Source organism: Dermochelys coriacea, chromosome 4, assembly GCF_009764565.3.
Source record: "Dermochelys coriacea isolate rDerCor1 chromosome 4, rDerCor1.pri.v4, whole genome shotgun sequence".
Classification (NCBI taxonomy): domain Eukaryota; kingdom Metazoa; phylum Chordata; order Testudines; family Dermochelyidae; genus Dermochelys; species Dermochelys coriacea.
Genome location: NC_050071.1, coordinates 81111300 through 81399657, shown reverse-complemented (window position 1 = coordinate 81399657; position 288358 = coordinate 81111300). Strand labels below are relative to the sequence as shown.

The 288358-nt window shown below is 43.6% G+C and overlaps 3 protein-coding genes, 1 long non-coding RNA gene and 2 pseudogenes across 4 annotated transcripts; 4 read left to right on the top strand and 2 right to left on the bottom strand.

Annotated features, from left to right (window-relative positions):
• The first annotated feature begins 28878 nt into the window (after window positions 1–28878).
• On the top strand, window positions 28879–29547 carry LOC119854993 (claudin-22-like). Its single transcript, XM_038400327.1, has one exon. It carries the CDS (start codon window positions 28879–28881, stop codon window positions 29545–29547), a length of 669 nt encoding a protein of 222 aa, XP_038256255.1.
• A 1512-nt stretch (window positions 29548–31059) lies between these two features.
• LOC119855076 lies at window positions 31060–31596 on the top strand (annotated as a pseudogene).
• Window positions 31597–64051: 32455 nt separating this feature from the next.
• On the top strand, window positions 64052–64720 carry LOC119854992 (claudin-22-like). Its single transcript, XM_038400326.1, has one exon. The coding sequence runs from the start codon at window positions 64052–64054 to the stop codon at window positions 64718–64720; it is 669 nt and encodes a 222-aa protein (XP_038256254.1).
• Window positions 64721–66234: 1514 nt separating this feature from the next.
• LOC119855075 lies at window positions 66235–66771 on the top strand (annotated as a pseudogene).
• Window positions 66772–68135: 1364 nt separating this feature from the next.
• Window positions 68136–242306, bottom strand: WWC2 (WW and C2 domain containing 2). The gene is given in 25 exon segments (XM_038400627.2): window positions 68136–71002; window positions 77578–77705; window positions 84087–84329; window positions 86019–86111; window positions 91766–91930; window positions 93510–93708; window positions 94522–94634; window positions 95483–95566; window positions 95568–95617; window positions 95620–95650; window positions 98291–98483; window positions 101151–101237; window positions 101325–101405; window positions 106920–107043; window positions 115740–116350; window positions 117179–117268; window positions 125354–125596; window positions 131079–131152; window positions 132406–132552; window positions 133993–134122; window positions 142498–142577; window positions 150946–151022; window positions 152802–153005; window positions 178042–178151; window positions 241661–242306. Coding segments are annotated over 25 exon segments (3555 nt in total). The 5' UTR covers window positions 241792–242306; the 3' UTR covers window positions 68136–70935.
• LOC122459978 lies at window positions 180446–211539 on the bottom strand. The gene is made up of 3 exons (XR_006280975.1): window positions 211025–211539; window positions 193690–193696; window positions 180446–180483 (listed from the first exon to the last, which is right to left on the bottom strand). It is a non-coding gene; the product is annotated as an uncharacterized LOC122459978 (long non-coding RNA).
• Window positions 242307–288358: the final 46052 nt, after the last annotated feature.

Below are 288358 nucleotides of genomic sequence, written 5' to 3'. Positions count from 1 at the left end.
GAGCTCATTGGGTTTTTAGGCAACTTAGCCCAGAAGCAGCTGAATTCATGACAGTGCCCCAAACTGGACACAATACTCCAGCTGAGGCCTGACCTGTGTCAAGTATCACAGACCAATTACCTCCTGTGCCTTACATACAACATTCCTATTGGTACATCCCAAAATGATATTAGCCTTTTTTGCAACTGCATCACATTGTTGGTTCACGTTCAGTTTGTGATCCACTATAATCCCCAGATCCTTTTCAGCAGTACTACCACATAACCAGTTATTCACCGTTTTGTAGTTGTACATTTGATTTCTCCTTCCTAAGTGGAAGTATTTTGCATTTCTCTTTATTGAACTTCATCTAGTTGAATTCAGACCAGCTGTCCAATTTGTCAAGGTCATTTTGAATTATAATCCTGTCCTCCAAAGTGCTTGCAACCCCTCCCAGCTTGGTGTCATCTGCAAATTTTATAAGAATATTCTCTTCTCCATTATCCAAGTCATTAATGGAAATATTGAATAGTACCAGTTCCAGGACTGTCTTCTGCGGGACTCCAGTAGATATATCCTCCCAATTAGACAGTGAACCACTTTTAAGTATTCTTTGAGTACAGTCTTTCAATCAGTTGTGCACCCCACTTTAGAGTGATTTCATTTAGATCACATTTCCCAAGTATTTTAAGGTTTGCCATCACCTGTTGTTAAATCAGAAAGAACCAACTGCTCTCACTATGCAAATTAACTGGAATCAGTGGGATCAGAGCAGAATTTGGCCTAATAACTGCTTTATCCAAGTAAGAGTTTACAGAGACCATCTATGTTGGCTTTAGACATCACAGGCAGTCTGAGAGTTAGAGAGAGCTAGGGAGAACTATATGATCTTAGTCTGTGTCTCTTATCATGGAGTTAAAATGGAGCTCTGTGTCTTTTATATAAGGAAAATAGATTTTGTCAAACAAATTTGATATTTGTGTTAGCAAGATTACAAGTCTAATTGATAGAGATAATTGTGTTGATATAAAAAGAAAAGGAGTACTTGTGGCACCTTAGAGACTAACAAATTTATTAGAGCATAAGCTTTCGTGAGCTACAGCTCACTTCATCGGATGCATCGGATGCTGTAGCTCACGAAAGCTTATGCTCTAATAAATTTGTTAGTCTCTAAGGTGCCACAAGTACTCCTTTTCTTTTTGCGAATACAGACTAACACGGCTGCTACTCTGAAACTTGTGTAGATATAATACACTTGCATTTTTGGAAGGCATTTGACTTAGTCACATGACAATCTGCTTAAAAAATTAGAACAAAATCAATGTGTCCAGTATTAAATGGATTAAAAATTGGCTAACTGATAGATCTCAATGTGTAACTGTTAATGGGGAATCAACTAGTGTGGGGTATTTCTGCTGGGGTTCTATGAAGTTTGGTGCCGATATATTTTTATCAGTGACCTGGGAGGAGAGTAATTTCCTCCTCTGCAGGAATTACTAGATGAAAATTCAAAGATTCCTGTAATTATTCAGAAAGTCAGAGGAGATAATCATAGTAGTCTTCTGGATTTAAAATCCGAGTCTACAGATAACAATAGTAATTTGTTATAGTGATGTCTAAAAATCTGAGACAGTGACCTTTGCCAGGTTTTTAAAAAGTACTTTCTTTGTTAATTTAGAAGAAATCAGTTCATAAAAGGCAGCTGAAAAAGTGTAGTAAAATATTTTAAATTTTGTGTCTGTCATAGCGCATGCTGTGGCTGCTTAATATATGGTTGTAAACCAGAGAGTTTAGATTTAATAAAATTAGAAGAAAGAATGAGTCTGTCTCCATCCTATTAATTTTTCAGGAAACTCAAAATAGACTTTCAAGAAAATAAAATGTTTTGGATGATTACAATAGAACTGATTTTATACTAAGTCATTTCCATACCATGTGATCTTCTAACATACATATCAGACAATTAGTCAGGGGCCTACCTCTCAGCACACTTACCTTTTTATAAATTGTAGGCACTGGTCTTTTCAAAGAAGGGCACTGGGATGGGGAACTATCCTTGTTACTTACAGTCAGATAGCATTTATTTTTTCTTGGTTTATTCATACCGTGTGTCTTGGTTATCTGAATGATTTCAGTCAAAGCCCATTTTGCAGGATGCATTTTAGATTAAATAATGTATAATCCAATTGAAAATGGCATTTGCAGACTATTAACCAGAACTGACTATATTCTGAAGGATCAAATATCTGGCAAAGTTTATTGAGAGCATAATCTCTTCTTAATAGCATGAACCCGCAGAACTCTAGGGCCGTTCCTTCCTAATTATTTGGAAATGCTAAACAATTAAGGAGAAGCTTTATTTTCTTTACTTTCCATTTTTTACATTGCAACAGCAAGCAGGATTTTGTTGCAACACCATCTAGGTACAGCTCAAGCACCACAAAAGTAGTATGATCAGCTGAAGGGGGAACTGCATGGAGAATTGGCCAGCCCCCCCTCATTTTCCCTGTGCTATGGAGTTGAACTCCAGGAACATGGGTTCATTTTCACTTGCTACTGCTTTGCTTTTCAGAAGGAAAGAGAGGCCAATTGTTGCTCTGCAGCACCAAAAACATGCCACTTCTTCAAGGAGCTGCATGCCATCCTCAGCAGCGACCCCCTCCTCCACTGCCAAGAGCCCCATGGATACTTCAGGGGGACTGGAGGCAGCGGAGTTAACCCCAGGGATGAAGTGGTGGATGAGGAGGTCGAGTTGAAGGAGGATGTGGGATAGGCGACAGGCTTGTCCAGTAGCGTGGTGATTCAGGACCTCTTTTTGACTCTGGAGAGGGGGGGTCTAGTCAGTCCGAGTGATCTGGCTCTGGCATGCCTGAAGCAGGAGAGGGGAGCTCTGGTAAGTTTCATTTTGCTTTGATACTGCACAGTGACATGAGGTAGAGGTGTCCTTTATTTTGTAACATGGTGCATGTGGGAGAAGGGATAGAAATTAACAACACTAGGTATGTTGCATTTGCTTCTCATTCCCATGTGCAGCTACTCAGTAGGGGCCCCATGGAAAATTTTGTTAATGCACAGTGGGATCTCCCAGGAATCCTCCATAGAGAGCTCTAGGAAACTTTCCTGCAGATACTCTGCAATCCTGTGCCAAAGGTTCCTTGGCAGAACTGCTTTGTTTCTTCCCCTGTTTTAGGAAACTTTGCTCTGCCAATTGGAAATTACTTCTGTAGGAACCAAAGCAATACACAGGCGAGCAGCATATGGACCCAGTCTGAAGCCGCATGCATCTAGGAGATGCACCCTTGCATCCTGGGTTACTCTCAGCAGTGAGATATCAGCTTTGATCACACCTGCCTGTGGAAAACGGTGCCAGTATTCAGAGTAGTCCCTATGTGCTTGTAGTAATCCCCCTTCTTAAACCACCCAGACCCTTTGTCTCATCTTGCAACTTTCCCCTCATTGCCGAACTCACCATGTTTAGTGCTCTGGCTAGGTTGCATTCTTTCCAAGGGAAAGTGAGAAAGAAGTGTATGTAACTTTTATGATTTAAGACTGAGTGCACTCACAATACTGACTCTCTATTTTTTATTTATTTATTTTTGCTTCTGCAGATGTGCCTGAGGCTCCTACACATCGGCAGAGTGCCTCCTTCAGGTAAGGAGATGAATGAGGAGGAGTAAGGACATATTTTGAGAAGTGTTGCAATCATCTGATCTTGCAGGCTTAAAGGGGGAGCCCGTGTGTACTGTGACATACTGGCAACATCCAATAAAGGGAGAAAAATGGCTTTATCCAGCTTGATTTAGTTGGGGTTGGTCCTGCTTTGAGCAGGGTGTTGGACTAGATGACCTCCTGAAGTCTCTTCCAACCCTAATCTTCTATGATTCTATGATCCAAATATTGCCTAGTGTAATAAAGTTTAAGATTTAGACTATATGCTTACCTTTTTTTTTGGTGACTATCTCTGACTTTTTGTGCCTACCACTTATAATCACTTAAAATCTATCTTTCTGTACTTAATAGATCTGTTTTATATTTTACCTAAAACAGTGTGGTTTGGTTGAAGTGCTTGGGAAATCTCAGCTGAGTTTACAAAGGTTAGTGCATATCCTCTCCACAGTGGGGGAGGGGCAGACTGGGTAATGAACTTACAGTGATCAAGCTTCTGACCAGGGCAAGATAGTATAGTTCTAGGGTGCAAGGCTGGGGGCTTGGGAAATTTGCTGGTGCTTTTCTATGTGTGATTTGTGAGTGGCTCAGGGAGCATTAATGCAATCTAGCTGGATGTGGGTCTCCACATGCTGTTGTACTGAGTGGTTTGCTGCTTGTCACTAGCAAAGCTTTGTGAGAGACAGTCTAGGCTGGAGAGTTAAAAGGGCACAGCAGTACCCCAGTTCCAGGTTGTCCCCCAGGGATCCCATCACAAAGTCAGCTGTCCAGAGGATGAAGAATTCATCAGAATTCATTCAGTGAAGAATTCACTGCATCCAGCCTCACATGTTCAAGTCTAGGGGCCATTAAATAGCTGAAAGTTCACACATTGGTCTCAACTGCTACAAAAGAACATGAGGAAAGGCACGAATATTACTGAAAATGCAGATTTTTTTACTTTCTTTTTCATACACATTTAAACACATTAATTGGGAAAGCTTTAATCAGGAAATCCAGTTAATTGAGTCATCTCTGGGGTAACCAGTTTAAGCCCAAAGGCAATGCAATGCCCAATTAAGCTTTTTTATAAATACATCTGCTTAATGGAAACACTTACCTTATTTAATGGGGACTCATTCAGGTGATTTTGACCTGGCATGTCTCAACCTTCTCTTTGTTTTGTGTTTGTACAGTACTTAGCGCAATGGGATCTTGTCCCAGGATCTTAGGTACTACACTAATACAAATAATTATTGTCTTGGGGGTATTAGAGACTGGGGGTATTAGAGTCTGGCAGTACTTGAATATGTGGGCGGCGCATGAACCACTGGCTGTGGGAGGCTAGCCCCGAACCCCACACCTTCTGCTTGAGGCTCCGCCCCTTCTGCACCCCCCACCAGAGCCCAGAGCTCCTCCACAGTGGCCACTGGGCCCCCACTCCAGGTTAGCGCTCCCAGCCCCGGAATGCTGGAAAGGCGGGGCGGCGTGGCCCCAGCCCCTACCCCCAAGTGCTGGGAGGCCGGGCAGTACAGCCCCAGCCCCAGAGTGCCAGGAGGGTGCAGCAATAGATCCCCCCAACCCCGGAGCGCCCGGCAAGCAGCGTGGCCCCAGCCCGACCCAGGGCCACCACACAGGGGGAGCTGCAGAGTGGGATTCAGAAGGAGGCCTGAGGGCAGAGCATGGGCAAGGCCACACCTGGCTGTTAGGGGAGGGACAGCCTCCCCCAGCCTATGATACCCACTGCACATGCTTGAATAGCTGAAAAAGATGCAAAGAAAACCAAATATTTACTGGCAAGCCTGTTTTTCTTTTTAACTTTGATCTTCAGCTTTTATTGAGGAAACATATCTGGTATCATTAGATGATCATGTCAGCAAGAGAATTCCATTTCTGCTAATAAAAACATATACACTTATCTTTAGTTTTTATTCTTTCACTCTACCAGGGATGAGAAAATTGCAATGGGGTCATTTACTTAGGCCAAAAAAAATCTGTGCTGACTTACACCCCAGTACTTGTGACATCAATAGTGCATCAGTTGTAACTCAGTGAACAACACATGCCTTGAACTGTAAATGTTTGCTAAAGTTGCACTAGTTCTACTTATTATTTTAGTGTATTCATGACACATTCTTACTCTTTGATGTTTACAATGGATCTCTTTATTGAATTACTGAGCAAAACTTTTAAAGAAAACATCAAAGAATCCATTTCTGCTATCAACCCTTCATAGAATCATAGAATCATAGAATATCAGGGTTGGAAGGGACCCCAGAAGGTCATCTAGTCCAACCCCCTGCTCAAAGCAGGACCAAGTCCCAGTTAAATCATCCCAGCCAGGGCTTTGTCAAGCCTGACCTTAAAAACCTCTAAGGAAGGAGATTCTACCACCTCCCTAGGTAACGCATTCCAGTGTTTCACCACCCTCTTAGTGAAAAAGTTTTTCCTAATATCCAATCTAAACCTCCCCCATTGCAACTTGAGACCATTACTCCTCGTTCTGTCATCTGCTACCATTGAGAACAGTCTAGAGCCATCCTCTTTGAAACCCCCTTTCAGGTAGTTGAAAGCAGCTATCAAATCCCCCCTCATTCTTCTCTTCTGCAGACTAAACAATCCCAGCTCCCTCAGCCTCTCCTCATAAGTCATGTGCTCTAGACCCCTAATCATTTTTGTTGCCCTTCGCTGTACTCTTTCCAATTTATCCACATCCTTCCTGTAGTGTGGGGCCCAAAACTGGACACAGTACTCCAGATGAGGCCTCACCAGTGTCGAATAGAGGGGAACGATCACGTCCCTCGATCTGCTCGCTATGCCCCTACTTATACATCCCAAAATGCCATTGGCCTTCTTGGCAACAAGGGCACACTGCTGACTCATATCCAGCTTCTCGTCCACTGTCACCCCTAGGTCCTTTTCCGCAGAACTGCTGCCGAGCCATTCGGTCCCTAGTCTGTAGCGGTGCATTGGATTCTTCCATCCTAAGTGCAGGACCCTGCATTTATCCTTATTGAACCTCATTAGATTTCTTTTGGCCCAATCCTCCAATTTGTCTAGGTCCTTCTGTATCCTATCCCTCCCCTCCAGCGTATCTACCACTCCTCCCAGTTTAGTATCATCCGCAAATTTGCTGAGAGTGCAATCCACACCATCCTCCAGGTCATTTATGAAGATATTGAACAAAACGGGCCCCAGGACCGACCCCTGGGGCACTCCACTTGACACCGGCTGCCAACTAGACATGGAGCCATTGATCACTACCCGTTGAGCCCGACAATCTAGCCAGCTTTCTACCCACCTTATAGTGCATTCATCCAGCCCATACTTCCTTAACTTGCTGACAAGAATGCTGTGGGAGACCGTGTCAAAAGCTTTGCTAAAGTCAAGAAACAATACATCCACTGCTTTCCCTTCATCCACAGAACCAGTAATCTCATCATAAAAGGCGATTAGATTAGTCAGGCATGACCTTCCCTTGGTGAATCCATGCTGACTGTTCCTGATCACTTTCCTCTCCTCTAAGTGCTTCAGGATTGATTCTTTGAGGACCTGCTCCATGATTTTTCCAGGGACTGAGGTGAGGCTGACCGGCCTGTAGTTCCCAGGATCCTCCTTCTTCCCTTTTTTAAAGATGGGCACTACATTAGCCTTTTTCCAGTCATCCGGGACTTCCCCCGTTCGCCATGAGTTTTCAAAGATAATGGCCAAGGGCTCTGCAATCACAGCCGCCAATTCCTTCAGCACTCTCGGATGCAATTCGTCCGGCCCCATGGACTTGTGCACGTCCAGCTTTTCTAAATAGTCCCTAACCACCTCTATCTCTACAGAGGGCTGGCCATCTCTTCCCCGTTTTGTGTTGCCCAGCACAGCAGTCTGGGAGCTGACCTTGTTAGTGAAAACAGAGGCAAAAAAAGCATTGAGTACATTAGCTTTTTCCACATCCTCTGTCACTAGCTTGCCTCCCTCATTCAGTAAGGGGCCCACACTTTCCTTGGCTTTCTTCTTGTTGCCAACATACCTGAAGAAACCCTTCTTGTTACTCTTGACATCTCTTGCTAGCTGCAGCTCCAGGTGCGATTTGGCCCTCCTGATATCTTTCCTACATGCCCGAGCAATATTTTTATACTCTTCCCTTCTACAGTCATGGGATGTATCAATCCTCAGGACCACTCTCCTCATCAGAATATTAACTCCACTAGATTTATTCTTAAATGTACTGTACAGAAAAATGTTAACCTAGCCTTTTAGTTTTGTTCTTTTTTCTTTCAAGACCGTGAAATGAGCATCTCATAAATATGCAAAACCAGTGGACTGTAAGAATTAACTTGACAAATGGGAGAGACAGGGCTATCAAAATGAAGAAAGATTAGTTGTAAGAAATAAAATAAAAAAAATAGAAAATAAGCTTCAATTCATGAAAAATAAAACCAGGAACAGGTACAGAATCACTTTTGCACAGTGACATACAAAAATGTGTAGCTCACCTATTAACGTGATTGATGAACTTGTAAAAATTATATGTATAAAACTTGTTCCCTTCTTTGCCATTGGCTAAATAATTTGCTCCAGGAATTGGTGTAAATTTTCTAAAGCCTAAGTCTACCCTAGAAAATGTTTTCTGTTATAATGATATAGGTTCAACTCTACTGGCAGACCCTCCTAGTTTAGGTGCAGATTATATCAGCAAAAAAGCATTTTGTGCTAAAGAAGTTTATACCAGTTCCCTGAACAAAATAAGCTATATGGGAAAAACACTTTTTTTTGCCAGAATAACTGCATCTAGACTTGGGCTTTTACGGTATAAAAATGTTGTAAAACACCCCTAACTGTCATTGCTATATCACCAGAAGTTTTACATGTAGACCTAAGCCTTCAGAGGTCAGAAGCAGCTTTTTTTCCCAGCAGAATAGATAAATTTGCTTGGCTTTTACATGATATTATATAAAGGAGACTTGGCAAGGGAGCCCTCTTGTTACTGTTATGGGTAATAGTTTAAATGCCTCACTTGCAGCTCTCCATTTGGCAGTGTTGAGGAGTCGCAGAGAGAAACTAATCTCCAATAAAATGCAGAGCTCAAACTTTAAGATGTTTCAAGACACATTTAGATATTCTGAGAAGTCAAACTTTCTTTTGACTCCTGCTTTGCCCCACCTTTCCATGATATTGCTTATGTAAAATATTGAAACAGCTCATCTTTCCTTTGTGATCAGAAATTCTTTTCCCCCTCCTTTGTCCTTATAGATCTTACTGCTGTCCTTATAAAATAACTAATTTATATTATCAGATGCCATGGTCATGCAGTGTTTCAAGTATGCAATATTAATTATATAATACAAACTGTATCTAGAATTTCAAAAATCTTTTTGTGTTTCAATTTGCAACATTTCTGCAAGGCATTTTTTCAAAGAAATGTCCATGAGTTCATTTGCCCAGCAGACCATAAATAATCTTTTTTCTTCTGCCACTGAAATACTGGCTTTATCTTTTAACCTTCATATTTCTTGGCTGAGCTTTTGGAATCTTTCATATCAGAAATTTAAAACCATTGTTTCCCTCTCACATGATACATTATGCATTTTTGCTGCTGGCTTTATTGGTTGTTCGTTATTTCAACTAGCCTCAGTCTTCTCAGATCTTGACAAATAATCCCAGTTACACTGATGTATTTGACAATCTCAGTCCTGCAGCTGAACCATTCAAATTTTCATTCCGTCAGTTGTCAACAAGACCATGGTGTCCCATTGTTCATTGGTCTCTCATAGCTTCCCATTTTTGCTGTTTTGTGGTACAAAAAGATTCCATAGAGATAAGCAAGGTTACATATAAGACAAAGAAGCTATAACTTTGTAGACTCTTTAGGCTTTTGGCCACACCAGCTCCTGAAATGTGGCTAACTAGTTAATGGCTCTCTGTGTGTCATACACAAACAAGACCATTTGCATGGTTCAATGGACTCAGACAGTGTGCCAGATGGTCAGTTTACTGCAGTGCTGTAGCAGGAAGGTGCTGCACTATTAAAGGTGCATCACTTTGATGAGAGGCTAAAACCTGTGTCCCATTTCTATCAATTTCTAATGGCTGTCTGGTTCTGAATGGCAGGTTAGTCCCAGGAAACAATGCCAGCTTTGAGATTCTTGAGCCTCCAGGTCAGCAGCACACAGAACTAAGTTTTCTAAAAACCATTCAGATAGAGATTGATTTACATCTTGTTTTATGGAAGACAGTCTGAAGACAGGAAAGGTGGATGTACAGATAGCAGGCTGTACAAGGATTCTCTGAGTGGTAGTCAGAGTTAGTTACTGAAGAATGATGCAAGGCAACATGAGCAAGCTAAGAAAATGTTTTCTGTGCCATTGGAGAAAATTCAAAGAATGCTCACTTTAATCTGAACATAAGAACAGCCATACTGGGTCAGACCAGAGCAAAGGTCCATCTAGCCCAGTGTCTTGTTTTCTGACAGTGGCCAATGCCAGATGCCCCAGAGAGAATGAACAGAACAGGTAATCAACAAGTGATCCATCCTTGGTCGCCCATTCCCAGCTTCTGGCAAACAGAGGCTAGGGACACCATCCCTGCCCATCCTGGCTAATAGCCATTGATGGACCTACCCTCCATGAATTTATCTAGTTCTTTTTTGAAACCTGTTATGGTCTTGGCCTTCATAACATCCTCTGACAAAGAGTTCCACAGGTTGACTGTGTGTTGAGTGAAGAAACACTTCCTTTTGTTTTGTTTTAAACCTGCTGCCTATTAATTTCATTTGGTGATCCCTAGTTCTTGTGTTATGAGGAGTAATAACACTTCCTTATTTACTTTCTCCACACCAGTCATGATTTTCTAGATCTCTATCATAGCTCCACCCGCCCTTTGTTGTCTCTTTTCCAGACTGAAAAGTCCAGTCTTATTAATCTCTCCTCGTACGGAAGCTGTTCCATACCCTAATAATTTTTGTTGCTCTTTTCTGAACCTTTTCCAATTCCAATATATCTTTTTTGAGATGGGGCAACCACTTCTGCATGCAGTATTCAAGATGTGGGCGTACCATGGATTTATATAGAGGCAATATGATATTTTCTGTCTTATTATCTATCCCTTTCTTAATGATTCTCAACATTCTGTTCACTTTTTTGACTACCGCTGGACATTGAATGGATGTTTTCAGAGAACTATCCACAATGATTCCAAGATCTCTTTCTTGAGTGGTAACAGCTAATTTAGATTCCATCATTTTATATGTATAGTTGAGATTATGTTTTCCAATGTGCATTACTTTGCACTTATCAACATTGAATTTCATCTGCCATTTTGTTGCCCAGTTATCCAGTTTTGTGCGATTCTTTTGTAGCTCTTCACAATCTGCTTGGTTCTTAACTATCTTGAGTAGTTTTGCGTCATCTGCAAATTTTGCCACCTCACTGTTTACCCCTTTTTCCAGATCATTTATGAATATGTTTAACAGTACTGATCCCAGTACAGACTGCTGGGGGACACCACTATTTACCTCTCTCCATTCTGAAAACTGACCATTTATTCCTACCTTTTGTTTCCTATCTTTTAACCAGTTACCGATCCACATGAAGACCTTTCTTCTTATCTCATAACAGCTTACTTTGGTTAAGAGCCTTTAAGAATCTGGAGTCCTGTTATAACACACTAGGTAAACAGAATGACTTGCTCCTAAGCCCAGGGTTTCACAGCTAAAGAAGGGACAGTTAGACAGTTGGATTAATGTTACTATTTATAAGTTACAAAATTGACAGTTTGATGCTATATATTATATACACACATGCATATAAGTCACTCTACAGTGGTGCAGGAACAATTTTTATAGTGGGGATGCTGAAGGTGAAATCAGCTATTTGGGTTGTGACTACTTCAAGCCAGGAGGTGCTGTAGCACCCCCAGCACTCATGTCACTATATATTATAGACAAGACCTCACGCTGTGGCTGTGCTGAATTCTGTGGCCAAATAGAAATTCTGCAGCAGCTTCAAATAGTTTAAATTTTTTTTTACTCAATTACATATGAAAATGAATCGTACAGCCCACAGAGTAATGTATTTATTGATTTATGTTGTAATAAATTCAATTTATTTTAGGTTGATTCCAAATTTTCACTGGGCCTCAGCTTTCTGTAACTACATCATAGACTTTATCAAGAAAGAGACAGGATCTAGATGTTTCGCCAGCTGTATAGGTGAAATTTGTGGCATTTAGTGCTGGGAAAGATATAGCTTAGGTTTTGGCACTAAGGGGGTGGTTGATCATTTTTGTGCTGGATATTGGATGCACCTCCTTCCATTACCCTTCGGGTTGGGTAAAGGTTAGTCTGACATTTTTAGGGATTTGACTTAGTTCCTTACTCCAGTCATCAGGCTGCTTCCTGCCCCACTTTCTGCCACTGTATCCAACAGCAGTAGATAAGCGCCTTAAATGAATGTTGCTGTAGCAATATAACTAACAATATTGACATCTAAATTGTAGGGCTGTCAAGCAATGAAAAAATTTAATTGTGATTAATCGTGCGATTAAGAATAAGACTTCTGAAAGCATGCTCCACACTTCATCCCTCTCTCAGCTTTTGGAAGGCACTTCAGATTCTTATATCTTGGGTCGAGTGCTGTAGCTATCTTTAGAAATTTCACATTGGTATCTTCTTTGCATGTTGTCAAATCTGCAGTGAAAGTGTTCTTAAAATGAACAACATATGCTGGGTCATCATCCAAGATTGCTATAACATGAAATATATGGCAGAATGCAGATAAAACAGAGGAGCAGACATACAATTCTCCTCCAAGTTGTTGTCATAAATGTAATTAATGCATTATTTTTTTTAACAAGTGTCATCAGCATGGAAGAATGTCCTCTGGAATGATGGCCAAAATATGAAGAGGCATATGAATCTTTAACGCATCTAGCGCATAAATATCTTGCGATGCCAGCTACAACAGTGTCAGGTGAATGTCTGTTCTCACTTTCAGCTGATATTGTAAACAAGAGGTAGGCAGCATTATCTCCCGTAATGGACTGAGTGGACTTTCTTGTAGGCTGTAAAGTTTTACATTATTTTGTTTTTGAGTGCAGTTATGTAACAAAAAGCTACATTTGTAAGTTGCACTTTCATGAGAAAGAGATTGCACTACAATACTTTTATGAGGTGTATTGAAAAATACTATTTCTTTTGTTTATCATTTTTACAGTGAAAATATTTGTAATAAAAAATAATATAAAGTGAGCACCAAACACTTTGTATTCTGTGTTGTAATTGAAATCGATATTTTTGAATATGTAAAAAAACTAAATATTTAATCAATTTAAATTGTTATTCTATTGTTTAACAGTGCAATTAATCATGATTAATCTTTTTAATTACAATTAATTTTTTTGAGTTAATTGCATGAGTTAATGTCAATTAATTGACAGCCCTACTAAATTGTCATCATGGAACTTCAAAGTTAGCCCCATTTAGAAGACGGTGGGCAGTTCTTTCAGAACTATTGTTTCAGGCTATCTACAGAGTCAGGCAGACATCACTGTATGTGGTTACACTGAGCTCACTATGTCAATATTTTCTTCACAGCCATAAAGCCCTACAAGCCTAATTTTTGTGGGGGGAAAAACATGGATTAGGGGGCACAATCGTGGGGCAGCAGTAGATTCCATGCATGTGTAATCTGGAAAATGAGTCTCTGAATAGATTGAAAGAAAACATGATGATGATAAAGGCTTTAACAACATGAATTTGGACTGGCTGCATTATTCCCAACTTGTAAAGCTACAAGTTATGAAGATCATCCCAAGCTGGAGCCAATAAAACTCTTAAAAAAAATTTACTCTACCATCTGTGAACAGTACATACATTTTACAGAAAAATATTTTAGGAATGTTTCAGTTTATTAAAACAACAACATTTTATTCCTCCACCAAATCAGCCCGGGTCACTTAGCACTGAATAGTCCTAATGTACAGGCCTTGGAAGGGGGATCGGCACTCTGTATATACCTAAGATAGACTGACAGCTAGGTAGAACAAGTAGAAAATTAATAGACTTAGAACCCACTAAAAGTTACTTAAAATAGTTTTTCTGTACATATTGTCATAAACAATATTACATTTCGATATGCTGGCACATTCCAAGGCTAGATATAAGTGCTGTGTGTCCACTTGCGGGTTTCTCCTTTCTGTTAAATACACCAGCTTCCATATGTTACAAGATCCTGGTCCTAAAATAAGTCACTGTCCCAGGAAGGAATATTGTCCCCATTTTGGGTCTCAGACTAAGTCATTTTAGGGAATCACTTCTCTGCAGGTTGTTTTGTTTTTAAGGTATCAGTTGGAAGGTTCTCAGCAGAGCTGGTCAAAACATTTCAAAAAATTTTAACAAGAAAAGGGACAATGTTTCATGAAACTTTTAATGAAATATCTCCCCATTTTTGAACCAACCCAAGTTCTCAGTCTGGTCACGAGAGCAGTCTCAAGGTAAACGGATTACTGGGCAGAGAGGGGCCTAGGTGATCAAATATGCATACTAAATGCAATTTAATCACATCCCTACCCATAAGTGTGTGGGGGATGTATGTATACCATAAGAATATAAAAATGACCCTACTGGGTCAGACCAAGGGTCCATCTAGCTCACTATCCTGTCTTCTGACAGTGGGCTGTGCCAGGTGCCCCAGAGGGAATGAACAGAACAGGTAATCATCAAGTGATCCATCCCCTGTATCTCATTCCAAGCTTCTGGCAAACAGAGGCTAGGGACATCATTCCTGCCCATCCTGTCTAATAGCTATTGATGGACCTATCCTCCATGAATTTATCTAGTTCTTTTTTGAACCCTGTTATGGTCTTGGCCTTCAAAACATCCTCGGGTAAGAACTTCCACAGGTTGACTGTGCATTGTGTGAAAAAGTACTTCCTTTTATTTGTTTTAAACCTGCTGCCTATTAATTTCATTACCATACTCTGTTAGACACAGTGTGCATGCTATTATGTTACTTAAACATCTGATTGACTTTCTGTATCTTTATGTATGAAGTTGCCATATTTTCAGCTTTCTTTACACTTATTTTACTCAATCTAGTTGCTAACATATGACTTTCACATTATTAGTTTGTTAGTCGCAGCCCGGAAAGTCCACTTCACTTTTTTATCTTAGGTTTTTATTTATTTTTGTACTCTGTACAAAATCCCCAGCTCTAAGCAGATCCTGGAATGCTCATTTTTCAGCAGCTTCTGCTGAGCAGTATGTGAAGTAGAAAGTAGACTCTTCTGCTAGACTGACCTGACCCAGAAATAAAGCAGATTTTGTCTGTCTGAAGTGAGCAAACATGGTGTGTAAGTCAAGAACATATCAAAACATCAACTGCACTCAATCAGTACCTTGACAATTATTTTTCCGTAGACCAGAAGGATGCTGGCCCAAATGCTTCCATATGCATTAAAGGTTTCTCTGTTTAAGGGCCTGATCTGACAATGTGCTGAGCGTTCACAGCTCTCACTAAAGCTAGTGACTACAGAATGCGTTCTGTACTTTGCAAAAGTGATACATTCTTTCAAGAGATGTAGGGAACACAACACACCAAGTCTGGTCTCAACCCCAGGGACTAGGCACAACTCCCCACACTGGAATACATGTTTGGGCAGTATACTAAAATAACTATCCTTAACCCCCAGAACACAACATCCTCCCTGTCAAAGTTCAACAAAAATTCCTTGATAGGAAAATCCACAGCTCAGTATAGTAACTAGAACTCTAACTAGAAGTGCAGGGTAGACTACCCAACCTTGTGTGGTAAAAAAGAAAAAAAGGGGATTATTCTGCCCCAACTCACTCCCCCACACTCTATCTACTTACAGATTCAAGTAGACAGAGGGGTTTGTGATGTCTCGTGGAATGGCTGCAGACTGGAATAGATGTTCCCAGCGTAGCCAGGAGAAGTGGAAATTCCACAGGCCCACCAGTACTAAGAGACAGAGTCCCTTGAGAGGTGCCCTCCAGTACCTTCCCTAATAGGAGCAGACCCTACCTCCCCCAACTCTGAACATGGGTGAATAACAGGAACAGAAGCATCTACTGATCCAGAGATGAGGAGTCCTTTGAACCTGACTCAGGTTCCTCGCCTCCTCCTTGGGCTTGATATATGCCATCTCACGAGGGAATCTCCTAAGCAAAGTGATAGGAAAGTGGGCCAGTAGCTTTTAAGATCATGCCAGGAAACTACCTGGGCATTCCCACAAAATTGCGGATCCAAACATGTATTCCAGGAGACAAAACGCAAGTACCCTGTTGACAGTCATGATTGTGTTTCATGTTTTCTTGATGTTGACACACTTGTTTCTCCAGGCAAGGTTTCAAGAAACTCCAGTATTGGCCACCTCATCAGCAGTTCCACAGGCGGTACACCTGTTGTGGCATGAGGGATTGTTCTAAAATTACTCAAAAACCAAGAAACCCTTGTCTGCAGCGACCCCTCAGTAACGTTCGTGAGTCCATTCTTAGAGAGTGCTGTTCAGTCCTTTACCAGCCATTCGTGGATAGGTGGTAGGAAGCAGATGTTATATATTTGAACAAAAAGGCCTGGAATTCCTCACTGGTAAAGGCACTAGCATTGACTGAGACCATGGTCTCAGGCAGTCCATGTGTGCTAAACATGAACCGAAGCTCCTCAATAGATATAGATAAGGTAGTGACTCTGAGTGGCATGACTTCCATCTACTTGTTGTGGGGGATGCACGTTCCAAGGAACAATGACCCAAGGTAGGGTCCAGCATAGTTCATGTGTAGTCTGATCCAAGGCCTTCCTGGCCATTCTCATGGTAATAAGTCTGCTAATGGGGGCGATTTTCTTAACTGTTGGCATGTGGCACAGTCCAGTATCACTTGCTAGCTGTCTCTCTATGCTTGGCTGCCAGGTGTAACTTCTATCCAGAGATTTCATTTGGGTTGCCCCACAGTGAGTTCCGTGCAGTCCCTCCAATATTAATTTTCTTTTCTTGGGAGGTATTAGGATTCATGATCTCCAGAGTAGAACCCCCACTTTGGAAACTTAGTTCCCAATGCCTGTGAGACTAAGGATGAATGTCTGAAGATACCATCAACTTGGGCCATCCATGTTGTACAAAATGAGACAGATGGGACAGAACAGGATCTCAGTTACTCCACTGAGAAATCTGCTTAGCTGTTAGTGGAGCTTCTCCTTCTCTGCCTAAAGCTAGAACTACTTCTTGATATACAGGGTTGTCCTCTGGTGCTTTATCCCCCAGCAGCCAATTGCGGCTGTCCGCATCACCAATTGCCTGTCCAGGCTTAGCGATAAGCTGATACTAGTAGGCTGTTAGCAATAATGCCCAACATTGCAGGCATGCAGAAGCCAAAGGGGTAATAGCTTTGGCCTCCCCCAGAAGTCCTAAAAGTGTCTTATGGTCACTTACTATAATGAATAAGAGATAGTGGTGGAATTTCCTGACTGAAAAGACAATAGCCAAGCTTTCCTTATCTAATAGGGAACACTCTTGTTCTGCAGATGGTAAGGAGCGTGAGGCATAACAGACTGGCCTGCCAGTCCCTTCTTCCATTCAGTGTCAAGTAAGTACCAGGGCACACTTGGGGTCAAAATGCACCAGGAGTTTGGCTGACTTCAGAAGCTCTTTGATTTCTTTGAAGCCAGTCTCTTAATCCTTACTCCAGTGCCACTCTGCCCCTTTTTTGAGCAATGCATGAAGGGGAGAAAGCTATGTTAACAGTTTTGCAATGAATCATCCATCGGAGTTTTAAAGGCCAAGGTACACCTGGAGCTCATTCACATTTTCTGGAATGAGGGCTACTTTGATGGCTTTAAATCTTCTCTTTTAATGGTTGCAGTCCTTTCACTAAAACATAATGCCCTAAATAAACCCACCTTCTTGGCCATAAAAACATACTTTCAGCACTTGAGTTGCAACCTGACTTCCCTTAACCCTCGTAGGACTTCATCTAGGTTCTGGAGATGTTCTACTGACTGTCATGTTGCAAGAACATGGTCTAGATATACCACGATATGGAGCAATGCAGCCAATAAACCTTCCATGACCCTTTGGAAGATAGGACAAGCAATTCTGTAAATTCTGAATGGTAAGCAGGTATACCAATAGAGTCCCTTATGTTTATCGATAGTGACCACAGTTTTTGAGTCTTCATTCAGGACTAACTGTTGGTAAGCAAGCATATCTAGATTGGTAGAACAAGACTCCACCTGCCAGCTTGTTGTAAAGATCTTCTATATAATATGAGGAATGGGATAGCGCTCCAAGTGGGTAGCCTGGTTTGCAGTTTGTTTGTAATTGCCACAGATACGTATGGAGCTGTCAGGTTTTACTACAGGTACTCCCGGAGCAGCCCATTCAGAGAATTTCACTGGCCAGATAATCCCCACAGTGTCTAAATGCCACAGTTTCTCTTCTACCCTGGCTTGTAGAGTATAAGGAATGGGGTGGCCTTGCAAAATCGAGAGTATGCAGTGGTATCTACCTGTATTTTCACCGGGAGATTCTAGAGCTACTCAGCTCCTCTATAAATACTTGCTCATGTTTTTCCAAAAGGTCAATGATTGATTTTGTGCTTATGTGATATGAAGGTCCCAGAAGTCTTTTCCAGTCCAGGATCAAGATGGAGATTCAATTCCATCCAAAAAGGTTTGGCCCTGTCCCAGCAACTACAAAGAGAGGTAGACAAGCCCTCTGTGGTCCATACCTTACCTTGACTTGAGTATTGCTTAGGTAGGAGATAAAAGTCAAGCTGGGGCATGCATCAGAGGTAATTTTTGTAGGTCACTTGCCTTCAAAACTGTAGCCCTGTGTCAAGCTCCATTTTCACATTCTGCCCATTCAACTGAAGCTTGATTAGGATTGGTTTCTCACAGGAGTCAGTCTGATTCAAGAGAGCCTATACCTCAGCTTACTCCTCCTCCTCTGATTCAAAGTCCCCAGCTGATGCTCCTTTCACATGGCGCGTCCTATTTCCCCCATTTTGTTCCGGGGATCTCCATATTCTGTGCCTCTAGTTCTGCAGCACCTAGCCAAATGTCCCTTCTTTTTACACCACCACCACTGTGGCTTTTTGCCTGTACACTGTATGACAATGATCTCCCACCCCACACATCAGTAGCATTCTCTATTCCCTCTAGCAATAGCAGGTCACCTTCATGGTGTGGCTTGACTCTCCCTTTCCTATCCCCCAGTCTGTTGATCCACTTAGCCGGGATTTGTGAAAGGTCGTGGCTGCCTCTGGTGGCCATCTCTAGTGTCACAGCAATATCCATGGCCTTTGGGAGTTTTAGGGTGGGCTTTGCCAGAATCCTTCACTGCATACCTTCATTGTTGATGCCAGAAACAATGCAGTTGCACAACATATCCTCCAAACCATTTCCAAATTCCAAACTTTGGGTTGCCAGCTGGCGTAGATGAGCCATAAACTGCGAGACAGATTAATAAGGCACCCTGAGGCAGGAGTTAAATTTAAACCACAAAACACTAACAGATGGTTTTGGTTCATAATGATCTGTCACTGCGTCAGATGTCACCATTCCAGGACTTCTTGGCTTCAGGAAATCAATAATCAGTCCATAAGTCTCTCAACCCACAACACTGAGGAGGATTTGTTTTGTCCATTACACCATTAGCCAATAGGTAACAGCAGATACATTCTACATAACATGTCCATGTTTCCTTCTCACTGAGGTTCAAATTCCCCACCCTGCTGTGGTATGCCATTCCCTTGTGTGGCAGAAGAACCCAGAATCTGCACCTCCACGCTTCCTTGGATTCTCACTCTGGCTTTGCAGGTCAGCTAGGCCCTTTCTCTCCTCTCAGAAAAACAGCCGTCCCAGCTTTTCAGGAGCACCACAGTCCAGGTACAGTGTTTTGCACCTGCGGGTCAATATACCCTCATTGCCAGTGCTACAGCTGCTCAGAGGGTGTGCATGGAGCACAACACTCCAGGCCTGGTCTCAACAACTGCTTCTTTATTAACACACAAAATGACCCGTAAGGACCAGGCTAAACTCCCCACCACAGAGTACATGTCTACAGGCTATTCTAAACTAGTTATCCTGAATGCCCAGGATACAAGAAAAAGGTACTTAGCACTTGACAGTACTTGGCAATGGGTTAAAATGCCAGAGATGATGTCAGGTAAGTATTCCTTGGGATGAAATAATATAGATCTTAAACAAGCAACCATTTTCATTAACTTATCTCTCTCCTGGTTTCAAGGTTGGAGCCTCCATCTGACTCCAACTCCCTCTGCCAGTGAAAGGCAAGCTGGGCAGCTGCTGAGAGAAAGAGAGGAACCACTGGCCTGCCATACCCTGAATTGGTTGGGCAGAGCTGCTTCCTATTTGGTTTTGTCTGCTTGTGACAGGGGATGGAGGAAAAGGAGTGGAGAGAAAAGAGGCAGGGGAGGTCATGATGGGAACAAAGGGAGGGAAGAACAGGAATGGGTTTTAGTGAGTAACTGATGCATTCTAATGCATTTTTAATTTTTAAAATTGATTTGTAATTATGGTTTTTAATTGAAAGTTTTCTCAGTTTTAATATTTAAGGGGAAAACACCAAACATTGGACCAGTTTACCAGGGGAGGTGGCAGACTCACCATCACTTGGAGCTTTTAAAGTGAGATTAGATAACTGTCTAAACGAAATGCTTTCATCCAGTTTCTGGAGAACATTCTATGGCCTGTGTGTATGGTGGGGGCAGGCTGGATGTTTGTTCCTTCATGCCTTGGGGGTCTATGAATCTGTGAATCTATGACATGCACCTGTTCATTCCCTCCTTTCATGGGCCATGAGGAGAACAGGAAGCTCTGCATTGGCCTCAGCATGCTCAAAACACTGGTATCTCTACCTTAAGAAAATCACTGTAATCAAATCTCGTGTTTCAGGGCTTCAGCTGCTAGCCTGCAGGGGTCAAGAAGAGTGTGTGTCAGTGTATTACACCCATATTACATCGATGTATATATGTGAAGAGCACAGTAGAAATATAGACAACATAACACCATATTAAACCAAAGTGTCATAATGAGAGATGGGTAATGCTAGAGAAGATTACACTTCTCACAACTCAGACAAATTATTTTCTTGGAAAGAGGTACATCATTCAAGGAAATCACATCTCCATCAATAGTCAAGTAACAAGATTTCATACTTGCAGTAGATCAGAACTACTGTGTTCTAGATTAGAAAATCCTTATTGTTCAGGTAATCTAGTGAACCCTAATTTTTAATTTTGGATTGGGATGGTGATAAAAAGTGTTTTGTGGAGCTTGTGCAGTTAATGTTGGAATATTCTTTATTCTTCTATTAAAAAGGATGGCAAATCCATGTTTCATTTTGATCTTTTGACCAAGTCTGTAAAGTACAAACAGACAAAGTTTTACCTTGTACTTAGCTCTTCCTATTCCCTTTCCGCCTAGATCTTCTTGTTCAATTCCCATTAGTCAAAAATCTGAAATAAGGTGTTTCATAGGAGTGAAAGGTCTTGCTTTCAGAGAATTAGTTTCATTTCTTCTAACTAGACTTGTATATTCTAATCTTAGAGTCTTAAGGGATCTCACAGTTTCTTTTACATACTCTCAAGGGCTTTTTAAAACATATCTATCACATTATATAACACTGCTGTAAATGCCTGGTTGCTTCCTTTTCTATAACTGGTGAAACATATTATCTCTCATCATTTCACTACAGCCACTAAGAGACATGGATAATTCTGCTGTGGTGGTTTCAGTAGGAAGCAAGCTACACCTTTTCTTCCAAAACTCTGAATAAACCAACAGATCCCTTCATTATTATAAGATACAAGAGGTTTAATTAGATAATTTAGATATAAAGGATCTACTTCAGATTAGATTTAAGAATGTTCCAAGTGGCTGCTAATATTTCTCCTTTCTTAACGAAATTGTGCATACACTTTAACACAGAACACACAATATAATGGGCCAAATCCTCTCCTGTGTTAAGGTGTGCTGGATGCTGGAGATGGGGGCAAACCATTGTACAGTTGGTTACAGCTCCCTGATTCTTTCCTCGTGCAGCTCCAGACCATTCCTTAGCATATGCCAAAGGACTGTCCACCAGCTAAGAACTACAGGAGTACATTGGTGCTTTGGCCATACCCTACCCTACTCCAGCCTCACACCATACACACACGCCACAGAAGATGGAGGTGGCACAGGAACCAATTTCATTCATTTTATTCTGCCTGAGAATTCCTCCAAGGGAGGGGAATTTTCAGATGGCCAGAGGCAGCCACTATCCATCCCTCTTTGTGCTGCCCAAGCAACGCAAAGGGGCCTGATTGGACAAGAGAATGTGGTCCAATGTTATTTGTCTTGCTTCTATTCAATTCCATGGCATTAAATGTAATTGCGTCTATCCTTTTCTCTTGTAACCTCCGTACACAACATGCTCGCATTTATTCCATTGTCTGCTAACTGTAACAGCATCGAAAACAATCCTACTTCTCAACACAGGGGACTTTAAAAAACTGAAACAAATTATTTAGAAATTATACCAAAATGAAGTCACTTACTTTTTGGCCCTTTTTATAAATGATCTCATCTAAATATTGAATGGATGTTTTATGAAAAAGTAATGATCCTTGAACTGATTTATGTGTTTGATTAAAAAGTAAACCACTGATACGTTTTTGTTTTGAAAGGGGAAGAAAATAATCTGTATAGCTTGCCCCTATCCCGCCACCCCCAGTATGGTCCCTAAATTCCCTTTTCCAATTCACTATCTTGACAAGGTCTAATAGAATATGTGGGAAGAATCAGGGATTCCCCCCCCCCCCAATTTGTCAGGTCAGTGTTCAGATTGCATCAGTTATTATGGACTACTGGCAACTTTTGTGCACCCTGCCCCCCAGCTGCTAGTCCAGCTCTACTTAACTTCCAAACTAAGTTGATAATGTTTAAATAAAGAACATTTGGGAGGGGGTGAGAACATGGAGGGTATTTTGAAAAATAGTATTTCTCTACGCACATGATTTCCTGCTCTGTGCTTGAAGCGTTCACAGGAGGAAACAATTCAATGCAGTGTACTGCACTCTACTGAAACCCCCAAACACTTACTGGAAAGCACAGAAAAAGGCAAGTGATTAATGAAAAAATGAAGTGATGAAAACTTAAACCTTCAATATCTTCAAAAACCAAGGAATGGTGGTTCTGTTTAGCACTGATTATAATGTACTTTCATCAAATATCCCCTTGCAGCACTTGCCTTAGGTTACTTCCTCACAAAGATTCCTTTATATGGCACAAAATAAGATATTCACATAGGATAGAGCTGCACTGATCACTATTCAAAGAATAAATAGCCTAGTCATTTCATGGAAATACCAGGCACACAGCTTACTCCTGCTATCAGAGTAGTAAAATTCACTACTTGGACTTAAGCTGAATATTTCTGTTGGATACAGATCTGTTTTAGTTTTCATGTTTTTCAGCAACCAACAGCTTCCTAATGTTCTTTGGAAGAAAATATATGTATATTGGGTTTCAATACTAATGAGACCAGCTCTGGGCATCAAGATTTCCAGGAGAAATGATGCAATTCTAAAACCTCCAAAGAAAAATAAAATCGCATTAGAGTAAGATTCAGAATCCAGATAGAAATGGTTTTATGAGTAATGAGGGGAAAGTTAATGTATTTGTTTGAACAGGATGCTATGTAGACAGACTAGAGTTTAAACCATCCCCCCTCTGCTTAAGACTTGTCACGCTGGAAAGAACTGGAAACATCAGTTTGCAGACTGATACTTGGAGCTATTTAAAATGAATGATACGCTCTCAAAATATTCTTTGATGTTCTTTTTAAATCATAGGTTCCAGTTCTGCGTCAGGTGTTGTGCCCTTTCCAAGCATTGATGCCAATGGGAGTTGAAAGTGCAAAACACTCATTGGGCCATGCATGAATAAAATGGCAGGAGCAGCACCTCCTATAGCAAGAGCAGAATTTGGTCAATCTGTACACAGACACCAGATGTTAGCCTCAGGCACAGAGGATGCTCCCTCGAAGGCATCTGATGTTGGGCACTGTCAGAGATGGGACACTGGACTCGATAGACCATGGGTCTGACCCAGTATGGCAATTCCTACTGTCCCGCTGTTGCAGGGAAGAATTCAGTAACAGTGTCATAGTGGACCAGTAACAAAAGCATAGTGGGAAAGTCCCCTTGGGCTTTGCATTGAACAGGCCTTCCTTACATTCAAAAATTCTCTTTCCAGAAATCTCTCATATAACCTGAGTTCTCTTAGAAATCCCCAAGAACTCTGACGTGTTTATGTGAGGCCACCACTCATTTTTAAGTAAAACAAAAGCTGAAACCACACTTCTGTAATGAGTTGGTATAATGAGACAGACAGCTCTCATCCCAGAGATCTGACAGTGTCAGTTGGGCTCCTGGGGTGGGAGTGGGGTGGGCAATGATGACACTCTTCCAAGCTCTGCCCACAGAATAAACTCCCGCCACAGGAGACAGGATCCACAATAGATTGTGCTGTTGCAGAAAATATGATCACACATGCTCTGTGGGCTCCTTGAGCTCATCTCCCCCTTACTGGGGTCCAGATACACCCATGGGCTCAGCTGGACTCCTTGAGCTTGGCTGCCTTCTCAGCAAGGCTTGGATGCACAGGCAGATGGTGAAAATGTTCTTTGTGGGGTTTGTGGAAAACTGTCAGGCCGTGCTCTCCAGTGCACGGGGGGCAGGAGATCACTGCGTATGTCATGGCCTTATGTGAAGAGGAGGAAGTTGGAGAGCGAGCCCACCATGCACTCACCCCAGAGCAGAGGCTCCTGACCTGCTGGGCTGGGGTCCCACTCTGGCTGGTAGTTCTTGCCATTTTCACCTTTGCTGTGGTGGGCGCCGCCAGATGGGGGGGCACCCGCTAGCCATCTGACTACCCCAAGAGGACAAGGAGGTGACAGGGACAAGCGAGGGGAAAGATCATCAACCCCACATAACACTCTAAAGTAAAGATGGGATGCTGATGCCAAGGAGTGAGAGGCCCTATGTGGGACTTCCTGAGTGAGCCATAGGGGACTGGAGCAATTGAAGAAGTCGGGGGTTGGTGCTGTCAGGAGTTGAGGGGAGGTTTTAAAAGGTGGGTGTATTGGGGAATGGGGTTTGGGGGAATGGTGAGCAGAGGGCTTGGAGAAGGGTTTTGGCAGGGTGATTTATGGAGCATTTATTTGGGAGGTTGTGACTGGAGGGGTTTATTTGTGATGTGTATTTGTGTGATGGGGGTTGGTGTGGTGGGATAGGTGGAGGGCTGTGGCCAGAGGAAGTTTGGTGGCATTGAGGTTTATTTGGGGAGGGAGGAGAAGCTTGGGTGTTTTTATCTGGGGATGAAGTAGCAGGGGGCTAGATGGGTTTAAGCAGGGGCTGGGTGGGGCTGCGAGGGGACGTAGAGGAGAGCTGTGGGAAGAGCAGGTTGCGTGGCAATGGCTGGGATGTTGGATGGGAGCCAGTGGAAGGGCAGGGTCAGGGGTTGGGCTGGGAGCAGAGGGAGCTGTGTCCTGGTGGCCCCAGCTGGATCCCCTCCTCTTGAGCCTCTTCTGTCCTCCATCTCGCTCATCTCCCTCTCTGATACCAGCTCCATTCCTGGGCACCAGACAGAACTGGCTTGCTCAGGACAGATTTTGCCCCCAGCACGACGCTGGGCTCTCAGGACTCTCCCTCCTCATCCTGCTGCTGGGCAGCCAGGTGGTGCAGCACTGAGCTGGCCCTGGCACTGCTGGAGGCAGGGCTGCATCTGCAGAGCTGGACTGCACATGAGGGTGGCAGGATCTGAGCCCCCGTCTAGCCCTAGCCAGCCACTGCCTATGCTTGTACATGCCACTGGGCTTCTTCACTTGTTTGTGGGGGCCCTCTTGCCCCTCTGGGCTCTGCTAGGCTCTTTCTTGATTGGAAAGCTTGGAGAAAAGTGGCAGCTTTCTCAAGTCTGTCGAGAAGTGCCAAAATGAGCTGCCACTTACAGTTGCTTGTTCAGATTTTCATCCTATAGCTCTCCTTTCTTATGTGCAATGAAAGAGTTAATACTTGAAGTGACAATGTAATTTTCACTGGGTATTTGAGAGGAGGCAGAGGTTGCCCGAGTCTGAGCTCTGGTGGAATGGATCCTAATCTGTACAGGGGGGTCAAAATGGGTCACCCTGTTACATGTCTGAATATATCCTGGGACCTATTGTGACAGCGTGAGTGGAGACTGGTTGGCCCTTCATTCTGTCAGTGTGCATCAAGGAACAGTTTTTGAGAATTCCTAAATGACTTTGTTCAGTCTGGATAGTAAGAAAAAAAGCCTGATAATATCCAAGGCATGAAGTTTAGCTCCTCCAAAGTGGAGTGAGGCTTGGGGAAGCATACAGCTAAAGAGATCCTCTGATTAGGATAACAATTAGAAAGTAGAAAGTAGTAACCTCAGACAAGGGAATCAAATCACTTGATCTTTTTGGAATACTATATAAAGTAGCCCCACCGTAATGGTTTACATCTCTCTTATCCTTCTGTCTAAGGTTCTGGCCACTAAGAAGGCAGTCTTTGTAGGTAAGTGGTACAAAGAGCAGACTTCCAAAGGCTCAAAAGGAGGCTGCATCAAACTTGTTAAAACAGTACTGAGGTCCCAAAAGGGCAGGCTCTCTGCTTTGTGGGAAAACATGAATGACACCCTTGAGAAATCAAGCCGCTGTTGGATGAGACAATAGTCTGGCCTTCCCACTGGAGGATAGCGATCAGAGATAGGTGCCAGACGTACTGTAAGGGAGCTGATGGAGAAGGCCAAATACTTTAACATGAGCAGGTAGTCCAAGGATGGCAGCCATCAGTGCTTCCAAGAGAGACAGATGATTCCCCAATACCCAGATAGAGAGCCTCTTCCATTTAGCAGCACAGGTAAGACTGGTGTAATCCTTTCTGTTGCAAGCTAGGATGTGTTGTGGTGTAACTTGTTTTCCACAACAGATGTACTGAACTATTAAAAATCAGGATCTATCAGTGGATGTTAGCTAGCCAGCATCCAGGCTGTGAGGTGAGGGGGGCTGCGGCTGGTGCAGGATTTGTCCCCTTCAATTGCGAGATAACATCTGGGAGCGTTGAGAGTGTAAGTGGGGGTCGTGTTAATAGGTTAATGAGATCAGCAAACCAAAACTGTCTGGGCCACGCCATCATTTGAGCTGCATTGTTTGATCTTGAGGGAATTAGAGAGAAAGCATACACGAGTCCGGATAGCCAGAGGATCAGAAAGACATTTGACCAGAAGCTGGAATTGGATTCTCCTCTGGAACAGAACCTATGGCGATTGGACACAAACAGATCTAAACTCAGGCACCCCCAACCTGTGCAAGATGTCTTGCAGAATGGAGTCCTTGAGTGGTCCTTTGGGGTTGTCTGAGTATTAATGACTGGGATGGTGCCCTAAGGTGTTTTGTAGGCTACGAAGGCGCAGGGACCCTGTCATAAACATACAGCTAAGAGTATCATAAAATCTCTCCTTTACCTGTAAGGGGTTAAGAAGCTCAAATGACTTGGCTGGCACCTGACCAAAAGGACCAATAAGGGAAGAAAATCCTTTCAAATCTGTTGGGGGAGGTTTTGTTTGTGCTCTCTTTGTTTGTGTTCTCTCGGGACAGAGAGAGGGACCAGGCAGGAAAAAACCCTCTCCTAAAACCCTACCTGAAATAAGCAGCTAAGATTACAAAAATTATAAGTAAAGCAAGGAAATGTGTTAGATTATCTTTGGTTTTAGCTTGTGAATTTTCCCTATGCTAAGAGGGAGGTTTATTCCTGGTTTTTGTAACCGTAAAGTTTTGCCTAGAGGGGAATCCTCTGTGTTTTAAATCTTATTACCCTGTAAAATTACCTTCCATCCTGATTTTACAGAGGTGCTTCTTTTACTTTTGTCTTTATAATAAAGTTCTGCTTTTAAGAATCTGATTTGTTTTTAGTGTCCTAAAAACCCAAGGGTCTGGTCTGTGCTCACCTTGTTTACCTATTTGGTTTGAGGATTGGGGGCATATTTTGCGGAAACAGGAACACTAAGTGGTCCTTTTCCTGAATCTTTGTCTAACTCGCTTGGTAGTGGCAGCAATACCGTCAAAGGACAAGGAAGAATTTGTGCCTTGGGGAAGTTTTTAACCTAAGCTGGTAGAAATGAGCATAAGGGGTCTTTCATGTGGGTCCCCACCTCTGCACCCCAGAGTTCAGAGTGGGGAGGGAACCCTGACAGGCCCATTGGTGTGACACTGACTAATGCACTTTTCCTCAAGGGGGATCGCTTCCTGACACAGCAGCAATGAGCAAGTTCCTCCCTCTGTGATGAGCATTTCCTACCACCAGGAATAGGAAACAACCTCAGCACCCACTAATTTAAATTGGAGTTGAGCAAATACTCAGCACCTTGCAGGACTAGGCCCAGAGAGTACAGGGGACAACTTCAACTGATTTCAACACAGCTGCATTGACTTCAATTTACAACAACTGAATTTTTGCTCGGAATTCATTATGATGGGTGGGAGTCTAGAATTTTAATGGATTGCTTTCTTTATGGCACTTTGATTATTTACTCACTTCTCCTTTGCCCCTTAAATGGGTCAGACATTAAAAAAAGCCCATTTTAAGAGAAACAAACATAGAAAAAATGAAACATACAAGGACCTTTTACAGAGAGTCTTCCCAGTGCTTGTGACATAGAAGAGGAGAGTGGAGAATAAGCCACTGTGTATGTTGAGGAAGTCTAAGAATAAAGATTATACAGAAACAGTCTACCTTTCTTTACAAGGCCTTGATTTACATCCCTGAAATGTCAAGTTTTGCTATTACAATGAAGTCCTGTTGCAGACAGAGCTGGCTTTTTATCACCACTTAAAATTTAATTAATCCGTATTGAAGCACAAAGATTTCTGTTGTATTTTAGGGTGAGGGGTCATAGAGCCTTCTTTGTTCATCCTCAGACTTGTAATCATCGGGCACTGGAAGGTAACAGATCAAATCTTGATCAGAAAGCCTAACCCATGGTTTAGCAGAGTCCTTCGTCCTTTACATGAAACACGATATTCATGAAGAACAAAAAAGTGTTTCAGAGTTTTCAAAGGGTTAATATCTAAGCTTATATTCAGGGCACAAAGAACTAAGATCATCATAGCTCCAACCACCACAAAAGGTATCAGCCCTTAGAGAGACATTCCTCCTAAAGCTTTTTGGACTGAGCTCTTCTAATGGCTTTAGTCTACAGAACTGTGATGCAATTAAATGGCTTTTTTTTTTCTCTGTTTGGATGGTTTCTATCCTGTCTCACTACCTATTTACCTGACTGGAAAAATCTCAGTTTAGACTTAAATGAATTTGAGACCTGGACCACGGGACTCTGGCAAGTTTGTATTACCCAAGAGGAAGGGGGAATTCAATGTAAGGATTTTGATTCTTTCTTGGCTTTGCCTCCAGAGTTTAGGATTTCTAGGATTTTGATGTTTGTTTCAAATGGATTAGGATTTTTGGGCGTCTTCCTTTCAGGTTTTGGGTTGGACTGTTTGAAGATTGGTGAAAGACAACAGGAACTAAAGAAACGGCTATTACTGCTTGGAGGAATACTCTTCTGGATATCAGGAATTACAGTCATAGCCCCAGTTTCTTGGGTTGCTCACACTATAGTCAAGGAATATTGGGATGAGAATATCCCAGAGATTATTCCCAGGTGGGACTTGGGGGAAGCACTGTTTGTTGGCTGGTTTGCTGGAATATGTCTTATACTAGGAGGGTCACTACTTAATTGCACTGTCTGTTCAACTGACGTCCATCCTTCCTCAGTCCATTACACAGTAACAGAAATGCAAGATCACTGTCAACACTTGGAAACTGAAAATAGTCCTGAAAATCTAGGAGTTTAAGTAGTACAGACAGTCTTCTCTTTCTTTTCAAAGCTCTAGCACAAGGCAGAAGCTTATTCCAATAATGATTCAAAGGACTCTTTGTTACTTAGCTGATGCACTAAAGTTGCGTGTCTAATTCTTTCTTCCTGTAATTGTTATTTCAAAGTAGTGTCGTCGCTCTGGGGGGCAAAACTGTTAAACCTTTTGTTTCGCAGCAGGACATTAAAGCTATCATGACTGCATGGAAGAACCACTACTTTGTTTTGCTATTAAAGCTGAACTGTAGACCCCCAAAATGTATAAGGTTGCTCTCTTAACATTTTTGGCTCTTAACCAACATATAAGTTTCCTTTTCATATGAAACCAATTAAGTGGAATTCAAAGGCTTTGACTTCTTATGACACAGCCATCCACCTATCTGATCCAGTAACGTTTTCATGATCTAGAGTATTTTCCATCTCTAAAAATAGCCTCAAAATACTTGTATTCTGGGTATAGACTTTTGCTACAGACAGAAGAAGATCTCTGTGTAGGAAGTGTGTTTCTTTATCCAGGAAAATTCCCAAAACCCTAAAAAGACTTGTAGAAAGCTAGATTTTTTTAAAGCACTTTTCGTTTCTTAAAAATGCTACATGCAATTCATCAGCATCACAGATCACTGTCCCAGAATAGCTAGTCATGTGTTATCCCAACCTCGTATGGGGAAAAAGACACAAAAGTTAACCTAGATGTTCTGGCACCTTCATATTTCAGACACAAAGAAAAAAAATTAAAGAGCCAGGGGTGGCTGAATAAAACCTAGTTAAAAAAGAGTCAATCTGCTCATAAGCATTTGCTATTTTACAGGGTACAGGAACTGAGTTTTTAAATCATGAATACTTGAACGGCATTCACTGAAAGATTTCTGTTAAACTTTTCTTGTATATAGCAGTTCTTGTACATATAGTTAGCTTAATTTTAAACAAATATACTTCTTAAAACTTAGTAAAATAAATACAGTATTTCTCACAGGCAGACAACCTTATTTGTTAAACTATATAAAGTTTGCATGGGCTTATCCAAACATACGGAATGTGAATTATTCAGTTTATGAATTATTATCCTAAATAATGAGTTAATTAAAAACATCCAGAACTATTAAAACTACCTAATGAAAAGGGTTGGAGTATTGTTACCCAAATAGTGATAGAAAGGGCACTGTTATTCAGTGTATGCCTTTCTGTTCAAAGACCAGCTATTTTCTGCAAAGCAAAACCAATTGAGCCCAGTTGCAGTCACATCTTTGAATTACTGATTTATCACGTCATTTCTCTATACTCAAAGCAAATCCACATGAAACCAGATAAAACGAAATCTGTCAAAGTCCTTTTACGAAATAGCATATAAAAGGGGGGAATTATTTCACAGCTTACAAAGTTTATGTTTAGCGCAACAAGCACTAAACAGAAAATGTATCTGTAGTAGTTGGTAGAGATATTCCTAAAGCATTTGGACTCTGCTATTAAAATGGATTTAGCCCACATAAGAAGGATGCAATTAGCTGGAATTTTATTATTTTTGTTAGGATAGGTTTTTACTGGTGCTAATAATAATTTGTCAGACTGGAAAAATCTCCATTTGGATTTAAATGAACTGGAGACCTGGGCCATGGGACTCTGGCAAAGCCGTACTGTTCAAGACGAATCAAGAGGAACACAGTGTAAGGATTTTGATTCTTTATTAGCTTTGCCTGCAGAGTTCAGGATTTTAGTGTCTACATCGAATGGGCTTGGGCTTTTGAGTCTCCTAATCTCTAGTTTTTGGACTGCCTGAAAATGGGAGCTTCACAACATGAACTAAAAGAAATGACTGTTTACTGCATAAAGGAATACTTTTATGGCTATCTGGAATTTGAACCTTACCCCCAGTTTCTTGCGTTACCCATGTTATGGCACAGACATTTTGGAATGAGGCTGTCTTGGAGATTGTCCCAGATGGGAATTTGGGGGTGCACTGTTTTCTGGCTGGTTTGGTAGATTCTTTGTGATACAAGGAATCATTACTTATATGCACAGCTTGTTCAGCTAAAGATCACAAATCGTCAGTTTGTTAGGCAGTGGCAGAAATTCAAGATACCTATCAACATTTGTAAATTGGAAATATAGATCTGAACATTTAAGAGACTTTAAGAAGAGCAGATATCCGTTTCCTTTAAAACTCAACTAGAAGAATCAAACTTTTCAGTTCAGGATTTGTAGGTTTATCTGACACAGACGAACCACCTCACCGACAAGGTGTTAGATTTTTAAAAAGCTTTGTTATTCCCTTTAATCACCAAGTTAGAACACTGCACCCTTCCTGCCAGTCTGGTAAACCATTTTCATGTTCATTGTGGAGAGAAGAAACAATTGAAACTTAACAGTGATTAGACTAATTACTTTGGTTGTATCTGCCGATATGATAATACAGTTTATGACTGTGCAGATCTGGTAAATAAGATACAAAATCATAATATATGGATGTTTAGTTTAAAAAGTTACCACACATTTTCACACGTTGATCAATGTATCTGTCATATAAAAATAACTTACTATGGATCTAAAGTACGAGTTCTGGATTTCCTATTATGGAATATAGGCCTGATTCTATTGTATTAAATGGAAAAATAAAACTCCCAGTGACTTAATTTACCTAATTGAGAAAGAATTTTTTCTTTGACTTGTGAATTTCCAACACTTAAGAAGCCTAAATATTTTGCATTGGTAGATTTGCTGTGACAAGAAGGTAATGGACAAGAAAGTTCTAGGTGTCCATTAAAAATGTTTATGCAAGACCTATTGGGGTAGATCCTCAGGTGGTGCAAGGAGTCATAGCTCCACTGACTTCAGCAGCGCTATGGTCATTTACACCGTCTGAGGCTCTACCTCAGTCTCTCCGTTCTCTCATGTGCTAGGGTGACAGAGAGCAGAGGAGGGAGGTTAATGTGGTAAAGTGGAGTCCAGAGTTCCAAGCCTATCTTAGGTCACATGTAAATATATTTTTTGTACTATCAATTTATACAGACCTCAATTTTCTCTATCACAAAAGCACCACACGCATTGGCACAAACTGTAGCTCAGAAGAGCCTTAGGCCTAGAATATATTCCAGGACAACACTCAGCTGTGTTGCCTGCATGTGGAAGTTTGCACTTTGGATGGTTGTGGTCACAGCTATTATACATCGCTTTAATGAGCAGTGAATCTCCTTGGACATTAACACTGGAGTTTAAGTGAAAACCAATGAGAGCACTTTCATTAGCATGATATGCCACAATCCTAAAGACTAGCAGTGATTGACGTTAACTTTCTGAAGTCAACAAAAATAGTAAGTGAACATCTACTTTTGCAAAGAGCTCAGGAAGAGCCCAGGAATCAAAGAATTCACTAAAATTAAACACTAGTCTACAAAACAGCTTTGTTAACATTTTTTATTTTTTTCAAATCACTGAAACACATTGAAAGTGCAGAGACAAAAGTTAATCTAGGTGATGTATTTGCATACTTTTACAGACAAAATTAGAACAGAAACACGTTCGGAATATAACCTGATTAAATATTTAGTTCAGTCCTGAGCATTCGATACTTAATACAGTATAAACATAGCAACAGTAAAAAAGATTTTAAAATTATTTGATTTGTATCCTATAACAATTTCTGCTGAACTTCGTTCATTTGGCTAAACAATAATATTGTTTTGTACCTGTAATACTTAATTTTGATTACACAATTGCAATTACATACTGATAACTGAAACACAAGAACTAATTACTACATTTGTTATTCCCGGTGCAGGGTAAACTCTACTTCTTTAAGAGTGAGATTTATAAATCTGAACTTCATGGTGTGTTCATATCCACTTTTAGTTCAGTCTATTGAATGTTTCAGCAGTGTGAATAATTTGAATTAGTAAAAAACAAAACCCCCACAATTGTTAAAAGCTGCCTATAAATAAGTTTGTAATGCTACTAATGAGTTGGAAAGTGAGGAGAAAGAGCTGATACCTTTAAGTCTGTCTCATTTTAAAAATGAGCAAATTTTGCAAACTAAAGCCATCAGAACTTGACCGTCTTGGCCACACCCAATCAGAATTTTTTTTTTTTTTAATACTCCTCTGAAGCTTATTTAACATATACACAAACAGCCGCTAGTCTGGCAAGAATTTAGAAAGCTGTAAATATTTCCCACAATAGTTTAACATCAAACATTTTAAATGGCCAGAACTGAACTATATTTAACAGAACATAAATAAGACTGTAAATAAATAAAAAAATAAATCATACGATACAATTCTACACATCCTACCAACACTTTATATAATCAAACTGAGAAGCTGAAACAGTCAACCTTCATTTCACCTCTACATTAAATGTCAAACTTCTGTTTTTAAAGTTTGACCTCACAAGCATGAATCGTATCTTCTTGTTTCTAGTAGTCTTTTTTTTTCTTTTCTTTTTCTTTTTTGTTAAAAGAACAGCAATAAATGGATATCCATGAAGAATGATGCTCAGTCAGTTGGCCTGACTGGCACTTGTTCAAAACTGTGTGGCATCCAGTTATACATTTATTATTTCAAATCCTTTAAACGTGTTCGTGTATCACAAGAAAATCCTTGGTGTGTTGAACAAAAGATTCTAGGCACAGAATTTTCTTACCTTGACATTCGCAAGCATATTGTAGCTATGTTCTCTTCATCTTTCAACAAGACTAATTACTTTCTGGAAAAGTGAAGTGCTATCTATAGGTGGCTTGTCCATATAATCTGTAGGTTAAGGACAAAGATTCCATCCATAGAATTAAAAAAAAAATCTTTGAATTTAACATTTTTTTCAAAAAACTTCAGAGATTAGGTACTGTAGATACAAGTTGAGTTACATTGTTTTGGCTATAAGATCAACCACAAAGTTTTGTTTTACCCAACAGCGTGTTGTAGATGCTTTATTCCAGATCTGATGCAGTCGCATGCTTCCCCAGGGAGGATGACAAGCACATCCACATTGTGAAAGAAAAGAAGGTCTGGTCAGATAAGCGAAAATTCTATTTTGATAGACATCTTGTTCACATTTACTCCTTATGTTTGTTCAACTTGAACCATCATTATTCTGAAAAAGAGCTTGTGTTTCATTTACTTAAAAAAAAAGTAATGAGAACTGGAGTACATACCCTACTGAAATAGTTTATGGTTTCTAGGTCACAGATTTTTCCAGCATGGATTTCTACACCAACAATACTTCCGGTACTTGTGTCAGTGGATTCCTTTTGAATTTGATGGGTAGTTTTTCCTCTTCTGACAACAGCTCGGGTTTAATTTTCTCTGAACCTGATCTTTTTTACACACTACTTGTTGACAAAAGTAGACAACATTTAGGTCAAAAGGGTCCATTTAAATGTAAGATTTTACAGCGCAGTGGTATGACTACTCATTTATAAACACTTTGATGTGAATTTGATTCAGCTTCAGTTTCAGAAAGCAGCTGCCCTTTTGGTAGTTTCACTTTAAGAGGTTTTAGGGTTACTGGTCTGCCCTTCCCCCTCCCCACCTTGCAGATGCAAAGTACCGTAGAGTGCAGCCCAAAGTACTGTACATTCACAAAATTATACTCCTGCACTCAGTACTCCACCTTCCTTCTTCACAGAAATAAAAAGGACAGTCAGGACATTGTTTTCAGAAACAAAATCCCAACGTAGGTGATAGAAATCTAAACAGCACCTGTTACGAGGCAGCCTTGCTGTTTTGGAAAGGAGCTTGCATTCATGGTTAATTTCAAACTATAAAAGTCACACTTGTACAAAAATATTGCATGGCGTAACAGCCATCTTCACAGTCTGCTCACGTGAAAATAGTGAAAAGATAAACAATCTTCTGTTGAACGTAATATTTCTCAACACAGTGCGGTTCAACAGGATACACACTTTCCTTTGTTCCATCTTTACAAAATAAGAGCACACATACGATACATACAAACTGTACAAAATGAGCATCCGTGTACCAGAAGTGTTCCACTTTGGTTTTCTGCTTGTTGTGGTTTGTTTGTTTGTTTGTTTGTTTTGCGCCTTTTAACATACAAGAACTCAGTTTGCTGTATTTTACAAATGAACTTCTTTACAGTCGGATGTAAAATAGAAGATCTTTAAAAGCAGGAGGTTCTAACTACAAAACGTTCATCTAAAAAGATGAGCGAGTAGAAAAATACTTCAATGAAAAATGTATTTATACATCATCTGCTGGTAGGGATGGTATGTTGATCTTCGCTCTTGTGAAGTAAGCTATCTTCTCCCTAGAATTAGAAAATAAGTTTAAGGAAACCTTTAAAGTGATCAGCAGCTAAAATATCACAAGAACTCCAACAACTTCAGTATGTGATGAATAACGTAAGAGAACAGTTCTTTAAACTATCGGTTTTATGCAAAAATTTCAAGTACAAATAATTTATTCTATTGACTAAAATCTTAGGGACAGTGCTTTCAAGGTATCCAATGAATATGCTTGCAGAGAAGGCTGTTGTCAGAGAAGTCTGAAATGAAGGGCCTATATTATGCAGACTTATCAAAAGAGAGAGAAGCTCCAGTGGGAACAAAAAAAAAAGTTTCTCAATACAGCAGTGGCAGCAACAAAAACTCGTAATCATAACATTGAGATCATGGTAATCATATATCCTAATATGACATTAAAAGGGGAATAGTCACTGCTAAAAGAGCAGCAGCCCCTCTGTATTTTCCACCAAATGCATCCGATGAAGTGAGCTGTAGCTCACGAAAGCTTATGCTCAAATAAATTTGTTAGTCTCTAAGATGCCACAAGTACTCCTTTTCTTTTTGCTAAAAGGGCATTTGACATCTGATCCAGACTTTGAGAAAGAAAATTAGTGGAAGGGAAAACAGAGCAGGAGTAACAAGCTGCATGAATTCCCTCAAAAAGAGGTAGGTAGAATTGTCACTATATGTTCCAGTTACTTCCCCAGACCTATTATCATCACCTCACCTTATCTGGATTACACTTCAGTTAGCTAGCTAGCTCTCATGCCTGTACCAATCTCACCCAGATACTGAACCGGCTTTCAACAGCACTGCATGCCTTATATGGGAAAGATACAGAGCTCGATGTCATCAGCATGCAGAAAGTACCTCCCCTCTCAATAGCCCAATGGACACAATGAATGAGAGAGGGACATAAGAGAACCCTGAACTCCACAAGCCATTGCCCCTAGGGGATAAAGAGCCACACTACTCTTGGGGAGTACTCGGCAAAGGAAGGAACAGCGGCACCAAAGAACAGCTGTGCCTCCTCTTGCTACAGTCTACAGCAAATCTGTAACATTTCATAATGAACAGCATTGAAAACAGCAGATTTATCAGCACAGGCACCAGGATCTTCACACTTCAGTAGGAGATCATCCACCATTACTACCAGTGCCAGCCCTGTACCCAAGTTTGTACCAGATTGAAAAGTTTCAAACAGATCTGGGGCATCTAGATACTCTTAATTGTCTCTATCACCTTAACCAAAAATGGGAGACTAGACAGCAGGTGGCATTTAACCACATTGCCAACGTTACATATTGGTTTCCTGAGCAAAGGTTGCGCAACAGCTCCCTGAACAGATACCACCTACATGTCCTGTCTGAAGGAGGGGGTCGATAAGCTCCACTAACAATGAACCTACTACTCTCCTGCTGACCCTTACCAGCCAAGAAGGAAGAGAATTCAAAAAGACAGCAAAACACCTCTAATCTCTCTCATTGAATTGGACTGAACTTGCCTCCAGTTCCTATCTCTCATTCACAGTAGCAGGCAGCCACGCCCAAATCTGCTCAGTTTTATTCACAACATATCGCTCATAACTAGAGGAACTTTATCAACTACCCCAGGAAGGCAGCTCTGATCAACAAGCTATCTGTCACCAAAACCGAATCTATTGATTGAGACATTTTGGATGATATGGCAGAGGCAAAGAATCTTTACTTGGCCTCCCACATAACCATGGCATAAGAATTTAAAGACTTTATGACTCAATCTCTGAACATCAGCCCCAGATTTCCATCACTGGAGACTTTGCTGTCTTCATTTTCACATCACCCGTGATAGGTTATCTATAGACTAAGGAAATCCATGAGTGCAAAGCCAGATAAGACAGTGCATAGGACACAACGTATAGATTCTGGATGATAAAAGTTCACAATATTCTACCAACCCCTCAATAGTGATCTTTCACAGGAATATCTTCCCACAGAGCCTCCTAGAGGTGCTCTACTTTCATTAGTTTTTGAGTGGGGACTATTAAAACAGGTCCATCGCCTGACAGGATAGGTGTGCCCTAAACCTATAACAAACAAACAAACTATAGGGGGCTATTTCCCCAGTACATTGAGCCTGGTTTCCAGCTGCCTAAGCTTGAGCTCCAGTTCAAAACACTAGGTCAAGAGTGCAACTATCTGAACTGAGCCAGTAGCTACCAGTTCACATAGTTACATGGCCATCAGGAATTTTGGAGATGATACTAAAGTTTTATCATCCCGATGGATGTTGAAGTCATCGTGTAACTATCTGCCTCAATTCCTCCAACACTACGGTTAGGAGCTTCCATAGCTCATGCCAAGATCTGGGAGAGCAATGGGTTGATTAGCATTGTGACAAAGTTCCTCCTCTCCCTTGATGGGTCCTGCGCTTATTGGCGGATTTGCTCGCCTCAGAGGTTCATGGTAGCTCTCAGTTTGGCCACTTTCCTGGCTCAAATCTGCAGTTCACTCAGTTAGCCTCATCACTGACCAGCATGAGGAAAAGGAAGAACAACAATCCCTGCTGATCCACCTCGTGAATTGGGGAACAGGCCAGAGACCTTCCCGTCTGGTGGAACCCACAGTCCAGGTCAACTCCTCCGGTATCAAGTTGGGAGTTGGGGGAATGGAGGGATGGGGGGAACCCGGGCCCGCCCTCTACTTTGGGTTCCAGCCCAGGGCCCTGTGGATTGCAGCTGTCTACATTGCAGCTGTAACAGCTGCGTGACAGCTACAACTCTCTGGGCTACTTCCCCATGGCCTCCTCCCAACACCTTCTTTATTCTCTCCACAGGACCTTCCTCCTGATGTCTGATAATGCCTGTACTTCTCAGTCTTCCAATAGTACGCCTTCTCATTCTCAGCTTCTTGCACCTCTTGCTTTCAGCTCCTTGCACGCACACCACAAACTGAAGTGAGTGCCTTTTTTAAAAACCCAGGTGTCCTGATTAGCCTGCCTGTCTTAATTGATTCTGGCAGCTTCTTGATTGACTGCAAGTGTTCTAATCAGCCTGTCTGCCTTAATTGTTTCCAGAAAGTTCCTGATTGTTCTGGAACCTTCCCTGTTACCTTACCCAGGGAAAAGGGACCGCCTTAACCTGGGGCTAATATATCTGCCTTCTAGCACTCTCTTGTAGCTATCTGGCCTGACCCTGTCACAGTACCAAAAATTAGTCACAAATTAACTCCACTCCAAGACACACACACACACACACACACACACACACACAGAAGATAAAGACAATATATGTTATCCAATTTTGCAGTGACTGACTGCTGTATTCCGAGTTGGAGGCAAACAGCATGGCCATACTACCTCCCTGCTCATTCTCCTTCAGTTGATTCTGTACTGAATAGCTGGCTGCTGCATCAAAATGGATCCATCAGTATTATCCTACCAGCTTTTGGTGATGCAAGCAAGATTGGGTACTTCATCCTTAAGTCACCACAAGTGACACTATTCACCACCAATCTTGCATTTAGCAGCATGAGCCTGAGTCTAGAACCACAGCCTCTTTAGACTTAATGACAGGCAAAACCAACAGAAATGAAATTTATAAGATTTCATTTATGCTTTATGCTGAACAAAACCCATAAACAATCTCTACCTGCCTTGTTTCTCCCTTGTGGCTGTCAAAAGGGACTGGAGCGGGCCAAAGCCTCCCAGCCAGCCAGTCAGTTACGTGGCAGTTATGAGGATTTCCTGATTGAATAGATATTGCCTTAACACTAGCTTAACTCATTAGTATGCGTCTTAGATTGATTGGCATCAGGGAGATTTACTAGAATTATGCCAAAGAATCTCTGTTAGCCCTGGTCTACACTCCAGGGTTAGGTCAATTTTATAATGAATGCGTCTACACAAGAAACCCAGTTCTATCGACCTAAAGGGCTCTTAAAATCGACTTCTGTACTCCTCCCTGGTGAGGGAAGTAGCACTAAAATTGACCTTGCTGGGTCGAATTTGGGGTAGTATGGACGCAAATCTACATTATTGGCTCCGGGAGCTATCCCAGAGTGCTCCAATGTGACCGCTTTGGTCAGCACTTTCAACTCCGATGCACTAGCCAGGTACACAGGAAAAGCCCCGGGAACTTTTGAATTTGATTTCCCATTTGGTCAGCGTGGCGAGCTCAGCAGCACAGGTGACCATGCAGTCTTCTCTGAATTGCAAACAAAATCCATCATGGAGCCAACAGGAGACACTGGATCTGATTGCCGTATGGGGAGAAGAATCTGTGCAGGCAGAACTCGGATCAAAAAGAAGAAATGCTAATATATATGCCAAAATCGCACAGGGCATGATGGATACAACAGGGACACACAGCAGTGCCGTGTGAAAGTCAAGGAGCTCAGGCAAACTTAGCAAAAGACAAAGGAGGCAAATGCTCTGGGTCAGAGCCCCATACATGCTGCTTCTGTGATCAGCTGCATGGCATTCTAGGAGGGGACCCTACCATTACCCCACCACTGTCCGTGGACACCTGCAAGGGGGGAGTGTCACGCAACATGGAGGAGGAGGAGGAGAATGCACAGCAGGCAAGTGGTGAATCCATTCTCCCCGGAAGTCAGGACCTTTTCATCACCCTGGAGCCAATACCCTCCCAAGGCGGGATCCCCAACCCTGAAGGCAGTGAGTGCACATTTGTAACTACAGTACAGGGTTTAAAAGCAAAAGTGTTTGATTTGCCCTAAAGACTTGGGATGCATTCGCGGCCAGTACAGCTACTGGAAAAGTCTGTTAACGTGTCTGGGGATGGAGCGGGAATCCTCCAGGGACATCTCCATGAAGCTCTCCTGGAGGTACTCTGAAAGCCTTTGCAGACGGTTTCTGGGGAGGGCTGCCTTATTTCGTCCTCCATGGTAGGACACTTTACCATGCCAAGCCGCTAGCAAGTAGTCTGGAATCATTACAGCACAAAGCATTTTTTAGCTATTAGGGATAGCTCAGTGGTTTGAGCATTGGCCTGCTAAACCAGGGTTGTGAGTTCAATTCTTGAGGGGGCCATTTCGGGACCAGGGGAAAAATTGGAGATTGGTCCTTCTTTGAGCAGGGGGTTGGACTAGATGACCTGCTGAGGTCCATTCCAACCCTTATATTCTATGAAAGCATGGCAGTGAATGGTCCTGGGTTTTGATCACATTCAAGCAACATTCGGTCTTTATCTTTCTGTGTTAGCCTCAGGAGAGTGATATTATTAATGGTCACCTTGTTAAAATAGGGGAAATTTTGTAAGGGAACAGTAAAAGGACCCCATTTATGCTGGGCTGTTTGTGCTCGGCTAAAAGGGATCATCCCATAAGCACATGGCGGGGGATGGTTGAAGGGATCATCCCAAATAGCCATGTGGAGGGAGGTGTGTGCTGCACATCCACCTGAAAACTGCAGCCCCTCCTTTTAAATGAAAACCCAACCGGCATTGCTTGCTATGGGAAAGGAGGGCGCTGCAGTTTGAAATCATTCCCACATGTTATGAAGGCGTTAGAAGCCAAACCCGCTCACCCTTTGGCTTACCATGGCTGCCTGGAAACCAAATTCTCTTGACCAGCCATGTGTGATGTGTCACCATAGAATCATAGAATCATAGAATATCAGGGTTGGAAGGGACCCCAGAAGGTCATCTAGTCCAACCCCCTGCTCAAAGCAGGACCAAGTCCCAGTTAAATCATCCTAGCCAGGGCTTTGTCAAGCCTGACCTTAAAAACCTCTAAGGAAGGAGATTCTACCACCTCCCTAGGTAACGCATTCCAGTGTTTCACCACCCTCTTAGTGAAGAAGTTTTTCCTAATATCCAATCTAAACCTCCCCCATTGCAACTTGAGACCATTACTCCTCGTTCTGTCATCTGCTACCATTGAGAACAGTCTAGAGCCATCCTCTTTGAAACCCCATACCAGCAGGCGCTCAATATAAAAGGCAAAATGCAACCTTGTACCTAAAGCACATGTGCTGTCTGCTGTGAATTGCCTGATTCACTGTGAAAGAGTCTCCCTTTTGTTCTCAGAAAGGTATCATCTTAAATTTTATTCTCCCTTTTTGTCCCCCACAGGTGAAAGTGTTTCTATGCTCCCCCTATCATCTCCATCCCTGAGATTATCATAGATTAGAAGGCAGAAAAAAACGCACTTGCGATGACATGTTTTCCGAGCTCATGCAGTCTTCCCGAACTGATAGGGCACAGCTGAATGCATGGAGGCATTCAGTGGCAGAGTCCAGGAAAGCATTAAGTGAGTGCAATGAGAAGAGGCAGGATGCAATGCTCAGCCTAATGGGGCAGCAAACGGACATGCTTAGGTGTCTGGTGGAGCTGCAGGAAAGCCAACAAGAGCACCAACTTGCCCTCCTCCCCAAGTTCCATATTCTCCTCACCTAGACGCCCAAGAACGCACGTTGCATTGGTTGCTCTGAGGTCTAACTAAGTCAGCAAACAGCGCCAGCAAGCTTTTAAATGTCCAAAGGCACACTCTACCACCATTCTGCACTTGCTCAGCCTATAGTTGAACTGCTCCTTACTACTGTCCAGGCTGCCTGTGTATGGCTTCATGAGCCGTGGGAGCAAGGGGTATGCTGGGTCTCCAAGGATAACTATTGGTATTTCAACATCCCCAACAGTAATTTTATGGTCTGGGAAGTAAGTCCCTTCTTCAGCTCTCAAATGGCCCGGAGTACCTAAAGATGCGAGCATCATGTACCTTTCCTAGCCATCCCATACTGATGTTGGTGAAACGTCCCTTGTGATCCACCAGTGCTTGCAGCACCATTGAGAAGTACCCCTTATGGTTTGTGTACTGGTTGGCAAGGTGGTCCGGTGCCAAGATAGGGATATGCATTCCATCTATCGCCCCACCACAGTTAGGGAAACCCATTGCAAGCCATCTACTATGACCTGCACATTTCCCAGAGTGACTACCCTTGATAGCAGAATGTCAGTGATTGCATTGGCTACTTGAATCTCAGCAGTCCCCACAGTAGATTTGCCCACTCCAAATTGATTCCCGACTGACTGGTAGCAGTCAGGTGTTGCAAGCTTCCACAGGGCTATAGCCACTCATTTCTCAACTGTCAGGGCAGCTCTCCTCTTGGTTTTCTTGTGGTTCAGGGCGGGGGAAAGCAACTCACAAAGTTCCAGGAAAGTGGCCTTACACGTGAAAGTTTTGCAGCCAGTGGGAATCATCCCATATCTGCAAGACTATGCTGTCCCACCAGTCTGTACTTGTTGGCTGGGCCCAATATTGAAGTTCCACTGTATCAACCAGCCCCACTGCTGCCATGATGTCCCAATTGCCACATCCCGTGCTTTCAGGAACGTCTGTGTCCATGTCCTCCTCACAATCGTCCTCGTGCTGCTGTCTCTTAGCCAGGTTCTGCACATACTGCAGTATAATGCGCAAGGTGTTTACAATGCTCGCAACAGCAGTGGTGAGCTCAGTGGACTCCATGCTTGCCATGCTATGGCGTCTGCAGAGGTAACCCAGGAAAAAAGGCGCGAAATGATTGTCTACAGTTGCTTTCACGGAGGAGGGAGGGGAGACTGACGACATGTACCCAAAACCACCCGCGACAATGTTTTTGCCCTTTCAGGCTTTGGGAGCTTAACCCAGAATACCAATGGGCAGCGGAGACTGCGGGAACTGTGGGATAGCTTTCCACCATGCACCGCTCCGTGAGTCGATGCTAGCCGTGGTAATGAGGATGCACTCCGCCATTTTAATGCGCTTAGTGGGGTCATACACAATCGACTGTATAAAATCGATTTATAAAAATCCACTTCTATAAAATTTCCTATATAGACATACCCTTACTTGAAATTCTGCTCTTTCTCCCTCAACTCTGTTATTTAGCCTCTGAAATCACTAAACTGTTACACATCAGAGCCCTAGATTAAAAGAAGATGTATGTTTTGAATAATACTGCACTGGCATATTAGCTTACACTCAGATAATTCATGTTCCAACACTACAGCAAATTGACCAATTCTAAATAAAAGGATGTTCTTAAAATGACAGCTTAGACTGACTAACTTTACAGATTTAGAAGAGCCAGAAGACCAACCAGAACATGTTGTACCTGAACAACTGCACATGCAGTGGCACTTTCTGGCTCTGTTCCCGTAACCTACACACATCCTTGGAAGCTTTTCTCATCAATTTTTCAGCACTTAAACCCTGTTTCTGTTCCTCCTTTGATTGTTCAGCCTGTAGAGGGGGAAAATTACAACATCCAACAATTGACAATTTCAAAGAGGCTGTAGGAGGAAGAATATGGAGTTAAACCTATAGCCCAGTACCACTTGCGAGCTGTCTCTCTAGGCTTGGCTGCCAGGTGTAACTTCTATCCAGAGATTTCATTTGGGTTGCCCCACAGTGAGTTCCGTGCAGTCCCTCCAATATTAACTTTCTTTTCTTGGGAGGTATTAGGATTCATGATCTCCAGAGTAGAACCCCCACTTTGGAAACTTAGTTCCCAATGCCTGTGAGACTAAGGATGAATGTCTGAAGATACCATCAACTTGGACCATCCATGTTGTACAAAATGAGACAGATGGGACAGAACAGGATCTCAGTTACTCCACTGAGAAATCTGCTTAGCTGTTAGTGGAGCTTCTCCTTCTCTGCCTAAAGCTAGAACTACTTCTTGAGATACAGGGTTGTCCTCTGGTGCTTTATCCCCCAGCAGCCAATTGCGGCTGTCCGCATCACCAATTGCCTGTCCAGGCTTAGCGATAAGCTGATACTAGTAGGCTGTTAGCAATAATGCCCAACATTGCAGGCATGCAGAAGCCAAAGGGGTAATAGCTTTGGCCTCCCCCAGAAGTCCTAAAAGTGTCTTATGGTCACTTACTATAATGAATAAGAGATAGTGGTGGAATTTCCTGACTGAAAAGACAATAGCCAAGCTTTCCTTATCTAATAGGGAACACTCTTGTTCTGCAGATGGTAAGGAGCGTGAGGCATAACAGACTGGCCTGCCAGTCCCTTCTTCCATTCAGTGTCAAGTAAGTACCAGGGCACACTTGGGGTCAAAATGCACCAGGAGTTTGGCTGACTTCAGAAGCTCTTTGATTTCTTTGAAGCCAGTCTCTTAATCCTTACTCCAGTGCCACTCTGCCCCTTTTTTGAGCAATGCATGAAGGGGAGAAAGCTATGTTAACAGTTTTGCAATGAATCATCCATCGGAGTTTTAAAGGCCAAGGTACACCTGGAGCTCATTCACATTTTCTGGAATGAGGGCTACTTTGATGGCTTTAAATCTTCTCTTTTAATGGTTGCAGTCCTTTCACTAAAACATAATGCCCTAAATAAACCCACCTTCTTGGCCATAAAAACATACTTTCAGCACTTGAGTTGCAACCTGACTTCCCTTAACCCTCGTAGGACTTCATCTAGGTTCTGGAGATGTTCTACTGACTGTCATGTTGCAAGAACATGGTCTAGATATACCACGATATGGAGCAATGCAGCCAATAAACCTTCCATGACCCTTTGGAAGATAGGACAAGCAATTCTGTAAATTCTGAATGGTAAGCAGGTATACCAATAGAGTCCCTTATGTTTATCGATAGTGACCACAGTTTTTGAGTCTTCATTCAGGACTAACTGTTGGTAAGCAAGCATATCTAGATTGGTAGAACAAGACTCCACCTGCCAGCTTGTTGTAAAGATCTTCTATATAATATGAGGAATGGGATAGCGCTCCAAGTGGGTAGCCTGGTTTGCAGTTTGTTTGTAATTGCCACAGATACGTATGGAGCTGTCAGGTTTTACTACAGGTACTCCCGGAGCAGCCCATTCAGAGAATTTCACTGGCCAGATAATCCCCACAGTGTCTAAATGCCACAGTTTCTCTTCTACCCTGGCTTGTAGAGTATAAGGAATGGGGTGGCCTTGCAAAATCGAGAGTATGCAGTGGTATCTACCTGTATTTTCACCGGGAGATTCTAGAGCTACTCAGCTCCTCTATAAATACTTGCTCATGTTTTTCCAAAAGGTCAATGATTGATTTTGTGCTTATGTGATATGAAGGTCCCAGAAGTCTTTTCCAGTCCAGGATCAAGATGGAGATTCAATTCCATCCAAAAAGGTTTGGCCCTGTCCCAGCAACTACAAAGAGAGGTAGACAAGCCCTCTGTGGTCCATACCTTACCTTGACTTGAGTATTGCTTAGGTAGGAGATAAAAGTCAAGCTGGGGCATGCATCAGAGGTAATTTTTGTAGGTCACTTGCCTTCAAAACTGTAGCCCTGTGTCAAGCTCCATTTTCACATTCTGCCCATTCAACTGAAGCTCGATTAGGATTGGTTTCTCACAGGAGTCAGTCTGATTCAAGAGAGCCTATACCTCAGCTTACTCCTCCTCCTCTGATTCAAAGTCCCCAGCTGATGCTCCTTTCACATGGCGCATCCTATTTCCCCCATTTTGTTCCGGGGATCTCCATATTCTGTGCCTCTAGTTCTGCAGCACCTAGCCAAATGTCCCTTCTTTTTACACCACCACCACTGTGGCTTTTTGCCTGTACACTGTATGACAATGATCTCCCACCCCACACATCAGTAGCATTCTCTATTCCCTCTAGCAATAGCAGGTCACCTTCATGGTGTGGCTTGACTCTCCCTTTCCTATCCCCCAGTCTGTTGATCCACTTAGCCGGGATTTGTGAAAGGTCGTGGCTGCCTCTGGTGGCCATCTCTAGTGTCACAGCAATATCCATGGCCTTTGGGAGTTTTAGGGTGGGCTTTGCCAGAATTCTTCACTGCATACCTTCATTGTTGATGCCAGAAACAATGCAGTTGCACAACATATCCTCCAAACCATTTCCAAATTCCAAACTTTGGGTTGCCAGCTGGCGTAGATGAGCCATAAACTGCGAGACAGATTAATAAGGCACCCTGAGGCAGGAGTTAAATTTAAACCACAAAACACTAACAGATGGTTTTGGTTCATAATGATCTGTCACTGCGTCAGATGTCACCATTCCAGGACTTCTTGGCTTCAGGAAATCAATAATCAGTCCATAAGTCTCTCAACCCACAACACTGAGGAGGATTTGTTTTGTCCATTACACCATTAGCCAATAGGTAACAGCAGATACATTCTACATAACATGTCCATGTTTCCTTCTCACTGAGGTTCAAATTCCCCACCCTGCTGTGGTATGCCATTCCCTTGTGTGGCAGAAGAACCCAGAATCTGCACCTCCACGCTTCCTTGGATTCTCACTCTGGCTTTGCAGGTCAGCTAGGCCCTTTCTCTCCTCTCAGAAAAACAGCCGTCCCAGCTTTTCAGGAGCACCACAGTCCAGGTACAGTGTTTTGCACCTGCGGGTCAATATACCCTCATTGCCAGTGCTACAGCTGCTCAGAGGGTGTGCATGGAGCACAACACTCCAGGCCTGGTCTCAACAACTGCTTCTTTATTAACACACAAAATGACCCGTAAGGACCAGGCTAAACTCCCCACCACAGAGTACATGTCTACAGGCTATTCTAAACTAGTTATCCTGAATGCCCAGGATACAAGAAAAAGGTACTTAGCACTTGACAGTACTTGGCAATGGGTTAAAATGCCAGAGATGATGTCAGGTAAGTATTCCTTGGGATGAAATAATATAGATCTTAAACAAGCAACCATTTTCATTAACTTATCTCTCTCCTGGTTTCAAGGTTGGAGCCTCCATCTGACTCCAACTCCCTCTGCCAGTGAAAGGCAAGCTGGGCAGCTGCTGAGAGAAAGAGAGGAACCACTGGCCTGCCATACCCTGAATTGGTTGGGCAGAGCTGCTTCCTATTTGGTTTTGTCTGCTTGTGACAGGGGATGGAGGAAAAGGAGTGGAGAGAAAAGAGGCAGGGGAGGTCATGATGGGAACAAAGGGAGGGAAGAACAGGAATGGGTTTTAGTGAGTAACTGATGCATTCTAATGCATTTTTAATTTTTAAAATTGATTTGTAATTATGGTTTTTAATTGAAAGTTTTCTCAGTTTTAATATTTAAGGGGAAAACACCAAACATTGGACCAGTTTACCAGGGGAGGTGGCAGACTCACCATCACTTGGAGCTTTTAAAGTGAGATTAGATAACTGTCTAAACGAAATGCTTTCATCCAGTTTCTGGAGAACATTCTATGGCCTGTGTGTATGGTGGGGGCAGGCTGGATGTTTGTTCCTTCATGCCTTGGGGGTCTATGAATCTGTGAATCTATGACATGCACCTGTTCATTCCCTCCTTTCATGGGCCATGAGGAGAACAGGAAGCTCTGCATTGGCCTCAGCATGCTCAAAACACTGGTATCTCTACCTTAAGAAAATCACTGTAATCAAATCTCGTGTTTCAGGGCTTCAGCTGCTAGCCTGCAGGGGTCAAGAAGAGTGTGTGTCAGTGTATTACACCCATATTACATCGATGTATATATGTGAAGAGCACAGTAGAAATATAGACAACATAACACCATATTAAACCAAAGTGTCATAATGAGAGATGGGTAATGCTAGAGAAGATTACACTTCTCACAACTCAGACAAATTATTTTCTTGGAAAGAGGTACATCATTCAAGGAAATCACATCTCCATCAATAGTCAAGTAACAAGATTTCATACTTGCAGTAGATCAGAACTACTGTGTTCTAGATTAGAAAATCCTTATTGTTCAGGTAATCTAGTGAACCCTAATTTTTAATTTTGGATTGGGATGGTGATAAAAAGTGTTTTGTGGAGCTTGTGCAGTTAATGTTGGAATATTCTTTATTCTTCTATTAAAAAGGATGGCAAATCCATGTTTCATTTTGATCTTTTGACCAAGTCTGTAAAGTACAAACAGACAAAGTTTTACCTTGTACTTAGCTCTTCCTATTCCCTTTCCGCCTAGATCTTCTTGTTCAATTCCCATTAGTCAAAAATCTGAAATAAGGTGTTTCATAGGAGTGAAAGGTCTTGCTTTCAGAGAATTAGTTTCATTTCTTCTAACTAGACTTGTATATTCTAATCTTAGAGTCTTAAGGGATCTCACAGTTTCTTTTACATACTCTCAAGGGCTTTTTAAAACATATCTATCACATTATATAACACTGCTGTAAATGCCTGGTTGCTTCCTTTTCTATAGCTGGTGAAACATATTATCTCTCATCATTTCACTACAGCCACTAAGAGACATGGATAATTCTGCTGTGGTGGTTTCAGTAGGAAGCAAGCTACACCTTTTCTTCCAAAACTCTGAATAAACCAACAGATCCCTTCATTATTATAAGATACAAGAGGTTTAATTAGATAATTTAGATATAAAGGATCTACTTCAGATTAGATTTAAGAATGTTCCAAGTGGCTGCTAATATTTCTCCTTTCTTAACGAAATTGTGCATACACTTTAACACAGAACACACAATATAATGGGCCAAATCCTCTCCTGTGTTAAGGTGTGCTGGATGCTGGAGATGGGGGCAAACCATTGTACAGTTGGTTACAGCTCCCTGATTCTTTCCTCGTGCAGCTCCAGACCATTCCTTAGCATATGCCAAAGGACTGTCCACCAGCTAAGAACTACAGGAGTACATTGGTGCTTTGGCCATACCCTACCCTACTCCAGCCTCACACCATACACACACACCACAGAAGATGGAGGTGGCACAGGAACCAATTTCATTCATTTTATTCTGCCTGAGAATTCCTCCAAGGGAGGGGAATTTTCAGATGGCCAGAGGCAGCCACTATCCATCCCTCTTTGTGCTGCCCAAGCAACGCAAAGGGGCCTGATTGGACAAGAGAATGTGGTCCAATGTTATTTGTCTTGCTTCTATTCAATTCCATGGCATTAAATGTAATTGCGTCTATCCTTTTCTCTTGTAACCTCCGTACACAACATGCTCGCATTTATTCCATTGTCTGCTAACTGTAACAGCATCGAAAACAATCCTACTTCTCAACACAGGGGACTTTAAAAAACTGAAACAAATTATTTAGAAATTATACCAAAATGAAGTCACTTACTTTTTGGCCCTTTTTATAAATGATCTCATCTAAATATTGAATGGATGTTTTATGAAAAAGTAATGATCCTTGAACTGATTTATGTGTTTGATTAAAAAGTAAACCACTGATATGTTTTTGTTTTGAAAGTGGAAGAAAATAATCTGTAGAGCTTGCCCCTAGCCCCCGCTTACCCCGCCACCGGTATGGTCCCTTTAAATTCCCTTTTCCAATTCACTATCTTGACAAGGTCTAATAGAATATGTGGGAAGAATCAGGGATTCTCCCCCCCCCCTCCAATTTGTCAGGTCAGTGTTCAGATTGCATCAGTTATTATGGACTACTGGCAACTTTTGTGCACCCCCCCAGCTGCTAGTCCAGCTCTACCTAACGTCCAAACTAAGTTGATAATGTTTAAATAAAGAACATTTGGGAGGGGGTGAGAACATGGAGGGTATTTTGAAAAATAGTATTTCTCTATGCACATGATTTCCTGCTCTGTGCATGAAGCGTTCATAGGAGGAAACAATTCAATGCAGTGTACTGCACTCGACTGAAACCCCCAAACACTTACTGGAAAGCACAGAAAAAGGCAAGTGATTAATGAAAAAGTGAAGTGATGAAAACTTAAACCTTTAATATCTCCAGAAAACCAAGGAATGGTGGTTCAGTTTAGCACTGATTATAATGTACTTTCATCAAATATCCCCTTGCAGCGCTTGCCTTAGGTTACTTCCTCACAAAGATTCCTTTATATTGCACAAAATAAGATATTCACATAGGATAGAGCTGCACTGATCACTATTCAAAGAATAAATAGCCTAGTCATTTCATGGAAATACCAGGCACACAGCTTACTCCTGCTATCAGAGTAGTAAAATTCACTACTTGGACTTAAGCTGAATATTTCTGTTGGATACAGATCTGTTTTAGTTTTCATGTTTTTCAGCAACCAACAGCTTCCTAATGTTCTTTGGAAGAAAATATATGTATATTGGGTTTCAATACTAATGAGACCAGCTCTGGGCATCAAGATTTCCAGGAGAAATGATGCAATTTTAAAACCTCCAAAGAAAAATAAAATCGCATTAGAGTAAGATTCAGAATCCAGATAGAAATGGTTTTATGAGTAATGAGGGGAAAGTTAATGTATTTGTTTGAACAGGATGCTATGTAGACAGACTAGAGTTTAAACCATCCCCCCTCTGCTTAAGACTTGTCACGCTGGAAAGAACTGGAAACATCAGTTTGCAGACTGATACTTGGAGCTATTTAAAATGAATGATACGCTCTCAAAATATTCTTTGATGTTCTTTTTAAATCATAGGTTCCAGTTCTGCGTCAGGTGTTGTGCCCTTTCCAAGCATTGATGCCAATGGGAGTTGAAAGTGCAAAACACTCATTGGGCCATGAATAAAATGGCAGGAGCAGCACCTCCTATAGCAAGAGCAGAATTTGGTCAATCTGTAAACAGACACCAGATGTTAGCCTCAGGCACAGAGGATGCTCCCTCGAAGGCATCTGATGTTGGGCACTGTCAGAGATGGGACACTGGACTCGAGAGACCGTGGGTCTGACCCAGTATGGCAATTCCTACTGTCCCGCTGTTGCAGGGAAGAATTCAGTAACAGTGTCATAGTGGACTGGTAACAAAATCATAGTGGGAAAGTCCCCCTGGGCTTTGCATTGAACAGGCCTTCCTTACATTCAAAAATTCTCTTTCCAAAAATCTCTCATATAACCTGAGTTCTCTTAGAAACCCCCAAGAACTCTGACGTGTTTATGTGAGGCCACCACTCATTTTTAAGTAAAACAAAAGCTGAAACCACACTTCTGTAATGAGTTGGTATAATGAGACAGACAGCTCTCATCCCAGAGATCTGACAGTGTCAGTTGGGTTCCTGGGGTGGGAGTGGGGTGGGCAGTGATGACACTCTTCCAAGCTCTGCCCACAGAATAAACTCCCGCCACAGGAGACAGGATCCACAATAGATTGTGCTGTTGCAGAAAATATGATCACACATGCTCTGTGGGCTCCTTGAGCTCATCTCCCCCTTACTGGGGTCCAGATACACCCATGGGCTCAGCTGGACTCCTTGAGCTTGGCTGCCTTCTCAGCAAGGCTTGGATGCACAGGCAGATGGTGAAAATGTTCTTTGTGGGGTTTGTGAAAAACTGTCAGGCCGTGCTCTCCAGTGCACGGGGGGCAGGAGATCACTGCGTATGTCATGGCCTTGTGTGGAGAGGAGGAAGTTGGAGAGCGAGCCCACCGTGCACTCACCTCAGAGCAGAGGCTCCTGACCTGCTGGGCTGGGGTCCCACTCCGGCTGGTAGCTCTTGCCATTTTCACCTTTGCTGTGGTGGGCGCCGCCAGATGGGGGGGGCACCCGCTAGCCATCTGACTACCCCAAGAGGACAAGGAGGTGACAGGGACAGGCGAGGGGAAAGATCATCAACCCCACATAACACTCTAAAGTGAAGATGGGATGCTGATGCCAAGGAGTGAGAGGCCCTATGTGGGACTTCCTGGGTGAGCCATAGGGGACTGGAGCAATTGAAGAAGTCGGGGGTTGGTGCTGTCAGGAGTTGAGGGGAGGTTTTAAAAGGTGGGTGTATTGGGGAATGGGGTTTGGGGGAATGGTGAGCAGAGGGCTTGGAGAAGGGGTTTGGCAGGGTGATTTATGGAGCATTTATTTGGAAGGTTGTGACTGGAGGGGTTTATTTGTGATGTGTATTTGTGTGATGGGGGTTGGTGTGGTGGGATAGGTAAAGGGCTGTGGCCAGAGGAAGTTTGGTGGCGTTGAGGTTTATTTGGGGAGGGGGGAGAAGCTTGGGTGTTTTTATCTGGGGATGAAGTAGCAGGGGGCTAGATGGGTTTAAGCAGGGGCTGGGTGGGGCTGCGACGGGACGTAGGGGAGAGCTGTGGGAAGAGCAGGTTGCGTGGCAATGGCTGGGATGTTGGATGGGAGCCAGTGGAAGGGCAGGGTCAGGGGTTGGGCTGGGAGCAGAGGGAGCTGTGTCCTGGTGGCCCCAGCTGGATCCTCTCCTCTTGAGCCTCTTCTATCCTTCATCTCGCTCATCTCCCTCTCTGATACCAGCTCCATTCCCGGGCACCAGACAGAACTGGCTTGCTCAGGACAGATTTTGCCCCCAGCACGACGCTGGGCTCTCAGGACTCTCCCTCCTCATCCTGCTGCTGGGCAGCCAGGTGGTGCAGCACTGAGCTGGCCCTGGCACTGCTGGAGGCAGGGCTGCATCTGCAGAGCTGGACTGCACATGAGGGTGGCAGGATCTGAGCCCCCGTCTAGCCCTAGCCAGCCACTGCCTATGCTTGTACATGCCACTGAGCTTCTTCACTTGTTTGTGGGGGCCCTCTTGTCCCTCTGGGCTCTGCTAGGCTCTTTCTTGATTGGAAAGCTTGGAGAAAAGTGGCAGCTTTCTCAAGTCTGTCGAGAAGTGCCAAAATGAGCTGCCATTTACAGTTGCTTGTTCAGATGTTCATCCTATAGCTCTCCTTTCTTATGTGCAATGAAAGAGTTAATACTTGAAGTGACAATGTAATTTTCACTGGGTATTTGAGAGGAGGCAGAGGTTGCCCGAATCTGAGCTCTGGTGGAATGGATCCTAATCTGTACAGGGGGGTCAAAATGGGTCACCCTGTAACATGTCTGAATATATCCTGGGACCTATTGTGACAGCGTGAGTGGAAACTGATTGGCCCTTCATTCTGTCAGTGTGCATCAGGGAACAGTTTTTGAGAATTCCTAAATGACTTTGTTCAGTCTGGATAGTAAGAAAAAAAGCCTGATAATATCCAAGGCATGAAGTTTAGCTCCTCCAAAGTGGAGTGAAGCTTGGGGAAGTATACAGCTAAAGGGATCCTCTGATTAGGATATGTGACAAAGCTCTTTCCTTGACTCCATGGGTCCCGCGTTTCCTGGTGGATTTTGTTAGCCTCAGAGACTCACTGTGACCCTCCACGTAACCCTTCTCTCTCTAGAGACAAGGGTCACAGTCTACTGAGCCATTTTCATCATAAGCCAGGGAGGGAGATGAGGAGAAGTTATCCTTCCTTGCACAGTCTCCGTTGTCTCCCAGTCTCAGTGATTAAACAGGGGGCAAAGGTGTGGGCGGGGTGGGGGGGGGAGCCTGGGCCCATCTTCTACTCCCGGCTCCAGCCCAGGGACCCTAATAGTATCAGCTATGGTAGCTGACCTTTTAGAAACATGACATGTACAATTCCCTGGGCTACTTCCTCAACAGGAGCCCTCGCTTCCTCAAGCTTCACTTCACCCTTACCTCAGGGCCTCCTTCCTTGTGCCCGATATGGTGTGTACTACTCAGCCTCTCCAACCGCGCAACTTCTTCCCACAGCTCCCGACATGCACACCCACCTGACTGACTGGGAGGCTTTTAACTAGTTTCAGCCAGCCCCTGATTGGCTTCAGGTGTCCCAATCAACCTAGCCTTCTCCCTGCCTTCTGGAAAGTTCTTAATTGGCCCCAGGTGTGTTAATTGACCCGGAGCAGCTTCCATTTCACTTATCCTGGTACCAGGGATTTGTTTAGCCTGGACCGAGACTCTCTCTCTCTCCCACTGCTCTTCCATAGCCTTCTAGCTTGGATGGAGGTGGGAAGCTGCTGCTCCTGCTGCTGCTAGGCCCTAAGCTCTCCCTGCTGCTCCAGCTGCTCCCCTGGCTGGGCCAGACACTCCCCGTTCTCTGCTACTTGGCTGCTGGACCCCCCACTCTTGGGTGCTGCTACTGCAGCCCCTGGGGGGGGCTGCTAGCCCACTCCCCAGAGAGGAGGAGTGGGGACCCCAGCCACTGCTGTTGTGGATACCACCACCAGCACCACCACCTGAGAGGGGTCCATTCTGCCTGCCTGGACTACCACCTAGAGTTCCTGCAGCTGCTGCTGCTGCAGAGGCCGCTGCCTGGAGCTGCTGAAGCCCGAGAAGGAGGAGAAGAGGATCATCTGCCAGTGGGGCAGCACCTAGAGACTTTGCCGACCACCGTGGAGGGGGCCCGAAGACTGAGTAATTTTCAAACTGTGCTCTTGTGGTGGGGGTTTTGACTGTGTTTACAGGGACATGGGGTGTGGCATGGAGCTGCCCCCCCATCCATCTGTGTGTCCCCCCAACCCCCACCACTACTACCACCCCCACTGGCTGTATACCATCTGCCTCAGCTCCTGCCTCTGGACTCAGCTGCTTGCTTGGCTTGCCCCGCCCTATTTCCACCCTTTGGGCCAGAAGCAGCAGCAAGCTAAAAAAAGACTTGTGCAAGTGCACATGGGCACATGTGCCCCCCCCGGACTGCCTACCCCCCAGCTTTGCCCTTTACTACCTGCCCCATTTGCCACTTGCTTTGCCTCCTCTTTTGCTCCAGCCCCCCTTACTAGCTTCAGTTTGTTTGCCTGCCCCGCCCATTTCCTTCTGCAGCCTTTGTTTGTTTGCCCCGCCCCAGCCTCTGAAGCTAGCCCCTTGGTTTCCCTGTTCTACCCCCAGACGACTTAGCCCCTCGCTCCGTGTGCCCATGCCCCCTCCCATGCACTTGTGCAATTCCCCATTTTAGTTGCAACCCTCTTCACTGCACCCTCAATGTTGTTGAATCACCCCCCCCCCCCGTAGTGCACCAAGAGGAGCCGGAATTTCCACCTTGTGTCGGTGACTGACCCCTAACCCCTGATTGCCCCCCGTCCAGCCCACCCCTTTTGGCGCCCTCCTCCCCTGCCTGCAGCCTAGCGGGGAGGAGTGGTCGACCTGCTTCCCCTCTCCCCTCCTGCTTTTGGTGTCCCCCTTTCCTCCTTGCTCATGATGGCGGGGGATGAGACGGGTGAGACCTCTCCAGTAGCCCGAGCTCTCCCTCCCCCGCCTGCCCCTCTGTCACCCCCCGCAAGCTTCTACCTCCGCTGCCAAACCATCTGCCATCACCCCCGCTGGGGCACCAGCAGCGACGGGCACCGGGATGACCTCCACTGCTGCCACGTCTATCACCCCCTCAGATTTGCGGGGAGTCCCCCCAGCCGGCGGGAAGGGCCAGGGGAAGAAGAAGGGGAAGGGCCCTGCTAAAAAGACCAGGCCCTCCATGGCAGGAGCTGCCCCCAATGCCCCGGCCCCAACTCCAGCTGGGGCGCCCCTCCCCGCTGTTCCGTCCACCAGCTCTGCAAGTGTCCCTCCCCCGGCCCCCACAGCATACGCCCAGGTGGCGGCAGCCCCCCCGCCTGCCGCTACATCATTTCTCCAGCCCACCGCCTCCGCTACCATCTATAGCGGCCAGGGCCCCTTTCCCACCATGACCAGGAAGCACGGCGTCCATTGCCTCCTGGTGCCCTCCTCGCCCCACGTGGAAACCTATGTGCGGGCGTTGGCGAGGGTGGTGGGGCGCACGGCCATTGTGGCGGCCTCCAAAATGTATGGTAAGGTCGTCTTCTTCTAACCATCGGAGGCCGCCGCCCAGGAGGCAGTGGAGAAGGGCCTGGCGGTGGGGGGCGTCTTCGTCCCTTTAGAGCCGCTAGAGGACCTGGGCGTCCGCCTGGTCCTGACCTCCGTCCCTCCCTTTCTCCCCAATGCCGCCCTGTTACCCGCCCTTTCTACCTTGGGGAAGCCCATCTCTGTCATCAGCCCTCTCCCGTTGGGCTGCAAAGACCCCGCCCTCCGTCACGTCCTCTCCTTCCGCCGGCAAGTGCAGCTTCAACTGCTGCCGGCGGCGCGCGACGGAGAGGCACTGGAGGGGTCCTTCCTAGTCCCCTACCAGGGGGCCCGTTACAGGGTGCATTATTCCACCGGGGAGGCCCGGTGCTACCTCTGCCGGGCGATGGGGCACGTCCGGAGGGACTGCCCCCTGGCCCGGGAAAGAGGGAAATCCAGGACCCCCGAGCCCCGGCAGGGCACCGGCCCCGTCATCGCCGACGCCCCTGGCTGCCCGGTGCCTGAACCCGCCCCTCCTCCTTCCCAGTCCACCATTGCTTCCGCTCAGGCCCAAGGGGCACCTCCCCCACTATGCCCAGACGAGCGGGAGAACCCCGCCCCCACTGTTTGCAATCTGGCGAGGCCTGTGGAGGAGGGTGCGGCAGGTACACCGCCAAGCATGGGAGAGGGCCCACCCCAAGGGGAATCTTCCCTCCCTTGTGCTGCCCCACCGTTACCTCCTCGAGTCCCTGAGCCATCGCCTCTGCCCCCTGACACAACCCCTGCTAGCCAGCCCAGATGATGCCATGGAGGGCTGGGCCCTAGTCCAAGGGAAGCGGGGCAAGCGGAAGGCTCGAGCTCCGCTCCTCCCATCTGATGCGGAGGCCCCCCGGAAGACCAGGAAGGGGGGCACCGATGCCGAGCCTTCCGCTCTACCCACGGGTGTGTTCCACCCACCAGAGCCGGCTGGGGAAGACGTGGCAGCATTGGGAGGCAGTATCTCCCCTCCACGGGAGTCCCTCCCCTCCAAGACCCCCGAGGCACCATCTGAAACCCCAGTGTGCCCCGAAGTAACCGTCGCATCAGGTGCCGGTGGGGAGAATCCCGGGGTAGCGGAAAACAATTTCCCATCTATATATGAGGAGATAGAGGCCCTGGGTCTGACCCCGGTCACCCAGGGGGAGGACGATCCTATGCCAGCGGGCCACGATCTAGGGGACTTCACTCCAGCCCCCCTTTCCCCATATTCCCTCCCCCTAACCGTTGCTGCTGCTCCCACTGCCGAGGAGGCCCTGGACTCCTCCATCAACTCGGCTGCAGAGGGCACCCCGTTGAGAGCCGCCGAGCCAGTTGAGGCGACGGCCAGTGCCACGCAGCTGGAACCTGAGCCACCAGGGGCATCCCTCGTTGGTGAAGAGCATTCGACCTCCTGTCCGGGAGAGGACCCTACAGAAGAAAGTCCACCTCCTGATGCCATGGCTGCCAAATCCACCAGAGAGCTTGCGCCCGGCCTCAGTGAGAGCCCTCTCCCGACCCAGACTCTCACCTCTACCCCTGCCCCTGCCCTTATCCCGCCCACCTCCCGAGATATTATTGCCACCCCTGGGACTGTCTCCTTCCCCTTTCCAACAGATGACTCCCAGGGAGTGGCCTTTGTGTTTACCCGTCCCGACCCACCAGGGGCTTCTATCCTCCCTCCGCCGCCCCCTATCACCCCAGCATTCAGGTCAACCCCCGGCGGGGGTCTGCATGCTGTCTGCCCATCTCGCTGGGCCAGGGGGCTGTACCAAGGGCCCCGTCGGGGAGCAACCAGACCATAACCCCAGCCCCCCATGAGCTGCGAGAGGAGTTGCGGGAGTTCCTAGACGTCCGTGGCTCCCACAACAAAGTCCAGCTTGCCCTCCAGCGATAGGGGAACTTTAATCAAATCCTCCGGGCCGCAAGGGCCCTCATGGGGGAGGGGAAAAGGACCGGGAGGCAGGGCGCCGCGGCCTACCAGCGGGTCCGCCACTTCCGTGACTCCTTACTCACCTACGGGGTGGGTCACGGACTGCTGCGCGGCCCGCCGGGAGCCACGAGCATCCCTGCCGGCGAGGATCCCCCCCAGCCCTCCTCATGGCACCCTTTACCATCGCAACATTGAACACCCGTGGCTGTAGGATGGGTCCCCGCAGGTCCCAGGTGCTCTCCTTCCTTCGAGAGGGGAGGTACTCTGTGGTTTTCCTGCAGGAGACCCATACGGATCCGACCGCCGAAACCAGCTGGCGGCTGTATTGGGGGGACAGGGTCTACTTTAGCCACCTCACAGTTCATACGGCTGGAGTGGCGACCCTGTTCTCCCCCGACCTACGGCCCGAGGTGCTGGGGGTTGCCGAGGTTGTGCCGGGTCGCCTGCTGCACCTCCGGGTCCGCATGGAGGGGCTCGTAGTCAACCTCGTCAACATCTATGCCCCAGCAGCGAGCCTGGAGCGGCTGCAATTCTATCAGCAGGCATCCGCCTTTCTCGGGCCCTTGGATCCTCAGGAGTGCCTGGTCCTGGGAGGGGACTTTAACATCACTCTTGAGGAACGGGACCGCTCGGGGACCGAGCAGAGCCCGGCTGCCGTCGCCGTCCTCCAGGAGATAGTCGAACACCACTCCCTGGTGGACGTCTGGCGTGACCACCACCCGGATGACACTTCCACATTCACCTTTGTCCGGGTGGAGGCCCATCGGTCGTGCCACTCCCAGTTGGACCGCATTTATTTATCACGCTTTCATGTTTCACGAGCCCACTCCTCCAGCATCCGGCCAGCCCCATTTTCTGACCATCACATAGCCACCGTGACAGCCTCCCTCTGCGCGGAGAGGCCGGGGCCGGCCTATTGGCATTTTAACAACAGCTTGCTGGAGGATGCGGGCTTCGTGGCGTCCTTCCGGGAGTTCTGGCTGGCCTGGCGAGGGCAGCGGCGTGCCTTTCCCTCGGCACGGCGGTGGTGGGACGTAGGGAAGGTGCGCGCCGGCTCTTCTGCTGTGACTACACCCGGGGCGCCAGCCGACGGAGGGATGCAGCGATAGAGTAGTTGGAACGGGAGGTCTTAGAGCTGGAGAGGCGTCTGGCCGCCAGCCCTGAGGATCCACCCCTTTGCGGAGTGTGCCGGGAGAAGCGGGAGGAGCTCCGGACCCTCGAGGACCATCGGGCCCGGGGTGCCTTTGTTCGATCCCGCATCCGTCTCCTTCGGGAGATGAATCGCGGCTCCCGCTTCTTCTACGCCCTGGAAAAAAGAGGGGGGCTAAGAAACATATCATCTGCCTTCTGGCAGAAGATGGCACCCCCCTCACGGATCCAGTGGAGATGTGTGAGAGGGCGAGAGCCTTCTACGCAAGCCTATTCTCCCCGGAGCCGACCGATCCTAACGCTTGCAGAGTGCTGTGGGAGGAGCTCCCGACGGTCAGTGTGGGCGACCGAGACCGGCTAGAGCTGCCTCTCACTCTGGCCGAGTTCTCGGAAGCCCTCCGTCGCATGCCCACCAATAAATCTCCGGGCATGGACGGGCTGACCGTGGAGTTCTACCGTGTGTTCTGGGACGTCCTGGGCCCAGACCTAGTCACCGTCTGGGCTGAGTCTTTGCAGAGCGGGGTCCTCCCTCTTTCGTGCAGGTGAGCCGTGCTGGCCTTATTGCCGAAGAAGGGGGACCGCTGCGATTTACAAAATTGGAGTCCTGTCTCGCTCCTCAGCACGGACTACGAAGTCGTGGCAAAAGCCATCTCGCTGCGGCTAGGGTTCGTGCTGGCGGACGTGGTCCACCCAGACCAGACCTACACCGTCCCGGGCCGCAGCATCTTCGACAACCTATATCTGGTCCTGGACCTATTGGAACTTGGGTGTAGGGATGGTCTGTCATTCGCCCTCCTGTCCTTAGATCAGGAGAAAGCGTTCGACAGGGTGGATCACGGGTATCTCCTGAGCACTCTGCAGGCGTTTGGCTTCGGACCCAGGTTTGTGAATTTTCTCTGGGTGCTGTACGCCTCCACAGAGTGTTTGGTCAGGCTCAACTGGACCCTGACCGAACCGGTCAACTTTGGGCAAGGAGTACGGCAGGGGTGCCCCCTCTCAGGCCAGCTGTACGCTCTGGCGATCGAGCCCTTTCTCTGTCTCCTCTGAAGGAGGTTGACAGGGTTGGTGCTGCAGGAGCCGGAGCTGCGGCTGGTCCTGTTGGCATACGCTGATGACGTGCTCCTCGTGGTCCAGGACCCGGGCGACTTGGTGCAGGTGGAGGCTTGCCAGGCCATCTATTCGGCAGCCTCCTCCGCGAGGGTCAACTGGGTCAAGAGCTCTGGCTTGGTGGTAGGGGACTGGCGGCAGGCGAGCTCCCTCCCACCCGCACTTCAGGCCATCCGGTGGAGCACGGGTCCGCTGCTCTATCTCGGCGTTTACCTTTCTGCCACGCATCCCTCTCCGCCAGAGAACTGGCAGAATTTAGAGGGCGGGGTGATAGAGCGGCTCCGGAAATGGACAGGACTACTCCGGTGCCTCTCCCTTCGAGGGAGAGCGCTAGTGCTTAATCAACTAGTCCTGTCCATGCTCTGGTACTGGCTCAACACCCTGGTCCCGGCCCCGGGTTTCCTGGCCAACCTCCACACATCAATTCTGGAGTTCTTTTGGTCAGGACTGCACTCGATCCCTGCAGGGGTTCTTCATCTACCTCTGGAGGAGGGAGGACAGGGCCTAAAATGTCTGCTCACTCAGGTCCATGTCTTCCACCTCCAGACCCTGCAGAGGTTCCTTTATGGTGCAGGTAGTCCAGCGTGGAGCATACTTGCGCATGCCTTCCTGCGCCGCTTCCGAGGGCTCTGATACGACCGGCAGCTCCTTTATCTCCATCCGAGAGGTCTTCCGCGAGACCTCTCCGGGCTGCCGGTCTTCTACCAGGACCTCCTCCGGACCTGGAAACTCTTTACAACGACCAGGGCCGTGGCGGCCACCGAGGGGCAGATCTCCTCGCGGAGCCCCTGCTACACAACCCCCAGCTCCGCTTGCAGGTGGTGGAGTCCCGCTCGGTGCGCCAGAATTTGGTCCTGGCAGAGGTCACAAGAGTCGGAGACCTCCTGGACTATGACCGGGGAGACTGGCTGGATCCCCTGACGCTTGCTCAGCGCATGGGGCTTTCCAGACCTTGTACTCCCCGGCGCTTACTCCAGGAGGTGAAGGCCGCTTTGCCACCCGCTGCTCGGGTTCATCTCGACCGGGTCCTGCACGAGGGCATGCCCCGCCCACCCATTACCCCAGGCCCGCCGGACCTTTTAATTGGACCCCTGCCCCGTGGGCCCAACCGACCCCTTCCCCCCTTCACTAGGAGTCGGCTGCACGAGATGCAGCCGGTCTGCTTTCAAACCGCGCCAAGGAAACATCTCTACACGCTCGTGCTCCACACCCTTCACGCCCGCACCCTCGTGTCCCGCCCCGATACAAAATGGCGGGACCTCCTGCCACCTTTGGAGGGTGAGGAGCCCCGGTGGGCCAGCCTATATTCCAGCTTAGTGCCAAGGCCCACTGGGGATGTCAGTTGGCGGCTCCTTCACGGAGCCGTGAGCACGGGCGTGTACTTGGTGCGGTTCACCACAATCCCAGACACCTGCCCCTTTTGTGGCGTGAGGGATATCCTGGCACATATATACTTGGAGTGTGCCAGGCTGCAGCCCCTATTCCGGCTCCTCACCAATATTTTATTACGTTTTTGGTTGCACTTCTCTCTTCACCTTCTTATTTATGCACTCCCTATCTGTGGCCCCACAAAGTCATGGGATCTCCTGGTCAACCTCCTCCTGGCCTTAGCTACAATGGCCATCTATAAAACCAGAGTGAGGAGGTTGGCCGATGGAGTCTCCTGTGACTGTGGGGCCTATTTCCGATCCTCGGTCCGTTCACGTATCCGGGCAGAGTTCCTCTGGGCGGCGTCCTCTGACTTCCTGGACGCCTTTGAGGAGCAGTGGGCGCTGTCCGGGATTCTCTGCTCGGTGTCCCCCTCTGGTTCCCTTCTTTTGACCCTTTGACCGCACTCCTGTCCCTGTTATTTCATTAGTTGTCCCCCGGAATTTTTTGGGTATCTAGGTTCTGTGGATCCCCCTTTTAGGCCGGGGGGGATCCTTTAGCAGTGGACGGGCTTTGCCCACCCACTTCCCAGATCCCAATAAGACTACTTTTCTATAGCCATCTGGCCTTGCCCCGTCACAGATAATCAGAAATTAGAAAGTAGTAACCTCAGATAAGGGCATCAAATCACTTGGTCCTTTTAGAATACTATATAAAGTAGCCCCACCATAAGGGTTTACATCTCTCTTATCCTTTTGTCTAAGGTTCTGGCCACTAAGAAGGCAATCTTTATAGATAAGTGGTACAAAGAGCAGATTTCCAAAGGCTCAAAAGGAGGCTCCATCAAACTTGTTAAAACAGTACTGAGGTCCCAGAAGGGCGGCTCTCTGCTTTGCGGGAAAACATGAATGAGACCCTTGAGAAATCTAGCCACTGTTGGATGAGACAACAGTCTGGCCTTCCATCCTGATTTTAGAAAGGTGCTTCTTTTACTTTTGTCTTTATAATAAAGTTCTGCTTTTAAGAATCTGATTTGTTTTTAGTGTCCTAAAAACCCAAGGGTCTGGTCTGTGCTCACCTTGTTTACCTATTTGGTTTGAGGATTGGGGGCATATTTTGCGGAAACAGGAACACTAAGTGGTCCTTTTCCTGAATCTTTGTCTAACTCGCTTGGTAGTGGCAACAATACCGTCAAAGGACAAGGAAGAATTTGTGCCTTGGGGAAGTTTTTAACCTAAGCTGGTAGAAATGAGCATAAGGGGTCTTTCATGTGGGTCCCCACCTCTGCACCCCAGAGTTCAGAGTGGGGAGGGAACCCTGACAGGCCCATTGGTGTGACACTGACTAATGCACTTTTCCTCAAGGGGGATCGCTTCCTGACACAGCAGCAATGAGCAAGTTCCTCCCTCTGTGATGAGGGAATAGGAAACAACCTCAGCACCCACTAATTTAAATTGGAGTTGAGCAAATACTCAGCACCTTGCAGGACTAGGCCCAGAGAGTACAGGGGACAACTTCAACTGATTTCAACACAGCTGCATTGACTTCAATTTACAACAACTGAATTTTTGCTCGGAATTCATTATGATGGGTGGGAGTCTAGAATTTTAATGGATTGCTTTCTTTATGGCACTTTGATTATTTACTCACTTCTCCTTTGCCCCTTAAATGGGTCAGACATTAAAAAAAGCCCATTTTAAGAGAAACAAACATAGAAAAAATGAAACATACAAGGACCTTTTACAGAGAGTCTTCCCAGTGCTTGTGACATAGAAGAGGAGAGTGGAGAATAAGCCACTGTGTATGTTGAGGAAGTCTAAGAATAAAGATTATACAGAAACAGTCTACCTTTCTTTACAAGGCCTTGATTTACATCCCTGAAATGTCAAGTTTTGCTATTACAATGAAGTCCTGTTGCAGACAGAGCTGGCTTTTTATCACCACTTAAAATTTAATTAATCCGTATTGAAGCACAAAGATTTCTGTTGTATTTTAGGGTGAGGGGTCATAGAGCCTTCTTTGTTCATCCTCAGACTTGTAATCATCGGGCACTGGAAGGTAACAGATCAAATCTTGATCAGAAAGCCTAACCCATGGTTTAGCAGAGTCCTTCGTCCTTTACATGAAACACGATATTCATGAAGAACAAAAAAGTGTTTCAGAGTTTTCAAAGGGTTAATATCTAAGCTTATATTCAGGGCACAAAGAACTAAGATCATCATAGCTCCAACCACCACAAAAGGTATCAGCCCTTAGAGAGACATTCCTCCTAAAGCTTTTTGGACTGAGCTCTTCTAATGGCTTTAGTCTACAGAACTGTGATGCAATTAAATGGCTTTTTTTTTTCTCTGTTTGGATGGTTTCTATCCTGTCTCACTACCTATTTACCTGACTGGAAAAATCTCAGTTTAGACTTAAATGAATTTGAGACCTGGACCACGGGACTCTGGCAAGTTTGTATTACCCAAGAGGAAGGGGGAATTCAATGTAAGGATTTTGATTCTTTCTTGGCTTTGCCTCCAGAGTTTAGGATTTCTAGGATTTTGATGTTTGTTTCAAATGGATTAGGACTTTTGGGCGTCTTCCTTTCAGGTTTTGGGTTGGACTGTTTGAAGATTGGTGAAAGACAACAGGAACTAAAGAAACGGCTATTACTGCTTGGAGGAATACTCTTCTGGATATCAGGAATTACAGTCATAGCCCCAGTTTCTTGGGTTGCTCACACTATAGTCAAGGAATATTGGGATGAGAATATCCCAGAGATTATTCCCAGGTGGGACTTGGGGGAAGCACTGTTTGTTGGCTGGTTTGCTGGAATATGTCTTATACTAGGAGGGTCACTACTTAATTGCACTGTCTGTTCAACTGACGTCCATCCTTCCTCAGTCCATTACACAGTAACAGAAATGCAAGATCACTGTCAACACTTGGAAACTGAAAATAGTCCTGAAAATCTAGGAGTTTAAGTAGTACAGACAGTCTTCTCTTTCTTTTCAAAGCTCTAGCACAAGGCAGAAGCTTATTCCAATAATGATTCAAAGGACTCTTTGTTACTTAGCTGATGCACTAAAGTTGCGTGTCTAATTCTTTCTTCCTGTAATTGTTATTTCAAAGTAGTGTCGTCGCTCTGGGGGGCAAAACTGTTAAACCTTTTGTTTCGCAGCAGGACATTAAAGCTATCATGACTGCATGGAAGAACCACTACTTTGTTTTGCTATTAAAGCTGAACTGTAGACCCCCAAAATGTATAAGGTTGCTCTCTTAACATTTTTGGCTCTTAACCAACATATAAGTTTCCTTTTCATATGAAACCAATTAAGTGGAATTCAAAGGCTTTGACTTCTTATGACACAGCCATCCACCTATCTGATCCAGTAACGTTTTCATGATCTAGAGTATTTTCCATCTCTAAAAATAGCCTCAAAATACTTGTATTCTGGGTATAGACTTTTGCTACAGACAGAAGAAGATCTCTGTGTAGGAAGTGTGTTTCTTTATCCAGGAAAATTCCCAAAACCCTAAAAAGACTTGTAGAAAGCTAGATTTTTTTAAAGCACTTTTCGTTTCTTAAAAATGCTACATGCAATTCATCAGCATCACAGATCACTGTCCCAGAATAGCTAGTCATGTGTTATCCCAACCTCGTATGGGGGAAAAAAGACACAAAAGTTAACCTAGATGTTCTGGCACCTTCATATTTCAGACACAAAGAAAAAAAATTAAAGAGCCAGGGGTGGCTGAATAAAACCTAGTTAAAAAAGAGTCAATCTGCTCATAAGCATTTGCTATTTTACAGGGTACAGGAACTGAGTTTTTAAATCATGAATACTTGAACGGCATTCACTGAAAGATTTCTGTTAAACTTTTCTTGTATATAGCAGTTCTTGTACATATAGTTAGCTTAATTTTAAACAAATATACTTCTTAAAACTTAGTAAAATAAATACAGTATTTCTCACAGGCAGACAACCTTATTTGTTAAACTATATAAAGTTTGCATGGGCTTATCCAAACATACGGAATGTGAATTATTCAGTTTATGAATTATTATCCTAAATAATGAGTTAATTAAAAACATCCAGAACTATTAAAACTACCTAATGAAAAGGGTTGGAGTATTGTTACCCAAATAGTGATAGAAAGGGCACTGTTATTCAGTGTATGCCTTTCTGTTCAAAGACCAGCTATTTTCTGCAAAGCAAAACCAATTGAGCCCAGTTGCAGTCACATCTTTGAATTACTGATTTATCACGTCATTTCTCTATACTCAAAGCAAATCCACATGAAACCAGATAAAACGAAATCTGTCAAAGTCCTTTTACGAAATAGCATATAAAAGGGGGGAATTATTTCACAGCTTACAAAGTTTATGTTTAGCGCAACAAGCACTAAACAGAAAATGTATCTGTAGTAGTTGGTAGAGATATTCCTAAAGCATTTGGACTCTGCTATTAAAATGGATTTAGCCCACATAAGAAGGATGCAATTAGCTGGAATTTTATTATTTTTGTTAGGATAGGTTTTTACTGGTGCTAATAATAATTTGTCAGACTGGAAAAATCTCCATTTGGATTTAAATGAACTGGAGACCTGGGCCATGGGACTCTGGCAAAGCCGTACTGTTCAAGACGAATCAAGAGGAACACAGTGTAAGGATTTTGATTCTTTATTAGCTTTGCCTGCAGAGTTCAGGATTTTAGTGTCTACATCGAATGGGCTTGGGCTTTTGAGTCTCCTAATCTCTAGTTTTTGGACTGCCTGAAAATGGGAGCTTCACAACATGAACTAAAAGAAATGACTGTTTACTGCATAAAGGAATACTTTTATGGCTATCTGGAATTTGAACCTTACCCCCAGTTTCTTGCGTTACCCATGTTATGGCACAGACATTTTGGAATGAGGCTGTCTTGGAGATTGTCCCAGATGGGAATTTGGGGGTGCACTGTTTTCTGGCTGGTTTGGTAGATTCTTTGTGATACAAGGAATCATTACTTATATGCACAGCTTGTTCAGCTAAAGATCACAAATCGTCAGTTTGTTAGGCAGTGGCAGAAATTCAAGATACCTATCAACATTTGTAAATTGGAAATATAGATCTGAACATTTAAGAGACTTTAAGAAGAGCAGATATCCGTTTCCTTTAAAACTCAACTAGAAGAATCAAACTTTTCAGTTCAGGATTTGTAGGTTTATCTGACACAGACGAACCACCTCACCGACAAGGTGTTAGATTTTTAAAAAGCTTTGTTATTCCCTTTAATCACCAAGTTAGAACACTGCACCCTTCCTGCCAGTCTGGTAAACCATTTTCATGTTCATTGTGGAGAGAAGAAACAATTGAAACTTAACAGTGATTAGACTAATTACTTTGGTTGTATCTGCCGATATGATAATACAGTTTATGACTGTGCAGATCTGGTAAATAAGATACAAAATCATAATATATGGATGTTTAGTTTAAAAAGTTACCACACATTTTCACACGTTGATCAATGTATCTGTCATATAAAATAACTTACTATGGATCTAAAGTACGAGTTCTGGATTTCCTATTATGGAATATAGGCCTGATTCTATTGTATTAAATGGAAAAATAAAACTCCCAGTGACTTAATTTACCTAATTGAGAAAGAATTTTTTCTTTGACTTGTGAATTTCCAACACTTAAGAAGCCTAAATATTTTGCATTGGTAGATTTGCTGTGACAAGAAGGTAATGGACAAGAAAGTTCTAGGTGTCCATTAAAAATGTTTATGCAAGACCTATTGGGGTAGATCCTCAGGTGGTGCAAGGAGTCATAGCTCCACTGACTTCAGCAGCGCTATGGTCATTTACACCGTCTGAGGCTCTACCTCAGTCTCTCCGTTCTCTCATGTGCTAGGGTGACAGAGAGCAGAGGAGGGAGGTTAATGTGGTAAAGTGGAGTCCAGAGTTCCAAGCCTATCTTAGGTCACATGTAAATATATTTTTTGTACTATCAATTTATACAGACCTCAATTTTCTCTATCACAAAAGCACCACACGCATTGGCACAAACTGTAGCTCAGAAGAGCCTTAGGCCTAGAATATATTCCAGGACAACACTCAGCTGTGTTGCCTGCATGTGGAAGTTTGCACTTTGGATGGTTGTGGTCACAGCTATTATACATCGCTTTAATGAGCAGTGAATCTCCTTGGACATTAACACTGGAGTTTAAGTGAAAACCAATGAGAGCACTTTCATTAGCATGATATGCCACAATCCTAAAGACTAGCAGTGATTGACGTTAACTTTCTGAAGTCAACAAAAATAGTAAGTGAACATCTACTTTTGCAAAGAGCTCAGGAAGAGCCCAGGAATCAAAGAATTCACTAAAATTAAACACTAGTCTACAAAACAGCTTTGTTAACATTTTTTATTTTTTTCAAATCACTGAAACACATTGAAAGTGCAGAGACAAAAGTTAATCTAGGTGATGTATTTGCATACTTTTACAGACAAAATTAGAACAGAAACACGTTCGGAATATAACCTGATTAAATATTTAGTTCAGTCCTGAGCATTCGATACTTAATACAGTATAAACATAGCAACAGTAAAAAAGATTTTAAAATTATTTGATTTGTATCCTATAACAATTTCTGCTGAACTTCGTTCATTTGGCTAAACAATAATATTGTTTTGTACCTGTAATACTTAATTTTGATTACACAATTGCAATTACATACTGATAACTGAAACACAAGAACTAATTACTACATTTGTTATTCCCGGTGCAGGGTAAACTCTACTTCTTTAAGAGTGAGATTTATAAATCTGAACTTCATGGTGTGTTCATATCCACTTTTAGTTCAGTCTATTGAATGTTTCAGCAGTGTGAATAATTTGAATTAGTAAAAAACAAAACCCCCACAATTGTTAAAAGCTGCCTATAAATAAGTTTGTAATGCTACTAATGAGTTGGAAAGTGAGGAGAAAGAGCTGATACCTTTAAGTCTGTCTCATTTTAAAAATGAGCAAATTTTGCAAACTAAAGCCATCAGAACTTGACCGTCTTGGCCACACCCAATCAGAATTTTTTTTTTTTTTTAATACTCCTCTGAAGCTTATTTAACATATACACAAACAGCCGCTAGTCTGGCAAGAATTTAGAAAGCTGTAAATATTTCCCACAATAGTTTAACATCAAACATTTTAAATGGCCAGAACTGAACTATATTTAACAGAACATAAATAAGACTGTAAATAAATAAAAAAATAAATCATACGATACAATTCTACACATCCTACCAACACTTTATATAATCAAACTGAGAAGCTGAAACAGTCAACCTTCATTTCACCTCTACATTAAATGTCAAACTTCTGTTTTTAAAGTTTGACCTCACAAGCATGAATCGTATCTTCTTGTTTCTAGTAGTCTTTTTTTTTCTTTTCTTTTTCTTTTTTGTTAAAAGAACAGCAATAAATGGATATCCATGAAGAATGATGCTCAGTCAGTTGGCCTGACTGGCACTTGTTCAAAACTGTGTGGCATCCAGTTATACATTTATTATTTCAAATCCTTTAAACGTGTTCGTGTATCACAAGAAAATCCTTGGTGTGTTGAACAAAAGATTCTAGGCACAGAATTTTCTTACCTTGACATTCGCAAGCATATTGTAGCTATGTTCTCTTCATCTTTCAACAAGACTAATTACTTTCTGGAAAAGTGAAGTGCTATCTATAGGTGGCTTGTCCATATAATCTGTAGGTTAAGGACAAAGATTCCATCCATAGAATTAAAAAAAAAATCTTTGAATTTAACATTTTTTTCAAAAAACTTCAGAGATTAGGTACTGTAGATACAAGTTGAGTTACATTGTTTTGGCTATAAGATCAACCACAAAGTTTTGTTTTACCCAACAGCGTGTTGTAGATGCTTTATTCCAGATCTGATGCAGTCGCATGCTTCCCCAGGGAGGATGACAAGCACATCCACATTGTGAAAGAAAAAGAAGGTCTGGTCAGATAAGCGAAAATTCTATTTTGATAGACATCTTGTTCACATTTACTCCTTATGTTTGTTCAACTTGAACCATCATTATTCTGAAAAAGAGCTTGTGTTTCATTTACTTAAAAAAAAAGTAATGAGAACTGGAGTACATACCCTACTGAAATAGTTTATGGTTTCTAGGTCACAGATTTTTCCAGCATGGATTTCTACACCAACAATACTTCCGGTACTTGTGTCAGTGGATTCCTTTTGAATTTGATGGGTAGTTTTTCCTCTTCTGACAACAGCACGGGTTTAATTTTCTCTGAACCTGATCTTTTTTACACACTACTTGTTGACAAAAGTAGACAACATTTAGGTCAAAAGGGTCCATTTAAATGTAAGATTTTACAGCGCAGTGGTATGACTACTCATTTATAAACACTTTGATGTGAATTTGATTCAGCTTCAGTTTCAGAAAGCAGCTGCCCTTTTGGTAGTTTCACTTTAAGAGGTTTTAGGGTTACTGGTCTGCCCTTCCCCCTCCCCACCTTGCAGATGCAAAGTACCGTAGAGTGCAGCCCAAAGTACTGTACATTCACAAAATTATACTCCTGCACTCAGTACTCCACCTTCCTTCTTCACAGAAATAAAAAGGACAGTCAGGACATTGTTTTCAGAAACAAAATCCCAACGTAGGTGATAGAAATCTAAACAGCACCTGTTACGAGGCAGCCTTGCTGTTTTGGAAAGGAGCTTGCATTCATGGTTAATTTCAAACTATAAAAGTCACACTTGTACAAAAATATTGCATGGCGTAACAGCCATCTTCACAGTCTGCTCACGTGAAAATAGTGAAAAGATAAACAATCTTCTGTTGAACGTAATATTTCTCAACACAGTGCGGTTCAACAGGATACACACTTTCCTTTGTTCCATCTTTACAAAATAAGAGCACACATACGATACATACAAACTGTACAAAATGAGCATCCGTGTACCAGAAGTGTTCCACTTTGGTTTTCTGCTTGTTGTGGTTTGTTTGTTTGTTTGTTTGTTTGTTTTGCGCCTTTTAACATACAAGAACTCAGTTTGCTGTATTTTACAAATGAACTTCTTTACAGTCGGATGTAAAATAGAAGATCTTTAAAAGCAGGAGGTTCTAACTACAAAACGTTCATCTAAAAAGATGAGCGAGTAGAAAAATACTTCAATGAAAAATGTATTTATACATCATCTGCTGGTAGGGATGGTATGTTGATCTTCGCTCTTGTGAAGTAAGCTATCTTCTCCCTAGAATTAGAAAATAAGTTTAAGGAAACCTTTAAAGTGATCAGCAGCTAAAATATCACAAGAACTCCAACAACTTCAGTATGTGATGAATAACGTAAGAGAACAGTTCTTTAAACTATCGGTTTTATGCAAAAATTTCAAGTACAAATAATTTATTCTATTGACTAAAATCTTAGGGACAGTGCTTTCAAGGTATCCAATGAATATGCTTGCAGAGAAGGCTGTTGTCAGAGAAGTCTGAAATGAAGGGCCTATATTATGCAGACTTATCAAAAGAGAGAGAAGCTCCAGTGGGAACAAAAAAAAAAGTTTCTCAATACAGCAGTGGCAGCAACAAAAACTCGTAATCATAACATTGAGATCATGGTAATCATATATCCTAATATGACATTAAAAGGGGAATAGTCACTGCTAAAAGAGCATTTGACATCTGATCCAGACTATGAGAAAGAAAATTAGTGGAAGGGAAAAACAGGGCAAGAGTAACAAGCTGCATGAATTCTCTCAAAAAGAGGTAGGTAGAATTGTCACTATATGTTCCAGGTACTTCCACAGACCTATTATCATCACCTCACCTTATCTGGATTACACTTCAGTTAACTAGCTAGCTCTCATGCCTGTACCAATCTCACCCAGATACTGAACCGGTTTTCAACAGCACTGCATGCCTTATATGGGAAAGATACAGAGCTCGATGTCATCAGCATGCAGAAAGTACCTCCCCATTAGCCCTCTCAATAGCCCAATGGACACAATGAATGAGAGAGGGACATAAGAGAACCCTGAACTCCACAAGCCATTGCCCCTAGGGGATAAAGAGCCACACTACTCTTGGGGAGTACTCGGCAAAGGAAGGATCAGTGGCACATAATTAGAGGAACTTTATCAACTACCCCAGGAAGGCAGCTCTGATCAACAAGCTATCTGTCACCAAAACCGAATCTATTGATTGAGACATTTTGGATGATATGGCAGAGGCAAAGAATCTTTACTTGGCCTCCCACATAACCATGGCATAAGAATTTAAAGACTTTATGACTCAATCTCTGAACATCAGCCCCAGATTTCCGTCACTGGAGACTTTGCTGTCTTTATTCTCACTTCACCCGTGATAGGTTATCTATAGACGAAGAAAATCCATGAGGGCAAAGTCAGATAAGATGGTGCATAGGACACAACATATAGATTCTGGATGATAAAAGTTTACAATATTCTACGAACCCCTCAATAGTGATCTTTCACAGGAATATCTTCCCACAGAGCCTCCTAGAGGTGCTCTACTTTCATTAGTTTTTGAGTGGGGACTATTAAAACAGGTCCATCGCCTGACAGGATAGGTGTGCCCTAAACTCAAACTATAGGGGGCTATTTCCCCAGTACATTGAGCCTGGTTTCCAACTGCCTAAGCTTGAGCTCCAGTTCAAAACAATAGGTCAAGAGTGCAACTATCTGAACTGAGCCAGTAGCTACCAGTTCACATAGTTACATGGCCATCAGGAACTTCGGAGATGATACTAAGGTTTTATCATCCCGATGGATGCTGAAGTCATCGTGTAACTATCAGCCTCAATTCCTCCAACACCACTATGGTTAGGAACTTCCAAGCTCATGCCAAGATCTGGGAGAGCAATGGGTTGATTAGCATTAGTCCCAAATTAACTCCATTTCAAGACACACACAGAAGATAAAGACAATAAATTTTATCCAATTTTGCAGTGACTGACTGCTGTATTCTGTGGGAAACAGCATGGCCATACTACCTCCCTGCTCATTCTCCTTCAGTTGATTCTGTACTGAATAGTTGGCTGCTACATCAAAATGGATCCACTAGTATTATCCTACCAGCTTTTCGGTGATGCAAGCAAGATCGGGCACTTCATCCTTAAGTCACCACAGGTGACGCTATTCACCACCAATCTTGCATTTAACAGCATGAGCCTGAGGCTAGAACCACAGCCTCTTAAGACTTAATGACAGGCAAAACCAACAGAAATGAAATTTATAAGATTTCATTTATGCTTTATGCTGAACAAAACCCATAAATAATCTCTACCTGCTTTGTTTCTCCCTTGTGGCTGTCAAAAGGGACTGGAGCAGGCCAAAGCCTCCCCGCCAGCCATCCAGTTATGGTGCCAGTTATGAGGATTTCTTGATCAAATAGATATTGCCTTAACATTAGCTTAACTCATTAGTATGTGTTCTAGATTGATTGGCATCAGATTTACTAAAATTATGCCAAAGAATCTCAGTTAGCCCTGGTCTACACTCCAGGGTTAGGTCGATTTTATAATGAATATGTCTACACAAAAAATCCCATTCCGTTGACCTAAAGGGCTCTTAAAATCGACTTCTGTACTCCCCCCAGCACTAAAATTGACCTTGCTGGGTCGAATTTGGGGTAGTACGGACGCAAATCTACGTTATTGGCCTCCGGGAGCTATCCCAGAGTGCTCCAATGTGACCGCTTTTGACAGTACTTTCAACTCTGATGCACTAGCCAGGTACACAAGAAAAGCCCTGGGAACTTTTGAATTTCATTTCCCATTTAGTCAGCGTGGCAAGCTCAGCAGGACAGGTGACCAAGCAGTCTCCCCAGAATCGCAAATGAGTTCCAGCATGGAGCAAACGGGAGACACTGGATCCGATTCCTGTATGGAAAGAAGAATCTATGCAGAACTCCGATCAAAAAGAAGAAATGCTAATATATATGCCAAGATCACACAGGGCATGATAGACAGAGGCTAGAACAGGGACCCACAGCAGTGCCGCGTGAAAGTCAAGGAGCTCAGGCAAGCCTACCAAAAGACAAAGGAGGCAAATGGTTGTTCTGGGTCAGAGCCCCATACATGCCGCTTCTGTGATCAGCTACATGGCATTCTAGGGGGGGACCCTACCACTACCCCACCACTGTCCGTGGACACCTGCAAGGGGGGAGTCTCACGCAACATGGAGAAGGATTTTGTGGAGGAGGAGGAGAATGCCCAGCAGGAAAGTGGTGAATCTGTTCTCCCCGGCAGCCAAGACCTTTTCATCACGCTGGAGCCAATACCCTCCCAAGGTGGGATCCCCGACCCTGAAGGCGGAGAAAGCACCTTTGGTGAGTGCACATTTATAACTACAGTACAGAGTTTAAAAGCAACAGTGTTTAATGTTTGATTTGCCCTGAAGACTTGGGGTGCATTCGCAGTCAGTACAGCTCCTGGAAAAGTCTGTTAATGTGTCTGGGGATGGAGCAGGAATCCTCCAGGGACATCTCCATGAAGCTCTCCTGGAGGTACTCTGAAAGCCTTTGCAGATGGTTTCTGGAGAGGGCTGCCTTATTTCATCCTCCACGGTAGGATATTTTACTACGCCAAGCCAGTAGCAAGTAGTCTGGAATCATTGCAGCACAAAGTATGGCAGCGAATGGTCCTGGGATTTGGTCGCATTCAAGCAACATTCGGTCTTTATCTCTCTGTGTTAGCCTCAGGAGAGAGTGATATCATTCAGGGTCACCTGGTTGAAATAGGGGAATTTTTGTAAGGGAACAGTAAAAGGACCCCGTTCATGCTGGGCTGTTTGTGCTCGGCTAAAAGGGATCATCCCATAGCCACATGGCGGGGGGAGGGGTGAAGTGATCATCCCAAACAGCCATGTGGAGGGAGATGTGTGCTGCACATCCACCCGAAAACCACAACTCCTCCTTTTAAATGGGAAACCCAACTGGCATTGCTTGCTATGGGAAAGGAGGGCGCTGCAGTTTGAAAACATTCCCACATGTTATGAAGGCATAAGAAGCCAAACCCGCTCACCCTTTGGCTTACCATGGCTGCCTGGAAACCAAATTCTGTTGACCAGCCACATGTGATGTGTCACCATACCAGCAGGCGCTCAATATAAAAGGCAAAATGCAACCTTGTACCTAAAGCACATGTGCTGTCTGCTGTGAATTGCTTGAGTCACTGTGAAAAAGTCTCCCTTTTGTTCTCAGAAATGTATCATCTTAAATTTTACTCTCCATTTTTATGCCCCCGCAGGTGCAAGTTTTTCTATGCTCCCCTTATCATCTCCGTCCCTGAGATTATCACCGATTAGAACGCAGAAAAAATGCACTTTTCTGAGCTCATGCAGTCCTCCCGCACCGATTGGACACAGCTGAATGCATGGATGCAATCAGTGACAGAGTCCAGGAAAGCATTGAGTGAGTGCGATGAGAAGAGGCAGGATGCAATGCTCAGCCTAGTGGGGGAGCAAATGGACATGCTCAGGTGTCTGGTGGAGCTGCAGGAAAGCCAACAAGAGCACAAACTGCTGCTGCATCCACTGTAAAACCGCCAGCCCTCCTCCCCAAGTTCCATATCCTCCTCACTCAGACGCCCAAGAACGCGCGCAGGTTGGGAGAGGCGGCTCCGGGCACCCAGCCACTCAACTCCAGGGGATGGCTTAAGCAACAGAAGACTGTCATTCAAACAGTTTTGATTTTTAGTGTGGCTACAATAAGCAATGTTCCCTTGTCCTCCCCTTCTCCCCCAACTCACCCAGGCTACCTTATCAGTTATCGCCCTTTTTAAAAAAATTAATACAGAAAGAATGCATGGTTTCAAAACAATAGTGACTATTTCCTTTGCCAGCTGTGATCGAAGATGGTTGGTTACAGGGAATTAAAATCAAGAAAGGCGGCGGGTTTGAGAAACACATACAACTGTCACACCGTAGCCTGGCCAGTCATGAAATTGGTTTTCAAAGCCTCTCTGATGTGCAGTGCACCTACCTATGCTCTTCTAATCACCCTGGTGTCTGGCTGTTCAAAATTGGCAGCCAGGCAATTTGCCTCAACTTCCCACCCCACCATAAACATCTCCCCCTTACTCTCACAGATATTATGGAGCACATATCAAGCAGTAACAACAATAGGAATATTGGTTGCACTGAGGTCTAACCTAGTCAGCAAACAGCGCCAGCGAGCTTTTAAATGTCCAAAGGCACACTGTACCACCATTCTGCACTTGCTCAGCCTATAGTTGAACTGCTCCTTACTACTGTCCAGGCTGCCTGTGTATGGCTTCATGAGCCATGGAGCAAGGGGTATGTTGGGTCTCCAAGGATAACTATTGTCATTTCAACATCCCCAACAGTAATTTTATGGTCTGGGAAGTAAGTCCCTTCTTGCAGAAGCTCAAACAGCTCGGAATTCCCAAAGATGCGAGCGTCATGCACCTTTCCTGGCCATCCCATGCTGATGTCGGTGAAACGTCCCTTGTGATCTACCAGTGCTTGCAGCACCATTGAGAAGTACCCCTTGTGGTTTGTGTACTGGTTGGCAAGGTGGTCCGGTGCCAAGATAGGGATATGCATTCCATCTATCGCCCCACCACAGTTAGGGAAACCCATTGCAAGCCATCCACTATGACCTGCACATTTCCCAGAGTGACTACCCTTGATAGCAGAATGTCAGTGATTGCATTGGCTACTTGAATCTCAGCAGTCCCCACAGTAGATTTGCCCACTCCAAATTGATTCCCGACTGACTGGTAGCAGTCAGGTGTTGCAAGCTTCCACAGGGCTATAGCCACTCATTTCTCAACTGTCAGGGCAGCTCTCCTCTTGGTTTTCTTGTGGTTCAGGGCGGGGGAAAGCAACTCACAAAGTTCCAGGAAAGTGGCCTTACACATGCGAAAGTTTTGCAGCCAGTGGGAATCATCCCATACCTGCAAGACTATGTGGTCTCACCAGTCTGTGCTTGTTTGCTTGGCTCAGAATCGACGTTCCACTGTATCAACCAGCCCCACTGCCGCCATGATGTCCCAATTGCCACATCCTGTGCTTTCAGGAACGTCTGTGTCCATGTCCTCCTCACAATCGTCCTCGTGCTGCTGTCTCTTAGGCAGGTTCTGCCCATACTGCATATAATGCGCGAGGTGTTTACAATGCTCGCAACAGCAGCGGTGAGCTGAGCGCACTCCGTGCTTGCCGTGCTATGGTGTCTGAACAGGTAACCCAGGAAAAAAGGCGCGAAATGATTGTCTGCAGTTGCTTTCACGGAGGAGGGAGGGGAGACTGACGACATGTACCCAAAACCACCCGCGACAATGTTTTTGTCCCTTCAGGCATTGGGAGCTTAACCCAGAATTCCAATGGGCAGCGGAGACTGTGGGATAGCTTCCCACCGTGCACTGCTCCATGAGTCAATGCTAGCTACGGTACTGAGGATGCACTCTGCTGATTTAATGCGCTTAGTGGGGACATACACAATTGACTGTATAAAATCGATTTCTAAAAATCCACTTCTATAAAATCGACCTAATTTCCTAGTTGAAATTCTTGCAATTACTTGAAATTCTGCCCTTTCTCCCCCAACTCTGTTATTTAGTCTCTGAAATCACTAAACTGTTACACATCAGAGCCCTAGATTAAGAGAAGATGTACGTTTTGAGTAATACTGCACTGGCATATTAGCTTACACTCAGATAATTCATGTTCCAACACTACAGCAAATTGACCAATTCTAAATAAAAGGATGTTCTTAAAATGACAGCTTAGACTGACTAACTTTACAGATTTAGAAGAGCCAGAAGACCAACCAGAACATGCTGTACCTGAATGACTGCACTTGCAGTGGCACTTTCTGGCTCTGTTCCCGTAACCGACACACATCCTTGGAAGCTTTTCTCATCAATTTTTCAGCACTTAAACCCTGTTTCTGTTCCTCTTTTGATTGTTCAGCCTGTAGAGGGGGAAAATTACAACATCCAACAATTGACAATTTCAAAGAGGCTGTAGGAGGAAGAATGTGGAGTTAAACCCATCAGGCAAAAATCTCTTTATACACGCGAGTTTATGGAACATAGCACAAAGTTACTGAGAACTCAAGTAGAAGTGGTGTGCATCGCTTCAATAGGGAGCTGGGCGTTAATTTGGAAAAGGAAAGAATGCACCAGCACCTCTACTAGCTAGATGCCTGAAGTGAGATAAGTTATTTCCTGGGTTTATAACAGACTAGTGCCATGCCAGTGTGTTGTACTTATGTTCCTGAAAAATGCCACTTTAAGCTAAATTATTTTAATTCTTATGGGGAAATTGGATTCGCTTAATGTAAATGGGGGGGAGGGTTAGGTTCCAGGGAAATTTTTTTCACCAGACCAAAAACTCCACACACACACACACACACACACACACACACACACACACACACACACACACACACAGAGTAAGTTTTAAACAAACAATTTAATACTGTACACAGCAATGGTGATTGTGAAGCTTGGTTGAGGCGGTGAAGTCAGAGGGTGGGATATTTCCCAGGGAATGCCTTACTGCTAAATGATGAACTAGCATTCGGCTGAGCCTTCAACGGTTAACACATTGTTGTTAATGTAGCCTCACACTCTACAAGGCAGCATGAATGGAGGGAGGGGAAGACAGCATGGCAGACAGAGACAGACACACATCCTGTGTGTGGGAGAGAGAGAGATGTGCATTGCCCCTTTAAGTATGCTGACCCCATTGCCTTTAAAAAAAATCAGGAAGTTGAGACAGCAGCTGCAGCCAGCATGCTCTCTCTGTTCTGAGCCCTGTTCTGTTCCCACCCTGCTTTATATGAAGGGGTAAAGGGGGGCAGGAGTGGGGCGAGGGGGACACCCTGACATTAGCCCCCCTCTTCCTCCCTCCCCTGCATAGCAAGCAGGAGGCTCCCAGGAGCAGCTCCAAGGCAGAGGGCAGGAACAGCACATGGCAATGGGGGGAGGGACAGCTGAACTGCCAGCAACTGGTAATCTGCTGGGTGGCTGCTGCACAGGGAACTTAGGGAAGCGGGAGCTGATGGGGGGCTGCCGGTCCACCTTGGTTCCAAGCCCCCACCAGCTAGTTCCAAGGGGCTGCTCTTCCTGCAAGCAGTGGACAAAGCAGGCGGCTGCCAAACGTTATATGGGAGCATTGCACAACCTTAAACGAGCACGTTCCCCAACTGATCAGCAACGTAAGAACACGAAACAATGTTAACTGGGACGACTTTAAGTGAGAAGTTACTGTACCAGTCACTGCCTGGCCAAGTGTTTAGTTATAAAAAGGAAAGAAAAGGTGCCTTCCTAATATTTAAAATACTTCTGCCCATTTATACTTCTCTACAATGCTGTTCTTACCAGTTTCTTAAAAAGAGACAAGCTTGACATTAGAGCTTAGCCCCTCTAATATTAACTATTTTAGATTGATTACTTACAAATGAACATTTGCTTTAGGATTGCTAAGGAAAATAGTAGGGCTGTCGATTAATCACAGTTAACTCATGTGATTAACTCCAAAAAATTAATCGCGATTAATCAGTTTTAACTGTACTGTTAAACAATAGAATACCAATTGACATTTATTAAATATGTTTTTTTACATTTTCATATATACTGTATTCAGTGTTGTAATTGAAATAAAAATGTATATTTATTACAAATATTTGCACTGTAAAAATGATAAACAAAATAAATAGTATTTTTCAATTCACCTCATACAAGTACTGTAGTGCAATCACTTTGTCATGAAAGTGCAATTTACAAATGTACATTTTTTTGGTCACATAACTGCCCTCAAAAACAAAACACTGTAAAATGTTAGACCCTACAAGTCAACTCAGTCCTACTTCTTGTTCAGCCAATCGCAAAGACAAACAAGTTTGTTTACATTTACAGGAGATAATGCTGCCCTCTTCTTTTTACAGGTTTCAGAGTAGCAGCCGTCTTAGTCTGTATTCACAAAAAGAAAAGGAGTACTTGTGGCACCTTAGAGACTAACAAATTTATTTGAGCATAAGCTTTCATGAGCTACAGCTGAGTTGATGAGTTGGCTAGTTTGTAGGGTTACCAGTAAATAACCCTTTTTGGGAAGGAGTGCAAAACAAAGCCATTTGGCTAATTCAGATTTAGCTTACTGTGTATTCTCTTATTCAACTCTTGAAATGTCCCTGATATTTGGGTGCACAACAAGGATGAAGTTAGTGACCCCCAGCCAAATATAATCAGAATAAATAAGGAAAATCCTCAAAGTCCCAGACAAATACGTAAGTTATACAAGTAAACAAGGTTTCAGAGTAGCAGCTGTGTTAGTCTGCATTTGCAAAAAGAACAGGAGTACCTGTGGCACCTTAGAGACTAATAAATTTATCTGTCAATGCTCTTTGCCAAACTCTCACAGGGCTAGAGAAACCAAACTGGCCAGAGACCCTGGGTCTACCCAGAAAGACACTGAATTGACAGATACATGTGTTAGTCTCTAAGGTGCCACAAGTACTCTTGTTCTTTTTACAAGTAAACAAGTTATATAATTTAGGGCACAATGCAGAATGTTATATTTGTTCATAAAAATTATTATTATGCAATGAATCAGAAGAGAGGGGTATTGATAAAAGTACAGAATCATCTTGGGTATAAAAGACTGTACTGAGACATTAAGTCTTTGCCTGGTGTGCGTACAGTCTGTTCATTGGCCCGTCACCCTCAATTGATCTCTGGGGTGTGGCACTTTGTACCTATGCTGAAATAAACCTGTTCCTTGGATCTCAACACTGGAGTTAGCAGTGGTTTTGTCTGTTACAGCAAGCAGTGATTGTCTGCTTTGCTAGGTTCATAAGGTAACCTGTGGGCCTGGCTGGTGTTCCTAAAAACATCCTTACAATCATCAAGCAACATCCCTGTGGCAAGTACAGCATTTGCTTAACAGAAAAGTAATACAAGGAAAATATATTTACTGTCTTTAATACAAGTGTTAAGATCTTTTGGAAAAAAAGAATAAAAATATCTAACTTTTGCTGTTCTTTCCACTTCTCCTTCCCACTTGCTTCATTTTTGTCAGCTGAAAACCAGGTGAACAGTATCACCCAACTCTCTGCACACCATTAAAAAGTGCTCTACAGAGTACAGTTTGGCAAGCTCTGAGCAGATAAATACCTGGGGTGAGTAAGTTTCATATTGATCCAATGCAGCAATTCATTTCTGAACACCTGTTCTAAATTCCTACATTAAATTGCAGTATGAAAGCGCACAGGATACCAGTTAAAAACTTCTTAAAAATGAGACGTACCCAAAACATAAATCTGAACTAACTCAGTCTGGGGATGTTTAAGATCTGAGGTTTTAATTCATGCTCAACATATACATCAGTTTTTATACTGCCTAAAAAGAAACATCTGGGGTGGCAGTTTTGTTCTAATATACAGTTGGTAAGGTATATTTCTTTATTTCTGCAATTGCACTTTAAAAAATAAATTCTCCAAGAATAAAATATAAAAAGGGTACTAAAACCAAAGACTTGTCTATGTGGCATTAACCTCATAATTACAGATTATCTCCATATGGAGAGGTTAAATTTACCAAACAGGGAAACTGAATGGGCTTTTTTTTTTTTAAAAAATAAAATTCGGAAATCTTTCCCATAACTGTACAATGGATCAGAACTTTAGAGGACTATACTCTAGATATGTAAATACTGAGCATGTGATGATACTTGTTTTGGGGAACTCATTTGATTTATTAAAATATTAAGACACCTAAAACTTATTTTGAAATGCTGGATAATGTTTCTATTTTTTCTCATCTCTTCCATCTCCTTAACCCTATTCAAACCAGAAGAAATACATCCCATTGCAGAGAAACTAAACAAGGTTCTCTGCATTATGGATGCTCACACTAGCCCTGTTGGAGTGGGGGCTATACACCCTGTATGCACAGGGGAGGTCTCCACATTGGCTCCAAATAGGTTGCTATGGTGGGACTGTTGTAGCAGGCCAGAAAGGGAACACTGAATTTTTGTTTACATTGGTGACTGGGAAATCCCCCATGCCTTCAGGTTTTGTTTTCCACAGGAAGATTATCTAAAATTCTCCCACACTTGCTGTAGCCGTATTGGTCCTAACTATGATGTGACTCACAGGCTTTGTAAAGAAATACGACCATGTTGAGTAGACTAGCCTGTTTAGCCAACACAGTGGTAAAGTGACACCAGCAGCCAGTCTATAATAGCATTTTCAACATTGCTAACACTGTTGGGGACTGCATCAGTACTAAAACAACCAACCACAACCACCCAACCCAACCGTGGGAGGGTATCCTACAAGCTCTCAGTGTAGATAGCTGTAGAAGGGTGGATACCCGCTCAGGCCCAGAGAGGTTTAAGATAGCCCTGGGAGAGGGCTGGGGCAGGGGAAGAGCTGGGCTGATTGGCAGAGCAGCCGCAGCTGGGAGCCACACCCCAAACAGACTCAGAGGGCCTTATAAAAGCCAGGAGCAGAAGAGCACTCTCTCTCTAGCTTCTGAGAGGGAGGGACTTGGCTGTAGGGACCTAAGCAGAGTACCTAGATTGGAGCAGGGCTGGGGAAGGGCCTGAGGAGCTCCAGTCAGGAAAGCCCCAGGTTGTGGCCTAGCATTAGGCCCAACAGGTACTGGGGTTTCAGGGCACAGCCCAAGGTTAGACAGAGGCAGCAGATCCAAACCCAACCTTGCTTGTGATGAGTGGCTCATACTGCAGTCTGCCCCAGGGTGCGGGGGCTAGCTGGTGACTGGCAGGAGCCTACGACTGAGGCAAGATAGGGATAGTGGGTGGGGGAGACCCAGAACTGTGGTACTGCCAGGGGGCAGCATCCAGTGAAATGGGCATTGGGGTCCTGGGAGGGACGTGGGAGCCGGCAGCAAGGTGAGACACCGGCCTGAAGAGGGTACTTCAGAGGCTGGAATGCTAATTCTCTGAGATGACCAGCTGGAGATGCTGCCGGTGAGTCTGCGCCCCGTGACAGGAACCTTTACAGTACTAACTAATTCAGAGGCATGTACATGGTAATGGGGATAACTATGGACTGGGGTAATCCCTTAGTTTTTAATAAGGTAACAGCTTCATATTTGTCTAAAGTATGGAGGTAGAAATAAGGTATAATACTTAATTGCTTAACAAATTTATCTTTTTTTCTTAAATCAAACTTTTCTAGTTACAAAACAACAAGAAGGAGCTTAAACATACACAAAGAACCCAAGTGGATAAAAACAAACAACTTTGCACTGTCAGCATATTTTACCCAAGAATCTCCAAAAAACTTTCCCAACACAGAGCCCTCCACGCTACTGTGTGCTAGTATTACAGACCCATTTTGGAAAACAAGGACCTGATGGACAGAGAATATGTGCCTTGAATACAGAGAGTCTGTGGTAGACCCAGTAATTGATCCAGGCAATATGTGCCCCTACATTGCTCTAATCAGTAGACTATTTTACACAAACTTTCTTATTTTTTAATCTTTTCTGAAATGCACCTACCTCTTGGTGGGTGAAACTCAGCTCTCCCTGGCCGAAGTCAGAAGAAGGGTGTTCTGAAGGACAAACTAAGATGGGATGGGAGTGGGGGTCCTGTGAGGCTGCTGCACAGCCTCTCCGCAGGTATTATTACAGCCTATAGTCTCAAATCATGGCCTCTGTCTCTCTATGCCCTCTTCGTTGAGGTTTCTAGGCAGGTACATCTGTGAAGAGTTTGAGCCAGCTACCACTGAACAGAAACCCCTCTCCTTCCCCCCCCAACAAAACAAAAACATTGACTTCAATGGGAGTAGGACTGGGATTTAAGATTAAACCTTTAAATGGATTTTAAATGGATATAGTGTTTCAGAACACAAACTCTGCCTCCAAATGAAAATGAGTGTTTTACCTCCAAATTAATTGGCTACTCAATCTGATGTGCAACTCTAGAACAACATTACTTTTGGTGTTTAGCAAATTCTAGGTTTAAATAAATAAATAAATACTTGCGTCTGGATTAATTCTTTAATAGACTTTTTTCCTTAGATTTCTTTTACTCATGCTACATAATTCAGCTTTGTGACTAGCTAAACTTGATACCCCTATAAATATCTTCTAAAAACATCTAAACCAAATCTATCCAAGAACCTATAGTAAGGGTTTTTTAATTTTCTTTGTTTAATACTGCTATGGACCCATTCCATCTATAGTCACATTACAGGACATTTTTTCATTTGTGCTTCCTTCACAACCAGACTATAACTATTAAGTTTTTAAGCACAGCCCGCCCTGGAAATAAATGAGTGCTTATCACAAAATGATAGAGTTTTGTTCACTCTTTATACCTGCTTTTCAGCTTCTTTCAAGAGCTTTTGGAATCGCTCATCCTCCAACACACACTGGGGAAGGTCAGTCTCTGCTCTGGCTTTCATCTCCTCAAGCTTCTGTTTAAGATTGCGCAGTGCCTGAAGTTCATCGTTCAGCCGATTCTGTCGTGTCCGAGATGCCTGGAGGTCCAGCTCCAAGTCAAGAGAAGTGCGTACAGGGGGCTCTTGCGTAGCTCTTCGCATGATCGACTGGCATGTAGGCTGAATTGTTCAGGAACGATAATGTAATAAAAAGTAAGAGTACATTTAATATACAAAGGTGAGGTGAGTTGCCAGTTAGGTATAGAATTTTCACATTTATTTTTTCTGAGCACAAGTTGCCATACCAGATCAGGTCAAAGTCCATAGGCCATCTACTCTGGAACTCTGCTTCTGGTAGCAGCCAGTGCCTAAATCTTCACAAGATGCTCCTGTAGTTTCACAAAAACTCCTGTAGTTCGTACACTACAGATGCCATATGGCTATGCCTGCATAGACCCCTCATGTAGATGAAGTCTCCACTTCCAGGAGTTTTTCTGTCCATCAGAATGCTACCTCCCTGAATGACATCAGTTATGTTGCCAGAAGCCCTCTCCCGTGAAGACAGCTGCATCTACAGTGGGGGTTTTGTTGGCATAACTATGTTGGTTGGGGTGTGGTTTTTTCACTCCCTTGACTGATGTAGCTATGCTGACATAATTTATGTGTAGACCAAAAGCCTTAGAGAAACTGCTTTCTGACCCTCACAGCAACACAATTATGAAGTATGAGTTTTAATAGTCTTTAGCTTTCCTAGCTCTGCATGTGTCATTAATGGTCATAAAATTATCCAGGACTTATAACTTTCCAGACATAGCATTGATTCAATGACCTCCTGTAGTAGGCCTCAATCCAGCAAGGCACTTAAATATATATCTAATTTTAAGCGTGAGTAGTCCCATTGATTTCAGTATGACTATTAATTTTCTGAAGTACCTTGCTGATTTGGGACCTCAGTGAATGCCAGAGATTGACCAGAATTTGTAAACAAGCATTTCCCTTTCAGTGCTTCAAATTTACTTCCTTTAATTTAATTGAGTTCTCACACATGATGGTCAGAGTAAAGCCCCCCCAGACTTTGCAATCTCTTCTCCCACATCAACTCTGCCATCCTGCTAAGTACAGTCAGCCTTCCTTAGACCCTTTCAATGCTTGTTGCATCTCTGAAGCCTAGTAACCAAAAATGGACACAGCCCCGTAGGTGAGAGTGTATATTTCATTTTATATATTGTCATAATATCCTTTTCTCCTTCAAATCCCTTCATTATTCACAAATGTTCTTGGAGTAAATTCATTTGAAAAAAACTTAAGTATGGTTGAACCCTTGAAAGTATGGGATTTTCCCAACCCTTTCACCAAAACTATGTTTAGTATGAATGTTCTTTATGTATACAGTATATAAACATGCATCATATTTTTTATTTAAATAGCGTGTTGCATTATTGAAGGATCCCGATGACTTTTATATACTGTACAGCATATCTCTGAAATAACTAACTCTAAATGTGAGCGTGGCAACTATCTGGCACACATCCTAATAGTGAGGAAGGTGCAATTCTGCCCCAGGGTACCAGGGCAAACCTCTACTCTCACAAGAAATGCCATAGGATCATTACTATCTATCCATAGGGGAGAGAATTTTGTTAAAGGTCTCATTCAAAGGACCTAGACACAATTAATGGAACTCTGTTTATCTGCTTCGGGAAGCTGATGGGACAAGTCACACTTGTGTAAAGATTTGGATCTGGGATCCCAGGGAGTCTGGATGTTGAAAAGAGATGCTGAGATGCCTAAGATCAAGCTGATGGTATAAAATGAAATAGAAAAAAGTAGTAAATATGTGGATCACTGTTCATGTGAGACGGCACGTACCCTTTTAACTCTCAAGCTCCGTCGTTCTGTGGCATTTCTCACGAAGAGAGACTTTTTGGCCAGTGTTGAGCTGTCACTGTCACTTCGATTCAGCTGTCAAAATATGGATATAAACACTCTGATATAAAACAGCAGTATATTTAATACAAGACTTGTTCAGTTTTTAAGTTAGAAACATTTAGAAAAACTGAAGGATGATGATGTGCTGGTGGGTCATTCTTGCGGTTCAATAAAACCTCTCAGTCAGATAAAATGTCCAGGGTTAGCATCTTAAAGAGCGCAGAGGCATTTACTGCATGAAAGCAATCTGAAGCCACATACTGAAACCTGGGCTATTTAGGTGTAGTGAAGGATAACATTAGGTAATTTGACGCTATTTTTGTTCTTCAATTTACCTTGCCAATCCAGACAATATCAGTGATTCTATAACATGAATATAAGCATCCCCACACACCCATCAAGACATTTCAGCAATTTTTACTTGAAAGCAAAACGATGATTCAGCCAGTAGGTCAACTTCTTAGCTGAGACCCCATTTCCCAAACTTTTGAAAGTCAAGCCCCCCTTTCAGGGGAAGGGAATCCCCTGTTACCTCATGTACTGTTAGAGGCCCACTCACCTTAATGTATCAATCTTATATGCCCCCCTGGGGGAGTTATGCCCAACACTGGCTTAGTCAATCACATTCTCTTCCTCCTAGAGCATACTACCGGCACAGCATGACGACGACCCACAGGTGATGGACGCAATTACTCATGGCTTGAAATTGACTGTTGCATCAGTCATCAATTATGGTTAAATTAAAATAGGATTTTAATATTTCAGTAAAAAAAATTACAATATTTTACTGAAAATGCATTGTGGATTGTTTAAAAAGTTTAATTAGCTTAGCACCAGGGCATACTGCCAAAGCATTGGTTGTTTTACGGTCCTCTTATTTCCAAGGTTGTGAATACTATTCACCTGTCTAGGGTAGACCCCTATCAACAGAGCTGCAAAGGGAAAAGCAAATTACTCTACACATTCACCTGGCCAACAAGCAACAAACTCAATCTCAGTCTTATCTGGATTGAATGTATGTACGTGTAGATCCTCCTACAAGAACATTACTACTTCTCAGAAATCAGTACCACAGACAAAACAACAACAGTGGCTCTTTTCTTAGGCTATGTCTACACTGAGTACCTTACAAAGTGGCACAGTTATGCTTCTACAGTTGTGACGCTGTAAGGTCCACCGTGTAGCTGCTGTATGCTGGCAGGCAAGAGCTCGCCTGCTGGGGAAATAAAACCATCCAACGAGTGGCAGTAGCTTTGTCAGCGGGAGACTGTCTCCCCACGACAAAGTGCTGTCCGCACCGGAGCTTTTCGTCAGTCAGGGGTATGTGTTTTTTCACACCCAACAGACAAAAGTTTTACCGACGAAAGTGTAGATATAGCCTTAGTTATATTATAAAAGTACATGACATGACAGATTGTTCTCAAACTGAATATCTATTAAGTATACCAATGTATATAGTAGCTGAATTAAAAGAAAGCTGGTTTAAAGTCTAATACAGTTATCTGAAAGATTATTAGTACTCTTTTCTTAACAGCTGAAAAAATTAACATGGACTACAGGAATTTTGCTGCTGAAATTTCAGTGACTGACAAGTCAGAACCCTACAGCATTCTAATGCAGCATTTATGTGAAAAAGAAGAACCTTGTGACATGGGTATATGTCCCTAGAGAGAAATCAGTCTTCTCCCATACAAACTCAGCTGCTAACTCATCAATGCTAACGATCAGACATTAGCATCTAAATCTTCGTTAAACACTTTTCAAAGGAACAAATGGGATTTGGGTCCCTACCTGTCCTTTGCATCTTTGAGAACCTCCCCCTACAAACTCTGACTATATATACTTCATGAGAGTCACTTTCAAATCATCATGTGAGAAGAGGTGCTTTACTATAGGGGAGCAGACATCAGCAGGTAGCTAGCTGGAGTGAATTGTCTGTAACTTGAAGTCTTTAAACCACAAATTGAGGACGTCAGGAACTCTGAAAGAAGTCAGTGGTCTATTACAGGAGTGGTGGGTCAAGTTCTGTGGCCTGCAATATTCAGGAGATCAGACAAGATGATCACAATGGTCCCTTCTGGCCTTGAAGTGTATAAGTGCATATCCATCAAATGTTTTCTGCCCAGGACATGCTGCACAATGGGGGAGGAAGAATGGTCTTGTGGTTCAGGGAGTGGAATGGGACCCAGAAGGTCTGGATTCTGCCACCAGCTCCAATAGTGCCTTCCTATATGACCTTCTGGCAAGTCGTAATCTCTGTGTCCTGGCTCTGCCACAGTCACAATTTGAGATGCTGCATGGTACCTTGGTTTCACTGTGGTTAAATCTATATCAGCAAACTTCATAGCCATAATTTACCACCAGTTCAGCTCCACTGCTGGTAGGATGGGTGGAAGTTAAGGTGTTTATACTGCCATGCCCAAGTTTACACAAACAGTAGTTAAACCATCAGGGCCCTCTCTACATCACACCATCCACCATTACTTCCTCTGGAGGAGCTGCACAAGTAAAAGCATTAGGGCTGCAAGGTTCACCAGTGTAAACGAGGTCTCAATGCATAGTGGTTAAACAAGACACAGTGGGCCCTGGATTCAGCCAAACTTTGGAAAGCTTGTAGAGCAGAGTATTCTATGGGTACCTAATATGCTTAGTGAGTGCAAGAGGAAGTGAAAGGTCATTTCAGAGGAGATTCACCTTGTGACAGGATAAATATGGCTTACTGCTAAGTGTTTTGATACCAATTATTTTCATTTTTTAATCAGATAAACCACCACAAAGTTGGGACCAACTTTGAAAATTTCATTATTTAAAATGGAAACTTCTGACCAATTGAGCAGTGGGATTGGTAAGGAATTAAAATGCTGAGAAAAAAAATTACATACTTGCCACTGAAACCATACTGGGATCAAAGCAAATATCAAATTTTTTAAAGAAAGCATTCAATTTGTTTTTAAATGAAAATGTGTGCAACTCAGCTTGTGATCACTTCTTAGATCTTAAAACACTTCTTAGATCATTTTATTGTTTAAATATCAAACACTTATACCTATTGCTGATAAACTAAGGCAGTGTCCTTGTTACCACTGTTCAAAGGGAGACTAAAACTGTATTGTCAGAACCAAATTTGAGACTAACGCCCAAGACAGAGTTCAGGGACACAGCTGCAGCAGGGTTTCAGAACGGCATCGTGTAGATGTTAATCAAACTATCCAATTTGAAATCATGGTAAGCTTTAAAAAGCTTTTTCCAGGCTATGTTGCCCTCACACTGTACGTTATTAGAAAATGCTAATGCAGTGTTTGCTTATTGTGAGCTTTATTCTAACACATTTTCAACAGATCAAAGATGCCAGATTATTTCAGTGCATTGCTATGTGTGAATTACTGTTCTGTTTATACAGTGAAACCCACCCCTTTGCAGAGGTCCAACACAAGACACTTCATACATACAAGCCCTCTGCAAAGGGTTGCTTAAAAGCACAAGAACAAATCCGCACAGACACACCCCTGGAGCCCCGACCTGGGGTATTCTATCTGCTACCCAAGATCCATAAACCTGGAAATCCTGGACGCCCCATCATCTCAGGCATTGGCACCCTGACAGCAGGATTGTCTGGCTATGTAGACTCCCTCCTCAGGCCCTTGGTTACCAGCACTCCCAGCTATCTTCGAGACAGAAACTACAGTCCATTGGTGATCTTCCTAAAAACACCATCCTAGCCACTATGGATGTAGAAGCCCTCTACACCAACATTCCACACAAAGATGGACTACAAGCAGTCAGGAACAGTATCCCCGATACTGTCACGGCTAACCTGGTGGCTGAACTTTGTGACTTTGTCCTGACCCATAACTATTTCACATTTGGTGACAATGTATACCTTCAAATCAGCGGCACTGCGATGGGTACTCGCATGGCCCCACAGTATGCCAACATTTTTATGGCTGACTTAGAACAACGCTTCCTCAGCTCTCGTCCCCTAATGCCCCTACTCTACTTGTGCTACATTGATGACATCTTCATCATCTGGACCCATGGAAAAGAAGCTCTTGAGGAATTCCACCATGATTTCAACAATTTCCATCCCACCATCAACCTCAGCCTGGACCAGTCCACACAAGAGATCCACTTCCTGGACACTACGGTGCTAAGAAGCGATGGTCACATAAACACCACCCTATATCGGAAACCTACTGACCGCTATTCCTACCTACATGCCTCTAGCTTTCATCCAAATCATACCACTCGATCCATTGTCTACAGCCAAGCTCTACGATATAACCGCATTTGCTCCAACCCCTCAGACAGAGACAAACACCTACAAGATCTCTATCATGCATTCCTACAACTACAATACCCACCTGCTGAAGTGAAGAAACAGATTGACAGAGCCAGAAGAGTACCCAGAAGTCACCTACTACAGGACAGGTCCAACAAAGAAAACAACAGAACGCCACTAGCCATCACCTTCAGCCCCCAACTAAAACCTCTCCAACGCATCATCAAGGATCTACAACCTATCCTGAAGGACGACCCATCACTCTCACAGATCTTGGGAGACAGACCAGTCCTTGCTTACAGACAGCCCCCCAATCTGAAGCAAATACTCACCAGCAACCACACACCACACAACAGAACCACTAACCCAGGAACCTATCCTTGCAACAAAGCCCGTTGCCAACTCTGTCCACATATCTATTCAGGGGATACCATCATAGGGCCTAATCACATCAGCCACACTATCAGAGGCTCCTTCACCTGCGCATCTACCAATGTGATATATGCCATCATGTGCCAGCAATGCCCCTCTGCCATGTACATTGACCAAACTGGACAGTCTCTACGTAAAAGAATGAATCGACACAAATCAGACGTCAAGAATTATAACATTCAAAAACCAGTTGGAGAACACTTCAATCTCTCTGGTCACTCGATCACAGACCTAAGAGTGGCTATCCTTCAACAAAAAAGCTTCAAAAACAGACTCCAACGAGAGACTGCTGAATTGGAATTAATTTGCAAACTGGATACAATTAACTTAGGCTTGAATAGAGACTGGAAATGGACGAGTCATTACACAAAGTAAAACTATTTCCCCATGGTATTTCTCCCTCCCACCCCACCCCCCACTGTTCCTCTGATATTCTTGTTAACTGCTGGAATTAGCCTACCTTGCTTGTCACCATGAAAGGTTTTCCTCCTTCCCCCCCCTGCTGCTGGTGATGGCTTATCTTAAGTGATCACTCTCCTTACAGTGTGTATGATAAACCCATTGTTTCATGTTCTCTCTCTGTGTGTGTGTGTGTGTGTGTGTGTGTGTGTGTGTGTGTGTGTGTATATAAATCTCTCCTCTGTTTTTTCCACCAAATGCATCCGATGAAGTGAGCTGTAGCTCACGAAAGCTTATGCTCTAATAAATTTGTTAGTCTCTAAGGTGCCACAAGTACTCCTTTTCTTTTTTCATACATAGTAAAAGTGTTTTGTGAGAATATATGACTTCACTTTAAGCCTGTTCCACTGTGCATCAGTATGTTCTTTTGAAAATCCAGGAAAAGCACAATTTAGACTCTTGCAGGTGAAAAGGGGGTTTTCCCAGTACACGATTCATTGCCACTAATGTGCCATTGCCAAGGAATTAAATGACTCTTTAGTTAATAGCATCTCATTGAGAGTGCTTTTCCTCTTACCCTACAGATGTACTGGTTCCGCTCTCCTGGAGAGAAGGTTTGCGACCGCACGATCATGCTGTTCCTGACAAAGGGACGCTGTCTAGAGCTCAGGCTTGCTCTGTCCTTGGGCCGGACTGCCATATTCTCATTAATGGCTTCCTCAGTATTAGTCTCTTTATCAACCTGTCAAGAGGAATTTAAAATAAAAAATACATATAGACACATACACTCCCCTGCCAACGGTATACCTTGCGAACACTGTTTATTACCCTCCCAAGACCATTTAAGATGAAACTCAACACAGAAAGCAAAGAATCTTACCCATAACTAAGTGCAGCAGTATTCAATTAAAAAAAAAATCAGTTAAAAAGTGTAAGAAAAACCTTGCCAGGTGTTCCCTGTGCCCAATACGATTGACACTTCCATCTAAAATTTCTACAGCAGGGGCCTCACTAATCTGTAAACCACAATCCTCCAAGTCTGTACTCAGAACAAACAGTTGGGATTGCAGTTTACAGCTGCACAGCAAAGCTCTGATGCTGTGCTGGGGGCAGGACTGAGAATGGTGATGCCACATGCCTAAAGGACTAACTGAGCATTTCATATTGCCCCTCGACTCCCTCCCCGCAGCAAACACCCTGAAACAGGGCTCCATCACTGACTGCTGCTGTTCTTCCTTGCCCACCCCATGGCAACTACTAATCTGCCAACCTCACTAATCTGAACTGGGGCTTCCACTCAACTAATTCATACAATATTAATTAGGTCCTACTTTATTTACTGTGCTCACTGAAGCAAGCATTTATGAAGCAAGTATCTTTTCTCCTTTTTCAAGTTGATTGTTCTTTGAAGTTTTCACTTATCTAGTTGTCCATACAGATCAGAGAAAATCTTAAGCAGCAGCACAGCAACTGTAGGAGGATCTGACACTAGTAGATCACATTTCAATCAGTATTGCAATCAGACATTGCACCGCCACCCACTGCTAGTCCTCCGACTCACTGCTGAATGCAGGTCTCCTTAACAAGGCCTAGATCGCAGCTTTAGGCCATGATTCAGAAAACTACTTAAGCATGTGTCTAACTTTAAGCAGGTGAGTTGTCCTTGGCATGTGCTTAAGCAGCTTGCTGAATCAGGGCCATGATCTGTGCCTGCCAGCCTGGTCCCCAAAAGACCCTCAGTCCATTTGGCCTGCTCTAACTGAGAGCTAATTACAATCCCCAATGAGTCACTAGACCAGGCATTGAACTTTTCCAAGTTCACATGGAAGATTTATGTCTAAATTCCCTGCACTAACTTCAAAGATCTTAATTTTTTTTTGAAAGCACAATCTTAAGAGAAATAAGAAAAAACTAAAGATGGAATCATAACATACATAAGCAAAAAATAACTTGCACATTCATCAACTTCAAGCTACTAAACAGATTTTCTTTCAACTTGAATTTTTTCCTTACTCAGAGACCAAGTAAAGACTGGAGTTTTAAGGTGGTAGTTTTTTAGTTAAAAGCATGCAAAATTTTCAACTAGAATGAATGTTGGAAGTTCACACTTGCCTAACTCAAAAATGACCAATCTGATTTTTCTCAAACTTACTGTACAAACAATTGCTATAATAAAATGTCATGATAATCTTTAAGCTTTCAAACCCGATATGATATTATGGCATACTCCTCGGGCAAGAAGCAAATAAATATTTCATAAGACTAGGTGGTGTCTTCAAACATGCAATATGCTTTAGGGAAGCACAATCTAAAATATTCACCAGTGTTGGCACTACAGCAGCTAACTGATTGCCAGGGGCATCAGCATGGTCACTTTCTTCCCCACCCTTGTTTTCATCTGTCTCTGCTGTATCGGTGCATAATCTCAAGTTATCTGTATATCCTCCTTCCTCTGCCAATTTAACGCCATTCTCCTCTTCATCCACAATTTCATCAGATGCCTCTTCTAGCATTTCTAACCTGCAAGAACAAAAGTAACCCAAGTTACCTTTGAACTGACAAGACCCACAAGAGAAAAGTATTGGAATGCCTAAATCCTGCACCTTGTACAAGAGGTGTATTGTTATCAACATGTTATCTTGATAAGAACAGGATGATTATAGTCTCACCAAATGCTTCCAAATTACACATGTGAATGCATTTTTAATTATATGCTCCAAGAAAAAACAGAAAGCTCTGTTATAATTCACCTTCAAGAACATTTTAACAAAGCACACTAAATTTGATAGCACCATGCTGCTCTGGTGAGAACGTACACAAGAAATGTAATGCTATGAAAAAGCCTTATTAAAGCTTCCTGTACGTGATCACACATTTCTGTATGACAACTACAGAAACGGAGTACTGGGGAATACTGTTCCTTAACATACACAACAAGATACAGTAATTTAGCAACTGAACCCGTCCCACTCATGGAGAAAGTTCACAACCCCTCCAGAACAAGAACAAACAGCACATATCCTGTCTATGACACGCAGCAGCCCTCTCACCCTAAATCCTATTAATCTCTCATTAAAGTTAATGGGTTGTATGGATTGCAATAAGATGGGACAAGTAGCATTTGTGATGTGGCATTTTGGGACACTGTCAGTGAGATCTGAGTGGATTACACAGAAGGGCAGGGTGAGGGGGGGAATTAGAACATTCAGTATATTTGGTAAACTTAAGTGAAGATAATGGATTGTCCCTGCAGAGGAACTAATTTTTTTCTCCTGGCAGGTAAAGCACTTTTCCTAAGCATACACTAAGGGTCAATGGAAAGAACAGCTTTACCAATCTTCATCAGCACCCCTGTGCTCCTGCCCCTCTTCCTCCTCCTCCGCCAGCTCTTGCTCTACCGCTTCCAACTCAGCAGATGTCCTCTCCAGCAGAGCCGAGACAGCATCCTGATGGCGTAAATAAATAGAATGAAACTAGACACAGTACCTTAGGCAAGAAATGACAATGTGTACAAGAGTTATCTTTCCCTGGCATTCCCTTACACCAGGAAAATGTGATTAAGTGATAATAAAAAGGCAAAGTATGGAAGTTTATGCCGGGGATCAGAATTCCAGACATGCTACATACTAATTAGTTGTGTGAAAACATTCAAAGGGAGATTTAAGTATTCTAATAGGGTGATACCATGAAGTATATTTCTTCTCTAATGAGGGGTGATTATAGTATCGTCTAAATAAGAAGAAAAGATTATTTCTTAAAATCACATGCGTCTCATGCTGTTCTTGTGATGCAAGCACAAAGCAGAAAAGTTTGTTTTAGCTGGAATGATTAAGGTACAATTTGCATAAAAAGTATTTTTAAATGCAATGAAAATATTTTAACATGCGAGTGCAAAGAACAAAAAACAAAGCTGTTTCCAAAATATACACATGAAAATAAGAAACCAAATTAACTAGCAGGGAAGCTAGGGAGACTCTTATTTTAAAAACAATGTAAGGTAGGTCGGGGAAGGAGAGATTGAAACATAGGACCCAATCCTGCAACCCATAGTTAAGTGTTTGTAGAATCAGGACCTATGCACATGCTTAATATTTACAAACCCATGTGGGACTAGTCAAGTGAAGCATGCACATGAGTGCTTGCAGGATTGGGACCCTAGCCCCTAGTAAAGTCAATGAATAAGAACTGCAGTTTGGTGCATATAACATTGTGCAATTGCCTCATTGGGGTGAGGGAGTAGGGATCAATGCCTTTTTTCTTGCTTTTATTGGCGTAGCCAATACACACTGCTCACCAAGTCATACAAGCCTGACAATTGCTTGTAAGGCAGAGAACACAACGATTCCTCATTTTGTTCCTTGTTCTTTTTGCCTGGAATTTTGCTTGTAGGGCAGCATATTATACCACAGAATATAGGTCTCATTAGAAGTGATAAATCTGCAAGGCTGAGGTGAGTTCCCAGCTAAGTGGAATGAAAGAGGGAAGGAAAAAGTTAAAATTGGTCATTTTCACTTTATGAGAGCTGAGCTCTCATTCTACAGTATTTTCATTCATTGCACAAAGGGCACCACAAACATTGACAAGTATTTCTGGGCATTTTTACAACTCAAAAGCATTGTTTTTTTTCCAGCGATTAAACAGAGTTTAAAGAGCAAATGGAAATCTGTGCAAGCTACTCAATATTGCATATACTTTTTTTTTTTTTAAATTAAAGAAATACCAGCTGAGCATTTACCTGTTACAAAAAAAATGAGACCCTGAAAAACCCCCAAAATGCTTCTCTGGTATTCGTTAGCATTAATAATGAACAACTGTTGGAGTCCACTGCAGAGTGCACAGCTTGGTTCTGGAGAGACAAAGCCACAATACCAATTCTGGTTGATCTCAGTCCACTTCTCAGCAGACAGTTGGACCATCACAAAAATCACCCACAACCACCAATACTAACTGGAACCTTCCTGGCAGTATCAGCAAAGAAGAACAAGAGTGAATAGTAGGGGAGATTAAGCTACCTTTTCATTCAGGGAAGGGAGGCCTTCAGGTGAAGTTTGAGGCTTACTGGTTGGGAACTATGGGGAAATTTGCACTATCGCTGCCAGGGCTATACCCTGGAGATTTAAGTTCTCTGTTCTGTAATTAAAAAGAGGATTTCATTCTCCATGGCTGTCAGTCTGGGTACCTGGTTGGCACAGTTCACTGACAGCCCTGACATGTGTCCCTTCTGCAGTGAGGGAGACCCTGGTGCACATCTACCTGGAAGGCACTAAATGGCAGCCCTTCTTCTGGCTCCTCCAAAATGAGGTTCCAGTGCATTTTCCCCCACATCTTTTCTTGTACAGGCGAGTTGCATTATACGTGCATTTAACTTACGCGAATTCAACTATATGCACCTGGCAAAAAAAAAAAAAAAAGAAAAAAAAGAAAAATAACTATTCTGCCCACCATTCCACTCAATGAGTGTATGCCCCGGAGCAAGCGTGAGATGGGAGACGTGAGATGGGAATCTGCTATTCCCTCAGTTGGTCTCAGTTCCCGCGTGCCTCTCGCGGTAATGGGGTACAGGAGTCAATGGGAGAGCGCTCAGGGGTCGATTTATTGCGTCTAGACTAGACACGATAAGTAGATCCGGGCTGGATTGATCGCTGCCTGCCAATCCGGTGTGTGAGCAACTTGCTGTGCTGAGTGGATTCTAATGCAGGGGTTGGCAACCTTTGAGAAGTGGCGTGCCAAGTCTTCATTAATTTAAGGTTTGGCATGCCAATAATACATTTTATATTTAAAGGGTCCAGTGGCTTGAACCCCAGACTGGCAGCAGGCTGAGTGGCGCCGGCGGCTGATACCCCAGCTGGCAGCAGAGTGCCACCAAAAATCAGCTTGTGTGCCGCCTTTGGCACGCGTGCCGCAGGTTGCCGATCCCTACTGTACATGGTTGTACAGTATACACAATGTACAGTATACTGTACTGTATGGGTGATTTAAAGGATTTTCAAGGGTAATTTTGACTATATGCAATTTTCGCCTTACACGCTGACTTTAGAACCTAACCCCCGCGTAAGATGCGACTCGCCTGTACGCAGTCCTCGACTATAACTCCACAAAGTTGCTGGCCACCTCATCAACCTCCTGGCGCTGGCCAAGATAACCATCCATCAGCCCAGGAGGAGGAAGCTTGAGGGGAGGTTCTTTACAAATGTGGGGCCTACTTGTGGATAATATTTGTCTCATATACCTGTGCAGAGTTCCTCTGGGCAGTGTTCACCAGCTCCTTGGACTTCTCCTCAGAGCTATAGGCATTGTTCATGGTTCGCAGTTTATATTTTAAAAAGAGACCTTGATTATTAATCAGTGTGCCTCATATACATCAGCACTGCCACTGGGCAACAATATGTGATGACAGTGATAACAAATACAAAATATGGAAAGACTTTAAAATAAACCAATGATCTCTCCCCATGACAATATCCTGAAGGGAAATTTCCTTTGTCTTTTTCACGATGGCAAGCTTAATGGTAAATGGAAGCAAGTTATTAGTTATGTGATGATGACACAGTTAATGATGTCAGAAGCCAGAATAAATGGATAATGTCACAGTCTACAGTATCTTAGATTGTTAATGTCACATATTATTACAATGAAGTATACTAGTCTCAAAACATGGAGCTTAATGCAATCTACAACGTTGTACAAAAGATTTGCATTCCAGACAGTGTTTTGTTACAACACAAGTTCGCATCACTTTGTTTTACATATTGTATTTTACGCTTTGGAGACGCAATTCTACTCTGACTTGCATCAGTGTTGCACTGATGTAACTCCAATGACGTTTAGATGAAATTACTCATGATCTACATCTGTGTGCTATACATCAATTGTCACTGTGAAATATCATGACAAGATAAAGCTTTGAAAACTGTCTCCATCCAACACTGTATTGTATACATGTGGAACTGCAGAGAACTTTAATCATCAGTGCTATTAAGACAACTCAGATATGGTACTGAATTCTTCTGTAAGCGTTGCAGAATTCTAGAAGCCATATTCATCAGTGGGGAACAAAACAAACAAATGCATGCCAAGCAAAGCTAATAAAAAAAATACATACCAGGCATTCTTCCCGTCGAGTTTTATTGACAGAACAGACATCTACACGTAATGTCTTCTGCTGCAAAGCTTCTTGGGAAATGGCTACTCTGAATATCTCATTGAATAAAATGGTTTCCATAGCAGGATGGACTTTAGTGCGGAATAGACAGCTGATATCAACTGAAGATGGAAGTACTGCTACCCTAAAATAACTGAAGGGAGCAAAATAAAATGATGTACATGTGTAGCAAATAGCACCTACTATGCAAGCACAATTACAATTTAAGATCATTCACTAAATCCAAAATTAATGGCTTAACATTTTACCCCTGTAATTGTCTCGTGCTCAGCTGCAGGTGCACTATGCTTAACATGTGCCAGCTGCTGAGGGGAAAAGTGAATCACTGCAGTCAGCCTTCCACCGTGGAGGGAAACTGACCACAAGGTTTGAAGGAAAAGTGCATGCCAGGGAAGTGGACAGGCAACAATTCAGTTTGGAGGAAGGAGAAAGAGGGGGCTGATCAGTTTAACTTCCCACCTTTCCCTTGCACAGCCATTTCCCCAAAAGTTATTTCTGTGCCTTGGGAAGGTAGTGACAAATGAGGTAGGCATTGCTGACTCTATCCAAATGAATCCTTTGCTTTAGTATTAAGTGAGACACGCTGAAGATCATGTCACAGAAAGTGGGATACATTATCCTAATGGAAACAAGAAATCCTAGAAAGTTGAAAGAACTTTTGGAACAGAGAGAGTTGGAAAATTGAGAGAGAAAAGTTAAACACTTAGAAATGACTTCAGTCGCATGGTGAAATGCATTGTACCTCATATTTCTGAGAAAAAGGAAAAATGGAAAACTAGTAAAAGAGAAAAAAAGAGCTAAGAAAGATGAGAAGCAGTACTTGAGGGAGATTAATATTATGCTAGTATTTAATAATCACACTCCTACTCCCACATGTAGATGTAGCCTAAATTCAAGAGTCTCTGTACTCTTATTGAACACCCTGGCCAACCGTATGGTTTCCATATTTGAATCCTGCCTTTACATATGCAACAAGTGTTCCAAGGATCTTTCCTGAGCCCTCATTTTTTATGCACCTTCTCTCTTTAACTAGCTTCATTTTCACCTCATTATCAACCACCTTGGACTTCTCTTCTATACTGAAGTCCCCTAACTACGATTCCCAAGAATCTGCTTTTATTGACTGTATCAGGTCACAGCTATGTCACCTTTCCACTGCTGAATACTCTGAAGACTTAAAAGGACATTGACAACTGAATGTCTTAAATTCCAAATTGTGAAAACAAGGTTTCATAAAACCTACCATCAACAGCACAACACATTTTTTTTTTTAAAGGGACCAATGAAAACAGGTGTTTTTTCCACAAATGTTCATTCTCCTGCATGTTTCAAAGATGAGGGTACTAAGTGAATAAAAGTGAAACGGACTTCATTGATTGTCATTGTTCAAGCTAAGAAAATGTAAACAGCTTACAAATACAGACAAGTACACTGGATTTTAAAAATTCTTTCACTTCTAACAAGCTATGGCTTTATATCAGAAGAAAGCAGCTCATGTTTTTGAAACTAACTGTATACTTTTGAGTCCTTTTTGTGGAGTAAAAAATTTTGCCCCAGATCTGACTTCAACCCTCTACTTTGGTCCCAAGGCCAAAAATATTGGGAATCAACTTGTTTTTCTTACTATATTTTCAGAACATTGCTAGTATTTGTACTTCACTTGATCTTTAACGCTCTAACTTGACAGCCTTCTTCATGCTTACATTAGCCATATCTCATCTCAACTTTCCATTTTCATGGTCTCTCTAAACTCCTGCACTATAAATTTTAGTGGGGCAAAATAGTGACACACACACAAAACTAACTCCAGAAAACAAGATTGTGTCACACACATCCTTCATGTTCACTGGCTTCCTATTGGTCAGTGAACCCAGTTCAAAATAGCCTTAAAAATACCACCTCTCCATGGACTGGCTCCATCCTACCTCTAATCATATTAAGCCTTGTATCAGCCTGTTGAGATACTCAAATATTACTGTACCTATTTTGCAGCCTAGAAAACTGAAGCAGTTGTTTGCTCAAAGCCACACAGCAAGTTATTTACAGATCTAGGTGTAGAACTCAGAGATCTTTAATCCCAGTTTCCTACTCTAACCACAGTAAGGTCCATCAATGGCTGTTAGCCAAGATGGTCAGGGATGCAATCCCGTGTCTCTAAATCTTCTGACTGCCAGAAGCTGGGACTGGATGACAGGGAATGGATCACATGATAACTGCCCTCTTTTCTTCATTCCCTCTGGAGCATCTGGCATCAGCCACTGTCAGAAGACAGGATACTAGGCTAGATGGACCACTAGTCTGACCCAGTATGGCCATTCTTAAGTTCACTAAGAAAACTCCCTCTTGTTTTTTTCATTACTTCTTACATCAGACATTTTTCAATACTTTCATCAACCTGTTTTCCACTTTTATTGTTTTGATACGTCTGCTGTCTATACAGCACAACACAGAGTCTAATTTTTGAGAAATTGTTAGAGGTGATGTGTCTCAGCATTTTTGCTGAGCCACTTAGAGTTTATGAAATTGCCCCTTAAACTTATGACAGTTTAAAACTAATATACACTATTTTAAAATTATTTAAAATTTTACACACACATAAGACCACCTATATACACAACCTTCTGAGAGATTGTTGGAAAGATGAAAGTAACAATGATTTTTTACCTGCTATTTTTAATAATTATAACAATTATACAGTATTTAAAGCTACAGTACCTTCCAAAAGGAATGAGTAAAGCATAATCACAGAAATTGTGCAATGTACACTTCAGCATTACTACTCAATGATTATTTTACTTACACTCTGGAACCAAAGGGGACAGAAAAGGCATGAAGATTTCTGAGCTGCATTACAATTACCACAAAACTTGAACTGCTTCGGTCATATCTGTTAAGATAAGAAGACAATGTGAGGCAGTTTTGCCACAAGCTTCCCTAAATATGAACAGATGTTTCTCATTTGCTTATTACTTACCTAAGTCCTATTTGCACCTGGGCAGCCTCTAGAATCGTTGTGTCATCTTCACTATATACAGCATCTTCAGTTTCATTTGGTCTAGATCAGATAAGTAAATAATTGGAACAAGGGTGAGAAAATCATAGTTAACTTTCAATTATCATAGAAGAATAGAAAAAAAACCCATAAGACTCCCAACAGACAGATTTAATTGAATCACTCATCTGTAGCACAACTGAAAATTTCAGTGTTTGTATTGCAACGGCATAGGTTTTAAAACCAGACACTGGAAATTGATTGGCTGTTTGAGGAAGGACATGGCATTAACAAGATTCATTGATTTTAAGGCCAGGAGTGACCATTGTGACTATCTAGTCTAACCTTCTGGATAACACAGGCCAAATACATCACTTACTGATGCAAAGAACAATGCACACATTCAATGTAGTGTCAAGACATCATGCCATGATTTTGTGATTGGGACTCCACTCTATGTTTATAGCTCTCTCTTCTCATAGCTGCCCAATCACTTCTTGATTGCAGGCAAAAGAGAGAAAACACCCACACTTTCTCCCCACCTTTTGTTGCTGGAAACGAAGGAAGTCTCTCTCTTCTTTCCTTCCTCCATCTCCTGGTGAATGGTAGACAGGAAGGAGATTTCTTCTCTTTTCCATCTACCCCACCATTCTTAGCTTTTTAGAGGGACAGGAAAGATCCCCATAGATCCTATCTATTCATATTCAGCTTTCTGCAATTGTGACAAGCAGCATGAGGTGTGCTCTTGTGACCAAGAAGGACTGAGACCCAACAGACAGTCTTCATGACAGCCACATGGAGCAGCACAAATCACTGCACATGACTTTAATCTAGGGCTGTCAAGCGATAAAAAAACGTAATCGTGATAAAAAAATTAATCTCAATCACACGATTAATCGCGCTGTTAAACAAAAATAGAATACCATTTATTTAAATATTTTTGGGTGTTTTCTACATTTTCAAATATATTGATGTCAATTACAACACAGAATACAAAGTGTACAATGCTCACTTTATTTTTTTTTTTTTTTTACAAATATTTGCACTGTAAAAAACAAAAGAAATAGTATTCCAATTCACCTAATACAAGTACTGTAGTGCAATCTCTTTATCATGAAAGTTGAACTTACAAATGTAGAATTATGTACAAAAAAAACTGCATTCAAAAATAAAACAATGTAAAACTTTAGAACCTACAAGTCCATTCAGTCCTACTTCTTGTTCAGCCAATCACTCAGACAAACAAGCTTGTTTACATTTGCAGGAGATAATGCTGCCTGTTTCTTGTTTACAATGTCACCTGAAAGTGAGTACAAGCGTTTGCATGGCATTGTTGTAGCCAACGTCGCAAGATATTTATGATATGCTAAAGATTCATAGGTCCCTTCCTGCTTCAACTACCATTCCAGAGGACATGCATCCATGCTGATGACGGGTTCTGCTCGATAACAATCCAAAGCAGTGTGGATCGATGCACGTTTATTTTCATCTTTTGAATCAGATGCCACCAGCAGAAGGTTGATTCTCTTTTTTGATGGTTTGGGTTCTGTAGTTTCTGCATCAGAGTATTGTTCTTTTAAGACTTCTGAAAGCATGTTCCACACTTCATCCCTCTCAGATTTTGGAAGGCACTTCAGATTCTTAAACCTTGGGTCAAATGCTGTAGCTATCTTTAGAAATCTGATATTGGAACCTTCTTTGTGTTTTGTCAAATCTGCAGTGAAAGTATTCTTAAATCAAACAACTTATGCTGGGTTGTCATCTGAGACTACCATAACACAAAATATATGGCAGAATGCAGGTAAAACCATGGAGCAGGAGACATACAATTCTCCTCCAAGGAGTTCAAACATTTTTTTTTTAAACAAGCATCATCAGAATGGAAGCAAGTCCTCTGGAATGGTGGTTGAAGCATGACGGGACATATGAATCTTTGCATATCTGGCACATAAATATCTTGTGACACTGGCTACAACAATGCCATGCAAACACCTGTTCTCACTTTTAGGAGACATTGTAAATAAGAAGCGGGGAGCATTATTGTTGGATCATGTTAAAGAAGTTCTGTATTAAAATCACAAATGATTTTGATTCCCCATAGTTTAAATTTCAGGGTATTACTAATTAAGAGGTCTCTTGGTTTTTGGTCTCTTGTGTTTACTGTTTCTCTCCCTCTCCGTGTGAAACTTGCAAGCTGCTAATTGTGTTAGTACACCTTAAGACAGGGTCTGTTCTCAAAGTTTCAGAGTAGCAGCCGTGTTAGGCTGTATTCGCAAAAAGAAAAGGAGTACTTGTGGCACCTTAGAGACTAACAAATTTATTTGAACATAAGCTTTCGTGAGCTACAGCTCACTTCATCGGATGCATTCTGATACTTTAACAACAGAAACAGCACACAGAGACTCCCTGCCCTTTTGTTGTATTTATGTCTCTTTGTTAACAATTGTGATTAAAATAGAGATAGAGGATGTATGTGGATGGATGCTTGGTGCGGATAATAAATGAATAATCAGGGATTTGCAAGCCTAAGAATCCAGTGTCGATCGGCCAAAGAAGGCGTCAAGTGGAAACAACCACAGGACCCCTAGAGGGCAGACTGGAATCCACCCAACAGCCTCAAGGATGGGAGAACCGAAGAACAAGATAACACCTGGCAGCACGGAGACGGCAGGAATGTGCCATCTGCTGATTGATTCAGCAACAGCATGATGAAGCAATTCCCATAGACTGGCATAGGAATACATTCCTATAAAAATGGACTCTAAAAACCGAGAACTTTGGGGTCTGATTCTGCAAACCAACTTACAGGAGCATCAGATGTGCATCTGACAAGGCCCTGCTTCCTCCTCGTGTCCAGGCCACTTGGCCAGTGGCTTGGCACAAGCAACTCTAAGGCTGGTAACTATGATAACAACCTTGCAGAACCTGTGTGTGTGTATGAATGAATGTGTGAAATAAATATGAAATTGAATGGAATGTTATAGCTATAACTAACTGCTTACTATGATTCTTTCTGTATTCACAATAAATGTGGCATTTTGCCTTATCCCCTTTAATAAGATCCTGCTGGTTTTTATTTTATTGGTGTAACATCATCTCCCGTAAATGTAAACAAACTTGTTTCTCTTAGCGATTGGCTGAATAAGTAGTAGTATTGAGTGGACTTGTAGGCTCTCATGTTTTCATTGTTTTGTTGTGGAGTGCAGTTAAGTTAAAAAAATAAAAAAAATCCTACATTTGTAAGTTGCGCTTTCACGACAAAGATTGCGTTACAGTACTTGTATGAGGTGAACTGAAAAATACTATTTCTTTTGTTTGCCATTTTTACAGTGCAAGTATTTGTAATCAAAAGTAATAATTTGAAAATGTAGATCATCCAAAAATATTTTAAAAGTGTAAATTGGTATTCTATTGTTTAACAGTGTGGTTAAAACTGTGATTAATTGCAATTAATTTTTTTAATCACAACGAATTTTTTGAGTTAATCACGAGTTAACTGCGATTAATCAACAGCCCTACTTTAAGCACAAGCTAAGAATTACCTGTGTAAGTCTAATTTCACCCAAACCTTACATTAGAGAGGGACCAAGTAGTGATAAGATCTGATGCGGAATAGGCTTAGGTTAGGCCTTAGAGTTCAGGCTGAAGTACAGATCCACAGCTTTAGGACAAGACTGAGTGGTGTGGATGCTTCTGAGATGTTCTGGTAAGCTTTTAGTTCAGAATGGTAGAAATCTCACAAGACCTTCTATGCTAGGTTTCATCTGAATGGTTTTGTTTTGTCTTTTTGAGAAATTTTGAACCTACTAAAAGTTTTACCAGAACTTAATGAAGGCCCATTCCCTCTACGACACCATAATGCAGTAGTTCTCAACCAGGGGTCCAGGACTCCTGGGGGGCCATGAGCAGGTTTTTGGGGGAGGGGCACCAAACAGGGCCAGCATTAGACTTGCTGGGGCCCAGGGTAGAAAGCCAAAGCCTCACCGCATGGGACCAAAGCCCAGGACCCTTTGCCCTGTCACCAGGGGCTGAAGCCGAAGCCTGAACAATGTAGCTTCCTGGGGGCCCCTGTGGCATGGGGCTCTGGGCAGTTGCTCTGGTTGCTATCCCCTAATGCCAGCCCTAGCTTTTATATGCACAAATCCAGTTCTTGTGGCACATGTGAGCTGTTGAGTTTTTACAGTATGCTGGGGGGTGGCGGGGAGGGGGGGAAGCCTCAAAGAAAAAGGTTGAGAACCCCTGCCATAATGTACCTTCATTTGCCCAGCAAGGAAGGTTATTGTGGCTGCTGCTGGAACATTTGAAAGAGGGATATTAGGTAAGCATCTCACTAACACACATCCTGAAGTTCTCAAACCTCCCTCCCCAAATCTCTTAATATCAGGTACATGCAAAAGTTGAGGTGAACACTGAAGATCCTAGAGACCCCCTTTAGTCTATTTTTGTTTGTAATATTCTTAAAATTCTATTATTCGTGCTAAAGTTTGTTTATTGTTCTAAGAAACCTATTGGTTTACATATTACATTTCTGCTTCGGACATACTTTTAGCAAGAGAAATGGGAATAGAAAACACTATATTAGAGCAACATGGACAAATTAAGGGGCCTAAAACAAACTTGTCTTATGAAAGGAGACTTAAGGAGCTTGGCTTGTTTAGCCTAACTAAAAGAAGGTTGAGGGGAGATATGATTGCTCTCTATAAATATATCAGAGGGATAAATACAGGAGAGGGAGAGGAATTATTTTAGCTCAGCACCAATGTGGACACAAGAACAAATGGGTATAAACTGGCCACCAGGAAGTTTAGACTTGAAATTAGACGAAGGTTTCTAACCATCAGAGGAATAAAGTTTTGGAATAGCCTTCCAAGGGAAGCAGTGGGGCAAAAGATCTATCTGGCTTTAAGATTCTACTCGATAAGTTTATGGAGGAGACGGTACGATGGGATAATGTGATTTTGGTAATTAATTGATCTTTAAATATTCAGGGTAAATAGGCCTAATCCCCTGAGATGGGATATTAGATGGATGGGATCTGAGTTACCCAGGAAAGAATTTTCTGTAGTATCTGGCTGGTGAATCTTGCCCATATGCTCAAGGTTTAGCTGATCGCCATATTTGGGGTCAGGAAGGAATTTTCCTCCAGGGCAGATTGGAGGGGCCCTGGAGGTTTTTCGCCTTCCTCTGTAGCATGGGGCACGGGAGGCTTCTCTGCTCCTTGAAGTCTTTAAACCACGATTTGAGGACTTCAATAGCTCAGACATAGGTTTTTGGTAGGAGTGGGTGGGTAAGATTTTGTGGCCTGCGTTGTGCAGGAGGTCGGACTAAATGATCAGAATGGTCCCTTCTGACCTTAGTATCTATGAATCTATGAATTTTAATCTAAACCTTAACTATAGTAGCACTGGTAGTCCACTATAATGTGCATGTTTCCTAGTTTATAAAAAAGTAAATATTTTGTTAATATACTTTTCTTTATAAATTAAGCTACAAATGGGTGGATGAGCAGGACAAATATAAATCTCCTGGGACCAAAGTGCGCTAATTTCAGTCAAAAAGTCAGTTTATTAAACCTACTGTTTTACAGAAGCTTCATATACACCACTGTCTCCAGCCACAGACTCATCAGACACTGCGGCAGATACACAAGTTGCTTTCTCCTCAAGCAGCTGACTTACTGCTCTTCTTGGTAAGTCGACACCTAAGCAAGGGAAGAAGAATAAACATTAGTGCAAGCATTAGCAAGGTAACTGCACAGCTTAGAACACTGCCAAGTTGAAAGTGATGACCGTAGCTCAACTTCATGGAGTAGTTCTGTTCCAAACCAGTGAACAGATACAGGATGTATTACTATTGTCGCATATTCTAGTTAGGGGTTTACATATCTAAACTGATGAGCTTGAAAATGTATGACTATTATTCCCTTTCCAATCACAAGCTTCTCTCACCCTTATTCATCTTTATCTTGAGCTTTGAACCTACATTTCCAATTTTAAATTCTCACTGTAATAACATTTCAGCAGCACACAAAACCAGTCCTAACAACTATGCTTTATTAAAAATATAGAAGTGATATAGAAGCTTCAGGATTTCCCTCCTAGAAATGCAAACTCCCATTTGGTTTAGCAAAGGAATGCCTAACACTATCATCAAAAACTTTTTACGCTAGAGAACCTTTAGCACCAGCTACTACTTAATTTTAACCTCCAAGTCATATTCATATACTAGTGTCCTGCAGTGAACACATAGCAGTTACTGAAAGCATCATTTTACCGTGAAGTAAGTTGCAGGCCTATGAAGTTTGTTTGTTTTTTAATTTGCAAAGGAGTGAGGATATTGATATGTGTTATGCACACCTCCTGAGTCATGACTTTACATCTTGTTAAGATGTTAAAATTTTAAGGCTTCAGATTAGAGGACTGATTGCTATATTTCTGCTTTTATTTGTAGCAGTATGGATGCTTTTTCCTTGATGATGAACTCATGCGGGGGATGAAGGTGATGACGAGATTTATTGATTACCCCCAGGAATAACTACAGAAGCCTGCAATTGACTTTGACAATGACAGAGTGACTGTGGAAGAACTTCATGGTCGCTGCCAGCAGGGATCTGTACAGAAGAGTAAATCGCTACATACTTCATCTATACAGAAGTGCCTACAAGAGCCAAGTACAGAGGCACTTTATCTGCAGAGAAGTTTTGTATTGTAATAGGTGGCACTGGAAGCACCACCTATAGTTAAGTGTATTTGCTTTCCATTACAGAACCTTATTTTTAGTTGCTTATAATACTTGGTCAAACTTTAACCATTCAGGCTGAAATTTTCCATGCAAGATGTCTGTCTGAGACTGAATTATTTTTTTAAAGTTTCAGCTAGAACAGTACAGCTATTTCCAAGAGTGAAATTAGGGAAAAACAGGTTTTGGCCACATTCAAAAAACTCTTATAACCATTTCACTGAGGACCTCTAAACATTCTGATGCTTTGGTGCATGGACTTGAATTTGGTGTGGTGTAGGGTAAGCGCTCTGGTGTTAGGCATATGCCTTTTGCTGCTTTGTGAAAATCCACATAAATTAGACCAAATTATAAGCCTATTAAAAAAACCTGCAGTTTGCACATGATCCGTAAAAGCTTTTTAAAATTTGGCAACTAAATTGTCAAGTCAGGTCTATCCTTAAAATGCTGCAGCGCCGATGGGAGTTTTCCTGTTGATATAATTAATCCAACTCCATGAGAAGCGGTAGCTACGTCAATGGGAGGCCTTCTCCTGTTGACACAATGCTGTTCACACCCATGGTTAGGTCAGTAGAAATGCATTGCTTGGGGGGGAGGGGATGTGTGTATTTTTCACACCCCTGAGCAACAGGGTTATACCGATGTAAGTTTTACTTTAGACCTGGCCTCAGACTATTCCATCTGTACTGAGCAAGCTCTATGCCCTAGATGCCAAGCAGCTGATCAGACTATGCATGCACCATCCACACAGCTACTTAACGTGCTCCATCCCAGGGCTGAGCAAAATGCTTCCTACAATTGCTCCTGCCAGCTGCAAGTGTCCTACAGAAAACAGCTTCATTCATTACACAACCCTGATTCATTCCCTGAACACCATTCATCCTGTGCACTGAATAAGGCAGGGGTCCTGTGGAAAAAATTGTACGTGATCATGTAATAAAAGACTAGATCATCATAATGCAGGCTTAAAAAAGGGTGGGGTTAATTGTTTTTCGCATTTCCTAACTTTTGACTGCTTGACTTTGCAACCTTAATGTACTTTTAACGTAGGCTTTTTAATTTTTTTTGTTTTATATTTATACACACACGGCACTACATATATTAATAGGAAATCTCAGCATAAGGATTAACTCTATTTATAGCTTTTTAAAAAATATAAGTGCTTTTAGAATTAAAGATACAGTGACACTATCAAGAATGAGAGCTACAATTTAGGGCTTTTTTTGCTGACCTATACCCCTCTTCTCCGCATCATCCCTTCAAAACATTTAAAGCTATATTCCTTCAAATCAGCAAAACCAGGGTCCTGGATTTCTCATTGGCCACTGTATGCCTCCCTTTCACATCTGTCTCTTTATTCACCCTGCCCACTTGGATTTTGTGAACAGCTAGAGTATCAAAAATAGCATAAAGTTAGTTGTTGAAACTAAGCTGTATTTTTTGAAAACTGGTTGTGACTCAACTGGCCACTGAAGAACGGAATTGAATCATTCCCCCAGCATCTTACATCAGATTCTGTGACAGGTTTCAGAGTAGCAGCCATGTTAGTCTGTATTCGCAAAAAGAAAAGGAGTACTTGTGGCACCTTAGAGACTAACACATTTATTTGAGCATAAGCTTTCGTGAGCTACAGCTCACTTCATCGGATGCATTCTGTGAGGCTTCTAAAGCAGACAAAACACTAAGTTCCCTACACTGAAAAGACAAAAGAACAGCAAGAAGTAAAGGTAAAGTAAAGCTCTAATTTTGCACTTCACAGATTCAGAACACTTGTGCTTTAGAGCTTGTCTACACAGGAAAACTGTCGCAAAAAAAGCCAGGGTGCAAGTTTAAAGCGCCATAAAGCAAGTACTGTACTAGCTCGCTATGTGGGCACTCTTATTCCACACTAAGAGTGCCTGCTTGTGGGTTAGCTTAGTCCACTAGTTCTGCAATAGCTATTTCTCTGGGTAGACAAGTCCTTAGTCAACTTCTGATATCTCTTTCTGTGCATAACTGAAGGAGACAAAAGGAAGTCCCAAGTGCTTCATGCAATCCCCTGATGGCTCCCCATGCTATGAACTGGAAAGTATTGAAATTCTTAGCATGATAAAACCACTAAAAAGATGCTGCAATATATTCATTTAATATTTAGATATTTTAATTCTAGCTTTCCTTTAAAATTTACCTTTTTTTGGGCTCTCTCCTTGTTGGTAAATTCTAGCCACAAACGACTGAGTCTATGGCCCCAATTTTCACAGTTGGACATATAAATTGGGCACCCCCACATTATGCATCTAGACAATCAAATTAGTACTTAGATGCTCAAATACCTATGTCAAGCAATTAAATGACAATTTAGACCTGAAATGCTTAATTAAGAATCAACTGGATCACCATGTTGGCTACATGTTCTTTTAGAAAAAACACAAATTATTGAAAAATTTATATTATTTTGGTTCACAATAACTCTGCAGCTGGGAAATGAAGAATAGTATGAAATATCATTTATAGACCCAACACATGTAATGAAATGTGATTTATGTAACTAACTTCTGAAACTGTATTTGAGGATTCATGAAAAAGACAAGGTTAACAGGTAATGCCAAACAATTAGGCTAATATCTTCTCTTGCAACACTGAATGGGCAGTGACAGCCCTGAAATGTGGCAATTCCGACACAACAATTTTTCACCTTTGATCACTAGGGCAAATCCACAAACACAGACTACTATAATTGTTTGGACAGAAAACAGGATGCGTGTCCTGGAAATTACATCCCCAGTACACAAAGGACATTGAGTGTGTGTTTATTTCTTCCTACCTGGACATCACTGGAAAAGTGAAGGATTTTTTTGTTTAAAGGAAAGAGAAGCAACCTAACATAAAATAAATAAATAAAATACACTTTCTGGCGAGACATTCTGTTGTGCCAGACAAGAGGGTCCAACACATGGATTTGATCTCTTGGAAGCATATGAATGAATCTGAGCATAGCCTGCCTAGGTAGACTTTTGGCAATGTAAACCTTAGGTATGCTGAAGAATTTGTTTATTTTTCTATATTCTTCATTAATAAAACTGGTTTTTAAAGAGAAAAATGCTGCCCATTCAAAGATTGCATGCTGTCTTCCAGCTCAGAGGAGACTCACACTGCAGGTGCCCTCACACAATGGGGACTGCAAGACAAGTCTCTAAATCTAAAGGTACTACTCTTGTTCTGGTCTAAAAGGCTAGGACGGGAGGATCCTCTCCCAAGGAAAGTGTGTTGTGGACAACTAAAGCCAAGTAACACAAGACACACAGGGTCCACCCACACTTTGAGCTGGAGCTGTAATTTCCAATTAGAGTAAATGCACATGCATTAGCTTTGATTGAGCTAGCATGCTAAAAATAGCAGGGTAACTGTGGTGACCAAGGTGGCATAAGGGGCTACCTGTCCAAGTAGAGTCTGGGGTGGGATTTCACTTAGGCTGGCTAATCTACCCCATTGCCCATGTGCACCACCACAGCTACACTGTTATGACCCCAAAATGAAAATTACACCTCCAGCTCCAAGTGTGGCTACACTGCTATGACCCCAAAATGGAAATTACACCTCCAGCTCCAAGTGTGGCTACACTGCTATGACCCCAAAATGGAAATTACACCTCCAGCTCCAAGTGTGCATGTACCCACAGATACTGAGGAATAATTGTTACAGGTGATTCAAAAAAATAACAGATGATCTTGTGATTAAGGCCTAGGACTCATGGGAATCTAGGTTGTGTTTCTAGCTCTGCCACACAGTCGCTGTATGAACTAAGGCAAATCACAATTTTTAGAAGTGCTGAGAACTCAGTTCTCTGATAGACTTCAAATAGGGCAGTAGGGGCTCAGCACTTTTGAGAATTAGGCTCTTTAATCTCTGTGCCTCAGTTCCTCAATGGAAAAATGGTCATAGTATGAGAAAAGATAAATCCATTACTCCTCCAACCAGGCGTGCCATAAGAAAAGCCAGAAGTGAGGTGGCAAAGTTTGCAGATGATACTAAACTGCTCAAGATAGTTAAGACCAAAGCAGACTGTGAAGAACTTCAAAAATCTCACAAAACTAAGTGATTGGGCAACAAAATGGCAAATGAAATGTAATGTGGATAAATGTAAAGTAATGCCCATTGGAAAAAATAACCCCAACTATACACACACAATATGATGGGGACTAATTTAGCTACAACTAACCAGGAGAAAGATCTTGGAGTCATCGTGGATAGTCCACGCGGAGTGCAGCGGCAGTCAAAAAAGCAAATGGGATGTTAGGAATCATTAAAAAAGGGACAGAGAATAAGATGGAGAATATCTTCTTGCCCTTATATAAATCCATGGTACGCCCACATCTTGAATACTGCATACAGATGTGGTCCCCTCATCTCAAAAAAGATATACTGGCATTAGGAAAGGTTCAGAAAAGGGCAACTAAAAATGATTAGGGGTCCAGGTCCCATATGAGGAGAGATGAAAGAGGCTAGGACTTTTCAGCTTGGAAAAGAGGAGACTAAGGTGGGATATGATAGAGGTATATAAAATCATGAGTGGTGTGGAGAAAGTGAATAAAGAAAAGTTATTTACTTGTTCCCATAATATAAGAACTAGGGACCACCAAATGAAATTATGGGCAGCAGGTTTAAAACAAATAAAAGGAAGTTCTTCTTCATTCAGCGCACAGTCAACCTGTGCAACTCCTAAACTACAACAGGGTTTAAAAGAGAACTGGATAAATTCATGGAGGCTAAGTCCATTAATGGCTATTAACCAGGATGGGTAAGGAATGGTGTCCCTAGTCTCTGTTTGTCAGAGGGTGGAGATGGATGGCAAGAGAGATCACTTGATCATTACCTGTTAGGTTCACTCCCTCTGGGGCATTTGGAATTGGCCACTGTGAGACAGAATACTGGACTGAGTGGACCTTTGGTCTGACCCAGTATGGCCATTTTTATGTTCTTATAATAAACGTGCAGGGATGGCATAACACAACATACACCTCAACAATTGCAACAAAGCCAGCGCCTTAGATTCAATAGCGATCGGTCACATCTTGGCAACTGGGATTTTAATAATGTTATGACTGTCACTTAGGAGGCATTAGGTATCTCACTGACAGGGGAATTACAAATATATATTATTGTCATAAATATAAAGGGAAGGGTAAACACCTTTAAAATCCCTCCTGGCCAGAGGAAAAACCCTTTCACCTGTAAAGAGTTAAGAAGCTAGGATAACCTCGCTGGCACCTGACCACAATGACTAATGAGGAACAAGATACTTTCAAAGCTGAAGTGGAGGAGAAACAAAGGGTCTGGGTCTGTCTGTGTGATGCTTTTGCCAGGGACAGAACAGGAATGGAGTCTTAGAATTTAGTACGTAATCTAGCTAGATATGCGTTAGATTATGATTTCTTTAAATGGCTGAGAAAATAAGCTGTGCTGAATGGAATGGATATTCCTGTCTTTGTGTCTTTTTGTAACTTAAGGTTTTTGCCTAGAGGGATTCTCTATGTTTTGAAACTAATTACCCTATAAGGCATTTACCATCCTGATTTTACAGAGGCGATTCTTTTTACTTTTTCTTCTATTAAAATTCTTCTTTTAAGAAACTGATCTTTTTTTCATTGTTCTTAAGATCCAAGGGTTTGCATCTGTGTTCAGCTATGCAAATTGGTGAGGATTTTTATCAAGCCTTCCCCAGGATGCGGGGGGTGTAAGGTTTTGGTGAGGATTTTGAGGGGAAAGACATTTCCAAACGAACTCTTTCCCAATAATAAATACCGGTTAGACATTTGGTGGTGGCAGCAAAAGTCCAAGGGCAAAAGGTAAAATAGTTTGTACCTTGGGGAAGTTTTAACCTTAGAAGGTTTTCATGTAGGTCCCCACATCTGTATCCTAGAGTTCAGAGTGGGGAAGGAACCTTGACAATTATTACAGAAGACTGTAATCAAATGAAAGTCTCTCTTACATTGCATGCAGCAAACCCATATGGATGCTGCTTCTTTGCATAGCTTGAATGAGGAAAATATCCTTCCAACATTCAACAATTGTTGGGTTTTTTTTGCATCTATATTGATGTAATCCTCCATTTGTTGGCATCCTTAGTGGTATCTTCTCTGCACGTTGTTTTGCTGATTCTAGAATGGAGACAGTAACACTCTTCTATGCCTCTACAAAATTGCCACCATTCCTTTGGCTTTTCAAACTACAAGCATCAGAGAAAGACTCACTTTGCCACTACTGTTGGATAGATTCTTCGCACCCCCTTCCCCTTAGTGGGATTATTGCAAAGAAAAAGGAGGGACAGCTATGGCAAGGCATGAGAGATTTGGCCACTGCTCTATTGCTACTCAGGATTCCTGTCTTTTGACCTGCTAGTTATTGAGAACTGAGGTATTCATACTGAAGTCACTTATGGTTCCACAGGATACTCATGCAACCTTTCGTACGCCCTTTAGGTAGTGCCCAGATTCCTTGTTATTTCTCACAACTGCCCGAGAATGACTTTTTAAAAAAAATGTTGGAAACTAAATAGTAGAGGATCATGCATCACAGACTTTCAACTTTGACAAAGTCAGCCCACTGGAGCCATTTTGACAAGGATTATTGTTCCACCAGATTTGGTTATCACCACCACTATGCCATACAGAGTTCTACAGTTTGATGAGGTCGGAGTGACCATGCTAACCAGATTTCAGAATCTGTTCTTTTGAAAAATTAGATATGTATGAGTTCCTCTCCTAAGTCACAGAGTACGTAGTAACAAGAGCAATAAGAAAGAAATCAAGGCTGGACAGGAACTTAACATCTTGGCCAGAAGATGGCAGGGCAATACTGTACACAAAAGTAACTCCCCCCTTCCTTTTCCTCCAAATCAGGGTCTGAACATCTCTCTCCACCGTAAAACTTAAACAAGCAGAGTTCTTCATACAGAACTGAAAAGAAGCATATTAGTACAGGATTCCCTAAACAGCCAATACAGTGAATTCCAACTATTAATTAGCTCAGTAGTGCAACTGCATGTTAATTGCCTCTCTCCATTTTCATCCTTCTTGGGAAAATTTTCAAAGAAAACATCTTTCTGGGCCTAAAAACCAAAGAAGATTCTAGATCTTGGTGCTTGTAAAAAATCCTCATAGAGTGCATGAATACAAGTATCTGGATAGCTTCAGCCTCGACATTTTCAGAGTATATATGCACAGCTCAGTCATTTAACCAACAAAAAAAGAATATTTGAATGTCTTCAGTTTAAATTAACTGAATGGGAGTTGTACCGCTGACTTCAATGGGAGAACAGTTCGACCAATGCTGAGATACTATTTTGGAAAACCAACTACAGATTATATTCTAAGGCAATAAAGAAGATAGTTGACTACTTACTGAAGACCTCACTCATCCTGTAAAGTTCATTGGATTGATTTCAATGCAAGTTGCAGACGCCACACCTTGTAGGACAGAACCCTAAATTTAAAAATGTACATGTTGTTCCTAGTATCTACTGATAGCCCACAAGAGCAACTGTTGTTCCTAGTATCTATTGTAGCCTGCCCAAATCGGTTATTGATCCTATTAGAGGCAGACCTATACTTAAAAGTCAGGACCCTAGTTAATAATTTTTATCCATTCTATAGAGGTTTCAGATTACAATTATTTCTTTACCTGCATTTCCTGACAAAGGCTGCCGAACACTTTCATTGAGATCTTTATCATCTGAAAGAGCTTGTGAGATTGCTCTGGCTTCAGAGTCCAATGACATTTGATTCTCACAGAGATTAATGCCCGCAAAATCACCAGGCAATTCACAGTCTTCAAAGTCTGTGATGAGGTGGTGCAGGGGGGAATCTTGGGCAGACACTGAAAATGCACCTTCCAAAACCAAAGGAGACCCTGGAGGGGACAAGGAAGAAAGGGAGGATCTTGAAGACAGTGATGTCACAGATTTGGGTGGCTCAGTCAATTTTGGAGGGTGGCCTGCTGCCAGAGATCCAGAAGAGTCACTGTATCCCAGTCTCCCATGGGAATTGACCACCTCATTTTCATGAATAGTAGTGATAGGCCCAGAAGGAATGTAACCACTCTTTTCTTGCAATATGAAGTCAAGTTTATACTGATAGTCCAAGTCTGTTATTTGATCGCCTTGGTTATAATAGAGATCTGTGGAGCTGAGGGAGTTTAGTGACCCCCTGCTGGATGTGTTCAGAGACCCCCGACTGGATGCCAGGGATCCCAGGCTGCTCCCTGAAGACACAGATAACGTACTGGCGGAGAGACTGCAAAGACAGGATAAACAACCATTTATGTTATTAATCTACTATAGACCTGACCACCAGCACACAATAGTAAAAGAAGAGGTCTGAAGGGGTGCACTCCTGGACCACAAAGGGGATGCTATCCCTATAACAGTGACATGAAGTATTTAAATTATAATCCTGTCAGGGCAGTGAATGGGTCTTTAAATCCTCTGTACAGTAGGTAGCCCTCTGTCATGACTATAAAATTAACAATAATGTAATTTTATAAAGTCAGATTTTAAAATAATGAATTACAGGGGAAAATGTCACTGTGGTTATCATTGCAACAAATTTTATTTCTAGAAAAAAATAAGTTAACTGAAAAAAGAAAACCAGAACAAACTGTTTACATTAATGTTTATGAAGATATCCATGCAATGAGGCTCAGTCGGTAATAAAAGCTGACGTTCGTGCAGTCAAGCTTATAGATATAGTCATACTCAAAAAAAAAAAAAACCCAAGGATTTTCATTAGGAACAAGCGTTTTTTGGAGACATCTCATGTACTAAAAGATGGTTGCTAACCATTTTTTTAATCTAAGCAAGAAGATGCTTTGCTCTCTGCTTAATTATAAAATGTGCAAAAATCCATTCTTGTACACTTACTAAAGTTATATAGATACAGCAGATTTGCACAGAGAATGCTAGGAGCAACTGCACCTATGTGTCTTGCCACAATTATCAAACAAACTTGTTTCAGTATCCAGCTAGCAGAAAATCTAAGAATGAAGTTCAGAGTTCTACTGCACCACAACTGAAAACCGGTCTTTATTTTTTCTTGTTAAAACAATGTAAAATGCAGCCTTACCTTTTAAGCTGTGAATACAAATAAGTAGTTAACTTTGTAGTTTCTTCAAGTTTCTGAACCAACTCTTTTCTTCTCTCTTCCAATTTCAACCTGGAAAAAAACAACTATATTCAAGTATATGAAGACATTATAAAATATACAAGACACAAAGTAAATATGGAAGAATATTTTATAGCTAGGAAACAAAGCCAAGGCCTCCCACTCTTCTTTAAAACCCATTTCCTTCTCCTTGCTTGTCATTGCTAATCAGTTCTGACTCTACTTGGTCTCGCCCTAACTTTCAACTACATTGTACAACCTAAGGTTCTAAGCAATTTAGAAAAGGGACTGTGAAATGTAAGGCACCACGCAAACCTGAGTCATCATACAAGTAATAAATAAGATCAGTATACATAGAGAAATGTCATGCATGCAAAGAGAAAGAAAAAGAATGGGAGTTTGGAAAACGTCCATAACTTAAAAAGGGTAAAAGCTGTATCTATTGCATTTTAGCAAGCTGTATATTGGCTGCTTATCTAATATAGTTCCACCAAAAAAAAACAAACAAAAAAAAAACAAACAAACCATGAAACTAAACAGGAAAGCAAATATTAGTGTAAATTCTGAAAATTTAAGCACTCTGGGGAATACTGTGGAAAAAACAAAAAAATGCAAGCAAAATCACTAGTGTTTGTCTGCATGGAAATTTAGCAAGCAGCAGGCCAGGGAGTAAATCTAACAGCACACCAGCTTTGTGCAGCAACCTGCTGCATGAACACTGCTACTGTGTACAGTAAGTTCTGTAGTGCACTTTGACTACCGCTGTTTGAAACAGGAGTCAAGAGAGAGTCCCTTTGTACATCAGATGCTTCATATATGGATATAAAAAAAAATATCTAATACCCCAAACAGGATCCAAGTTAACAAGTAGGTTTAGAATTCAGAGATGTTGGATAGTATCTAGGAATCCAGGACACACAGTACTGCATCTCAAACATTCCAGTCTTTGCTTCAAAGAGTCACAGAAGTTAGAGATGAGATTCCACCACATCATCCAGCTCATCTTAATCCCAACGTAGGATTGTTCCCTCCTGTACATTTGTCCAGTCTAGCTCTAAAGATCCAAGTGATGAAATGTGTTGGTTTCTTTTGGCTGACAATTCAACAGTCAGGCAGATCTGTCAGAAAAGCTCTTCTGACAGTTAAGACTCCTGTTCAGAATTTTACCTTAGCATACTATTTATTGATATCTTCAGACATAATGTTAGATACATTGTTATCTCTTGCTGGAGTTAACTAATTCTCTTCCCATAGTTGTCGATTATTATGTTCCCCATTAGCCGTTGCTCAGTCAAGTTACACACAACATTTCTCAAGCAGTAGATCTGAATCACAAGTGTTAGCCATTTTAAAAGAAGAAGTTTTAGGCTTATTTCAGAAACTTTCCCTTTAGACCCCTCACTCAGTACCAGCAGGAACAAACCAACGTTCATATGCAAATACAGCATACACATTCAAAGATACTATACCTGCATGAAAAACAGATTATTACACTTGGAGGGTCCCAGGACTAAGCCTCTTTTGTGGCACCGATACCCTAGGGAGGGGTTAAGACCCCAATTCAGCGAAGTGTTTAAGCACATCCTTGCTCAGCAAAGCATTTAAGGAGAAGCCTAACTTTAAGCAGATGCTGAGTAGGGATGGCCCCATTCAGTGTCTTGATATTGCTGTTGATAGTTTTTCAGGGCTCCCAAGTTAAACCCTTTCACTTTTTCTGCTGCTTGTTATAATCTATGATTTCAGACTCTTTCCCCCATTTCAGCCATTTTGTAATTTTTCAGTTCTTTCTGCAGTTATCGAACTATAGTTTCTCCTGTTTTTCTCCCCCCAGGCAATGTTAATCTTCTACTAATATTTGTGACTTTTTAAAGGTGTCTTTTCACCTTCCCTTGTAGAAGCAGCAACTAGGTAAGGAAGGAGGTGCAAAAATTTGTAACTTCTGAGTTACGAGAAACAATGAAGACTAGAGAAAATGTGATAAGAAGCCTTTTGCTCTTATCAGTGTCCCTTACTCATATACCTATATTTCTGTTAGCAAGGCAGTACAATCATTTGAAAATAAAATTTCCTCTAAATCAATCTACTGGTACTTCTAAGATTTCTCTAACTATTATATTTAATGTAGTTCAGTCATTGGAAATAACATTTGATTATTCTGATTTAATGTTAGTGTTAAGTGAAATTACATCTAAGTTAGAATGCTATGTCAATTCTGTCACTAAATCTAAAAGATTTCAGTGATAAGATGGCTGAGTCACAAATAGAAGTTGACAGCATAAAATCACTATCAGGAGTACCAGACTGCAATAAAATATAAAACTAAAAAACCTGAGACTTTGGGAAATGTTTTGAAGTCATGCAATATTTATATTTTAGGTTATTATTTATATCAAATGGAAATCAACTAACTGATAATGCTTCATGTTTATTTAATTCATTTACTGGATTTAATCCTCCTAGTAACTATTTTTAAACTTTTTCATTTCCTATTAAGTAATCTTTAAATATTCCTTGCTACTGGTATCATATGCTCAGCCATTGTTTCAGCAATGATGGTAAACAAATCTTGAGACAAGTCTGGAAATCTAAAGGGAATATTCTTTTCAGTGATAAATGAAGTCAATAGAAGTTTAACCCATGACCTCAGTGGAGCTTGGATTTCACCCCAAGCCTGATGCAAATAAAGTAAGCCTAGTCAAAAGAAAGGTATTTCTTGTTTTAAGATCAGCATTTCTGTATGCTGTATTTCCAGCTAAATGTATAATAGTTTAAAGACAAGAAGGTTTTGGTTTTGGACTATGATTAGGCCAAGGATTTTCTGTAGCCCTAGTTACATAAAATGATGGCCAATTTGCAAAAGTAGTAAAGGGGAAAGCATTAGCATCCTACCTGAATGATTTGCACTATTTTAAAAATATTTATTTTGTGATTATTAATAGATCATGTATTTTTAAAGCTCATATGCAAAAGTGTTAGGTAATCAAGATACAAAAGGAGCACTTAAAGACGATAAAGTCATCGCAGAGAAACTAAATGAATTCTTTGCTTCAATCTTCACATCTGAGGATGTTAGGGAGATTCCCAAACCTGAGCCGTCTTTTGTAGGTGACGAATCTGAGCAATTGTCACAGACTGAAGTGTCACTAGAGGAGGTTTTGGAATTAATTGAGAAACTTAACAGTAAGAAGTCACTGGGACCAGATGGCATTCACCCACGAATTCTGAAAGAACTCAAATGTGAAATTGCAGAACTATTAACTATGGTTTGTAACTGGTCCTTTAAATCAGCTACTGTACCCAATGACTAGAAGAAACCTAATGTAACACCAATATTTAAGAAGGGCTCTAGAGGTGATCCTGGCAATTACAGACTAGTAAGTCTAATATTGGTACCGGGGAAATTAGTTGAAACAATAGTAAAGAATAAAATTGTCAGACACATAGAAGAATATAAATTGTTGTACAAAAGTCAACCCGGTTTCTGTAAAGGGAGATCATGGCTTACTAATCTATTAGAGTTCTTTGAGAGAATCAACAAACATGTGGACACGGGGGATCCAGTTGACATAGTGTACTTAGATTTCCAGAAAGACTTTGACAAGGTCCCTCACCAAAGGCTCTTAGATAAATTAAGTTGTCATGGGATAAGAGGGAAGATCCTTTTATGGATTGAGAACTGGTTAAAAGAAAGGGAACAAAAAGAGTAAATTTTCAGAATGGAGAGAGTAACTAGTGGTGTTCCCCAAGCGTAAGTCCTAGGACCAATCCTATTCAATTTATTCATAAATTATCTGGAGAAAGGGGTAAAACAGTGAGGTGGCAAAGTTTGCAGATGATACTAAACTGCTCAAGATAGTTAAGACCAAAGCAGACTGTGAAGAACTTCAAAAAGATCTCACAAAACTAAGTGATTGGGCAACAAAATGGCAAATGAAATGTAATGTGGATAAATGTAAAGTAATGCCCATTGGAAAAAATAACCCCAACTATACACACACAATATGATGGGGACTAATTTAGCTAAATAATCAAGAGAAATATCTTGGAGTCATCATGGATAGTTCTCTGAAGACGTCCACGCAGTGTGCAGCGGCAGTCAAAAAAGCAAACGGGAAATTAGGAATCATTGAAAGAGGGACAGAGAATACGACGGAGAATATCTTATTGCCCTTATATAAATCCATGGTACGCCCACATCTTGAATACTGCATACAGATGTGGTCCCCTTATCTCAAAAAAAGATACACTGGCATTAGGAAAGGTTCAGAAAAGGGCAACTAAAATGATTAGGGGTTTGGAACGGGTCCCATACAAGGAGAGATGAAAGAGGCTAGGACTTTTCAGCTTGGATAAGAGGAGACTAAGGGGGGGGATATGATAGAGGTATATAAAATCATGAGTGGTGTGGAGAAAGTGAATAAGGAAAAGTTATTTACTTGTTCCCATAATATAAGAACTAGGGGCCACCAAATGAAATTAATGGGCAGCGGGTTTAAAACAAATAAAAGGAAGTTCTTCTTCATTCAGCGCACAGTCAACCTGTGCAACTCCTAAACTACAACAGGGTTTAAAAGAGAACTGGATAAATTCATGGAAGTTAAGTCCATTAATGGCTATTAACCAGGATGGGTAAGGAATGGTGTCCCTAGCCTCTGTTTGTCAGAGGATGGAGATGGATGGCAGGAGAGAGAGATCACTTGATCATTACCTGTTAGGTTCACTCCCTCTGGGGCACCTGGAATTGGCCACTGTCAGACAGAATACTGTGCTAGATGGACTTTGGTCTGACCCAGTATGGCCATTCTTATGTCCTTAATTATACATGTGTTTTTGAGACAGTCTGATAGGTTGCACTTTAAAAAACAACTTATTTTCAGAAGTTAATTACACAATCTGTAATTTCTACGAATGAATAAATAAAATAAAGAGATTTAGAAGAGACTTAAAATAGCATTAAGAAAAATATTTTAGGCCTGATCTTCAGCTGCTATAAATTGATATAGTTCCAGTGAAGTAAGTGGTACTACACCAGTTTACATCAGATAAGGATCTGACCCTTTGTAAAAAAAAAAAAAAACCAAAAAAAAAACAACAACAACAAAAAACCCACGAAGAACAAAAATATTTAGTGTGATTCAAAGGAATGCAACCAGGAATAATGCAAAGGAATTATCAGCAGAACTTCTGAAAAACTACAGAGAATTTGTCTTAGTCCTTTTCCACAACAGAGCAGAAATGTGGAAAAAAAAAAAATTAAACAGCCATTTTTCTAGACTAGGGACAGTTCCTTCACATGAGAAAGTTTTCTAATTGAGTGGGCAATACCTCAAAATGTAGCAGCTTCACTTCTTCTGCCCCCTACCCCACCTTCTTCTCCCAACGTGATCTGGACATGGTTGTAGATGCCAAACACAAGACCTTACCACCATTTTGGAAGCAATAATAAAAGGACAAGGACACAGAAAAACAATTCACTAGATAACTCCCTTAAAGACCAGACAGTCTACAATTAATCAGGGGACCTTTCCTAGGGCTAATGAAATAAAGGAACTCACTACCATAAATGGAAATCAAGGAGAAACAGCAGGGGGCCCTTTTGATAGTTCCATAACTAGGAAAAACAGAATGTTATATCCGTGCGAACCAGACAGAAACCTACCGTATTCACTGAAGAGTATAAAGAAGACTGCAATGCAGCCACACTGCCATTTGTTGAGGAAAAGATGGGTTTTGTGAACTGGCTGCTCCCACAATCACTGCAGGGGTGATTCTTTTGTCCTCTGGGAAGTAACATTCGGAGGTTTGACCATTAATTAAAAGAGTTTAAAAAATCAGGAAAGGTTCACCTTTGAATCTTTTTACAAAATTTAGAGTACCTCTGAGTCAGCAAGAGATGCAACAAATCATGCTTAGTGTGAAAAGAGCCTATTTACTTTGGAGGTATGGGATTTAGTTATTAAGTTATAAACGTTACAGGTTGAAGATAGGGTACTCATGCTTGCTTGAACATTATAATGAATCTCAAGTACCACCTGCTGGTCAGAAGACAGAATACCAGAACTGTTGATGGCCGCGGAAGAGACACAGCATTCTGCCATTCTAGTTAGAGGACAGTTTGTGGAAGGACAGAGGGAAACATTAGTCCAGAATGGGTCACCAGCCAGCCACACAGTAAACCGAGTCCTGGAAAATATCATCACATCTCTTCTTGACAGCGGAAAAAAATGTAACTTACTTTTTTATTATACTCATGTAAATTAAGAATCGGTCTTATATATGCACACACCTATAAACACAGAATTATCTTTAGTGATAAACATGCAAATTCAGACACAGACTAATAAATCAACTGCTAAATCATAGCATAAGAACCAGGATCCAGTTGTTACTTGTTAGCCTACTTATCAAACCCTTGGTTTACACTCTTTAATTTGTTATAAATGTGATTTTATTCTTCTTTTTTCTATTTATTACTTGATCAATGGATGTTAGAGGGCAACACATCTCTGGTAATTTAATCAGAGATTACCAACACAGCTGGTTAATTTCTTCCTTGGAAATTTAGTTCCATTCAAACAGAGGGATAGCTCAGTGGTTTGAGCATTGGCCTGCTAAACCCAGGGTTGTGAGTTCAATCCTTGAGGGGGCCATTTAGAGATCTGGGGCAAAAATTGGGGATTGTGCCTGCTTTGAGCAGGGGGTTGGACTAGATGATCTCCTGAGGTCCCTTCCAACCCTGAAATTCTATGATATCTCTACATCTAAGGCTCTATCCACTTCTAATTCTCATATGATTCAGGAATTATTCTTGAGACTGTATATATTACTAAACACACCCAACATGCTGGCTCTCTTCTGAGGTAATCTCGCTCTGCTATACTTCCTTCCAAATTGCCTTATTTTTCCTGCCAGTCCCTTCCCACAAGTCTCCCTACATCCTATCGTCAAACCTAGTCCCCTTCCCAAAACTAAAAAAAAAAAAAAAAGGAGTTCTTGTGGCACCTTAGAGACTAACAAACTTATTTGAGCATAAGATTTTGTGAGCTACAGCTCACTTCAAAGCTTATGCTCAAATAAATGTGTTAGTCTCTAAGGTGCCACAAGTAATCCTTTTCTTTTTTGCGAATACAGACTAACACGGCTGCTACTCTGTTCCCAAAATAGACTTCCTGAGTGCAGCACGGATAGTCTTTGCCTGCTCCCTCCATTGAAGGGTGAATTGTATAAAGACGACAAAGTTTTAACATTTTAACACATCAAATCAAATCTTCCTATTCAAAAAGTCAAGAAGAAATTTTTTCAATAGTTTCATAAGGGCAGAGATCACCCCTCACCCGCTTCTGTGGATAACTGAAACAAATCACAATTTAAAGGATTGAAAGGGTATAAATCAAACCTTGCTTAATCTACCCCTTGCTAACATACAATTTACATAATTTGCACACAGAAATGGGGAGTGTCTTCTCTACTCAATGATTTAGGGCTCAAATCAATCTCGCTCCCATTGCCATTCACTTTAATGGGACTCTGAGCAGGATCAGACCTTTGACAGAGTGCTATAGTGAAAGTTTGAATATTGACTTCTTTATTTCTACCAGACATACTACAGTGTATTTACTAACGCATGAGAAAAAAATCCCCAATAAAATTTACATCCACCATTTTTAACACAAGTCGTATTCTGCTGCAACTGTTCTCTTCTTCTGAGCTTAAAACAGTGATACATTTGCATTTTTTGTATAATAAAACCCAGTGAGAGATTTCAGATGTTGCAACAATCAAATAGAGTTCAAATAGCTTACAGCTATTATCTGAAACCAGTGAATGATGTATTGCCCTCCTGATGGTATGTTGACATTCCTCAGTTATCCAACATCTGTCATAGGCATTTTCATGCTGGTAACAAATGCAGAGCAACCAATACTGCACAACTGATACAGGGTGTGTGTTTTCTATCTTGATACAACAGGATCCTCCGTGTTACTCCCAGTGGATTAATAATAAATGTAATTACGATCTGCACAGAACAGTTACTGAAGGAAAATGGTCCATCAAGGCACAGCACAGACCTGCAAGGAGTACAAAGGTTAAACTGCAGATAACAGTACTTAACATTAGCAAAAGATGAAAACGTACCTCTCAGCAAGTGCTTGACTAGGAGTGCTTTTCACAGACAGCAGCTCTTCTTCCAGTCTCTTTCTTTCTGCTTCCAGGTGCTCTAGCTCATCTTGAGTGCGTTTGCGTGGTGTGACAAATTGCAATTCTTTTAAAAGCTCTTCCTTTTCATTGATCAGCATCAGTTTTTCCTTCTCAATATCCAGTGCTCCAGGCCAGGTCTCACTATCTAATTTAGATAGTTCAATCTTTAAGTTGGCCATGCTAAAACAAAAGATACATGCGTTTGGGTCTGGCATACTGAACAGTTCCAAAGAATTGGGAGTGCAAAATGGAGACAATATTTATAACTACCACCAAAGGTGGGTGACATGTACATACCAGGGTATAGATATTGCACAAAAAGTTATGTTTACAATTAATGTTGCTTCACGAAAACATAGGAATTTTCACACTGCATCAGAGCAGTGGGCCATCTAGTCCAGTAGCCTATATCTGTCCCAGAGGCATCAGAATGTACAATGAACCCCATTCCTTGCCAATATGGGGAAGTTTCTTTCAAACACCAGGCAGTTAATGACTGGCTTAATGCCCCAAAATGTGGTCCCTTATACATTTACTTTTTTTATTCATATATGGAGGCAAACTAAAATGTGAAGATTTATGTATTTAAAAAGTGAACCTCTTTCTCCTATAGTCCAAAAGCTGACTTAAAAATACAATTTACGGCTTGAATGTTTTAAAAACATCAGTCTGCTGACACTGTAGAAGCACTGGGTAGACCATGGAACCAAGAAAGGTACCCAGTTACCCTAAAGTGCAAGAGGCTGGTTGCATTGCAGTAATAGCATATTTGTACAACTTTGTGACATAATGAGCATGATATCTGGGCACAAATTCTAGCGGCAAATAGATGAATGAGTCTCAAAGGATGATGGAAGTCTTATCACCCTTCTGAAAGGTAAGGTACCATTAAGCAAGCAAGCAAGAAAAGGGCGATAACATATTTAAAAGTCTGGGTGAATTGTCAAAGGTGCTAGACTGCAAGTCTTCTGCTTATTGACAGAACAGATATACTGTAGTATGCCTAAGGGCGGTCGAAGCTTCCCAATATTATCCTGCTAACATGACTCAACCCCGACTAGGAAGGACTACTTCTAGTGGCTCCCTCTCCATAACTATTCAGTCCTCAACCTCTCTGCTGAAACGAATGGGCACAAATTTGTATTGTGGCTTTTCATTACATAGATACAGAAGCCCACTGGGAGCTTCAAAGACCGTTAAACTTGTATCACATGGGCCACATAATTACTGGATGGGAACTTTCAGTAACAACCAACATGAGGTGGATTTCAACAGGCCATCTAGTTCAAAAGCTGTTTATCCCACCCATTAACATTTCCCAGAGCCATTCAGCACCTCTCCTCTTCTAGACTGAGAGAAGGACAGAGCAAGGGAAGGGTGAGAGAGAAGCACATTGCAAGATAATTCAGGGTAAGAAGCAGTGAGTGTCTTATTGTTAAACAGATGTGGGTCAGATCCTCAGCTGGTGTATCAGTGTAACTATACCAACTTCAATGCCAATTTACACCATCTGAGGATCTGGCCCATATAATATTTCACAAACAAGAGTAAATTTGTTATTCACAATCTCTCTGCAGTCTGGAAAGTCCCAACATCAGCTATTCTTTAGCTTCAAGCAGAAAAGCCATAAACAACTGCCTCGATGTACTGGAAAATTAATAATCAAAATGCTAAATAAGCATATTATTAGCATCAATGATCACAAAAAACAGGTCTCTCAATAACCTGTCCGCTCCATTACTTATTTCAGAAATCAGAAGGACAAACTTGGTTGAATCACAAACCGAGATCTTGGAAATTTCCTCCCCACTCCAACCTCTATACCAGCAGCTTAAAAAAAACCACAAGTCAGAAGCATGATATTTTATAAAACAACAATGAAACCAAAGCTGAACACAGTACTTTAAGCTGCAGTATGAAGTCAGTAACTAAACAACTAGGAAGACTGAAAAAATAAACTGTTTAATTTATATGTAAACATTTTGGAGCTGCTCAATGTATCAATTATTTATATTTAACATTCTTTTAGGGAGGAGAGACTTGTAGGGAAACCAACTAGTTGGTTTCACATTGAGAATGGGATGTAGAGACTTCCATCTCCAAGTCACTGGTTCAAATCTAGCTAACCTTGGTCGTGTCTGAGAGTAGATGCTGCTGACAGCTTTTTAATGTCTTATGGCATGAGTTGGTCGTCTCAGAGCTTTCTCTGATGTCGCCAGCTATCCACTATTATAATTGGCACCCTTGTTAACAGTCTCATCAGAGGGGAAAGGGATTAAATGGACATGAAAACTAAATTACCCACTCACCCTCTGAGGCATTCCCCACTTAACCGGGTCAAGGCACATTAGTAAGAGCTTCACCACAGATATCATTGCTCATGCAATACCTGCCCTCTGTATATAAAGATTTCAAAGCCGGGCCCAGTTTGTGAGCACCAAAATTAACTTGAAGCATTGTACACTCGTTTAAAAATGTTTATCTGCTGTAGTTGAGGCCAGTAAATCTGACTTTTTGTAGCAACATCTGAGTTTGTCCCACAGGATTTGCTATTTTCCCTAAATGCCCAAGTGTATTTAAAGCCAAAGTTCCACCTGTTTAAGAGATTTTTCTGGCTAAACAATATGAATTAAATAATTTAATTAAAAATAAAAAGCAAGCAGCCTTTTGAAAAAGAAAATATTTTCTTATACTTTCCAAATTGGGAAACCCATTTGAAAGTGTTTTTTCCCTTGCTTGGCTCTTCTAATACAAGACAAGACAAGTGAATCTCACACATTTGACACTTCAGAAAGAAGGGTCATACTTACTACCTTTATAATAATGATTATGGCTACAGTAATTGGCATGGGAGATGCTGTGATATGATTATGCATTGAGATTGAGGACAAACTGGTTACCTTTGTTCATTATTTCAAGATACAGTAATTTTATCAAAAGCATTCTCTAGTCACTGATAAAACCAGAATGTCCCTTCCCTTAAGAGGAAGCCTTTAAATGTGTTCTCTCTTTCAGGAAGTCTCATTTGCTTCCTATTAAAACTGAAAAGGATGCAAATTACTGGGTTATTTGCAGACATGTCTCCATTAAGCTACAGCCCAAATTCTAAACAGATATCCGTTCAATTAAAATGACATTACTAAAATGTTCTAGTTATAAAGAAGAAATACTTGGAAGTTCAAAGTTAAGGTTTCATAAAAACCTTAAATCTGACCCAAATCCCATATGTAATAGAGGAGAGAGCTAGATCTGATGGTGCAGTATTATGTATTCCTATTAACATATACTTTATACGGTGGGTTTGGTAGACGGATGCAGTCAGTGTTTTTGGTCTACATGGAGAGAGAGAAGATGCGAGATGCCGTGTTTCTTGACACCAACACATCGTTGAAATGGAGGACGTCATATGTTTAAATTAACGGTCCCTATGGAAAGGTCCCGTATGTTAGTATCTACAGTACTGGATGGTAGTTGATGTTATTTACATTATGAACCAGAGCCAAAAAAAAAATCATACAACTTTTGATACTGAGATAACCGCCATAGCCCTGGCTCTATACATTTTTGCAAACAGTACTGATTTACTGGCAAAACCAAGTTTTATGGTCTATATTGGAGATGTGATTGAGGTACAGTTTCTCAATAAGATGACTAGCTGTTAGGTGCTTATATGGGGAACAATAAAGGTTGTTTGCTTTAGCATTTTACTCTTAAAAAAGTTACGTTTTAATTTCTAGGCTTTCAAATGTTTCCTCTTTCATACTTGACTGCCAAAGTTATAATGTTCTCATTAAATTGATATCTACTGTGGCAAATTGCTGGCACTACTAGGATGGGTCTCGCGCTTCTCTTCTTGGGCGGGGGTTCAGGGCACCGTTTCTTGCCTCTGAACTGGGGTATTAACTGCCCCACTAGTGTCCTAGAGGAGGGGAGTGGAGAGGAAGGGACCCAGGCCCGCCCTCTACTCTGGGTCCCAGCCCAGGGGCCCTAGGGAGAGCAGTAAACCACTAGAACTAGCAGTTCCTTCCCCTGGGCTACTTCCCTCTCCTGCCCTTCAGTTTGTGGGGCTTCCTGCCCTCCCTCTGCACAAACCAGGTATCCCTTTACCTAGGGTCTTGATCTTTTTAGCCCACCACAGCACTTCTCCAAACTCTCCTCTGCTTCCCTCCAAACTGCTCTCTGCTCCAACACCAATACACTCTGTTTCAACTCCTCCAAACTGCTCTTTGCTTCAATGCCAATCCACTCTGTTTCAACTCCTCCTCTTGTCTGATTGAAGCAGGGGGGTTTTATCATGTGACTGGCTTCAGGTGCTTTAATTGGCCTTAGGTGCTTTAATTAATTTATAGCAAACTTTCTTCCCTCTACAGGGAATAAGGCTCCCTTCTAACACTCTCCTGCTGCCCTCTGGCCATGCTGTATCACACTACTTACAACTTTAATAGTATCTTAGATCTCATTTTTGTCTGGGAATTTCCTTAGTTCTTTAGAAACTGAAACTTCAATGTGAAAAGCCTCTCTAGGCTTCTGTTTTCCTTTCATTATAGAGACAAAGTCTCTTCATTGGGTGAGGTTATAAACTTGATTTCTGATAAAAGCCTTACTTCAACACACCTATTTTGTGAAGAAGTACCAGAAATAGTATCAACATAGCACAATTGGAACACTAGTTACAAGTGACCTATGCACATATGTCTAAATAAACATTTAGACATAATATGCATCTGACGTGCATTTAACATGCATCTGATGAAGTGGGTATTCACCCACAAAAGCTTATACTCAAATAAGTCTGTTAGTCTATAAGGTGCCACAGGACTCTTTGCCGCTTTTACAGATCCAGACTAACATGGCTACCCCTCTGATAAATAGGCATAGTAAATCTCTTCCCAGTGCTACATAATATTTTCTGGTGGTCAAGGAGAATCATGTGCAATTGACAACTTAGGACAACTCTGCCATGCAAAACCTGTTTACACAGGTGTCGTGGCAGCCTTTAATCAAAATTTCATTACTTTTCTGAGCAGTCACCGCAGCATTTTCTTTGAAGGACATCCCACATTCATCAGTTGTGGACATTTTGATTTCCTTTTTCCCAGGGCAGAGCATTCAAAAGGTTACAATTGGTTAATTTATCCAAGCTCCCAGCGGAAATGAGATCATTAAGCCAATCAGAGACGATACTGGAACTCGCACTCTGAGAAGAGGCAACTCTGTAAAACCAAAGAGCCACTTGTTCCATAGTAAACTGAAGCCCTGATCCTGCAGTAGGATCTACATGGGCATAAGGGTTTGCCAGTACTTTTTGTGAGATTGGGAATTAACACTTAATTTACTCCACTTCCTCAATCGTGTGAACTGCAGTCAAATTATTGTATTTCTGCATTGTATGTCTGTATTTTTGTTTAGAAACATGAAGTAATATTAAACTAGAACTTGTACTTTATAGTAAGAATAAACAAGGACTCAAGTCTCTGACAGAAGTAAGAAGAAGGAAAACAGCCTTGAAAAGAATGCATTGGCTGCAATTTGTCCAAAAATACCCTCCACTAGATGTCATGGCAAGCACAAGATTAGTTTTACTGCTACAGAATGCATTACATGCTGAAACATGTTCCAATTCACAATCTACTTAATTTAACAAAGCAACTAACCCTATTACCTTCTTTTTGCCTCTTCATATTGAAGACTTAGTCTGACTTTTTCAGCTAAATTTGATCTACTTTTCACTCCAATCTGTCGAGAAAAAATATCAACTTTATTATTGTACAAGACACATCCACAACACAAAGTAAATGTATGTATTACAGAAATTACTTACTTAATATGGAAACATGCCCAGTAGTAGCAACATAGTCTGCCAACCGTTTTTCAGTACAAGGTCTAATTAATAAACTACTACTCAAATTCATAATGTTTCGTGATTTTTTTTCTTCTGTTTATTTTTGTTTTCAACTGCTAAATTGACATTAGGGCCACAATCAGATGTGGTGTAAGCTGCTGTGACTCCATTGAAATCCTGCTTTGAACCACATTGATTTCATCCAAAGTTCTGACTTCAATGGAATTCAAAGTAGAACTTCAATGGAATAGCATTTGCTAAAGCCACACCTAAGTTATGCCCTGAGGCCATGTCTACACTTACCGGGTGATCGATGCAGTGGGGTCAATTTAGTGGGTCTAATGAAGACCCGCTAAATTGACCACAGAGCATTCTCCGGTTGACTCCGGTAATCCACCAGAACGAGAAGAGTCAGGTACGTCGATGGGAGAGCGTCTCCCATCAACACAGCACAGCGCAGACACCGCAGTAAGTCAACCTAAGCTACGTTGACTCCAGCTAGGTTATTCACGCAGCTTAGGTCGATTTACCACAGTAGTGTAGACAACGCCTATGTCTGGAAAACCTAATACAATCTTTTCTTTATACATTTAGCTCATGAACGTCCAGGAAAATGCCAATGTTTGATAAATATTTCTGAATGCAAACTCATGATAGGTGTCTAGGTTAGTGACATACAGAAGATTTTAATGACAATCACTGAAAGGCTAATTCACCAACTGGTTTTCAGCTGGACAAATATTAAATTATTAGGTAATTTTGAAATCCTGTTTTTGAAAGAGATCAGCTTTAAACTTAACCTCTACTTAACTTGGTTTTCACAATATGTTTTAAGATAAAACGGCTCATAAAAAATAAATAAGAAATACTTCCCAGTTATAGAACTGTTCATCTATATTATGTAGGAATTGTTTGATAAAATCAGATTACTATACAAAGGATTCATGGCAAATTATTTATTTAATTTGAAATAAAAATTCAGATTACATTTTTAAGGGGAAACTAAAAACTTACCTGGTACCGGGGTAGGTAATTTTCCCTTACACCTAGTTACACACACAGCAATAGAGTAAAGATTCCAATCCCATCAACAGCAGCATTCTGCCATCATTCTCCCTTTACCCATGCCAAAATAAAAAGGACTTACATCGCCAGAAATGTCTGTCTGAGACCCTGCATCCAGAGTCTGTCTAGAGAGAGACAACTGAGAGTTTACAGAGCTGGACCTCAAATCTGGTTCAGATCTCCCAACGGTCTGGTTAACGTGAAATCGCTCTCTCAACTTTGCAAGGCTCTGAAATCAGAGAATGCTTTACTATTACATCTTCGCACTTCAGGAACATTTCACCACTGCTACATATCAATGTATAGTTTAAGCACTATAGTGTGAAGCTTATTTCCTCATTCAGATCCAGATTAGACCTGAGGAAGTGTACAGTTGAGTGTCTCTTCCTTTTACATGTCCACTCAGGCTGCATTAAGATGAATGCCAGGACTGCATGAGCCTAGTACCACCTGCCACCGCAAATGTACCAAGAGAAGAATCAGAGCCTTGAACTCGTGTCCTCTTTGCACCAGCCAGCACAGCTGGCCAGCTGCAGAGGGGAATGCATGGGAGATCCCTTAAGAAAGCAGTTTCTAAAACATCTTGGACAGGGTGATTTTCTCAAGGTCACACAGCAAGCCAGAGGCAGAAACAAGAATAGAACCACGGTCTCCTGATTCCAGTCCCAATTTATGAAATTAGGTTGCTTATATTTGCAAATTACTGTTCAGGCAGTGCCATGAATTAAACGTGTCCACAAAACTTCATGGCACAATACACAGTAAAGTTCAGTGATTTGCTGGACAGGATGAAATAAAGGAAAGAGAGCTCTGTTAACTTTCAACCCTTTGTATTCCATATGCAGATGGAAAGTCAACCTTTCCATGTCCTAATATTTTATAAAGAATTGCTGATCCAAGCAAACAGTGTAACCATTTCAAAATAAAAAGGCAGAAAACGCTAAGTTAATCTTGGACCTTACATTCACAAAAGGTTCCTTTTTATAACATTAAATCAAATCAATATATGACACAAATGCACAAGATAAAAAGATAATAAATCAAATGCTTAAGACAAGTAGACTTCTCAAAGTGAAGGGTACATTATGACCCTTTGTGTAATGACAAGAAAGACGCTTTTGTTGTTGCTGTTAAGTGGGTCAACTAACTGACTATTTAGCTAGTATGCCAAAACCTGTTTTCCAGAATGGGTACAATGGAGGTTAGACTCAGGGTGAAATCCTGGCTCCACTGAAATCAATAGCAAGATTTCCATTGACTTTAATGTGGCCAGGATTTCCCCCAGGTTTCTTAAGTACAGGAGGAAAAATATTTAACATGCATTCTCAATCTCTCTCTTGGAGCTATGATTTGTATTGTTAATGCTTGGCTCTTTTAAAGCTATTACCACTACAGGAACTTCTGGTCAGAGCCAGGATATTTATGTTCCCGTCCTGACTCTGCCAGCAACTGGCTGTGTGACCGTGGGCAAATCATGTAATATTTAAATGCCTCAGTTTTTTCATCTAAGTTCTTCATCTAAGGCATATGTAGGGTTGCAAAATTCTTTGAGTTCCTCTGATTAAAGACATTGTACAAGTGAAGAGTAGTTAACACCACTAAATCAGGTTAGGATTTAAAAAAAAATTGTTATCTTGAGGGGCTGATGTCAATCAATCAATACAAATACCTGCATTAAATCTTGTTTTTCTCTTTCTCCTGAGCTTATGGCCTTTCTGATAGACTTCAGCTCGCTCAGAATGGCTTTGGCTTCACTCAGTTCATACCCACTCTGACCTCCAGACATTTTTTGATCAATTCTGTAAAAAGACAGCATGGGAATGCTTGACACAGAAAAGAAAACAAAGATCCTTGCTGGTCCATTTTAGGAACAGTTCATTTCTAGAGAATGGGAGATGAGAGAGACGACTTCCTTATTAAAATAACTACTTACCTTAACAGAAAAAGGGAAAGGAAGTTTTCATTAAAATGTTTATCATGTAAGCCTTGGTTTATGCACTGAAAAAAAATCAATCCATCCCATATCCAGTTCCAAGCTGGAGAGTTTCTATAGCTATGTGCCCATCAGACAAATTTGGGAAAAAATGCCCAGTAACACCACCAATTCAGCAATAGCACTGGAATCCTCAGTGCAGACAAGACTCCAGCAGCAAGGTTAATGATTCAACAGTAAAGAGATCAGAAGCTGTTGGAGTCTTCTATAAAAGTAGGACGCCTGCAGATACTAACATGAATACAGCTGAACTGGTGGTAGCACTGGTGACCTTTTTTCCCTAAATTCTGCTAGTGTAGACACAGCCTTTGGGTGCAATTTAAATAAAATACTAACTTCTGAATATTTAATTGTGGGGAGGAAGGGGAAGGAATGTATGAATTCTTGCTGCTGTTAATGATCACAGTATAGTCTGAATTTTTTTTCTCTGTTACTTTACACACTCCCGCTCATCTCCACCACATATCCAGATCCATGCTGTGGCACTTTGACAAGTAAGCAGAAAACAACAGCATCAAGCTTGGCTCAGCGTCCCTTGATCCATCCTATTCTTAGGCATTCCATGGTTAACAGCAGCAGTTCTGTTCACACAGACAATCTCCAGGCTCTCTTTTACCCACAGAATCTCTGGAGAATTAACATCATATGCCATACAGTAGGTAATTTACAGAGCAAACAATTCTTGGAATATCAGTGATTTTTAAAAGTTGGTGGGTTTTTTTTTGTTTTAGATGTTTTCTCCGTAGAACATAAAGACAAAAGGTATTACATCTTGTCTTGCCATGTTTACTTTAAACAAGTGTCATTTATAAACACATTTCTCCTATCTAGTACTATTTTACTGAATATTTCATAGCATTGTGCAAACTATTACAGCTGTGCCTCGCAGAATTTAAACAGAAACGGGCATCTTCACAAAGATCAGCACCTAGTAGAGAATACATTTTTATTCAATTGATTTTCTGCTTCTTTCATCATCCACCATCTTCATTTGAAGATGTTAATCTTGTGAGTGAGGAATGCATAAACACTTCCACGATCAGAAGTCATACTGAGCATCCAGTGCATGCACAGTTACTTACAAGAAAACTTATATTAGAGAACTATATTTTTCCCTCTGACTTTGGACATTAAGATCCAATTTTCAAAAGTAGGTGCTAGAATTGCAGCCATAATTTTTCATGTTCAAGATTTTGTGCAAGGAACTGCATTTGTACAAGTTTAAAATTACTTAGACAAGTTAGAGATCTTCAAGCCACCAGGGCCTGATGAAATGCATCCTAGAATACTCAAGAAGCTGACTGGGGTGATATCTGAGCCATTAGTGATTATCTTTGAAAAGTCATGGAAGACGGGAGACATTCCAGTAGACTGGAAAAAGGCAAATATAGTGCCAACCTATAAAAAGGGAAATAAGGACAACCCAGGGAATTACAGACCAGTCAGCTTAATTTCTGTACCCAGAATGGAGCAAATAATAAAGCAATCAATTTGCAAACATCTAGAAGATAATAAGGTGAAAAGTAACAGTTAGCATGGATTTGTCAAGAAAAAATTATGTCAAAGCAACCTGATAGCTTTCTCCGATAGATTAACAAGCCTTGCTAATGGGGGGAAGCAGCACATCTTGACTTTAGTAAAGCTTTTGATACTGGGTCTCGTATGACCATCTCATAAACAAACTAGGCAAAAGCAACCTAGAAGGAGCTACTATAAGGTGGGTGCATAACTGGTTGGAAAACCATTCCCAGAGAGTAGTTATTAGTGGTTCACAGTCATGCTGGAAGGGCATAACGAGTGGGGCCCTGCAGGGACCAGTTCTTGGTCCGGATCTGTTCAATACCTTCATCAATGATTTAGATCATGGCAAGGAGAGTACACTTATAAAGTTTGCGGACGATACCAGTCTGGGAGGGGTTGAAAGTGCTTTGGAGGATAGGATTATAATTCAAAATGATCCGGATAAATGCAAAGAACTCCTCTTAGGAAGGAAAAAACAGTTGCACACATACAAAATGGGAAACGACTGCCTAGGAAGGAGTACTGTGCAAAGGGATCTGGGGGGTCATAGTGGACCACAGGCTAAATATGAGTCAACAGTGTAACACTGTTGCAAAAAAGGCAAACATCAGGAGTGTTGTAAGCAACACAAGAGAAGTAATTCTGCTTTACTCCATGCTGATTAGGCCTCAACTGGAGTATTGTGTGCAGTTCTGGGCATCACACTTCAGGAAAGATGTAGACAAATTGGAGAAAGTCCAAAGAAGAGCAAGAATAGTGATTTAAAGGTCTAGTAAACATGACCTATAAGGGAAGACTGAAAAAATTGGCAAAAAGAAAAGGAGTACTTGTGGCACCTTAGAGACTAACAAATTTATTAGAGCATAAGCTTTCATGAGCTACAGCTCACTTCATCGAGCTGTAGCTCACGAAAGCTTATGCTCTAATAAATTTGTTAGTCTCTAAGATGCCACAAGTACTCCTTTTCTTTTTGCGAATACAGACTAAACACGGCTGCTACTCTGAAACCTGAAAAAATTGGGTTTGTGTTGTCTGGAAAAGAGAAGACTGAGAGGAGACATAACAGTTTTCAAGTACATAAAAGGTTGTTAGGATGAGGAGAGAAAAAAATTGTTCTTCTTAACCTCTGAGGATAGGATAAGAAGCAATGGGTTTATGTTGCAGCAAGGGAGGTTTCAGGTGGACATTAGGAAAAACTCTCCATCATTGGAGATTTTTAAGAGCAGGTTAGACAAACACCTGTCAGTCAGGGATGGTCTAGATAATACTTAGTCCTGCCATGAACTAGATGACCGCTCGAGGTCCATTCCAGTCCTATGAGTCTAAGCAAATTGGCTATGTGTGTGCAGAAATGCAGTCTGCACACACAAATCTAAGTTTTTGTTCCCCATGTGAAAACATTTGGTAATGAAAAAAACCAAAACCAGTGCCAACCATAATAAATGCTGGAATAAGGTAGATCATATTTTCTGAAAGGATTGCCAAAGCCAAATATTCAGTTTTATCTGCAAGTGCTGCACATATTGTTTAATTGACAACTGTGTGCATAACACATTCTACACAGAAACTTGGGGGGTATCTTTTTGAAAATTTTGTTCCGTAGCTGTAAACAAAAGATGAATACCCACAGCAAACCAAACATGACATTTACCTTTTGACTCATTTTTATTGCACAGCAGAAAAATGCTCTTTTTGTCCAGAGCACTTACACCATAAAACAAAGGCAGTTATCACATCTGGAAATTGCAATGGGTGCACATTACAGAAGTGGAAATATATGTTTGTTTTGGCCCAATCTAGTTATTAGCCCACATGATTCGAATACAGTGCCACAGCACTGAGACCATAACCCAATAGAGAGGTGATGGAAGAATAGGTTTTAGAAATAAAGATAAGAGGTTGTGAAACATTTCTACTCAGCACTCGTTTTATACAGACAAAATATACTGGGTTCCAATTTATATCAGAAACTTTTATGAGCAGGAGGACATTTACTGCCAGTTGTCACTTGATTTTTCATGAATTACCTCATTTCTAAGGTCAAATAGCAATAGGACATGCCTATGGTCTAGAGCCATGAATGAGTGGTCAGGTAACAAGCTGTATGCTGCTTAACAGAATGATATACCACATTCAAACTGCAACTTCTTTATTCTGTATATAATTAAGATGGACATGAAGAGACTCGGACACAAAATATTCTGTCTTCCTGTTTTAAATTAATGGGATTAGTGCTGTTCAGAAGTGACTGCCTGAATTTCTACAACAAATGTCCATTGTTTTCCTGTGGTATGCTGCTGACAGTTTCTCAAACATGCTTTGGAGTCCTATCAAAATTACTTGCAAGCAAGCTGCTTTAAAACAATACTTCATTGTTGCATTAATATAATAAAGCCAGCGTGCTTGGCTAACCTTTAATCCAGGGACAGTGGCATGAATTTTTATTACTTTAAGCTTCAGAATTATTATTATTATTATTTTTTTTTTAAAGTGTGGCCTCCAGTGAAGTTTAATTTATGGTTAAATAAATCCAGGCAATTACCTTTTCCCTTTCCCTCCTCTCATCCTATTATAGATTTAAATAATTAATATCTCATTTTTATTCACAATTAAAGAGTTCAAGGAGCTGATATTATGCTGAATGCTTTCCACTCCCACTTTGACTTTGGTCTCTATATGCCAACACAAAGGAAAATAATTTAGTTTCTCTTTAGAGCTACATCCCAATCCTTCGTTCTCATCGCACTATGACTGAAGATGTTGCAGCAACAGTTGCGTTCACTTTTTTTTGCTAGCAGTTTCCTGAACCAGGAATTTCTTCCATCCCAGAGAATCAGGTTGTGTAAAAGTGTTCTATTAAACTACACAGGACTAGTTTATAGTATGTTTGAGTTAGTACAAGTTAAGACACCTTTGGAGAAAGGCTATCGTTGTGGCTTAGATACTGCACAGGGGAGCAGAGAGATCTGGGTTCAATTCTCAGTTCTTCCACTTTGTGTGTGAACTTGAACAAGTCACACTCTCTGTGCCTCAGTTCACTATCAGTAAACAAGGGATAATAATTCTCTTCTCCAGTTCCTTTGTAAGTTCTTCAGGACAAAAACTATCTATTATTATGTGACTGTCCTGTATTCAGAGCAGAGGTGAAACTAAGCCGGTTCGGTCCAGTACGCCATGCCACACCAGACCGACTTCCTCAGGCTGGCGATTTAAAGAGCCCAGGGCTCCCTGCCACGGGCGGAGTCCCAGGCCCTTTAAATTGCCGCCCAAACCCTGCTGCTGCTGGAACCCCAGGGTAGCGGCGTCAGCGATTTAAAGGGCCCGGAGTTCCACTGCAGTAGCGGCAGCCAGAGCCCTGGGCCCTTTAAATTGCCCCAGAGCCCCCAGCGGCCTCTGCATCTGGTAGCTCCGGGGGGTGATTTAAAGGCCCCGGGTCTCCCAGCCGCAGCCGGAGCCCCAGGGCCTTTAAATCTTGATTTAAAAGGGCCCGAGTATTTAAAGGCCCTGCCTCTACCGGTTGAGGCCACACCCCCTGTTTAGGACTCCGGCGTCCCGGTAAGTCCCTTAAGTTATTTTCACCCCTGACTCAGAGCCATAGGATCCCTGGTTTCAGTCGGGATCATTAAGTGTTACCATAATACAAATAACGGTATTAATAAAATGCTATTCAGACTAGTCAGGAAAAACATGTTTGTTAGCAAGGTGACAACTACAGTATGTACCAGGTCACAACATGCTGTCCATTTCTTTAGTAATAGTTTTGAGCAATGCTTAGTCACTTAGGGCCTGATCTGCAGGAGTGAAGCACAGCCGCCAGTGCTCCGAGCCTCTGAAAACCAGGCTGTTACCGCCTGACTGCAAGGCGCTGAGCACCCGCAACTCCCATGGAATTAAATCAACTCCTTGCAGTATGAGACCTTTAGAGCCCATCAGGCAGCTCAGAAGTTGCACTATTTTATTTACTGATGCAACCTACGGCTGACCTACACATTAACATGTTTTCCAATTACTGCTATAAATTTCCATGACACATACAAACTTGCATTATTTTCCTGTGCAGGGTTCTAGCCTAACTATGCCGCTGCCTGCTCCTAGGTAGTTAATAGAGCTGTTTTAGAGTATGGTTTTGTAACTCCCTTCTCTTCATTTTTGTCTTATTGTCTGGTGTTCTGCCAAAAACCTTAGCAGCTGTAATTACAGCTGCTGTTTCTGCTCTGGTCTGAGCTGATATGGAAACATTCCCAGACAAGGTGGCAGTATAGAGCCTTGAGTAACTGCAAACAAGTAGTTATAATTTAACACACTAGAGGGAGTGCAGGAAGTTAATCTGCTCAGTAGCTGTATTGAAGCTGGCATGGAAGGCTTCGTTCATAACAGCAGACTTTCCTGCATGTACATACACCTTTAGCTAGCAGCTGGAAACTCCTGACCAACCAGCAGTGAGTTCCACCAGGGGTAAAACTGGCAGACATTTTGAACACCAGTCAGATCCAGCCAGGCTCTGCAGGGAGAAGATAGAGCTGCTAAGGGTAACGCAGGCTGAGTCTGCGGGTTGGATCTCGATACAGTTTTTTGTAATTTTACAGAAGTCAGTGGAATTGAGGCTGGGAAAACACCACAAAGGAGGAGTAGTAGACTGGAGGTCCAATGTCTCAGTGAAGTGTATTACATAATTGAACCAAAGACACCATGTGTACCTAACAGCTACAGTAATGGTCAGTTTTTCTTATCTGAAATTGTGTACGTGCTCAGTATTGTGGATGTTGAAACAACTGATTATGTGGTGCAACTGGATGTTTTATCTTGTTATCAATATAATAACCAGGATGAGCCCACGTGAAAGCAGAAGTCCCAAACCTTGTATTTATGTATGTATAAATATATGTAACATGCTTGACTTTAAAGGAAAATAAGACATCGTTAGTTAGTGAGGTTAGTCTAGCTAGGGTGAGTTGTAATGGTTTACCTTTGGAATGCTATTCAGTAAAAAGAAATTTGAAATTGCTAATTGTGTGTGTCTGCCTAAGTAAGTAAGTAAGTAAGTATGTGTTATGGCAAGTCTGGTACTGGATTCCCAGGAAGTGAAACTGAATCCTCATACAATTTCCACTTTTAGTATTTAGAGGGTTCCCATTAAAAACAAATCCAGCTGTCATCTCTCACAAGGATATGAATCCATAGTATGTGCAAATACTCTAAATCAGATGGAGGAGTTCTGTAGCACAGAGTTGGTAAGTAAATTGACTTACGTCCCGCTCTGTGCAGGCTTCAGTTATAAAAGAGTTCTGCAGTAAAAAACAATCCACATTTTCACATTGGTCAGGATAGGGGCTACCGTGGGTTGATTGCCATTCCCAGGAAATACCTTTCTGCTGAAGAACTAGCCTGGCTGATGTTCTGATAGTGAAGGGCTTGTCTAAACTACCAAATTAAGTCAACTTCAGTCGACGGACAGCCACTGCAATAATTAAAGCAGAGGTTCATGTCCACATTTGCTCCTTCTGTCAGTGGTGCACATCCTCACCAGGAGCACTTCCACTGACTAAAGTGAGGCATTGTGGGACACTAACAGCTGGAGCCCTGAAGCCCTCTGGCTGACATCCTCAGCAGTAGGCATGGGGCTCACAGAGGTTTCCCCCCGACTCCAGCTGTTAGGCTCACTACTGGGATACCCCAACCCGACAGCCCGAGCTGTCAGCGGGGTGCCGGGTTCATATCTGTGAGCCGGAGCGAGCTGCAATTTCACAGCAGGAAGCCTAGCAGCAGCGAAATTGCCATTTTTGTCCGTTTCCTGGCTACTATTATTTCATGTTTAGACTCTGGCAGGGGCCTCACAGTTGGAGGTCCCCCAGCTTCCCACCCCTGCAATCCCTCACTGGGAGGCGGCAGCAGGAGGGGTGAGCCTACGCTCCCTGACAGCTCGGGCTGCCAGTGCCTCATATAACAGCCGATATACGTAACCCCATGTCTACAGAGACACTGTGTTGCCCTAACTACATCGACATAAGCACTATACCTCTCGTGGAGGTGGAGTTATGTCGGTGCAGTGGGCTGCTTACTTCAGTGAAAGCAGCACTGTAGTGGAGACGCTGACATAATTAGGTCGACGTAATCTGCCTTACGTCGACCTAACTCTGTAGTGTAGATCAAGCCCGAGAAGATTCATGATGCAGGGCTCAAGAGTGATCAGTTTAAAAAGGCGAGATCTCCCTTAACTCTCAAAACTGCAACTCATTTTGAGCTTTTCTCTGCTGTGCACTGTTCATACCTCCTTATAGTAGCAGACCTCTCTCCATGCCAGCTGAGGGGGCAGCCAGGATCTAATCACACTTCTTATGAGACTTACAACAAAGCCTCCTTCCCGCCCTCTTCCAACACTCTCTGGTGTAATGGGCAAGTTACATGTGCGATGGAACTCGTTTTACTGCCTTTTTTTTTTTTACTCCCAAAGCAGGTTTGTGCTTTCTATCGATTCTCTGGAGCCTAATAAAAAAAGCTTTAGCCCTTTGGAAACAGTTTATTTTTGGTGGATTCTTTCCAGACATTTTCTTATTCCTAGTCTTTTCACTGCAAATCTGTGCAATCATAATTGTATTCGGTTTAGTCCTAACTAGTAGAATGAATTATTTAAGTTAATTTAAATTATTTTTTTATACTTACTGTTGCAATGTTTCAAAGCCCTGTTCTTTATAGAGCAGTTCTTGCTTCATATGAAAGAGTTCCCTCTTCAGCTTCTTAACCTTTTGTGTGAAATCAAAGCAAAAATTAGAAAATTCCTTTTGTTAAATAGCGTAATGCATGGTTTCCAACAATACATACAGACTCTACATTAGATAAGAAAAAAGGTAAACTGCTGTGTGTGATGCTTTTTAGCACTTATATACATTATATATATATATTATATATATATATAAAAAGGCATTCTGTTATCCTCTTGATGTCTGTGTGCAATTTACCTCTGTGTTAAAGAGACAATATCAGATTAAAACACATTTCTTATTAGCATTGACACTAGGTTACTAAACCTGAGAGAATTTAAAAATGTAATTTACTTTTCTCTAGTTAAGCATGCATGGTAACAATTTTAGAGAGCCAGTCAGATTTTTTTTTTTTTTTTTTTAAGTTTTCTATTATAATATTTTCACTTGATCATTCCAAGAAGCTCTCAGCTGGTTATATTTCAATGGAGTCAGAAGAGAAAGTGTTCCTAGTCTCCTCATGAACTGCTCCTTTTTATAAAACTAATATGTTGGCTTGTCTGTTTAGGCTGTTCATTTACTTTTTGCATTTCACTCAGCCTGGAAACAAGAACAGAATAGTCAATTTCACTTTTGTTTCTACACAAATCAGTTTCTAGATTCTCAGACAATCACAAGGCTGGTCTGTTTTGGCTACAAACACACACACACCAACTATATTTATTTAGGAGGAACATTTGAGGAGAACATTTTTCCTACTCTGGCCAAAAATAAAAAAAATCTCAGTCCAATGGGGATTAAAAGATATTCCTATTTTTTCACCCTGTTTTTCACCCTAAAATGTTGCTATTTCAAATATAGACAGATTGGGATGTGCCATCCAAAAATGTCTGTCAGTGAAAACAAAAAGCTCTGTTGGAACTGTTTTTAAATGTCATTTCAAAACTTTCCAAATAAACTAAACCTAACTGTGGAGGCCAGCTATGGGACAGTGTCCCTTTAACGTAAGTAATAATTAATTAACACATCACAGATGTCATTGTGGCAGTGACACCCACATGAAATTGTGGAGTCTTGTGATAAATTGCACTTATGACACCTCTGTCAGTCATACTTCCACTCTGCACACTAACCAATCTGCCTTGGGATACTTTTAACTTTTTAAAAAAATGTTATTTGAAAATGAAAACCCTGCCAAATATTCCCTACCTTCCCCTGCCATGAGGGACTTTAAGCTTCAATATTACATTTGCCAGAAGCGCAGGATATACAATATTCAGTCTTGCACCAGTGACCAGTTTAAGGTCCAATATACAAATCAGAAGGGCTAGAAATCAGTGCTGTCTCATTTAGAAAATGGAGCTTATACCCTTTCCAGTGAAACACACAGCACTTGCTCCCAGCCCTGGAAGGTCATGAGATAGAGGATATTTAAAATTACAACATTATTTTGTACTTATGTAGTTATTTATGTAACTTTTAAAGCTTTCAAAAATTGTATTCAATAATATTTCTCTTCTTCATCTACTATAGACCATATAGTTGACTCATAAGTGATATAAAAAAAATAACCCACTACATTTTTTGCCCCTCAAAACATCCTTAATTTTCTTTTCTGTGAAGTATAGCAAATAGGGTCCGATTCAAAACTCATGAAAGTCAATTCTTTCCATTTATTGCAAAGGGCTTTGTATCAGGGCAAATAGAATATAGGATGGTTTCATATTAAGGTTTTTTGGCACTCATTAAGTTAGAATGACCTCTATAAATCATGGCTTTAGCACTCATAAGTAGCACAAAGAAAAGGAATACTGGTGGCACCTTAGAGACTAACAAATTTATTAGAGCATAAGCTTTCGTGAGCTACAGCTCACTTCATCGGATGCATTTGGTGGAAAAAACAGAGGAGAGATTTATATACACACACACACACACACACACACACACACACACACACACAGAGAGAGAACATGAAACAATGGGTTTATCATACACACTGTAAGGAGAGTGATCACTTAAGATAAGCCATCACCAGCAGCGGGGGGAGGAGGAGGAAAACCTTTCATGGTGACAAGCAAGGTAGGCTAATTCCAGCAGTTAACAAGAATATCAGAGGAACAGTGGGGGGTGGGGTGGGAGGGAGAAATACCATGGGGAAATAGTTTTACTTTGTGTAATGACTCGTCCATTTCCAGTAATTCCACATAATACCACCCTATATCGGAAACCTACTGACCGCTATTCCTACCTACATGCCTCTAGCTTTCATCCAGATCATACCACTCGATCCATTGTCTACAGCCAAGCACTACGATATAACCGCATTTGCTCCAACCCCTCAGACAGAGACAAACACCTACAAGATCTCTATCATGCATTCCTACAACTACAATACCCACCTGCTGAAGTGAAGAAACAGATTGACAGAACCAGAAGAGTACCCAGAAGTCACCTACTACAGGACAGGCCCAACAAAGAAAACAACAGAACGCCACTAGCCATCACCTTCAGCCCCCAACTAAAACCTCTCCAACGCATCATCAAGGATCTACAACCTATCCTGAAGGACGACCCATCACTCTCACAGATCTTGGGAGACAGACCAGTCCTTGCTTACAGACAGCCCCCCAATCTGAAGCAAATACTCACCAGCAACCACACACCACACAACAGAACCACTAACCCAGGAACCTATCCTTGCAACAAAGCCCGTTGCCAACTCTGTCCACATATCTATTCAGGGGATACCATCATAGGGCCTAATCACATCAGCCACACTATCAGAGGCTCGTTCACCTGCACATCTACCAATGTGATATATGCCATCATGTGCCAGCAATGCCCCTCTGCCATGTACATTGGCCAAACTGGACAGTCTCTACGTAAAAGAATGAATGGACACAAATCAGACGTCAAGAATTATAACATTCAAAAAGCAGTTGGAGAACACTTCAATCTCTCTGGTCACTCGATCACAGACCTAAGAGTGGCTATCCTTCAACAAAAAAGCTTCAAAAACAGACTCCAATGAGAGACTGCTGAATTGGAATTAATTTGCAAACTGGATACAATTAACTCAGGCTTGAATAGAGACTGGGAATGGATGAGTCATTACACAAAGTAAAACTATTTCCCCATGGTATTTCTCCCTCCCACCCCACCCCCCACTGTTCCTCTGATATTCTTGTTAACTGCTGGAATTAGCCTACCTTGCTTGTCACCATGAAAGGTTTTCCTCCTTTCCCCCCCCCTGCTGCTGGTGATGGCTTATCTTAAGTGATCACTCTCCTTACAGTGTGTATGATAAACCCATTGTTTCATATGTGTGTGTGTGTGTGTGTGTGTGTGTGTGTGTGTGTGTGTGTGTGTGTGTGTGTGTGTGTGTGTGTGTGTGTATAAATCTCTCCTCTGTTTTTTCCACCAAATGCATCCGATGAAGTGAGCTGTAGCTCACGAAAGCTTATGCTCTAATAAATGTGTTAGTCTCTAAGGTGCCACAAGTACTCCTTTTCTTTTTGCGAATACAGACTAACACGGCTGCTACTCTGAAACCTGTCATAAGTAGCACAGACATCCTAAACTAATGCAGATATAGTCTTTCTATACCACCATGGTCTATTCTTTATATATGGTACCACAGGTAGAGTTGCTGCTTTACAAGCAAAATGAAAAAAACAAGGCCCTTACTCCAAGGAGTTTACAATGTGAGATTAGATGCAAGTCACAAAGAAGGGTACTGGGAAAGTGGTGGTAGACAAAAGTAGCGGGATGCCATCTTCAATGGGTTCACTTCCTTGCCAGGAGAAAATGGTAAAAACTTGGTTGAGTCAAAAATGTCTAGTTACTTTTAATATAATTTTGATGATTAAACTATAGGTTTTGTTACAATAGAGAACTGGAGCGGATATCTTAGCAGAAAAGAAATTATATACCAAAATTTGTATTTTTGAGAATATGTTCAAAGAACTGGAGCTTCTGGGTGCTCAGTGCTTCTGAAGATTTAGGTGTTTATTTGGGTGCCTAAATACATCTTGAGGAGCTTAATTTTAGGCATCCAAGTGTGAAATTTTTGGCTCATGTCTTTTTCCTTAGTAGAAATAAATGGTTTCAACCTTTTTTTTTTTTAAAAGGTAAAATTTCTTATCTAAATATAGGGAGTTGGGCTGGACTCATCTTTTTTGGAAATACAATTTGTAACTGCTTCCTTTGATAGAAATCTAATTGTTTGACCATGTTAGAAATGTAACGTGATAAAGGGAGTGGCTATAGCAAGCCTAATTGTACATTTCTGTCATGATATCTTACAATCCAAGTCACTGACCGTATCAAAGAGATGTTAAAGCTCTCATCTGCTACCCACCATCTGACTAGGAAGACATTTTCCCAACTATAAACAAACTGAGAACTAGCTAAAAGTTCCAATCCCCAGGAATGATTTCACTCAAAACTTCCAGTCAAGGGATGGAAAAAACCTTAAAACTAACAGCTACAACACCACATTCATGTTTTATATAACAGAGATTAAAACCATACCCACTTTCCCTAGAACCACAAAACTGCTAGCCTTCCAGACTAAAAATGTAAACTTATAAGTAATTTCAGAGGACATACAGAGATTTCAACTTGAGGACTGGATCCCCCAGCAACTCGTAAGTGTTCCTAAAGATCACCTTCTAAACACCCTCTGCTGTAATTCATTTTCATTTCATTATACCAAGCATTATGCCAGCGACTTAGGCTCTGTCTACACTAGCACTTTTGTGCTACTGTAAAATCTGCAGTGTAGACATAACCTTAGGTGTGCTATACCAGAAGAATGTGACCTATATGATGAAGCATGACCTCTGTTTGTTTACTACACTCTACTTACATTAAAGGTATTCTATTCTTGTGCTCCTTGTCCTCTTCTTCAAGACTTTGTATAACCTTCTCATCCCCCACACCTCTGCACTTGCTTCATTTTTACACCCTCTGTCCCACTGCCCATACTTCTCTCTAAGCTTCCTGCCTGACAGTCCTTTTGTCCCCTCTCCTTACTCAATCTTCAAGCCTTCTTCAATGCCAATAATTTGAACTCCCTCCTTGTTCAACAGCAACCTTCCTCTTCACGTTCAAATCTCTTCAGCTAGGCTTTTCAGTGCTAACCCCTTCTCCCCCCAGCATTTAAATATTAATAGGAAGAAACATTCTCTTTGTTAAGCTAAATAGACTGAGCTCCTAGAACAGGGGTGGGAAAACTTTTTGGCCAGAGGTCAGCATCGGGTTTCGGAAATTGTATGGAGAGCTGGTTAGTTGGGCCTCCCCAAACAGCCAGGTGTGGCCCAGCCCCCACCTCCTATCCGACACCCCCACCTCCTAATGGCACCCCCCTCCCGACTCCTGCCCTATCCAACCCTCCCGTTCCCTAACGGCCCCCTGGACCCCTGCTCCATCCACCCCACCCTCCCACTCCCTGTCCCGACCACCCCAGAACTCCACCCCTGACTGTCCCCCGCCGCCCCATCCAACGCTTCCTCTCATTCCTGACTGCCCCCCCCGGGACCACTGCCCCCATTCAACCTCCCCCTTCTCTCTGTCCCCTGACTGCCCCAGGAACCCCTTACCCTGACTGCCCCATCCAACCCCCACTTCTTCCTGACTGCCCCCCCGGGACCCCTACCCCCATTCAACCCCCTGTTCCCTGCCCTCTGACCGCCCTGCTCCCTGTCCAGCCCCCCCCCCAAACTTCCCTACCCTTTATCCAACCTGCTCCCTCCCCCTTACCGCCCTGCCTGGAGCCCAGCTGGAGGCAGCCACACAGCGCAGCTCAGAGCACCGGGTCAAGCTGGGCTCTACAGCTGCACTGCCCCAGGAGCTTGCCACCCCGAGCATTGCGCCAGCAGAGTTGTGAGGTGAGACTGCAGGGGAGGGGGGACAGCAGGGGAGGGGCCGGGGACTAGACTCCCGGGCCAGGAGCTCGGGGCCAGGCAGATGTGGCCTGCGGGCTGTAGTTTGCCCACCTCTGTCCTAGAGTCTATCACTAATAAGGCATGTTTTCTAATCTTATAAACAAACATTCTCATGACGCTTCTCTAAATCCTCTCTAATTTATCAACATCTTCCTTGAATTGTGGGCACCAGAACTGGACACAGTATTCCAGCAGTGGTCATACCAGTGTCAAATAGAGGTAAAGTAACCTCTATTCCTACTTGAGGTTCCCCATTTATGCATCCACGGATGGCATTAGCTCTCTTGGCCATAGCATCGCACTGGGAGCTTGTGTTCAGCTGATTATCCACCATGACCCCCAAATCTTTTTCAGAGTCACTGCTTCCCAGCATACAGTCCTTCATCCTTTAAGTATGGCTCACATTCTTTGTGCCTAAATGTATACGTTTACATTTAGCCGTATTAAAATACACATTGTTTGCTTGCTCCCAGCTTACCAAACAATTTGTCCTCTTTATTATTTACCAGTACCTCAACTGTTGTCATTTGCAAACTTTATCAGTGGTGACTTAATGTTTTCTTACAGGTAATTAAAATATAAAACATTATATAGTGTAAGGCCAAGAACAATCCCCGTGGGACTCCACTGGAAACACACCTATTTGATGATGATTCTCTGCTTACAATTACATTTTGAGACCTATCAGTCAGCCAGCTTTTACTCCATTTAATGTGTGCCATGTAAATTTTATATCAAGTTTTTTGTTTGTTTGTTTTTTTACTCAAAAAATGTCATGCAGTACAAGTCAAAACACCTCACAGAAGTCCAAGTACATTACATCAACACTATGACCTTTATCAACCAAACCTATGTTCACATCAAAAAAGATCTCACATTCGTTTGACAGATCTGTTTTCCCTTGATGACTGACATATAATTATGTTATCCTCCTCTAATTCTCTATTAATCCAGTCCCATATCAGCTGCTCCATTATCTTGATTGGAATCATCAGGCTGACAGACCTATAATTACCCAGGTCATCCTGTTTACCCTTTTTAAATATTGGTACAACATTAGCTTTCTATCAGTTTTCTGGAAATAAATATGGTTAAATGCCTTAGCCATTCCTAAAGAGAGCCACCCACATGTAGAGGCAATCATTTGCCCTCCCCATCACATTTTAGAAGCTCTTGTTCTTCTCCCATCCCTGGCCTTGTCATCCTGTCAGACTCTCCTAAAGGCTTAAATCCCTCTTCCCAGAGGGCTCCCACCTCTTCAAGGGTTCCTGAAACTTGCTGCTGAAATATGTTCTGTAATCTGCTGGCCAGCCACTCCCTAAAAATTAAGTAACTGGCAATAATGAACCTGGTAGAGGAGTGGGAAGGGTACACATGATCTGGGAAGCAAATTTACTGCAGTATGGTGTGTGTGTTAAATGTTAATATGAAAAAATAAGTTAAACATATGAGGTCATAATTCTTCCCAAATATTGGCTGTTGATAACACTAAATTGTGATTTTGACTACATATAAAGAGGAGACATAACTTTGGGGCTGCTGTAAATGCTGGGAATTGTCCAGCAGGGGACACTGAAAGCTCGATAACTGGCACCCCTTGTGTAGATTCTACGCATACAGAACCTATGCATCTCTAGCACTGATTCAAGCACCAAGCGTAGGAAGGTGCTGTATTTCCAATCTGAGCAAGTTTTGACAAGACAAAAAATTCAATACCAAATGGAGAACCCAAACTGTCCAAAATGCAGTGTTTGCCACAATTCACATAACGGAACTCCCTCTTCCTACTTAGATTTTAAATTTATTCTACACCATTTCCCCCCTTATTTAAGGTTAATTCATGAGAGCGTAAGCTATAAATCAAACTATTTATTTTTCATATTATTAAAAAGATAACCAAATCCAATGCCTATAATATGCAGAAATCTTTTAGTAGTTGTGTACAGAAGCACACTTATGCTCACTACTTAGTATCTGCAGATTAAAACAAGTCCCAAATTATCCTGATCATTATAACTTTAAAACCAGTTCTGCTGTGAGATCCCCAAAGTTGATTTTAGAAATAAAAGGATCTCATTTTAAATTAAGCACAGGGTGTTGCTCCACATACTAAGCACTTTTAAAGGATTTTTCCCTCTCCTATCCCAGCTTTTGACTTTAAAAAGGAATCAATCAATTATTGAATTATTTTCTAGGTGAAATAAATTATAAGGCATATTTAAACCAATGAATATATTTCTCAAAGTTAAGTGTGTTCCTTTGAAAATTAATTGGATTGATTTTTAGGATGATTTGGCTAACAGTTTAATTAAATGCTTGAGTAGCATTTAGCCAGAATGGTAGGTGGTTTCAATGTATGGGTGCAAAAGACGTAAATCAATCTCTGCTAGCCCAAGCTCAGAACACTGCAATCACGAACCTTATGTGCAGAATTCCAGTGGAACTAAATTAAGCATTCTTACCCTTAATCTTGTAGTGGAGATTTCCGCCTTCAGAATGTCAGGGTCATATTTTGTGCTGGATGAGGAGCCTGAGAATACTTATTAAAAAAAAAAAATTTAAACTACTTTCAACCATTAAATCTTGAAGAGTTCACTTAGCGCTAAAACTGTGAGGTTAAGATAATAGTGCAAATAAAATGGATATTAATTTTTTAAGGTGTACCTCTTATTACAGTACAGTCAGCATCTCTGTGACACAATAATTAATGAATACTCAACACATTTTCTTCTACTTTTGCTAAAATCATTTGGGAGAGTTCAAAAATTTAAGGGAGGAGAAGCTCTTCGTCTAGGATGGAACCCAAGGCAAGTCCCCATTTCCCCCTGCTTTCAACACCTGGCCACCAATCTTGTAGCTGGGAAGCACACTTTGTCAGGGAGGGAATCTTCAGAGCTCAAGGAGCTCTCACAACAAATAGGTTTTCTGGAAGGTGGGTTTATTCAGCTGGCTGAGACTAGGGTTGCCACTTTCTATTTGCAGAAAACTGAATATCCTTGCCCCACCCTTCCCCGAGGCCCCGCCCCCCCATTCACTCCATTCCTGCTCCCTCTGTTGTTCACTCTCCCCCACTCGCTCATTTTTACCAGGCTGGGGCACAGGGTTGGGATGCTGGGGGGGGGGGTTCAGGAGGGGGCTCCTGGCTGGGGCTGAGGGGGTTGGAGTGTGGGAGGGGGCTCCAGGATGGGGCCGGGGTGTGGAAAGGGGTATGGTTTCTGGGCTGGGGGTTTTGGCCCCCCTCGGTGGGGGCCAGAAATGAGGGGTTAAGGGTGCAGGAAGGGGCTCTGGGCTGGGGGTGTGGGATGAGGGATTTAGGGTGCAAGAGGGGGCTCCAGGCTGGGGCCGAGGGGTTCAGAGTACAGGAGGAGGCTCAGGGCTGGGGCAGGGGGTTGGGGCACCAGAGGGGGTTCAGGTTCTGGGTGGCGTTCACCTCAGGCAGCTCCCAGGAAGCTGCAGGTATCTCCCTCTTGTTCCTAGGCAGGGGCATGGCCAGGCAGCTCCACATGCTGCCCCTGCCTGCAGGCGTCACCACTGCAGTTCCCATTGACTGTGGTTCCTCCCTGGCTGCCCCTACACTTAGGGGCCAGAGGGAGATCCCGGCAGTTTCCTCGGAGCCACGCAGAGCCTGCTGTGGGCGGCCAACTGGACTTTTAACATTCCGGTCAAAAACTGGATGCCTGGCAACCCTAGAGCCTGAGACCCCCTACTCTTCTCTTCAGGAGTTGAGCTTGCTGCTTTTTAAACACTACCCACCCTAGAGTAAGATATTTGGTCAACAACCCAAACACAGATCTCTCAAAAACACTATACTTGGCCACCAGGTTTCCTCCTTTGTTTTGAGGATTTAAACCAAAATGATCCCACTTATTTTTATTGAACCCCATGCCTTATATCGGCACATATTTTGCAAAAATTAAAATAAACTGTTACCAACAGCAAGCAGTGAAACCTACTGCTCCATCTATCATTGCCACCTATTTACATACTGAGTACCTGGTGGCTGCATGCCAAAAAGGAGCAAGTGATCCTGTATCCTTAGAACACCAACCCACCTAATCTAGGTTCCAGCAAACCATATGAAGGAACAGATTCCAGAGCCAAATGCCTGGCCCACATTTCTATAGGAGTTCAACTGCGTTGGACAGACCAGAGCTCTCTGCAGCAGAACACAGTTGCCTTGAGGAGCAAAAAGTGGAAAGGCTGTCAGAAAAACAGCCAGGGATCCAAAACACTGAGGACTAATCTTGAATTGCAGAACAAGAGCCATTACAGAACATGATCAAAGGAGTTACAGTGTACACATTTCTAATGTACTTACAGCTTGTACGAGAGCTTGATTTTTCTTTGTAGGCATCATTCAGACGTACATACTCATCCAGGGCGAGTGCCAATCTCTGTTCTTTCACCTGGTACAGCTCCTTCTGGGTACTGAGCGCATCCTGCGCTACCATGAGATAGTCTTTTAGCATTCGCTCTTGTTCTTGCCTCCATTGTTTTCGGGGATCTTCTATCTGTGTGGTTTCTTAAAAATATATAGTTTTAAAAGCTTCAGTTTAGTTAAATGAATTAAATTTACCAAGTGAATAGACTTCAGTGTGCTAGCCACTTTTGGTGCGTCTACAATTTTGGTTTTATTTGTAATTCAGAGTTCTAGTTTAAGTCTAGACTGTAGGGCTAGTCCCTCCACAAAAAGATAAGTCAGGAGGAAGAAGCTGGGAAGCCAGTATAAATAGCCTGGATACTCGACAGTTTCTTCAGCTGTTTCTAAACTGTTGGCATTGTCTTCTGAACTGATAAAATACCTTGACATTTTAAGAAAAGCCTTCCACCTGAATTACAGCTAAGGTTCTGTTATAAATAACATATAAAGCCCTTAAAGGAGCACAGACCTCTTGAAATCTAATTTATTTCAAAAAAGTTAATTAAAAGCACTTTCAGGCACCAGCATTACACCTGTTTGAGTCCCTCTACCATTTTTGTGATTTTACAATCATATCGTCCTAATGTTTTAAAATGGTTTTCTCCCCACCTCTGCTGAGTAAAAGATTAAATTATTTTTCTTACCGTATATTTGTGTTTTTTCTGCCATTAGCAATCTAATGGAGGACTGTGTATCCACACAAACAACACAGAAAAAGTGAACCTGACTACACAAAATGCTGTTAAATGCACAAGGTAAACCACTCTTTAAAGTCATACTTACATGGGCTTTGATAGGCAAGATTGTAGAAAGGTTATTATATTGCAAGAAAGAAGTGTAATTCACATGATATAAGATTGCCTTAATGCAGATATGTAAGGGGGCAGAATTACAGCAGCATTTTCAATCTTAACTTTAGCGTTTCCTGGCTGCTTAATGCCGTGTTAGCTTGCACCAAGTTATAATAATAAAGGAGAGGAAAGCTGATGTTATCTTAAGTCATCCCCATGGCAAAGTTACCCAATCAGAAACCTAAACACTGCAATTCCATTATACATACAAGAAGATTAAAACTCTTGGCTCACTTCAAGATTAAAAGTTTTATCAGCTAAAGATTTATCAGTTAAAGGTACAATAACTCCATATCAAATGATAAAAGGGAATATTCAATAATAAATATTGATCACTTAAAAACATTCATCCTACAGAATACAAACTGCTCTATTATAATCAAGTGTCCTGTTTCACTCCACTTTCTGATATTAACATGCCCCTCACTAAAGACATTTTCCTACATTGCCAACTTCAGGTCCTCTCAGGCTGCAAACCCAAATGCTGGTTGACCTACAGGTCCAAAAATCCCAGACTTCCACCCTGTGCAGCCCTTGAAGAACTCCGTGGTCACTGCTACCTACCAACACCCTCCAACATACCATGTGACATCACAGGGCACATAATTACCCCATCACTCTATGCTAGGTACAGGAAGGAGAACCACAGCTTCACATATATTAACCTGCGAGAACCATGGCTGGTGTATGTGTAGCCAAAACAAACTACGTGTGTGCACTGAAATGGACAGAAACGTTTACTGCCTTTCCAGTTTTAAAGTTCCACACTGTTAATTTATATTGCATTGCCTGTGGTTTTTTGCCTATTGTTTTTCTGCCCTGCTTTTCCCACTCAATGAAGTTCTATTTTTGGAGAATAAAATCATCTTTATTACTTCTCAATACATACTGCAGAATGCATAGCGGTACTTAAAGCAAACAGTACTTGTAAATGTACATTACAGCACACCCCACATAGTTAATGGCTTCATGACAACACCTGCATTTATAAGTGTACAGCAAACACTACTCAATTCTGAGCAACATCCAAAGCTCCCGGCCTACAGAACACCATCATGGCTGACTGTTAAAGTGTTTTTTCAAAGCCTCCTGCAACCACTTACTCTGACTTTAAATGCCACTCTACCTCTGCCCTCCAACCTGGTGGCAGCTTTTCCCCCTTTGCCTCACAGATATGCAAAACACAAAAAGCGGCAATAATCACTGGGATATCACTGAGAATAAATCACTGAGATCTCAACTAGTGAGTGAACGCCGCCACCACCACTGTCCATTCAATCTATCAAAAGCACATTCATTTTGCACCTGTTGAGCCAGTAGTTGGATCTTTCCTTAGTGCTATCAAGGTGGCCAGTGTACAGCTTCACAAGCCAGGGGAGCAAGGGGTAAGCGAGGTCCCCCAGAATCACAATTGGTATTTTCAGTAAGGAAAGAATGTCTGTACCCACAGCTTTCTGAACAGTCCTGCCTTCTTAAAGATGTGAGCTTCATGCATCTTCCCTGACCAGCCCACATCGATACTGGTGAAGCATCCCCAATGATCCACCAGCACTTATATAATCAAAGAATAATAGCCCTTTCTGTTGATGTACTCTATGGCGAGGTGGGCTGGTGCCAAAACAGAGATGTGATGCAAATCCTTCCAGAGTATCTGGTATATTGTCAAGAGTCTCAGCCCCGCATAGGCAGAGATAATGAATAGCCCTACACACTTGCTTGGCAATGGCTCCCACTGTGGGTTTTCCAACTCCAAAATGGACTTCCCACCGACCAGTAGCAATATGGCTTTGCAAGATTTCAGAGTGCAATCACAACATGCTTCTCCGCTGTCATTCTAGTATCATGCATTGAAGGGCTGGGGCGAGGTTGGCACACAGATCCAGGAACGTGACCTTTCACATTTGAAAGTTCTGCAGACACTGCTCATCATCTCAAAAACAACATTATGATACAATCCCACCAGTCATTTCAACCCCACAACACACTGTGAAAATTTCCCCAAAGGCATCACACTAGACAGTGGCACATGGCACATAGGGATACCTAATTATGGTGTACCATACTTTGCATCAGCAGAAGCACTCCTGATGAGTAGGTGCAGTGCTGACATGAGCAGCCAAATGTGCACAGATGCCTGAGTGATACATGGACTTCAGCAGCTGTACACCAAAGTAATTTGTATTGACTGAAATTTTTAGTGTAAACAGGACTTCAAGCTTCTTCTGTTCCAAGGCAAGATCCCTGGTGATAATTACCACCAATACTACTTGATAGTCTTTCAAATTTTATCTTTTTTGGTGCTAACATTAGGCATAACTGGGAAGCAGAAAAATGAGACAGTTCATTAAATAAATTCACAAAAACAACAAGATGCCCAATTAATGAGAGGTTTGAGAATATAATGTTGGTGACTCTTCTCCAAATACTGATACATGGCAGTGTAGTGCACTTCTATTGGAAAAGTATACATCAAACAAGCATAGGGAGAGAGAGGACCCATCATATAAAACTTAAGTGCAGTACATAAAAGATTAAAGCAGGGCAGCTTTATTCACAGTTGGCTTTCCAACAATCTCTAAACTAACTTTAGCTACACATACACAAAATTCATGTTTACAGTCACCTGCTCTTTTCCACAGAAACAGCAGACACACACACAGAAGCCAATCAATACCGTTTTTCCCCTCAAACGGGCAACACATGTCCCCACCAGTACATTTATTATTGCTATTGTGCTTTAACACACCTCCACAGCTATTTACACAAAATACCAAGTGCTGAGTTTTCAGAGGTGTTCCTTCAGAATACGGACCCTGGACTTCTGAAAAGCAGACTTTGACTCCCTCGGAGAACGGATGGGCAGGATCCCCTGGGAGAACAACATAAGGGGGAAAGGAGTCCAGGAGAGTTGGCTGTATTTTAAAGAATCCTTATTGAGATTACAGGGACAAACCATCCTCATGTGTAGAAAGAATAGTAAATACGGCTGGCGACCAGCTTAGCTTAACAGTGAAATCCTTGCTGATCTTAAACACAGAAAAGAAGCTTACAAGAAGTGGAAGATTGGACAAATGACCAGGGAAGAGTATAAAAATATTGCTCGGGCATGCAGGAGTGAAATCAGGAAGGCCAAATCACACCTGGAGTTGTAGCTAGCAAGAGATGTTAAGAGTAACAAGAAGGGTTTCTTCAGGTATGTTAGCAACAAGAAGATGGTCAAGGAAAGTGTGGGCCCCTTACTGAATGGGGGAGGCAACCTAGTGACAGAGGATGTGGAAAAAGCTAATGTACTCAATGCTTTTTTTGTCTCTGTCTTCACAAACAAGGTCATCTCCCAGCCTACTGCACTGGGCAGCTCGACATGGGGAGGAGGCGACCAGCCCTCTGTGGAGAAAGAAGTGGTTCGGGACTATTTAGAAAACCTGGACGAGCACAAGTCCAGGCTGCATCCGAGAGTGCTAAAGGAGTTGGTGGATGTGATTGCAGAGCCATTGGCCATTATCTTTGAAAACTCATGGCGATCAGGGGAGGTCCCGGACGACTGGAAAAAGGCTAATGTAGTGCCCATCTTTAAAAAAAGGGAAGGAGGAGGATCTGGGGAACTACAGGCCAGTCAGCCTCACCTCAGTCCCTGGAAAAATCATGGAGCAAGTCCTCAAGGAATCAATTCTGAAGCACTTAAAAGAGAGGAAAGTGATCAGAAACAGTCAGCATGGATTCACCAAGGGCAAGTCATGCCTGACCAACCCGATTGCCTTCTATGATGAGATAACTGGCTCTGTGAATATGGGGAAAGCAGTGAACATGATATATCTTGACTTTAGCAAAGCTTTTCATACCGTCTCCCACAGTATCCTTGCCTGCAAGTTAAAAAAGTATAGATTGGATGAATGGACTATAAGGTGGACAGAAAGCTGGCTAGATTGTCAGGCCCAACAGGTCGTGATGAACGGCTCAATGTCTAGTTGGCAGCCGGTATCAAGCGGAGTGCCTCAGGAGTCGGTCCTGGGCCGGTTTTGTTCAACATCTTTATTAATGATCTGGATGATGGGAGGGATTGCAGACTCAGCAAGTTCTCAGATGACACTAAGCTGGGGGGAAGGGGAGAGGGAAAGAGGGTATGCTGGAGGGTAGGGACCTAGACAAATTGGAGGATTGGTCCAAAAGAAATCTGATGAGGTTCAACAAGGACAAGTGCAGAGTCCTGCACTTGGGACAGAAGAATCCCATGAACCGCTACAGGCTGGAGACCGACTGGCTAAGCAGCAGTTCTCCAGAAAAGGACCTGGGAATTACAGTGGATGAGAAGCTGGATGAGAGTCAGCAGTGTGCCCTTGTTGCCAAGAAGACTCACGGCATATTGGACTGCATTAGTAGGAGCATTGCCAGCAGATTGAGGGAAGTGATTATTCCCCTCTATTTGGCACTGGTGAGGCCACATCTGGAGTACTGAGTCCAGTTTTGGGCCCACAACTACAGAAAGGATGTAGACAAATTGGAGAAAGTCCAGCGGAGGGCAACAAAAATGATCATGGGGCTGGGGCACATGACTTACGAGGAAAAGCTGAGGGAATGGGGCTTGTTTAGTCTGCGGGTGGGGGGTGGGATTTGATAACAGCCTTCAACTACCTGAAGGGGGTTCCAAAGAGGATGGAATTTGCCTGCTCTCAGTGGTGACAGATGACAGAACAAGGAGCAATGGTCTCAAGTTGCAGTGGGGGAGGTCTAGGTTAGGAAACACTATTTCACTAGGAGAGTGGTGAAGCTCTGGAATGGGTTACCTAGGGAGGTGGTGGAATCTCTATCCTTAAAGGTTTTTAAGACCCGGCTCGACAAAGCCCTGGCTGGGATGATTTAGTTGGTGTTGGTCCTGCTTTGAGCAGGGGGTTGGACTAGATGACCTCCTGAGGTCTCTTCCAACCCTAATCTTCTATCATTCTATGAAATAGAAGAATAGGTCTGAAATCACCAAGATGAAATCCAATGAAGACAAGTGCAAAAGTAGTTCAGTTAGGAAGGAAAAATCAGATGCACAGCTATAAAATGGGGAATAACTGTCTAGATGGTTAATATTGTTGAAAAGATTCAGGGATTATAATGATCACTTATGGAATAAGAGTCAACAATGTCAAATTGTTGTGAAAAAGGATAATGTTCTGGGGAATACTAACAGGACTGTCCCATGTAAGACATGGGAGGTAATGGTGCTGCTCTACTCAGCACTAGTGAGGCCTCAGTTGGAGTATTGTTTCCAGTTTTGAGCACCAAACTTCAAGAAAGATGTAGACCAGAGGCATGGCCAAAGTGAAGCTGAGGGCAGAGCAGGGCTGGGTAGTGCTTCCTTTCCTCACCTCCCCCCCCCCCGCGCCGGGAGCTGGCCCGGGCCCTACCACGCCCCCTCGAATGTTCCTCCACAGCCCCCTACAGGGGCATGCCTCAGTGTGGGGACCAGACGTAGACAAACTGGAGACTTCAGAGGACAGCAACAAACATGACAAAAGGTTTAGAAAACCTGACCTATGAAGAAAGGTTAAAAACTGGGTATGATTAGTCTTAAGAGAAGACTAAGACAGTCTCTAAATATGTTAAGACCTATTATAAGGAAGTCAGTTATCAACTATTTTACAGGTCCACTGAAGGTAGGAGAAGACACAATGGGCTTATTCTGCAGCAAGGGAGATTTAGGTTAGATGGTAGGAAAAACTTATTTTAAAGAGTAGTTAAGGAGATGCCTACACTTAAAACGCTACTGCAAATCACCTGCACCATTGCAGCTGCACAGCTGTAGCAGGTCAGTGCAGACAGTACCCATGTCAACAGGAGGGCTTCTCTGTCAGCGTAGGTAATCCTCCTCTCCAAGAGGCAGTAGCTAGGTCAAAGGGAGAATTCTTCTGTCCATCCAGCATTGTCTGCATTGGGGGTTAGATCGATGTAGCTATGTCTCAAAGGTGTGGTTTTTCCACACCCGAGAGACGTAGCTATACCGATGTAAATCCAGTGTAAGCCAGGGCTAATTCTGGAATAGGCTTCCAGGGAGGTTCTAGAATCCCCATCACTGGAGGTTTTTAAGAACACATTAGACAAAACACCTGCCAGAGATGATCTAGGTTTACTTGGTCTTGCCTCAGGGCAGAGGGGTGGACCAGATGGCTTGTCAAGGACCCTTCCAGCTCTACATTACTATGATCACTAGCTGGTAACTATCATATTCGTTTTTTGCGAAGAAAGTTATGAAGCCAATTTATGCCACAGGAAATACATAAAATAAATGAACTAATGGCACAATTAGATGTGAACAAAAATGTATCCCTAGATGTATTTTATTTTTAATAGTTTTTCTGGTTCTAAAAAGCATTCACATGACACTAGACATCTCAAGGAATATGTGGGGGAAGGGACAAAAACATTGCTTAGATAAAAAGCCCTTTGTCTTACTTTTTAGTGTTAATTTCACTTATTTAATCATGACACAAATAAAGAATCCATAATACTGCAAAATATGTGCTGCAGAGACAAAGTCTGAATGTAGGATCATTGAATACCAACTAAAATTAATCCACCAATTTGTTTTTAGCTTCATTTGGCAAAGTCACTTGCACATGGTAAAGTTAATCAATTTTTCTAAGAGATCTTTATTAAAAATCAATGCACTTCAATTATAAGCTATTTGAGGTGGACAGTTTGTATATTTATTTAATAACAAGAACAACTGGGATCTTACTTCCTCCAATTTTCAAGATCTGTGAGATACTTCCAGGAAATTCTATAAAATGAAAAATCAACACTTATGGTTTCTACTGGGAGAATTACACAAACAGCAAGATGCCACATTTTGCCCAAGAAAATTCCTGAGCACTAGAATTATTATACCTCTTATGGACAGTTTTGTTTTTTACTAAAAAGAAAAGGAGTACTTGTGGCACCTTAGAGACTAACAAATTTATTAGAGCATAAGCTTTCGTGAGCTACAGCTCACTTCATCTGTAGCTCACGAAAGCTTATGCTCTAATAAATTTGTTAGTTTCTAAGGTGCCACAAGTACTCCTTTTCTTTTTGCGAATACAGACTAACACGGCTGCTACTCTGAAACTTGTTTTTTACTATAACTTTTAGTGCTAACGCCAAAGTGGGGACATCAGGATTCATGGTCAACAGCAGTCAAGGTTCAAAACACTTAACTTGGCTAAGAATTTGAGCCAAATAATAATTCAGTGCCAATACACTAGGATTTTTTTAAATTATGTTAAACTGCTCTTGAAGAAAGTTGTAACCAGAAGGAAAACAGAAAACCTTCAGTACAACACATTACATGTGCATGGGAGACAAAATGCTTCATAGGACATGAGGTATTTCAATTTTTCATGAGTTCATTTCAGACGTTTATGTTCTTGTTTGCTACAAAATAACTCTGCCAAGTCTTGGTTTAAAAAAAAAAGTCTTTAACAAAAGATAATTACATTATCTTCAGTAGATCATACTTCTATAAAATAAATAATACTAAAACCTTACAAACTACCAGAAGCAGAAGAGAGTTAGACATTTTTATTCCAGGGATAGCAATGCTATGAAAGCAATAAATGCTCAGCATCTACCCTTGTAGACTCAAGTAGCACTGTTGACTTGTTCCAGCGTGAATAACATGCAGCTCTCCTTGGCCAAAGATATAGCAATTAGGCATGGAGGAGGGATGTGAGGGAAGGTTTGTAGCTGGGCTCCCAGAAAAAAAATACCAAAGAGATGCTAGATTGTTGCTTCAGGGGGACATGAATACCAAGAGAAAAGTACAGACTCATGGGATTATACAGTTCACCTAGGAGAAAAAATGTCACCTGAAGATTAAGTCACTCTAGTATATTACTTTATAACTGTAACAGGGTGGCCTGTCCTCTTTCATGACAGTGAGGGGCTGCGGCAACCCCAGCTGTTAAGAAGAGGGAGAAGGGACTGACCAGAGGTCAAGAGGGTTGGGAGTTGAGCCCAGGAAGAGAGGGTCATAAGACTTGTGTGCAATAGGACAGAACCTCGGAGGAAGGGCTGAGCTCAGTGTGGGCCTAGGGTAAAAGATTGGTATTGGTGTTTTCCTTTAGACTTTGATTACCCCGGTAGGTGTAGATTTTTGTAGATCCCAGGTGCTGGTATACAATAATAAAAAATTAACTATAAAAAGATCCAAACTAAACCCAGGAAGATTTTCAGCCACTAGCTCCAACCTGACTGCAGTCAGAACAGAAGGATTTTATAACAGGCTTGGGGAAACTGTTGCACGAGCATCTGGAAACAGGTTGTCTCAGACTTTAAGGCCAGAAGGGACTATGATGATCATCTAGTCTGACCTCCTGCACTTTGCATGCCACAGAACCTCATCCACACACATCTAACTCCTCTCCAATCCACCACATCCAAAAAAAGAGTGGAGAAGGACAATCAGGATTTGAAACAAGATTTCAGGGTTTATCTTTTTATTAACATCTTAGCTTTTGCTATTTCTAAGATATTAATGCAGACAGCACCGCTTTGATATCTAGATCAGAGGAGGAAAAATAAACAGTTATCTATCTTTTCATAACTGCTGTCTTTCAAGATGTGTTGCTCATATCCATTACATTCTAGGTGTGTGCACGCCCGTGTGCACGGGCATCGGAGATTTTTACCTTAGCGGTATCTGTAGGGTCAGCAGTGGCGCCCCCTTGAGTGCTGTGCTCATGCATAGGTATATCAAGCACTGCCAGCCCTATGCGCTCTCAGTTCCTTCTTGCTGACAACTCCAACAGAGAGGCAGGAAGTCAGGTAATAGAATGGACATGAGCAACAAATCTCGAAGAACTGCGGTTGTGAAAAGGTAGGTAACTGTTTTTCCTTCTTTGAATGCTTGCTCATGTCGATTCCACTCTAGGTGACTCACAAGTAGTTTTGATGGAGGTGGGCTCGGAATTCATGGTCTTGCGGTGTGCAGCACTGCTCTGCTGAAGCCAGCATCATCGCCGGCCTGCCAGGTAAGTGCATAATGGGACGTAAACGTGTGGACAGACAACCAGGTAGCAGCTCTACAGATTTCTTGGATCAGCACCTGAGCCAGGAAGGCCGCTGATGAGACTTGCACTCTAGTTGAGTGCAGCATGACTACTGCTGGTGAAGGCACTTTTGCCAGCTCATAGCAGTAGAAGATGCAGGCTGCGATCTGGGACGAAATCCTTTGAGCAGACACTGGGCAATCTTTCATTCTGTCAACCACCGCAACAAACAGCTGTGTTGACTTATTAAATGGATTTGTCCTTTCAACATAGAAGGCCAGTACCCTCCTGACGTCCAGGGCGTGCAGCCTGCATTCGTCTTCCGACGTATAAGGCTTCTGGAAGAAGATGGGTAAGTGTATGTCCTGGCCAGTATGAAATTGGGAAACTACCTTGGGAGGAACGCTGGATGAGGCTGCAGCTGGACCATATCCTTGTAGAATACCGTATAGGGCAGTTCTGAAGTAAGCACCCTGATCTCAAGACACTCTGCAGGCAGACATTATCACAACCAGGAACAAAATCTTCCAGGAAAGAAGGAGAAGAGAGCAGCAAGCCAGATGTTCAAAGGGAGACCCCAATGTGCCTTGAAAGCACAAGGTTCAAGTCCCAGGGAGAGAGAGGGTCCTGGACGTGAGGGTAGAGATGCTCCAAACCTTCCAAAAACCAAGCTGTCATGTTGTGAACGAAGATCGACCTGCCTTGGAACAGAGGGTGGAAAGCCGAAATAGCAGCCAGATGGACCCTGATTGATGACCGGGACAAGCCCTGGAGCTGGAGGTGCAAAAATAATCCAGGATCATCTGCAGCAAGGCCTGGTCAGCGCGGATACATCATTCTGAAGCCCAGCACGTGAACCTTTTCCACTTGGTTAAGTAAGTCGGTCTGGTAGAGGGCTTTCTGCTTCCCAACAAGATCTGTTGAACCCAGACCAAGCGTTCCTGCTCGACCACATTCAGCCATGCAGTCAAATGCAACGCTGCTGGGTTTGGGTGCAGCAGACTGCCATGGTTCTGCGACAGCAGGTCCGGCCAGAGAGGTAGCCGCAGCAGGGTGTCCTTTAACCCATGCAGCCTCGCATCAGTCTGCTCTGAAAAAAAAAAAGACCATTCCCATCGAATGGGAGGTCCTGGATCGAGGTCTGCATCCCTTAGTAGAGGCTGGCAGTCTGAAGCCAGGAGCTGGGCCTCATAACCACCGTCAACATGACCACCCTAGCTGCTGAGTCAGCCACATCCCATGCCATTTGGAGAGAGCACCTAGTTGCTGTGATGCTCCATCAGGGGTACTGAATTCTTGGGCTAAACCCTGTGGGAAGGGCTCCTTTAACTTACAGAGGGAGTCCCATAAGTTAAAATTGTAGCTGCCTAGGAGGGCCTGATGGTTCGCCACCCGGAATTGCAGGCTGGCAGTTGAATAAATTTTCCTCCCAAACAAGTCCAGTCTTTTGCCCTCTTTGGTTCTGGGAGTTGAGCTGGAGTGCCCCCTCCTTGTCTTTTTCACTGGCCGCAGAGACAACCAGTGAGCCTGGGGGAGGGTGCGTATAAAGATACTCAAACTGTTTGACTGGGACAAAATACTTCTTTTCAGCCCTTTTGGAGGTGGGAGGGATGGATGACAGGGTTTACCAGAGGGCCTAGGCAATTTTGAGGACTCCATCATGCACTGGTAGTGCGACATCGGCAGGGGTAGAGGCTGAGAGGACACTGAACAAGGTGTCCGCCTTCTCAGCCATCTCCTCCATCTCTAGGCCCAGGTTCTCAACCACCCGTCAAAGCAGGGCCTGGTGTTGTCTAAAATTGTCCAGCGGGCTGGCCCTGCAGGGTCCGGTAACTGTCTCGTCCAGGGATGAAGACGACGACTGTACCACCAGGGGAAGCCCGGGGCATCTTCCCCCGTGAGGGAGGGAGGTTTAAGGGTGTGCGCAATCTCCTCTGCCTCGACCTCCGAACATGCCTCATGCTCCAAGTCCGGTGCTGTCGGTGCTGCCAACTGTTGCTCCGAGGTGGTGGCAGATGAGCGGTGTGAAGGGGGTATCACCAGGACTAGCACTCCCCACGTGCTCCAATAAGGCTACTGCACTGGCCACTGGTCGTGCTGCCAAAGCGTTGCTGTCGATGTCTACGTCGACGTGTCCTTGGGTGCCCAATCGCACCAGTGGAGTTTGGGTGAGGGACTGAACTGCCCTCCTGTGCCGGAGGAATCCCCTTCCGGTGACCATAGTGGGGTTGTCGATGCCGGAGTCTGCTGCTGACCGTCGTCACTGAAGACTGGAGCAAGAGGATCGGTGCCGATATTGAGGGGACCAGTGCCAGAGACATGATGTGGAGCACTCCCGCAAGGGGCAGGCAGCTGAGATCTGCACCAAGAGGATAACCGGTGGCAGGGCAAACGGTGCCGGCAGTATGCAGAACGGCACCTCCCTCTAGGTCAAAGGTGAGCAAACTACGGCCCGCGGGACCCTCCTGCCTGGCCGGCTAGCCCCCGGCCTCTCCCCTGCTGTTCCTCCTACCCCACAGCCTCAGCTCACTGTGCCCCCGGCGCAATGCTCTGGGCAGTGAGGCTGCGAGCTCTTGCTGGTGGCATGGCTAGCTCAGCTGGGTGGCGCGGCTGCCTGTCCTGGTGTTCTGGGTGGCGCGGTTGTAGTGCCACTGGTGCTCCAGGCAGCGCACTAAAGGGGCAGGGAGCAGGGGGGTTGGATAGAGGGCAGGGGAGTTCAGGGTGGTGGTCAGGGGCGGGGGTGTGGATAGGGATCGGGGCGGTCAGAGGGCGGGGAATAGGGGGGTTGAATGGGGGCAAGAGTTCCAGGGGGCAGTCAGGAAAGAGAGAGGGGGTTGGATGGGGCGGCAGTCGGGATGGGGGGTCTGGGGGAGTTGGATGGGGCAGGAGCCCCGGGGGGGGCCATTAGGAGGCGAGAAGCGGGGAGGTCGGATAGGGGGCGGGGCTGGGCCACTTCTGGCTGTTTGGGGAGGCACGGCCTCCCCTAACCAGTCCTCCATAGAACTTTGGAAACCTGATGTGACCCTCAGGCCAAAAAGTTTGTCCGCTCCTGCTCTAGGCAATCCACATCGAGATGGTGGAGACCGCAATTGCAGTGCCAGTGACTGAGGCCAAGTCCCTGAGAATCGGGGCTGAGTCTCTGGTGATCTGAGGCACGGAGATGGAGAGCGCTGTCTTGGCTCAGGGGATCGGCGGTGCTCTACTGCCCCCTGAAGGGTCTTAGCAGCTGGCTTGCCCTCGTGGGGAACCTTTGCCACTTCCAGTGGCATGTGCTGTGTTGGCAGTGCCGGCGGAGGCCTCTGCTTTCTCAGCGCTAGGGGAGCTTGGGAAAGAGTCTGTGCCATCAGGGGTTTGGGTCCCATACTGCTCCCGGGAGTTGGTGGTGGACCTTTTAAGGGGCTAAGAGCCCCAACCAGGGAGGCACGTACACGTGGCTACAGAGTGGCCGAGCAGTCTGAACTGGGTCTCTTGCCCAATGACCCATGGCTCTTCTTGCCTGCTGCCAGGGAGTCATGCTTCACTGGTTTCTTTTTAGGCGACAGGGATTGGTGCCAGGTGGAGCCCAATGCCGGAGGAGTACTGCGCACAGAGGCTGAGGTACTCGGCCAGTCTTGGCGGGACTGCTTGGAAGCCGGATGAAGGGCAGCCCTCATGCGCAGAGCCCAGAAATGACCATCCGGCTCCCTCTGAGCCTGGGCTGAAAGTTTTTACAAATACGGCACTTGTTCTTCACATGTGATTTCCCCAAGCACTTGAGGCAGGTGCTATGGGGGTCACTTACAGGTATAGGCCTGTTACAGTCCACTCAGGGCTTAAACCCAGGAAATCAGGGCATGCCCCGCCTGAGGCAAAGTCCACACTGGGACTCTAACTTCTAACTACACTTAACAACTACTTAACGCTAACTAGTATAAACAAAACTATTTACAAGGCCCTAGGGCTCCAAGTCAGTAGAGACGAAACCACTACCCCTTGCTATGCAAGGAAAGGAACTCTGACTAACCACAACGGGTGGTAAGAAGGAACCGAGAGCGCGTAGGGCCGGCCGCACCTGATGTACCGATGCATGAGTACAGCACTCAAGGGGACGCCATAGCCAACCCTATGAAGGCTGTTAAGACAAAAATTTCCAACAACCGCACATGTGGGTGCGTGGACATCTAGAATAGAATCTACGTGAGCAAGCACTCGAAGAACTGGTGTCAACTATCGCAAGAAAAAACAATTTGGCCTTAATGGTGTCTAGTAGTTGTAATACTCATTTATAAATGTTACCGCAATTACTATTTATTTTGATGCATGAATTTTAAAAAGGGTGTACCCATTCTGTAATTAACATTTCTGGTAGATTTGTTTATCAGACAAAAATACATAGTATCTTTTTTAAAAATAGCATGCAGATATTTCTCAACTCAGCTAAACTGACAAAATAAACATTACATGTAACTGAATGGAAGCCTTAATGAATAGTTAAAAAAAAAAATATACCTGCATTAGTTTCAGGTAGATCAGCAAAAGTAAAAACATGCAACAAGACAATATTGGATGCTATAGTTTACATTCCAAAAGCCTTCTATAAGGAACATTTATATTGTGAAATACTGCACAATTCAAACTTGAGCCACAAAAGAAGATTTCCAACTACACATTTGAGAAAGGATTCAAAAGAAATAGTGTCTCATTTCCATTTGATACATTTGCTCAATGGGTATCTGAAGAATAAGATAAACAGATTTCAGAGTAGCAGCCGTGTTAGTCTCTAAAGTGCCACAAGTACTCCTTTTCTTTTTGCGAATACAGACTAACAAATTTATTAGAGCATAAGCTTTCGTGAGCTACAGCTCACTTCATCGGATGCATTGAAGTGAGCTGTAGCTCACGAAAGCTTATGCTCTAATAAATTTGTTAGTCTCTAAGGTGCCACAAGTCCTGGACGTGCACAAGTCCATGGGGCCGGACGAATTGCATCCGAGAGTGCTGAAGGAATTGGCGGCTGTGATTGCAGAGCCCTTGGCCATTATCTTTGAAAACTCGTGGCGAACGGGGGAAGTCCCGGATGACTGGAAAAAGGCTAATGTAGTGCCCATCTTTAAAAAAGGGAAGAAGGAGGATCCTGGGAACTACAGGCCGGTCAGCCTCACCTCAGTCCCTGGAAAAATCATGGAGCAGGTCCTCAAAGAATCAATCCTGAAGCACTTAGAGGAGAGGAAAGTGATCAGGAACAGTCAGCATGGATTCACCAAGGGAAGGTCATGCCTGACTAATCTAATCGCCTTTTATGATGAGATTACTGGTTCTGTGGATGAAGGGAAAGCAGTGGATGTATTGTTTCTTGACTTTAGCAAAGCTTTTGACACGGTCTCCCACAGCATTCTTGTCAGCAAGTTAAGGAAGTATGGGCTGGATGAATGCACTATAAGGTGGGTAGAAAGCTGGCTAGATTGTCGGGCTCAACGGGTAGTGATCAATGGCTCCATGTCTAGTTGGCAGCCGGTGTCAAGTGGAGTGCCCCAGGGGTCGGTCCTGGGGCCCGTTTTGTTCAATATCTTCATAAATGATCTGGAGGATGGTGTGGATTGCACTCTCAGCAAATTTGCGGATGATACTAAACTGGGAGGAGTGGTAGATACGCTGGAGGGGAGGGATAGGATACAGAAGGACCTAGACAAATTGGAGGATTGGGCCAAAAGAAATCTAATGAGGTTCAATAAGGATAAATGCAGGGTCCTGCACTTAGGATGGAAGAATCCAATGCACCGCTACAGACTAGGGACCGAATGGCTCGGCAGCAGTTCTGCGGAAAAGGACCTAGGGGTGAGAGTGGACGAGAAGCTGGATATGAGTCAGCAGTGTGCCCTTGTTGCCAAGAAGGCCAATGGCATTTTGGGTTGTATAAGTAGGGGCATAGCGAGCAGATCGAGGGACGTGATCGTTCCCCTCTATTCGACACTGGTGAGGCCTCATCTGGAGTACTGTGTCCAGTTTTGGGCCCCACACTACAGGAAGGATGTGGATAAATTGGAAAGAGTACAACGAAGGGCAACGAAAATGATTAGGGGTCTAGAGCACATGACTTATGAGGAGAGGCTGAGGGAGCTGGGATTGTTTAGTCTGCAGAAGAGAAGAATGAGGGGGGATTTGATAGCTGCTTTCAACTACCTGAAAGGGGGTTTCAAAGAGGATGGCTCTAGACTGTTCTCAATGGTAGCAGATGACAGAACGAGGAGTAATGGTCTCAAGTTGCAATGGGGGAGGTTTAGATTGGATATTAGGAAAAACTTTTTCACTAAGAGGGTGGTGAAACACTGGAATGCGTTACCTAGGGAGGTGGTAGAATCTCCTTCCTTAGAGGTTTTTAAGGTCAGGCTTGACAAAGCCCTAGCTGGGATGATTTAACTGGGACTTGGTCCTGCTTTGAGCAGGGGGTTGGACTAGATGACCTTCTGGGGTCCCTTCCAACCCTGATATTCTATGATTCTATGATTCTATGATTCTAAGTACTCCTTTTCTTTTTAAGATAAACAGAGTATGTTACAAAGGCAGTGGGTTTAACAAAACCCTGTGTCCCTTCAAGATCACACAGTTATAACACATAATATGGTTTCAAAGTTATCTAAAATACAGAAGATGAAGTAGTGGAGATTATCCCTCAATGATAAAAATGTCACACACACAGAGAAATTCACATTCCATCAGTTTTATGGATGTGGAAGTTTATGAGTTATAAGGACAGCATGGAGCATTAGATTGCAGAGAAAAGGAGAAAATGCTCTGAACACTTTGTCCTCCTCATTCTGTTAGGCACCTGCAGATAAAACAAGTCTCCTCTCCTCCAGCCACTTTCTTCAACTTCCCATAAACTTAAAATAATTCACTCACACTCTCACACATCCCTTTCTTCAGGAAGTTTATACTCAAAGATTTCTACTAGGAATGATGGAGCAAAACTGTAATCATGTCACTGAGTTTGTGGTGCACCAGTCTCTCTCCATATCTGGTAACAGAGCTCTAGGGAACACGACTTCAGAGGCAAGCACTATAGACACTTCAAGCACTAGGCTTTACAGGATTCAGCCCTTGGTGGGGTCTCAAAACAAGAACACACACTTCAAGCAACAGAGGATTCTTTCACTAGGACTGCCAGAAATAAAAGATGTGAAAACCTGAAGACTCATTATAGGATACGTGTATTTTTTCACTTTCCAAGATTCCTGCCTCTGTCCCCCTTTCCCTGAAGTGGATGCATTAGCACCAGGCTGGTGGAGAGAGAAAAGTGATCTTATCAGCAAGGCTCCATACAGTGGGCAAACCAGTCACAGGCATAAGCTGGTGCTAAGGCCTGCAAAAATGTGACAGGAGTGGAGATCCTGTTGCCATGACATTGCAGATTGAGTTATTGCTGTCGAACAGTTTAGCCAAACCACACGGGGCCGAAACTACATGAAGGAGGCAGCAGGAGGATGGAATGAGCACCTCCACTGAGTTTTACATTCAGAGTGCAAGGGATCAGGAGTAGGAGCACCATTCTTGTCTGTCTTCTTCCTCCCCATCTCCCATCTGCCTTACTCTTTTTCTTCTCTTATTCCCTATCTATGAATTGAGATTGACAGCAACCCATGCAGTGCACGTTCCATGCTTCCAGAGTAGGAGACAAAAGTGACTTAGATAGAAATACTTTTTGGCATGTAGAGATGTAACAAATCTGTGTAGGGAATTCTGAGAGAAGAGGAAGACATACAATGGATTGGAACTTGTATTACACAATACTCTAAGCATGTACAATGGATTACTTTCCATTCAACTTGTAAGCGATAGATTAACACAACTCTGCCTGGTATCCATCTCTCTTGTGTTGTGAAGCTGTCCCAGGCTTGTGGTATTGCTTATTACAGCGATTATTTATACATCAAATATTTGCTCTTCTCCAAGCTCAGAGTGGAAGGGATTTTTTAAATTGCTTTAAAATATTTGTTATTACTTTTCCAGATTAAAAAAAAAAAAAAGAATAGTAAGGTGTTTTTTTTTTTCCTTAAAAGAGGGTTTCCTTTCTTTAATTCAGTAATGCCCACTATTATAATCAAGTACACACAAACACTGAGATGGTAAGCATATATTTCAGAGCCAAAAGGTAGAAGAAAATATAGTAGATAATCTTTAGCTTTGCATATGGCATAAACAGTCTAGCTACAATCACTTAATCACACACATGAATGTACGGGACAAGGTTACTTGTCAAAATCTAAAGATTTTGGAGACTTTGATTTTGACAACTTTTTTCCAGAAACCAGGGATAGTTCCTGGAGGGCTACTAGGGAGCCTAGGCTTCCAGGGGTCCATGGCTCCAGGGCAGCTCTCCAGGTGGACTACCCCTCAGGGCCTGGGATCCATCCCCTTTTGTGGAAAATTCTGAACTTTTGTTTTATTTCCAAATTGAAAAGAAACAAAAATTTTCAAAGTATCAAAATCCCCCAAGAAATGGAATGCATCTCTCTACCCAGCTCTAGATTTTAGAGAATTAGGGAAGAGTTGGAAACTATAAATGGGAAAGGAAGAAAATAAAAGGTGGATGAAACACTCTACATCCATTTGAAAGTAAAAGGCACTTTGGGGGGAAAACAGCTATCAAATTCTGAACACAGCAAATAACCTACACTCTGCAAGCAAAGATGCACTGAGAAAACATGATGTCCTAATTTAAACCATGAAAAGCATGGAGACAGTTTAAAAGATTAAAGTTTCCATCTATAAACAGATTGGGGAAATTGGGAACAACATTAAGGACTGGACTACCACTGGGGCTAGATAATGGAGATTTGATCCTCAGAGCAACACAGAATATATTCCTCAGCTTCTCCTAATCAAGCTCCCCACTCCCCATTCCCCAATTCCAGCTCTCCCAAAATTTAACATACAAAGCTATTCCAATCTCCCTACCTTTCCCATAGTCCTGTCCCATCGAACAGTGCCCAGTCCGACACTGCTTGTTTTACAGTACCAGCCTGACTTCCTCTTGCAAACTCTTTCCCCCCTGCTGACTCCTGACCCAGGGGTACAGTCAAATTACCAGCAGGGGAAGTGGATTATTTAGGGAGCACAGGAGATGTAGTAAAGGGAGGTTGCAGGCAGCGTGAAGGCAAGGCAGAAGTTGCTCGACTCCAGAGTCTCTTCACAGCATATTAGCCACAGTGGCCCCAGAAAACCCAAAGCAATTTAGCCATTTTCCTGGTGTTGATCATATTCCGGGGAGTTAACTGGTTTCCAAATCTAACACACGTTTGAGGGGTTTTAAGCATTCAAACCAGACTCAATGATTTTTAGGTAATTTGGGGTGAAATCCATTTTATTCTACTCCTGGGGGCATTCTGCACCACTGTGCATGTACAGAATTCATGTGTCCCACAGAATTTTATTTTTTTCCCCTGCAGAAAATACATTCTGCCCTAGAAGTGCTGCAGTTCCGCCTTTCTCCCACAAGAGACCACTGTGGTGCCAGAACAGCCAACAACATTAATGCAGCGGGCTGTTCTGGTGCCACAGCGGCTTCTGGTGGGCAAAAAATGGACCTGCAGAACTTCTGGGGCAGAATGTATTTTCTGTGGAGAAAAAAATTCTGCGTTTGCGGAGTGGCACAGAATTCCCCCAAGAGTAGAAGCTCATCACAGCACCTTCCCGCGGAGCCAGGTTCGGACAGAGTTGGCACATGGGGCTGCTGAGAGGGTCACAGACTGGGGTTCAGAATGGCTAGTTGGGGGGGACAGACTGGGACATGTGCTCAGAAGCTAGTGGGGTGACAGCATTGAGCCAGAGGCTGAATGGGAGTGGAGTGCATGGCCACATGGGAACAGGCAAGGGGGGCTGCAGGGACACATGGGGATGGAGGAAGAGGCTACAGGGACCCATTGGGATGTGGGGTGGTAGATGGGGAAGATGTGCCTGACTGAATGGGAGAGGCTTAAGATCAGCCAGGGTCTGCATGGAGGAGGCTCCCCAACAATCCTACCTCTCCCCCGTAAAAAAAAAACCTGTTCCATACTTTTTTCACCCACACTCAGCAACCCTCCAGGTTCACTCCAGGCTCCTTCCCTCTCCCTCAGCTCCTCCTAACACTCACAAGCCTTTGCATTGCTTCTGACAGGTATAGAAAATACAGTTCTGTGTTGTAAATTAAATTAATTACTCAAAGTTCTGTATTAATATGCCCAGTAAGGAATCTATTTGTCAAAAAAAAAATTACTAGAATCTTTTTTTTGGTCTGTGTTGTTACAGACATACTTGCTGACAGATATTTTGAAATAAAATTACCAAAATAATTTAAACTGGAATGTTATATTGTGTTATTTTAACAAATAAAATATGCAGAATTTTGTAAATTTTAAAAACATTGGGTGCAGAATTTTTTTTTTTTTTAAACAGAATTTTTAGGTGCAGAATTCCCCAGGAATAATTGACTTCTACTCAGTTCAGGGAATATGCTTTATACATATTCTGGAAGAAAGAAGGAAATGAGGACACTTCTGTTAGGATAACTGAAAAATCACTTTTAATACCAAAATTTGAGGAGGTAGATGTAGAAAACAAGAGGCAAAAAGACCCCATACATATCTATCACTGTTTATGGCAATGTCAGTGTTTAATTCTGAGTGTTAAAAGGGCACACAAATTGGAAAATCTTATTTCTACCTGAGTTTATTATACTTATTACAATTGTACATAACATCTGAGGCCTGGTCTGAAAATAACTGAAAAGTTATATTGGCAATAGCCACATCAGTCAGGGGTGTGTAAACACCACACACGCACGCACAACACTGTATGACATATTCCAAATCCGATCTTACCCATTTCAATAATAATTTCAATTAAAAACAAAAAACACACACACCACACACACTTTGGCTATCTAAAAGTTGTGGCTATCTAGAAGTAGGAGCAGTGGTGCCTACCACTGCTATGAAATATTTCCTGCTTCCCAATACTTCCTAGCTAGTAGATTTATGGAGCAGGGCAGACAACAGTCTCAGCCAAGGTGGCCAACCTGTGACTCTTCAGAAGTTAATATGCAGCTCCTTGTATAGGCACTGACTCTGGGGCTGGAGCTACAGGCGTCAACTTTCCAATCTGCCACAGGCCCTGCTCCCACTCCACCCCTTCCTGCCCCCTCCCCTGAGCCTGCAGAGCCTTGCTCCTCTCCCCCCACCCCCAAGCTTCCTGCACACCATGAAACAGCTGATCGCAAGGTGCAGGGAGGGAGCAGGAGGCGCTGATTGGCCGGGCTTCCGGGAGGCACTGGGAGAGAGGGAGGGGAGGGAGCTGCTGGGGGTTGCCGATGTATTACTGTGGCTCTTTGGCAATGCACATTGGTAAAATCTGGCTCCTTCTCAGGCCAGCCACTCCTGGTCTAAACCATCGATTTTTGTAGCATTTAAACTGTTCTTCTGAAAATCCTATGACTTTTTTTTAATAAGTGTTCAACACTGACCTAGCACTGTTTCTACTAAAATCAGTGGGAATAGAACAGTGGACAACTCCCTCCTGCCTGCAGAATGCAGGAAGCAAGAGGGGACAGGATAGGTGATATTGCGCCTACTCTCAGCTGCTGGGGGATTCATATTTAACAGACATCTCCTACTCAGAAGCCAATACTTAAAGTGGAACTTCCAAACAAAATCGACACCCAGCCGCTTGGTAGGAGTCCCAGTGACTTTCCCCATTCCCTGTGGAATTTTACCAAGGCATTGCCCCATGGTATTGTCACTGGTGGGTCCTTATTCCCCAGTTTATCACACTTATTAGCCAGAGACAAATTGTACTCCCAACTAGCCGGTGTCCGATTTCCCCCCCCCCCCGCCCCACATTCATAAAATGTATTTCTTTTATCATATGACAGTCGGAGAATGAAGACGACAAAATCCATTACTACAGATAAAAATACACAATAACCTTCCTTGTAGTTCTAGTTTATCTACCATTCTAAGACAGACTCAAGAATTCTGATGTAGCAAACAGGAGCAAACATTGCTTTATAGAAAGAGGCTGGTACTTTTTGCAATTAGCCATCTCATACTGTTGTTTATTTCAAAAGCATCAGAGTAAAACATTCATTCCAGTCAGGTGAATTAAAGCTATAATCTCAACGTTTGGCATGTTAGACAAATGACCTGCCTCTGACCCTTATCACGCTGCTTGCCTCCCAGCGACTCAGACAAAGAGTGTTCTCTTCAGACCACCTCCTCATACATGCCACATAGCTAACATCTACTGCCCTCCAAAATAAAATAAAAGTTGATAAATTTCACTGAAATTGCAACAAGGCAACATAGATTAATACAACAGAGCTGTACATGTCAGATCTCTCACTCCCAAACAATGGGTTTAAAAAAAAAAACAAAAAAAAAAAAAACAATTTAACTAAACAAAAACCCAACAAACCTATCTGCATTCCATTACCATCCAACAAATATACTTACAAAAAAGGGAAGTTAGCTAAAAATACTTCTATTTTGTTGAAGTCACAGGAAAGTATAAGCGTGTACACAGCTGAGGCGCACACAATTCTTCTATAACCTGTTATAATTGGCAAGTAGGAATATTCTTGTCTCAGGAAGTCTTACAGTGACAATTTTAAAGCAAAACCACGCACCTCTAAGTTCCCATGGAAGTGCAAAGTAACGCTTATAGACAACATGTACAGAACATATCCATGTATAGAAACAGAATATAAAAAGAAAACAACTTTTTTTTTTTAAAAAAAAGGTCAAGATTTTTAAATAGTGTCTAGTAATTCTGAATGCCTCAATTGTCAGTTGGTATCCAACTTGAAATACCTTCAAGGGGCATGATTTTCAGAGTGGTGGTATTCAAGCTTTTTGAAAATTAGGCACCTTGAATCCTAAAGCACTCAAAATCTCACGAGTCATTTTTGAAAATCCAAGTTTATAAGCATGTGTCAGCATTCACACTGAAATTCCTGACATGCACCAGAAGTCTGTACACTGGGCTGTATAATGGGATTTGTAGTAGTAATATTTTACATTCCCTCAAAGTATATTTAATTCAGATTCAGTGGCACTGTTTTTTAAAAAATCATTAACAATTCCTGTCAAGATTTCTTCCCCACTCTGAACTCTAGGGTACAGATTGGGGACCTTCGTGAAAGACCCCCTAAGCTTATTTGTACCAGCTTAGGTTAAAACTTCCCCAAGGTACAAACTGTTTTACCTTTTGTCCCTGGATGTTATGCTGCCATCACCAAAGTGTCTAACAAAAATAACAGGGAAAGTGCCAACTTGGAAACATCTCCCCCCCCAAAATATCCCCCCCAACCACTACACCCCCTTTCCTGGGGAAGGCTTGATAAAAATCCTCACCAATTTGCATAGGTGAACACAGATGCAAACCCTTGGATCTTAAGAACAATGAAAAAGCAATCAGGATCTTAAAAGAGAATTTTAATTAAAGAAAAAGTAAAAGAAAAACCTCTGTAAAATCAGGATGGTAAATACCTTACAGAGTAGTCAGATTCAAAACAGAGAATCCCTCTAGGCAAAACCTTAAGTTACAAAAAGACACAAAAACAGGAATATACATTCCATTCAGCACATCTTATTTTATCAGCCATTTAAACAAAACAGAATCTAACGCATATCTAACTAGATTGCTTATTAGCCCTTTACAAGAGTTCTGACCTGCATTCCTGCTCTGGTCCCAGCAAATGCATCACACAGACAGAGAGGACCCTTTGTTCCCCCCCGTCCAGCTTTGAAAGTATCTTGTCTCCTCATTGGTCATTGTGGTCAGGTGCCAGCAAGGTTATCCTAGCTTTTTAACCCTTTACAGGTGAAAGGGTTTTCCTCTGGCCAGGAGGAATTTAAAGGTGTTTACCCTTCCCTTTATATTTATGACAATTCCATATTCTGTTTGTTTTTAATTACATGAACAACCAAAGCCAAAAGTCTGATAGAGAGAGAAATGAATGAGAAAAAGACAAATTTGCTCTGACAGTGTTGCTCTAGTTTTAGAAGCATATTTTTTTTCCTTCCTTGCTTCTAGAGCAGATTTGGTAAAATACTTCCCTACTTTTATAGAAACATATTAATTTAGAAATATTAAAACCATAATAAAAGACAAGTGAGAAATTTCTGCTCTCTTTTACTCTGTTATACATGAGACTTTTAAAATAGCACAATATGCATATTTTAGATGCTAAGGAGCCTTTTGGTGAAAATGCTAAAGGCATCATTCAGTATTTAATAGCTAGGAATGGAAAAGTACAGAAGACAAAAATGCTTATGGGAAAATATTTACCTACACAAATCTAATATACATTAGAGTCCTAAATTTTCAAAGAGTTGTTTAGGATCTAGACACAAAACCCAATGCAACTCTGAAAATGTAAGGGGCAGGGGTAACTGTCCTATTATAGGTTTCAGAGTAGCAGCCATGTTAGTCTGTATTCAAAAAAAGAAAAGAAGAAAACATCTGATGAAGTGAGCTGTAGCTCACGAAACCTTATGCTCAAATAAATTTGTTAGTCTCTAAGGTGCCACAAGTCCTCCTTTTCTTTTTGTCCTATTATACCAACATAGGTCCCTACTGTAAGGCTATTGCAGCCAGTGGAGTCACACAAAGGATGAATTTGTTCCACTGGCTTTATTTTTCCGAATTAGTGTAGATGAAATAATTTGCAGTGCAGAATCTATTCTAAAAGAATGCTGTTCTTAAAACTACAGTATGTTTGCCAGTCCTCATTTGGAAATTACACCGAGTAAGCACTTCTATCCAACACCAGCTAACCTTCACTGGTTCTATCTGCCATTAGATTGAAGCTGGTATTTCATTCTTCTTCTGAGATTGCCTCTGTTACTGTGAATTACTGAATGTTCAAAAGACCCAAAATGTCCTAACATTATGCCTCCGATTGGCAATTATTTGAGTCCTATAGCAAATGCTTATTTAAGAACACTAAGCCTTCTCTACTTACTGTACGCTTCTGAGCAGTATACTACTTCCACTGCAGTTCTTAGAAGACTGAGCCTTTTGATTAGTTCTGAGCCAGTTTCACTCTCAGAAAAAATATACACTCAAAGAAAAGTGTGTTTGCGTTTTTGGGGTGAGGGAAGGACCTATTTTTTTTTAAAGCAAGGCACTGAACAGGCTTTCTATGAGTTACATGTCTCAAAAAAATCCTTCCCCACTCCTACTCCTCCTTTAGGAGGAGAAAGTCTAATGCAGCTAAGCCTTCTTATGTAATCCATAAAACAAATCAAAAACACTTACTGTTTATGTGATCGATATAGTAGACACCAATCTGAGGATCATATGCAGCTTCCCATCCCCATGGTAGTTCATCCCCAACACAATCCGCGAATGACAAAGGCTTTGTTAACCTAAAAACAAATTAAAGTAATGCAATTAAAGCAATGGGGTTTTTCTTGAAAAATTCTGGACCTGTCCTCTTGTTCATAATTAGAAGCTAAGGATTGCTATAGAAGGCTAGCAGGAGGAAAGGAGAAGAAAAGTTGCCAAATGGCATGGAAAAATAACCTTAAGCTCTTGAATGACTTTCCAAGCATATCCTGACTATATTAACTCAAAGTTAGATAAATTACTCCCCAAATTTGCCTCGCCTAGGCATTCGATTGAGAATTCTACTGTAATGCTATCCTCAAACTCTCCAGTAATTAAACAATAGCAGCAGACAACAGCTTGAAAAATCTACTCTCCTACTTGACTCTTGTAAATGGGAGGACCTACATTTTCAACCTTGATTTCCAAAGTTCCAGTCCTCTGCTTTAATCATAAAATCATCCTTCCTCTGCAGTGTCCACACAGAAAATTCAGAGAACAGAAAATAACTTCCCATGGTGTACCATACAGGTAATCCTATTCTGATGGACATTTATCCTTGGAAGCATGATTGGCAGCTGAGGTACGACTACTAAATCTTAGAAATGTCTAAATCGTAAGAGTGAGTGCGTGTGCATGCAGACCACAAAATTAAAATTTCTCAGAAGCTCACAATTCATGCTGCAGTGATGGGGGCCATAAGTACACCAAGATAAGACTTCTTACTGAAGAATACTGAAGTCAGTATATTGTGTATGTATCAGCAGTCAAAGCAAGATGACTATACCAGCCTATCAAAAAAAAGGGGGGTGGGGGGTGGGAAGTAGGGTGACGAGACAGCAAATGTGAAAAATCGGGACGGGGGTTGGGGTATTAGGAGTCTATATAAGAAAAAGACCCAAAAATCAGGACTATCCCTACAAAATCAGGACATCTGGTCACCCTTGGGAGGGGGCATGTATTCACCAATGAGATTTTACTGAAACAATTCACATCCTTTCCTCGGAGAGGAAATGGGACTTATCTAGTGTCAAAGGGGCCTGATCCAGTAGCCATTGACTTCAGTGCAAGCCTGATCAAGTCCAAATAGAGTCTACACCAGCGTTGTTTTTTAAAAAAAAATTTATTAGCGGCAGGTGCAGCTGCACTGGTGCTAGCAGCTGCTTAAATGCAAGCGTAGGCAGGGCACAAACAATTTTACCATCATAAATCCTAGGGTTTCATGTCACAGTGGTAGGAACAAACATGTGTCCTGAATGCATTAGCCCTTTCATTGGTTAGAGCATCAGTGAAGCTGCATCCACTGCTAACAGGTAAAAATTTTAGCGCAGACATGACTGGAATGTGAAAAATGTTCTTCTCAAGAAGCAGCAGCCTTGAACCTCGTAACGAGACCCACAGTCGAAGGCCTGAGGAACTCTGTAGGATGCCATCACACCATCAAAGCCCTGGTAGGATTACATTTTGAGAGTCTACAACTTCCCGTCTCACTCTTCCTCACTCATCACCAACTTCCTTTCCTTTCTGTGCATTGCTTATGTCTTTGCTTCCCTCATTCTTTTCTCCTTTTCAAGCTTCATTCCACATAAAAAAATTAAAGTGTTCAGTGGTTATCCCTAATCAATATCTGTAGGCATGTTCATTTTTTATTTGATGACTAAACAATGACAATCACTTCAAGCCAAACTGCAACTCTGAACGTTTCCCTGTGGAGATTCCCATATGGTGTGTGTTAGAGAGAGACCCCCTCAGTGTGAATTCCCTTTGGATGGATTTTATCTATTTTGTGTATGTATATATATGTATATGCATTGTTTTGGGAGGAAGCAACAACACTTTTTTTAGAATGGTTAATAATAGGTTTTATAGGAACCACTATTTCTAACAAGGCACAATGAAAAACTATAACCATAATTGGTTACATCTGTGTCACATCAGAAAAAGACAGTGCCTTCCTTAGCTAAGGCTGAGTAAAGCCTTCCAGTATTATACTTTTATTTCATTTGGAACAAAATGAGTACTGGTTTTCCAGCTGAAAGACCAGAAGCTTTACAGAATACTGATATATTTTAAGAAAAAGAAGGATTTGGGGATTTACTGTCTACGTATCAATAGGATTGGAGGTTGCATCATAAAGTGTCCTTGATGAGAGAAGATAATGGGATACAATAGTAGAATTCCCACAACTGTGTTGACCATGCTCATTTCAGCTTTAGTTCAACTCACTTTATTATGAAGCTATACTATACTTTAAATACTATATATTTGATTTGACACACACCCTTATCACAAAAATGCAAACATTGTCCCATTCTCCCCTCTACTCCCCCCACCCCACCCTTATTATTATTATTATTATTATTATTATTATTTCTTACAATTCGAGCCAAAGGAAGTTTGTTTTGGTTTTTGAGGCAGAAGATGGAATTATAAGGCTAAGATAAATTTAGAATGTTTTACTTTTGGTAAAGCTTTTTGTTGTTCTTTTGTAACTCAAATCCAGTTTCATTTTAGGAAGCCAAACTTTTCATGCAGTTCGATTCTCCTAGCAAGTAGGTTTGGTTTAGAAACAATTGGCCCACAAACAAAACCATTATAAGAATTATAGGGACTGAATCTTAACACCTGAAGTCCTGGTTCAACTCTCCCATAAGAATGGCCATACTGGGTCAGACCAATGGTCCATCTAGCCCAGTATCCTGTGTTCCGACAGTGGCCAATGCCAAGGGCTTCAGAGGGAATGAACTGTTAGAACAGGCAATCAGGTGATCCATTCCCTTTCATCCACTCACAGCTTCTGGTGAACAGAGGCTAGGGACACTCAGATCATGGAGTTGCAACTCTGCCCACCCTGGCTGATCGCCATTGATGGACCTATCCTCCATGAACTTATCTAGTTCTTTTTTTGACCCCGTCATAGTTTTGGCCTTCACAACATCCCCTGGCAAAGAGTTTCACAGGCTGACTGTGTGTTGTGTGAAGAAGTACTTCCTTTTGTTTGTTTTAAACCTGCTGCCTATTAATTTCATTGGGTGACCCCAGTTCGTGTGTTATGTGAAGGAGTAAACAGCACTTCCTTATTTACTTTCTCCACACCAGTCAAGATTTTATAGACCTCTCTCATATCCCCCCATAGTAATCTCTTTTCCAAGCTGTAAAGTCTCAGTCTTTTTAATCTCTCCTCATACGGAAGCTGTTCCGTACCCCTAATCATTGTAGTTGCCCTTCTTTGTACCTTTTCCAATTACAATATCTCTTTTTTGAGATGGAGCAACCAGATCTGCACATAGTATTCAAAATGTGGGCATACCATGGATTTATATATAGGCAATATGATATTTTCTGTCCTGTTATCTATCCCTTTCCTAACATTCTGTTAGTGTGAACCGGCAGTCAAAAAAAGCTGAGTGGATGTTTTCTGAGAACTATCCAAAATTACTCTAAAATCTCTCGAGTGGTAACAGCTAATTTATACCCCATCATTTTGCATGTATAGTTGGTGCAGTTATCAACACAATTTTATCTGCCATTTTGTTGCACAGTCACCCAGTTTTGTGAGATTCCTTTGTAACTCTTCGCAGTCTACTTCGGACTTAACTATCTTGAGTAGTTTTGCATCATCAGCAAATTTTGCCACCTCCCTGTTTACCCTTTTTCCTGGATCATTTATGAATATGTTGAACGGTACTGGTCCCACTACAGGCCCTGGCGGACATCACTATTTACCTCTCTCCATTCTGAAAACTGACCATTTATTCCTATCCTTTATTTCCTATCTTTTAACCAGTTACTGATAGACAAGAGGACCTTCTCTTTTATCCCATGACTGCTTACTTTGCTTAAGAGCCTTTGCTAAAGGACCCTGTCAAAGGCTTTCTGAAAGTCTAAGTACACTATATCCACTGGACCACCTTTGTCCATGTTTGTTGACCCCCTCAAAGAACACTAATAGATTGGTGAAGCATGATTTCCTTTGACAAAAAACATTTTGACTCTTCCTCAACAAATCATGTTCATCTATGTGTGTCTGATAATTCTGTTCTTTACTATAGTTTCAACCAATTTGCCTGGTACTGAAGTTAGGCTTACCGGCCTGTAATTCCCAGGATCGCCTTTGGAGCCTATTTTAAAAATTGGTGTCATATTAGTTATCCTTGAGTCATCTGGTACAGAAGCTGATTGAAGTGATTACATACCACAGTTAATAGTTCTGCAATTTCTTGAGTTCCTTCATTACACTTGGGTGAATACCATCTGGTCCTGGCGACTTATAACTGTTTAATTTACCAATTTGTTCCAAAACCTCCTCCAACACCACCTTCCACTTGCCAAAGAGCTGTTTACTTGATTTGGTCTTCACCAAGCACTACTCATTCTCGGATCTCTCTGTTCCCTCTCCAACCCTCACTTGCTCTCGTTCAACATCACACATTAAACCCTCCCTCACGGCCTAGCATTCAGCCTTTCTATGGACTTCATCCTTCGACATTGATGACATCTCATCGCTCTCAGCTATCTCTCTTCCATCAACATGGTCGTTGATTCTCTCCATTCCTCACTCTCCTCCACCCTTGACTCTTTACCCCTTGCTCCAATTGCAAGGTCCACCCTACCAACCTTCAGCCCTCGCTCATCTGCAACATCCACTTCCTGTGCTCCTACTCTCACACTGCAGAGTGTCTCCTCCATTACAAATTTGTTCTCCTCTTTCAGTACTGCCATCTTCCTAGCTAAACAACTCTACTTCTCCAACTTAACAATCTCACACCCACCTTCCTGCCACTCACTCCTCAGATGTACTCCTACCTCCATTTTTCTCACTGAAAACTTTGATGACTATTTATTTCAAGAGAAAATTGACAAAATATGATGCCCCCCCCTTTAGCTTGTATTACCGTTCCCTCTGACAACTCTTTCTTCTCCCTTGTCACAGGTTCAGAAGTTTCTTGTCTGTCCTTATCCTCTAACTCCTCCACTTACCCCAGTAACCCCATCCCATCCCCTGATCTCTCTTGCACTCTCCCATCCCCTCCCTTACTCTCCTCCTCAACCTTTCACTCTTCAGACACTTTCCCCATCAATACAAACATACTTAAGTCTCTTCCATCTTAAAAAATGTACCCTTGACCTGATGTGCCTCTCCAACTACTGTCCCATCTCCCTTTATCTCTAAGATCATGAAATGCATTATTTACAATTGTTGTTTGCAGTTCTTCTCCTCTTAACCCACCCTAGATTCCTTCCAATCTGGCTTCCACCCCTTGCATTCAACAGAAACCATACTTGCTAGAGTCTGAATCAGTACTCCATCCTTAATCTCCTTGACCTGTCAAGATGCCTTTGACAGTAGATCATGCTCGTCTAGAAATCTTGTTCTCCCTTGGATTCCATGAGAAATCGTCTTCTGGTTCTCCTCCGTTCTCTACTACATCCTTCACAGGATTCCGCTCAGCCCCCCTTCAGCTTTCTGTGGGGGTTCCACAAGGTTCCATCCTAAGTCCCCTTCCCTTCTCCCTCTACACCTTTTCTCTGTGTAATGCCTTCTGCAAACACAAATTCAGCTACCATCTCTGCCTTTTTACTCCTAGTACAACCCCCCCCAAAAGTTTACCATAAATGAACCGATATCCCCTGCTGCACATTAAGTGTCAAGCTTTAAACGTATTGCACAAATTAAATTTCATGTCCATTTCATTTAAACAAGTGAGGGTTCACTGTATATCTTTAGATTTCCATAAAGTATTGCATGGTCCATTGTGTCCTACAATGCAAATTTTGCTACTACCTTTGTAGATATATATCCGAGCATTCTGAGAAATGCGCATCTCTCTTTACTCCATGCTCTAGCAATTAGCAAGGCAAAGCATGCATATATTATCACTTAAACTTCACAGAATGAGCATTTATTAGAAAATAACTGCAACAATTCAGTGACAGAATAAGGTCACAGGACCACCTAACTGGAATCTGACTCACTTGACTATGCACTTCCTCACAGTGGTGCATAATGAGGACAGAGGAAAGGTTTCTATGACATACAAAAGACTTTACAATGATACAATACAATGCTAATACATTTTTGTTTAACCTCCTGGTGTTTCCCTATAACAATCTCAAACAGCTTTAATTATGACAAATACCATGAACAGAAATGTACGATCAGCTTCAACCATTTCATCTTGTTTTGCACAAGGGAGATATAAAATGTTAAATCCTCTTTGTTCCTAATTATTACTGTAGTTAGGAGTTCAGAGAACAGCATGCCTAATGGTCTAAGCAGGTCAGAACTGCATTCCTACCAGTCCAAGCAGGGTGTTTTTGTAATTGTTTGCCTCCAGTTGATTTTACATAGCAGAGTAAATATAAAGCATGAAATTAACAGATATGATCCTTCATGCTAGATTGCATAAATTTCTGCTCTCTGCTTACAGTACTCATGTCCTTTGAACTCAAGTTTATAATATAAAAATTAAAAGGAAAGGTAATGTTGGTCATTCATTGAAATTATTAGCAAAAGTTTATATATGAAATGTAAACACAAGCATGGTATTTCTTGTTTTTTGGCACCAAATTATATTGTTACTTCATATCATAGGAGCCTATAAAGTGTTAGACAGAAGATGCCAAATACTCAAAAGAAAAGACTCTGTATTTGTGAACTCGCTGCCTGAAACAGGAAGTAGGCCAACCCAAAGTAAGCTTTCAGTTATTGTACCAGGCAAAAGGGTGATATTAAAAGAAGGGGAAGAAGAAGTTCTATTCATTAGTACTCTATCTTGAGGTCTTCGGGTGCTTTAAATTACTTATCTAGTTCTCAAAAGTTACAGTTGTAGTAAATTTGGCAGCACTATGACCACTACTTCTAACTCTCTGCCAGACTCCCTTCCAAAAGGGATTCAATGAGTTCATTTGGTCCATATTTGTCAGAGCACGTTTGCTTCTGACATCATCCAATAAAAGGTGCAACACACATGAGGGCTGGGAGAGAGAGAACTTAATTTCCATGATACAGGTCACGGTTAGAAAAAGAGGATACTCCTGTCACACTGACATGCAGTTCCAGATATCAGTGTAAGCCAAACATCTAAGCTACTCTACAAAAATCTCACCTGTTCAGACCATCGGAACCTGTTTGCAACAACCTTGCCTATTAGCACGGCTGTCAATTCTATCTTTTTTTTTTTTAAATTACGGAAGAGAGATAGCACAATATTTATCACCTGCCTAGCCCTAGAGAATGACAATTTGCATTCCCACACCAAACTATTCATTCACTCCTTCACCCATCCAGTTCTGTAAATCAGCTGGTCCTTGGTATTATTTCCTTGTCCAATAAAGCCTTTGTTATCCTTGCCTTTCCTGACAGCAACTGGCCAGCAACTACAACGTCTAAACATCATGAACCCTTTGCACACTGCAGGCAGTGCTTTAAAAAGGAATCTCAAAGCCATGGCACTGGTACCCACCTCACTGTATGCAAAAGGTGGACTGCGTAAGTATCCACTTCACACAACTGAGAAAAGATAGGGATACCCTTTTGGAAGGGTCACTTGGTGGGCAGAAACTCCACAGTCAGAGAAGGACAAGCCAAGAATAGCTTGGTGGTGAACCCTGTCCCATTCCAGTAGTGGCTATAGATGTAGCAGGCTAGGTACCTATGTGTTTTTAGCTTGGTCCTAAGACAAGCGTTATTAGATTTGCAAGGTCATTTTGCATTGCACACTGAACCACTGCCCTAATGTGGTACTCTATTCACACAGGAATTTTTTTTTTTTTGGTTTGGCTGTGGTTTTTTTTCTTTTCTTTTCTTTTTAAATAAGGTGTGCCAGTTATTTTCACTATGCCAATGTAAAGTTACTGGGAGTAGTTCAAACTAAATGTCACTCAAATTTTTAAAAATGTGTAAGATCAAGTTATGTTGCCCAGAATCACTGGTAATCTTAAATATATTGTTAATTAGATCTGCTCGTGTGCGTGCACATACAATATAAATAATCTGATCCAGCTTTGAGGCTCAGGTGCCACAATTTGGGAACATACTCAGATGATGATAGTCTTGATGTTCATGCATGGGAGATGACAATATTTGTGGTGCTAAGTATTCTGAGATCTGAACTGCATCCTCATTTTAGAAGTCTACTGTTGATAAGATATAAATAGTTGAAGGATGCACATTTAAAAAGAAGCAGGTTTATTAGTTCTTTCAATAAACACCTCTTGGCTACATTTTATATAGTTTTGTTTTCTTTACAAAGTTTGGAGAATATCCAATTGGTAGAAGATCAAACTAAATTGTTAGAAACTTTTAACAAACACATTGAAACTCAGGCTAATTGGACCCTGCTGAGTCCAGGTTGGGAAGTTTTCTAAAATTCTGACATGGTCCTGGATTATTCCAGCTCTTTTAATACCTTTGTACGATAAAGCCTTTTAAATAGCAAAGGTGCTTATGCAAGTCAATGGGTTTGAAGAAAATAAATTTCAGGTTTTTTGGTGAAGTGTAATGCAGAAATATACAGACTATTGCCCATATTAAGGGACAAAAGAATAGCGCCCTCATTATCATAACTGCAGTAGAACCCAGTGTTGCTGAACAAGGCAAGGACACAATGGGTTCTTAAGACTTAATGAAACCAAGTCTCAGTGGTTTTCAGTGATGCCTCCCTGCATCAACATTAAAAATAGCTTAAGTGCTAGTGTAAAAAGGACAAACCAATGTTCCCTCTAATTTTTTACATCCATGTGTGGAATGAATTTTGTTATGTGCACCAATATGGAGGTGTTGTTTGGTGGGCATGGGGCAGAGAGGTTTGGAGTATGGGAGCGGGCTCAGGGCTGGTGCAGTGTGTTGGGATGAGGTGGACATGAGGGCAGGCTCTGGGGTGGGGCTGGGAATGAGGGGTTTGGGGTGCAGGGGCTCTGGCTGAGGTTGCAGGACCTGGGGTAGAGCTGGGGATGAGGGGTGCAGATGGGGGGAGGGCTCCGGCTGGGAGTGCAGGCTCTGCGGCGGGGCTGGGGATAGAAGTTTGGGGTGCAGGCTTCCCTGGGGCTGGGTCCAGGGGAGAAGCGCCTCACCTCGGCCACGGCAGCTCCAGGGTTAGTGCTGGGGGAGAGGCATCTCTCCCCGCCTGCGTGGCCACGCAACTTATAGGGAAGTTCAGACTATGTTGAATCCCATTTTAGAAAACGTGATTGAAGCTGGAAAAATATTTTTTCCTCTTAAAAGTTTTAAGCACAGCTCTGAGCCACCTAGTATTGTTGTCACCATCAACTAAAAAAAAGTGTCAGGGAGCAGAAGCAACCAAAGCAAGAGGTGACTAGTTTCATTCTATTTAATGGATATTTTTTCTAAACTAGGTTTGAAAACAAGCAGCAAGGTTTAGGGAAGGAGCATTTGCAGTCTTGGGACTGGATACGTGATGGGATTTTGAAATTGGAGAAGAGAGAAGGATTATTTATCTGCTCTGTTAGTTTTTTACTCTACATAAGTGCCTCTTCTCAGGAATTTAAACCCAACTTTGTACTAGGCTGAATGGGGCAGTTTGCTGAATTGGGGTCTTTAGTTCTCATCTAGAGAACCCTGTTCAGACACTGGTATCTCAGTATTGCCATGTGAAATGGCAGTATCACTGTATTATTGCTTAATGCTGACCTACATAGAACTGCACGCATTGTACCAGATTGCGCACATTCCTGAGCAGTCATAACTGGCAATAGAACTGACTGTGTCTCACTGGAGAGTGGTTTATTTGAACATTCAATTTCTGTCTACAGTAGAAAATAATGTCCCATTCCTCCAAATGTTTTTCAATAACTGGTCCACTTGAGTCAGTTTTGAATAGGATTTAACTGCTAGCATCAATTGGACAAAGTTGTTTTCAGCCTTCTTACGGAAAATGTTCTTTCCAAAACTTGCTTAACTCAAAATTTACTATTCATCTCATCATTCAAGTAGGTACTTCAGGCCATGTGTTTTATGGTGGAGAGAATTTTGTCCATTAAAAAACAATAAGCATGTTCCAGTTTCACATAAGATATCTCTGCAGAAAATTATGACCTCCATTCATTTTAATGGAGCACACACTAAGCAAGTAAAAAGAAAAGGAGTACTTGTGGCACCTTAGAGACTAAAATTTATTTGAGCATAAGCTTTTGTGAGCTACAGCTCACTTCATCGGATGCATCGATGAAGTGAGCTGTAGCTCACGAAAGCTTATGCTCAAATAAATTTGTTAGTCTCTAAGGTGCCACAAGTACTCCTTTTCTTTTTGCAGATACAGACTAACACGGCTGCTACTCTGAAAACTAAGCAAGTAGTAATTTTGGAGAAGTGTCTTCATTGAGGAAAAACAACAGACTTATGAATGCCTCCCTTTTACAGAAATAAAGAGGAAAGCATTCATTTTTCCCAAGAAAAGACAGTGAAATGTAAAGCAGGTGTTGGAGTAGACCTTGGTAAATACAGTTTTTAACAAAACTTAGATATACAAATCAAGACTCACATGTAAGGCTACAGGGTTTTTTCCTCAAGGATACCCCTAACCCCACCTAACTCAATGGAGCAGCCACAAAGCTGCTATCACAAGAAAGCTAATTGTCTTACACTAGCAAAAACTGCTTCAGTAAGAAGGATTTTTTTTGGTGTTCAGACTCAAATGTAACTGTCCAAATTTAAAAAAAAAAGATTAGCTTTTTCTCTACCAATATATTCCCCACTCCTCTGTCTCCTCCCTCCCCCCAATCTCTATAGTGTAGGAGGGGAGAAACTTGTAATACAACTCTTCAGAGCCTCTAAAGCTCTTGCCAGCCCCCTCCACAAAATATAGGGAAGTGAAAAATTGATATTTCTTTCATGAACAAGTTGCGGGGAGGGAAGGCAGGAAGAGTTAAGACAAAACATGAGAACTTAAACTTGAGAGTATATTCCTTTTAGAAAGAGAAACAAAGTTTTTGCAGTTCACTAATTTATGTCTCTTAAAAGGGTCCCATTAACATAATCAAAACTATATTGCTTGTGTCATAATTGTGATATTGTTCATGGGCACTGCCTAGTCCCCAATTACGAAGGGAGCTAACCTTAGCTCAGCATCCCACTCTTTCCCCTCACATAGGTGCTCAGGAGAAGGGCTGACTGACTGACAGAGATCCGGAAGGGGAAGAATGTTTTTGGTAACGAAGCTCACGAAAGCTTATGCTCAAATAAATTTGTTAGTCTCTAAGGTGCCACAAGTACTCCTTTTCTTTTCGCGAATACAGACTAACACGGCTGCTACTCTGAAACCTTTGGTAAGGAAGAGATCCACACCTACAGGTCAAAGGGACTAGGTTGAACTGCATGCTGGAAAGTTCCTGCTTATGTTGTAAGCAGAAAACAAATTTAGTTTAATCATCGTCCCTGGAGAAAAGGTCCTGCTGAATGCAGCAATGTTTTCTGCAACATCATTCCATCAGCTCACAACGTTGGAAATATCAAGTAACTAAATGCAGAAAGAGTTACAAAGTAGCATTTTCAGTTTCTCACAGAGGTATGCTATATGATAAAAAATTGGGGTACTGTAGTGCATGCCACTCTATGGCACCGTGTTCAATGCAGAATACTTTGAAAGCGTATTATGAGGCTTTTTGGTGCTATGACAGTTTTCTCCTGCATTTTTCTTTCAAACAGCAGTAGGCCCTGCACTAACGTGTAAAACCTTAATATTAGACACATGGAATGTTAGGAATGTCTGATAACCATTCCCTGTGCAGGGATCATTCCACGGCAATAAACCAAATGATACGACCTTTGAGCTTTCCAGAGGAAACTAAGCAGCAGCAGAATTATAAAAAGGTCATTATGTTGGGTGCTATTATAGGTTATTTTAAAATATAGTTGTGCATGTTGATAAACACTGAAACTATCATCTTTAAGTACATTAAAGTTTTACGAAAACATACTCCTAACTTTAATTAGTCCATGTGTTATTGTTGAAGTACTTCCATATTTTTTTTTTTAAATCCTCTCTTCTTCCCTACCCCACAACTCTCCTCTCTCTGTTCAATCACTACCTGTAAACTAAACATGGAAACGTTTGTCTTACCAATTTTCCTTCCTTCCGGTTTCAGGCACTGTTTATTACAGGGTTGCTCTTGTGTGCTGGGCAGCTATTTCACTGAGAAATAAAGATCACTGAAGTACTGGTTTTAAGGCCTTTAACACAAAGGCAGAGACAACTGGATTTTGCAAGCAGCATTATTTGAACAGCTCAAGAATGTTAGGCATTTCAAAGGCAAATAAGAGAAAGTCTGTTCCAAAGAGCTTATAACCTTATTTCAGACATGATGCAACAAACAATGGGGGACAAAGTGACATTAGGGTGGAAATACTGCATTAGAGGCTTTAGAAAGGGAAATGATCATAAATGACAAGCTTATTATAGGGATCAAGTCTTTTATCCCAATATTTTGGAAAGTTTGACAGCTTAGAGGAAAAATATTGTAACTTGTATGTTTTCAGAAAGTAAATAATAAAAGTTACTTTACTGACATCTAGAGAACAAACCAGGCTGATGATATCTACTGCATTTGCTCTGGGAAATAAGCTGGACCTGCACAACAACTACAATTGCACATGTAAATGCAGTAATTATGTGCGAAAACTTCTAAAATCTGGGTTTAAAATTATTGATTTAAATGTATTGAGCTAGTGTATTTTAAAATATAGCATCTTTCCCCTGGTTGTATTGTTGACTAAAAAGCAATTTTCTTTCAGCTCAGTTCACATGTAGCAGGAGGAAGAAGTTTCATTGCTCTGAATGATTGCTGGGAAAGAGGAAAAAACAAGAGGAACCTGGGTTTTCTAAAGGTAGCACCTGAAGTTCCCATAGAATCACTATGTGGGAAATCAGATCACTTTTACCCAGGAGCCTAAATTTTAGGCAGCCTGGTTTGGAGACACTGGCCATTATCTTTGAACAATTTTTTTTTCACATTCTGAACCTCTTTATATATCTATCTATCTCCATAGAGCATGTACTGATGTTTAAAAATTGGTTTAAACACTGATCCAAGGAATATTTAGCCACCAAACATACGGTGAAGGGGAGGAAACGGTGGCTCTGGCAGCAGCAGCAGTTTGGGCAGCCCTTTGTTGTATAAATATGGTGGTGGTTTTCAATTCAGGTTCCGATTCAGATGTTCTGTTTGGGTTAAAAGTACACTCAGACATACTTTTTCTCCAGTTCCAAGGTTGTAGACAGAGAAAAATTTATTTATTTTTCTTCCAAGTTTAATTTTGGAACTGGAGAAAATGTATGTCTGAGTGGTACTTTTAACCCAAACAGAACATCTGAATAGGAACCTGAATTGAAAACCACCACCATCACATATGAGAGTTAGAACCTTTTACTCTTCCTTTTTCTTCCCTTTTTGTGACTTTATATACCATTTCTACAATGCATCCTGCTCACCTCAACATCCACAGAAAATTATTTGAAATTTCATGTGCAGAATTCCCCTTCCCCTGAAGCTTCCACTATAGTAAATAATATTTGTAAGTGGCATTTTCAAAAGCACTCATTGTTCATCTAACTCTGCTCCCACTGAAATCAATGGGAATTTTAACACTGATTTCAATGGAAAATGACCTAGGTCAATTGCAAGCACTTTTGAAGAGTCCCACCCATATTAGCATCTCAAAGAGCTTTACAAACATTTAATTCCAGGAATAGTCTTGTGAACTACTGTAATCAAGTATAATCATTTTAAAACAGGTAAGAAAGAACTTAGGTGAACTATCCAAGGTCACATTCAGCCTGAACAGAGGGCCCCACTGAAGCCAAAGGAAGTCTTTGGATCAGACTCACAGTAATTCAGTGGCAGCAGTAGGATTGGCTCTTGAGGGGCCTAGACTGCCAATCACTTGTTTCCCAACAATTCTTAATACATGTTTCTATACTATGTGACATATAGCCCAGTTCTCCTCCTGTGCAGCAGAAGGATGGACTAGATCAGAGGTTCCCAAGAAGTGGTTCAGCAAATCCTTGCTGGTGGTCTTCAGAGACCTGGCAGGTCACATGGTGCTGGTTCTCCCCATTTCCAGCCGCTAAACTGCATTAAAGACAACTAAAGCTACATTATGAATTGCTTAAATGGAAAATAGAGTTGCCACATGGATTGTGTGTGATTGCAAAGACAGAGTCCATGAGACAGCGAGTTGGAGACAATCTTTGTATTAAGATATAACCACAGAAAGTTGGACAACCCTTAGACTAGATAACACAAGGGGTTCCTTCAAACTACTTCACCTGCAATTGCATGTAAGAGCAGCAATCTCTAGAGAAACTACACTTTTGCAGAGTCCATCAGACCACCCACTAAAGTGAAATGTACTGGAAATATCAGGCTGACTTGGGGAAAAACACAGAAAACAGACAAACTTTTATAGTTTAACAAATAACTTATCAAAGATAGCTTAATGATAGTCACTTCACATAAAAATCTAAAAATCACTAATATTGAAATCTCAAAGTACTTTAAAACCACACATCTGAAAACTTGTTGTAATATAAAAGTGTGCCAATTTGGATTTGTTAACCCCACCTCCACACACACAGAATCAGATTCCTTGAATATTTAAAATTCCATCTTTCAGTGCATTAGTTAAAATGAAAATGCTTTTCTATGTGCAGTTCAAGACTGATCCATAACATTCATACACCATATTAAAAACAGTATTGTTTCTGCTGATTTCAGTATTGAGTCCCTTTAGCACCTCCAATGTTTTTACATTCTTTATTTGCAATATTAACTGAATTTAAGTCTTAGATGGGATTTACTCCCATTGGTAATAAAGTTTAAGGCATGAGAAGTATGCAACAATTATGTAACAGTAAACATCCAAGTATTCACTGAGAGTTCAAACACACACACCCTCTCCTTCAAAAGCTTTAACTAATACAGCAAAGCAAGCATTGGTACTCTTATTGACTAAAAGGAGTACCTGGACTAAAACTGCACATATTCTTTAATTTGTTTAGGCAAGGACACTATACTGAATTACATTTCTCTACTAACACGGCTGCTACTCTGAAACCTACATTTCTCTTGTTCATTCCACCACTCAACCCTACTGTCCAAGCTGATTTAACAATTTGCTGGTCAAATATGTTTTTCTGCTGTTATCAGGTTGGAATTCAGAAGGGGGTGGTTATAAGGATTATAAACCCTTTTTCATTCTCAACATACCAATCACTGATCAAGAGTTCCTCTTTAATGAGCAACACTTGGCATGACAATTACTCAAAGTACTTTCCCCAAATTATTCCTAGTTCCCAGCTGCTTAACTCTCTCTTGTAAACTTTCATTTCAGGAGCAGAAACAAGTCATTGAACCTGTGAAAAAGTTTATATATCCATCAAGTCAATGTATTTAGAACATAAACAGTCAAAATTAAATGGTTATTTTATTGTGGAGAATATATATTACACACGCTGAGAATAATTGTTCCCCAACTTTTTCAGCCAACGATACCAGCTTCTCAGACTGAAACATCCTTTGTACTAGCCAGCGTCTGCTCTCTCCACCCAAGCAATTGCACACTCTTTTACTCAGAGCATGGACTATCCCAACCCCCAGTCAAGGCCGGATTAACTTTTTGTGGGCCCGGAGCCAAAAATATTTGTGGGCCCCCATTAGAGAAATAAGGCATATGATAGGGGGCGGTCCACAGAGCAAGAGGCCGGTTGGGGGCAATGAGGTAGGAGTGGCCCCACTCAGTCCAGCACAAGGGCACTGTTTACAAACCCACAACTGCTAGACACATACTGGCCCACTCAGCCCTGCGCTGCCAGCATGCCCCTTCCACACTGCCCCCCTACCCTGCCCTTTTGCCCAGCACCCCCTCACCCAGAGACTTCCCCCACAGATCCCTATGCCCAATGCCCCTGGACCCGCTATGCCAGCGCCACCTGCCCAGAGACCCCTCCCGCTGACCTTCCACCACAACTGCACAGCACTCTGCACACCATACCTCCTGCCCAGCTCCCTCACCCACAGATCCCCTACTGTCCAGCACCCCCTTCATAGTCCCACCATCACAGCTGTACAGCGCCCCATATTCCTGAGGGAATTCCGCATCGAATTCTGTGCATAATATTTTAAAAGTCTGCAATTTTATTTATTTTTACAATGAATAAATGTGGAAGCTCCACCATGGCAGTGGGGAGCACAGGCCACTGCGGTGGGAGAATACCCTGCAGCCTCCCCTGCCCCTGGGACTTGGCAGTGAGGCTGAACCTGACCCTGACACAGCACAAGGGCCATGCCTGCCACAGAAACATCCTGGGGCCCTTGCTCCTTTTGTGCCAGGCACACCAGATGTGGGCAGGGAGGCTCAGCCTGGCAGCAGAATCCAAGTTCAGAGGAACTTAGTGTGGGGGGATCTAGATGGTGGTAAGAGGGCTCTGTGTGGGGCAGTCTGGGTGCAGGTAGCTCAGCAGGGGATCTGGATGCACAGCGAGGTTCCAGGTGCAGGGGCAATGGGAGTTTGCAGCGGTGCCAAGTGAAAGTGGGGGTTGGAGCTCGGGGGAGGAGGGTGTCTGGGCAGGGAAAGTGGGGTTCATTTAGGTGGGAGTCCAGGTGTAGGTGGTTGGGGCTCAGTGGGAGGGCATCTGGGGGGGCTCATCAGGGTGGTACAGATGCAGAGGAGGTGGGGCTTGTCAGGCTGAGGGTTTGATGGGCCTGCTTAACAGGGGAGCCCCAGCTGCTGCCAAGGGGATCCGCACGCTGGGCCCCCACTTCCCCTATCCCAGGGGTCTCAAACTCAAATGACCACGAGGGCCACATGAGGACTAGTGCATTGGCCCGAGGGCCGCATCACTGACACCACCCCCCACCCCTTCCCCTGGCCCCGCCCCCCCACCCCTTCCCCAAAGCCCCCCAGGGGGTGCAGGAAGGGTGCGGCAGGGAGCTCAGGGCAGGGGATTGGGGTGCAGGACAGTTTGGGGTGCAGCAGGGGGCTTAGGGCAGGGGATTGGGGTGTGGGGTGCAGGACGGTTTGGGATACAGCAGGGAATCAGGGTGTGGCATGGGGCTCAGCGCATGGGGTTGGGGTGCAGGAGGGGTGAGAGGTGCATTCCCGGCCAATGGGAGATGCCTGGAAGAGGTGCCTGGAAGCCATGACAACGCACTGAGCCCTCTGCCCCCCCCCCACTTCCCCAGGCTGCAAGGACATTGTTCCGGCCACTTCAGAAAGCGGCGCAGGGCTGGCAGGGCCATGGGGGGCAATCCCATGGGTCGGATACAGCCCGTGGGCTATAGTTTGCCCATCCCTGGCCTGGATGTAGGCCGGGAGCGGGCTGCTTGGCAGGCCGCAGGAAATAGCCCCGCAGGCCACGTGTTTGAGACCCCTGCCCTATCCCCTTCTCTTCCCCATTCCATCATAAGTGCTGACTTTTGGTTTTGCCAGCGGGTGGTTAAGGAACAGGCCTGGGGGCCAGGTGTTCTGGGTTTGGTTCTCTGCTCTGCCACAGACTCCCTGCTTAGTCTTTGGAAAGTCACTTCACCTCTGGATCCCACCCTAGATCCCCAGCCTTAGATCCTGCCAAATGGGGCTAATGTTGACCCTGCCTCCTAGGCTAAATCCATTCATGGCTGTGTCATGATGGGGGAAATGAACATACCCAGGCTGGTAGATTTGGGCTGAATTTCTCCACAGCCTGAGAATGAGAGCCAGCTCCACACAGAGGGAAAACAGGAGAGAGAGGGGCTCAGGCCAGCTCTGCACTAGGGCAGCTGGGGGCTTCAGCGCCGCAGCTCCTGCCAGGGTCAGGGCTTCTCCTCCCCCTAAACCGCCACTGTACCCACCAGCCCTAGGCTAGCTGGGTTCACTTGGATCACCCGATGGCTGCTGTGGCCAGAATGGAGCCTGAAATCCTACAGGTGGACGCCCTGGCCACCAGCTCAAGAGGTGCGGGGTGGTTCCGGTGAGCAGGGGCAGGGCTGGGGCCGAGCAGGGGCAGGGGCAGCTCCCGGCCAGGGCCCCTCCTGACTGGGCCCGGTGCCATGGTGCCACTGGCACCATGGTAAACCTGGTACTGCCCCCCAGTCACAAAACTGGTGTTTGGAGCAACTCAACTCTGTTCCAGGTTAGAGTACGCACAAATAAATGGAAAGTTGAGAATAGTGCTGCGCAAACCTATCATAGAGGCTCATCACTGTAGCAGAAAAGGCAAGTCTAGATCACAAGACATGAGCATATTATCTTTCTAAATCTATAATGACATTGGTAACACTACATGGATGCCACTGTCTCAAGTCCAACTGCATGGCAGTCACCATTCATACCTTCATTCCTTTTGCACCTTCACTATTACAACTTCCTTCTTTAAGGCTTTGCTAACCCCTAGCTCTCTAGATTCTAGTATATACACAATTCTGGTGCCCACACTCTCACATATATAAAAATGCATGATCACATCTTTTTTCTTATAGTTTACCAGTAGTTGGTACCACTGGCTTAGAAGGCAAACATAGCCCAGTGTAAAGAAAAATGGCTTTATGAAACATAGTACACCAATACCATCATCAACAGTCTAATAAAATCAGCAGCAGCACTTCAAATCTTCAAAGAATTGTCCAAAATATTAATCTTCTTAATACCCCTCTGAGGTAGGTAATCAATCATCGTCACCATCATTTTACAGATGGAACAAATAGAAAGAGGGTAAGGCCCACATTTTCAAGCTTATTTGCCTAAAGTTAGGCACATAGAAACATATGTAGGCATCTAAAAGTAAAGAGATTTTCAGAGTGGGTAAATTATTTCAGTGGGAGCAGGGGGCACTCAGAACCGCTGAAAGTCAGGCCACTTACTCAGGGATTGTCTACATTGGCAAGTTTTGTCAATGAAACTAACATTGACAAGGAAAAATTGACAAAAGCAAAGTCACCAAAGCATGTCAACATTTGCTCCCTCTGTCAACAGATCGTGTCCACATTCGGGACACCTTTGTTGACAACGAGAGCAATGGACTGGGGGTATGTATCCCATAGTGCCTGGCTAGGTGTTGCAGGAATGTGGAAACAGAGCCCAGCGCATCTTGGGATGTGCAAAATGTATCGTCGTGCACCACTTTGTGTTCCAGCCCTCCAACGCTTTCTGGCTTCCTTTCATGCCGTTTTTCCAGCTGTCAGTCTTTTGTAGTGCGTGCCAGCATCTGCAGTAAGAGAGCATGGATCCCGCACTTCTCTCCTATGTGTGGTTAGCTGTCGTGAGGACATCGCACATGGAAGCAGTTACTTGCAGGGTTACTCGCAACGTTAGCAGAGGATGAATTGCAGGCCCCCGAGCGCGATACGGATGGCAGCAACTTGTCAGTGCTTTGTGCATTCACAGAGCAGCTGCATACAGTAGACCGTCACTTTTGGACGAGGGAAACGTTGGTTTGGTGGGATCGCAATGTCATGCAGGTGTGGGATGATGACCAGTGGGTACAGAACTTTAGGCTGCGTAAAGCAACCTTCATGGAACTACATGCTTAGCTGTCCCCCAACCTGCGGTACAAGGACGGCAGATTGAGAACTGCCCTTTCGGTAGAGAAGCGTGTTGTAATCAGTGTGTGGAAGCTGGCGAATCCAGACTGCTACCGGTCAGTTGCAAATCAATTTGGAGTAGGAAAGTCCACTGTTGGGACTGTATTACTCCAAGCGTGTACGGCAATAAATCGTATCCTTCTGCATAGGACCGTGACTCTGGGAAATGTGCATGAAATAGTGGATGGCTTTTCAGAGATGGGTTTCCCTAACTGTGGTGAGCAATTGATGGCACATTCCACACACATTTCAATTTTAGTTTCAGATCACCTTGCCTCTGAATACATCAATAGGAAGGGATACTTCTCCATGGTGTTGCAGACACTTGTGGATCACCAGGGGCATTTCACGGACATCAGTGCAGGCTGGTCTGGAAAGGTGCATGATGCACACATCTTCAGGAACAGAAGCCTGTACAGAAAGCTGCAGGTGGGGACTTTCTTTCCAGACCACAAGTTCACAGTGTGGGATGTGGAAATGCCCATAGTAATCCTGGGAGATCCGGCTTACCCCTTACAGCCCTTGCTCATGAAACCTTACACAGGGCACCTGGACAGCAACAAGGAGCGTTTTAACAACAGGCTGAGCAGGTACCGCATGGTAGTCAAATGTGCCCTTGGCCGTTTGAAAGTTCACTGGAGGTGTTTAAATGGCAGGCTAGACCTAACCGAGGATAATATTCCCGTGGTCACAGCCACGTGCTGCACTTTGCATATTCTGTGTGAATCTAAGTGTGAAATATTTGCTTAGGTGTGGAGCACTGAGGCAGAGCGATCGGCTGCATAGTTTGAACAGCCAGATGCTAGGGCTGTCAGAGGGCTGCTATTAACATCAGAGAGGCTTTGAGGAACCACTTTGACAATGAGGGCAGTAACACGTCTGCTTTGGAGTTGCTTCCCTGGTGCATCTGTGTACAATTTTGGGGTCCAAGATCCATGCAACACAATGCTTTAGAAGCCTGTTTCCGAGAGTGAATTGATTGCTAAATACGCTTTTGTAGAACACAGAATAAAAACGCTGTACCATTAAATACTTTAGCCTTTATTTATTGTTAAAAAGGGTAAAACCTCACAACTGTGTGTAGCTCCAGCTATCGTTGTGCAAGCTGTGAGAGGGAATGGAGTGATGGGGAAACTCAGGAGTGCTGTGAAAAGGAATGTGTGGGCATAGAGGGGGGTGGGGTTGGCAAAGAATTGTGTATCTGCATGTGCTGCAGTGGAGGTCCACCCCAAATCTGCTCAGTCTGCAGCTGTATCAAAGACTTGAGCATCCCTGTCTGATCTTCCATAACTTTTATCATCTGCTCCATCGCTTGCCTAGCAAAAGCAGCACTCTCTTTTCTGCCCTGCCTTCTGGCTTCCCAGCACTCTTTCCGTGCCCTGGTCTCTCTCTCATCGTGCTGCAGCGCCTCCCGGAACAGGTCTTCTTTGCTGCGCCTCGGGTTCATTCTTATCTGCCAAAGCCGGTCCGCGGGGGTGTGTGGTGTGTTCCTCAAGGTCTGTGCTAAACACAAGGAGGATTTTTACATTCCAGCAAATGATTGAAACATTTTAGTAAAAAGGGCCTTTTTCTAGTAAAAAATCACTTTCTCTCAGACTCTAGGCAGGCACACAGCTCTGCAAGCACCTCAATCATGGTGAGTGTTGGGAGAAGGCGGTTATGCATATGGACAAAAAGGTCATGGCTTGCAGGGCAGCATTGCAGGGAACTCATTCTAAAATTATCCCACACTTTTTCACAGGTGGCCAACCCGCTGACTGACAAGGCTAAAGAGGATCTTAGGGATAATGGTAGCATGACAAATGGGAATGAGGATATGGAGGTAGATGCGAAACTCAAACAGCTTAATGGGACTAAATCGGGGGACCCAGATAACCTTCATCCAAGAATATTAAAGGAATTGGCACCTGAAATTGCAAGCCCATTAGCAAGAATTTTTAATGAATCTGTAAACTCAGGAGTTGTACTGAATGATTGGAGAATTGCTAATATAGCTCCTATTTTTAAGAAAGGAAAAAAAGTGATCCGAGTAACTACAGGCCAGTTAGTTTGACATCTGTAGTATGCAAGGTCCTGGAAAAAAATTTGAAGGAGAAATTAGTTAAGGACATTGAAGTCAATGGTAAATGGGACAAAATACAACATGGTTTTACAAAAGGTAGATCATGCCAAACCAACCTGATCTCCTTCTTTGAAAAAGTAACAGATTTTTTTAGATAAAAGAAATGCAGTGGATCTAAATTTACCTAGATTTCAGAAAGGCATTTGATAGCGTGTCACATGGGGAATTATTAGTTAAATTGGAGAAGATGGGGATCAATATGAACATCAAAAGGTGGATAAGGAATTGGTTAAAGGGGAGACTGCAACGGGTCCTACTGAAAGGCGAACAGTCAGGCTGGAGGGAGGTTACCAGTGGAGTTCCTCAGGGATCAGTTTGGGGACCAATCTTATTTAATCTTTTTATTACTGACCTTGGCACAAAAAGTGGGAATGTGCTAATAAAGTTTGCAGATGATACAAAGCTGGGAGGTATTGTCAATTCAGAGAAGGATCGGGATATTATACAGGAGGATCTGGATGACCTTGTAAACTGGAGTAATAGTAATAGGATGAAATTTAATAGTGAGAAGTGTAAGGTTATGCATTTAGGGATTAATATCAAGAATTTTAGTTATAAGTTGGGGACGCATCAATTAGAAGTAACGGAAGAGGAGAAGGACCTTGGAGTATTGGTTGATCACAGGATGACTATGAGCTGCCAATGTGATATGGCTGTGAAAAAAGCTAATGCGGTTTTGGGATGCATCAGGAGAGGCATTTCCAGTAGGGACAAGGAGGTTTTAGTACCATTAGACAAGGCACTGGTGAGACCTCACCTAGAATACTGTGTGCAGTTCTGGTCTCCCATGTTTAAAAAGGATGAATTCAAACTGGAGCAGGTACAGAGAAGGGCTACTAGGATGATCTGAGGACTGGAAAACTTGTCTTATGAAAGGAGACTTCAGGAGCTTGGCTTGTCTAGCCTAACTAAAAGAAGGTTATGGGGAGATATGATTGCTCTCTATAAATATATCAGAGGGATAAATATAGGAGAGGGAGAGGAATTATTTAAGATCAGCACCAATGTGGACACAAGAACAAATGGGTATAAACTGGCTACCAGGAAGTTTAGACTTGAAATTAGACGAAGGTTTCTAACCATCAGAGGAGTGAAGTTTTGGAATAGCCTTCCAAGAGAAGCAGTGGGGGCAAAAGATCTATCTGGCTTTAAGATTCTACTCGATAAGTTTATGGAGGAGATGGTATGATAGGATAATGTGATTTTGGTAATTAATTGATCTTTAAATATTCAGGGTAAATAGGCCTAATCCCCTGAGATGGGATATTAGATGGATGGGATCTGAGTTACCCAGGAAAGAATTTTCTGTAGTATCTGGCTGGTGAATCTTGCCCATATGCTCAGGGTTTAGCTGATCGCCATATTTGGGGTCGGGAAGGAATTTTCCTCCAGGGCAGATTGGAGAGGCTCTGGAGGTTTTTCACCTTCCCTCAAGTGACCCATGCCTCATGCTACAGAGGAGGCTTCTCTGCTCCTTGAAGTCTTTAAACCACGATTTGAGGACTTCAATAGCTCAGACATGGGTGAGGCTTTTCGTAGGAGTGGGTGGGTGAGATTCTGTGGCCTGCGTTGTGCAGGTCGTCGGACTAGATGATCAGAATGGCCCCTTCTGACCTTAGTATCTATGAATCTCGCTGCTGCGGATGACCAGAGAAACCACGGCACAGCTGCTGAATGCCTGTGGCTTTCAACCCAGTCTATACGCAGCTCAGAGCATGGCTACCTGGAAACTTCAAAGCACCGTCGCAGGAGCGCTCCCGCGGCAGCACTTTGAAGTGCAAGTGTGGTCGCGCGCGAGCACTGGGAGACAGCTCTCCCAGCGCTCCTAGTAACTCCAAGTGCTGGAATCGGAGCCCGTCTACACTAGCGCTTTAAAGCGCTCAGACTTGCTGTGCTCATGGGGGCGATTTTTCACACCCCTGAGCCAGCAAGTTAGAGCGCTATAAAATGTAAGTGTAGACAATCCCTCAGCTATATGTCACTTGATCCCAGCGCCAGTGATTGCTAAATGGCAAGGTACAGTTTCCTACAACTGAGGAACTAACAAGGCTGTAATCCCTTGGAATTTGCGGCAAAGGATTAACAAGTACCTCTTGGAAACTTTCTGGAGACTTCCCTACAGGTCTCAATGTCCATCAACACCCTGCTTGGCCATGGAGATTAGCTACACAGGCAATGTCCAGCTCACAGAAAACACTGACTGCCTCCCGCTTTTCGATTTCCTACTCAAGCCACAGCAAATTACCAGGCATCTCATCTGCTTCCTGTTCCCCGCTGAGCACTTCTGGAATGGAGAAATGTCCACTGGGCGACCCCACTGGGAGCTCCACCTCCTCTTCTGGCTCGACCTCTCCATCCAGAATTTCAGCCTGCAGGTTACCCCCTCTTTCTGCTGTCTCCAAAGTACCCACGGGGCAATCGGCGATTGAGGCGGGGTCACCACTGAGGATAGCATTCAGCTCTTTATAGAAGCAGAAGGTCTTAGGTTCAGCACCAGAGCGATGGTTCACCTCCCGCACCTTATGGTACGCCTGCTTCAGCTCCTTTATCTTCACTCTGCACTGCTGCATGTCCCGATCGTAGCCCTTTTCGCATTGAGAAAATTTGAGAAATTTGCCCATATGTATCCCAATTCCTACGGGTCACTTGCAGCTGTAACTGAACAGATCCCTCTCCCCATACACCTGACCAGAATCATAGAGTTATAGAATATCAGGGTTGGAAGGGACCTCAGAAGATCATCTAGTCCAACCCCCTGCTCAAAGCAGGACCAATCCCCAATTTTTGCCCCAGATCCCTAAATGGCCCCCTCAAGGATTGAACTCACAACCCTGGGTTTAGCAGGGCAAAGCTCAAATCACTGAGCTATCCCTCCTCTGCCCCCAACAACTCAGCAGTGCTCGAAGCGGGAGAGTGTTTGGTGCAATAGCCAGCCATGCTGACCTGGGAAGCTCCTCCAGGAAGCCAGCAAACAGGAAATGAAATTTAAAATTCCTGGGGCTTGCAAGGGGGAGGGGCAGGTTGGCTGCAGGGCAGAGGAGTTCAGACTGCTGACCAGAGCGGCAGCATGGGAATTGTGGGATACTTTCTGGAGGCCAATAAAATTGAAAAAAACCCTGTGGTGTCTACACTGCATGTTTGTCGACAATAAAGGGAGGGAAAAGACAAAGTCTCTCGCAGGGATGGAAGATTTTGGCGCCAAAACTAGGCGGTTTTGGGAGGTTTTTTTTTTTTTAAAAAAAAGTCATATTGCAGTGTGTACGCTATTGCTGTTTTGTCACCAAAAGCCAGTTTTGGCAACAAAACTCGCCAGTGTAAACAAGCCCTTAGATGCCTAACATTAGTCACCTAAATTTGAAAAGTTGGGCAAGTGGCCAAAGACCACTCATTATTTATATTGCAGAAGTACTCAAAACCATTTCTGATGCTTTAAAAACAGAGGAAGACTCAGTTCCTGCCTCCCAAAATATAGGTTTTTAAAAAAGCTCACACAATAAGTCTGTGGCCAAGAAGCAAGAACAGAATTCAGGAATAATCCTGGCTGCCAGGTCCAATCTTCCACACGTTAAAAGTAATAAGCAGAGCTACAGTTTGATATGCCTTGTCACATCTGAAATTAAAGCTTCAGTATGTAGCAATCAAAAAAGAAAAAAACAGCTGCTGTTTTATACAGAAAAACATGCTGGGTTGGTTGCAATTTACAGTACTGTGTTTTACATTAGCTCCAAAAAGGGTGATATGACACCAAACTGTGCAAGCCAGGTTCAAATCTCTCAAGTAAAATGAGTTTAGAATATTGTGTTTTTGCTCAGAAGCAGCTCAAGGCTGAATCTACACTCCAGAGCTTATATTAGCATAGTTACTCCAGCATAGTCACTTAGTATAGACACACCAGACATCGACAGGCGTTCCAGCAGAGAAACACCACCTCAAACAGTTCTGTTTGCGTAGCTGTATCAACTCTGGGGGTTTTGTTGCCATAGCCATGTCTCTAAGGAAGTGGTTTTTTTCACACCCCTGACCAACATAACCACACTGGTATATATTTTAAGTGTAGACTAGGCTTTAATGTTCGAATAGTATGATCCAGTTGCAGTCAGGATCATTCTTCATCTTTACAGCACCAAAAGCAGTACATGGCTGTTCACAATTGGTCAGTGTCTCGCACAAAATGTGCTGCTAAAAGGTAGAAACTGGAAAAGTACAATACAGGACATTTCTATGCAAACAAGTACCATACAAGTAATCACCGGGGGAGATTATATCTGAAAAGGATTGAAGTACATTAGCACTGCTGTGCAAGAAGCTGTTTGAAAATGGCTCTGACCATTATGCTTATCTGTAACCAGGACCATTAATCTCTTCCATTCGTGAACATAATACTTCACCAAACCACATAACTCAAGTGAGTTTTCTAAAAAACTAGGATTTTTTTTCCCTAATAGAGTTGAAGACTAAAATATTCAGCATTTGCTAGCTTGGAAGTGCTTACTCCCAAGAAAATAAAGCTTATATTAAATATTCATTTACATAAAGTAGCATTGTAGTGATCAGTTGATCACTTTCACTAACAGGTCTTGTAGGCAAGACCTTCAGTGCAGTATCCCATGTAGTTCTTTTTCATTGGGGGGAGGAGGGGGTTAGGATTCTTTTAGGGTTCTTTTTTTGCATATTCACTATTATATGCAAACGTAGTAATTCAAACGTTTTCAGATACAGTATTTGTCCTGTCAGCCAGCCACCATTTGTCCAAGCTCAAAAAGAAACAACTGATGTTAGAATTGGAAAAAGTACAGAGAAGGGCAACAACAATGATTAGGGGCATAGAACATTAGGGGTATGCCAATTAAAAGGACTGGGACTATTCAGTGTAGAAAAGAGATGACTAAGCAGGGACATGATGGAGGTCTATAAAATCATGCATGGTGTAGAGAAAGTAAATGTTATTTATCCCTTCATATAACGCAAGAACCAGGTGTCACCCAGTGACATTAAAAGGCAGCAGATTTAAAACACACACAAGGAAGTTAGCCGGTGGAACTCGTTGCCAGGGGATGTTGTGAAGGCCAAAAGCATAATTGGGTTCAAAAAAGAATTAGATAAGTTCATGGAGAATAGGTCCATTAATAGCTATTAGCCAATAATGTCAGGGATGCAACCCCATGCTCTGGGTGTCCCTAAACCTCTGATTGCCAGAAACTGGGACCGGATGACAGGGGATGGATCACTAGATAAATTGCCCACTTTTGTTCATTCCCTCTGAAGCCTCTGGTACTGACCACTGTCGCAAGGCAGGATACAGGGCTAGATGGACCATTGGTAGATCCAGATGGCCATTGTTATGTTTTTATCCTTCCTAATCTTACAGCTGCGCTGGCAATATTTGATTTATAAACTGTTACAGAGCAGATAACACTAGAATCCTGTTCATTTTTGTAAATAAAATTCAGTGGAAAAAAGAAAAGCCTTCTAAACATGCTCTAGTCGAAATTATGATACCCAAGAATCACACTTCTGCTGTGGAGATAAAAAAATAGCTCCTTGAGCCCTCACCTGCTTCCACTTAAGTCAAGAACAGATCTTTTCATGACATCTAAAGTTATGGCTGCTAGCTGTGATTTATTGGATCTGCTCATAAATAATTATTTTGCATAGGTTGGCCAGAACTGAAACAGTGCCAATTTCATTTCATCTAGGACTACTACCATGTTGAAAATGAACCACTCTCCATGCATATCTTCTTACATAATTTGATTCCATATACTAACAAATTGCAAACATTAAGCCTTTACATCACAAACAATCATAGGTAAAGTGCAATGGGACACTTTACACTTCCAACAAGCTAATCAAAAGAAGAGGGCCGAAAGAATCTTGTTTTAATGTCTTACTCAAAAGAATAATCCACCATACTAATAAAGAAGTTAATTCATATAGCATCTTTCACTTGTATCAAGATGCTGTGCATAATCTCTAAGGCAATAAGACAATAATAGAAAGAAACATCTGATAGTTCAGCAACGTTGATAGTACTTATTCATTTGGAATAAGTTAACAATATGATGCACCTGCAAGCAATCTAATATTCTGGGGTATATTAACAGGAGTGTTCATATGTAGGATATGGGAGGTAATTATTCCACACTAATTGGCATTGGTGATGCCTCAATACTGGAGTACTATCCAGTTCTGGGTGTAACACTTCAAGAAAGATGTGGATGAACTGGAGAGAGTCCCGAAGAGAACAAATTATAAAAGGTTTAGAAAACCTGACCTATGAGGAAAGTTAAACTGTGCAAGTTTAATCTTGAGAAGACAATTAAGGAGGGGAATGGCAATTCTTCAATTATGTTAAGGGCTGTTATAAAGGAGACAGTGACCAATTGTTCTCCATGGCCACCGGAAGTAAGACAAGTAGTAATGGGCTTAAATTAGCAGCAAGGCACATTTAGGTTAGACATACTTAGAACATTTGTGCTAATAATTATAGTTAATAATATTTAGGCTAATTAACCCCAACCTCTCCAAACTATAGAAATTAATTCACAGTGATGAATAGGCTTCCCAGAATTTTGTGCAATCTGCATCATTAAGGGTATTTAAAAACAGACTGGAAAAACATCTGTCACAGTGCGAGGAGTTGGACTTGACGACTTTGAGGTCCCTTCCAGCTCTATGTTTCTCTGACTCAATAATTCTAGAAATATGACAGTTTCATCATTGGATACGATCACAAGTTCAGCTGTGGAACATGATTCACTAATTTTCTGTTCTAGACTGGAGAAAGATACCAAATTTGTCATGCATACATAGAGAACTGTTTGTGTGTCCTCACTTTTTTCTTTTAAGAGCCTACAAAAATGCCAGGGAACACAGAGTTAAATCTGCCACTCCTTCCTTTACTGATGCTGTTATGCCTTGTTAACAGAAAAATAATCATACCAGCTGCAATTCTGGTTATAACAAAATAAAGTATACTTTAACTCTGGAGTTTTTCCAAAAGTTGCACTGATCCTCACAGTAATGACAAAGACAAGACATTAACTAAAACATGTCAAATTAAGTACATTAAAAAACAATGAGACAGCTAAACAGGATGCTGCCATCTTGACTGTGTGATGATGCAAAGTAGCACCCAAAAAAAAATTTTAGTTAGAGAACGTTGGAAATCAAAATTTCAGCGTGCATGTAAAGTAAGTTCTCTAATTAGGAATCCATGACTTCCTGTGACCCCTCCATGACTTCTGCAGCGGCCAGTGAGGCCGACACCAGAGCTGACTTGCTCCGGGACCAGTTGTTCAGGCGGCCTTGCGGACAGCCACTCCAGCCACTGCTGGAGCACCTCTGGAGCCAGCTACTCAGGCTTCCCCACAGCCAGCTACTGCTAGAATGGCCCCGGCCCTGGGGCCAGCCACATCGGCCGCTGCTCTGGTTGCCATGGGCAACTAGCCCCAGGGACCACCTGAGGAGTGGCCAATGCGGCTGGCCCTGGGGACCACCTGAGCAGTGTTCCTGAGGCCTGTGGGAGCAGCCACAGTTTGGCAGCTCCCAGCAGTGGTCCTGGGGCGACTGGAGCGGCAGCAGCCCACCCCTCGGGGGTTGCTCCCCCGCAGCTTATGACTTTTTGATTTTTAAAATTCCACATCCCCCTGGGGTTGTCCCCCCTGCAACTCATGCTGCGGGCTCCTCTGGGCTGCCCTGCCAAGGTTCAATTTATGGTATAAGTCATGGACAGGTCATGGGCCGTGATTTTTTGTTTCTTGCCCGTGACCTGTCTGACTTACACTGAAAATACCTGTGATTAAATCATAGCCTTAGCTATAATATATTTACAAATGAGTTAGTTTAGTATTCATTAACAGAAGCTGATGTTTAGGCTAATTATCCCCACAATCCCTCCAAAACTATAGAAGTTAATTCACATGGATGAAACCGATTTCCAATGCTTTCCTGTGGCGAAGCATGTGACTTTATTCCTACATTACATACATCCTGGGTAGGACGGTAAACTGCATCCAACTAGAGAGGCTGATTGCAACTTGGCAGGGTAGCTCTTATAAAATACCACAATGTTGCAACCTTCAGAGTAAGGCACGTATAGAGCACCTCAAAACCCTAGCTCCCACTGCCTTGTGGGTATTCCTTGGTTGGAATAAAGCTAAGGAACATCACCCTGACAGAAATGTGTCCTCGCTATCAGCAGCAGCTCTAATCTGTTGCTGTCTGGCAGAAGCTACAACCTTTAAGGTTCTGAACATCTGGACTCGGTCTGGTCTTAGAACCCTGTCTCAATGATCTAAAAGGGCAGACAGTAGATCTAGGGCTGCCTCCACTCTTCCATGCTCTTGACTAGGTGTATGCGTCAAAGGTCTTGGTGTGATGGTTGCACAATTCCATAAGGGGCATAAGGTACCTGAGGCAGCTACCAAGACATCTAAGCAATCCTTTTCAGGAGCGGCCTGCTTGTCTTTTTAAGTAGGCCCTAGAAAAGGTGGGCCAAAAAAGCCATGCCCCAATCCAACCCATCCTGGCTGAAATGAAATAAAGTGACTTGCATGTTGGAATGTTCAGACTTCAACTCCTGGATTTGATTCAGACTAATTTATGGAAAACGGCATTACTAAAACTATGAATTGGTTAAACTTGGAATTGCCATTGCTGCATTATAAGAAACTCAGCTCTTAGATACAGTTTCTATCCAAGAGAATGATTATACCATATTCTGGCATGGGAAGCCAGCAGGAGAAAGGAGAGAAAAGGAAGTAGGCTTTGCTATTAGAAACAGCTTACTATCTTCTTGTGAAAGCCCCACTGCTGTATTTATTAGACTTATGACACTCAGGGTGCACGCCCAGAACGGATTCATAGCGTTATTTAGTGTCTACGCGCCTACCCTTCAAGCTAGCGATGAAGACAACGTTTTCTACCATCAACTTGAAGTGACTGATAAAATTCTTAGAACTTAGACCATTATAATGATGACTTGGCAACTTCAATACAAGAGTTGGATGTAGTTTTGAGAATTGGCCTGGTATTCTGGGAAAACATCGCCAAGTTTAGAGAGAAAACCAAGGTGAAAGAGCTGGTTCTGAGAGATTTCCTGTTTGCGGATAATGCAGCCTTGGTTGCCTATAGGGAATCTTCCCTGCAAAAATCCGTTGGGTAGATTTTCTGCATCATGCAAGAGCTTTGGACTGACAATTAGTTTCAAGAAGGCGGTGATTAGGTACCAAGAGGTGGAAGAACCTCTGCCCGATGTCACTCTGGAGGGTAAATCTCTTGGCATCATCAACATGTTTCACTACTTGTGTTCTACAATCAGCGGGAATCTTGATCTTCAGACTGAAATGACTAACAGAATTAGAAAAGTAGCTAAGAATTTCAGGCTATTACAGAAACGAGCATGGAATAACAGCAAACTATCAACCAAGGTGAAGATACAAATCTACAAGATTTGTGTGCGGGCGTTCCTGCTTTATGGTTCAGAAACATGGACTACATATGCTAGGCACATCAGGAGATTGAACAGTTTCCACATGAGAGGCCTGCATAAGATCCTGAAAATAAAGTGGGAAGACAAAGATACCAAACACAGAGGTGGTGGGGCACACAGGACTGACACACTTAGAAATCAATAACAAGAAGAGGAGGTTGTGATGGTTCGGTCATGTCAGGAAAATGGGAGGAGACCATATCGACAAGAATATTTTGTATAGCGAGATTCAGGATAGCTCTAGAAAGTGGGTTGGCCCTTTTAGTGGTACCACAATGTGTGCAAAAATTATATGAAGTCATTGCTGTTGAATGTAGAAAGCTGGGAGAAGCATGCAGAATGCCATTCAATTGGCACTTTGGGTGCAGCTCAATGTGAAGTGGTTTTGATTCATAAGATGGAAGCAAAGCGAGAAAGAAGAAAACAGCATGCTGTAATCTCTGACTCTAACTCAGACAACACATGGAACTGTGAAATTTGTAACAAGCTATGTCACTCTCAAATTAGGCTTATCAACCATAAACTGATTCATTAGGCACCTGATTAAGCCTCTTATGTGTATATTGTGATCTAGTTTGGATTGACAGTTGCCAATGATAATGACGACATCAGAAAACTGAGCCTGTTAGGAAGTATCCTTAAGATTGTATCCCCCACTATGGACAACATTTATTCATTTAAAGGAGATACTGAAACAGTGACACATTAGAGCAGTGGTCCCCTAACTGTGGGGCACACCCCCATGAGGGCGCAGAGGAACGTCCGGAGAAGGGGAGCAGGGGCCCCCAGGCCAGCCCCCACAAGGGTTTCTAATTTAATACAAGCTATTTTTTTAAAACTGACATCTCTTTGAATTTATGTTGTTAACCCCATTTAGAGCTAATAAATAGCCAATATTAATTTTAATATTAAATTTTACTATTATTTTTATTACTACTATGAAAAACTAATTTGGTACAAAATTAGAATTTATCTTTATCTGCATCAAACACACATTAAGGCTACATCTAACTTTCATCATTAAAACTTTTGTCACTCAGGGGTGTGAAAAAACCACACCGCTGAACAACGAAAACTTTTAATAACGAAAAACACCGGTGTGGATAGTGCTGTTGTCAGTGGAAGACTCTCTCCCACTGATAAAGCTACCACCCTTTGTTGGGGGTGGTTTTATTTTACCAGGAGAGAGCTCTCCTGATGATCACAAAGAGCGGCTACACTGCACACCTTATAAAAGCAGAGCTGTAGCAGCACAGCCACTCCATTGTACGATGAGCAGTGTAGACATAGCCTAAAACTTTTTCGTTTCCTTGATCTTTCAACAGTTTGAGTCAAAAATCCCTTGTCCTCCACTATCTTTCATTGCTCTGTCAATATCTTCTCATGGTCTTCCTCCTACCTCTCTAATTGCATCTAATTGCACTCATTTGGTGTATACTCCTGTACTCCAGATAACCTTCACAGAACGTTCCCGAAAGCTCCTGCCTTGAACCCCTGCTCTTCTCTCTCAAAAGACTGTTTCTAGGTGCTCTTACCCAGAAGCATGGCAGTATACACCTCCTTTACACAGACACCTGACCTGTTTCTCTTCTTGTTTCCTCATCATCCAATCTTGCATCTTATTCTATCTTTCAGGTATCTCCTTGTGGATGTCCAGGCTAAACTCAATGTGGCCAAAAAAATGTGCTTTTGATCTCACCCCTGTTCTAGATTTTTTTTTATATAACAAACAACCAGAGGCAGATGGACAACGACCTTTAATTGTTACAAAGCAAAGGTTATACGATGGGAAGAATTTTGAGAACCTGCATTTTCTGCTGCAATATAAAGAATGGCAACAGCTTCTCAGTAAGTTACTGTAGCAGATCATTCTAATGGTCATTTGAATTCCTGTGAGTCAAAAATTTATGCCAAAGAGCCTGAGAGGACTGAGCACCTCTAGAATGAGAGTTGAGGGCATGTAACACTTTGGTCCTCACCATGCACCACTAAAGTCAATGGAAGCTTTGCCATTAACTTCCATTAGCTCAGCAATCGTCATCAGTTAGCTGATGTCAAGTTGAAGAAACATTAAGTCTACCCATGAGAGGCTTTAGATTTCAGGTGCTTTAAGTTGCACTAGGCTGTTCCTTCAAGCCAGAACTTCTCTCTCTTTTAAAGTTCACAGTCTTAGAACTTAGTAAAGTAATTGCTGATAGCACTGAAAGCTACAATGCTGCCTTAATTTAAACAGAGGCACTTTTACAAAAACATAGTGCCTAAGCATAAAGCATTATTGAACAGTAATCTTACACAGTGTACATATCATCCATACTGGAAGAGGCACGATGCCCTTAAAGCAAGGTTTCAGAAGACTGAAAAGCTGCAATTTCACATATTTCTAGAATTTCTTATAAACTACATGTTTTAAAGGATTATTTGGTAAGTATTTGTCTGAGTATTTGTCTAAGAGTACAGTTCCCATTCAGTCTGAGCAATGCAAGACCAAAATATGAGCTTGTATACACTTGAAATGTGTAACAACACTTGCCTTGGCAAAAGACGATTGTCTCCATTTACCATTTATTATTCTTTTAAGCTAGCTAGTGAAGATTTACTTTTATGAGATGCCCCAGATACAGACCTCTATCATAAAATAACCTGTGTAATGTTTCTGTACAAATATCAATGAAAGCATATTACTAGCTACATAAATATTATGTAGATAGCGCAGTAATACAAAATTAACACACTTTAGCTAGTATTTCCTTCTCCAGTTTTCTATGCTATATGCCTACTTCCTTTGGGAAACAGTTTACTTCATGCTGTGTTCAAGCCTTTAAAAGATCAGACTTTACATACAGAGAGGCTTGGCTTCAGATTTTCCCCTTGCTGGGGTTAGTCATCCAGGGTCAGATTTTCAAAAGGTATTTATTTGTTTAAAGATACAGATAAGCATCTATCTCCCATTTAAGTTAATCAGAGTTAGGTGCCTAATCTGTTACGGTGCTTTAAAAAAAAAATCCTACTAGGTACCTGTATCTGTAGATAACTAAATACTTTTGAAAATCTGGTTCCCGGAGCTTTATTCTACTCCTGGATATAAGGAACAATAGATTAAATGGGAATTCAACATACGTATATGGACACAGAATTTGGCCTAATGAGGGAATAGACTGCCTGCAAACTGGTGGTGGTGGATGAACTTACTTTTGAGTCTCTGGGAATGAGCTCAAATGTGGCTATCATTCTATTTTAGAACCTTTGCAAGAGGAGAGGTGCAGGAAAAAAAGACTACAATTATCTACATTCTGACATAATTCTGTTTTCCTTGTTTTAGACTCTGGGGATTCTCTTGCATGTTGAAGAGAAGCAAGAATTTTCTGCTTGGCAGATATAACTAGCGAGAGGGGAGAAAAATAAATCTTAAAAAGGAGTTTTGAAATGTTGTCTTCGAAAATAAAAATTGATTTAAAATCCGTTAGAAAGTGAAATTTGCTTTTCTGTCAGTCAGGTTTTTTTTTTTTAAAGTTAGAAGTTTGAAAGGGAAAAAATAGTTTTGAATGATCTTTGCAATGAAAAAACAATTATTTCACCACGATTCCAAAAGCAATACACATTTGCAAGTTGAAATCACTTAAAATTTCCAGTTCTCAGTGAACTAAATGTGTTTATTTGTGCCAAGCTGCCCAGCACTTTCATAATTAAACAGAATAAAAGCAGAGCTTTGAAACAAACAGAAAAAGTAGTAGTTTAAGTTGTTTCTTAAACGTGACTTGAGTTTGTTGACTTTCAGCCCGTGACTCATGGTTCATGAAGATCTACTTCTGCTTTATTTTTTGTCAAAACTGTTCTCAAACATATTTTTAAATAAAAAATAGTTGTGCCTTACCCCCACCTTTCTGGAGAAATTCAAAAGAGGGTCTTAAGCTCCAACCCTTACTGATATCACTGCTATACGCCAAGGACACACAAAGAGCACTCTCCTGTCATATTCTCTTTCTTTATACACTGCTACATTGTCTGGGTTAAAGTTGTTTCATCGTCATAAACTGACATTATGAGCAAGGCTTCTGATTTGGTATACATGCTCCTTTAACAAACAGATACCACCTTGAAGAACAAGAAAACTTATCCAATGGCTCCAAAGCAGCCACAAATTCATTGTCATGTGACGTCTTGACAATTTACTGTACTACTTATTTCTTAAAAAGAAAAGGAGTACTTATGGCACCTTAGAGACTAACAAATTTATTAGAGCATAAGCTTTCGTGAGCTACAGCTCACTTCATCCGATGCATCCGATGAAGTGAGCTGTAGCTCACGAAAGCTTATGCTCTAATAAATTTGTTAGTCTCTAAGGTGCCACAAGTACTTCTTTTCTTTTTGCGAATACAGACTAACACGGCTGCTACTCTGAAACCTACTTATTTCTTGACATCACATATTATGGAACACAACCATCAAGTGTGAGAGAGACATTGTCAGGACATGTTTTGTGCCTCCAGCATTTCCAACTCCTGTGGGAAATTGCCACATCTACCTTTGATCTGGTTGGATTTGGATCAGTGCACAATGAGGAAGTTTATGGCCTTATAAAACTGACACTGAGGGGGCTCAAAAGCAACGAACAATGGGCTGAGAGGTCCTTTACCGCCTACTTGTTCTCCTGTGCTGGCCTGCTCTTCCCTCTCCACAACCAGCTGCTGGAAGAAATGGAAGGAAGCAGTGGTGCTTGGTGACCCTCACTGGCAGCTGAGGACATTAATCTGGTTGGTGAAGCATGGTGACCTGCAGTGGCAGCTAGGGACATTAGCCTGGTGCTTTCTTTCTTTTAACCAGACTTTCTGAACACAGCTTCAAAGCACTCACTGAAAAATCCGTCTGGCACCGCCTTGGAGGCCCAGTGGAAGAAGAGGGGATAAGTCTTCCTGCATTCTCTGGCCCCAATAACGTTTGAGCTATCTCAAATGTCCCCCAGGTGTGCCCCAAGGCGTAGTAGAGGTGTGGAGATGGCCGAGCTCCACAGTCTGGAGAAGCGGCTGCAGACTCTAGGGGGACAGGCGAGATTCGCCTTATGGTGAAGGAATGGTGGCTCCATGTGGTAGCAGAGCAATCCTGCCTGCTTCTTTTTCCGCCTATGGAAAGAGGTCAAAGAAAAGCCAAGCCTGGAATGACCTGCTGAGGGGGGAAAAAAAAAAAAAAAGCCAACCTACATTCTGCCTATAGAAGAGGTCAAACTCCCCATTAAGATACTTGAAGGGGATTGAAGCAGGAGATCTTGTCCCTACCCTCACCCCCCATATCTTCTTCAGGCTTGCTTTCTCCTCAAGCAGCTGCAGAGAGCTGCAGTCACCATAGCACCTCTGAAGGAGGGAGCAGAATTGAAGAGGAAAAATAAAGTCCCAAAACGTAAAAGTAGCCGCAGGACAAAGCTGGAATTCAGGTGGCCAAATCCCTAAACTCAACTGTTAGTCTGAAATTTTCGTCAGAAGAGCTCTGCAGCAGGGAGGTCTTGTTGAACTTGGCTGCCGCTGTGGAGGTAGAACAAAACTGGCAGGAACTGCCTTCCCTTTGAATTCTCCAGCTGCCAGTAACTGACAAGTCAGATACTGGCCCCAAGCTGGAAGCAGGCTAAAGACCCATCGGAATGTGGACATTAACACAATGAAAAATTGTGCGTTTTCCCATATCTAGTCACCCTTAACCACCTTTGTGTTTATTCCACAATATTCACACACATAGAATTCCCTGAGGGGGACCACAAATTCACTACCCTCTTTAATTCCTTCCTGCAGACCCACTTCTTCCATGACCCTACGGTTGTCTACTTATTTAATCTGTCTCGTGAATTCAAAGGAAGGATCCAATGTGGGGAAGGGAGAGCACAGAGGACACTGAAATTGAAATTAGCGATTGCTGTGGTTAAAGTTATGAGGCATTTACTGTGATAAGCTAAGCAATGATCTGTAACTAGTCAGAGAAGCACATCATGAGAGCTGTCTGGAAAACTACAATTCCATTTCTCAGCAACTTTTGAGGTTTTGACATATTTTTATTCCACATTGCTACAAAAGTAAGACCTTTCAGGAGTTTTTTTGCGAAAACGGAGTTGTTGAAATATCAGTTATCAGATCGAAACATAAGCTTTTCTGTCTCTATCTAAATGTCCTGGTGTTTAGGGCCCAGGTCTAGGATGTGGGAGACCCAGGCTCAAGTCCTAGCTCTGCCTTATTCAAAGCAGAGTTTTTCTTCATCTGCCCAGGTCTGCCCAGTGATCAGGCAGAGTAGGATTTGGCCACAGGTCTCCCACATTTCAGGACAGGGGCCTAACCAACAGGCCACTCTCTCTCTCTCTCTCTCTCTGCATCTTCTTGACAAAACTTTATTGAAACAGCTAAATTTGAGCAAAACATTTTGGATGTGATGAAATAGCCTATTTTGTCTAATTTCATTGTGTTGAGAGTTTTCTGACCAGCTTTACCTATTACCCAATTCAGTTTGCTTAGACCCTTTTAATTTACCATTGTCTTTTTAGGTTGTTCATACTTAGGGCCGACGACTATGTCCACCGCTGCATTTGAAAAGCAGAAACAGTAGAACCTCAGAGTTATGAACACCTCAGAAATGGAAGTTGTAACTCTGAAATGATCGTAACTCTGAACAAAACGTTATGGTTGTTCTTTCAAAGTTTACAGATGAACTTTGACTTAACACAGCTTTGAAACTTTACTATGTAGAAGAAAAAGCTTGCTTTTAACCATCTGAATTTAAATAAAACAAGCACAGAAACATTTTTTTTTTAAGCTTCCCCTTAATTTTTTTTAGTAGTTTACATTTAACACAGTATTGTATTTGCCTTTTGGGGGAAATGGAGGGGAGGTGTATCTGCTGCTGTCTGACTGCACACTTCTGGTTCCAAATGAGGTGTGTGGTTGACAGGTCAGTTCACAACTCTGGTGTTTGTAAATCTGAGGTTCTACTATAGCACATTTTGGGGCACTAGTGCAACATGAATATACAAACATTAATACAGTACTATATACAGTATAAGTATAACTCCTACGGATCATGGTGGAAGTGCTCCCCAGAAGGCATGTGTCCCTTATAAATAAAACAGCCCAAATGAAAGCAGTAACCAGTTTAACAGAATATACAATGATCAATAACATTCCACAAGGAGGAATAGCAGAAGATAACTGTATGCTTATAATAGATGTATGTTTAAAACAGAAGCATCTCTAAATGCAACATATCATAACTTGAAATACTTCACATTTTCTAGCTGCAAAATTGAAAATATTCCTTTTATTCACCACTGCTAGAGCTTCTTAAAATCTAATTGTGCCATATGACAAGTAGGGTTCAAAGAGACTTCTACAAATTGACAGCCTCAGGTCATTTAAATGCATGACAACTTCAAGACAGAACACATCCAATCAAGTATGCAACCTGCAGTCCACAAATGTCAGTAAGAAATGAAAACCAAATACAAAAGCTTTACTTTAAGTTGAATTCACCAAACTCAGTGAGGAGACCAAATTTCATGTCACAGAACTATTTCTCCAATATTTATTACTGTCATCCAGACAGAGCGTATTTAGAAAAGTACAGTGATATTAAAAAATAATAAAAACCTGTATCAATCTTTCATATTGAACTTGTCACAGGAATAATGAGGAAAAGCATTTAAAACTTGAGACTTCATAAAAAACAATAACCTCTACAGATCTCTCCTCTCTGAATAGTAATTTTAAAGATGATGTTTAAAAACATATCATCAGGCCCCTGTGTACAAATCTGGAACTCCAGTGCAGAGCACTCTGGAGTACTCTGTGCCTTGTGACTAGAAGCTAGATTGCTAAGCAATGAAAAGCCAAGATCTTTGCACAAACATAAGTTTAGAATCTAAAGGAGAGACGGTGAAAACAGCCATTCCACAAGAAATTCCACTTTGTTCATTACCAAACATATCAGTCTTTCATAAATTGGCTCACCATTGGACATAATTTTTGAAGCTGGGGGACGGAATTAAGTTAGGTGTTCTTCACACTTACTAGTTTAAAACAACTGGATTGTTGGACAGGAACTGCTGTGATTTATTGAGTACAGCAAGATGCCATTCAGAAGAGTTATTCTCAGTCTTCTACTCCTGAGCACTTTCAGGGGAGAACTGCTGGACATCAGGTTTTAAAATGCAGTCCCTTCCAAGAGTTCTGAGTTTGGAAAAGACAGATAAAATGTCTCATGTTATGACTTCCTGATTTTTTTTCTTACTAGATTAGTGTAATTAGCCTTATTGCTCCACTGTAAATTAATTTAGCATCTAAATGCAGGGCTCGAAAGAGCCACTCCTATGGCAACAGAAATCTTTGCCAGGTAAATGCCATCAACATAAGCAAAATCTAAAGCTTTAATAAAAATATGAACTTGCTAGCCCTTATGGATGGGAGACACTTTCAAATGTAGACTAAGGGAAACTGATGCACTGTTGTCTTCCTATATCTTCAGAGAGAAAGGATCAGTTTCTGTACTGCTGCTCAGAGATTTCCCCAGACTGCCATACAGTAACACTGAACAGGGTCTTGTCAGGTTTCACAAACTTCTGAATACAAGAAGTGGGCACCAGTGAAACTAATAAGAATCAGATGAATTTCACAATGCTGTTCAGGAAAACTCCAAGCAGTAGGAAGTATATTGGAAGAAGACGATGACCTCTGCCCCAAAAAAATAGACTGGGTGAAGCGTAGAGTGAAAGACACTCCCATAAGATCAGATCATACAGCAAAGAGGACCTCTAACTCTTAGGTCTCCAAGAAACATCCTAAAAAGTCCAGACAACAGCCTTCAGTGCCCTTGGTGATAAAATGAAGAGTTGTCTGATTGCTTCACCCTTTAGTCTTCAGATTCCTTAGGACAGCATCCTGCCTTGGTCCACCTTGAAAGTGCTGAAAATAGTTATACCATGTGGAATGACACTAAAAGTATGTCTATACCACAATTGAAAACCCATGATTGGCCCGTGCCAGTTGACTTGGGCTAAAGGGCTGTGTAACTGTGGTGTAGGCATTCAGGCTCATGCTGGAGTCTGGGCCTAGGTGAGAGGGTCCCAGGGTGGCATCTCCAGCCTGAATATCTACACTGCAGTTAAAAAGCGCCTTAGACTGAGCCCTGCAAACCTGAGTCAGCTGGCATAGGCCAGTGGTGGGTTAATTGCAGTGTAGACATAAAAAATTTGCTATAAGGAGAGGGCAAGAGAAAGGGATCATAATCATCATCCAGAAGGTCAGCAGGCGTTTGGACAATCTCCAGCTTTAGCTGGATTTCACACACGGAAATTTACAACATTGCTTACATTAAAGCAGTGGTTCCCAAACTTGTTCCACTGCTTGTGCAGGGAAAGCCCCTGGCGGGCCAGGCCGGTTTGTTTACCTGCTGTGTCCGCAGGTTTGGCCGATCGCAGCTCCCAGTGGATTGCTCCAGGCCAATGGGAGCTGCTGGAAGCGGCATGGGCCGAGGGACGTACTGGCTGCCGCTTCCAGTGGCTCCCGTTGGCCTAGAGCAGCGAACCGCGGCCACTGGGTGCTGCAATCGGCCAAACCTGGACACGGCAGGTAAACAAACCGGCCCGGCCCGCCAGGGGCTTTCCCTGCACAAGCGGCGGAACAAGTTTGGGAATGCCTGCATTAGAGGAATCACTCGGATGTAGGAAAAAGAAGATTTGGGCGTTTTTTAGCAGTTGGCAAAGGTGACTTGAAGCACGAGAACCTGTAAGATGAATAGGTTTTAGAGTGGTAGCTGTGTTAATCTGTATCAGCAAAAATAATGAGGAGTCCTTGTGGTACCTTAGACACTAACAAATTTATTTGGGCATAAGCTTTCATGGGTTAGAACCCACTTCATCAGATGCATGGAGTGAAAATAGAGGAGCAGGTATAAATACATGAAAGGATGAGGTATAAATAAAGAAAGGCTTTACCAAGCCTGAGGTCAGTCTAACAAGATAAATCAATTAACAGCAGGATACCAAGGGAGACAAGGGTAATTTATAAGGTATACACTGTAGATGGTCACCACTTCTTCTCCCCTCCACTCCTGGGAATGAAAAGCGGAAAGGTTTGTCATACCTTCGAATGCATCCGTATCAAGATTAGAAGATGCAAAGATCCGAGTCATCGCCTTCGCAAGCTTTTAAAAGTAGGTTTCCGCTTTGAAGGTTAGGCACATAAACAAGTCCTAAAATGAAGCCTCAGTTATCGGCTTCCCCCCAAAATCCCAAAGAAAATCTAAGATTGGATATTTCAAAATCAGAAATGCTTTCACCTTTAACTGCTGCAGAACTCAAAAAGAGCTTATCTGAACTTTTTTTTTTTTCCTCCGAAGTCATCTTTGGGTTGAGATCAAGCATGAGAAATTTTAGCTCAAAAGCAATCTGCACAGGACTAGTGAAGGAATGCCAGATGGAAAATAGAGGGGCACAGAGAAAACAAACAGGAGGGGCAGATAAGATGGAATGGGCTCCTTTACTATGGAATCAATTTTCTATATTCTAGGAAACATACTGAGTACAGCAATTCTCAGAATTCTCTGTATTAAATATTTTCTAAATTACTAAAATGTTTTTGAGTAAAGTTCCTTGTTACTTTTTACTGATCGGTATTTGCCGAATGGTATCTCTGGATTGTTATTTATCAAATTACACTGAGATTTTTCTTCCCTGAAAGAAATCTCTCAATACAACATTGAGCACTGAAATATAGTGTTGTAGTAACCATGTTCTCTAGAACCAATGACAAATGATATGGAAATTCATAAAATTATGGCTTTGCTTCTCTTCAGATTTCTTTTTTACAAGACTCTGTTGGCTATGGCTATTTAAGTTCTCCCCCAACTCCTCTCTCTTCCTGCCTCATGTTTACTTCCAATATTAGGTTTTAAAATGGAATGGTTCTTACATTATAGTTAACCTTAAAATTCTGTGATAGGTATTTTTAGTAAAAGTCAGGGACAGATTGCAGGCAATAAACAAAAATTCACGGAAACCCTCAAGCTGTCCCTCACTTCTAATAAAAATAACTTGGGGGAGGAGGGAGGACAACAAAAAGAATGCTGCTGGGACTTGCGGCTGCTCCAGCCCCATTGGGGCTGACCCAACCCCAGCTACTGCACCAGGGCTGGCCACCACTCCAGTCCTACCCCAGAAGTAGTCACAGAGGTCCCAGAAAGTCACGAAATCCATGACCCGTATGACAGAATCGTATCCTTAGTTATAGTAAAGGACAGTTAGAAAATTATTATTTTGACTAACACCTTTAAATATTTAAATTAAAAATATCTTTAAATCTTGTAAGCGGAGCACAATCAGGCTGTTCAATAACCAAATGAGAGACCTCAAGGAGAAGGTGTTTCAGAGAATGGTGAAGGGCAATTTGAGAGGTAGCATTCCTTCTTACAAGCCATTACTGAACCTCATCATGGTGTTAGTGGCCACTGTATTACTGAAGATGCTGTTTACTGCATGAGATGTAAAGCCTTTCTTTCTTTCTCCTGGTGGTCAAGGAAGGTACTATTACTTTTTCTTTTATAAGGTTAGGGGAATTAGCCAATGTGTCCATTCAAGGCAAATTAAGTAATAAACAAAGTTCTTAAATATTTCAGTTAAATAAAGTGGTATTTTTCACATCTTGTCAAACTATTACTAAGTGGGGCTGTGCACTGCCCAGAGATAATGGACGTTTCAGTACCAAACTGAGCAAAGACGGCAAGTATTTGTTTGAGATTGGAATGAAAGGTGCTCAATATATTAGTGGTTCATGTTGATACCATATTAGTCATCCTAACAATACATTACTATGAATGTTTATTATACCAGCTGAGACCACTTGTACATCTACTTCCAGCAGTAACCAACATCGGATTGCTTTGAAGGGAGGTAAAAATTCTAAAAAATGCATCTAGGCAATTGTACAGGCTTATATTTGTGGGGAAGGTGAATTTCTTCAGTCATCCAGAGGGCAATCTCCTTATACCATAAAATATAAGGTTAGATTGTCTTAGCATAGATACAATAAGGAAAAACATTAATGGTCAAAGTCATCAAGGCTTTTTTTGTTGTTGTTAAATCCACCTTAAAAAGTATTTGCCTTGATAACTTCCTGCAATGATGAATTCCACACACTGACTATAAACATTATTTCCTTTAACGAAGGCTAATTTTACTACCTTTTCAGTTTCAGCAAGCATCCCCTTGTCCTTGTGATTATTTACCTTGTCGTGTAAATAATCAGTTTTCACACTGCCCTTCATAAATTTGAAAACTTCAGTTAAGTTCTCCTTGCCAATTTCTGTCAAAGCTAATTGAAACTTAATTTTTGAAACTTCTCTTGGTACACAAGCATCACCATGCCTCTAGTCATTGCAGTATCAGCTAAAAACATGGATATATCAGTCAACCACAGCTGTTGATCCTGCTCAACTGTGGTCACTACAGCTTTGGGATTTGTGGGTGGTTTTTTCCCCTAAAAATCTTAAATATAAAATCCCTAGTTTAGCCACAGGTAAAATCCAGATTAGAAGCAATGGTCATACAAAAGCCTGCAACAAAGCCCGTTACCAACTGTGTCCACATATCTATTCAAGGGACACCATCATAGGGCCTAATCACATCAGCCACACTATCAGAGGCTCGTTCACCTGCGCATCTACCAATGTGATATATGCCATCATGTGCCAGCAATGCCCCTCTGCCATGTACATTGGCCAAACTGGACAGTCTCTACGTAAAAGAATGAATGGACACAAATCAGACGTCAAGAATTATAACATTCAAAAACCAGTTGGAGAACACTTCAATCTCTTTGGTCATTCGATTACAGACCTAAAAGTGGCAATTCTTCACCAAAAAAACTTCAGAAACAGACTCCAACGAGAGACTGCTGAATTGGAATTTGCAAACTAGATGCAATTAATTCAGGCTTGAATAAAGACTGGGAGTGGATGGGTCATTACACAAAGTAAAACTATTTCCCCTTGTTTATTTCCCCTCCTACTGTTCTTGTAAAATGCTGGAAATGATCCACCTTGATTATCACTACAAAAGGTCCCCCGTCCCCCCTACTGGTAATAGCTCACCTTTCCTTATCACTCTTGTTACAGTCTGTATGGTAACACCCATTGTTTCATGTTCTCTGTGTATATAAAATCTCCCCACTATATTTTCCACTGCACGCATCTGATGAAGTGAGCTGTAGCTCACAAAAGCTTATGCTCTAATAAATTTGTTCGTCTCTAAGGTGCCACAAGTACTCCTTTTCTTTTTACAAAAGCCTGCGAAAAGCAGAAGAATGCCCCTTAAGATAAACTGGATGGCCAGCTTCTGGCTTTCAATAGCAGTACCCACTACCACAGCAGCTATTAGTTCACATTTGAAATAGATCACTCCTGCTTCATGCTTTACACTGACTGCTTTATTTCAGGGTGAAATTCAACATACTGCTTATTATCTTTTAGAGCCCTCAATGATGTAGGTCCCAACTTTCAACTTCTCCCCTACTCAGTCTTGCAATACCCCACCACAACTATGCTTGGAATGCTTCAGTCCCAAGGGTTAAGCTAATGGGAGCCAGAAATTGTATTCAGCGTGTTGCAAGTGTTCATTTTTCTTTTTCAACTAAGAGATTGCACAAGAACCAAACCAACACAAAATTTAGATTTTATATACAGAACCAAGAACTCAACCAAATTTTAATTATATATAAAATCATACACTCTTGTTGCAATGTTTGCCAGATACATATTTACTACCATTCAAAAGCAGGGTTCATAATACCATTACTACAGAACTTGGATTATATTAGCACTAGGGGGGATAGTCATGGTGTAAAATGGATTTAATTCTTTAGAATGTTAAAAAAATCCCATAATGGATCTTGAAGTTGAAAAATATCTGATAATCAGACAAAATTAGGATACACATAATTGGAAGATCATGATCATCATGAAGGTTTAAAAGGCTCAGCACTCTGTATCTTCTTTGGTTATAAGAAGAGAATCCTTTAGCAAAGAGAATTTGATCTCGGTATTTAACACAGTTAAAAAGTTAAGATCTTCTTTATTATATGGAAATGGATTACAAACCATTGAACTAAAGTTGATCAGCTATCCTGTAATTCTAACACCAGTTTTATAATGCAAACCCTCACTATTCTCTTGTACAAAATGCACTTGCCGAGTTACAGGTTAACATACAAACACAACATCCCAGATTCATCCCACTGCAACTCCCCAGGTCCATCTAGATTCAGAAGGGATTAACTTGCCCCAGTGTTTTTAACTGATGCCACGAAGGGAAAAAATTCTGGTTATATACCAAAAAGATCCCCTACTAGTCCAAAACACAGAACTGCTGATGGGGTGTGGGGAGGAGGGAAGAGTCATAGATTAAAGAAAAATAGTGAAGGCAATGGAAATTTAATTGTTATGACTATACACGTACAATAATTTCCAACTAATCTAGCCGCAAGAAATAAGTCATTTCATTCATCTACTTCAGTTGCCATTCTTAGCTACTCTTCCTGACCAAATCTACTGATTTCTTGCAAAGACAGTTCAAAATGCAGAGAATATGTATTTTTCTCCTTCTCTGCTAGGCACTATATCTCATATCACTATTTACTATATTTGATTTGAAAGGTTTAAATAATTTCTACATATAAAGTTCTCCATTCTGTGCTCCACTATATTCATCTGATTTTATTTGCATTTTCATTCCTCTCAGGACTTATCCAACTCTAGACATCACAATCCCCTTTTAGACCCAGGGAAATTGTCCCAAATATAAAGCAATCTTTCATTTAATTCCATCTGGTTGAATGGAGTACCAATTCCAGTGTGGTCAAGTATTAATTTAATTTTCTTTACAAGCTAGTCTTATGGTATTTTATCCCCATTCATTAATTGTGTATTTTATTGTTCCCTTGTTTCTTTGAGTGCCTTCATACTTGAAGGACATATTATAAATAATCAAATCACTAACTGTACAGTGCCTAGCACAAAGGGGTCCTGATCCATGGCTGGGATCCATATATGTTATCACAATACAAACCACCACCACATAGTTTACCAAACCTAATAAGCAAAGTACACAGGAATAGCATCTTTTATTTATATTGTAAAGAACTTCCCTTTTGAGTCCCAACTATAGCATCATCACAATCAGAATGAATATAATCATTTTCAATCTCTACACAGCAAGGACGGCAGAGTGAATTTTACATGCCTCTCAAAGAGAATGCTGCTCTATGAGGATTCGATGAAATCTAGGTTTGCAAGAACTTTCACTGTCTCCTGTACATAGAACAGGAGACTCACTGAGATACAGCACTAACTTGCCGCATTCATATTTGCGGTTACCAGAGCATCAGCTACATGTCTTTTCCTCAGAAACAGGTTACCAATAGAGGTATCCAAGTAAGTTATCTTCATCAGAGACTGGAACACAAGTTTCTTTGGTATTCTTTCACCACCAATATTCCTTTTCTGGAGTTAATCAGCAAGCCTATCTGTGACATTTGGTCTACGACCTCTATGAGAGTCAATGCTGAAAGGGAAGATCACCTAGAAACGTGGTCTCACCAGGAAATCCTCACCATAGGTTTAATAAATATTTAATATTGTAGGAACGTTACAGGAGCACCAAGAAGCACCAACCAAGGTTGGGGCCCTCGTATGCATGGTGCTGTACAAACACATAGCAAGAGACAGTTCCTGCCCCAAAACACTTAAAATCTATGACTATGAGCCTGACAAAGGGTGAGAGAATGTGTGTGTGCATGCATGTGTGCGGGGGGATATAATCCTTATATTACAGATGAGTAAATGATTTGTACAAGGTTACAAAGGAAGTTCATGGTAAAATTAGGAACTGAACCCAAAACTGAGTCCCAATCCAACACTTGCCCACAAGACTATCCTTCCCCTCATCATTCTGCAGATTGCTCCCTGCTGAAAACAATACCGGAGAAATTCTTTTCCCTTTGTCATGGCGTTGATATGTCACTTGCATGCCACAGAGCCCAGGCAGCTGGAACCACCACTGACAGACAAGCTGCCTGTCATGCTTCTTTCACAGATTAACTCTTGAACAGACTGAAGAATGTGGATCACAGTTTACCAGGCTCTCCTGTGCCAGAACAAAGCTATCTCCAACCACCTACTAGAAGTAAGTGATGTTCTCTCTCACGTGCACACACGTGCAAGCTCCCCCCTATGGCTGGACACTCTCCAGGCTGTTGTATTTGGGACTCAGCTCAATGGACCCTGTCTGCTCTTTAAGCCTTGAATATGAGCAGGCTCCAGGCAGTGTCCCTGGCTAGGATCTCTAGACACATTCCAAGGGTGTAGATCCTGTCTAGCACCTACCTCTGAGAGCTGGGACCCTGAAGTCCAATTGCTCAGCCCCTGATACTAGTGCTGGCCCCTTAGACTTGCCTTTCTACAGCTTACAATATACCTCCTCCCACCACTCTGAATTTACTGTTTAACTCTTCAGGGGCACAAGACAATGAAAGTGAACAGACACTTTGCACAGGACTGTAAACACCATTACCCTTTACTTAGCATGAAAGATACACAGATAGATCTAGACAAAATAAACACAGGTGTAGGCATTTTCCCTGCCATTCTGGAGAGTTTTTTGGGCTTGGGAATAGGTCTCTGGAGCATCTGTGATCCTTCTCCTGCAGCTCACAGCACCTCCCTCAGCCAACTAACCTTCTCTTACTTTAGCTGGTTCCCTGGTTTAACCAAACTCCCTGCTATGAAAACATGCCTCTCTCCTGCCCAAAGCTTCCTGACTCTTGCTTTGTGAATTTCTCCCCCTACCAACACCTGGACTCTGCTGCTGGGGATTTTCCACTCCCCATCAGTGCATGTTAATTGAACGGACAAGCTTCTCCCATCTTTAGTCAATCCATTGACCCAGGGTGTTTCCATCTGAACAGTTGACTATTTAAAGTTTAATGATCGACTATTGTCCCTAGTCTGGCAGACAGAAGCAAATGGTGGCTGCCATGTCCACATAAAGACATTCCATGATACAACAACTTCATAACGTCAACCAGAATTCATACACTGTATATAGACAGATTCCTTAAGTCATCAGTGATCATAACCCATGTGTTTCTCCACCAGATTTTTTTGACCCAAAATAGGTAGAGTTCCATTTTGAGAGTCAGCTGGTTCACAAAAAAAACACCTCATTTCCCATTTGCAACTTAGGTTGGGCACATTGGCAAAATATCTTACATATTTGTACCTATCTGCCCCACCCATCACGCCCCTGTAAAACAGGGTTATCATCCCCACTTTACAGAAGGGAACTAGAACACAAATATTCAACGACTTGCCTACAGTCATATAGGAAGTTTGTGGCAAAGCAGATGTTCCCCAAGTCGTAACCACTGGGACAACCTTCCTTTCCCTATGGAGAAGATTTTAAAATGGCTAGCCAGCTTTCAATTAACCAAGAGCTTGTTTCGTAGAGAAGTTGGTTTTAATAGAGCATCATAAGCTGCATGTCTGCAATGTTTGACTTCTTTTAATCATTCTGCAGTTGAAACTTTCACTATTTTCATGGCATGAACTTTGAGAGCCAAACTGATACTCTTTTTGGCACTCTCTCATTTAAAGAGTTTTCCCAGAATGGCATCCAATATGCCTTTAGTATGTCACCAGTATAAGTACTATTTTTAATTTCGTTTAAATGCTGCTCTGTTATGTGACCTTTCTACTTCTTGGTCACCAAGTGCTATGTATGACTTCCCTATCAGCTCTGAAGACTAAGATTCTTCAAGCAGCAGAGACGTCTTCTATGTGTTGTAAAATACCAAACACATTGCCAGCACTCAAAATGATCCAGTGAGAGCAGTCCAGCAACAGGTGGAGACACTGGGCCCATATAACTGCTTGCAGATTTTAACACTGAAAAGCTACAGTGAACATGCTGCTCCCTCACAGCTATCATAGCTCACCAGCGGTGCTGGAACGCTTTTTATAGTGCGGGTGCTGAGAGCCAGCAAAAACTATCCCCAAACTTTTTACCTCGTGCTGCCCCCCCCACCACCACCACCAAAGCTGAGGCAGAGCTGGTAGTTGGGACCCCACATGCACCCCTGGGCGAGGGGCCAGCAGGCGCAGCTCAGAGCAGGACTGGGAGCTGGGACCCCACGTGCAGAGTCAGCTCCCCGCATAAAACCTGGAGATGCTACAGCACCCCCTGCATCCCTACTTCCCGCGCCTGTGTAGGTCACCATTATTTGAAGTTATTTAATTCATACAGAAGAGAAGCGTCTTTTGGGATTCCTCTCCCAAAGCCCATTTCTTCACATTAGAAGTTAGCTAGCGATCAGCTGCCATCATTTTACACAGGGCACATTGTATACGAAGTCCCTCTGGCAATTCCCTCTTTCATGGCCTCTTTTAGGTTGCATTTTCATCTGTATACCTCTGTACAATTTTCGGGGATTGTGGCCAAACTGAAATGCTACCTACATGGTACGCTCTGTTAACCTGTTCAATAGCGATCTGAAACCTTTCCAATGCTCAATTTCAACATGTTATAGCAGATATAATATTCCCCCAAAATTTCCACCTTACAAAATTTAGTTGGCTGAAGCAGGGTAACCAACTCATTGAAAGAGATTTCCAAACAAAGTTTCTCTTTTGCTCTCATCCTGCCTAAAAGCAGTTTCAAATGGACACTTCCCAAACGGATCACTCACTGTTTATTTTTTTAATCAGTCAATTTAATTAACCTGCAACCAAAATAAAGTTAAAGAGAAAATGTTTTTTCAGCCTCAACCTCTGAAAGTCCTAACAGGATTTCATTTGGCCCATAAATTGCTAAATGAACAATTCCAAATATCACAATTAAGTCTCTTATGCCTACTGTATTTTTTTCCATAAAGGGTCTTAGATTGTGTTATCAGAAAGACTTCCAATGAGAAAAACAGACGGTTAATATCTGTCATATGTTGTTTACCTTATTTCTCTCCCTATGGTAAAACTGTGTTTTCTTAATTTATTAAGGTGGTAGGCTGCGTTATCTGGGAAGTCAAGGTTGAAGAAGAGCTTTGCATTTGTATACAAGAGTGGTGAGATTTGAGGTTAACACTTGATCACACAAGACCTAACTGACTTTTTGCAGACTGACCCAAGTCTGGCAATAGAGCCACTTCCTGAAAGATATGCCACATAGATGTACTTTCACCTTTATTATAATATCTTCAAGAGAAGTCAGCAAAAAGCAAACAACTTTTTAACATTAATAACTCCTGAATGTACTAAAGATGATTCTCTCTAATTAAAAACATTTTCTGTTCAATAGCCGTCTTTATTGCACAATGGATATTGTTTCTGGATATTTGGACATTTCATCTATCATCGAAACACCCAGCACAGATACTAATTGACCATTATTTCAACAGTACATTCTATGCAAGTACCTTTGTAACATTGTTTGCATTTGGTGTTATTTAAAACCAGAGGTTAGCTTTACACTACCTTAATCTGTCAGTACACAAGTGGCACATCATCATAAATTAAATTTCACACACATCTTAGATGCTATTGACTCTATTCAACTTCATTTCACGTCTGTGGCACACTAAGGATGCCCAGGTGCCTAAAAACCTTCAGACAATCACCAAGCAGACTTTCTGAATATATTCTATCACAGACAGAAAGACAGACAGACACTTTGGGAAGTGTCCACTCCAGCTCAGCAAATCCCCTCCCCACTTTGGTTTCAACACACATCTATGGATATGACAGAAATACCATGCCACACTACTAAAATGAACTGCTATTATCTATGGTACCGCAAACTCATTCAGACAGAAAGCCTATTCCCAGGTGGACTGAATTGTTTAAGGCAGTGCTTCTCAAGCTATCTGATGTGGTGGACCGGTAATTTTTTTTTCCAATGTGCGTGCAGACCGGCAGCTGATGGCTTGTGGACCGGCACGGTCCGCAGACCACCACTTTGAGTAGCACTAGTTTAAGGCATTAGTAATAGGGTCTGAAACAGTCTCTCTAGATCACTGGTTCAAATCCACCTTTCCAACCAAAAGTCATTATCCAAAACTGTTTGGAGACTACCATGAAACAAGCAGATAGTTTACCCACTTCCTAACTGACAAGCATCCAAGCCTCAAAAAACACCATTACAATTACATCATGGTTGGCAGTCTCAGCAGATAACCTAAGGCCTGATCTACAGCTAAAACTTAGGTCAACCTAGCTATGTGACTCAGGGGTGTAAAAACTACATCTCTCAAGGGTATGACTTTAAGACAACCAGTACACCACTAAGTCAACCTAGCTACCTACTGCCTCAGAGGGGGTGGATTTACTACAGAAATAGAAAAAACCCTTCCATTGCTGTAGCAAGTATTTACTCTACAGTGGCATAGATGCAGCTGTACTGCTGTAGCACCTGTAGCATAGGCAGAGGTGGATTAAGATTTATTGGGGCCCTGGGCACAAAGAACATTTGGGCCCCTGCACATTCCACCCCAGTCACGGAGCTCCACCCTCTGCTCCACCCCTTTCCCCAAAGCCCCACAGTCACGGTGGTTCATGCCCTCCCCAGGGAGACAGAGGAATGTTCGGGGGTGGAGAGGGGGGAGAGCACCACCCAGCCCTGCTCCACCCCCAGCTCCACTCTGGCCCCAACCAAACCCTGCCTCCTGACCGCGGCCCCCAGTCCCAATGCAACCTCCAGCACCTGCTCCTGGCTCTAGCCCCCACTCCCAGGGGGTAGGGAAGAACCTGGTGGGGGGGGGGCACACAAAAAAGTTTGAGGACCCCTGGCCTAGGATAACCCTATGTCCCGTTTTGGCCCTAGATGTCCCAACATTTTGGCAAAACTGGGCATTTGTCCCATTTGCTCTTGCCAACTGATCACCTGGGGCTGAGGGTGGGGGGGAGGAGCTTGGGCCAGCCCTGCACAGGGGTGGAGGGGGCTTGGGCAAGTGGCTCAGGCCAGCTCCATGAAGAAAGGGGAGGGAGAGGAGGCTCGGGCCAGCTCCGGGCAGGGGGAATATGCTCACTCTACCCCAGGCTCCGTCTTCTGGCCTGGCCAGGGGATGGGGCCTCAAAGGGAAGAAGAGGAGCAGGGCTGGGGGGGGGGGAGGGGGGGAAGAGAGAGGAGGAGCAGGGGGCAAGGGTCAGAGTGCCAGCGCTCCTGCAGAGCCCTGAAAGCGGCTGGGGCCCATGCAATAATCTGCTACTGTGTGAAGACATATCCTAAGGATTGAATTAGTACATATAGAAGATAAACCCTTCAGGACAGGATCAAAGTACATTGTTAGGGCACTGAATAGGAATACTGCATTACTGTTATCTTTATACCTGTTATGGATGTAAACTCCAATGGCAAAGAAATCCTACAAAAATTAACATCAACCATTAAAGTGAGGTTCAATTTTAGTCATTTTTAAAGTCTAGTATCCAAAAATCTCAAATAGTAAAATAAGATTGTTTTAAAAATAATCTTGTAACAAACAGATTTCTTCCTGAAAGTCAAGATGACAGGCAAGTGGCATTCTCTCAGTTGTTCAGAAGCCCATTTTCTCAATATGTCTGGGCAGCCCTCCCATTTAGAGGGCCACATGAGCAACATGACCACTGCTCAACATTAGGGACATCCAATGAGTATGTTCACCAGAAGTTTCAGGTAGGCTTACTAGGGGAAGAGGAGCGCTCCTAAAATGAACAGCTTCAGCTTGTTGCTCAAATCGCTGAGGTAGAACAGAAGAGAAAAGAGAGGGGAAAAAAGATTGTTGAACAATGGCACATGATTCCACTTCCTCTATGGAAGATCAGATTTTTTTATTTATTTTTTTTTTTATTTTGCCCAGCCAGATACAGGCCCCTGGGTGCAGGTCACACATCTCTGTGACAGCTAATCTAATTCTAGCACCAACTTCTGTTGTTTAAAATTCCTACATTGCTTCAGAGGACACTTTCCAGAATTAATTAATCAAAACAACAGAATTTGGGCAGAGTGAAAGTAAAAAGAAAAAAAATTACACTCTGTTCTCCAATCCAGGGAAATTCTTCATGCTAAATCTTTGTGTCTGGAAAATGAAATCTTCAATAGTTTGGATGTACAGTATTTCCAATGAAGAGGTCAGGCAGGTTCTGAGCAGAAATGTGCAGATTTCTGGAAGTCCCTGGATCTTTTTATATGGATTACAGCACTTGGCAAGCAAAGAAGAACAATGTATTAGAACTAACAACATATGTAAGGAAACAAATCCAACAACAAGTAATCCATATCACTCCAAATGCTCTGTTTTGCACGCAATCCAATTTCTATACTTTGGTAAGCATAACACAATCACCTAGTGAACCTCAAACTTTTGTTCACTAGCAGTATCAAGCTATGAGAGCAAAAGAGAAAGTACAAAAGGGGAGGTTTAGGAATGATAAACAGAGAACAAACTAAATAGGAAAAAAACACCTGAGGTTGAACAACTTAAAACAAGTCATCTGTTTACTATCTGAGCTGCTATGTATTGTGTCTCACTTACCACAATAATAAATCACAACGTCTGACTAAAACAACTCAATGCTTGGCTGCTCTGCTGCATCCCATAATTTCTCTAATCATTTGAATACTATGTGAGGAATGTTCTGTAAACATGTCAGATGATTATTTCCACAACATTCCACCATTCACTAGAACTGTTAATGTATAAACAGTTCATTTTATACTTTGCAATGCTCGCAATACAGAGGTTAAAAAGGTCTTCACTTCATGCCAGATTGTTTCCTAATTCACATAGCCTTGTGTGCAGCAGTCATTTGCTTCAGTTACCGTGGTGTAAAATGTATTCAGGAAGCGCTTTCCATCCCAATGGATCTAAGCTCACTTCACAAGCCATATAAACATCACTGTTGGAGGCAGTCACATTGGGGCAAGAGGAAGTCATTTGATACACTTAACAACAACATAAGGAGAGGGAGGATTGGGGCACTTTTGTTCAAGGACACCAGGGCAAGCCCTTATACTTACAGAGTGCCTTAGTAGTTAAATTTATTAACCTTAATTTGAAATGTTGCTGATTTTGTACTCTATGTATTTTATAACTTTCAAACCAACCTTTGTACAAATTTAAGCACTATACCTAGATGTACTGACACTCTTTCTTAACCTGTGTAGGAGACAATTTTAACATTAGCTTTAATAAAAAAAGTTTAAATCTAACGTTCATGCAGAACAACCAAGAAGGACCTCAGTTTTTGGATTCTCATCAGAGTTCCACATTCAAACTCAAACGTATTCATTTACTTTAGAAAGCTGAAATCTGAGTCAAACCTCTGAAGATCTGAACATGTCTAGTCTTTCACCATCAAGCCACTCTCTCTTATTAGAGAAGAGAATTTTTTATACAAAAGTGTCTAATCTGCATAAACAATTAAAAATACAATACAAGTTAAGCCTGATCCTGCAAACATTAAAGCATGTGCATAATTTACTCACATAAGTAGTCTCATTGACTTCTGTAGAAGAACTTGTGTGAGTTAAAAGAAAAGGAGTACTTGTGGCACCTTAGAGACTAACAAATTTATTTGAGCATAAGTTTTCGTGCATCCAATGAAGTGAGCTGTAGCTCAGCTTATGCTCAATTAAATTTGTTAGTCTCTAAGGTGCCACAAGTACTCCTTTTCTTTTTGCGTATACATGATCAAGTGGTCTGTATGAATGGCCGCAGGAAAATAAGGCCCAGATCCTACAAACTGAACCCAAAGGTACTTTACAGGATTAATGGAAATACAATAGAGGAGGTACAACCAGAATGGAGTTGAAGAGGACTGATTTTTGGAGTTGTCAGACGTGTTGGATGAGAAACAAAACTGGTCTTGAAAAACACTGACTGCACTATGTCCACAGGCAAGTCTAGGCACCCTGGGGTTGTTTGGTTTTTGTCATCTCAGAACCTAAAACTGTATTGAGAATCACACAGGCATAGGCAAAAGCCTGTGCTCTTGACACAGGCTCAAAGCCTAAACATTTCTTTTTAAAATGTCTAAATATAAAAAAAATACAGTAACGTAGTAATTATGCATCCACATCCACTCATTATGTCCTGAAAAACTACTTCTATAATCCAAAGCTGCCTCAATGCTCATGAGTCAGTGCATTTTTGTCATGTCTTTTTTAAAAAAAAAAAAAAAAAAAAAAGTGTTTTAAATCAAGCTACTGGATCTTGTACTAAGAAAGAATGTGTATAAACAAAGAAGTGCCTAGCGTAGAGCACATAATACAATCTGTGATAGCAAATGAAATGTTTTAAAAATTAGATCAAAACGCAATTGATAACACATTTAACAAAAAGGAATGACACATGACTTATGGATTTCTCCTTTAACAACTGTGGGTAACAGAAAACTGTGAACTAAACGGCATCCTTGTTGAAAACAAACAAGTTTCATACCTCATGCACCTCAAACAAAAATGCAGCCCTCTATGAGGCTGTGTTCTGTTGTTATCAATGGTTATAAAACTAGTTCACCCTTTATTCAAAATCTATTAAGTTAGAGTTACCACTCTCATCATCACAGAAAGTTACATTTCATCCAGTCCCAACTATTTCACACTCCCTGCTTAGTAAAACATTTTTCACAAATGAACTTCTTCCTACTGAACCTGTGTAATAGGAAAACCAAACTCAATATCTCCTGGGTTGAGCCCTACATAATTTGGGCCATGATCATGCAGTCTAATTGGCACAGGCAGACCCCTGCTAGCTTTGTGGAGGCATATTACATGTGCATAGAGGCCCACCTGCACAAAGCACATTGCCAGATCAGGGCCTTATTCTTTTGCTATGATATCAGTATTTGTTTGAAAATTCTGTTTATGAAAATCAGACTCACATCTCTTATTGATGTCAACTTTAAACAGACATTATACACAGCTATTAATAATTATAATTTATACTTCTGAATTGGGCTCTCGATTAATCGCACTGTTAAACAATAGAATACTAATTGAAATGTATTAAATATTTTGGATGATTTTCTACATTTTCATATATATATCATATTCTGTGTTGTAATTGAAATCAAAGTGCATATTATGTTTGCTTACAAATATTTGCACTGCAAAAATGAAACAATAGTATTTTTCAATTCACTTCATACAAGTACTGTAGTACAATCTCGGTCATGAAAATGCAACTTACAAACGTAGATTTTTTTTTGTTACATAACTGCACTTAAAAACAAAACAACGTAAAGCTTCAGAGCCTGCAAGTTCACTCAGTCCTACTTCTTGTTCAGCCAACCGCTAAGACAAACAAGTTATTTACAATATCTCCCTTAAATGTAAACTAAGAAGAAGGCAGCATTATCACCAGAAAGTGAGAACAGGCATTTGCATGGCACTTTTGTGGCCGGCATTGCAAGATATTTACGTGTCAGATATGCTAAACATTCATATGCCCCTTCATGCTTCAGCCACTATTCCAAAGGATATGCTTCCATGTTGAGGATGCTTGTTAAAAAAATAACGTGTTAATTAAATTTCTGACTGAACTCCTTGGGGGAGAATTGTACGACCCCTCTGTTTTATCCGCATTCTGCCATATATTTTATGTTATAGCAGTCTTGGATGATGACCCCGCACATGTTGTTCATTTTAAGAACACTTTCAGTGCAGATTTCACAAAACGCAAAGAAGGTACCACTGTGAGATTTCTAAAGATAGCTACAGCACTCGACCCCAAGTTTAAGAATCTGAAGTGCCTTCCAAAATCTGAGAGGGAAGAGGTGTGGAGCATGCTTTCAGAAATCTTAAAAGAGCAATACTCTGATGTGAAAACTACAGAACCCGAACCACCAAAAAAAGAAAAATCAACCTTCTGCTGGTGGCATCTGACTCAGATAATGTAAATGAACATGCGTCGGTCCACACTGCTTTGGAATGTTATCGAGCGATTGGCTGAACAAGAAGTAGGACTGAGTGGACTTGTAGGCTCTGAAGCTTTATGTTGTTTTATTTTTGAATGCAGTTTTTTTGTACATAATTCTACATTTGTAAGTGCAACTTTAATGAATAAAGACATTGCATTACAGTACTTTTATTAGGTGAATTGAAAAATGTATTTGTTTTTTTACAGTGCAAATACTTGTAATCAAAAATAAATATAAAGTGAGCACTGTACACTTGGTATTCTCTGTTGTAATTTAAATCAATATATTTGAAAATGTAGAAAAAACATTCAAAAATACTAAAATAAATGGTATTCTATTTCTTTTTTTAAATTGTGCGATTACTTTTTGACATAATTTGCTCAAAGTCACATAGGTAATCAGTGGTAGGGCCAGGGATAGAACCCTGACAATCCTCTGCCCTAGCCACTAGAATATATTTACCTTGCATACATAAGTGGACATACTCCAGCATCTTTTGATTAGTCAACTTTAGTTGTTTTGATCACAGAAAAGTTGAGTTCTATCATCCCTAACGATATAAGAGTAACACTCCTAGGCAAAAGTCACCATAGCATTTCAATTATAGTTAAAAAAAGTCAATATTTTATTTTAAAAGTGTGCATACCACACTCATGGAACAAGTCTGAATTTTGTTAAAAAACCACAAACACTGCTGTTCTGCAATACTTGCTGATGCTATCATAGTACCACACACCGCATAATATTAGAATTCTGCCTTGCACTCCATTTCATAATCCTGCAGAAGGTCTGGTGCCAGGAGTTCAGGGACCTTTAGCATTTTATTGTGGGTTCAATTCCTGCACCAGGCATGTTTATTTTAAAGAAAAACCCTGCAATCAGATAGGGAAAGGAGTTCCCTGAAACCAGAGTGAGGAACCAGGGAGTTTCACAAGGAGCACACTACAGTGGTCATGAGCAGGAGAGGCTATGCAGGAACAGATGGAACCTAGTTATTTGGGGGTAAGAATAAAGGAAGATTGAGTGCTAGCATGTAAACCAAAGCAAGTCAGGAACTACACTAACAGGGATAGATGCCAAATGATCTGTCTTAGTGGAATTGTTTATAGAAAAGTTGTATCAGATGATCTGCTGCATACTCCTCCTCTTCGCTACCAGAACAGAAAAGGTAATTTGTACCTTACTATACAGAGGATTTATTTAATAGAGTTACTCTAGTGACTCCATGGTTAAGGTCATGTTGAGATCTCTACTTAACACAGTATTAAAATCCCTATATTTCATAGTTTAATGACTCAATTAGTCTCCAAATGTTACTCCACAACTCTTCAAAAGACTGAACTTTCCACCTTTTTTTTAGTCAAAGTTAAAGCTTACACTTTTTAAAAAATTTCAGGCCTTTGCAGCTAAAAAAAAAAAATCACTACCACAACCCCCAAGTTTCACATGCAAATACATTTTCATAGCACCTCAGACACTGAACTCTTCACATGTGAACAGAAAATCATTTTATTTATCTGTGATAACATTGTTTAGTTCTGTGAAGAGCAGATCCACTAGTTACTTCTGTCCTCTGATGCTGCCCAACTAGCTCTCTTGCCTGGGGTCCATACTTGGATCTTCCCCAAAAGCCCTTGCCTGCACTGAATCCCAGCTTCCTCTATGCCCCTGCATCCCCTTCCACCTCTAATCATGCCTCCTTCCCAGTCTTTCTGTAACATATGTCTGAGCAGCAAGCTCCACTCCTCAAGCAGCTGCAGCTTCAAGTCTCCCCATCTCCTGTCCCTTCTATGCCCCCTGCTATTCATAGGATAGCAACCAGGAATCTCCAGAGGGATGGAGAAGAGACAAAAAGATTGGGGCAGGGATCGTCTTTTTGTTCTGTGTTTGTAGCGCACCTGACACAATGGGGTCCTGGTCTACAATAAGGGCTCTAGGTAATACAAGAAATAATAAAGCTACTTGTCCCTTCCATATGGAGAGGGAATAGAGCTTTTAATGTCCACAGTGTCTCCTAGCCAGAATGGCACCATTGGAGGACGTGGGGATCCCCAGTAAAAATCCCACTACCCTCTCCATCCTAGAAGCTAGAAGGAGCAAGGCGAACCGGGCTTCTTCTCCACTTCAGAGGTTCACAAGATAACTGTATTTCACACCTACCTCCAACTAGCAGGTTTAGTCCTCTAGCTACTAGCTGTCTGGTAAATTTTTCAAACCCTTGTTTTGGTTATTCAGACAGGGTATTTCTAGAGCAGTCTCTAAAGGCAAACACCACAACACAATAAATCTATCACCGCTTTGATAAAGTAATCTGTAAATTCTCTAGATACACATTTCACCAGCTCTACAAGAGCCAAAGAAGAGAAGGAGGGGGGAGTTCAGTCCCATGCTAATTCATTCCCTGAAACTCTGCTGAGATTGTTGATAAGTGTGTCTATCAGGGCCAACTGTGATAGCAGATTTTATGATACGGAAATGACTAAAAGGATATCTGTTATAGGTGACTGGCAGTCATTACAAGGATATACAAAATTTATCTGATACTTAACTGCCCAGAAGCCAACACAAAACACAAGGAGACCCACTGCCCTGGTGAGAAATCCAGCACTATCCAATTTCCGGAAACTGGAGGGAGCTGAGATTCCTATCTAGCTGCTGTTTCTAAACCCTGATTGCAGCGCCACCATTCATGCTGGCCTCCAATGAGGTGTCTAATAAATGTGAAGCCCTTCCAACATCTGTTGGCTGCTGCAGAAGAGAAGCATATTTTCACTGTTTCCTTCTCTTCTACTCTAGGCTATTCTACTCTGCTCTTGCCTCAGTCTCTTAATTAATAGAGAGAGACTAGGAGGGAAAGTGTGTGTTGTTCTACCCCTCTCCCACCTCTTACTTTGGTCTTCCTCTCCAGTCAACAGCTGGTCTCTGCAGCTTTTCATATCTTTCCAAGCTGAGGCAGAGTGAAACGGACATGGTTTGTGTTTATTTCACTGCTGCCTAATTGGTTCTAAATAGCAGCAGTGGAACTGACAAAACTCGTCAGTTTTCAGTCTGCTGTAGCTTAAAAAAACAGCAAAAGTATAGGCAAGGGAGTCAAGTCTGTAGATTTAAACACTAAAAATATCTCCAGGCTCTTTGCATTCCTGTTTGAATTCAACTCAGTTTCTCTTCTCTGTACAGTCCATACCTTAGAGGCCCTGCTTTTTAAGCCACCAGTGTCCTTTAGCCAAGTCAATACAGCTCCTGAAGTGTTTGGAGGGGGTCACTGCCAAGCAATGCAAAGCACTCCAAACCCCTTAGCAGCTGAGTGTATTACAGTACCTCTACAGCACTTCCAGCATGCATGGACTTAGAGAGTACAAAAAACGGGCCAAATCATTCTCACTGACAAATATGAGTACCATTAAAGTCAACAGGATTACTCACACAGGCAATGCATCCGATGAAGCGAGCTGTAGCTCACGAAAGCTTATGCTCTAATAAATTTGTTAGTCTCTAAGGTGCCACAAGTACTCCTTTTCTTTTTGTGATTTCCATGGGGCTGTTATAGAATTGCAAATGGGCAGGAAGCTGCCCACAAGACAGTATCTTATTAAGATTTAGCCAAAGTTATGAAAGAATTTGAGAATCCCTGTATTAGTGATTCCAAAAGTACATTATGCAACTGTTATGATTTACATCAGGGAACTGAATAAAATAAAAGTTGAAAATACCTAGCTGAATAGATACAAGTATGTTGTTAAGTCAGTCTCAGGCTCTCCAGTACACCATCACCACAGTACCTCAGCACTTCATCTTGACAGTTTTAGATACATTCCAAGATCATTCAGAATCCAGACATTGCTGTATTGACAAAAACCTGAAGGCTCACTTTCTAGTTCTTCTGACAGCTTTCTAATCTGTCCTGTATGGGATATCAACATGCATTTTTCTAATATACTTATATTTGCAACATAATGTAGCCCAGAGTGAACTAATCACAGGCATTTCAAAAAAGTTGTTTCTACTTTTCCAAATCTAGTCAGCAATCTAAATATTGATTGCGTGTGCAGATACTAAAACCTTATCGTGCATGGACAATCAGCCTCTTTTCTGTGCAGGTAATTCAGTTTCAGCTGAGCCATATCCACAATTTTATGGATTATCTCAAGTGCCTCGTGCAACATACTTCTTTCTGTTTGTTTTGTAACAGTAAGAAACAAGATTGACAAGAGTTAATGGAGTTACTCCAAACACTGTCTCCTACACTGTTTAACAAGGACTTCACTCCATTAGTCCTCATTAAAGAAAATACATCTAGCCCAGAGCTTGATTGTGTTTTAAATCCTCTCTCTCGCCTCAAAAAAAAAAAAAAATCAAGAAATTAATTTATACTAATCCTTGCATGATGAGAGAAATACAAAGTGTAATTCTCCTAGTTCAAATTTAAAAAAACAAAAACAAAAAAACCCCCACCTCTGTAGTAATTGGAGTAAAGACTTAAAATGTACTAGGAGACTAATCACACACATACCGGATAAATATGGCTGAACATTTTAAGGACAATAGAACCCACAATAAGTGTCAAATGTTTCTTTTGTCTGAAAGTGTTAATTTGCTCAGAAGGCAAGATAGTGTAAAGCAAATAGAAAATAAAATTACGATTGCGCTTATCTATTTTCTTGTCATCTGTTTTGTAAACACAAATCTAGAACTAAACTGAATTGAAAACACCAATTTCAAGGAACATTGAAAAACTCCCCATTTTAACTATCAGAAGTCAAAAATATTTACCAAAACATCTACAGAAGCTAAATATTTAAATAGGTCCAACAAATATCACTGTCCTGTGACCACCACCATGTTAATGACATTTACAATATATTTAAGATGTTTCAAAGTGCAAAGGAAGTCAAACAAACAACAGGGCTACCAGTGTTAGAACAGTTAATTCCAATATCATGTACATCAGGAAAGTAGGCCTGACTGTGTATGATGCTGTCAAAACTTTCACTGTGCATCTAACAAGCAGCAAGACTCTGACACTAGCTAGCTTCATCACAACTGCCTTTTCTAACTTCTGCAGGGAAATATAAACCGAGACCTTCATGGATAATTCATCATGGTTTGTGCCATAAATTTATAATGCCATTTATAAGTTTTTGATCATTGGTTTACAATAGGCTTAATAAGAATGCTATAGCTTGCACTATGCACAGAGTAAAGAATAATCTATATTTTTTGAACTTTTTGGGCCACAAATTAAAACAGATCTCAGGTTTAAAAAGTGTTTTATAAAGTAAAAGCCTCTTCAAAACTGAAAGATTTACATAAAGATAGTTGGTGCCTTAGAAGGGTCTGAGTTGGTTTTACTTCCCCCACCCCCAAGTTTTGTCTTTTGTGGCTCTTGTTTAAATACATAGGACTGAAAAATGCAGGGAACATCCCAGTCTCTAGGTGGGGGACTGAAAGGATTTAGCCTGGCTGAGGCCTACTTAATAGATGAGGCCTGTAGAACTCTTGCAGCCTTAGCTTCTTCACAAGAAGAAATAAAAATTACATTTTGGGCTATGAATATCAGGCATGTTCATGGAGCTTGGGGCAAAGAGACGGGCAGTTTCCTGATGTGAGGTTTCACAGTAAAGGAGAGTTAAGCCCTGCATTTTCATAAATTGAGGGATTCAGACCCAAGTATACCATATTCAGGAGTTAGCAGGATGCCTAGCATTTGCTTCTCTGCGTTCTCTCTGGAAAGACTGTTATAGAAGTTGGCACAGGATAGGCAAGTAAATCCTAACTACTTTCTATCTTTAAATCTCCTTCTTTCCTGGGATCTATGGGTCCCCAATTCTCAATATCAGACTACATTAAGGAAAGATTTCATAAAACTACAACTATATAACACACAGCTGCATAGATTAACTGTAAAGAGCATGAAAGCTAGTTTTTAATAAGAGTAAGGGTGGGGGGGTCACAAAAAATAAATCACAAAATAGATACTGTTTAAAAAAAAAAAAAAAGAGGTTAAACCAAATCAATGAGACACAATAAATACTGAACTGCCAACAGGATCAGGCCGACTCCCTTGATAAACAGGCACTCGCCCTCCACCCCACCCCACCTCCTTTCCAGCGTTTGTTTGTAGGGGGGTTGCCTCAGTTTCCAAGGCGCTCTCCCTTCCCCACTCCTCTTCAGTCCGCTTCCAATCTGAGCGAGAGCAAGACTCCCCCCAGTCCCAGCACATCCCCACCCTCATCCCCTGCCACGGGACTGCCCCCCCCCTTTGTCTCTCCCATTATATAACGGGGAGGGACCCTCCTGCCTCTCCCCAGCAGGGGCTCCGGCTGCCGCTTCTCTGCCGGGTTCACACTGCGGCTCCCGGGTCTCCCCCACGCCTGCCCTTGCCCCCCTCCGTCCGCGCCCACCTGTCCCGGGGGTCGATCCAGCTGGTCTGCTTGGTGTTGTGGTCAATGTAGAAGACTTTGCCGTCGTAATCCCTCGCCTCCTCCCAGCCATCGGGTAAAGGGAGCTGCCCATTCCCCGCTTTCCTAGGCATGGTGGGGCGCCGGGGGTAGCTGCTCCATAGGGCCAGGAAGAAAGAAGGGAAGCGGGAAAAGCCCCCAGTGGGGGCGGGGGGGGGTCCGGAGCTGGGGCCGTAGAGAGTCTCGTGCAATCGCTCAGGAAACCCTCCTCGGCTTCAATCCACCATGGCTAGGCTGCCGCCGCCTGCTCCAGCAGCACCAGGGCAGCGTTCCGGGCCGAGCCCCGCCGCTGTCTGGGTCCGGAACGGGGGAGCCCGGCTCAGCCCCGGGCAGCAGTCGCCGCCGCTCATTAGCATGAGATTAACATCCATCTCATCTGCATGCACATTCCTCGCCGCCGCATTCCTCGGCCTTAACCCTGCCGCTGCCGCCGCTGCCCACAGCAAGCGCGCGGCGACCCAGGCCGGACAGAGCCCCGCCGGGAAGGGGAAGGGGAAGGGGAAGGGGCGGCCGGCGCGGCGCGGCCCACAGCCGCAGGAAAGGGGTCGGCTTCCCTGCCCCGGCGCTGCTTCCCAACGGAGCAGCGCGCGGAGACGGGTCCCTGCCCGCCCGGAGAGCCGGCACTGAGCCCTGACCCGCCGCCGCCGCGCCGCCGCCCTCCTTTGTGCGCACCTAAGCTAAGGGCGCCCGGGCTCAGCTGCGTCGCGGGTGGAAGCGGCCAGCGGAGAATCCTCCCCCGCTGGCGGCTGGAAGGACTAGGCCCTCCCCGCGCTCTCGGCGCTGGCCCCGGGGGCAGAGGGGGGCGTGCCTCGCGTGCACCGTGCGCTGCCACGGCTAGGCTTTGCTCCTCGGGGCCCGCAGCAGACAACGGCCTCCGCGACCCCACACCCCGCGGTTGCCAGCCTCACGTGCTCAGCGGCTCATGCCGCAGGCCCCCCGAAATCCTGAAGTATGACTCTTAAAACGGGTTGTTTTTATTTGATTTGTAAATATTGGGGTCCCTTTCTTTGGCTGCAGGTTGCTGAACCTTGAGGTTGCGCTCAGCTTTTGTTTTCGAGCTTTCCTCCGCAGCCATAGCGGCCAGCACCTTTCATTGAAACACACCAGTAAGTTGAGATTCTCTCCTAGTGAATCGGCTCCAGTAGCTAGGGGATGCAAATAAAGGCTCAGATATTACAAAACTGGGCAACATTGCAACCCCTCTACCTCTTAATCATCAAGCCTGCACTCTGAATAAGGCCAGGGGCTGTGTGGAAGAAACCGCATGTGACGATGCAGGGACAACCTTAATCCAGGAGTTTCCTGACTTTTGAGCGTTTAGTTTTGCAACCTAAAAATTTTAAGGTGGTTGCTGCGGGATTGTACGAAGTTATAAACACAGTATGAGACATTCGCTGCTAAAATCAGTATCACCCATTTCTTCTATTTTATAATAAATGTGTTGTAAAGTTGCTGCCCCAATACGCCCCCTCCTGGCTGCGTGGGGCACTGCTGCAACTATTGTCTCAGTTTTTGCCCTGCTCTGGCACTTGGAACATCTTATCCAGAGGCTCTCAATCTTTCCAGGTTATATTGTACCCCTTTCAGGTCTCACGTACCCCCAAATTTCACCTCCCTTAAAAACCACTTGCTTACAAAATCAGACATCAAAATACAAAAGTGTCAGGGCACACTATTACTGAAATATTACTTACATTCTAATTTTTAGCATAGAATTATAAAATAAATCAATTGGAATATTGTACATACATTTCAGTGTATAGTATATAGAAATTCAATGTTGATAAATTCAAAGTAATGCACATTGGAAAACAATCCCAACTATACATATAAAATGATGGGGTCTAAATTAGCTGTTACCACTCAAGAAAGAGACCTTGGAGTCAGTCATTGTGGATAGTTCTCTGAAAACATTCACTCAATGTGCAGTGGCAATCAAAAAAGCAAACAGCATGTTGGGAATCTTTAAGAAAGGGATAGGTAATAAGACAGAAAATATCATATTGCCTCTATATAAATGCATGGTACATTCTAGCTTAAAAAAGATATATTAGAATTGGAAAAGGTTCAACAAAAATTATTAGAGGTATGGAACGGCTTGCATATGAGGAGAGATTAATAAGACTGACTTTTTATTTGGAAAAGAGATAACTAAGGGGGGATATTATAGAGGTCTATAAGATGACTGATGTGGAGAAAGTAAATAGGGAAGTGTTATTTACTCCTTCTCATAACACAAGAACAAGAGGTCACCAAATGAAAGTAATAGGCAGCAAGTTTTAAACAAACAAAAGGAAGTATTTTTTTCACACAATGCAGTCAACCTGTGGAACTCCTTGCCAGAAGAGGTTGTGAAGGCCAAGACTACAACAGGCTTAAGAAAAGAACTATAGTTCATGGAGGATAGGTCCATCAATGGCTATTAGCCAGAATGGGCAGGTATGGTGTCCCTAGCCTCTGTTTGCCAGAAGCTGGGATTGGGTGACAGGGGATGGATCACTTGATGATTACCTCTTCTGTTCATTCCCTCTAGGGCAGGGGTGGGCAAACTATGGCCCACGGGCCGGATCCTGCCCATCAAGGCTTTGGATCCAGCCTGTGGGATTGCCCCCTGTGGTGCCGCAGAAGCTCAGGCCCCAGGGGCAGAGGCAGAAGGCTCCGTGCTTTGTCCTTGCCTCCAGGCACCGCCCCCCCCCCCCGCAATTCCCATTGGCCAGGAATGGGGAACCGTGGCGAATGGGAGCTTCAGGGGAGGTACCTGGAGGCGTGGCAAGGGTAGCGCGCGAGACCTGTGCCTCCCCCTCCCGCAGGAGGGACATGGTGCCAGCCGCTTCCCAGAGTAGCGTGGCATGGGGCCAGGGCAGGCATGCAGGGAGACTGCCCTGGCCCAGGTGCGCACCGCTGCCACCCTGGAGCCACTTTAGGTAAGCAGCGCCAGGCCGGTGCCCAAACCCCTCCTGCACCCCACCTGCCACCCCCTCCTGCACCCCAACTCCCTTCCCTGAGCCCCCTGCTGCACGCTGCACCCCTGTGCACCCCAACCCCCTGCCCTGAGCCCCCTGCCGCACCCTGCACCCCTCCTGCACTCCAACCCCCTTCCCTGAGCCCCCTCATGCACCCCACACCCCTCCTCTGCCCCAATCCCTTGCCCTTAGCCTGTTCCTGCACCCCGCACCCCTCCTGCACCCCGCACTCCCTCCCGCACCCCAATCCCCTGCCCCAGCCCTGCCTACAATTTCCCCATCCTTTGGCCCTCGGCCCAAAAAGTTTGCCCACTCCTGCTCTAATTGGCCACTGTCAGAAGACAGGATACTAGGCTAGATGGACCTTTGGTCTGATCCAGTATGAGTTGATGTACCCCCTGGAAGACCTCTGCGTACCTAAGGTTGAAAATCACTTTCCTGTCACATTGTGCATTATGAGGTTAGAGGGGTTTTTTACCTTCATGCTCCGTAATTGTACATTCAAACTGTCAAGTTAGTTGCGAGTCTGTCTCTCATTCCCCTCCCTTCCCCTCTTCCCGCCCCGCCCCCTGAAAGAAAGGGCTGTAATTTTGGCCAGCACTAGGCAGGATGTCAGAAAGCGAGGAACAATGCCCTATTTTACAGTTAGGCCTAGTCCATTTATTCACTGTTAGTCTTCTTTTCATATCCCAGCAAACTGCTCTCTTTGCTCCCAAGAATATGCCTAAAAGAAGCTACATTAGTCTCTTGAAGTTGTGTGTCCGCATCCACCATAATAAGGTAACAGTGAAATAAGAGACTAATATAAGGCCCGGACCCTGCAATTGATGTCAAGCAGGGAGACTTCTGCACCTGCACAGAACCTGCCTTCAGTGGGGCTCCTGCATAGATTCAGTAATCTGCCCACTCACTGTCTGCTGCGGGACTAGAGCCTATCTAAGCAACAGATATATTTTGTTTTTCATTTAAACTATTACATTGAAGTGAGCTGGTCTGTTTATAAAATTGGGTACTGTTTTCTACTGATATTGCTGAATACTTCTAATTTGGGCCTCTCGTTCACCTCTAGTTTTATTATATTGTAGTGTTATATGGTCTCCGTAGTGACCAAATGCATGTGACATGTATGGGAAAGGACAAACTGGTTTTCATTTTCACTTTTAAAAATGTTCTTTCCTTTAATAAAAGATCTAGGGCTACATCCATTGAAAAAAATCTAGAGAGAAGATTCTTGTCTTCTGAAAGTAGCTGTCCGCTATTTATTTTTGGCATCAGTGTGGAACTTAGTATAGAAGAAGATATGGTCTTTAACTATAGCTAAAAAGGAGGCCTGTTCTGCAACTATTATAGTTTCTTGCTCTGGAGGGCCATGGGCACGCCTGGACATTTCATAAGGCCCACTGCCTGCTTCAATACAATATACTAATGGCCAATTCATTAGCATTTTGTCATTGCTGTAAACTAATTGTCATTTGTGTAAACTAAAATGATGTAAACGGACAATATTGTACATAGAAACAACCCATCTAACTACATACAAAACAAGCTGAACTTAAAATATAAAATCAATACAGGTGACTTTAAATCTTATTAACATATATAGAATCTGTTTGGCCCACACGAGGTTGTGCTTAGGTTTATGTGGCCCTCCTGTGTAATAAGGTTGGGCACCACTGTTCTAGTCTAAAGAGTCCCAGCAAAGGCAGGCATGTGATACAGAAAATCTACAGTACTGAGCCAAAACAAACCTCATTTACTTCACCACTTCCTCCGTAGTTAATTTTGACCCCCTCAAACAATATATTAAGTGCGGTGCTACGGTACCCAACAGCTAACATTTTTGGGTCAAAGCCTTTGCTTTATTCATACAAGGTCCATGCTTGGAAGCTTATATATACACTTTTGGTTAAACCGATCGTAGAAAATATTCAATCTTCCCTTCTTTGCTCAAGCAGATGAAAGTGAGGATTCTCTACTATGGGAGAATATGTATATCAAGACAAATCTATAACAGCCTGATCTTTTGTGTGCTTACATACACAAACACTCATGAATAGCAAGAGGCCTTGTTTTTCTTTCTTCCCATTGTTTGACTACTACACCTTAATCATAAATAAAAATATTAGAGACCAATCCAGCAAAGCACTTCATGTGAGCACTTAGGGACCAGAGTAGTTTAAAGGGACATTAGTGTACATGAGAAATTGGGCCCATTTATCAATAAGAATTGGAGGTTTTTAAAGGAATATTAGAACAGTAGGCAACAGGGTCCCGCCTGCTCAATCAAGTTTTGCTTTTGCTTTTGCTCTTTGGTAAGTGGATTGGTAGAAATCCAGCTCTCTCCAATCTGTTGGCCTGTGTCAGACTAGATGATCGCTACGGTCCCTTCTGACCTTAAAACCAATAACTACAAAGCAATTTTGCAACTATACCTACATTTCAACTGATAATGTCAGTACAGTAGATTGTTCAGCTTAATTATGCAACACAGCATAGTTCAAAAAACCTAGAATGTCTACACTGTAATTAAACACCACGGGTGACCTGTGCCAGCTCACAGGGCTCAGGTTGAGGGGCTGTTCAATTGTGTTGTAGACATTCAGGCTGACTGAAGCCAGAATGTCTACACCTCAATTAAACAGCCCCTTAGCCCAAACCAACTGGTATGGACCAACCAGGGTTGTTTAATTGCAGTGTAACATAGCCTTAGAGACACATAAGTGTGCATGTGAAGAGATTGTCAAAAAAACAGAAGAGCAAACTCTTAATAGCCTGTGACCATGTAATGCTACACTGAGCTGGAGTAAGTCAATGTAGCTCTGTTGATTTCAGTGGACCTGTGCTAATTTATACCAGCAGAGGATCTGACACTGCCTTTGTACCATGCCTAGCACAATGGGGCTATGACTTGGTTGAGAAGACTGGGCATTACTGCAGTGTAAATGATAATGTTAATACCAACATGAGTTGAGCTACTGTTTCCCTCTACTTGGTACTGTACCTCAGGGAGCTGAAAAAGACTTTGTTTTACACCAACTTGAAAAAACATTGCTATCTGAAAGTTTTGTACCTACCATCTTTACAGGTAAGATACGTATCTGACCCCACCCCTGGCATAAGGGACAGCTCCACTATTCCTAATTGGCCACTAGTATAAGGTCCCTGAGGAAACTTACACTAGCGGTGTAAGTTCGAGCTGCACAGGAGTAACTAACTTGTGATAGAGCCAAGTAGCTCTGGATCAGGGAGTCACAGCTGTCTCCTTGCAAACCCCTCCGACTCCACTGTGTTTGGCTAGGGTGTGAATGGAGTAGAGAACTGAGCCTCAAATATCCTGACAGAACTTTGATCTTAAAACTTCACACAATAAATGAGTTTGAAATGACATATTTGTTGTCTGAGATTTTGGATGCTTGAAGTTCTTGATGACAAAGCTGTCTGGTCAACAAGGATATTGTACAACAGCTTCCCTGAATTACAGTCACTGCAGAATTCTGAAAAATGTAAATACAACATTGTGAAAAGAAGGGGTGGGGGGGGGAGTTAGTCACAAGATTCACAACAACAATGAATTCAAATTAAAAGGGACCATATTTTCAACAACAAAAAATATCAAGAATTGGGACACTTGCATAGCAACTTTTCTAGGGTTGCAAAATAGTCATACCAAGGAGTGCACTTTTTAAAAAAAAAATACAGTGTGCTAGTTTTGCTACTGTCAACTTCTGACTTAGTGATTCATGTATATTTCTTGGAATGGAGAATTTTTTTAAACTAATGTAGTATTCTGGTTGGATTTATCATGAAGTACTGAAGTGTTGACATTTACTTGGAACAAGAGAACAGCTTTGATCATATCTACTTTTCTCTTCACTCCAAATCCTATTCTTCCTATTGAAGTTCCACTGGACCTACTACTTGTGGTAAACATAGAGCAGGTTCTACTATTACAGAATGCCTTTACAAAAAATACTTTATTATAAAAAGCTCAGATATTCCGGCTGATTAAATTAAAAATTGCAACATTTCAGGTGTCCTACAAATAGATATGGAATATCTTGGGGCGGCAGAGTCCCAGTGAAACTGGGCTGTCATTCATATATAGATGTGTGAATTTTCAAGCTTACACAATAAACTTGTCTTCCGGTACAAGTTTTTTGTCATAGTGAAAGGCATTTTTTTTTGTCTTTGCCATAGACGTAGTTTTGATCATATACATCTGAAAAACAGTGGAATTTTACTATTCTCTTACATTTATCACTGACAAAAAAATTAGACCAATACCTACTTCAACTAAAAAAGTTAGAGGCAGGGAGAGAGGAAGGGGAAGGAAGGGATAAGAAATCTTACAATAAAACATTGCTTGCAACTTTTAACTATGGAGTTGTAAACAACATCTTAATAATAAAACCTTTCCCTAAAGACCTCAGAAACACTTGTTACAAATTGATTAATCATTCAAAGCAGCCAACATCCATGATTCACACTGCTAAATGTTTCTGTGGATAAAGATAACGAGATACAGAGTTGTAGTTTGTTCTGCAAACCAGGGGCTTGATTATAGTCACGTTAGGCTCCAAGGTGGCAGCCTGCAGAAGCTCCTCTATTATGCAGCCTTGATGCTACTGCTCCCTTGGAAATGACCATATCACGCAGTCTTTTTGGCATTAAATGGCTGATTATTGGTATTACATGTCCACCAAGTCTGCCTTTTCTAGGGGCACAGTTGTAGACACCATGTAGATTTATTGCTGTTTAATGGCTCAGGGGAATTATGTCACCATATTCAGTTCATACCCAGTGGAGGTACCAAATAGTACAAGCTCCTTATCTCCTGGCCCAACACAAGATGGAAGAAAGCCAGCAATAGAGAACACAATGAGGGTTTCCATTCACTTATTCTCTTAAGCAGGGAAGAGTGAGGGGATGTCTCTTATTACAGTTCCCTTGGTTTGCCAAAAGTAACAGTTTGTCACTCCCAACAGATATTTGAGCAGGTCTAATTCCATCCAGTATTGCATCATTACAAGGTCTCTAACCACTGAGGCAAAACTCTCAGCTCAGCTGGAAGAGGGAACTAGTGTACATATCTGTAAATTTGACATTTCATCTAACAGAGGGCAGTGGATCAAACACACAGAAAAATGAGGGACATACAGATACAGGCCTTTTGTCTGAAAAGCACTCTGAAAAGCAACTCCAAAAAAATGGCATGGTAGGGTTCCATGTTTACAGCCTCTGATTTCCCAGAACAAGTGTGTTCATTTTACAGATAGCGTGTTTTCTAACTGCAAACAAAACCTGGGATCTGGGTCAAAAAGGGTTCTCTCCTTCTTGTGTATCATCACCTGTAATAAAGGGGGGAGCCAAATTAAACCTCTGCAATCCCATTGTCTTTAATTTATTCCCTCAGTGACACTTGTGAAAACTCAACTGCCTTCAATGTACAGGCATAGTGGATTGCATCTGAGTAAACAATTCTGTTGATGAGATGCAGAGAGGAACAGAATCCAGCTCATGTCCTGTTGGCTGAGTTGGCTTTGCAGGGCTAATGGCAGTAAAGTAAAAATGTAATTTTTTTCCCACAGAAATCAGTATAGATAACTGCATACATCCTGGGAGCAGATCTGTTGAGGATTCCTTTGCTATATAGCCATTTTTCAAAATACCACCAGCCTTGAAGGTCTCTATCCAATGAGCAGCTCTGTTACACGTCAGGCTTATGGATGCTCAAATATCCTTGACTAATACCTTATATCCTTGACTAACACCTCTCACCAGGTGCCATTAGCAGTGGTAAGGTTCTGATTTCAATCCTGCCAGGGGGATCCCTTTTAAGATTACTTAAGTGATTTAGATTGGGGAAAGGGGACAATCAAGCCAAAGTTGATCCACTCCCAGGCCTTAGGAACTTAAATTTTAACCCCCTCTATCACCTTTGTGATTGTTGCTTCCCCACTCACAAATATTTCCAAGCAGTCCTTGGGAATATGAAACCACCAAAACCACTTTTTTGAGAGGAAAAACCATAATCACCACATATATACTGTGACAAAGCTCTGTCCTTGCCTCCGTGGGTCCCACGTTTCCTGGTGGATTTCGCTAACCTCAAAGGCTCACTGTGACCCTCCATGTAACCCTTCTTCCTCTAGAGACAAGGGTCACAGTCTACTTAGCCATTTTCATCATAAGCCAGCGAGGGAGGTGAGGAGACGTTATCCTTCCTTGCGCAGTCTCTGTTGTCTCCCAGTCTCAGTGATTAATCAGGGGGCAAAGGTGGGGGGGGGAGCCTGGGCCCACCCTCTACTCCGGGCTCCAGCCCAGGGACCCTAATAGTATCAGCTATGGTAGCTGACCTTTTAGAAACATGACATGTACAATTCCCTGGGCTACTTCCCCCACAGCAGCCCTCGCTTCCTCAAGCTCCACTTCACCCTTACCTCAGGGCTTCCTTCCTTGTGCCTGATATGATGTGTACTACTCAGCCTCTCCAACCGCGCAACTTCTTCCCACAGCTCCTCACGTGCACACCCACCTGACTAACTGGGAGGCTTTTAACTAGTTTCAGCCAGCCCCTGATTGGCTTCAGGTGTCCCAATCAACCTAGCTTTCTCCCTGCCTTCTGGAAAGTTCTTAATTGGCTCCAGGTGTCTTAATTGACCGGGAGCAGCTGCCATTTCACTTATCCTGGTACCAGGGATTTGTTTAGCCTGGAGCGAATCTCTCTCTCTCCCCCCCGACTGCTCTCCCATAGCCTTCTAGCTTGGAGGAAGGTGGGAAGCTGCTACTCCTGCTGCTGCTAAGCCCTAAGCTCTCCCTGCTGCTCCAGCTGCTCCCCTGGCTGGGCCAGACACCCCCCATTCTCTGCTATTTGGCTGCTGGACCCCCCACTCTTGGGTGCTGCTACTGCTCCAACTGCAGCCCTGGGGTGGGGAGGGGGCTGCTAGCCCACTCCCCAGAGAGGAGGAGTGAGGGACCCCAGCCACTGCTGTTGTGGATACCACCACCAGCACCACCACCTGAGAGGGGTCCTTTCTGCCTGCCTGGACCACCACCTGGAGTTCCTGGAGCTGCTGCTGCTGCAGAGGCCGCTGCCTGGAGCTGCTGAAGCCCAAGGAGGAGAAGAAGAGGATCATCTGCCAGTGGGGCAGCACCTAGAGACTTTGCAGACCACCGTGGAGGGGGCCCTAAGACTGAGTAATTTTCAAACTGTGCTCTTGTGGTGGGGGTTTTGACTGTGTTTGTAGGGACACAGGGGGTGTGGCGTGGAGCTGCCCCCCGATCCATCTGTGTGTCCCCCCCAACCCCCACCACTATTACCACCACCGCTGCCCCCTCCACCACCCCCACTGGCTGTATACCATCTGCCTCAGCTCCTGCCTCTGGACTCAGCTGCTTACTTGGCTTGCCACGCCCTATTTCCACCCTTTGGGCCAGAAGCAGCAGCAAGCTAAAAAAGACTTGTGCAAGTGCACATGGGCACATGTGCCCCCCCTGGACTGCCTAACCCCCAGCTTTGCCTTTTACTACCTGCCCCATTTGCCACTTGCTTTGCCTCCTCTTTTGCTCCAGCCCCCCTTACTAGCTTCAGTTTGTTTGCCTGCCCCGCCCATTTCCTTCTGCAGCCTTTGTTTGTTTGCCCCGCCCGAGCCTCTGAAGCTAGCCCCTTGGTTTCCCTGTTCTACCCCCAGACCGCTTAGCCCCTCGCTCCATGTGCCCATGCCCCCTCCCATGCACTTGTGCAACTCCCCATTTCAGTTGCAACCCTCTTCACTGCACCTTCAATGTTGTTGAATCCCCCCCCCCCATAGTGCACCAAGAGGAGCCGGAATTTCCACCTTGTGTCGGTGACTGACCCCTAACCCCTGATTGCCCCCCGTCCAGCCCACCCCTTTTGGCGCCCTCCTCCCCTGCCTGCAGCCTAGCGGGGAGGAGTGGTCGACCTGCTTCCCCTCTCCCCTCCTCCTTTTGATGTCCTCCCTTTCCTCCTTGCTCATGATGGCGGGGGATGAGACGGGTGAGACCTCTCCAGTAGCCCGAGCTCCCCCTCCCCCGCCTACCCCTCTGTCACCCCCCCAAGCTTCTACGTCCGCTGCCAAACCATCTGCCATCGCCCCCGCTGGGGCACCAGCAGCGACGGGCACCGGGGTGACCTCCACTGCTGCCACGTCTATCACCCCCTCAGATTTGGGGGGAGTCCTCCCAGCCGGCGGGAAGGGCCAGGGGAAGAAGAAGGGGAAGGGCCCCGCTAAAAAGACCAGGCCCTCCATGGCAGGGGCTGCCCCCAATGCCCCGGCCCCATCTCCAGCTGGGGCGCCCCTCCCCGCTGTTCCCTCCACCAGCTCTGCAGGTGTCCCTCCCCCGGCCCCCAGAGCATACGCCCAGGTGGCGGCAGCCCCCCCGCCTGCCGCTACATCATTTCTCCAGCCCACCGCCTCCGCTACCATCTATAGCGGCCGGGGCCCCTTTCCCACCATGACCAGGAAGCACGGCGTCCGTTGCCTCCTGGTGCCCGCCTCACCCCACGTGGAGACCTATGTGCGGGCATTGGCGAGGGTGGTGGGGCCCACGGCCATTGTGGCGGCCTCCAAAATGTATGGCAAGGTCGTCTTCTTCTTAGCATCGGAGGCTGCCGCCCAGGAGGCGGTGGAGAAGGGCCTGGCGGTGGGGGGCGTGTTCGTCCCCTTAGAGCCGCTAGAGGATCTGGGCGTCCGCCTGGTCCTGACCTCCGTCCCTCCCTTTCTCCCCAATGCAGCCCTGTTACCCACCCTTTCTACCTTGGGAAAGCCCATCTCTGTCATCAGCCCTCTCCCGTTGGGCTGCAAAGACCCCGCCCTCCGTCACGTCCTCTCCTTCCGCCGGCAAGTGCAGCTTCAACTGCTGCCGGCGGCGCGCGACGGAGAGGCACTGGAGGGGTCCTTCCTAGTCCCCTACCAGGGGGCCCGTTACCGGGTGCATTATTCCACCGGGGAGGCCCGGTGCTACCTCTGCCGGGCGATGGGGCACGTCCGGAGGGACTGCCCCCTGGCCCGGGAAGAAGGGCCATCCAGGACCCCCGAGCCCCGGCAGGGCACCGGCCCCGTCATCGCCGACGCCCCTGGCTGCCCGGCACCTGAAACCGCCCCTCCTCCTTCACAATCCACCATTGCTCCCGCTCAGGCCCAAGGGGCACCTCCCCCACTATGCCCAGACGAGCGGGAGAACCCCGCCACCGCTGCTTGCAATCTGGCGGGGCCTGTGGAGGAGGGTGCGGCAGGGACAGCGCCAAGCATGGGAGAGGGCCCGCCCCAAGGGGAATCTTCCCTCCCTTGTGCTGCCCCACCGTTACCTCCTCGAGTCCCTGAGCCATCGCCTCTGCCCCCTGACACAACCCCTGCTAGCCAGCCCCCGGATGATGCCATGGAGGGCTGGGCCCTAGTCCAGGGGAAGCGGGGCAAGCGGAAGGCTCGAGCTCCGCTCCTCCCATGTGACGCGGAGGCCCCCCGGAAGACCAGGAAGGGGGGCACCGATGCCGAGCCTTCCGCTCTACCCACGGGTGTGTTCCACCCACCAGAGCCGGCTGGGGAAGACGTGGCAGCACTGGAAGACGGTATCTCCCCTCCACGGGAGTGCCTCCCCTCCAAGACCCCCGAGGCACCATCTGAAACCCCAGTGTGCCCCGAAGTAACCATCGCGTCAGGTGCCGGCGGGGAGAATCCCGGGGTAGCGGAAAACAATTTCCCCTCTATATATGAGGAGATCGAGGCCCTGGGTCTGACCCCGGTCACCCAAGGGGAGGACGAACCTATGCCAGCGGGCCTCGATCTGGGCGACTTCTTTCCGGCCCCCCTTTCCCCATACTCCCTCCCCGTAACCGTTGCTTCTGCTCCAACCTCCGAGGAGCCCCTGGACTCCTCCATCAACCCGGCTGCAGAGGGCACCCCGCTGAGAGCCGCCAAGCCAGTTAAGGCGACGGCCAGTGCCACGCGGCTGGAACCTGAGCCACCAGGGGCATCCCTCGCTGGTGAGGAGCATTCGACCTCCTTTCCGGGAGAGGACCCTACAGAAGAAAGTCCACCTCCTGATGCCGTGGCTGCCAAATCCACCAGACAGCTTGCGCCCGGCATCGGTGAGAGCCCTCTCCCGACCCAGAATCTCACCTCTACCCCTGCCCCTGCCCTTCTCCCGCCCACCTCCCGAGATATTATTGCCACCCCTGGGACAGTCTCCTTCCCCTTTCCAACAGATGACTCCCAGGGAATGGCCTTTGTGTTTGCCCGTCCCGACCCACCAGGGGCTGCTATCCTCCCTCCGCCGCCCCCTATCACCCCAGCATTCAGGTCAACCCATCAAGAGCCCCGTCGGGGGTCCGCACCCTGTCTGCCCGTCCCGCTGGGCCAGGGGGCTGTACCAAGGGCCCCATCGGGAAGCAACCAGACCGTAACCCCAGCCCCCCATGCGCTGCGAGAGGAGTTGCGGGAGTTCCTAGAAGACGTCCGTGGCTCCCGCAACAAAGTCCAGCTTGCCCTCCAGCGATGGGGGGACTTTAATCAAATCCTCCGGGCCGCAAGGGCCCTCATGGGGGAGGGGAAAAGGACCGGGAGACAGGGCGCCGCGGCCTACCAGCGGGTCCGCCACTTCCGTGACTCCTTACTCACCTACGGGGTGGGTCACGGACTGCTACGCGGCCCGCCGGGAGCCACGAGCATCCCTGCCGGCGAGGATCCCCCCCAGCCCTCCTCATGGCACCCTTTACCATCGCAACATTGAACACCCGTGGCTGTAAGATGGGTCTCCGCAGGTCCCAGGTGCTCTCCTTCCTTCGAGAGGGGAGGTACTCTGTGGTTTTCCTGCAGGAGACCCATACGGATCCGACCGCCGAAGACAGCTGGCGGCTGGATTGGGGGGACAGGGTCTACTTTAGCCACCTCACAGTTCATACGGGTGGAGTGGCGACCCTGTTCTCCCCCGACCTACGGCCCGAGGTGCTGGGGGTCGCCGAGGCTGTGCCGGGTCGCCTGCTGCACCTCCGGGTCCAAATGGAGGGGCTCGTAGTCAACCTCGTCAACATCTATGCCCCAGCAGCGAGCCCGGAGCGGCTGCAATTCTATCAGCAGGCATCCGCCTTCCTCGGCACCTTGGATCCTCAGGAGTGCCTGGTCCTGGGAGGGGACTTTAACATCACCCTTGAGGAACGGGACCGCTCGGGAACCGAGAAGAGCCAGGCCGCCGTCGCCGTCCTCCAGGAGATAGTCGAACACCACTCCCTGGTGGACGTCTGGCGCGACCACCACCCGGATGACGCTTCCACGTTCACCTTTGTCCGGGTGGAGGCCCATCGGTCGCGCCACTCCCGGTTGGACCGCATTTATTTATCACGCTTTCATCTTACACGAGCCCACTCCTCCAGCATCCGGCCGGCCCCTTTTTCTGACCATCACATAGCCACCGTGACAGCCTCCCTCTGCGCGGAGAGGCCGGGGCCGGCCTATTGGCATTTTAACAACAGCTTGCTGGAGGATGCGGGCTTCGTGGCGTCCTTCCGGGAGTTCTGGCTGGCCTGGCGAGGGCAGCGACGTGCCTTTCCCTCGGCACGGCGGTGGTGGGACGTAGGGAAGGTGCGCGCCCGGCTCTTCTGCCGTGACTACACCCGGGGCACCAGCCGACGGAGGGATGCAGCGATAGAGCAGTTGGAACGGGAGGTCTTAGAGCTGGAGAGGCGTCTGGCCGCCAGCCCCGAGGATCCACCCCTCTGCGGAGCGTGCCGGGAGAAGCGGGAGGAGCTCCGGAGCCTCGAGGACCATCGGGCCCGGGGTGCCTTTGTTCGATCCCGCATCCGTCTCCTTCGGGAGATGGATTGCGGCTCCCGCTTCTTCTACGCCCTGGAAAAAAAGAGGGGGGCTAAGAAACATATCATCTGCCTACTGACTGAGGATGGCACCCCCCTCACGGATCCGGTGGAGATGTGCGAGAGGGCGAGAGCCTTCTACGCAAGCCTTTTCTCCCCGGAGCCGACCGATCCTAACGCTTGCAGAGTGCTGTGGGAGGAGCTCCCGACGGTCAGCGTGGGCGACCGAGACCGGCTAGAGCTGCCTCTCACTCTGGCCGAGTTCTCGGAAGCCCTCCGTCGCATGCCCACCAATAAATCTCCGGGCATGGACGGGCTGACCGTGGAGTTCTACCGCGTGTTCTGGGATGTCCTGGGCCCAGACCTAGTCACCGTCTGGGCCGAGTCTTTGCAGAGCGGGGTCCTCCCTCTTTCGTGCAGGCGAGCCGTGCTCGCCTTATTGCCGAAGAAGGGGGACCTCCGCGATTTACGAAATTGGCGTCCCGTCTCGCTCCTCAGCACGGACTACAAAATCGTGGCAAAAGCCATCTCCCTGAGGCTAGGGTCCGTGCTGGCGGACGTGGTCCACCCAGACCAGACCTACACCGTCCCGGGCCGCAGTATCTTCGACAACCTCTATCTGGTCCGGGACCTATTGGAACTTGGGTGTAGGGATGGTCTGTCGTTCGCCCTCCTGTCCTTAGATCAAGAGAAGGCGTTCGACAGGATGGATCACGGGTATCTCCTGAGCACTCTGCAGGCATTTGGCTTCGGACCCAGATTTGTGAACTTTCTCCGGGTGCTGTACGCTTCCGCAGAGTGTCTGGTAAGACTCAACTGGACCCTGACCGAACCGGTCAACTTCGGGCGAGGAGTACGGCAGGGGTGCCCCCTCTCAGGCCAGCTCTACGCTCTGGCGATCGAGCCCTTCCTCTGTCTCCTCCGAAGGAGGTTGACAGGGTTGGTGCTGAGGGAGCCGGAGCTGCGGCTGGTCCTGTCGGCGTACGCCGATGACGTGCTCCTCATGGTCCAGGACCCGGGCGACTTGGTGCGAGTGGAGGCTTGCCAGGCCATCTATTCAGCAGCCTCCTCTGCGCGGGTCAACTGGGTCAAGAGCTCTGGCTTGGTGGTAGGGGACTGGCGGCAGGCGAGCCCCCGCCCACCCGCGCTTCAAGCCATCCGGTGGAGCACGGGTCCGCTGCTCTATCTGGGCGTTTACCTTTCTGCCACGCATCCCTCTCCGCCGGAGAACTGGCAGAATTTAGAGGGCGGGGTGATAGAGCGGCTCCGGAAATGGACAGGACTGCTCCGGTGCCTCTCCCTTCGAGGGAGAGCGTTAGTGCTTAATCAACTAGTCCTGTCCATGCTTTGGTACCAGCTCAACACCCTGGTCCCGGCCCCGGCTTTCCTGACCAACCTGCGGACATCGATTCTGGAGTTCTTTTGGTCAGGACTGCACTGGGTCCCTGCAGGGGTTCTCCATCTACCTGTGGAGGAGGGAGGGCAGGGCCTCAAATGTCTGCTTACTCAGGTCCATGTCTTCCGCCTCCAGACCCTGCAGAGGCTCCTTTATGGTGCAGGTAGTCCGGCGTGGAGCATACTGGCGCACGCCTTCCTGCGCCGCTTCCGAGGGCTCCGATACGACCGGCAGCTCCTTTATCTCCATCCGAGAGGTCTTCCGCGAGACCTCTCCGGGCTGCCGGTCTTCTACCAGGACCTCCTCCGGACCTGGAAACTCTTTACAACGAGCAGGTCCGTGGCGGCCACCGAGGGGGCAGATCTCCTCGCGGAGCCCCTGCTACACAACCCCCAGCTCCGTTTGCAGGTGGCGGAGTCCCGCTCGGTGCGCCAGAGGTTGGTCCTGGCAGAGGTCACAAGAGTCGGAGACCTCCTGGACTATGACCGGGGAGACTGGCTGGATCCCCTAACCTTCGCTCAGCGCATGGGGCTTTCCAGACCTTGTACTCCCCGCTGCATACTTCAGGAGGTGAAGGCCGCTTTGCCGCCCGCTGCTCGGGTTCATCTCGACCGGGTCCTGCACGAGGGCATGCCCCGCCCACCCATTACCCCAGGCCCGCCGGACCTTTTAATTGGACCCCTCCCCCGTGGACCCAACCGATCCCTTCACCCCTTCACTAGAAGCCGGCTGCACGAGATGCAGCCGTTCTGTTTTCAAACCGCGCCTAGAAAACATCTCTACACGCTCGTGTTCCACACCCTTCACGCCCGCACCCTCGTGTCCCGCCCCGATACAAAATGGCGGGACCTCCTGCCACCTTTGGAGGGTGAAGAGCCCCGGTGGGCCAGCCTATATTCCATCTTAGTCCCAAAGCCCGCCGGGGATGTCAGTTGGCGGCTCCTTCACGGAGCCGTGAGCACGGGCGTGTACTTGGCGCGGTTCACCACAATCCCAGACACCTGCCCCTTTTGCGGCGTGAGGGATACCCTGGCACATGTCTACCTGGAGTGTGCCAGGCTGCAGCCCCTATTCCGGCTCCTCACCAATATCTTATTACGTTTTTGGTTGCACTTCTCCCCTCACCTTCTCATTTATGCACTCCCTATCCGTGGCCCCACAAAGTCACGGGATCTCCTGGTCAACCTCCTCCTGGCCCTAGCTAAAATGGCCATCTACAAAACCAGAGTGAGGAGGTTGGCCGATGGAGTCTCCTGTGACTGTGGGGCCTATTTCCGATCCTCGGTCCGTTCACGTATCCGGGCAGAGTTCCTCTGGGCGGCGTCCTCTGACTCCCTTGACGCCTTTGAGGAGCAGTGGGCTCTGTCCGGGGTTCTCTGCTCGGTGTCCCCGTCCGGTTCCCTTCTTTTGACCCTTTGACCGCACTCCTGTCCCTGTTATTTTATTAGTTGTCCCCCGGAATTTTTTGGGTATCTAGGTCCTGTGGATCCCCCTTTTAGGCTGGGGGGGACCCTTTAGCAGTGGACGGGCTTCGCCCGCCCACTTCCCGGATCCCAATAAGACTGCTCTCCCATAGCCTTCTAGCTTGGAGGAAGGTGGGAAGCTGCTACTCCTGCTGCTGCTAAGCCCTAAGCTCTCCCTGCTGCTCCAGCTGCTCCCCTGGCTGGGCCAGACACCCCCCATTCTCTGCTACTTGGCTGCTGGACCCCCCACTCTTGGGTGCTGCTACTGCTCCAACTGCAGCCCTGGGGTGGGGAGGGGGCTGCTAGCCCACTCCCCAGAGAGGAGGAGTGAGGGACCCCAGCCACTGCTGTTGTGGATACCACCACCAGCACCACCACCTGAGAGGGGTCCTTTCTGCCTGCCTGGACCACCACCTGGAGTTCCTGGAGCTGCTGCTGCTGCAGAGGCCGCTGCCTGGAGCTGCTGAAGCCCGAGGAGGAGAAGAAGAGAATCATCTGCCAGTGGGGCAGCACCTAGAGACTTTGCAGACCACCGTGGAGGGGGCCCTAAGACTGAGTAATTTTCAAACTGTGCTCTTGTGGTGGGGGTTTTGACTGTGTTTACAGGGACACAGGGTGTGGCGTGGAGCTGCCCCCCTATCCATCTGTGTGTCCCCCCAACCCCCACCACTACTACCACGACCACTGCCCCCTCCACCACCCCCACTGGCTGTATACCATCTGCCTCAGCTCCTGCCTCTGGACTCAGCTGCTTGCTTGGCTTGCCACGCCCTATTTCCACCCTTTGGGCCAGAAGCAGCAGCAAGCTAAAAAAGACTTGTGCAAGTGCACATGGGCACATGTGCCCCCCCCCGGACTGCCTAACCCCCAGCTTTGCCCTTTACTACCTGCCCCATTTGCCACTTGCTTTGCCTCCTCTTTTGCTCCAGCCCCCCTTACTAGCTTCAGTTTGTTTGCCTGCCCCGCCCATTTCCTTCTGCAGCCTTTGTTTGTTTTGCCCCGCCCCAGCCTCTGAAGCTAGCCCCTTGGTTTCCCTGTTCTACCCCCAGACCGCTTAGCCCCTCGCTCCGTGTGCCCATGCCCCCTCCCATGCGCTTGTGCAACTCCCCATTTCAGTTGCAACCCTCTTCACTGCACCTTCAATGTTGTTGAACCCCCCCCCATAGTGCACCAAGAGGAGCCGGAATTTCCACCTTGTGTCGGTGACTGACCCCTAACCCCTGATTGCCCCCCGTCCAGCCCACCCCTTTTGGCGCCCTCCTCCCCTGCCTGCAGCCTAGCGGGGAGGAGTGGTCGACCTGCTTCCCCTCTCCCCTCCTCCTTTTGGTGTCCCCCCTTTCCTCCTTGCTCATGATGGCAGGGGATGAGACGGGTGAGACCTCTCCAGTAGCCCGAGCTTCCCCTCCCCCGCCTGCCCCTCTGTCACCCCCCCAAGCTTCTACCTCTGCTGCCAAACCATCTGCCATCGCCCCCGCTGAGGCACCAGCAGCGACGGGCACCGGGGTGACCTCCACTGCTGCCACGTCTCTCACCTCCTCAGATTTGGGGGGAGTCCCTCCAGCCGGCGGGAAGGGCCAGGGGAAGAAGAAGGGGAAGGGCCCCGCTAAAAGGACCAGGCCCTCCATGGCAGGGGCTGTCCCCGATGCCCCGGCCCCATCTCCAGCTGAGGCGCCCCTCCCCGCTGTTCCCTCCACCAGCTCTGCAGGTGTCCCTCCCCCGGCCCCCAGAGCATACGCCCAGGTGGCGGCAGCCCCCCCGCCTGCCGCTACATCATTTCTCCAGCCCACCGCCTCCGCTACCATCTATAGCGGCCGGGGCCCCTTTCCCACCATGACTAGGAAGCACGGCGTCCGTTGCCTCCTGGTGCCCGCATCACCCCACGTGGAGACTTATGTGCGGGCGTTGGCGAGGGTAGTGGGGCCCACGACCATTGTGGCGGCCTCCAAAATGTATGGCAAGGTCGTCTTCTTCTTAGCATCGGAGGCTGCCACCCAGGAGGCGGTGGAGAAGGGCCTGGCGGTGGGGGGCGTGTTTGTCCCCTTAGAGCCGCTAGAGGACCTGGGCGTCCGCCTGGTCCTGACCTCCGTCCCTCCCTTTCTCCCCAATGCCGCCCTGTTACCCGCCCTTTCTACCTTGGGAAAGCCCATCTCTGTCATCAGCCCTCTCCCGTTGGGCTGCAAAGACCCCGCCCTCCGTCACGTCCTCTCCTTCCGCCGGCAAGTGCAGCTTCAACTGCTGCCGGCGGCGCGCGACGGAGAGGCACTCGAGGGGTCCTTCCTAGTCCCCTACCAGGGGACCCCTTATAGGGTGCATTATTCCACGGGGGAGGCCCGGTGCTACCTCTGCCGGGCGATGGGGCACGTCCGGAGGGACTGCCCCCTGGCCCGGGAAGGAGGGGCATCCAGGACACCCGAGCCCCGGCAGGACACCGGCCCCGTCATCGCCGACGCCCCTGGCTGCCCGGCACCCGAAACCGCCCCTCCTCCTTCCCAGTCCACCATTGCTCCCGCTCGGGCCCAAGGGGTACCTCCCCCACTATGCCCAAACGAGCAGGAGAACCCCGCCCCCGCTGTTTGCAATCTGGCGGGGCCTGTGGAGGAGGGTGCGGCAGGGACACCGCCAAGTATGGGAGAGGGCCCGCCCCAAGGGGAATCTTCCCTCCCTTGTGCTGCCCCACCGTTACCCCCTCGAGTCCCTGAGCCATCGCCTCTGCCCCCTGACACAACCCCTGCTAGCCAGCCCCCGGATGATGCCATGGAGGGCTGGGCCCTAGTCCAGGGGAAGCGGGGCAAGCGGAAGACTCGAGCTCCGCTCCTCCCATCTGATGCGGAGGCCCCCCGGAAGACCAGGAAGGGGGGCACCGATGCCGAGCCTTCCGCTCTACCCACGGGTGTGTTCCACCCACCAGAGCCGGCTGGGGAAGACGTGGCAGCACTGGAAGGCGGTATCTCCCCTCCACGGGAGTCCCTCCCCTCCAAGACCCCCGAGGCACCATCTGAAACCCCAGTGTGCCCCAAAGTAACCATCGCATCAGGTGCCGGCGGGGAGAATCCTGGGGTAGCGGAAAATAATTTCCCCTCTATATATGAGGAGATCGAGGCCCTGGGTCTGACCCCGGTCACCCAGGGGGAGGACGATCCTATGCCAGTGGGCCTCGATCTGGGCGACTTCTTTCCAGCCCCCCTTTCCCCATACTCCCTCCCCCTAACCGTTGCTTCTGCTCCCACCTCCGAGGAGCCCCTGGACTCCTCTATCAACCCGGCTGCAGAAGGCACCCTGCTGAGAGCCACCGAGCCAGTTGAGGCGACGGCCAGTGCCACGCGGCTGGAACCTGAGCCACCAGGGGCATCCCTCGCTGGTGAGGAGCATTCGACCTCCTTTCCGGGAGAGGACCCTACAGAAGAAAGTCCACCTCCTGATGCCGTGGCTGCCAAATCCACCAGACAGCTTGCGCCCGGCATCGGTGAGAGCCCTCTCCCGACCCAGAATCTCACCTCTACCCCTGCCCTGCCCTTCTCCCGCCCACCTCCCGAGATATTATTGCCACCCCTGGGACAGTCTCCTTCCCCTTTCCAACAGATGACTCCCAGGGAATGGCCTTTGTGTTTGCCCGTCCCGACCCACCAGGGGCTGCTATCCTCCCTCCGCCGCCCCCTATCACCCCAGCATTCAGGTCAACCCATCAAGAGCCCCGTCGGGGGTCCGCACCCTGTCTGCCCGTCCCGCTGGGCCAGGGGGCTGTACCAAGGGCCCCATCGGGAAGCAACCAGACCGTAACCCCAGCCCCCCATGCGCTGCGAGAGGAGTTGCGGGAGTTCCTAGAAGACGTCCGTGGCTCCCGCAACAAAGTCCAGCTTGCCCTCCAGCGATGGGGGGACTTTAATCAAATCCTCCGGGCCGCAAGAGCCCTCATGGGGGAGGGGAAAAGGACCGGGAGACAGGGCGCCGCGGCCTACCAGCGGGTCCGCCACTTCCATGACTCCTTACTCACCTACGGGGTGGGTCACGGACTGCTACGCGGCCCGCTGGGAGCCACGAGCATTCCTGCCGGCGAGGATCCCCCCCAGCCCTCCTCATGGCACCCTTTACCATCGCAACATTGAACACCCGTGGCTGTAAGATGGGTCTCCGCAGGTCCCAGGTGCTCTCCTTCCTTCGAGAGGGGAGGTACTCTGTGGTTTTCCTGCAGGAGACCCATACGGATCCGACCGCCGAAGACAGCTGGCGGCTGGATTGGGGAGACAGGGTCTACTTTAGCCACCTCACAGTTCATACGGGTGGAGTGGCGACCCTGTTCTCCCCCGACCTACGGCCCGAGGTGCTGGGAGTCGCCGAGGCTGTGCCGGGTCGCCTGCTGCACCTCCGGGTCCAAATGGAGGGGCTCGTAGTCAACCTCGTCAACATCTATGCCCCAGCAGCGAGCCCAGAGCGGCTGCAATTCTATCAGCAGGCATCCGCCTTCCTCGGCACCTTGGATCCTCAGGAGTGCCTGGTCCTGGGAGGGGACTTTAACATCACCCTTGAGGAACGGGATCGCTCGGGAACCGAGCAGAGCCCGGCCGCCGTGGCCGTCCTCCAGGAGATAGTCGAACACCACTCCCTGGTGGACGTCTGGCGCGACCACCACCCGGATGACACTTCCACGTTCACCTTTGTCCGGGTGGAGGCCCATCGGTCGCGCCACTCCCGGTTGGACCGCATTTATTTATCACGCTTTCATCTTACACGAGCCCACTCCTCCAGCATCCGGCCGGCCCCATTTTCTGACCATCACATAGCCACCGTGACAGCCTCCCTCTGCGCGGAGAGGCCGGGGCCGGCCTATTGGCATTTTAACAACAGCTTGCTGGAGGATGCGGGCTTCGTGGCGTCCTTCCGGGAGTTCTGGCTGGCCTGGCGAGGGCAGCGGCGTGCCTTTCCCTCGGCACGGCGGTGGTGGGACGTAGGGAAGGTGCGCGCCCGGCTCTTTTGCCGTGACTACACCCGGGGCACCAGCCGACCGAGGGATGCAGCGATAGAGCAGTTGGAACGGGAGGTCTTAGAGCTGGAGAGGCGTCTGGCCGCCAGCCCCGAGGATCCACCCCTCTGCGGAGCGGGCCGGGAGAAGCGGGAGGAGCTCCGGAGCCTCGAGGACCATCGGGCCCGGGGTGCCTTTGTTCGATCCCGCATCCGTCTCCTTCGGGAGATGGATTGCGGCTCCCGCTTCTTCTACGCCCTGGAAAAAAAGAGGGGGGCTAAGAAACATATCATCTGCCTACTGACTGAGGATGGCACCCCTCTCACGGATCCGGTGGAGATGTGCGAGAGGGCGAGAGCCTTCTACGCAAGCCTTTTCTCCCCGGAGCCGACCGATCCTAACGCTTGCAGAGTGCTGTGGGAGGAGCTCCCGACGGTCAGCGTGGGCGACCGAGACCGGCTAGAGCTGCCTCTCACTCTGGCCGAGTTCTCGGAAGCCCTCCGTCGCATGCCCACCAATAAATCTCCGGGCATGGACGGGCTGACCGTGGAGTTCTACCGCGTGTTCTGGGACGTCCTGGGCCCAGACCTAGTCACCGTCTGGGCCGAGTCTTTGCAGAGCGGGGTCCTCCCTCTTTCGTGCAGGCGAGCCGTGCTCGCCTTATTGCCGAAGAAGGGGGACCTCCGCGATTTACGAAATTGGCGTCCCGTCTCGCTCCTCAGCACGGACTACAAAATCGTGGCAAAAGCCATCTCCCTGAGGCTAGGGTCCGTGCTGGCGGACGTGGTCCACCCAGACCAGACCTACACCGTCCCGGGCCGCAGTATCTTCGACAACCTATATCTGGTCCGGGACCTATTGGAACTTGGGTGTAGGGATGGTCTGTCGTTCGCCCTCCTGTCCTTAGATCAAGAGAAGGCGTTCGACAGGATGGATCACGGGTATCTCCTGAGCACTCTGCAGGCATTTGGCTTCGGACCCAGGTTTGTGAACTTTCTCCGGGTGCTGTACGCTTCCGCAGAGTGTCTGGTAAGACTCAACTGGACCCTGACCGAACCGGTCAACTTCGGGCGAGGAGTACGGCAGGGGTGCCCCCTCTCAGGCCAGCTCTACGCTCTGGCGATCGAGCCCTTCCTCTGTCTCCTCCGAAGGAGGTTGACAGGGTTGGTGCTGAGGGAGCCGGAGCTGCGGCTGGTCCTGTCGGCGTACGCTGATGACGTGCTCCTCATGGTCCAGGACCCGGGCGACTTGGTGCGAGTGGAGGCTTGCCAGGCCATCTATTCAGCAGCCTCCTCTGCGCGGGTCAACTGGGTCAAGAGCTCTGGCTTGGTGGTAGGGGACTGGCGGCAGGCGAGCCCCCGCCCACCCGCGCTTCAAGCCATCCGGTGGAGCACGGGTCCGCTGCTCTATCTGGGCATTTACCTTTCTGCCACGCATCCCTCTCCGCCGGAGAACTGGCAGAATTTAGAGGGCGGGGTGATAGAGCGGCTCCGGAAATGGACAGGACTGCTCCGGTGCCTCTCCCTTCGAGGGAGAGCGTTAGTGCTTAATCAACTAGTCCTGTCCATGCTTTGGTACCAGCTCAACACCCTGGTCCCAGCCCCGGCTTTCCTGACCAACCTGCGGACATCGATTCTGGAGTTCTTTTGGTCAGGACTGCACTGGGTCCCTGCAGGGGTTCTCCATCTACCTGTGGAGGAGGGAGGGCAGGGCCTCAAATGTCTGCTTACTCAGGTCCATGTCTTCCGCCTCCAGACCCTGCAGAGGCTCCTTTATGGTGCAGGTAGTCCGGCGTGGAGCATACTGGCGCACGCCTTCCTGCGCCGCTTCCGAGGGCTCCGATACGACCGACAGCTCCTTTATCTCCATCCGAGAGGTCTTCCGCGAGACCTCTCCGGGCTGCCGGTCTTCTACCAGGACCTCCTCCGGACCTGGAAACTCTTTACAACGAGCAGGTCCGTGGCGGCCACCGAGGGGGCAGATCTCCTCGCGGAGCCCCTGCTACACAACCCCCAGCTCCGTTTGCAGGTGGCGGAGTCCCGCTCGGTGCGCCAGAGGTTGGTCCTGGCAGAGGTCACAAGAGTCGGAGACCTCCTGGACTATGACCGGGGAGACTGGCTGGATCCCCTAACCTTCGCTCAGCGCATGGGGCTTTCCAGACCTTGTACTCCCCGATGCATACTTCAGGAGGTGAAGGCCGCTTTGCCGCCCGCTGCTCGGGTTTATCTCGACCGGGTCCTGCACGAGGGCACGCCCCGCCCACCCACTACCCCAGGCCCGCCGGACCTTTTAATTGGACCCCTCCCCCGTGGACCCAACCGATCCCTTCACCCCTTCACTAGAAGCCGGCTGCACGAGATGCAGCCGTTCTGTTTTCAAACCGCGCCTAGAAAACATCTCTACACGCTCGTGTTCCACACCCTTCACGCCCGCACCCTCGTGTCCCGCCCCGATACAAAATGGCGGGACCTCCTGCCACCTTTGGAGGGTGAAGAGCCCCGGTGGGCCAGCCTATATTCCATCTTAGTCCCAAAGCCCGCCGGGGATGTCAGTTGGCGGCTCCTTCACGGAGCCGTGAGCACGGGCGTGTACTTGGCGCGGTTCACCACAATCCCAGACACCTGCCCCTTTTGCGGCGTGAGGGATACCCTGGCACATGTCTACCTGGAGTGTGCCAGGCTGCAGCCCCTATTCCGGCTCCTCACCAATATCTTATTACGTTTTTGGTTGCACTTCTCCCCTCACCTTCTCATTTATGCACTCCCTATCCGTGGCCCCACAAAGTCACGGGATCTCCTGGTCAACCTCCTCCTGGCCCTAGCTAAAATGGCCATCTACAAAACCAGAGTGAGGAGGTTGGCCGATGGAGTCTCCTGTGACTGTGGGGCCTATTTCCGATCCTCGGTCCGTTCACGTATCCGGGCAGAGTTCCTCTGGGCGGCGTCCTCTGACTCCCTTGACGCCTTTGAGGAGCAGTGGGCTCTGTCCGGGGTTCTCTGCTCGGTGTCCCCGTCCGGTTCCCTTCTTTTGACCCTTTGACCGCACTCCTGTCCCTGTTATTTTATTAGTTGTCCCCCGGAATTTTTTGGGTATCTAGGTCCTGTGGATCCCCCTTTTAGGCTGGGGGGGACCCTTTAGCAGTGGACGGGCTTCGCCCGCCCACTTCCCGGATCCCAATAAGACTACTCTTCCATACCATCTGGCCTTGCCCCGTCACAATACATAAAATACAATTAGAAAAATTTAGTGTATGAGGGTTATGGATGATCCAGTAGTCAGTAGCATGGCTTGTTGAGGTCCAGAACTTATTCAGAAAGCAATCTCTTCCCTTCTCCTGCCCCAGCCACTCTCACAAATCCAATTAGACTCAGGGAACAACAAGGAGATAACTGTTCTCAGACTGTCTGTCCCATTCTAGTGAAACCCACAATCCAAACTTCTCTGTCTAGTCCCACAGTCAGTACCGTATAGGATTCAGAATTTCTCAATAGGAAACACAGAGTAGAATACTTAGATAAACCGCTCAAGTTCCCTTGTTGAATTTGGGCTCCTACTTAACCAAAATCTACTACTTCTCAAGTCAGGGTGACCCACTTATACTTCTCATAATTTCTCTCTACTTGCATAAATATCATCACATGCACCATATTCTATCATATCAATTCCAAAAAACAGAACACAAACTCAAGACATAAAACACTGTATAGGAATGCACTGAAGAATAAATTTACGCAGATTGGCAGGCTGAATGCTAGCTTTTCTCCTCTCCCTCCCCCCATTCCTTACCCCCCTTCTCCTATGGAGGGAGCAGAGAACTTCAAGTCTTTTAGCTCTCAGGTTTACAAATGCATGTAGTAATAATTAATAATAGACTTCTGGTTTCTAGAGGGAAAGGCAAATGCTTGAGCAAGTCTGATTTCAGTAAGTTTTATTGACATTCACTAAATCATGCACTGAGCCTTGATCAGTTTTGCATAGTTACAAGTTTTACAAGGAAATGTCACTCTGTCTCATTCAATGACAGGGAAGGGAGAGATTGATGTAATAAGGATAGAGGAGTAGAGGCTGCAATTGCAGGTGAGTAAGTCTGATAGGTGGGGGTTAGTGATCCAGAGACAGGTTTCAGAGTAGCAGCCGTGTTAGTCTGTATTCGCAAAAAGAAAAGGAGTACTTGTGGCACCTTAGAGACTAACAAATTTATTAGAGCATAAGCTTTCGTGAGCTACAGCTCACTTCATCGGATGCATCGGATGCATCGGATGTAGCTCACGAAAGCTTATGCTCTAATAAATTTGTTAGTCTCTAAGGTGCCACAAGTACTCCTTTTCTTGATCCAGAGAAGAAGATTTGTGGGTGAATGTGATTGTTGGAGAGGTGAGGCGGTCTAGATTGTACATGAGTAGTTGGGATATGAGATGGAGAAATGGGTGATGCCAACAGGGGTGTATTTAGAAAAATCAGGACCATAATCAGTCAAGTCACCATAAAAAACAAAGCAGCAGCCTCAACCTTATGCAGCATTAATTGATGCAGTCCAATAACAAATATCTTCCTTCCTCAAAGTAATACCTTAACCAACATTTCCCACCCAAAAGACCCCTTAAAAAAACCCTCAAGGCTTTCATGTTTCCTGAAAGCCAACAGCCTGTGATTTTGGATTGAGCACCCGAATTCCAAAGTCCAGGGGTTGACTTCACTGAGAAACCATGCTAACTGCTTTTTCTTTTATATTGAATTAGCTTAATTGTAGCAGCAGACAATAAAGATGAAAAAGAGTAACAATTGTTCTTTGGAAGCAATCTATCCCAGAGGTCCAACTGCTTGCGGTAAGAGAATCTTTGTGGAGAGTTGTGGTGAAAGCGTTCAGGAAAACATTTTGTTGTAGAGCCATTTTGTAAGTGTGGCTAATGCACTGGATTATTAAGGGATTTAAACAGTTACGATTCCTGAATTGTGCAGGAACCATTAATAGCATTCCCATTCCGTGCTTCTCACTCCCAGCACCAAAGCCAGCGGTGTTATAAGCCTTAGTGGATCATCATGATGGCAGTATTTGTTCAGTTTCAGTTTGACTCCTGTGCAGTGCAATACATAAAAGGAAAACAGATAAGCCACCTGCACAGAGATCAGTGCACTCTGGAGTGATAGTGGAATAACTATTTGCACCATTGAGGTTATGCCAGGACTGGCACAGTGAAGGATCACAGTGGTTAGCCTACAAAAAGTGGTTGTGACACCTGTTCAGGTTCTGGAAGCACTTGTGTGTGGACATTTAGTGTGTTACAAGCATATAAGGAGAACCAGAGTGGTTAACATGCCACTAGTTTAGGTAGGGCCATCATAGCTTCTAAATATAATGAGAAAATTAGATAAAACTTTACCTCAAAATACCAAAATTGGGGGCGGGGGAGTCCAACTACATTCCCATTTAAAAAAAAAGAACTTTAAATTACAAAAGAGTAATGGAAGCCTATTTTAACAGGCTAAAGAATTCTATTCTGAAACACAAAACAGGTACAAAGACACATTTAGATTTAATAGAAGAAAATATTTCTTTGCCAACAGACAATCTGATCTTTCTCCCAGAAAAGGAAGGTACAGTTGCCTTGCAACAACTCAAAGCTACTTTACTGTTTCTATCCTGGCTAGCCATAAAGCACTTCCCTTCCTATTAATACTGCCACCCCGTGGTGAAAACTGCACTGAAAATAAAATCACCAACATCCACAAGTCTATGCCAAACTGGAATTGACGCATTTGTAACCGACATTCAATATCATTTGACTAGCAGAGAACTGGAAAGTGTTGTTGAATTGCACTGATAATTTCTTGGTAATTATGACCAGTATGGTTGACAAAAGATGGCACTTACAATGCCTCATACTTTTCAAAGCACTGTGCAAACTTTAATCCTCAAAGCAAGACAATAATGGAGTAAAGATTAGAATATAGGGGCCTCTCAGTCCCTGGGCTGAATCTTCTAGATCACATTGCCTCAGTTCTGTTATTTTACTGTACTGGCTCAGAGGCACACAGAATACATGATAAATTCTTATCACCAGGAAGAGATTGCATTACATGAAAAGTTGCTTTTATGGAGTATTTGAGACTCAGGTAAATGCAGAGTAGGGGTGTTATAATTTCCATATGGCCAAGCATATGTCTCGATATTTTGTTCTTGTCATCTGGTCACCCTATAAGATGCCTTAAATCCACAGACACAAAACCCTTGCATGCACTCTTTCATGCCTGTGAGGGTTACTTGGTAAAGATGGATAAATAAAGACACAAATTATAGTTCCATATTTGTGAGTTCATTAGATGAAAGGTACTGAGGGAAAAAACATTAATTGTATTGGATGACCTGCTAATTATGGTTCACACACACTGGAGTTTTCTTAGAAACATGCAAGCTACAGGAGAAATGATTCAGAACCAGGCAAAGACTACAAAAGTCAAAGTAGTCAGATAAATGTTTTCAGAATGAAATCTTTGAAGCAGATTGTGAAAACTCAGAAGTGTTACTAAGTGAAACAGACTCCTCTCACATTTGTAAATGTGTAGCTACTGGACCAATATATGGCACCAATCACAAAGCTATCTTCATCCAAAGTACATGCCACTTGTCTGAGACTGCCACATATTTCCATTGTATGCAGAGAATGAAAACACTACAGAAAACTGGCTTCCGTGCATTCTGATGAACATAGGTGTAACAAAAGATTGTCAGCAGATGAATGTTTCAAGTCAGTGCCTCTCCACCTTTTGGTCTAGCTGGACACACAGTACAAGAGGTAAAGATTGCATTTACTGAGGGATTCTGTCAGGGAACATCATGAACAACATTTACACAAGATTGATTCTTTCCTGTAGATATTCATATTTATTCCTGTTAATCCAAAATGCCCCCCTTCCCCCAGCAATGGGAAGAGTTGAAAGACACTAAGAAAACACAAATCTGAGGACCATTTTATAGTTGACTCAGATGCCATCTGCCAAGATGCTGGATATACTTCAGATACAAAACACTGAATGAACAGTCAATACCCTTATCCAGAATTCCATCTTACTACTTCAAGCACTAAGAAAAAAATAAAAGTTCCCGGGTTCACTAGTATGAGGGTGTATTGGTGCCATCAGGATGAATTGGTGCTTCTGTGGAACCTCACAGAATAATCCCCTTTTAACCTGAGGAAACAAACTGATATGCTGCTGAAGAATTTAGAGGAACAGATCATTGCTGAGCTGGTAAGTGGTTCTCCCGCACAGACAGGTCTCATCCAAGTCATTCCAGCCAGAGCAGCAATTTGCATGGACATGAAACTCACATACACTAACACTCCTTTAGTGATCTCCCCAGTGGTTAGTTATATTATTCCTCTGTTAGGTAATGCCACTGTATTTTCTAAGCTAATCTCAACAAAGGATTTCATCAGCTGCTGATATTGTCTGCATCTTGATATTTTCCAACGGGGTACTCCAGCTTTTCATTGTATGAGCCACTTTGTAAGAGAAGCATTGTAGCAGGCCAGCTGCCTCCTGAGCACTCCCTCACAGCCAGACATCGCTTGCACGGCATCACCCTGCCTCAGTTTCCCTCTCAATTCGGTAACAATGAGTTCACTTTAGTAGCTCACAAAGAGACGTCAAACACCGTATTCTGCATTAGTGTGTCTCTTTTTAATGGAGCCTTCTGGAAATGGACATAACAGTTTACAGGCTCTTATCTCAGAGCCCAGGCAAAACTTAAGTTCCCAAACAAAAAGTCGTTGGGTTCCAGCAACCACTCTTTCTTCTGTAAGTCTTCAGGCTTGCTCAGGGTCTCTCACAGGCCTCCCTGGCAGGAGAGCTTTATAATCCCTTTTGTTTGTTTCGAGTCTCTCTCAGGCCTTCCTGCCTAGAGAGCTCTGTCCTCCCTTCTCTCCCTTTAGAGCTCCCTGATGCTCTTTTATAGGGGAATCACAGATCCCACTTAGGTGTGCATGCTTAGTAACTAGGGTTAGCTGGCCCCAAGCTTCTAGCCCTTAAAGGGGCAAGACATCCTTACAAGCAGCTTGTGGACCACCTTTCCTCTCAACACCATTTATTCTGGGAATACCTGGAAGGGCTGGTACTATGAACTCTGGGTGATCCATGGACCATAGTTTGAGAACCACTGTATTACAATATTGGTCTGAAACACTGTAAAATTGTGTGTTAGTTGAAGTGTGTAAAGAGAATAAATATTATAAATACTTTAAAATCTTTCCAAGGAAAATATGTATTGATATTTTGGGTTAATTACATTAACATATTATAATTACATTGTCTTGATTTATATAGGTGTACATATATAGGCATACCTACCATATATTGTTATCACCCTTTCCCTTCCCCCCTCCCAAATATTTAAACACAACCTTAACGTGGTGTGTGTGTGTGTGTGTGTATAAATATATATATATATATATATATATATAAAATCCTTCACATTCACTTTTTTTGGTGATGAGGGGAGGGGAACATTTTTTCCTGGGATGCGGGAAAGTCTCAGGAGACTAGAAGGAAAGGAAAGCTAAAAGAGATGAGGAATTCAAGACACTTCTAGAGGAATCATTCAGTTCATTCTCAAAGTCTTCAATTATACAGATTAAATCTTGGTAGATGGAGAATCTCAGCTGAAAGATGCTGTAGGTCTTCAAATAGTTTTCATGCAGACATGTGATGCGGACAATTTTAACCTGAAAACTTGGAAGTATAACCTCAGTAAAGCCACCATTTGGTTTTCTCTGCCAAAAAAGTGTAGTGCAACATAAGGTCACAGCGATCAAGACAACGTTCACAAAGCCTAACGAAGTTCACTCTTTTTTTAGCATAACTAAGTAGCATGCACACTATGTCAAAGATTCTATACAGTAATTGCAACTTTATGGGAATATACAAAGCAAACAAAAAGCCATTTATAGGCATTTACCAGAAAGTTTTTGATAAAATCCAACCAAGAAATTGATCATATCTGACATGACAAAGATTTATTTGGATCCAGATCTGCTTACAGAACTAATGACTGATAATAGTCTGTCACACTGTATGATATGCGGCACAGCTAAGAGCACTAATCTTGGATCAGACTGTCAGAATATAGAGCATATACCCTATATTGCACCAAACCAGTAACAAATGTGTGCTTCCAAAATACTGTACAAGTTATTATGGAGCCACAGACAATCCCCCTAGCACTTCATGCACCACCCAGACAAACTAGACTTTGTCATAAATGATTATTAAAACCAGAAATCACATATATTAGGTTCTTCCAGTTCCAAAGAACCAAACACCCATGCCATGTCAATATATATTTCAGATCTTACCCAAAAGCCATGCTAGAAGTCAGTCCTTTAGTCAACTAAAGGTTTACTAATATAAAAAAGGAAGAGCACTATTAAGAGGTTAAAATGAATCAGTTACAGCTGATTTCAGAGTTTGTAGGTCAGGATAATAACAGTGATGTTAAATCTGCCAGTTTGTAATAAGTCTCTCTGGTTCATCCCAACATTGGAGTCCTCAGTCCATTGTTCAAAGCTCTCCTTTTGTTAGAAATAATAATCCAGAGATGTGGAGCAGGAAAGAGGAAAAGAAGTGATGTCCCAAGTCTCCATTTTTATATCCCCAGCGCATGTGCATGGAAAGTTACTGGCACAAACATGGAATCTTGGATCACATGTCCTTACATGCCATCACTGAGCTATGGGATACCCATTGTCCCAAGACATCCTCAGGAGGGGTTAGGGTGACCAGACGTACCGATAAAATCAGGACTGTCCCGATATTTAGTTGTTTGTCCCACGTCCCGACTGATGTACGGTCGGGACGCCATTTGTCCCGATATTTTGCTTCGGCAGCACTCCAGCTTTTTTTTTTTTTTTTTGCTTGGGGCGGCAAAAAACCTAGAGCTGGCCCTGGTGGGGGGGGGGGGTGAGCCAGTGGCTGCCCCCCCCATGTGTCTCGATATTTTGTTCTTGTCATCTGATCCCCCTAGGAGGGGCTCACTGAAGAGTTATTCTCCTTAATAGGCCATCAACACATGGCTGACTAGCCTCAATGCAAATCTGTCTTGTGGGTGTTATCCAGGAACACAACACATTTGAGATGCAAACACATAGCAAATATTCTTAGCTTCAGATACAATGATGATCCACAGATTTAATCAGGATAATAATACTTAACAGCTGATAACTTTTCCAATGATACCTTACAAGGCATACTTTGCCAAATATTTACCACAATTGTGCAACTGTTGTGATGCAATAGTCGTGATACTTTAATGTACACAAGCTCATCTTTCTCTCTATACACAGTGTCACACAGTCCATAGGGTTAGGTGCTGCTCACACAAAAAACGCAAGGGTCAGACTCCAAAGAAGGGCTGTGTCCTACCCAAGCTGAAGTTTGACACCAATGGAATATAAATTCTTCACTTGCTGTGAAGGAGAGTTTAGCCATGGTATGGGCATCTGAGCTCTTTTGTTTATACACGAAGCACTGCTGGCAATTGTGACTAATCACCATCTTTAATAACCCAAGAGCTAGAATTCCTGCACCTATGGAACTATCTGCATTCTAGACTATGACTGCAAGATAACATACAAACACAGAAGAGAAGATAATCTTTCTAATTGTTTATCATGTCAGTCACTTCATCTCTGCATGGAGAAATATATCAGCTTTTTTGTCTCGCATGCCATATACAAAGCACTGACTATCGATGACATTTCATGTACCTCAAGGGAAGGCAAAGACCCCAGAGTATTGATTACTTTCAGCAACTGACTAAATTGGAAGGTGTTAAATTGAAATCAATCTCATTGACCCAATCATTAGACAGTCTAAGAATCAGTATCCCTTCCCCACTAAGTTACAGGGAGGGAGAGCTGTTGCTCAGGTTACAGTTTTATATGACATCACCATTTACATGCTCCAAACATTTTGCTAGCAAAGAGATTAAAGCAATGACCTGATAACAAATAATTAGCTATATTATTAAATAACTTTGAGATCATTTTCCTAGATCATGAATGGAATAAAACGGGTTTTTTTTTATTTTGCTTCACATTTCACTTTAAACAGAAAACACAAAAACTGTGGGAGAAGAAAAGAAGAAGCTGTAGGGCATGCATATTGACTGGAGTCATTGTTTATGAGACTTGCAATTGAGCGCAGCCTATGGTTTTTAAAAGATCAAACAATAAAAAGATCATGTGGCCACAAAACTGTTAAGACTTTTTCTATGTATATCTTTAAAAAACTGTCAATATTTGCTTCATTTTTAAATTGAAGTAAGCAAGGGAAAGTTATACAAATAATAGAAAGCTGAGAATTTTCAGAACAGGACCTACATGTATCAAATGGCAAAAGCTAATATATGTCCAATCACCTTCCAAGTTACGAAAGAAAAAGCAGAGTACACTGCCATCTAATACATGGGAGGTCTACTGCAAGTCACCGTTGCTAATCTTCCTTCTCAAAACTATTAAACAATGGTCCTACAAAGGAGGCAGAGGAGCACTATCAGGTATATTAATGGTCATAATCTATTAATTCTAGAACTTCCAGGGGAAACAAGCTGAATGTAGAACTATTGTAAAAGGCATTTTGTAAAATAGAAGTTAATTTAAAATAGCAAATGTGTCTCAGAGGAATAAAACACTTAGCAATTCCATCTTAAAGAAGCATTCTGGTAAATTAAACCCACACTGTTACAGCTTTCACTAAACTATATCTTTTCCAAGTCAAAATAAAAATCAAGGGCCTCAAATCAAAGTGGAAAACTATTGTTTTTAACTCCATTTACAGAACAGTTATATTCAATATACCAGATCATCTATGACAGAAAATTTACCATGTCTTGTAGCATTGTATTTTAAAAAATGAATGCCAAATAATAAACATACATACAAAAGCAGACAATACCAAAAGATGACAAAAATTAGTCCATATGGACAATCATTATACTCATTAATGAGTCAGATGTCTCTCCTGGTTCACTTGACAGGGTTTTTTTTGAGTGACTGAGTGGGGGTGCATCAAGGACAGGTCTAGCTTCTTCTAATGATTTAAAATCATGCGTATGACCTCCACATTCCAAATGCAGTCTAGCTGGTTATAAGGCAACTGCTGTCAGTCTCAAAGTATGACAAATCTTCTTAGCCTCTGCAAAGCTTTTTCTTTTCTTTAGCAGCAAAGGAATGTAATCTAGATAGATGCCCACACAGGATGCTTGATATTTGAGATTAAGGGCAGCTGGGCTCTGAGACAATCTACTTTTATTACTAGTCCCAATTTTGACTAGACAATTTTGATCATTTGTGCAGATTGGTTAAAAATAAGATTTTCTTGAAAGCAGATATCTTTCAGCTAGGTGGGAAGTTAGAGTTGCTGAAAGAGGCTAGGTTAACCGATCATTACCTATATCTCACAAAAATATGTACAGCTTCTTTTCTAACTATTTTCATGAAACCTAACTAGCTATAGACTGGTGGCTCTTATTTTATTCCAGGATATATCTATTTTGTATATAAGAAAACAAAGCATGCAGTAGTTGCATGCTATCCAGCTCCTGAGTTATATTCTCCATTGCTTTGCACCTGGAGAAATTAAGTACCAATATGCAAAAGGTGGTATAAAATGTAACCAAATCAGAATTTTCCACTCATTTACACTAGTGGGAGGGTTTTACACTTACCTTGCTCAAGTGTAAATGGCTACACGTGATGCAAGGCAGAAGGAAATGAAGCACAGCATGGTTTCAGGATCTGCACCACAAGATCTTATTCCCAGCATTTTAGAAGAAATATTTTCTACTTTGCCTTCTGTGACATTTAGAGAGTTTTTACCTCATGAAGTTTTGAGTCGAGTCCAAACTTTTGGTGGTTTCAGACTTTACATTTTGCTGCTTTGCTCCTCATCCAAAAACCAATGGCATTGCTTCTTGGGGAAGTGTAGTAGGTTACACCCCTCTCGCACCCCTTTGGGGAGAGGGTGGGCACTGCTTCTGTCTCAGAGTCCAGAATGCAACCCTCCAGCTGTGCTGCTCAGGTCATCTGCCCCCTTGCTAAGGGTGAATATAGGGGAGGGGCATGGTCCAAGCAAGAGGTCAGGATGCTTCTGCAGCCCATAAAAAGCGGAGTCCAGGGCCTTTGGGAAGGCAAAGAGAAAAACCCAGTCCCTCTCCTTTCTGACAGGGATTGGGCAACCAAAGCTCTCAAGCAGTTTCCCCAGTCAGCAATGCCTACTTTCAGGGGCTAGGAAGTTCTGAGTTACAACCCTACCGTTTCAGAGTGCCACCCAAAACTGAGCAGGGATCCACCCTTTTAAGGACCTGCCCCTGTCCAAGATTGATCAGCCTCACCGGTGCACGCTGTGTTGAGGCTGATCATGCCAAGGAGCTCTTTAATCCCTTCCTGACTGAGATGGGAGATCTGCTCCACCATAGGACCATTGTGATCAGCTTGTCTGAGCTCCCATATAACAGGAGTTAATTCCAGTTTGAACTAGAGCATACCTTTTAGAAAAGCATCTAACAGGGTTCAATCACCTATCACGCACCTCCTTGTGGCTGCATCCAAGGTTTCGCTTCTTTCAAGTCTTATACTCCACCTTCCACTGATTGCTCACACCCTTCACACTCCAGGGCTCGCAGAGCTCCCGCTTCATGACTCAGCCCTCCAGCCAGGTGACTGTATAGTCCTCCCTTTCCAGAGTATCAAAGTCCCCTGCATCAGCTGTCCATATGCCATTCCAGACAGTCTTCCTGTGTCACTTCCCCAGCAGCTGGTAGGGGAATCCAGGCCCACCCACTAATCCAGGTTCCAGAACGAGAACCCTATGTCCAGCAGTTACGGTCTGCTTGCTTCCAGACCCTGTAGCTATTCCCCTGGACTCCTTCCTTCTTCTCTTCTCTACCTTTTGGCCCATCCCCTCTAAGCTTACCAGCCCAAACATGCTCTCCCGGGAAGTAATGGTAGACTACTTCCCCTCTTTGACTTCTTGCCAGACTCCAGAGCCCCAAACAAACCTCCCATCTCTCAGAGAGCAACCACAGATTATTTCCCCTGCAATCCCCTTCTGTTGTCAACTTCTTCTTTATACCAGCCCAGTCTGCTCCTTCCCTACTGAACTTCATCTTTCATTGAGTTTTGAGTCCTGGCTCTCCTTCCGGTACAGCATAAGATTAACTGACCTAATTTAAACCTACTCTGCTTTGTGTGGGGGAGACACTCCGTCACAGCATCCAAATGATTTTAGGATTCCCATTGATGGAGAATCCACCACAACCTTGGTTAAATTGTTCCAATAGTTAATTACCGTCAATGTTAAAAATGTGCACCTTATTTCTAGTGTGAATTTATCTAGCTTCAAATTCCAGTCTTTGGATCTTATTGCACCTTTATCTGCTAAATTGAAAAGCTCACTGTGACAGATGCGAGACCTTGGAAGTGTGGAAATTTCAAAAAACTAATTTATAGTGCCAGACACTATGAGCCCAGGGATTTGTCAAAAACTTGTAGATCTATAAATGTTATATGTCTTTGTGAGCTAGAGGTCATATTCTAGCCTCATGAGTAAGAGATACCAAGCTTCCCCCAAGAATTAAAATCAAAAGTGGGGACAGATAATTACAGCAGATCCCAGGACAGGCAAACAACTCCAGAGGCATACACTCCTGGAGTTCATATCAGGTATGAGAAGCCCAGAGACAAAGAAAGAGCTTGTGGTATAAGGAATATGTCTGAACTGACTGAGTGACCCTCCTCTAGATTAAAAAATTGTCATGAGATTATAACAAAGAGAGCAAAACCCTGTTGGTAGGTGTTAAGGACTAGAACCTGCTGGAATCTCCATGTGGACTGTTTATTGTTTTACAATATTTTTCTCTGCATTTCTCTTTCAACTACCTGAAAGGGGGTTTCAAAGAGGATGGCTCTAGACTGTTCTCAATGGTAGCAGATGACAGAACGAGGAGTAATGGTCTCAAGTTGCAATGGGGGAGGTTTAGATTGGATATTAGGAAAAACTTTTTCACTAAGAGGGTGGTGAAACACTGGAATGCGTTACCTAGGGAGGTGGTAGAATCTCCTTCCTTAGAGGTTTTTAAGGTCAGGCTTGACAAAGCCCTGGCTAGGATGATTTAACTGGGACTTGGTCCTGCTTTGAGCAGGGGGTTGGACTAGATGACCTTCTGGGGTCCCTTCCAACCCTGATATTCTATGATTCTATGATTCTATGATTGTTTTTGTCCAAAAATAAAAGTACTATGCTTTGTGGAAGCTGGCTGGTTGTTGGTAACCTCTGTCTCTGTCCCTTGTGTGAGAACAAATTGCACCTGCTGGACTAAGGTCAGACTTTCTGGGATAGTCACAGGCAGTTGAAAGGGGACTTCAAGCCTAAATCCCTGGTCTGGAGGGAGAGGGATGCTGATCGCTGCCCATAAAGAGGGGACAGCTGGAGATCTGAGGCCTAAAGAGGTGCTGCTGAACAGGCTGCAGAGGGGGAAGAAGCGTCGTTAACTCCAGACCAGACACCCTGTATTATCAAATGGATGTTTCTGAAGTAGGTATTTCTAGGTTATGATCAAATCACCCCTTAACCTTCTCTTTGATAAGCTAAATAGACCCAAGCAGCTCAATCATTAAGACATTTTTTCCAATCCTTTAATCATTCTTGTGGCTCTTCTCTGAACCTTCTCCAATTTACCAGCATCCTTCTGAATTCTAAACAGCAGAACTGGACAGAGTATTCTAGCACTAGAAGCACCAGTGCCAAATATAGAGATAAAATAAACCTCTCTACTTCTACTCAAGATTCCCTTGTTTATACATCTCAGAATCACATTAGACCTTTGGGCATGGGCAGCGGGTCGCATAGGCTGGGGGAGACTTTGCCTCCGCAAACAGCCAGGTGTGACCCTGCCCCCTGCTGTGACACTCCCTGCATGCAGCTCCAGCACCCCAGTTCTCCACTGGGGCTACCCATGCTCCAGAGCTGGGGCAGCTGTGGCCAGCAGCCAGCCGTGCCCCTGGGCTGCAGAGGCGCACTGCCCACCTTTCCGTGCTCCAGGGCTGGGAGGCTGGGGCTGTGCATCACCTGCCTTCTTGTGCTCCAGGAATGGGGCCACGCACCCCCCGCAGTGGGGTGGGGCGGGGGGCTCTGGGCTCTGGTGGAGGAGGCATAAGGGGCGGGGCTGTGGGCTAGTTAACATGCCACCCATGCCTTTTGGCCACAGCATTGCACCAGAAGCTTATGTTCAATTGATTAGCCTGGAAAGCAGAGACTGTGAAAAAGACTTCAGGTGTTATGATGGATAGAGTCCTCCCTCCTGTGAGCATAGCCTTCCTTCTCAGTTCCTAGATGTATGACTACACATTTGGCTCTAGAAACACTTATTGTTGGTTTATAGCCAGCTTACAGAGTGAACTGGATTGTTCTGTATCAGTCACCTGTTCTCTTCATTATGTTCCACTCTCCCACCCTTTGTGTCTTCTGCAAACTTTTTCAATTATGATTTTATGTTGGTCATTGATAAAAATGTTAGATAGCCCAAGGCCAAGAATCAATTCTTGCAGGACCCCACTAGAAACACACCCACTCAGTGATGAGTCTGCTTTTGAGATCTGTCAGTTTTTAATCCATTTAATGTGTGCCATATTGATTTTTTTTATCATTCTAGCCTCTTCATCAAAATGTTATGCAGTACCATGAAGTCAAATGCCTTACAGAAGTTTAAGTAGATTACAACAACACTCTTATGTTTGTCAATCAAAGTGGTCATAAAAAAAAGATCTAGTCAGTGTGACAAGATCTATTTTCCATAAACCCATGTTGATTGGCATATGATATGGATTAACATATCATCCACTTTTAATTATTTATTAATCAAATCCCATCTCAGCTGTTCTATTATTTTGCCCAGGATCGATGTTAGGCTTACAGGTTATCAACTTGCCTTTTTAAAATATTGGCATAACATTAGCTTTCTTCCAGACTTCTGGAACTTCCTGATTTTTTTTTAAAATGAGTGTTGGAACAAAGTCAACGTTAACAATCCAGCAAGCTCCTCAGCCAATTCTTTTAAAACTCTTTGATTTTATCTAGACCTGCTGATTTAAAAGAGGTCTAATATCCTCCTAATTACTGTTGGAATGAAAGTATTCATATCATATGCTGATGATGAAATGCATCTTCTGGCTTTTTCCCAAATGCAGAACAGAAATGTTTATTGAATGCTTTTACCTTTTCTGTATTATTGACAATTCCATCATTTCCATCTACTAATGAAAAAATTCCAATGCTGGTGTCAGCATGTGAAAAAGCCAATTTAAACAGACAGACTAAAAATAGCAGGTAGGCAAACATAGCTCAAAGAAACAAGGGCTGCCTTTACCAACAAAGTCAATTTTTAAAAGTTGAAATTTCTTTCCATGTTTTTCCACAGCAAAGAGAAAAATCTCTCTTTGGATTTAATGAATGCAGCATTGAGAATCAAAGGGAACAAAGAATGAGTTTTCCCATGTCACAGCATTTCCCCCCCTGCTCTTACAACAACCTTAAATGAAAGTCAAACCCAATTCACTCTTTCCATGAGGACACCAGGATGGTTAGTATAATTGTACAAAAAAAATCTGGGCAAGTAATTAATAAATAATAATAAAAACACCACTCCTGGGGCTTTAATTTGTCTGGATTTTTTTTGTAGACATATAGTACATTTTATAGTTCTCTCATGGACAATTTGTTATGCTGTAGAAAAAGAAAGATCACCACTGATCTAGCAACACTATTGCACAATTGTGATAAGCCTTATACAAAAGATGCCTTGCAGGGTATCATTGGAAAAGTTGTGATCTGTTGAACAATGTTATCCTGTATACATGTGTGTATTATCACTTATATGAAATTATGAATCTTTGCTCTGTGTTTGTATCTCAAACATTGTGTTCTTGGGTAACTCCCACAAGACAGATTTACAGCAAGACCAGTCAGCCATCATTGACAGGCCATTAAGGAGAATCAGGCTTTTTCAATGGGCTCCTCTTGAGGATGCCTCAGAGAGCATTTAGACAAGGGATCCCCAGGGACTCAGCAAGGCAGGTAGAACACGTGATCCCTGACTCCATGTTTGTGCCAGTAACTTTCCATGCACATGGACTGGAGCGGGGGTATATATTGAAAACTGTGACATCTCTTTGTCTCTTTCCTGCTCTACAGCTCTGGACTATGATTTCTAACAAAGGAAAGCTTTGAACAACAGACTGAGGACCCAGAGTCTTTTGGGTGATCCAGAGAGATGTACCGCAGGCTAGGAGATTTAACATCATTGCTATTATCCTGATCTACAAACTCTGAAATCAACTGTAATGTATATGATTCATTTCAACCATTTAATAACTTTCTTTTTTATTAATAAATCTTTAACTAAAGATGGGCTGCAGCATGTTATTTGGTAAGATCTGAAGTATATATTGACATGGGGTGTCTGGTTCTTTGGAACTGGAAGAACCTAATATATGAGATTTCTGGTTTTAATAATCACTCATCATAGAAGTCTGGTTTGTCTGGGTGGTGCATGAGGGGCTAGAGCAGGGGGCTAGAGCCCAACAGGGCTTTGGATCTGGCCCGCAGGATTGCCACCCCCCATGGCACCACGGACCCTGCACCACTCCTGGCAGCGTCTGGCACCATATCCCTGCGGCCCCTGGGGGAGGTGGGCAGAGGGCTCTGTGCGCTGCCTTCGCCTGCGGGTACTCCCCCTGCAGCTCCCATTGGCTGGGAAAGGGGAACCGCGGCCAATGGGAGCTTCGGGGGAGGTACTCACAGGTGAGGGCACCGCACGGAGCCCTCTGCCCCACCTCCCCCAGGGGCTGCAAGGGACGTGGTGCTGGCTGCTTCGAGGAGCGGTGCGGGGCCAGGGCAGGCAGGGAGCCTGCCTTAGCTGCGCTGCACGCTGTTGCCACCACAGAGCCACTTAAGGTAAGAAGTGCCAGGCTGGAGCCCACACCCCAAACCCCTCCTGCACCCCAACCCCTGCCCTGAGCCCTCACCACACCCCTCCTGCACCTCAACCCCCTTCCCTCAGCCTTCTGTTGCACCCCAATCCCCTGCCTCGAGCCCCCTCCCACACCCCAATCCCCTGGCCCAGCCCTATATTCATGGCCCTGCTTGAAATTTCCCCACCCAGATGTGGCCTTCGAGCCAAAAAGTTTGCCCACCCCTGGGCTAGTGGGCCTGAAGGAGACTGTCTGTGGCTTCATAACAACATGGGCAGTATTTTCGAAGCACGCATTTGTTACGGGCGTGGTGAAGTGTTATGATAGAATACACCACCAATCTGGGGTATAGGCCCTATATTCTGGCAGTCTGACCTGAGATTGGTACTCTTGGCCATATCCCATACCAAGCAGCACGACACAAGGCTTATTTGTTTTCAAATAAATGGTGTTACTCTGGCATAAATTTAGGGCCAGACTAAGGCAACGCAGGGCCCTAGGGACATCACAAGATGAGGCAGCAGCTGGGACGCCCTCTCTCATCCCAGAAAGGCAGCAAGGAGCATCTCGGCGTTCCTGGGAGCAACAACAGGGCCTCTCCCTCCCTTGGGAGCAGTAGTAGGTATCCCCTCCCACGGTCTGCAGAAACAGAGGTGGCAGCAGGAGGGGGGGAGGGTGCCTCCTTTTCTTACTCCAGCATGCATCTGCTTGAGTAAGTGAGCAGGACCTGCTGCATTTATCTTCCTATCACACACAGTCCCCTTTTAGGGGGGTGTAGGGCAGGATCCCCCAGAGCAGTGGGTCTTGGAGCTATTCATCTCCTTACGGTGTTAAGGACTTCACACACTTCTCCAAGCCATCGTTGCAGGCTGTCTGCAAACATTAATGAATCAGTTAAACCAGGTCCCATTTTAAACTTCTCTTCACGCCCATGAGAACTAGAAACTCACTCTCCCCCCAACCCCCGGCCATGAAAGCTGAGATTCTGAGGTAATAATAATTCCAGGAGCTAGGCCCTAAAGACAAGCCCATAGTGCCTATGCCTTAATACAGCCCCAGTAAAACTGGGGTGGTGTACCACCCTCATGTGTTACATTGACAAATAAAATGATAATACACATTCCATAGGGAAAGTCTGAGTCCTAGAAGAAAGGCACAGAGTCAGTGTGAGGTCCCTGCAATCAATATTTTAGAAATAGGTTCAGAATGTTTAGTAATCCTTTTGAATGTTAATACAATATAAGTTATAGAATAAGAGAAATGGGAGCTGCCATTGGGGTGGGGGCACAGTGAGTGAGCTACACTAGAAGTGACAGTATGCAAAATGCCAGCTGCAGAGTTTAGCCTGTAGCTATGTACTGAAGAGGTCTCTGTCTGCAAGAAGCTTCCTAAAGAAAAAGTTTTGGACTACCAGGCTAAACAAGTTTCTCCTTAAAAAAGCTGAGTCTTGTGATTAACACTAAACACCAGCACTAGCTTTTGTGGAGTAGAATGTGCACCTATCCAGTCCTGCTCTCCACATGTGGGTCCAAATCCTGCCATCAGTTCTGCCCCGACAGCCCATTGCCCATGTGGAGCCCTATTGATGTCAATGGGGCTGTGCACAGGTGCAGATGTAATGGAGGGAAGCAGCGGATGCTCAGGCAGTATTCTGTGTAACGACACTCCCCTTCTTCCTGCACCTCAGCTTAACTTTTTGCTGAAGCACTGGTCAAAGTTCTGTCTTTTCAGAAAGCATTACACAGAGCTAACCCTCCTGGCTTCTTCTGTGATTCCCGTCTGCCAGCTCAGCAGCAGTGAAAGGGCTGAATTAAATTCTTCCACCACTTTCTATCTTGTGTCAGCATCACAGCTTTTATACATCTGTAAACCTTTTTGTTCTAGGCCATTCTTCACTGTGCCTATCCAATGCATCCTCAGTCTTCAGAATTTTCTGCTCTGTCAGTTATTCTCTATAAAACTTTTTGGTCAGTGCTGTGAAGTCAATATCATCTGCAAATCTAAGGTGCACTATCCTCCCACATAACATGACTCCTCCTATTTCATTTCTCAGTGCTATGGTCATTACTGCTTCCAGTACCAAGTTGAACAAATCCAGTGATAATATGCATCTTTGTCTCATTCCTATGATCATCCTGAACCATTCTGTCATCTCCTTGTTAACTCTCACCACACTCAACTTGCTATAGATGTTTTCTATCAGCTTGATCAATTTCTTGGGGATGCTATGTCACGTTCTGAGGTGCAATTTAGACCAGTGAGAGGTTGTATCACTGCTTGTATTATAATACCCCAAAATGCATCTGCTGCTTGTGGCTCTCTTCCTGGAACACAGATGCAGCCAGCATGCAGTTCATCTTTGGTGTGAATGAGGGCTGCACAGCAATCACTTTGAATTCAACAGCCTGCCAGCACTTATCACAGACACTCTCTTGTCTTCACCAGACTTGATTGATTGTAGAAGGTGACCCTAACAAAACCCAGTTCTGAACTTTCTCAAACCTATGAGCTCTGCAATGTCCAGCCCTCTCCTGCAATATTCGGAGGAATAATAAGATCTGTTTGTGCCTTTAAAGAGATAAAACCCACCAGCTTGCAACAAATGCAAAGTTTATCATGTTCTTCATTTGCCCACAGGTGATATTGAAGTCCATGCTCTCTGCAGCTTTCTTGGTTGTTCATTAACACCAGGCTGCTCTTTGGGCAGACATTTAGTAGTGTAAACTGCAGGGCTATTATTTACCTTTATTTACTAGGGTTTTACATATATTTGCCAATTTCAAAGAGTATACTTTCTTAGTAAAACAAACATTCGATGCATGCAAACACAGTCTAAATAGTACAGAACATTGTAAGTAGTATTTGGAATTCTAAGAATAGCTTTTAAACAAAAGCTACTAAGTCAGTAAATCTACTGATGTTTATTATACAGACTTCCTCCTTTTGTTTCTGTTACACATATTCAGATGTAATCTTTCCACATAACATGCTTCAGCCATCGCATCAACACACATACCCCTCTGATCTTCTCTTAACGTTTTATCAGTCTTTATAGTGTGACCTGTTGTGATAATTGGACCAGCAAGTGTTCCTTAATTCTGAACTGTAAAAAGTACACATAAACTGGTGTGCATCCCTGGCGTAGAGAGGTCACGCCTCCTCACAATTTCGTCTGCTACTGCTAGAGTCTTTTGCACACAAAGAAAAAAAAAAGGGGGGAGAATTAGCAATTCTCAATGGGCCCTGGCCTTCAAGCGGGGCAGGGCCTGGGCTCGAGCCTGAAACCAGGCAAGGCAGTAGTAGTTTATTGGCCCAGCTGTTAAGCAGAGCAGGACAGCAAACAGTCACAGCTCTGGCCTGCAGTCAGGCAGAAGTGTAGCACCAGCCCAGTCTCTGGAGCTCAGGTAGAGGTGAGCGCCATGCACAGTCTATGGAGCTCGGGTAGGGACGCCTAAGGAGTGCAGGTCTCCTTACCTACGGAGGCAGAAGTACTGCCATCCCAGTATGGGATGGCAGGGAGGGATGCGGGCCCACCCCACTCCACTGCATCCCAGCCCAGGGCCCTAACAGTGGTAGTGTGGTCTGCCACTGGGTCAGCAGGGATCCGCCTGCAACACGCTGACCCTGTATCAGGCCAGCTCTCAACCAGACTATTGCCTGGTTTCCCTGGGCTGCTTCCTACTCTCCCCCTTGGGTATACCTGTGTCCAGGGGTCGTCCTCAGTCTCCCCGGGATACACTGCAAAGAGTAGCAGCAGCAGCTCCTCAGCATCAGGTGTGGCAGGGCTCTCTGGAAGCTCAGGCTGGTCTCCAGGGCAGCAGCAGTTCTCCTTGGTGTCCCACTCCAGCAGCAGGGAAGAAGCATCTGTCTCCTTCATGAAGTTGTTAGTCTCTAAGGTGCCACAAGTACTCCTGTTCTTTTTGTCTCCTTCAGCAGCTCCCTGTCTACTGAGTTGCCATCCTTTTATACTTCTCCTTCTTGTTTTGCCCCTCTGCTTCCGGCATGTGGGGCATGGCCCTCCTGGCTCCGCCCTCCAGGTGGCTAGTGGCATTCCCTCTGTGTCCAAAGGAGGCCACACCTCCTCACTACAGTACATGAAAGTTCTTAAGATGTCACAATAATCTATAACAACAAAAAGTTTAAAGGGAAAAGGTGCAAAAAGGAGACAGACTGAATTATTCCAAACAAAAAAGGCTTGCTGATATAACTCAAGGACTGTGTTAAGAAAAGATCATGTTTGGTAAACAAGAAAAGTGTGGAACCAGAAACCAGTGAACCAAAATTGGCATATCAGAAACTAGGCCTAATTGGCGGACAAAGTAATGAGGGGATGGGCTATTCCACCCATCATTCCATATTGGGGTCCTTAAAGAAAGGCTTTGAAAGAAAAATCGGCTACTGCAACAAGCTTCACTATCAGGACTGCCACCCCCACCATCTCCCAGAACCCCAGGCCTTCATCATCCTTTTCCTGAGAGATATCTTGACCAGATCAGACCAGTAAGAGGGACCCAGTGACATCACCACTTATATTGGCTCCATATGAATCCCAAACATCTCCTGTGATGAAATGGGAATGGACTTTAACAACAACAGCTCCAGCCCATCGCAGCTAACTTCTCCTTTCCCCCAAGTGTCAGTTATTAGCATCTTTTGACAATCTCTTAGATGGCATTAGGGAGGGCTTTCCCCTTCTAAAAACTCTCTCCAGCTAAAAGAAAAGGGAACAAGGGATGTTATTAAGATGAAAGCCATAATTAATACATCACATTTCAAATGAAAAGGAGTACTTGTGGCACCTTAGAGACTAACAAATTTATTAGAGCATAAGCTTTCGTGAGCTACAGCTCACTTCATCAGATCGAAAGCTTATGCTCTAATAAATTTGTTAGTCTCTAAGGTGCCACAAGTACTCCTTTTCTTTTTGCGAATACAGACTAACACGGCTGCTACTCTGACACATTTCAAATGGTTTATCTGATCTCCTTTTCTTTATCTTTAATAAAAGGTTAA

Bases quoted from the DNA above. Each gene is read 5' to 3' on its own strand.
- LOC119854993 (XM_038400327.1), top strand. From the start codon at position 28,879: ATGGCTTTAGTCTACAGAACTGTGATGCAATTAAATGGCTTTTTTTTT.
- LOC119854992 (XM_038400326.1), top strand. From the start codon at position 64,052: ATGGCTTTAGTCTACAGAACTGTGATGCAATTAAATGGCTTTTTTTTT.